General features: G+C 38.9%; 5 protein-coding genes across 9 annotated transcripts in view; 2 read left to right on the forward strand and 3 right to left on the reverse strand.

Moving 5' to 3' along the window:
- The first annotated feature begins 71,230 nt into the window (after positions 1–71,230).
- Positions 71,231–72,778, forward strand: LOC128739968 (uncharacterized protein K02A2.6-like). The gene has a single exon (XM_053835474.1). The coding sequence runs from the start codon at positions 71,231–71,233 to the stop codon at positions 72,776–72,778; it is 1,548 nt and encodes a 515-aa protein (XP_053691449.1).
- A 9,415-nt stretch (positions 72,779–82,193) lies between these two features.
- LOC128741910 (amyloid beta A4 precursor protein-binding family B member 1-interacting protein) lies at positions 82,194–202,528 on the reverse strand. 5 transcript variants are annotated; one of them, XM_053838026.1, is made up of 6 exons: positions 201,983–202,528; positions 151,018–151,104; positions 88,760–89,604; positions 88,317–88,692; positions 86,236–88,260; positions 82,194–83,788 (listed from the first exon to the last, which is right to left on the reverse strand). In XM_053838026.1, the coding sequence occupies exons 2-5, from the start codon at positions 151,090–151,092 to the stop codon at positions 86,461–86,463; spliced, it is 3,096 nt and encodes a 1,031-aa protein (XP_053694001.1). In that variant the 5' UTR covers positions 151,093–151,104; positions 201,983–202,528; the 3' UTR covers positions 82,194–83,788; positions 86,236–86,460. The 5 variants fall into 5 exon arrangements, with proteins under 5 accessions (XP_053694001.1, XP_053694003.1, XP_053694004.1 ...); XM_053838027.1 differs by lacking the exon at positions 82,194–83,788 and adding an exon at positions 85,816–86,181; XM_053838028.1 differs by lacking the exons at positions 151,018–151,104; positions 201,983–202,528 and adding an exon at positions 119,529–119,913.
- Positions 156,254–161,608, reverse strand: LOC128739969 (uncharacterized). Its single transcript, XM_053835476.1, has 3 exons — positions 157,711–161,608; positions 156,781–157,652; positions 156,254–156,733 (listed from the first exon to the last, which is right to left on the reverse strand). Exons 1-3 carry the CDS (start codon positions 161,606–161,608, stop codon positions 156,254–156,256), a joined length of 5,250 nt encoding a protein of 1,749 aa, XP_053691451.1.
- A 19,192-nt stretch (positions 202,529–221,720) lies between the features above and the next one.
- Positions 221,721–225,335, forward strand: LOC128741170 (ATP-binding cassette sub-family F member 2). Its single transcript, XM_053836783.1, has 4 exons — positions 221,721–221,820; positions 222,887–223,022; positions 223,077–224,656; positions 224,719–225,335. Exons 2-4 carry the CDS (start codon positions 222,899–222,901, stop codon positions 224,839–224,841), a joined length of 1,827 nt encoding a protein of 608 aa, XP_053692758.1. The 5' UTR covers positions 221,721–221,820; positions 222,887–222,898; the 3' UTR covers positions 224,842–225,335.
- Positions 225,336–282,461: 57,126 nt separating this feature from the next.
- LOC128743284 (protein ELYS) overlaps positions 282,462–288,358 on the reverse strand; it is a 65,740-nt gene continuing 59,843 nt past the window's right edge. The window contains exon 10 of the mRNA XM_053839829.1: positions 282,462–282,645. Within this exon, the coding sequence (XP_053695804.1) occupies positions 282,596–282,645 (50 nt within the window). The 3' untranslated portion in view covers positions 282,462–282,595. The remainder of the gene's footprint in view (positions 282,646–288,358) is intronic.

The following is a 288,358-nucleotide window of genomic DNA, read 5'->3' on the forward strand; positions in this document are numbered from 1 at the left end:
GCTAGTGGAAATACAGTAATTTTGATGTTTATTGAATAAAAATTAGCAAAGGACATTTTTTTGAAAATAATTACAACACATTAAAGCCTATGAGTGCTACATTCGTTTCAGTATTGTTATATAGCGGTAAAGTTTTTATTTGGGAAAGTGCAGCAAAAAAAGGGAATGTATGCCGAATTTAGTAGCGTGCTGAAGATACCCTATGTATATGTTACATATATCTATCTGTGTATATAAAAATGAGTGTGAGTATGTTTGTTTGTATGTTCCACCATAACTCCAGAACGCCTTGACCGTTCTCCACCAAACTTTGCACACATGTTCCTTGATATATCAGGAAATCAGCACTGGGGGTTGACAAGAAGGGGTGGTTACTAACAGGAGGGAAGCCATAAGTCCGAAATGCCTGGACGGTTCTTCATCAAACTTTGCACACATATTCCTTGGCATAAGAGTTTCAGCACTCGGAGGTTGATAAAAGGGGTGAGCCCTAACAAGGGACTAAGTAAAAGGGGTTGCGTTTCTCTTGCATTTGAACCGATTGCAGTTGTGCAAGTGACTTTGAGAAAAGAGGGGTGTTCCACCGCAGAGGAATATATGGTAAAAAATCATTGTTTTGTTTTCATTATAGGTGACAGAAGGGGGAGCCAACTGGGAAAGAACCGACCTGTAGGGGGACGAGGAATGTGAGTATGAATGCATGTTTCGCCATAGCTCCGGAACTTCTGGACTGTTCTTCATTAAACGTCGTTTGTAAAACACAAGCATAAAAGAATCAGCGCAGGAGGTTGACAACAGAGGGAGATGGTCTCTTACAAACTGCGTTCCTCTTGCATTTGGAACGGTAGCAGTTGTACAAGTTGCTGGATTTCTGGAAGGGGGAAGAAGGTGGCCATTAAAGAAATGGGAAGTTCAAAAACGTAAAAAAGGCTTTGTGTCTATTTATAGGGATTACCGAGAAGAAGTCAGATTTACAAGTGACTGGGGGACAACATGAGGGGAATGGACAAAGGGAGTAGACACATTCAAAAGAAAAAAAATGTTTCTTGCATTATAAGAATTTTCGTTAGAATAACCGATGTACAAGTGACTGAGAGGCAAACGGCCCCGAGTAAGATCGGGCAATCAGCTAATATATTCATATACAGGGAAAATTATGGTCATCTAACATTTTATTGTGTTGTAACATTGATTGAATTAGTGAAAAAAGCAAAATTTTATTTATTGATGAAGTTTGGCGACCTGAACAGTGTGTGTTTCTAAGAGTAATATAAGGCTGAACCGATTCGTGTACAGTTACTTTAGTATAAATGGAGTTATTATCATTATTAAATTTCTCGCTTGAGCGCTTCGTTAGAAAAACAATAGACCTTATTTTCTCCAAAATTGCTCAAACGATGTAAATGATTTCATGTTTCAAATTAAAACTCTTGCTACCGTAATAGAGTTTGAGATATTTCATTGAAAGCAAACAGGCTGTTCAAATTATGCATAAAATATGTTTGGATAAGGTGTTAGTGGGACTATAAAGAAAAATTACGCAACAATAGCCAGTGCTTTATAGCGGTATCTTGTTTTCTTAGTCCGAGATGTTGCAAACAAGTTGCAAACAACTGTACATTGAGCTAAAAAAACGACTCGAACTGTCGAAGGTGATGACTCCAGATCGCTACGATAAACAAAACACGATGCCGAAAACTGCAAATGACGATACTGATGAAGTTCCATTCCGTGATAATGGATTACAATACCCACGTCATGGCCTGACTTCAAACAGTTTCCTGGGTAGAAGTTTTACACGGAAAGCGGTAGGTTAAAGTAGCAGACGTTTTCAAACATATGAAACTATCAAAATTCGTTGAAAAGAATTTGGTTTGGCAAACTATCTGTATATTTTCATTGCAACCGGAACCGTGGTGCCTTTGCTAAGGGAATACGATAGTTTCGTTCTGTTTTATTTTACACTCTCAAATGAGAACGCTTGTAGAAAGGTCGGATTCAGATAAAACTTGGTTAAAACTGCTCAAAATGCCCCAAATACAACCTATTTACAGGTGAACTCATTTAACCCATTAGGCCCCACACTTTTCCCAGCAGGGATAGAAAGTTGAAACTTTCAGGAAAATTCTCTATCAGGTCAACTAATAAAAAACCGCTGACATGTATTTTTAATTTTGACCCTGTGTCCCGTTTTTGCATACCTTCATTATTGTGCATATAAATACTTCATACTTTTTACCCTTAACCCTCTAACGGGTAAGACCGTCTGTAGATGGCCTTCGCTTTTGGAGCTCCAGAGTCACATACGAAATTTGTCTTGAATTGACAATATTAGAAATATGTTCAGAACAGATTTCCTGACATGTTGATACTAATATCACAACATTCCGACCATGCGTTCAAAAGTTATCATCTTTCAAAAGCAAGAATTCCAAAAAATTCCGAAAAAAATTATGGTGCGAATATTTCCTTTTTTACGTTTGAAGAAAAAGGACATCTAGAACAAAATGTTCGATCTCAAATTTTTCCTATGAGTAATTTACATGCTTTTTTTCAATTTTGTGATATATTTGAACTGAAAAAAATATTTGGGTAGGCGTTAGGCATAAAAAACTAAAAAGAGAAATTGGACTATTTCATACCTAGCGGTCCTCCAGATAAATATTTTCCCGTGAAAATTAACACTCAAGCTTCTTTTGAGTGTATTTTCATGATAAAGTAATCATTTGCTCGATCGCATCGTTTTTACGATGTTGCCCGTTAGATGGTTAAATCAAACTTGGGATTTTTTTTTGGGATTTTGAGTATTAATAAATATTAAATGAACGAGTAAGAGTATTACATGTTATATTTTATGATATAGGGGAGAGTAGTCAACAGTGAGACAGCAGGAATAGTGAGACATCGGGAATAGCTTCGCCATAAAACATACAAGATCCATGATATTTTCCTGCAAAGTAAAGTTTTTGTATCTATATCACATAATACAGTTTGAGAAAAATGTTAATTTTTTAGTATATTTTTCAACAAAAGTCGTTTTTGGGGGGGTCAAAGTAAATTTTATTGCGATCATTTTCAGGTGATTTTTAACAGCAAATCGCATAACTAATCCAAATTAAATTTACTACATGGCATCTCATAGGAATGAGAGATAAAAATAAAACATATAAGACAATCGAATTGTTTGCTAACACCACTATTTCACTATTTCTTATAAAACATTCCTGTTGGGAACAGTGAGACAAACAGATGTGGGTAATTATCAAAAAAAAATTTTGAATTGTAAATCAATCCACATAAATTGATTTTTTTTTTGAAACGATAGTTCTACAATTGATAAACGGACGGTAGGGGAAAGAAATGAAAATTTTTTGGTGAAGGAGGGGAAGAGCGGAAAGGAAGGGGGGGGGGGGGGGTATTGGTAGCTATGCTTGACAAGTAGTCATTTTAACTCCTACCTTTTGTCCAACTACTGTTTTGACTACTTGTCAAGCATAGCTACCAATATCTATCGAATACCAATACCTATCACCAAAAATTTTTTAAAATTTTTGGAAAAAAGTGTCTCACTGTAGACGTCTCTCCCCTACACTGAAGTCGCTTTTTACGCGGTTTTTTATACGCGGTTTTTTTTACGCGACTATTTTTACGCGGGTTTCGGAATTTACGCGGATGTGCTCAAAACGTCTATTTTTTCACGTAGTGTTGAAATCCGCAAAGTTTTATTTACGCGAAATTTTGGTTTTTTTTACGCGGTTTTCGGAATTTACGCGGTTTTCGGAATTTACGCGGTTTTTTTTACGCGGTTTTGATTTACGCGGGACGTATCCTGCGCGTAAAAAGCGACTTGAGTGTACATCGAAACATTTAGGTTAGAGACCATATTTGCACTAGGCGCATAGTATGCAATTTGAGTGCTAAATGCATGGCATCGCAGATGATTAGATGCCTACCAACACGTTCCGGAAAGGTTGTAACATTAAATTTGGGTGCATGAAACTGTTGTTGCTGTCACTCAATTTCTCCAGATATTCCGGAGGAAAAGTTACTTTAACGATTTTACGTTACGTTCTTATCACAACGGCTGCTCCATCTGCCATCAGTGTTTGAAGCTGCGAATTCTATGTTATGTACACTTTTATAATGTCTCCGGGATATTTTGATCAAGCGAAAGATAAAATTCACATTCATTTGTTTGCTTAAAAGCAACAACATCAAATGAAACGCCGCTGCGAACGAACGAAAACAAACGTTCCCGTTGCAAATTTTGAATATCGTTTCTTCCTAGCGTTGCGTTTTCGCAATGCAAAACTTAAAACCTGTCTTAAAATTACAAAAAATATCAAAATTATGAAACAAAGTTTTTTTGGCAAGCAACTGATTCTTACTAACACTGATTAAAATAGGTCAGGCGTTAATAGGGGTAAAATCGAATTTTATGAGCATATTCCCTTAACTGTCTGAAAAATAGCAAAATCTGTTGTTTTGTCACAGCTGTAATTATCTTACATGTAACATCTGACCTTTGAGCAAAAACAGGTCGATTAGATTTTTTCAATCTTTCTTTGTTTCTCAGGGTTTAACTGGGCCTTCTCTAGAATCGAGTGAAAGTGCGTTGCGTTTTCGCAACGCTGGGAGGAAATGGGTTAAGAGTGTATGACAATATCTCAATATCTCCATATTACAGAGCACCGCCCAATAGAATTCAATACTTCATCGCCAAGCGAAGAAGGTACAAAAGATGGTGGTGCTCAACACCTGCGTACGTCAATGTCAATGTTAGTCTTTAAATTATTTTAAATTTTTAGACAAATCTACATAAAGTTCAAACAGTCACGTGCATGTGGTGTGGTATGAAACCGTATCGAATGATACGCTTCCGATTCCAAAACAGCTGTTTCGCAAAAAAGGCACGTTTCTTATGCTTTTCATTGAAGCGGATGTGCAAATAAATGTTAGCTAGTACATCAGATTGGTATTCTATGCTTCTTTTGCTCCGAAGCTATACCAAGAAAAATTCTGCTTCGACTGAAAAGGCAAGGAAGACACTACTGGCGTGATGTTCCAAAAGTTCAGCGGATTTTACCTTCACCGAAGAATGTCCAACCTTATCGCCGGACCTTAAGCTACAACTGGTAGACTGCACGAAGGATTTATAGATTGATTGTCTTAAACACATTTGATTCGAATTTGGAATGTACTCTGACGATGGTATACTGGAGTCTCAACAAGTTTTTGTGAAAAGTACGTTAGACATAACACAAACCTGTGACAAATAGATGCACTCCAAATATAAGCAATAAAATGCACTGCAATTTTACAGTAAAAGCTGAATCCGCCCCTGAACATTGTCCAGTGCGGCAGCGGACCTAATTTAAATCTTTCCCCTTTTACACCCGTCTTAAGTCCATCACCTACAAGATTTCTAAATTTTATTTTATGCTTTGTATATTTTATATACCAGGCGGGTTGCTCATGTATTCCTTTTCACTCACACCCACTGTCCGGTGACCTCCCGTTCTACCAATTTTTTTTGCACAAACACACAGACGCACAGCTTCACAATTTTTTCCACCTACAAACCAAATTCACTCCCTTCAAGTCAATGGAACGCGTGCAGCATCCCTTATTTTATACAAACAAAATACTTTCGTTTTTTAAGCATCCTCTGCTTAAAAATATATAAAATGCTTTTACTGATGTTTTTTTATGTATTTTAACATCTCATTCCATTAGATCCATCAGAATTCTAAAATCATCTGAACAACTTACGTATGCTACATTGCCGGAGAAAGTTCGAATAGTCATTGCACGTTGTGCTTCTCCGACCTCTGGCTCATTACAGCAAGGGAGAGCTAGCTTGTTAGATCCATTCGTCCTGCTATGGACATGCTCGTATAACCCCTTCCCAATGTCACATGAATCGTTTCAAATTTTCCTCCCCTTTTACTTTTGCAGGTTTTTCGAACGCCGATCCAATGAAACCCCACATCCGTTCTCACTACCGCTTGGAACTCGATTTACACGCATTCCTTTTTTCTTTTCACAGAACTTCGTGCGACGGTGGTTAAAGACGGCAGGAAGGAATACATAACAAGTCGCTCTACTTACGTTCGACAGTACTTCTACTGACCGGACCGGACCGGACCAGACTGAAGACGGAATGCTTTGGAAGAAAACTATATGCAGTACCTAGCACCTTGTTCGTCCCCGACGTCATTACAGAAAAGGATCCACCGACGCAGAGTTATAGCTGAAACTTTTGGTCAAGTAATTTATTATCCTAGAATTCAATTTATATCAATTTAGAGAATATTTCTGATTCATATTTTAAAATTCAATAGATGGCAGTTTCTGTTTCGAAAAATTGATTAATGATTCCGATAAAGTGGTTGCAAAAAGACATACCATTTCCATTTGTAAGCAATGTAGGGAATGCTGCTTAGTAAAAGTAAACGATTCTCAATGCGTTGCCAAAAAGCATCACGTCTACCACTGGCCAGATACAATGGGCGCATTTCCATTAAGCGTTTTCAGTTACACCAAAGAAGTTCTTTACCAGATCCTGACCAAAAATTAAGCATTGGAATTTCGCCCACTCCACGACGAAGTTAGTTGAGGCCGAAATTCTTTTCGTCCGATACCGCAAATAGAGTTTGTTTTCCACTTCGGGCATAACTCAACCGACATGAAATAGGACGCACTGCATCTAAGTGGTTGCAAATTAAGCTCTTATTTCATGGGTTCACCAGAAGTGGAAGCAGATGTGCCACGGGATACCTAAGTGATATACTATTCCATTAAATTTTACGATTGTTTTCTCATCTTAGAGCAAAGCGTTGTCGAAGTGAAATGATCGTAAGTTGCATAAACTGTTTGCTGTCGTCCTTGCCCACCTGTATTAAAAGCTTTATTCGTCTTATGTTTAAACTAATGAAAAATCAGTTAATAAGATTTTCGATAAAGAAAATATTTCTCATAAAATGTATTTCGTGTTTACTCTCTTATAAAAGGTAACATAAATCATTCAATAGTTAAAGTTTTGTTTCTGTTTTGTGAAGAGAAAATGGATTTTCAGCAATAGATTCTGTTAATTAATTTATACGACGTTCGTTTGGAAAAGATATCTTCTGACATACATGGGGAACCCTTGAGTTGCATTCGTTTATGAATTATACTTTCCTGATAATACGAAAGATCCAAATAATCGCATTAATATTATCGGTAAAATTATAATAAACCTGGGTCAAATTTCGATAACGGAAAAAAGAAAAAAAAAAGAGCAGGGCGAAATATTCAGATTCAATTCTTCATTGAATGTAATAGTGGCTTTGAAAATACGTGCACGGGGGTTCATAAGTACAACACCTGCAACGATTGAGACATGGAGATTTCTTTTAAAAATCACTTGTATGCATCATAAAGGTTGAAATAGTAATGAATGACCAACCCACAGATTATTGTATTAAATGTGATTATGCGTAGCTTGACATGTTTCAATAATCTTACTTTAACTCACTAGTGGCCTTTAAAAGCGCCATTAACATTAAAGCCAAAGCACGTTAATCGCAAATATGACGTGCCATTCGAGTGTCCTTCTCTTTTGACATGAATGGCAACAGGCACGTAGTTAGCCGTGTTGATTCACTCTCTTTTGCTTCGAGAAGGTTCCTAATAGGGGGTCAGTCCCGGCGTAGTGGTTAGCATTCACGCCTCTCACGCCGAGGACCCGGGTTAAAATCCCATCCCCGCAGAAGTCACGAATGACGCAAGCTGGTTAAAGTGACTATAATCAAAAATTAAAAAAAAAAGGTTCCTAATTCACCATAGAAAAAATTCTTACTTCCAAAACCCTCCACATGCCAAGTTTTAATTCCATTTGCTTGATTAGTTCTTGAGTTATGAGGAAATTTGTGTTTCATTTGTATAGGAGCCCCCCCCCCCCTGTTAAAAGCCGGATGGGTCTCAGTACACCAGACAAAACATTCCTGCCTTCTAAAACCCCCACATGGCAAATTTGGTTCCATTTGCTTGATTAGTTCGCGAGTTATGAAGCAATTTGTATTTCATTTGTATGGAAGCCCCCCTACGAAAGATCCCCTTCCAACAATTTTTTGGTCATTTTATCTATCCTACGACATATAAATTGTTCAGTTTCGGTCAGTAGTTTAGTAGTTATTAGCTTTTGAAATCTTTCATTCAAACGTTACACCTATATTTTCGTTTTCACCAGTGGTTTTCGTGCTACCCAGTCCCAGTATAGTAAACAAAGACGTAGTCTTACGTCAAAAACACGACTTAATCTACCTAGCGGTGAAAGGAACTTTTGTTATCCCATCATTATATGACATTTGACGTAAAAATCGACACGTTGTTGGATCCTAATTCAACTGTTTATTTACGTTTTATTAGTTATCAACAGTGTTCAGAGAAAATTTGTATTTTAATATACTGAATAAGTTCCTAGAACATTTGAAAGCAATAAAAAGGTGTGTGCAAAGTTATTGAGCATAATTGAGTGCTTTCTTTAACCCTAATGAGGGCGACAGGGTACCCGTGTAATGTACAACTTATAACTTATAAAGTTGAAGGTTTGGACAAGAACTAAAAAATAGTGCACATGAACTTCCGAATAGAACCTCCATTCTAGTTACTTTAAGCGTTCACTGTCTATTCCGTGGTATCTTCGGTTCTCTGTTGTGTTAATCCTCCGTGGGTTGGGTTGTTTTTCGTTTGTATGCGACGGAGTTTTGGTATTAACCCGTCGTATGCTGTGTTGAAATTTCCACACTCACGCTGCAGGATGACCGTTCTATCTTCACCGAGCACTTCAATGTGAAATACCTCTGCTGTCAGTCTGGTCTTCTGGTCGTCGTTTCTTGCAACTATTCGGGTGTTGTCAAATTTGAAGAGGTGGCCATCATGGACAGTGTGTCGTGCTAGTCCAGTTCTAGCATCCTTCTTCTTTTTTTTTAACGGGTAGGGAAATCTGCTATCAGACACCTGAGAAGACAACTCAGGAAGTGGAGTTTGATATCCCGACCCCCCTACTGGGGCGTGAGGATCCAGACCCACTAAAACCCTACTCGAGTCTCCAGCCTCAATCCCCCCTGGAACCACCTTATCGGTATTACTTCAGGGAGGGGCTATATATTGTGCTTAACGCACACTCTTAGATAACTACTGGACTATGGTAGTTAGGCTATTTATTCGCCGTTGATAGCTCAAGTACGATCTGGGTAGCAGCCGCATTGACCGCACCCCAGACGTCCGAGCTAGAACACATCCTTTGGACTATGTTATCCGGAGTAGTGTCCTGTCCGCTAACTGCCATCATGTTGCTTCTCATGCCCGCGGAACGGGGGCATATGAAGAAAGCATGTACTGCAGTTTCCTCATCGTCCGCGCATTCCGGACACTCGGGGGACTCCGCATGCCCAAACTTGTGCAGTCTAAAACAACCATGCCCTGACAGAATCTGTGTCAGGTGGAAGTTGACTTCGCCATGGCGCCTGTTGACCCATCCGGCTAGTTCCGGGATAAGTCGATGTGTCCACAGGCCTTTTGTGGAATCACACCATGCCCGCTGCCATGTGATCATCGAGGCCGATCTTGTGGTACTCCGTATGCCTTTAGTTCCACGTTGGTTGAAGCACTGTACGTCCTCGCTGATGATGATACCAATAGCCATCAGACCCGCTAAGACGCAGATTGCGTCATGTGAAACTGTGCGATACGCACTCGCCACGCTTAAGCACATGAGACGATAGGTGCTTTCCAGCTTGGCTAGATAGCTTTTGGTACCTAACGCCGATGACCACACCGGCCCGCCATACCTGAGTATGGACTGGACCACGTTGGCTAAAAGCCTTCGCTTGCTGCCATATACCGCAGAGCTATTAGACATCATACGAGACAATGCCGAAATAGCTGTGGAAGCCTTCTTGCAGGCATAGTCGACGTGGCTCCCGAACTTGAGCTTGTCGTCGACCATGACTCCAAGGAGTTTTAAGGACCGCGTTGACGAAATAGTGCAGTCCCCGACGCTGATATTTGCTTGCTGCACCGACTTGCGGTTGTTCACCACGATAACCTCCGTTTTATGATGCGCTAGGTCCAGTTTCCTGGATCGCATCCAATCTTCAACAATGCTTATAGAGTGGGCAGCCGTCAACTCAACCTCTCTGATAGATTCACCATAGACTTTCAAGGTGATATCGTCCGCAAAGCCGACAATCACACCCCCTACCGGGAACTTTAGCTTCAACACCTCGTCATACATGACGTTCCACAACACCGGGCCCAGTATGGAACCTTGCGGAACCCCTGAGGTGATTGGAACGCATTTCTGACCCTCCTCCGTCTTGTAGCATAGCACACGATTCTCGAAATAATTTTCCAGAATTCTGTACAGCGACACCGGCACTTGGACGCTCCGAAGCGAGCTGGCTATGGAGTCCCAGCTAGCGCTATTAAACGCATTTCTCACGTCGAGCGTGACAACTGCGCAATAACGAATGCCTGTCCTCTTGGGCTGGATTGCCACCTCAGCTGTCTTAGTGACAGACAAGATGGCATCCACCGTAGATTTGCCTTTTCGGAAGCCGAATTGGTTCCTTGACAGACCGTTTGTACCCTCCGTGTACTGTACGAGTCTGTTAAGGATAACCCTCACCAGCACCTTGCCGGCAGTATCGAGTAGACAGATCGGCCAACGATGACGAGAGGACACCTGGAGGTTTTCCCGGCTTCGGCAATAGGACCAGGTTCTGTCGCTTCCATCTGTCCGGGAAGTGGCCATCTTCCAGGCATCTATTCATTACTGCCCCGAATAACTCGGGAGCCTCTAGAATAGCCGCTTTAATGGCCATATTCGGGATACCGTCTGGCCCCGGTGCCTTGCACACCTTTAGGGATTTAGCGATATCGATGAGTTCCTCGTTCGTAACCGTCACTTCATCCCCGACCTCCAAACCGCCGTCGCCCACGTTACTTTGGATGTTCGGCTGGGAGGCCGACCATCCTACGCTATGGTCTGAGATACTGGAACGTCGGCCGTGGGACGACTCAGCGGCCTGGGGCCAGGGCCTTGGCTCGTGGCGCGGAAAGAGGCCCTCGATGATCCGCTCCAGCATCTCTGGTGATTGCTCAGCGGGCGCCATCACGCCCTTGGTCTTTGCCATTACGACCCTGTAGGCATCACCCCACGGGTTCGCATTGGCACTAGCACGTAACCTTTCAAAGCAGTCTCGTTTACTAGCTTTTATCCCACTCTTAAGCGCTGCGCGTGCAGCAACAAGTGCTACTCGACATTCAACCCTGCCTTCGTCCGAACGAGCTCTTTGCATAATTCTCCTCGCACGAAAGCAGGCTCCGCGGAGTTCCGCAATTTCATCTGTGCACCAGTAAGCCGGTGACCTGCCATACCTAGGTCGACTTTTCCTAGGCATGGTATCGTCACACGATCGCGACAGTACCTCAACCAAATGATCAGCGTTCGGATCGGGCATACCGCGATCACCGCACTCTCCGGATCGCTTCCACAAATACTTCGGGATCGAAGTATGATGTCTTCCATCCACGGGTGGTTGGAGTGTTGGCTCTACTCGCCACCTGCCGCCTCGTTATCTGACCGACACCATAGCGGACCGCCTGATGGTCACTGTGAGTGTAGCCATTGTCTACCCTCCAGTCTCCTATCAGACCAGGACTGCCGAATGTTACGTCGATGATAGATTCCGCACCGTTCCTACTGAAGGTACTTGTGGTGCCGACGTTGGCCAAATCTACGTTGAGCTTTGCCAGATCCTCAAGCAGAATCCGACCCCTATGGTTCGTGCGACGACTTCCCCACTCTACCGCCCAAGCGTTAAAGTCTCCCGCCACAACCACCGTTTCCGGCAGGGACGCGATATGGGTCCGAGATGATGGCAACGTCCGTTGCCGACTCGGAAACTGCTTGGTGTAACAGCTGCTGAGCCGTGCTGCAGTGGTTCAGGTTGAGTTGTGTCACTTGCACTATGATCGTGGCTTGATCGCCGGCACACCAGCCGGGCACCTTGGACCTCCCGTTACGTGCTTTGCGTCCCTTTTACCGGTACAGATCAAGCACTGGGGAGGCTCCGCGCAGTCCCTTGCTTTATGGCCAGCATTGCCACATCTCCTGCACAATTGGCTCCTATCTGGCCCTTTGCAGTTCCAGGTCTTATGCCCGTGCTCGAAGCATCGGAAGTAAGCCTCCGATTGCTTCAGCACGCTTAGTGGGCATACCGACCACCCCACTTTTAGCCTGGCAGCTTTCAGGGCTTCGTTTCCGTCCGCCAGCGGAAGTCGTATGGTGGCTACCTGTGTCCCGACAGGACCCTTACGCAGGCGAACCGCCTCGGTTGCCACCACCACTCCACTTTGCTCTTTGAGGGCCTGTACGACCTCACACACATCGGTGATCTCATCCAGGTTCTTAAGCTGGAGAGTCATTTCTGGTGTGAGAGCACGTACCTGCACTCCCTCCCCGAGCACTCCTTCCGCTATCGACTTGTATGCGGAACTCTTCTTGGTGGCGTCCTTCTTCAACTCAAGGATCATTTCGCCCGTGCGTGAGCGGCGGATGCTCCGCACGTCCGCGCCCAGGTCCTTGAGTAGGGCATCTCCTCTCATGGCCTTCAGAACCTCCGAGTATTTCGACCCGTCGGTTTTCAGGATAAGAGCGTTGCCCTTCTTCGCTCGCTTCCCTGTCGGTTTAGGTGAAGCTTTCTTTTTGGTGGAGCTTCCTGTTTTCTTCCGCTTGGCCGTGACCTCGATCCACGGGCCACCCGTCTTGGTGTTTCCCGCTGCTTGGACAGTTGGCTCCACCAACTCGCTAGCCTGAGGGCTTTTACCGATCAGGCGTTTTTTTGGTCCACCAGGGGTGCCATCCCCCGGGGACTGTCTCAGACGCTTAGCAGATGCCTTACCGCTGTTGGTAGCGCTCTCCGTGGCTTCCAGGGCCACGTTGCGACACGCCGTCAACGAGCAGACATCCGTTTGTACCGACTTCGACGCCTTCACGGTCTTCACCTCTCTTACATGCGCCACGAGGTCGTTGTGCACTTTGGTCGCAGCACACAAGGTTCTCCGAAGCATGAGCAAGCTCTGCTTCAAGTCCTTGGAGAAATTGCCGCGACCTGACGTGAACTCGATGATTAAATCGAGCTGCTGTGACGCGGCTACCACTTTGGGTAGTTCCTCTCTATTCTTTCCCATCGCCTTGATTAGCGATGGGCCGTTCATCGCTGTGTCTGGCGTGGCAGGCGTACCGCTGCCCTTGCCACCCACACTAGCACTTCGGGTTGCATCCTTCTCCACCCTTGCTGGATACCTCCCCTCGCGAACGGGTTTTCCACCGTATCTGCACTTGCTGTAAATTTGTTTAAAAGACTCATTCTGATTCTAAAGGGTCCCCCTTCAAGCCGCTATCCAAACCCATTTGAAGTAGTCGCTTTAATGATCCCATGGCGATCTATGGAACAGGAAGAACCATGCGAGGGTTGGGGCAGCGCCTTATGGGCAACTGCACCTCAGAGCCAGATCGGCGTAAATCAGGAAAAAGCATCTGAACCTACTCCCGCCCGGTGGTCGCCGGTCGATAGATTTGGAACGTACTTGAAGGCCTGCCAGGTTTTACGGGACGGAGACACATGCACCGTTTGCCACCTCGCCGTTTCAAGTCGCTATTACGTGACTTTACTAGGGGAGCTCGTCGCAAATGCCAGCCCTAAGTCGTGTTGTATATCGTGTCCGAATCATGTCCAATAACATAGCCGCCAGTTTACCGAAGTTGAAACCTTACTGGCATCGGCCCCAATGGGTCCCAACGGACCGTTCAGACACCTGGTAGACCAGAAGTTTAAGGTCTAGGTGTCCCTCTCTCCCTGACTGTTTACAACCACGGGTCCAACCAGAGGGGAGTTTCTGGTTTTTCCCGGGACTTGGTTGTATTACCAGCTGGCACCACGAGGAGGTAGGGATAAGAGTTGCTATAACTGAAAGTGGTCAGGTTACACTGTTATAGCCATTCACCAGCCAGCATCCTTCTTCTTAGTGTCGTTCTTGTGTTCCGCTATCTTCACCTCCAACTTCCTCCCTGTCTGCCCGATGTATATTTTGCCGTCGTAAGTACCACACGGTACGGAGTATATGACGGTTGTCTGCTTCCCTGGTGCGACAGGATCCTTCAGCTTACTATACACGTTCTGTTTAACTTGCGTAATATTTTGCCAAGTTTTTCACTGAGTCCCGGTATGTACGTGCTGGATGCATATTTGATCTGAAGCTTTTCGACAGTACTCAGGCTGTTGTAATATTTGTGGGTTCGTTGCTTAGTAAGCCGGTTGATGAACCATTGTGGATAATTATTCGATTCCAGCATACTTTTAGCTGTGCGTATTGCCTGACGACGGTCGTTGAAATCGGTTGTGCGGTTCCTCAGAAAACCGTGTCAAGCAATTTTCAAGTTTTTACTTGTAGCTTTTAAATGAAACATCGTACCACGAAACAACTTAATAGTGAGTTACTGGGCAATAATGCCGAAGAGAAGAGAATCGAGGGGAATCTCTTACTGTTCGTCATCTTCAGCAGCATAGTGCCGGCCGGAGGGTTCGCACTGTTTCAACCAGTCGTCTCCATTCAACTCGATCTTGGGCCACTCGTCACCAATTTCCCAGTCATCTCAGATGTAGCAAATCATTTTCGACTGGTCAAGCCGTCTTACATGTTGAGCCCCCTGTTTTTGGTGCCGGTGTGGGTATGTTGAAGAGAACTGTTTTCGTCGCACTGCCGTCCGGCATCCTTACGGCGCGTCCGGCCCACCGTAGTCTACTGACTTTCGTCAGTTGTACGATGAGAATCTCCCCAACCATTACCTGTCGCCAGCAAGGGGCTGATATGACGTTATATTTTCGTTGCTCACATAAAAATGGCGGCCAACGCGAAAACATTCCACAAAACGAAATAAACTACGGTTTTGGTATAAGTTGTAATAGGAAGTGTCATACCCCTGGTAGCTTCCGCCACTTTCCGCTTTTAGTTGGTACTCTGCCAAGTATCGTCCGCAGCACCTTCCGCTCGAACATGGCAAGGGCGCGTATGTCCTCCATTAGCAGCGTCACGGGTTCAATTCCACAAAGAACTACCGAGGTATAATAATAATTCTTGGTCGTAGCATTTCGCGAAAGTAGGCCGATTTCCCGCTGGATCTCTTTACTACTGTTGTTGTCCGCGGTCACCAACGATCCCAGATACACATATTCATCTACTACTTCTAGTTAGTTGCCGTCAACGGTTAACATCCGTGGAAGGCACGCGTCTTTTCCTTTGAGCCCAATCCTCCGAAACTCTGCTTTCAGTCTGACGTAGATTTCCCTTATCGTCCCGCATTAATCCAGAAAAAATTGGTCATTTAAATCTACTAGTATATAACATTATATTTCTCTACCTTTGTTATTGTATAGTAATGGGTTTGGCTTAGAAAGGTATAGGACATAAGCTGATTTGTATGATTGTAATCGATTGATAATTAGCGTGAATGATGCGTGAAAAGCGCGCGCAGGTGTTTCGAATTCAAATTTCAAGCTATTAAACACGCATTAAAATCTTTCAAACGCCAGTGATGAGCATTTCCCAATGGAAACAATATTTACAAATCTCGAAGTGTCCTATTTTTCCAGAATAATTTTATTTAAATAATCTAATCTATCCAGAATAATATTAATCTAAAATAATTTACTTGAATTTGAGGTAGCTGATTGGAAAACACGGTTAAGCATATGTATGTGCCCGGTAAATTCTTTACGTGACATTTTTATTCACTATCAATTAATCACACTGGAGAGTTTGTTCAATTTTCCCAACTCGCATATTTTCCGTTAATTATTTTTGCATTAAGAAGTACTTGATAAATTATTAAGGCATAGCTACGGAAATCCACTTTTGCTTGCTTTACTGGATGCTCAAGAATTTTTGTTCCATTTTTTGCATGTATATTCACTTTGCCCAGGCCATATTAATTATTCGGCAAGCGGAAAAAGGCTCTCGTCCAGCTTGAGTCACCGCCTATGGAAGGGCACTGTATATGAAGAATGGCTAAGCTCTAAGTCAAGAGGATGGACTAATTTTTAAACTAATTTACATCCCCAGCTTTGTTTACAGGACAAAAGTGAAAGCGTGGGTATGTTATTAATTTTCACTTTGTACGAGAAGGGTGGGTAAAAAAACAGAGTGGTGGTTTTCAATTTTGCTCTTTGACTATCGACTTCATAAATATACATTACAAATTAATGTATACGCAAAAATACTGCGAAAGCTATGAAAATTGACCCTGTGGCGTATATTTCGAACACATAATTACAGGGGGGTGGTGTCAAGCGAAAATTTCGTACCTAGCATCGAAATCATCATCCCCATAAAAAATTCCTCCTATTTAGTATTTGCAGTAGTATTTCAAAAACAACAATCCCAGTTCTTCCAATGTTCGTTCTTCATAAAAACACAAATACTCAATAGTAAAAAGCATTCAGTCTAGACTTGTTTTGTTTGAAGGTCATTGATAATTGTCGTAATGAATTTTTATTGTAACTAATTAAAACGAGCTTCAAGTTTCACAAGCGATTTAGTTTTATATGTAAGTCAAATTTTTTCTTCGCTGTTATTTCAATTTCTAACCAATTAAAAAACGCCTTAATTGAAAGTAAAAAATTTATAAAAATCTTGCAAAAATTTCTTGGTCACTCTAATTTGGAAAAAATGGTAACCCTAAGAGCCAAATTTTTGGTGCATGTTAGTAACGCATCGAATATATGGAGTTTGATAAGCACACCATAGCCCTGCATAATTAACTTAATATTTTAATGCACCTTTCGGGATTCTTTCGTGTATTACACTACTTACCTGTGCTTTATTCAAAAGCACACTGAAAGATACATTATTATATATATATATATATATATATATATATATATATATATATATATATATATATATATATATATATATATATATATATATATAAGATACGAAGCCATAAGATCAATTATTCTTATTTATAAGTATTTGATTTTCGATAGACTATGCGTGAAATCAGTCAAGCTGTCTAATTTAATTAGAGGATAACATATGAAGCTGCAATTATCAAAAAATGTATGGAATAAATAAATGATGTATATGCGAGGCACTGATCTACACTAGCCGCGGTTTATTTATCTTTCGATTGAAAATAATCATTCAAATAAAAACATTGTTATAGCCAATAAAATAAATAAAAAAGAGTGCACAAAATAAACGATAAACCTAGATACAACGAAATCAACAGATGGAAAATGCTATGGAAGTTATTCTCTAATTCACTCACTTATGGCTTGGTTCATTAAAGGTTAAATTTGATTTAACCGGAGATTTGGTCGTTTCTTCTCTACTCAATGAAAAGGTCCTTACGTAACTAACACTTCGAAGTGGCTGATTACGAAGTGTGATGAAGGTATGTTTAGTTTCCATAAAAAATGCTAAGAAAACGTAGGTAGCATAGATTTTACCCAGCTCAGCACAGAAGCCGAGCAAAACCGAAAAAGGTTACTCGTGTTTTATTTGATTATACCATCGATGACCGAAATCAAATTTAGCACTTGTTAGTGCTTGCAGAACAAATTTATCTAAAATTCTTTTGTTATCAGGTATCTTTTGTTTGATAAGAAGTGTAAATATATGATGCAGGTGTTGTCAACAAAAAATGCAAAAAGGAAAATAACACTGACATCTGCGCCAATGTACACCTCCTATTTTTATATGATTGTTGTTACTCGATAATTTCAAAACTATCTTAATCAATTCTATCTTTTTAGTACCGAATAAAAATTTCGTTGGTTGTACTAACACTCAGAAAGCTAATTGACTTCGTATTAATGGCTCCAGAAAGAGAGTACAAAATAATATAAAATTAAAATTCAGTTGAACCGCATTTGACAGTCTCTACATTTTACATCTCAATCAAAAAGTAAAATTCACAGTTAGCAGTCAAAATACAAACTTTTATACAGGCACTTATATAATTACTCTCATCCGAAGCAATCTATTTGACAGAAATGGTTTTAGTACGTAATATCAAAATAATAACGGAATAAGTTGAAATTTGCCATGACATGCATTAAGCCAGAACATTGAATATTAGCTGTACATTTCGAAAACTTATGCGCGCACCAAGAATAGCACGATGAGTGATAGGGAGCTGAAGCACCCTGTATAGAAGTACTGCACCACAGAAAAGAACGAGTCGTATTTCCGTTACATGCGATAGGCCGGATATTTAAAAATTGAATAACAGGGAGGAAATTTTGTCAATATCCTAAAAACTCCACTGAACATTCAAAGAAAAAAAACATTCCACTGTAGTACAATCAATTGTAACCATAACGTTAACGAGAGACCTTTTGTGGGTTTGTAAAAGACAGATACACTATTTAAATAATAATCAAGCATAACCATAGAATATCAACCGTGTGTTGCAGGTCCAATATTGACCCAGACCGATGAAAGTTGCAAATGATGGCTGGATGAGTAAATATGCTCCGACTGCACGATATGGCTTATTGTACAACTTTATCAAGTCCCTGTGGGCTTACCCGACGCTGGCCACATCCGAATGCGTGTCCTGATGAAAGAAGAAGGAATGCTAATCCAATACCACCAATAAACACCAAGAAATCCTCTGCATCTTCACAAGCATTTCGGGAGGTCCAATTGCATTTTCATTTAAATGTCCCATTATTTATTTATTTATTATTATTAAATCAACGGGCTCGAGATAGCCCCAATGATTGTCGATAGTTACATAAAAATACAGTCAAGTGAGTAAAATACAAATACAAAAACAGTTAAAATATAAGTCTACATCACTCGCGGTTTATTGCTCCCGAAAAAAAGCTTGCAAATCTTCTGCCAAGTATTCGACGCGACAGATGAAAATCGAATAATGATGACACTTGATTAAAAACTCGCTGCAAGCCAACGATAGCGCCATTCATAGAGTAATTAGTGCGACGAACTGGTAGTCTCAGCATGGCGCTATTACGCAGTGCTCGTGGTTGCATATTTATGTTAATCTGCTCCATAAGCACAGGGCTGTCTATTCTACCCTGCAGGCAATCCGCAATAAACAACGCTCTAGAGGCAGCTCTACGAACATAGAGAGGTTCCAAGTCAATCAGTTGACAGCGGCTTACATAACTAGGTAGACAGAACGGGTATCTCCATGGCGACCTTCGCAAAGCGAATCGAAGAAATCGGCGCTGAACTGATTCAATTCTCTCTGTACTGTTGTTGTAGTTAGGATTCCAAACGGGCGAACAGTATTCCAGGATTGACCGCACCAGCGAACAATTTAAGCTCAAATTCAAATCGAATTGAATTCCAATTTAATTCTAATTTCAACGAAGGCTGACTCATTGGTTAAGTTGGGGACAATGAGCGGTAAAGAAATTTTTGAAAGATCTATCGCTTTTAATGAATTTTATGTTTCCTTACGTCAGAAAACATTAATTAACTCTTGGGACAATGGGGAACTAGGGACATTGTTACATTCCATTATTCCCAAACTATCAACTAAATCATGATTCAAAACTTTTGATATGAATAGTGATTTTATCTGTGTGATGTCAGGAAGTATGTCAAACCAATACTGGTTCACATTTCACATCGTATAGGTCTCTCAGAAGATAATCATTATACAGTGGACCCCCGTTCGTTTGAACGATTCCTAATGCAAACTAACGGGGTTGGAATTTGAACAACCAGCAACCCTAAATATGCTGAAACTTGTATAAACTGACCGCCCTGCTCTTTGTTATTGTTTTGGTGGTTTGATTTAGTCTCTATTAGTTGGTAGTTGCAAGCAGCGAATATTTTATTCCCCAATCGGATTTCTATCGTAATCGTAGGGAAACGAAATGTGAAACTGATTAAACTAGGATTAAACACGCTAGATCAGTACAAACAAATCGTGTTTATGTGCATTGTCTGCGAAGGCAAATGATGCCATATGTTGAGTATGACATTTGAATCATTTTTAATTTGCACATCGTGCAAACCAGCGGGGTACAAATTAAAAAGTGTTCAGATTAAAAACGGTCAAACGAACGGGGGTCTACGGTACTTGTGGTGAAGGTTATCATGATCAGGGCTTGAAAAGGGATCGCAAGTTGAATGTGACTGCCGTGAATGCGAACTTTCCGCATTCAAACTCCGCTTTTTGAACGATTATTTGACTGTTTTTCTTATCCAGTCAATCTGCCGCTTGCGCTGCTGCCGTCTTACAATTCATGCGGCATCTCAGCAAAAGCAAACAGTCAATCTCCCGTTTTGCTTTGCGCTTTGAGAATATAAACTGCAAACTGACTGGAAGCATACGGTGACGTATTTTTTCGTTTCTCTTTTTGTCTCCTAATCGGCTGCTCACAGTAATAGTTTGTCACCCGGACGTCGGTCCGACGCAAGCAAAATATTCGTTTGTATTGGACGGAGTCCGACCGACTTCTTCCATGCACATGTAGTGGTTGTTTTTTTGTAGTATTGAATCATACGATTGTGCGGTTGCTTTTCGTTAGCGTGGTGATTGCCAGTCATTTGACTGTTTTGCAGTCATTCGCTGCTCCAAACGGTAAAGGCAACTTGATCGAAACGAAAATGTCAAAAAGCGTTAGAACGCGTTCATTCTGTTGCGTGCATTCGGCGTTTGACTGAGCAAACTGCCAGTTGTGTTATGCATAGCGTTCGTATTCCACCTCTAAACGGACGGTGTGAACTTGAATGCGCGTTGGTGTGACTGCGGTAGAAAAAAGGATCGGTCGAAGCCCTGATCATGATATTAAGTACTTTCTGTTATCTTTTTAGAAAAGGGCCATAAGACTACCCACATATGTGACTAGGACTTGAAGTATGAAAATAATTACAAGATGCCGTATTGAAAACCTGCATATCTATAAACCTGCAAGAGTTTTTTTTGACAGTGGTGTTTTCTATATAAAATTCTTGTGTTATTTGTGTGATCGAATTGAAACAGGAAATGATTTGCATTCGTACAACACTAGAAACTCTAAAGATGCAAGAACCCCAAATTTTTTGGTTGGAAGTTCACAGAACTTTCTGTTGTACAAAGGAATAATTTTTTTTCAATTCGATGCCCAGACAAATAAAACGAGCAGCAACAATGACGGAATTCAAAGGACTTTGCATTTCACACATAAAATCTACTTTATAGACACAATTTGATGATTTTGCCTTTCTACTATATGAAAATATAGTCTAAAGGTATAGGAATCACTCGGAAAACCGAATGTCAAGTACCATTCGACTCAGTTTCGAAAACTGAACATTTTCTGTGTTATATAAGTTTGTGAGTGTGTGTGTTTTCTCGGAGATGGCTGGACCGATTTTAATGATCTTAGTATCAAATGAAATGTCTAGTTTCCTCATAGGATGCTATTGCATTTCATATTATTCGGACTTTTAATTAAAAAGTTATATATAAAAATACGAAAAATGCGAGGCTTCGTTTTCTCATACGTCATATGGAAGGGAAGCCTTTCAAACTCTTAATTTCCAAATTTCATGACGATTGGGCTTTTGGTTTGAAAGTTACAAAATGAAATGAAAAAAAAAGTATTTAAAACAAGTTTTTGTAACATATAAGCATTCATTGAAAGATAAACATCCTGCAATTTATTATTATTTGAAAATTACTGTTGAAATCTATCAATCGAAACCAAGTTACTGAAAATCGGACAATTCATTCAAAAGTTATTTAAACTTGAACACTTAAGCACCGTATATTAAACCGGTAAAGTGTGTAAAATCAAAATATATTAATCAAAGGTCGAATGTATTAACTGTATGTTTTACGTATGTGTATGTATGGATGCATGCGTGTATATATATGTATGCATGTATGTATGTAAATGGGTATGTGTACGATTTGCAATTTAAAATTTGCATAGAAATACAAGACAAGAAAAGTGAGAAACATTTCAATTGTCTTCTTCTTTACATGCTGTTACTCGCAATCGAACAAGCAAAGCAAAAAGCGAAGATAAGTATTTGATTTAACCATATAAATTTAGTGGTGTGTAGGATTGAAAATGCTAATGAGTTGATTTTTCCATATTAATTTATACCAATTTCAAACAAATTTTACGCATCAGTGGATGCTTTTTCAATCAATAGATGCTAGAGCTTAGAAATTTTTTATTAAAAATAGGAAGAAAATGTATCATGTTTTAATGAATAAATAAAATAGGAACCACTCATACCATCGAAAATAACAATCGCCGGAAATCATATCCATCATATTTTCCATCCTCAAGCATGTTTATCACGCCGCTTTTGCACTATTTCTCTGAGCTCATCGTTTCCTAAACCCTCTAACGAGCAACATCATATATACGATACGATCAAGCTAACGACTATTTTTTCATGGAAGTACATTCAAAAGAAGCTCAAGTATGATTTTCATGCAAAAATAATTAATCCTTCAACTAAGAAAATGTCCAATTTTTCTTTTTCGTTTTTCATATCTAATTCTCTATTCAATTATTTTTTCAAATTCAGAGATATTTCAAAATTGAAGTCAAGCAAACTCATAGTAGCATTTTGTTTATTTGTTTATTTACTTCTTTATTCTCAACCGACTCATTGTCTTATTGAGGCGAATGGGAAAAACCAATTTGAGTTGATAGCATTATAACCATTCTCAAATTGGCATAAAAATCCATCATCTTGGTGAATTACAGGTCGGAAAAAGTCTCTAGTTCGGAGATATTGGCGCGGAGCACAGTGGGACGGCTTCAAAAATAGGCGGACATCAGCTTTTGCGGCGGAACTATTGAGTTTTCCGCATTAGTGTCTTCGCAAAAGTTTCTTGGTTTTTAATGTATTTTTTTGTTAGATAAAACAAAATTACATTAAGGGGGTGGGTCAATAAGTAGAGAAATTAACTTTTTTATTTTAGGTCCAAAATAAACAGTGTCTAAGCAAAAGTGGTAGAGGACATTATTTAAAGAGTATTTGGTGAAGGAAAAAAGTTTCTATCCCTTAAGGGAAAAAAGATATTGAGCTACACAATAACAAACCCCCTTAATATCAGTTTTCCTAATTTTTCTTGCTTATTTCCGTTTCTACGTAGTTTTGATGTTCCGCAAAGTTTAAGATATAGTAAAAATACATCTTTTTACTGAAGAGAGTGTAGCTCTAACCTTATGGGATTTTGAGCTGATACAGTTTTCATATAATTTTCTAGTCAATTTTTAGGTGATTTATTTCAAAAAGGCGCAAGTATGCGCAGCCAACCTCAGCGACTTTAAGTGTTGTGATGTAGTGGCTTTCATTTCATCTATATGTCACGGTGGAACACGGTGGAACATTTGAGCAAACTGCGACTAAAAATATCGCGTTTTACGCCTGGAAAATTACATAAAATAACATAATAGCCCAATACAAATGGTATAAACCCATTATTATTATTACTTACGGAGTCCATTGCTTTGGTTTTTTTAGTGGTTCAGGCTTGCAAAGCCCGCAACCAACCCCACAGTATCGCCGGAGGGCCAACGTAGCTCGAAGGAGCCCTCCTCCCCTGTCAGCATACGACCTTGGTTTCCACCGGGGTTGGTTACCCGATCTCCACCCGAGGTTGCTCGTATCCCGGCTGGTACCACGAGGAGGTTGGGGTAGGAGTTGCTAGGTAAGAGGCTGTGAACCACTGTGGGGTCTATTTTATGCCCAGTGCACAAGGCACCGATGGTACGCATTACCAAGCCATTTACCAGCCAATCCTATACGTCTATATTTCAATCCTATACGTCATTATATATCCATCCCATCGCCTTTCGTTACTCACGCCAAATTCAATGCATGGGTATGCTAAAATTGAACAGCATTTACTCGAATAATGGTTGGTAAATGGTTGGATAATGCGTAAAGCAGACCCCACAGTGGTCCTTAGCTTCTTATCCAGCAACTCCTACCCCTACCTCCTCGTGATACCAGCCAGAATACGAGCAACCTTAGCGGAGATCGGGTAACCAACCTCGGTGGAAACTAAGGTCGTATACCAACAGGGAAGGAGGCACAGTGTGACTCGACACTGTACGATGGCAGCCCCATCAGGAGGCTCAGTAGCGTAGGCCTTGGTACGGCTATCTACTAAAACTCTAAAAGCTAAAAAGAATCAAGGAAATCTTACTCGGAACATTCGGCATGGACTAAGGCGACGAAATAAGGACATGGAATGGAAACTTGGTACCTGGAACTGCAGATCGCTAAATTTCGTTGGTGGCGACAGGGTGCTGCTCGATCAGTTAGAACCCCGAAAGTTTGGCATCGTGGCACTGCAGGCGATCTGTCGCAAAGGAGAAAAGGTGTGGAGAATCCGTGGCGGCAAAGCTCAATTTTTCCAGAGCGGTGGAGCGACCAACGAGCTGGGAATGGGCTTCCTAGTGTTGGGCAAAATACTGTCGCATAATGGACTGGAAAGCGATCAATGAAAGGATGTGCGTGTTGAGGAGAAAAGTCCGTTTCTTCAACTACACCATAATAAACGTGCATTGTCTACACGAAGGTAGACCTGACGACGAGAAGGAAGCGTTCTATGCGCAGCTAGAGGTAACGTACGACAGCTGCTCAAGACGGGACATCAAGATCGTCATCGGGGATATGAACGCCCAGGTCGGCAGGGAAGCAATGTATAGACCGGTGATCGGGACCCATAGCATGCATACCGACACGAACGATAACGGCCAGCGATGCATCAACTTTGCAGCTTCCCGAGGCTTGGTGGTCAGAAGCACCTTCTTTCCCCACAAAGATATCCACAAAGCCACCTGGAGATCACCTGACTAACGAACTTCGAACCAAATCGGCCATATTCTCATCGAAGGCCGGTTTTTCTCGAACTTCACTAACGTACGCTCTCTACGGGGTGCGAATATCGACTCGGACCATTACTGGAGTACTGGATGAAGCTCTGCCTTCATCTGTGAAGCTAGATGCTTCGACCCTCGAAAAGGGATAGAGTATGATACGCTCGGCCGTCAACGAGACCGCAACCGCGGTGCTAGGAGTGGAAACCTCGAGTGCACGAAATGATTGATTTGACGGGAAATGCCCACAAGCGATAGAGAAGAAAAAGAGTTTGGAAAAATTATCTAAGCATATACACGATAGAGAATTTGGCCAAGTATCGACGAACGCGGAATGATTTGACCACGATCCTGAGGAGGAAGAAGCACCAGAAGGAGGACAGAGATCGTGAGGAGCTGGAACAACTATTTAATTAATGACACGCGCAAGTTTTACGAGAAAGTGAACCAAACTCGTAAGGACTACACACCTAAACCTGACACGTGTAGGGACGAGGGAGGGGATCTAATCACAAACGAGCGCGAGGTGGTCGACAGGTGGAAGCAGTATTTCGATGATCACCTCAACGGCGATGTAGCTGCAGGAGACGCAATGGAAGTTAACCTCGGAGTGCCTACAAAGGACAACAGCGTGTCGGCTCCCGATCTCAAAGAGATCCGGCGAGAAATTTGTCAGCTGAAGAATAACAGAGCCGCCGGAAAGGACCGATTCCTGGCAGAGCTCTTCAAAAATGGCCAAGAACCGCTAGCAGCGGCACTTCATTGGATAATTTCTAGGATCTGGTAGGATGAAACACTACCGGAGGAGTGGATGGAAGGTGTAGTCTGTCCCATCTACAACCGGCGACCGGCTAGATTGCTGTAATTACCGTGGCATCACGTTGGTCAAAGCCGCCTACAAGGTACTCTCCCAGATTTTGTTGCGTCGTCTATCCCCAATAGCAAGAGAATTCGTGGGGCAGTATCAGGCGGGCTTTATGGAAGCCCGTGCTACTACGGATCAAGTTTTTACTCTCCGACAAATCCTCCAAAAATGTCGAGAATACAACGTGCCCACGCATCATATTTTCGTGGATTTCAGGGCAGCATGCGAGCAGTTGAACGAGAACAGCTAAGGCAGATAATGCACAAGTACGCTTTTCCGGACAAACTGACGTGGCTGATCAAAGCTACTCTGCAGCGAGTGATGTGCTACGTGCGCGTTTCGGGGACTCTCTCGAGCCCTTTCGAATCGCGCAGAGGGTTGCGGCCTGTATGTTTTATTACGTTGTTTGAATCACCGTGCGATTATAATTCAGGGGTTTATTGATTTTTCTCGGTGATGGAATTACTCGATTGTACTTTTCTGCATTATGCGTTTCAGCCTACTTTGTTTATTTCAGCCATCTTCCAACCCCTATCGGAAGTAGAATTACAAATTTAAAAAAAATAGTCACTACGAGCAAAATATTTCAAGGTTTAGCAGTATTCTTTATGAAAAACATTTGAAATTTGAAATTAATTTGAAAAGTTACAGTCATAATTTTCACTTACGAAAAGAACGTCTTCACACTGTGAACGTCTCGTACTAATTGCGTAGTTTTGTTAGTATTTTGCCGGGTTGAGTCCCCGCGGGTTGTGTTGTATTTAGTCTGCATATTGCGCTGTTTCGGTATCAGTCCGTCATATGCTATGTTGAAATTGCCGCACTCACGCTGTAAGTTGACTGTTTTTTCGTCGCCAAGGACTTTGATATGGAATACTTCCGCCGTCAGTCTGGTCTCCTGGTCGTCAATACGTGCGATTATTCGGGTGTCGTCAAATCGAAACAGGTGTCCTTCTTGGATGAAGTGCTGCGATAGTCCAGTTCTGGCATCCTTCTTTTTGGTGTCATTCTTGTGCTCCGCTAGCCTCACTTCCAATTTCCTTCCCGTTTGTCCAATATACACTTTCCCGTCGTCGGCGCCGCACGGGACGGAGTACATCACATTTGTCTGTTTCCCTGGTGCGATCGGATCTTCTAGTTTGCTGTAGATGTTCTGCTTGATTTTGTTTTTTTGGTTTGCAGGCGAGCTGGACGTCATGTTTTCTCAGTATTTTACTAAGCTAAATTTTGAATCTTAGCGGAGAATTACCTTTGTTTATAATGGGACTTTCCTTAAGGTGCGCGTCAAGAAGCAAGTGCATGGGAATTCCAATGTTGCCATATCTATATAACATTTTTCGCACTGTTGCCGTTGTGACATGCCTAACCATATGATGCAGTTGCGGCCACGGGCAGTCAAACTTAACTGAATATACTAAAGGTAAGAATCGTGATTCAACTGCATTAATGGCTTAATATTTTTCTGATGGTAATGACCGCTATTTACAATCGTCGTTTTTTCTCAACGCACTACCCATGTTAAAACTAACCCTAGTTGGCATACGTCAGCGCAAAGCATCAACGTATTCAAAGTGTATTAACATTCTGTTTGCTCTTCAATGAGTAGCGCAATGAGCGGTTGTTCATACAACCGCGTTCAGCAAGAAAGAGAGAAGTCAAAATGAAACGGAGAAGAATAAATCGCGTCGAAGACTGAGCACAGTTTGAATTTTTATCTTCTCTTCTCCTCTGAGGAGGAATCATCCCTGGCCTCAAGCATATTTTTTGCTGTTTTTATTGCTTCTAGGCGGTTTTGTCCATCGGACAGTTTGATGGCACGATCTATAAGTGCGATCACTGTGTTTGATTTGTATGCGAAGGGAGACTCTGATGTAAAATCTAAGTACCTCCCGTCTATATGTTTGGGCATCCAACATATTTCTAGATTACAATTTTTTCTAGTTGTTTTAGTTTTTTTTTTGTTGTTTTAGTCTAGAAATTTTAGTTTTTTGTCTACCTATTTTATTTTTTGGGGTAACGCAAAGCTTATTGTGGTACTCATTAAAAACATGCAAGATATTCGCGACTTGATTGGTATTGGCAATACAGAAACAATCATCTACATACCTGCGGTAATACTTTAGGGATGTTTGCTCTGATTTAGGTACGTCTATGCGGTTGTTTTCGAGCTGTTCCATTACCAAGTCCGCGATTGCAGGTGACAAAGGTGATCCCATAGGAGTCCCTTACACACATACATGCATACATACAGACATACATACATACATACACATATATTGAATACAAATCGACCCTTGATTAGTTTCGTTTCATAGATCTCAACAGGAATTTTAAAATAAAAATATAAATATACATATACTTTTAAACTAAAAGTCCGATCAATGTAAAATCGGTGCAACCATCTCCGAGAAAAATTGGCTCAATCACGCACATACTAGTTTAATCTAACTTTGTGTTGTATTTACTGGCGGGACGACGACACTATGCATGCTTTCCCTTACCGTCCCTTCATCAATTGTAGTACCATCGCTTCAAAAAAAAATATTAATATATGCCTGACGGCATTTCAAGGTCATAACTAAAATCACGAAGTTTGGTCGCTTTTCACAGGAACGGGGCCTTCCTTCGAAACCCCGCGCTGAGAACCGCGGCTAACACGCTGGCAGACGAACAGCGTTCATATGCAGTACCTTGTAAGTCGCAACTCGCAAGGGCCTGCATAGTGTCGTCGTCCCACCAGTAAACACAAAATTAGATTAAACTTCTCGGTCGGTGGTTTCTACAGTAGGTAGATATTAATAAGGAGGGTTGTGCAGTCTCCATTTGTCCAGCGCCTCTGTGGTTCATAGGTACACGGGTACCAGCGAGCCACATGCCATAGTAGAACCATCGCTTCAAAAAAATATAATTTATTTTTCTAAAATCAAGTATATTGAATTTTTTCTGTATATACAATAGAAATACCTTTCCAATGATGTATAACACTCATAATTTCAACATTCTGATGAAGTTTTAGGGATCGAAAACAAAATTGGTCTCAACCTGCTGCTATCTCCCCTACTTGTGTATTTTTAGGCGCTATGTGTATCGCGTTACATTTGACTGATAGAGGCCAAGCAGTGCTGGATTTTACAAGAACGTATCATGGAACCAAGAAACAAAGAGTTATTTCTGCAGAAACGTGGTCATACCGTGCACAAAACCTCTTTTTCCGCACCAATTACGTATTATGCACTGTACCCTTGTAACATTTTATGTTGTGTGTATTAGATTTGAATTTTCATTTTCATCCACATGTTGTACAGCAGGACCTGTTTACAGCTAGCTAAAGAACCACCACCCACTAAACCGTGCCCAGCGACATTCCGCACATCCCTTTTGAACCCAGCATCATCTTATACTTGCTTGCCGTTCGACCGGACTTTTGCGTTTATACTGCTGATGCTGATGGTTTTCGCTGGTTAATGTCCGTGCGTGTGTGTATAATGTAGGTAGTGGTTTTAGGGGTGAGATGACTACGCTTTCCTTTTATTAAACATTTTCAAAGCATACATTTTTTATTACTTCATGCTTTGCTACAACCCACTTCGCATCTCGCCCGCATTTTACAGTAATTTTTTATGCTGCCGCTACCGTCGTTTCATCCTACCTCAGAAAAAGCTGACCACAAGATTTGAAGTTCACAGCATTGCTATTTACTGAAGAAGGATAGAGGAAAGCGCACATATGCGTTTGCTAAATGTGGATGCCGCTCTCCCATTTCCAAGTGAAATTAATTAAAATGCTTACCATCGCAAAAAAATAAATCGATTGATGTTACCATTTTTGAGAACTTTGGAAGACACATCATATTATATTTATCATTGCTATTTACTGCTGTAAATAATTGGAAAATATTGAACCTTTGGCCAATCCCTCTCAATGGTATATAATTACTCATTGATTTTTGTTAATTTATTTATGCTTTAATTCCTTTTTAGTTTTCCGGTAAAAACTTAACAATTTCTAAACAAATTTTTTAAGAAATTTGCTAGAATTACAATATCTTTGATCAGAAGAAATTACAGCAAAACATCAATTTGATGTCAACCTATCAACGTGCCTTGTAAATAAAGTTGCCGCGTACATTTTCATGTGCATTCCGCATTACCAGCACATCCAACAACAAATTTATGTGAATTGTTCATTATTCAACTTTTATCCAGCAAACCTGCAAGGACTGAACTCACAAGATATGTGCTGGAGTTTTAAATTTTTCTAGGATCTTTTTCTTCTGTTGATGCAGGTTTAAATAGATCAGTCTATCGTGTCCGAACATAGAGGACTGCTTTCAAGTTGAGCTAAATTGTACACAAAATGCTATCTACTTTCCAAATTAATCCTCCATCGCAAATTTTGTTACTTTGTATTTTTTTGCTTATACTATTGTTTTTCTCTACATTAAAGTGAAAATAGATGTAATAAACCCAGTATTTTTAGAATTTTATCTTAAATCCTAAAGTGTCCGAGCATAGACGACTTCCCACTATTTAAAATACTCTTCCTATCAAATATCCTTTTTCGATTAGAATGGGCAAAAAAAAGAAAAATGCAAACGGTGTACCTTTTGAAATTTGCTTGAAACATGTTGATGTTTCAAACAAATTGTTGACTGTGGTCATGTGGTCATCAGTTAGTTTACTGTAGTTACGAGCTATGCTACGCGCCAGCTGGACCAGTGGAGACACTAAGCACCCGGAAGTGGTTACCATAAAGGAATATTTCAACATTAGTAATATATCACGTGCCGCACGTCACTAAAAAGGATTTTTCACTAAAGCTCGCATGCATATATTGCACCGTTTATGAGTTTATTATTATAAACGAAACCTTCAATGGTCTCGATCTAGATCTTACTTCAAAAAAATATTCACCAGTTCTTTCAGATCGATAATTTTCAGCGATTTTTCAAATTATTTTATTGTCCTGATGGATATGATATTAATATAAAATGGCTGATGTCTCCACTAGAAGGAAATAATCAAACTTACAAATGCCAATTGAAACCTGTTCCATATCTCGCATCATTGTTTCTTAGGATGGTGAGCCAGGTTTATTACTTAAAAGAGCACACACCAATCTAATGCCAAAAACACCATGGAAGGAGCGTAAATAAAAGTTGGAAAAGGGTTTAAATTTCAATCTTTCGGGACAATAGCTCCATTTATATAACGTGTGTGTTTCTGTGTATTAACGAAAACCTCTCGGATAACGTCTAGGCCTACTCTTGCGATATTGGTAAACAAATTATGTTGTGGACTTTGTTAGCAAACTACTTTTGTTGTTTCAAATACTCGTCACGGGCGAGAGAGCTGTATGAAACACACAGGCTTAAAATTGTATCGACATCGAAAGGAGAATAATCCCACAGCTAGTTCTACTCATTCCCCCACCCAACGATGTATATCGTTTCAATGCATTGAAGGGGTACAATAGATACTTAAGGTTTAATTTAGGAAACTTATATTAAATTACTGCCAAATTTGGGACACTAGGGGACGAGCCAGGTTGATGTACATGGAAAGAAAGCTTCGGTTTAATAAAGTTCAAACAAATACCTAATATCTCATTCATGATTGAATTTAAATACGTTAGTCTATTTTTGCAGGTAAGTTAAGGTGCGTATAAACTGGGCAATTTATTTGTAACATATGGTATGCAACATGTGTAATACGACATGTTGTTAGTTGTTGCTGAATGTTGCTTCTGTTGTCACCTGAGCATTTGTGACATATTGCCATAGTTACTTGGATACATCGGGTAACAGTATGAAAAACGTTGCATGCTACAAGTTGCTAATCTAAGCGGCCCTTAAGGGGTTATATACAGTTAGAATTTTCGAAAAATCGATTTTCTGTTTATATCATGGTCGTAGTGTACATATGTTTAAGTATGCACACCGAAGATTTCATACCAATCCGGCAAATATTAACGAAGTTATACGCATAGGGGAGAGTTGTCAGCAGTGAGACAACAGGGACAGTTAGACAACGTGAATAACTTCGCCATAAAGCATTCAAAATCCATGATATTTTCATGGAAAGTGAAGTTAATGAACCTATATTACATTATGTAGCTTGGGAAAAATTTGTTGATTTTTCAATATATTCCGGAGTGATTCGCGATAAGGGCGCAACTAACAAAGTGTAAACAATGAGGAATATCACTGTGTTAATTTGCCAGTACATTTTCAAATCCTAATTTAAATAAAAGTTACAAAAATCAAGGTTAAAGACATAAATTGGTGTAGAATAAATCAATCTTATAATTTCACAACAATACTGCATAAAATTGGTGCATTCAAGCTCAAAATTTAAGTTTGATAGTTGAACCCCTTGGAATGAGCCTCGAAGCATTTTGACTATGAGATTCGCCCAGCCCTGTTTCGCCTTGTTTTGATTTTTTTATTTAGTTTCGCCTGTTTACAATGCGCCTGTGTTTTGAAAACAACGCAGTTTCGCTCTTTACTATCGCCTGTTTACAAAACGATTTGCAAATAAGCCTGTCACTTCATACCAATGCAAGGGGCTAAACCGCAAATTGACTTTTGTTTTGATTAAACACTTCTATCGCCCATCACTAAAAACTTGTTTTAAATAATTCTAACGCTTAAAACAGAAGCCTAAAGCGATAGCCGGCATTGAGCGAGTGCGAACCAGATCGGCTAAGCCAGCTGCCCGAACGATACGCCGAATTGGATAGGGTTGTTAAACGACCTTGTAGGAGAAACAAGAGAACCTGTACTAACTAACCAGCCGAAGAAGGGGAAACTGCCGCCGCCAATGGTGATATCCGTTTGTTGTTTGATTTTTTTCGCCACCTATGGGATGCCAGGATGAATGCAAAGATGCCGCTAAGTGATAGACTATATTTTAGCCGAGATACTCAAAGCTGACCCATCTTTATTAGTACAGATGATGCATCAGCTTTTCAGCAATATATGGCAAACCGTAACTTTTCCGGTTGATTGGATGCCGGGCATATTTGTCAAAGTCCCTCAAAAAGAGACCTGACTGTATGTGGTAACTGGCGGGGCATCACGTTGCTCTGTATCACTCTCAAAGTACTCTGTAAGGTAATCCTCTACTGGATCCAGGAGAAGATCGATACTTCTATCCGGCGCACTGTGGGATGAAACCCAAATCTAGGCGGACAATAGTAATTACGCTAAAACCGTTAGTCCTAGGTATACAGAATGTTCGACGTAAATTTGTTATTTTAACTTCCGCATTTTTTGGCGTATATGACATTAGGGTGACCATCATAGTAAGCGAGTGCAAAATATAAAAATGTTTATGGCTTAAGTTAGCTGAATAGAATGTTCAGCAAAGTTGAAGAACATTAAATTTTAAGTAACTTTGCTAATGAAATGAAAGTTCTATCTCTTATGGTTGATGGGCTGGAGCTATTTAAAGTTTTTTGGTCTGGGTGGACCTAAAAAATCCGTTTTTTCTTTATACTTTCGTGTTTATTTCTCGAGATAACAACTATTGATTTAGTGAGTATGATGCTACCTTACTCAGATTTGTTAATAGCAAACATTAGAGGTATTCCAGTTTTCAAGAAACTTAAATCGCCCCGAGAAGTTATACCTTTATTAATTATGCTTGATTAAGATAAATACAATCATTTTAACTTATTTTCGCTTTTTTAATCCATTCTATTTACGTAAAAATTGTGATTTTGGTAAGTAAAACGGTAATTTTTATTGCAATATTTTATACAGTCTAGCAAAAAAGGGCCGACCTGGACCGATGTGATCTGAATTAATTTCGGAGGCCAATATATTACTAAACGTTTATACAAAATTTGATTTGCTGCTTTTGAGCAGTTTTTACGTTATTGACATTTGAAAAAAAACCATATTTTTTTATAAAAAATGCCTGTAGCTTGAGAACCGAATGAGATAGCGACTTGATTCCTTCAAACAAAATGTGCGTTTTCCATGCGTGTGAAAGTACTCAGAAGGCATGATTTGTGAGAAATAAACACGAAAGAATATATAAAGAAAAAACGGATTTTTTAGGTCCACCCAGACCAAAAAACTTTAAATAGCTCCAGCCCATCAACCATAAGAGATGGAACTTTTATTTCTTTAGCAAAGTTACTTGAAATTTATTGTTCTTTGACTTTGCTGAACATTCTATGCAGCTAACTTAAGCCATAAAAAAGTTTATATTTTGCACTCGCTTACTATGATGGTCACCCTTATGTCATATACACCAAAAAATGCGGAAGTTAAAATAACAAATTTACTCCGAACATACTATATACCTAAGACTAACGGTTTTAGCGTAATTACTTTTGTCCAGCTAGATTTGGGTTTCATCCCACGGTGCGGCGGCAGCAAGCTGGATTCCGTGCTGGTGCTGCTGCTGGTGTTTATTGACTTCGAAAAAGCGTTTGACCACGAAAATATCTGGTCGTTTCGTTATAGTTGAGATATTAATTACAGCAATTGACAGTATTGGACAGCATGGAAAGAAGGGCATTGCCTTGGAGTCCTCTACCGATGGTGCTAAATGATCTCGACCTAGCCGACGACATTATCTTGCTCGCATAATACCGAAACGCTATGCAAGCAAGTTAGTTGACCTCTGCAAGAGCTCTTAGGCAGCAGGTCTCAAAGTCAGAGTAGCAAAAGCTAAACCTACACGCAGAAAAAAAAATTGTAAATGCAAAAAAATTCTGTATAAATTCAACAAAAAATATTGTTGACTGAAGGCTAACCCAGATATTTTTTTGATTCTAACTGTTTGACTTTTTAGTTCAACAATAAGGTTTGTTATTTCAAATAATTGCTAGTTTCTATCAAAGAAAAAATTGTAGAATCAAAAATAAGTACATTTGGGTTTATAAACGATCTAGTAGAAGCAAAAGAAGTACGAATTCAGTTTAAACAATATTTTTTTGATTCAAAAATATGATACAAGTTGAACTCAACAACAGGGGATTGTTGTTTCAAACTATCATCATTTTTCTGCGTGTATGTTAGTGAACACTGACAATTCCACCAATTTCACATCAGCGGGGCAACAAGTTGAGTAGGTCGACGCCTTTCAATATCTTAGTAGCCAGACAACGCCCGATGGTGGTACCAAGACTGATAGCGACACAGATCAGGAAGCCCAGGGGTGCCCTTGTAGGTCTGCGAAACATTTGGTGCTCAAACCAGATCACTCTAAATACGTAAATCCGAAGTTTCAACTCAAACAGACTAGACAATGCAAAACTGCCTGCGATATATCATTTGTACCTGGTGGCCTGACAACTGTATATCGAATATGCAATCAATGACGATGTAATCAATGACCTCGTGAACGTAGATGGAAGTGGATCGGACATTCCTTGAGGCAGACCCGGCGTTTAGGCCAGCAAACCCGTGCGGTGGAACGGAGCCTCCCGCTTGGTGATGACTGGAGAAAAATATTAAAAATTCTAGTGGACAATCGTTGGCTGGATGCAACACAATTATGAATGACTTTTATTGTTTCCTTTTCTTTTTAATTTAAATGTAGAGTGTAAAGTGTTAAGAAAAAATAGATGAAATTAGGCCTCGTTGCAAAGTTTTCCAAAGTGTTGTTACATAATGTGCCTTCACGTCTTCGGTATTGTATTAGGATGTAAAAAGCAAAGAAAAACCTAGGTGTTACATTCCGTTATCGAAACGTGACCTTCTGTTTTTATACGACAGACTTCGCTGTTAGAGTGCAGGACCAGTTGCTACGATCGATATTGACTCTAACAGCCTCTCCCAGTCGAGATTCGAACATACGACGACTGGCTTATTAGGCCAGCGTCATGCCTCAAAGCCAACTGGGAAGGGGATGTATTGTCCGTGAAAGATAAACATCGTTTTTAAGTCGAACTTGTCGCTTCTGCAACTAAAACAAGATTGATTTATTCAGAATTTATTCCTTAACGAAGAGGCAAGGATTAGCTAATACAATGAATCAATACAATTTAAGTGGGAGGAGTCTGAGCACTAGATCTAATATTGTCCAATGATATGCCATGATACGAAAGGCGAACAGCTGATCAAAACGAAAATCGTAAAAATGGTTTATCGCATACGAACGCACTATATCGACCATTGCACGATCGATTGCATCATATCCCGAGCAGGAGCGAAGAGCAAACTAATATAAAAATAATATCAAACTGTGTTATAATGGTACATTTTGTTATTGAATAGATATGGAGATACATTGATAACACATTTTGCTATTGAGTAGATATTTAAAACAGTGGTTGTAAGATGAGTTTAATAACTGATTTAGTTATCATATCTTATTTTGGCCTTAGAAATGACATTCGATATATTTCATACAATTTTTTTTATTGATTAAAGAGATTTTAGATTATAAATATTTTATAAAATGATTTTTTAATATCTCATATGCTACTGCATTTGTTATTCACCTTAATAATACTAAAACATGTTATTCTAAATTCTGAATACAGTCATGTTATTGCTTTGTTATTGAAATAACACAAGTAGTTATTCTTTTGGCCTTAAAGGAGCAAAATTTTGATATTATTTTTTGTTATTTTACCAACTATGTCAGCCAAACCAAGACCAAATTTTGATATGAGTTATTCGATTTCGAATAACACATTTTGATATTATTTTGCTCTTCGCTCCTGCTCGGGATGCTCGTCACGTCACAGTGAACAATGACGTCACCGTCTTTGCTTGGAAAATGGAAACAATGCGCAATAACGCTGACGTTGCACAGTGCACTTATCGTGGGATTCCATCAAAATGCTTAGTAATTATAATGCATATTTCAAGTATGGAAACTTTTATGGTTTTGAAATGTGGGAAAGGAATTTAGGTAATGCAGCCCGACCTGTAGTACTAAGTAAGTATCTTGTACGCAAAAATAAGATTACAGTTAGCGAAATGCATGTCGAGAGAAGGACATCTATAGTTAGCTCAAGAGTAGTTTTTTGAACCCGACCATCTCGAAGTCAAGTTAATGGCCATATTCGGATCGAGCAGTTGATTTAAGCGGAAATGAGCAGTCATTAATTTTTCGTCGGAAAGCCCAATTCGAAAGCAGCTTTTGGGCCCAAAACAGGGGTTCCGTTTTAAGAAATGTATTCACTGCACTCTTCTTGCCATTGAATTAATTTTTATATAGCAGCACGATAGATTATTTGGAAATCACTATTGATAGATCAAATGCCTCAAAAAATCACTATTGATGATCAAATGCCATTAGATTTTTGATTTACAAAATTTCTACAGACCATAACGATGGCGTTACATCGTTTGTCTAACATAATAGATTCTAACATAATTAATTCCTACTCAGCTTATTTGTTTTTCCCAAAACTAGATTAATTTTATGAAAGTAAAAATTCAGTATTCATTTTTGCTTCTATTGATAATTTAAGGTTAACCAAATTTTCAATGCCTTTCCTGCAGAAATTGCATGAAAACATCTAAACATATTAGTGTAAATAGCTCGGAATACCAATGAATGATGTAATTTCAATGAATGCTCTTAGCAGTGGTGCACGAACAAAACATTTCATGCTAATTAAAAATCTAGAAGAAACTTTCTCCTAGAAACGATCAAAAACATATACTGGCAGAACTAATTAGATTTTTTACAACACTTTTCATTTCTTTTTCTTACATGCGCTTCGCTTCGCGCGAATAAGATCGTTCACTGTCTGCAATGTATTTAACGATTTTTTTTTCGTTTTTTTTTTAACCTCCGGCAAGTTTGGCCATATCTTGAGCGAAAGGTTCTCTCCCCTTTCGTAATCGACCTTTGCATGTAACGGACCAACGCAGGTTTTTCCAAGTACATAAAATACAGGCGGGACATTTAAGAAACTCACAAAAAACACGCTGAAGAAAATAGGAAGATGAGGCTTTTTCTATTCTCGCCGTTGGCTGTGAGAGATATGATTTACCAACTAAATCTAATAAATAAGTACTCATCACCCTTTCGCAGTACAGAGCAAGCTGCGAAAACAAGAAAGGGTACTGAAAAAAGTTTGTAACATAACAAGCGTTAGAAGTTTTTGTTTCTTTGCAGCATATATTTTCCATAAAAATAAACTCAACATAATTATACGTAGGTTTTCATCGTCATTTTAGCGATAGTAACTTATTCGATAAATAGGCATAGAAATTATATACAACAAATATAAAAATATTGTTAAACAAATACAATCAATATTTACTTGTTAAATTTTAAATATCATAACTTTTACGCAAAAGTGAAGGAATTTGAATTAATACTGTAACGGTTTTTCACAATTGTGATTGATTTTACATATAGCGATTTGTCTAAAATTAAACTAAAATGAACACATAGAAAGAAAAACTATCTTCGCATCGGAAATATAACCGAAAGTTTTCGAAAACTGGCCACTATAATCAAGCTTATTGAACTTGATTGATTCAGCTGGGCTTACCGTTCACACATGGACGCGCTAATTCGTCACCGCAGAACTATTACGGTCGAAAATCCAACGACGGAACTTGGGATGAATTAATCAGGCTCTCTACACTGATAGCTAACTTTTCCACATCACATACGATAATACACAAACAAATAAACGTTTTGATTAAGATCTTTAAACAACGGAATTTGTAATGAACCCTTTGCTTTTCCCATCGTCATCATTTTTCATCCCTATGCTTCTCACATCGCCGTATCTGGTTGTTACGTCCTGCGATGCTGCTTTTGCTTGTTAGACCGGGACAAACAGGAGTTAAGCGGACGACGCTACCGACAACAGGCTGGCGATCCTAAGTCTCCTTCCACGCTGTGTTGTCCAACCGGGCCGTTGTTATTACACATTCGAAACAAAGAAGGTCAGCGACGACGATGCCAGCTCTAACAGAGTCACGCTCTGGAAAGGAGGAGGAGGTGGAGAGGAAGCGCTTGAAAAGCACAGAGACCGCTGCTATGCCCGGCATACTAAGAACGATGTGGGCGACTGTCCTGTTGTGGGTGGGGGTGGAAATCTTCTGAAATCATCTACGGAAACAGCGTCAGCAGAGTGTATCGGGAAAACAGTGAGCGGGTTGGAGTGAAAGGATGTATTGCGTGTTCGCACAAAGATAGGCACACGCACACTTGTATTTATATTTTAGAAATTATACATTCAACGTGATTTGAATTTGAGAATCTTTTTCTGTCTTTAGATTTTTCTCGGGCGACTGTCCACCTCCAACACAAATTTTCATTGCGTGCACTTACACACTTGTCCAAGCGATGTAAAAAAGTTAACGCACACTGAAAGGGTTGAAAAGGATGAGTAAGTGGAAAATGAAGAAAATTTAGCAGATGGGAAAAAAATCAGGTGGAAGGAGAAATTGTTTTTTAACGTTTTCCCCGTGGCTCTTTTAGTATTCTGTAAAGGGTGAATTTTTAATTTGATTCTTTTTAACTTTCCTAATGACGATAAATCTAATGACGTTGTTATATAATTTATATAGAAATAATGCTCGTGAACATGTAATGCTCGACTCCATTATAATATTGTTTTTTTTTTCAATCTTGAAATAGGTGAACATAATGTTCATTGAAAAAATAAAGACGAAGTTTGTAATTGGTATATAATAGCAAATTCAGTAGCCAGGACTTTTTAATCATTATCGCTATGGCAACAGTCGAACCTTTCAGCTGAAACTAATTGAAACTGACCAATGGAAAGTCAGTCAATTGAAATTTAGTTGTAATATTCGTGGGAAAAGCTATATAATCTCGCCCGAATGAGTCCTAGTTTTCAGAGTTCCAACCAGCTCATTTAAAATGTCGTTTAAATTATGTACGTTGTTTTCTTTCGAATTAACATATCCGGAGTGATTCGCAATTACGGCGCAACTAGCAAAATGTAAACAAATCGTTTTATTGCACCATTAGCCTTAAAAAGACTGATAATATCCACGGCAAGAATCCTTTCTTCGGTTTTAATCGATAGAATTATTTAAAACAAGTTTTTAGTGATGGGCGATAAGTGTTTAATCAAAACAAAAGACAATTTGCAGTTTAGCCCCTTGCATTGTTATGAAGTGACAGGCTTCTTTGCAAATCGTTTTGTAAACAGGCGATAGTAAAGAGCGAAACTGCGTTGTTTTCAAAACATAGGCGCATATAAACAGGCAAAACTAAATAAAAAATCGAAACAGGGCTGGGTGAATCTCATTGTCAAAATGCTTTGAGGCTTATTTCAAGGGGTTCAACTAGAAGACTTCGATTTTGAGCTTGAATGCACAGATTTAATGCAGTATTGCTGTGAAATTACAAGATTGCTATATTCTACACCAATTTATGCTTTTAGACTCGATTTTTGTCACTTTTATTTAAATTACGACTTGAAAATGTACTTGCAAATTATATTATATACATTGACCAAACTCGTGTTTTTAGTCTTTGACCTTGAAATGCGGTCAGGCATTAATATTTTTGAAACGGTTGTTCTACAATTAATGGAGGAACGGTAGGGGGGGGGGGAAAGTAATGAAGTGTAATAGTGTCGTCGTCCTGACAGTAAAAATAAGTTAGATTAAAACTTCTCGGTCGGTGGTTTCTACAGTAGACGGAGGAAGAGGCACGATTTGTGTCTAAAAATAACCCAACCAGATACGTCGCTACTTTGATAAGGGGGGTTTTGCAGTCTCCTTTTGTCCAGCACCTTTGCGGTTCTAAGGTACACGGGTACCAGCGAGCCACATGCCTTGACGGGTGTTATGGGTTCAAATCCGGTTATAATCTTAGATTATAAATTAGTTTTAAGATACAATTAGTCTGTACTGCCTTGTGCCGAAGACTGTAGAACAATAAATAAATTATAGCTTGGTTCGACCCATGCACCTTCCAGCATTGGACAAAAAGTAGGAGTCATAACGACAACTTGTCAAACGTAGCTACCAATATCCCCCCATCCCTCACCTTGCCGCTCTTTCCTCACCACTTCAAAAAAAATTCATTACTTTCCCCTACCGTCCCTCCATCAATTGCAGAACCACCGCTTCAAAAATATTAATATATGCATTAATACCTAAATTGAAACCAAACTTCTGAACCAAACAGTCACTATTTAATCTTTAATTAAACTTTTAGTCTTTAATTAACTTAACGGGAAACTAGGCAGTCACTAACTTTTCGTCGAAGAGCCCAATTTGGGAAGCAATTTTTGAGTCCAAAAGTGGGGTTCTGTTTATAGAAATGCATTCTTTGCATTCTTCTTGGCGATCTGAACACTGCGAATATTTTTCATGAACAAATTTTTTGTTTTAAACAAAAAAGCTGCTTTTGAAATTTTCAGAGTCGATGTCCACTAATTTTACCTTAACCAGTTGCTAGAATGCTGCCCGTGTGTTCTAAAGCAAAGTCTAGCAACTAGCTCGACCGATTTTGGTAAAGTTTCACATACGATATTTTTACGATGTGCGAGAGGTATTAGCATAAATTCGGGCGTATCCTATCATTCAAACGATTGTTACGTGAACATTTTAAATATCACGTTTTAATTGGATTTTCAAATCACTGCCCAGGTAACCTATAACCGTTAAAATGCGAATTAAATCAAGCTTTAATTAGCAGTGTACTTAGTTGCTGTTTATTAACTTTCTTAGCGCATAGCTGTTGCAAATTGGCATCTAAAATTCTATTCAATCTCTTCTTGTCAATAATCAGCTATAAATAAGCATTATCCGAATTTTGAAAGGTTTAATACTAAAATAGCTTAAAATAGCTTTGTTTACTGCAAATTTAGTCTATTTGATCAACTTTTCCAAGAATAAGAACGATTCCACGAACAGAATCCATAAATTTAAGACAAAAAAAGACTTCCGGCATTAACGCCACCCAGGGACGTGCCGTTCACTTTGACTCAATTTACGTTCACTTGACAGTCCCGTCTCAGCCAAGCAAAATTTGACAAAATTTTTTATGGGACATTTGTAGTAATTTGTAATTCGTTTTTATCTACAATTTTGCTGAATAAAATTTTGCTGTAAATTTTGTAGTTACGGTGCTACAAAGCTAGTAGCTCATTAGTAGCCAAGTGAACGTTTACTTACTTCACGCTACTAAAGAGCTACTAGCATTGTTGCACCGTAAATACAAAGAATAAGCCTCCCAGCCCTGCAACTGCAACTGTCCTGCACTCTGACAGCTGGCTGCGAAGTCTGTGGTATAAAAACAGAAGGTCAAGTTTCGATAACGGAATGCAGCAGCTAGGCATTGTTTTGCTTTGCTTTTTGTTTGTGCCATCCTTAATGCCACCTAGTGTGTAAACCTCGTTAAATGTCATACCAAACTTGAACATGTAGTATTTCCGAATATTTTTGTAGTAGAACCGTTCTAAGTGACTATTTTTACAACAACCTTAAAGATGATCCGCCACTCCAAATCACAATACGTTCATTAAATTACTTTAAAACGTTAAACCACCGAAAATCTGTTTAGTTTTAGCTGAAATATGGCATTTTGAATTTTGCGGTTAAGTTGACCCCTGAGGTACAGACAACGTACTTGTTTTAATTTAATACAGACAAAAGATTTATCAACTGCCTGTGTATATCTATTAAATGCCGGCCGGGTGGTGAGCAGTTTCGATTGACAAGTAAAGCGAGTGTGTATAACAAAAATTAGACTGATAAATGTGTTTATATGTTAATACCACCCTTTTGGTTGGACCGTTCGTGTTTAATACCATACAAACACGTCTATTGTGTTGGTCGCTAGCTTCGTACCACTTTGCTAGAAAGTAAAACGTAAATTTACAGTAGAAATCGCACTTTTCGCCAGAACGGGTAACATACTCATTTCTAAAGAAGACACAACTACATGATTCCCCGTTTACTCCGGTGCTATTCTCACTCCACCGAATGCAGCAATTACGGACCATCCTTGTCTCTACTCGAGCTAGATAATATATGATACAAGACATTTTCCATCTGGACATGTACGGCTCTGTACCTTGCATTCGCTTTCCAGCGAGCGCATGTGGGCGCCTAGTGGGTTAAATGAACGGATGAGAAAGGCCTATTACTGCGTACGTTGTTGGTGTCGAAGGATCTATAAAATACCGAATGTATTTCGTGGTGTAAGGGAAATTAAAGCAAGTAAATAAAGCCAGGTTAGAATTGTTTTACCTAACGGCTCATTTTTAAATCACACTCTTGTTTTTAATTGTTGCTGAAAAAATTCTATTACATAAAATAATCGAAACTTTGACGGATGTTTGTTCATATAATTACTAAAAATTATACACAAATTCGTAAAAATGTTCGTATGTTGAAATCAAAATTGAGCACCCGTACAATGTACTCCCAGTTGGCCTCGAGGTATGACACTGGCCTAATAAGCCAGTCGTCGAATGTTCGAATCACGGCTGGGAGAGGCTGTTGGAATCAATAGGATCATAGCAACTGACCCTTCAATTGCCCTGTATTCTAACAGCTGGCTGCGAAGTCTTTCGTATAAAAACAGAAGGTCAAGTTTCGATAACGGAATGTAGCACCTAGGCTTTGCTTTGCTTTGCTTTTTTACAATCTACGATGCATAGTGTCTGATACATCCCAGGTAAGCAATAAGCACTAAAAATAGCATGCAATTGGCTGTATATGTGCTTTGCCAGCAGTCGCTGTAATGCTAATAAGCATTTTAGTCACCTAAAATGCTGCTTAGCAACTACTTTTGGCATAATATACGGCTACTTTATGGCTAACTCTCGCAAAGTGCTGCCATCATTGCCAATATTTTACAAATATTGGTAGCAATTATTGGTAACGTTAGCATTTACACGGCATTTGCAATGCAGATTTAATGCTAATATCTTTTGAACAAAAATAAAAAGTTGTACCTCTCCAATTGAGTGTACTTCATTCTCCGCCTAATTAATCAACGAGTACGAGGAAGTTCATATATCTTTGTCTGGTCATGCGCCCTTTAACGTTTATATCTATTCTTGCCCTCTTTTTCGCGAATCGGGATTCGGACCTGGCTCCTATTACCGACACTGTAGAATTGTTGCTGCGTTTATCCGTTGATCTGTGAATGATACGAGGAAACGAAAGATGTTTGTCCCATTCAAGCTACGCATTTGTTGATTTCATTTCGCATGCAATGTTATTAATAACAGGTGCGGTATTGCGAAATTGCTACTTGCAGTCTCCCAAAAATTCCGATTGAGTTGTGGCAGTAAAAAAGATTTGAAAACCTGTTTGTCAAACATGCAATAAACAAACGCAAAAATATTTCTCAGTACCGCCATCCGGGGTGAGATTGTGCCACGGGGGTGAGATTGGGCCAAAAACCAAAAATGTTTATTTGTGAAAATTTATTATATCCATTGGCGGAACTAGCACTCATTTCTAGGGGGGGCTATAGCCCCCGGAATTTTTTTCAGCCGTTTTATTTCGTCGGCATATTAAAATTTAATGCACATTAATGCCTGGAATCTTATAACAGTCATACTAATAAACTTTACTCTGAAGTTTTTCGTACCTATAGTTATCTAACTATTGGTTTTTCAAAAATTAAAAAACTTAGTCAACTTTTCTAGGGGGGGCTAAATCTTTTCTAGGGAGGGCTTAGCCCCCCCCCCCTAGTTCCGCCAATGATTATATCTATAAAAACTGGTGACCTAAATTCAAAATGATGATGAACATAACATATTTATTCATAACTTTGAATGGAACACAGAGCAAACTATTTAGCCGAAACAGGGTTTCAAAGTTCGCGATTAAAAATACTCGGATATAACGCTTGTAAAAAAATGTCCCCCATAAACCAACCCAAACAAGAAATCGCATCAACTTGCTATTTTGAAGGTATATAAACTAATCATTTACAATGTATTGAAAGGTTATTATGCGTTGGATAAGTTTTGATTACGAAAATAATATTTTTCGAAACTTTGTACTTTTCGAGCTTCACGAGGGTGAGATTGTGCCAAACCATAATGATCGATCCAATTTGTGGATTTCACATACACAACAAAAATACGTCAGTATACACCAGTACGCTCACATTCTTTACTATTGGGCACAATATTTTGACAGATTAGATTGCATCATCCATTTTGGAGCATAGGTCTGCTAAATAATTAAAACTAATTTTTACTTTTTCTCTTGGAAATTTCTGATGTATATATATATATTGATTTTATGTGCAACGTAAAAACACTAAATAACGCGATTACTAGACACAACACTTATGGTTCTTACAAAAAACATAAATACCTTATCCGCTAACCGGTTTCGGGTATGATGCTACCCATCATCAGAGCGGTGGTCGACTGGATACAAAGTAGTAATCTGCTGTTTACTACAGTTTCAACTTCGTCAGTTGAAAGAGCGGTGAGGTGATGAGAGCGTCATCCTCATTCATCAGGGGACGGTCCTCCGTACAGATGTACATCGACTCCCACGCAGTCAAATGAGAAGACTTTCTCACGTTTTTGAGCAGCTTTGCGTTTCCCCAATTGATATTGTGTTTGGAGCAGATTGAGTGCATGGCTACACTAGAGTCGTTGGGTCGTTCATTCTCCACTGCCTTTCTATGTTCTTTTAGGCGAATTTTGAATTTCCTCCGCGTTTGCCCGATGTACACCGCTGGGCAATCCTGGCACGGAATTTCATAAAGGTACTTAAGCGGCATGGTTTCCATGTGGTCCACAAAAGCGGCAATGCCTTACAGGACCTTTTGAATAATCAAAAGGACAAGGTTCCGCCCGACGAACGCTCAGGAATTTAAGGTATTTATGTTTTTTTGTAAGAACCATAAGTGTTGTGTCTAGTAATCGCGAAATTTCTGATGATTTGAATAAACACTTAAATATAAGACGAATATATTATACCGTGTATAAACTGGCAGTTTTAAGGACGAGGGAGGGGGGTGGGATGGGCTACATGTTCTGCGGCCGCGGGTTCTCGAACGAAGTAATGGTTACTTTTGTTAAATGATCAAATAGGTATGCCCTCTTAGGATACACCCCTTCATATATCTCTCCCTTGTAAACCCAAGAAACGCTACTGGCCATATAAAGGCTGTGCATTGATTACGAACTCAGTTTTCGTTATTTCAGACCTCCCCGGGTTATTTTCGTTCATACTATTTGTATGATGCGTTTTTTTTGGCCGACCCCCTGCCCCTGATAGTCCACTTAGTTCATGGGCGGCCCCATATAAACTACTTTATACTGATATTTATATGTATTGTTTATAAATATGCTAACGTTCACTGTTTAGGTTTTTAGCTTAACTTTAAGTTTTTGGCACAATGTCACCCCCTAGAAGGGGTGAGATTGTGCCAAAGTTCATACACTTCCAGTAAAATTAGGTTTCATTGTAACTAAACCATCTCTACGGTAGTTGTTAATTGAATAATTTAATACATATTGACAGGTTTGAAATCAACTTAGTTCCTTAATTGTGTGTATACTGAGCTAAAGAACAAAAACATATGCTTTTTTGGCACAATCTCGCCCCGGATGACGGTATTAATATTTTTGAAAACGATGGGCTTTACAATTGATGGAGGGACGGTAGGGGAAAGTAATGAAAATTTTTTGGGAAAGAGTGGAAAGGAAGAGGGGGGGTAATAGGTAGCTACGCTTAACAAGTTATCGTTGTGACTCCTATCTTCTGTCCAATGCTGGAAGGTGCATGGGAGACCCTTTTTTTAGAAGGGGATTGGACTACTTTGTCCATTAGACCCTTGGGAGACCCTTAGCTAAGCTATTATTTTAATATAGCTTGGTTCGACCCATGCACCTTCCAGCATTGGACAAAAGATAGGAGTCACAACGACAACTTGTTAAGCGTAGCTACCTATTACCCCCCCCCCTTCCTTTTCACTCTTTCCCCTCCTTTCCCAAAAAATTTTCATCACTTTCCCCTACCGTCCCTCCATCAATTGTAAAAACCATCGTTTTCAAAAATATTAATATTAATGCCTGACCGCATTTCAAGGTTAAAGACTTAAACACGAGTTTGGTCAATTCTCAGTATTGTTATTCGCAAACATATATCAAGAAAATATCTGCAACAACGTCAACGCACGCGGATACAATAACTTTGATGACGTATAATGTACATCGTAATAATCGGATATCAAAATTCACATTGCCGTACCTGTTCCTATTCATATTGGTTGAAGTGTCAAACACAGTCCAGTGTCTTCGCGCAGCACTTTGATAGTTCATTTTGTGTAGTTCTGCGCTTGATTCCGCTTGTAGTTAACCGTATGTAGTGGTAATTGTTTGTCGATTGGTAAGTTCTTTTTCTTGTATCCTTTATTACAATAACGACAGCAGAATTTTACGCAGGCGGTATGAAAAAACGAGTCGTTGCAAAAAAGGACTTTGCAGCAAGAAAATAACAGGGTAATCGAGAAAGTATGCTGTGATGTAGCTACGCAAACTTCCCAGGAAAAGTCGATGCTTCCCAATGATTCGATGGAAGCAAAAGTCTACAAATGTTTGACTCTACTTGCATATGTGAATGCAAAGTTAGATGCTATATGGGGAACAACGGATTTTCCAAGAGTAAGCACACAGTGCAACCTGTTATTATCAACAGTATCATCTTGAAACCAGTTAAAGATGTTCACGAGATCACGAGTTTTGGAGGGCAATTGCAAGAATGGAGAATTTGGGCATTCAATCATTTCTTCGATTGGCCAACTTCATGGACGTCAACGGTACACAGGAAGATGTGGCACTGTTTGCCTTCAAATCATGAAACTTCTTCGACCGCCAGTTTCTCCTTCGATGCTCGTGGACTGGAACAGTACATGACGAAAGTCTGTTGATCAAGAACAAGAGCAGCAGTTCAGGATGCACAAATGGACAAATTTTGGGTGTTGAATACCTTGCCGATGAATAACCCTTAAGAATTTCTAATGTTAACTCAAATATATTTTTGAAAAAAATCCAGAAGTGTTCTTTTTTGTTACGCAATAAAATAAATAGCAGCAATCGATTCTAATATTTATTTGTACATTTGTTACATTGTACAAACAAGAAGAAAAAATCCTACCGAAGATTGACAAAAACTTCGTTCAACATGTCTAATTATCGATAACTTCAATGCTAAAAATCGATCGTTAAGCAATATTCGATGAAATATTTCAATGTGACAAATATTTTAAACAATTGTACATCAGGATACTATTCAATTTTATTTTGGAACGAATCCACAAACAATTGTGAACAACCACCTACAACTGTTTTGGTTCTAACGGGATCACATAACTGTTTCCTTTTCTTAGTCTTACGACACAGTTTCGATCTTAGTATTACTGATTACAAGGAAAATTGTACCATCCAAAGTTCGCAATCGCTCATAACAGTGCTATTTTAGCTCAAATCATTTCGGTCTCTTCGGCGCACTTATTGATTTAATGTAAATTTAATGTAAGCTAAAATAGCGCTTTTATGAGCGATTGCGCACTTTGGATGGTACAATTTTCCTTGTAATCAGCAATAAAATTTCGGAGAAAAAACTCGCTGCTGAATGATTTGTAGGTCAACCGATTAAAATACAAGTTTTTCCAACGGTCATCTATTGTAAATTGTAGTGACCCCAGAGGTACAAAATGAACTTTTAATTGCATGGGAGTGACCCATTGCAACCATCTTGCAACTGGTTTTTCGCTAGCAGCAAATCATTTAGGGATTACCTATGAACAATTTAATTTAGGTTTCGCTTGACTGGTGGAAAATTGTTTAACATTGTTAAAACTGTCCGGTTTATGCGCATTTGGAACATAGCAGCCCGGATGTCGGACACTTCTCTAAAAGGTCATAGCTGTGTGTTCTCCCTGTTTCAATCCTTCAATAATTGTATACGTCGTTATAGGTCTACCCTTGTCAGGAACTGGTCATTTGAATTATTCACAGTCAGCTCGTCAGACATAAATCTTCGGTAGGTAACCGTCGAATTTTCCTCAACATTCAACTGATCCATTATGACCGCTTCTATAATGCAATATTCTGTCTCGAGAGCTTCTTTTTATCACGGAGGAACAAGTTTTATTCCGTGTAACTTCTACATATGCAACAAACTATGCAACAAACTATCCAATGGTCATCTTGGCTGCCTTGTGTCTACACTTTATATCATTCCAAAGCAAAGGTGTACGCGTAATCGGATCATAACAATTAAAAATGCGAGCGTCTTCAACTGACCAGTAGGGATCGAAAAGCAACCGACATGAATTAAAATGAGACGACCCTTCAGTATGAGCGAATCAAATGCAACCCTTCTCGAAGGAAAAACAAGACATAGGTCAATGGGATGTTCCTTCGACCTGACCTTTTAAATTTAGACCTCAGACATGTGCGAACTGACCGGTACCCGTTTGCACTTTAATATGTTGACCCTTCCTGGATAATGTTGTAAGTACATCATAATACATTTTGATTCCATTTTATTATACCTTCTCGAATCTGTATAACGTAAATATTTCTATTTCCGTTTCTAACTGTACAACTCACAATCAGTAATGAAGAAAATACTTAGAATTCGAAAATTAAATATACTCTTTACACATATATTGCTGTATACAGTGGACTCTCGGAAAAGTTAATCGGTTGGGTCGATTAACTTTTCCGAAATATTAACTTTTCCGAGTAGTCCTAAAAATCATTGAAAATTATAAATACAAAAGCGAGGGATGTATTTTAGTTTTTTACTGTTCCTTTTTTTGCATTTAAAATTCAATCTGAGTTTGCGCTTTTCCAATATGTTATCAAAAATCCTGAAGAAACTATGTGCCCGTATTGAATTATTATTGCAGCTGTCCGGTACAAAAGTTTAATTTAATCCCAGTTATGATACGACTCTGTATGTAACTGTGGAAAGGCGACAATAAACCGAAAAATGAGAAATAAAGATAAAAGGTAAACACACGTGTGTGAAGAAACGCTTGAACAACCAATAAATTCAAACTCTCAGAAAAGTTAAAGCAAAACTTAACTTTTTAGAGCATTGCATAAAAGCTGATATACGCTTAACTTTTCTGAACAATTAACTTTTCAAAGAGTTATCTTTTCCTTTTTGTTTTTGTTGACAATAAATAATCGTTTTCAAGCTTCAATTAGAATGAATTTTTATGGCCAAAAAGCATGGTAACTAATAAATTTGAAACGAGGTTCTTTTTCAGCTCAGACGACGCAATCACGTCTTTTTAATCCTGAAACAAAACTGCGATACATTTGTTGCCGGAAATGATATCAAAATTACACGATTCATCATCCAAAAGATGCACAACGAAATGATGCTCTAAATATACTGGTGTTAGTAGAAGATGCTTCCGTGATGCATCCTTAAGCAGATTATTTATATGAATGACGCTCAATTCATGCTTGATGCTCATGTGATGCTGTGAAACAGGCCGATGATCATTTTCTTTCAGTTGTTCGATTCCAGTCGACAGCTGGTATGTGGTTGTGAGAAAAAACGAAAAAACTTAACGAAAAAACAATGAGCTAGAACGTGATTTTACGTCATTTTGTTATTTGATAGAAGTTCAGGCTTGTGGCAAGGCTAACATTTTTTTTTATCAAAAAGGAGATAAGAATATAAAGCTATTCACATCAACTTTATTTACCCTTTAACCCTTTATAAGGCAGTGGCAACTATATTGCCACCAACAAATATTTTTTATTTTGCTTCTATAATTATATTGATGTCATTATAGACACAAAACAAATATTTTTCGCTGGTGGCAAAATAATTGCCACGGCCTTATAAAGGGTTAACCCTCTAATGGGTAAGGCCATCTGTAGATGGCCTTCACTTTTGGAGCGTCTTAGCCGCCTGCAAAATTAACAATATGAAAAATCTAGATAGAATTAACAAAATGTCGCTTGTGGGCGAATGTCGCAAATTTAAACAAAACAAGTGAGTGTTATTTTTTGCTGGGCCAGCATACGAAAATCAACTCTCACTCGGTTTGTTTACGCTTATGACATTCGCCCTTTTGTTAGTTCTATCTTCAAATGTGTGCAGAACAGATTTCTTGACTTCTTGATTTCTTTGTTATTAGTATCACAACATTCTGACCATGCGTTCAATAGTTATCATCTTTCACAAACAAGAATTCAGAAAAATAGCAAAAAAATTATTGCGCGGAACTCTCTCTCTCTCTCTCTCTCTCTCTCTCTCTCTCTCTCTCTCTCTCTCTCTCTCTCTCTCTCTCTGCTCTTTTTGTCAATATTTTTTGTTTTGTTTATGCTTGCCTTGTTTTGCTTAAAATAACGTTGAAACTAGAAGCATTTCGAGAGCGCGTTGTACACTTCTACAAAAAAGTATACGGTTCAACATTTATAATGCGAATATGTTGCGGCTTCGACTGTTTACCATATCCTAAGATATGCAACAACTATTCGCAAGCAAGGTAACGGAAGACCAGCCAAAATTATGGACGCAGTAGGACATCGTTCTCTTTCTAGTTTCTTCAACAACAAGCTCTCTGGTTTGGCTATCAATTAAGATGCAGCAGACGAATGTTTGAAGAAAATTTTGATCCCGTTTCTACAAAAACATCATGCCGATGGACAATACGCGTTTTGGCCGGATAGAACATCATCGCATTACGTCACAAAATACAATCGTTCCTAATACCCATTTGATCTTATTTTTACCCAATAACCACGAAAATCTGTCACAGTGCACCCAATCAAAGATTTCTTCGGGATTTTGAGTTCCTTGATGTACAAAAATAACTAGAGAACCACGAATTGCAAAAAGTTGATTGGTAGAATCAAGAGATGCATTCGCAAAGTTGATATAACGGCCGTACAACGCTTCTGTTTCGACGTCAAACGAAAGCTTCGCAGAACAGCCGATTACGGACCGTTTTCAAATGTACACTAAGTTTTTTTCAACAATGGATAATGTATCTTTAATTTCGGTAGATCAGATCTTCTTCATGTATCTTTGTCTTTTTTTCACAGCTTGAGAAAAAATTTTTAGTTGTCATCCGTTATTTAAATACAGGTGATTCTGAAATAGCACATTTTCATATGAAACCAATTGCATCAAACGGGGATTTTTTTCTAGTTTTTCTAAAATATTTCAAAATTTGCAGTAGCCAGTGGACACCAGGGATATTCCGAGTTGTCCAGGGGTATGTCAAAAACTGACTTTTTTCATCGCTTGTATGTTTCTTTTGTCATGGAAATTTAATGATACATATTCATATTTTATCCGAAAACTAGTTTTCATTTCCAATCTATTGGTGAAAACAGAACGGAGATTCATCGAGAAACAACCAAGATATAGCCATTTCAGTTAAATCAGTTCTGGAAATGTTGCCAGTAACGTCCTACCTTTATGACCATTTTAAAACGTGCCGAAACCATGCCAATATGGATTTCAAACTTCAAGAATTCACGAGGGTTGAAAATCGTAAAGTTTGACAACCATTTTGATATGGTCGTAAAATAGCCAGAGCAATAGATGCTACTGCACTGATTTCACGGAAATGTCCGTAACAAGGTTGTTTCTCGACGAATTTCCGTAGTCTTTTCACTAAGCGACTGAAAATAAAGTCTAGTTTTCTGATAAAATAGGAATATCATTAAATTTTCATGACAGAAAAAGATACAAGCGATGAAAAAATCAGTTTTTGACATACTCCAGGACAACTCGGAATATCTCTGGTGTCCACTGGCTACTACGAATTTTATATTTTAAAATAAATTAGAAAAATTTCCAGGATCCATCTTGTTATATGAGGAAACTTTACGGTATCAATTTTAAGACTGTTGGTACCTATATTACTAATGCTCTTCAGTTACCAAAATGGCGTCCAAGCAAGAGGAGTTACGTATCAAAAAGTTTTCTCGCGCATCGAAACAATCCAAATTGCTTCCACATCAAATTAGTGAAATTGCCGGGACCGTGGGAAAATCATATACAGCGACAACAGAAATAGTGCCTAGCGGTTTCAGGCGGAACCCTAACTGCTCCATCCAAGATGGCGTAAATAAATATCATGTATCGAGCTAAAAACGGGCCGAACTGTTAAAGGACGACGATCCTTACGAAGTCGGATTGCGTGTTGTGATGTACGACAATGCTTACCGTCAAAGCAGACTTCCTGGGTATGGAATGACCCTCTGGGTTAAAACCATATAAAAAACTTTCTGGGCAGTGCTGTATAATATAGCAACCGAAAGGGGAAAGGTAGCAGACATTTTCAAGCATATGGTACTTCCGAAGTTCGCTAAGAAGTATCAGGTTTGTCAGACTATCTGCATCCGATACCGTCAGCTCAAGAAATCTAAATATAGGGGGAAGTCCTATGTGCTCGGACACTGAAACACGGACAGATAAAACTCAAAAAATATCGACTTTATTACGTCTAAAAAAAGATGCTAGAACACTTTAAAATTCTTGCACAAATCTTATGAGTCCAGTCTTCGCAGGTTTGCTGTAAAAACGTTGAATAAAGTTCTATTCTTAAAAAATGTATGTTGAGAGTGCTGGTAATGCGGAATGCTTGCGAAAATGTACGTGGCAACTCCATTTACATGGTCCGTTGAAAGCTTGACATAAAACTGATATTTTGCAGCAATTTTTTCTGATTTTTTTTACCTTTTGCCTTTTTACCTTTGTTATACTATAACAAAGGTTTAGGAATTGGTCGAAAAACATGAAATTGATCCGAGGCCCGGAGGGCCGAGCCATATATACCAATCGACAGGGTTCGACGAACTGAGCAATGTCTGTGTGTGTGTGTGTGTGTGTGTGTGTGTGTGTGTGTGTGTGTGTGTGTGTGTGTGTGTGTGTGTGTGTGTGTGTGTGTGTGTGTGTGTGTGTGTGTGTGTGTGTGTGTGTGTGTGTGTGTGTGTGTGTGTGTGTGTGTGTGTGTGTGTGTGTGTGTGTGTGTGTGTGTGTGTGTGTGTGTGTGTGTGTGTGTGTGTGTGTGTGTGTGTGTGTGTGTGTGTGTGTGTGTGTGTGTGTGTGTGTGTGTGTGTGTGTGTGTGTGTGTGTGTGTGTGTGTGTGTGTGTGTGTGTGTGTGTGTGTGTGTGTGTGTGTGTGTGTGTGTGTGTGTGTGTGTGTGTGTGTGTGTGTGTGTGTGTGTGTGTGTGTGTGTGTGTGTGTGTGTGTGTGTGTGTGTGTGTGTGTGTGTGTGTGTGTGTGTGTGTGTGTGTGTGTGTGTGTGTGTGTGTGTGTGTGTGTGTGTATGTGTGTATGTATGTGCGGGGCGCAACTTTTCTATCGCCTGTTTCTCGGAGATGGCTGAACCGATTTGTTCGCTATTACTTTTGTTTGAAAGGTATTATTGCCTAGTATATCACTATTGAATTGCTTCGAGGTCCGACATTTCGTTTAAAAGTTATAAATAAAAAAGTGAAAACTACGTGACACGATTTTCTCCGGAACCAAATGATCGATTTCAATGATTTTGATATCGAATGAAAGCTCTTGTTAACACTAAATTTTTTGGGTAAATTTTATTGAAAACAAACAAGTAGTTTAAAAGTTATGCTTAAAAAACCTGTTTTGACAAGGTAATAATTATCGCCTGTTTCTTAGAGATGACTAAACCGATTTAGGCGTTATTAGTCTCATTTGAAAGGTAACATAACCTAATAGATCACTATTGATTTGTTTTTTGATTGGACGTTTAATTTGAAAGTTATGAGCAATTGAATACAACATATTAAAATTTACAATAATTTATAACGATTTCATCTAAGATGATTTATCTAATTTGAATTATTTTGGCATCAAATTAGAGATTTTAATGCTGGAAATATATCTGCAAAATTTCAGAAGAATCGGTTTTGTCGATCAAAAGATATTAATCCTCCAACACTCGCGCCAACTTTTGTAATACGGTTACTCGCGCGCACAATGACCCAAAGCCAAAAAGACATGCGCACTAGAATTTTGACTGGGAAAACATGGTTTTAGGTTTATGGAACCTTCGGAAGAGTTTCTTGAAATTGAAAGCTCTATCGTCTGGTAGAATTTAAATTTTGATTAATCCCCCTAAAAGTGAAATATAAAAATTATTTTTCTTCAGTTTCAATATAAGACATTGATATGTTCTGCAAAGTTTTAGAGCATCTAATTACAAAAAATTTTGTTGAATACAGTAACCTTCTATTTATTCAGCGAAGATAGCAAAATCTTTTTTATTGTATATGAATTTGTAAAATCAGTTTTTCTATTTTAGCTCTTTTTGTAATTGTTGTATGACTTTTTCATGTATTACAAAGTTGTATAAATAATAAAAATACACAACTTTGCTGAACATAGTATACCTCTATGTTTGCTTGTTTAGGAACTGTAGAACTTTGATTATAAAAAATACCCAAATTTTGACCCCGAATTACTAGCCTACCAGCAGACGGATACATTTTAAACATTTTACATTTCCTGATAGTTTTGCTGCATGCAGACACCATTTTTCCATATGAAGAAATGAGAGAAAATTCCAGTTGGGGTCAATTGCGGTACACCTCACATGCTGACTGCTTCGTTTCTGTGATGTCAGTTTATGCTGATCTATTTTCCCAACAGTTTAAAATAATAATGCATTGAATAATTATGACATTTTGCTCATAATACGAAATAATACGAAGAATATACGTTAGTTAAACAGCGATTTGTAACTTTATAACAATATGGCATTCAAAAACCTACACGTGTTGTACAAAATGCGTGAGTAATTGAAGGTTAATAAAATTAGTAACAACCAACTTACCCTTACTCAGTAATTTCATGAAAAAAGGATCTATCAAAATTTATAAGTGCTGCTATTTTGTTCAAATTTTGTAAACTTATTCAATTTCCAAAAATTTTATGAAAACCAACGCACTACGCAACGTTAAACAATAGATGAATTATGTACGGAAGACTTGTCGATTTCGATCTCAAAGAGCAAGTAAGACCGTATAACAAAGGTTCCTTTCACCACTAGGTGGATTAAATCGGGTTTTTATCTAATTTCGTTTCACATAGGAATCAATCACAGACAGTCTGTGAATCAATGATATAGCAATTCTAGACTAATTAAGTATATTTCGGGACCAACTTTTCAAAAGGGCCAATCTGCAAAATGTAAACAACCCGAGTGAGGGTTTCTTTCCCTATGCTAGTCCAGCAAAAGACAACCCTCACTAAACTTCAAAACCAGCTATTTTTATTGATCCATTGGAAAAAATTCTGAAATTAGACATAAATTCTGTCCTTTTTCGAAGGCAGCTGTTAGAATCACCCCATCGACATCTCTATATCGAGCTGCAGTGAACGTCAGCGACTGTATGTCCTGGGCTCAAAATGTGACAGCGGGCCCAAATCAGACTGCTGGCAGTTGAGTGAAACGCAGTGCTGACATGCTATCTCATTTTCGCACACACGAGATGTTGGCGGCGAAAACATGGTTGCCTGCCGATGGGGTGGTTAGAATACAGAACCACAGACTAACAGACGTAACACTGAAACCTCATTCCATCGCCAATAAAAACGATCGTTTCAAATATTCACTTAAGCCAAGACTCAAACAACAGTCGCTGCGCGAGAACGCCGCTCGTTTGCGCTGGCGCTGTTGTCAGATAATATACAAGTAAATTTATAGCATTACTAAATTTATAGCAAGCAGCTTTGCGTAGCGCGAAGACTGCACCAGGTCATGCTAGTGTTTTTTCCAAGTTTTAGGGGTGTCATTGAAACGACGTTTTGTTAGGAAATTTGTTCGAATTGTTACGTCTGTTAGTCTGTGCTTATAGCATCTCCCGATCGACACTTGGCTTGTTAGATCAGCGTTGTACCTCAAGGCCAACTGGAAGTTAAAAACTATTTCTGAAATAACCTTATTTGAACTAACCGCATTATTGTCTATATACAGTGGACCCCCGTTCGTTTGAACGATTCCTCATGCAAACTAACGGGGTTAGCTTTTAATTTGAACAACTGGTAACCCTAAATATGCTGGAGCTTGTGTGAACTGGCCGCCCTGTTCTTTGTTATTGTTTTGGTGGTTTGATTCAGTTGGCAGTTGCAAGCAGCGAATATTTCATTCTCCGATCAGATTTCTACCATAATCGTTGGGAAAACGCATTGTGAAACAGATTGAACACGCTAGATCAGTACAAACAAATCGTGTTTATGTGCATTGTCTGCATAAGCAAATGATGTCATGTTGAGAATGACATTTGAACCATTTTTAATTTGCACGTCGTGCAAACCAGCGGGGTTCAAATTAAAAAGTGTTCAGATTAAAAACGGTCAAACGAACGGGGGTCCACGGTACAAGTTTATTTAACACTGGTATTTAGATAAAGTGAAAAAGGAATATTATATTTAGCAACAAAAGTACACTAAAACTTATTTGTATTGTTAGAGTTTGTCACCGTAAAATGATATCACTTTAGTTGATTTTGACGTAGGACTACGTCTTACGGCAAATTTTGAGATAGGGTGTCATTCCAAAAAATCGAAAAATGCGAGCGTCACGAAAAATGAATGGTTTTGAGCGCTAATAGCTCAGCGGTTTTCCGATCGATTTTCAATATTCTTACACCAATCGATCGGAAAATCTTCTAAGAATTGACCCAAATGAAGAAAAGTATGGATTCTTGATGTTGAACTATTGAAAAATTGAAAATAACGAACCTATGTTTTACCAGAATTCTCGCTTCGTGATTGGTTGGAAGATTCTTTACGATGATCTAAACCTATACCAATTTGATATCTGTGCTTGGGAAGTAAGCCAAAACAAGTGACAGTTTCTTCATTTCAACAAGATTTCTTAACATCGCGGTTCAACCTAGACCATTTTGATGTCCTTGCTTGGGAAGTACGCCAGAGAGAGTAACAAAGCCCCCTCGTGCCAACAGACTTCTTACGAACGCGATTAAACCTAGTCCAATTTGATGTCAGTGTTAGGGAAGTTTGCCAGAAAAAATGACACAAGCTCGTTGTCCCAACAGATCGCAAATTCTTTACTGCGAGACGATTAAACCTCGCCAAACTTGATATCTGTGTTGAAAAAATGTGCTACAGCTGTAGTGTTCGGTTATAATACGACTCTGTATAAATACGCATGCTTGCCGTTTCATTAGAAGTGTAGTGGAAAAATGTGCTGTTGGTAAAATAGGATTGAATTGGTAAAATCCCTTCAACGTGGGAAACCATGGATAATAAAAACAATCTTTAATTTCAGTAAGGTAACAGGAAAGCAATAGTTTGTGTTCTTGATTTTGTTAAATTGTTTTCAAATGCACAATCTTTTGAGAATTGAACGTATGCAATGTTACTACTTTGATAAATGTTACATACAACGCATGTAGCATGTATATATGTTGCATATAGCATGTATACATGAAGAATCGAATGATTACAAGCATGAATACATGCCACTATTACTACAAAAAGACTTACGTAGTCCTGCGTCACCTATATATGCGGTCGTGTCTTATACACAACCCCTCTGATTTTTTCGGTGAAAATTATTTTCATATATCTAAAGCTATTTTCCATGCTTCAATGTCATGACCAGGGCCCGACAACGTCACCTTCAATTGCATAGCGTCACTCAACAATGAAGCAGTGAAGCTTCAGTTTCAACAGAAGCAGCACTGCTTCAGTTTCAAACTGGCTTCAGTCAGCGTCAGCGAAACGTGTTTCACTTCATCATGACTATCGGGTTCAACTTTTCATTTGTACTTTTCTATCAAGGATTCAGAAGAAGGCCAGCAACTTTGAATGCAAATAAATTGAATTTGAGTAACATTTCCTACGCATATTAAAGTTAACTGTCATAAGTGTATCCTACAGTGAATGTTTATGTGTCAAATCGCTCCTATATTTTTCGATGTTTTGTACAAGTAATTGCTTTTAAGCTGTTTTGTAATTTATCTACAGTGCCCACTAATATCGTTTCGAACCGCATCATTGTTGTGAAATCCATAATTAGTGCTAAGTGATAAGTGATTTTACCCGTTCTGTTTGCTTAGAAGTGCAATCAGCTTTTGTTTACACCCAGCGCCATCGTGTGATTTTGATTAACCGTCTCTGGAACGTCAAGCGTCAACAGAAAAGATCGATTCAGATTTGCCGTCACAGACCGTCATTGCTACACCCAAAAAGTCGATTCACGTTTTCCGTCACCGTAACGCCAATCAGAAATAGTATTTGGTTTAGCATCCTCAACCATGGAAAACTGGCATCGAGCTTGTAGTTTGTCGTGGGTATTGCGGCAGCATGTTTCATATGTCGTGTTCTGGTGTTACACGTGCCCTGATGGGTTATTTCACCTCACACCGAAATAATCTTTATTGGATGTGTGACAAATGCGCGGAGCTGTTTGAAAACTCCCATTTCCGATCCTTATCAAGGCAAGTGGATGAGAAATCTCCTATGACAGCCTTGACGGATGCAATCAACAGTCTCCGAACGGAAATAACAACAATGTCGTCGAAGACCATTCCGTCAATTCTGACCCCAAAACTCAATCGATGGCCGATAGTTGGGGAATCAACTCGAGCCGCTAAACGACCACGAGGATTTGATAGTTCAGAACAGAAATCAACTGAATGTCAAGCCGGGTCAAAGCAGCTTAGTCAGAACGTGATATCGGTACCTGTCAGTGATAAACCAGTTAATAAGTTCTGGCTCTATCTGTCACGTATTAGACCAGACGTAACCAACGATGCGATATCTTCAATGGTGAAAGCAAATTTGGTTTGCAACCAAGGTTGCCAACAGGTTTTCCCGAAAATCTGGAGAACACGAATAAAAGTGTCTGGCAAAAATCTGGTGGTTAATTAGTCCGATGGGGAGGCGTTTTCCTCAAAAAATCTCGCTCGTTTTGCTCACCGTAGATGCAAAATTTCGTCCAAAATTAGAAGTGATGACCTTTTTGCAAGACAGTGGATCGGAAATCTGGCAAAAATCTGGCACATTGCCAAATATCTGGAAGATTTCGAGCTTTGTCTGTTTGTCTGGCGCGCAGTCAAAAATCTGGCAAAATCCAGATTTATCTGGCATACTGGCAACCGTGCTTGCAACTCATCTTTAAGAGGTCGTCATCACGTCATTCGTTCGTATCCTGCCATCAAAGACATCCCGGCCCTGTTTTCGAGGAAAGGGAAGGGGTTCTCCGGATTCCACCCGCAGGCGAGTATTTGAATTATTCATCCCTCATCCTGCCTGAAGTACTTTCGAATTGCAGTATAACGTGCCCTGTGGTTACCACCGCTGACGATCAATCCGGTTCACCTCAAAATATTCGCATGCTCATCAATCAGCCTTCCCCGGGATGCACCTGCGAAAGCCGTAAGGAAAACCCCTACCTACCCGAAACAGTCGTGCCATTCTTCGATTGCAGGCATTCTCATTATTTAATCGGTTCCTGCCAACAATGTCATCCCGGGCCTGTTTTCGTGGAAAGGGACGGGGTTTTCCGAATTTCACCCGCAGGCAAGTATTCGATTTGTTCATCCCTTCTCCCGCCTGAAAATCCTCTGGATTCCAGCAGTGCGCATCCTGAGACCGAAATCCATCCTGAAATAATCAACGAAAATACTGCTGCTCTTACCTCTAATGCGTCTACCATAACAACCGAACGTTTTTTGACGATCTACTACCAAAATGTTAGGGGGTTACGAACTAAAACGAACGAGCTTCGGTTGATGCTTTCCAGCTGCGACTATGACATTCTGGTACTGACGGAAACATGGCTTCGCCCGGACATCATGAATAGTGAAATATCTTCAGATTACAGTATATTCAGGTGCGATAGAAACGACTGTACAAGTGAACTGTCGAGAGGTGGCGGAGTACTAATAGCTGTCAAAGAAGGTCATCATTGTAGTTCAATTTCAGTGGACGATTGCAATCAGCTAGAACAAGCTATCATTCGTATTGAACTAGCGCACCGTTCAATCTATGTCGTTGGCATTTACCTCAGACCGCTATCTAGTCCTGCAATTTACAACGCTCATGCTAGAGCCATCCAAGACGTATGTGACAAACTGTCGGCTTGTGATATTCTTGTAGCTTTAGGTGACTACAACTTCCCCAACCTTCGCTGGCACTTTGACGACGATATCAACGGATACTTACCAACGAATGTGTCAACAGAGCAAGAAGTAGTGCTGATAGAATCGGTTTCCGCAGCAGGTCTTGTGCAGATCAATGCGCTGAGTAACATCAACGGCAGAATTCTTGATTTAGCATATGTTAACGTTCCGGACTACGTCGAACTTTTCGACCCACCTCTCTCACTGTTAAAGATCGACGAGCATCACAAACCGTTTGTTTTACGACTCGACGCACAGTTCACGGTGCCAAATTATAGTAATAACGCCGAGATAGATGACGTTGTCCTCGACTTTAGAAGATGTGATCTCAGCTTGTTAAGCAATAATATTTCGACAATCGACTGGACGCAACGATTGAGTTGTTCTTCCGTAGATGAGACCGTAAATGCCTTCTACGACGCGTTGTATGACATATTCGATGGGGTTGTACCACGCCGCAGAATTAGCACGTCCTCCGTTAGCCGCAAGCCTTGGTGGACTCCTCAGCTCCGAAATTTACGCAATAAGGTTCGAAAAGCCCGAAACCGATTCTTTAGCACCAGATCTGTAGAAAACAGTAATCGTCTACGAATCATCGAAAGTGACTACAATGATTTGCTTACAGTGTCCTATGCAGCGTACGTGGACAGGGTGCAATCAAACCTGAAATCGAATCCGTCGTCATTTTGGGCTTTCATAAGGACCCACAGATCGTCAAAACGCACACCGAGTAACGTGGAGTACAAAGGACGTGTTTCCAGTTCAGCCAAAGAAGCTGCCAACCTGTTTGCTAACTTCTTTAAAAGTGTGTTCCGCGCCAGTTTGCCCGCATCCAAGCCGGAAAGATTTCGTCTGATACCATCATACGATGTGGATATCCCGAACTTTCGTTTCTCGGATAGGGATGTACTTGAAGTGCTGAACGATTTAGATGTATCAAAAGGTCCTGGGGTGGATGGATTGACGCCGTTTATCATCAAGAACTGTGCGCAAGAACTGGCTGCCCCGATATCTCTGATTTTCAATCGTTCTCTTGCTGACTGCACGTTCCCGTCCATTTGGAAGATTGCTAAAATGGTCCCAATCCACAAATCAGGAAGCATTCAACTCGTTGATAACTATCGATACTTTGTTGCCTTGCTAAAGTCTTCGAAACAGTCGTCCATCGTTTCCTGAGCAATGCTGCAAAACCTTTGATCAGCGAGTTTCAGCATGGTTTCGTTGAACGTCGTTCTACAACTACAAACCTTATGGCTTATACCAACACGTTGTTCCCTGCAGTTGAATCCCGTCGCCAAGTAGATTCAATTTACGTCGATTTTTCGAAGGCTTTCGACCTTGTTCCGCATACGTTCGTAATCGACAAACTTGCCCATCTTGGCTTCCCGAGTTGGATAGTTGAGTGGCTGGAATCATACCTCACCGGACGAAAAGCTTTTGTACAGGTTGACCATGAAACCTCAACAACATTCAACGTCACCTCAGGAGTTCCTCAAGGGAGTGTACTGGGTCCGCTTATTTTTATTCTGTACGTAAACGACCTCACATATCGGATATCATCCGGGAAATCACTCTTCGCTGACGATCTCAAAATCTTTCGGGTGATATCATCCGCCCAAGATTGCACCGCCTTGCAAAGCGACATCGATCAACTCTTGTTGTGGTGTGACGAAAACGGAATGGCTGTAAACATCAAGAAATGTAAGGTAATATCTTTTACTCGCTGCCTAACTACTACTGAGTTCCCATACAAGATTGGCTCGGCCGTCCTCGAGCGGGTGAATTCTATACGTGACTTAGGTGTGATTTTAGATAACAAACTGCGATTCAATGAGCATGTAGCATTAACTGCTGCTAAAGCCTTTTCGGTTCTGGGTGCTGTTCGCCGCCATACAGCATTTATTACAGACGTATATGCTCTTAAGTCGCTGTATTGCTCATTGGTACGGAGTATACTTGAGTATGCAGCGCCAGTATGGGCACCTTATCACGTCTCGCACGCCCTGAAATTAGAACGAGTCCAAAAACATTTTATACGGTTTGCCCTTCGTCAACTCCCCTGGACTAACGCTACAGAGTTGCCTCCAAATACCTCGCGCTGTTTACTGGTTGGCTTGGAAACACTCTCCGCTAGGCGCCTAAGATTGCAACGAGTGTTTATCTTTGACGTTCTCACAAACCGTAGCGACTGTCCATCATTACTTGCAAGCATAAATATAAATGCTCCAGCACGCATTCTCCGAACTCATGATGCACTTCTGTTGCCACACAATAGGACAAACTATGGGTACAGTAACCCATTCAGTGCCTACATTCGTGCTTTTAACGTTGTCTACGATCAGTTTGACTTTCATATTAGTAAGAACGATTTTTTAAATAGAATTAAGAATTTAACTTAAGCAACAGTCTGTACGAGTATTTTCGAAGACAAAGAAACAATAAATAAATAACCTAGTCAATGTCGACAAATCGTGTCTGACTTTCTGCCGTCGTCAATTGAAACAGCCACCAACTTCAACTGAAGCTTGCTTGAAACGTGCTGTTCAACAAATGAAGCAAGTCACTCCATGAATGAAGCGAAGGTAAGAGAAAGTCAGTTTCAATTATTTGTTTCGACGACGCCAGGCCCTGGTCATGACCGCATAATGTAAAAAATGTCTGAATTTGTATAATTCGAAATACTGCAGTCCCCCGAATAAGACGGTGGGTGGTTCTATACGCCCACGGCGATTTCTTATTTGCCCATTAACCATTGAAGTTGCTTTTTGGTACATTGTTAGTATCTGCTATAATCTAGTCAACTGCCAAAAATATACTTTATTAGTTAATATTGAACAGCTGAGATATCGCGTTGGGCGTAGGGCACCACCAATCGCCTTATTCGAGAAATTCTTGTAATCAGAATATTGACCATGTAGGGTACGGGAGAATATTTTCGGCCTGTTTCTAAATTCAGCCTATGTTCCCTTTCTTTCGCTATTATTTATACTTTACCGACAGATAAATTCAACATGTTACAACTATTTTATCATAAATGTTAGTAAATTTGTTTTGTATTAAATGTGCATTAGAACCACTCCACTTAAACTAGGTCTAGCCCGAGAAAACAGATGCAATCGTTTAATGGGCTGACCCCCCGTGCCCTACTAGTTAATTTAACACTCGCCTCGGTTCTATATTCCGATCGGGACCGTTCCGATCAGAAATGTCCCGAACGACGTGTGTTATATAGCAAACGTTGTATTCCGATCGAAGCGCAATTTCTGATCGGATCTGGCTCCGATCGGTATGTAGAATAGAAACGACTATAATAAGCACCGGAAGTAAGTCTATACCGTTTCTAATTGTTTAATATATAAAAGTATTCGTTTTGGAAACTTAAGAACGGAATAGGACAAACCAAGATCATGGATGGGCCGTACCACGATCAACATAGGCCGAACCAAGGTCATAATTTGATTATCATTAAAATTAAATAATAAATCAACTGGTCTTCTACAAGGTTTCGGTTTCGGGTTCTAGAAATATAATCGCCTTTAATCAATCTTTCCATGCATTCTAAATTTTTTTCGAAAAACATTGTGATTTTGTAGATGACGCGAATTAGTCCATGAGTACCATGTGAAACAATCAGAATGGACCGAGCTACGATCAATCTCCCTACCTTGAGCAGCACGTGTTAATAACACTACTTACGAATAAAAAAGTTGAATTACGATAATAACAGCTTCTATTTCGTTTCTCTTTATTTTTCCAACCAGCAATCAGCAGCGCATTGAACTGATCACGCCTACCTTACTTTATATTACCTTTCTGTTTACTCTAAATTATTCGCAGCATCCAAATCTTTTAAACAATGTTCTATGAAATATATTATTTGAAATGAGATTATGGCCCTCAAATGCCTGTATGCCTGTAATCCATATCACCTAAATTTCAAATTCGCATGCAAGCAATTGATGGTAATGAATCAATGAAAAATTTCAAACAGAAATAATCTGTCATCCATTCCGCTAATCGAATGCTTACAAAATTCTGCACACACAAGTTCCCATCTTTCTTAAGCAGCATTTTTTCTTCTTTCGTGCCATATTATGCAAGTTGATACCGACATTGTACGCAACTTCAGGCACTTTCAGGGCAACGACACCTACATTGCATTACAGAATCCAAATAACAATAAGTGCCATCTAGCAACTAAACCTGTAAAGAATATGAAATTATTCGAGCAGTAATTTTCAATCGTTCACGCCACCTCTCATTGTTTCTTGCATTCGATTTGTTCGTTTTCTACCGCTAGATGACAAAGAGAAGCGAATTCGATTATTTAACTAACTTGTTGATAAAGTAGTATTTTCTAGCAATGAAGCGAGCTTAGAAGCAGATGAACTGAACTGCAGTTACAGCCGTAGCTAGAGTTCCGTTTAAATATTACGTAACGCTAAAACGCTATTTTTACGAACCGCTCACCCTACAGAGAGTACAGAGACTAAAGATTACAGAGGCGCCGAGACACTCAAAATCCGCTAAATTTTGAAACAAAACGAAGAGTACCAGAATAAAGGTAATTCTCCGCTTTCGTTCAAAATTTAGCGGGTTTTGAGTGTCTCGGCGCCTCTATAATCTATATAGAGTGACTATATACAGAGTGGATGTCATCCCATAAGTATGCAATGCGTATTTTCCAAGTATTTTCTTTCTCTTTCCTGCATACGCGTTGGATTGGTCGTCTGCTCGATTGGAATGACACTGACAGATAATTATCATTCCAATTTTGACATTGTCGCCACTCTATATATAGTCACTCTAAATCTATAGTCTCTGTAGCTCACCCTAAAGAAACTGACTAAAGAAATGACAAAGTAACTCATTTTCGGTTCGTCAAAACTACAGAGACTATAGCAAGCAAACGGCAACAAATATCATCGTATCATCACGAAATCGATCCGTGCTCCCTATCGAAAACACCAGGCATATTGGTAGAGTACAGTTCATAAAATCGCCCAAATGTTGAACTCGAAAAAATATTGTTAGAACTTTTTCCAGCAAATAGCAACTTTGATCAGAGTCAAGCACAACAATCATCGTTGAGCAAATTAGATTTAACCCTCAATTGATCAACCGGGTACACCTGTATCACCCTGTACACTTTTTATATTTCATACACAGATTTCGGCATGTTCTTTTTGAAATAATAGGCCATATGAATAAAAGGTATAGTGCAAATGCTCCCATACGATTTAAACGGGAAAATCCAAAAGCAAAGTAAACTGTTTTATTAGGGGGGCTCCGTAGCCGCATAGTTACCGAGTCTGCTTTGACAAGCGAGTGGTCGTGGGTTCGAATCTTAGTCATTGGTGGAACTAGGGGGGGGCTAGGCGGGGCTAAGCCCTCCCTAGAAAAGATTTAGCCCCCCCTAGAAAAATTGACTAAGTTTTTTAATTTTTGAAAAACCAATAGTTAGATAACTATAGGTACGGAAAACTTCATAGTAAAGTTTATTTGCATGACTGTTATAAGATTCCAGGCATTAATGTGCATTAAATTTTAATATGCCGACGAAATAAAACGGTTGAAAAAAATTCCGAGGACTATAGCCCCCCCTAGGAATGAGCGCTAGTTCCGCCAATGATCTTAGTAGAATCAAGCCATTCGATGTCAAGTGACTTTAGCATGGGTTTATTCTCAGGCCCCTCCACATACCCATGCTGAATTCTATATATTTACTCACTGAAGCCTCCTGACAGCGTAAATGTCCCTCCTATAGTTAAGTGTACTGGTCAGAGGTACGAATGAGTCCTCGCCAGGGACGGCTATAATATGGGCTACCCAGGTAACCAATAAGCATTTCCAATGCAATTTAAAAGCAAGCCGATAAGCATTTAAGTTGCCTTAAATGCTACTTAAATGCTATTTTGGCAAAATATGCGGCTACTTTACTGCTAGCCCTCTTATAGTGCTGACAATGCTTATTTGCAGCTAGTTACCAACAAGAAGAATTTAAATAGAATTGTGGATGCCAATTTACAACAGTTATGCAGTCAAAAAGCTGATAAACAACAACCTGCAGTATAAAACGCCAGGGATGCTAATAAACGACTGATTTACTGCTTATCTTAATGCTTATTGGTTACCTGGGTAGTGCTGGCAGCGAAGAATAAGTGGGTAAAGTAGATCAAGCTTTGAAGGAAGGGTAAACCCCAATACACACAAGCACGCATAAATTTAATAAGCATATCGCTCACTCAATAGCGATTATAGCAAAAAGAAATGCAGTGCAGGTCATACAGCAAACACCCGGGCGATATCGCAGTAATGAGTCCACACATGAAAAAAAAACTGTTTTATTCATACGGCCTAATGTCTAAGAGCTCCTGTTCCTCGTTTTTTAGAGGAATTTGAATAAATGCAATCATTTATTTAGAAATATATTGAAACAAAATTTGAGTTTTGGACCGTCAAAGTATAATACCCCGATTTTGATCAATTGATTTAGTTCAAACCTTGTGTATTTATTCCCTTTCCCTAATTTTCTTATCATAATTTTTTATTTTGCGCTTAGGGTACCACTAAAAAAGAGCTATTACAACATGAAAACACTAAAATTCAATGATTTTAAAAGTAAGCAAAAATTTGGGTTTCAACCAAATATTTTTCACAGAAAGCTCATTTAGGCTGCTTTTTCTTAAAAGCTCATCATCATATCTTTCATTTGCTATCAAAATTATTAAAATCGGTCGAGTGAACCAAAGTTATGAATGTTTTAAAAAAGTTTTAAACCACCCTAAATCAGAAGGGGGATCTCTAAGCGTCAAATAAAAAATATGGGTCATAAATTTTCAAAAAAGAAACAAACATGCAAAATTTGAGCAAAATCGGAGCACTTTTTGTCATGGAATTAAATTCGAGTTAAACGTCTCAAAAGCGGCTTGTCCAGCAGTGTTCTCCTCAAGCTACTTGATGGAATGGGATTTTTGTGTTTTTCTGACCAGCCGCAGACACCTTTAACAATATTCACTTTTACTTTTATCATTTTAAGAACCCGCATTCTAAGTCGATGTAAACAAACCACTGATAGACGTCAAAAAGCAAGGTTATGTTCGCCCGTGCAAAACACTATAATCGCTATTGAGTGAGCGATAGGTACGCTTATTAATAATTTTATGTGTGTAATGGAGTTTACTGTTCCCTTAAAGCTTGCACTACTGTATCCACCACTCATTTCTCCCTGCCAGTACTATCTCTAGTCCCAGACAAGGACTCGTTGCGTTCCGCTGACCAGTGCGCTTAACTATAAACGTGAAAAGTTTTTGCTCTGTTAAGTGGCTAATATAGAATTCAGCATGAAGGAAGGATAATGAGGGGCCTGAAAATAAACTCATCCTGAAGTCACTTGACATCCAATGACCTGATTCTACTAAGATTCGAACCCACGAGCACTCGTGGATCAATTAGAATGATGGTACCAAACTCCAAAACCACAACATATGAGGGGGCAAAGAGTATCACCTAAGCTCAAACTGTACTAGATTTAAAAAAAAACAGTATTTCAACCACACTGTGGTATGTGCATAACATTTTAGGATATTTTCTAAGCAATGGTGTTGAGCATTAGAAAATGTTTTTTTTTCTATTTTACAAGAACTCTGAAAAATACCTTTTTTACTGGTAGTGGAAAAACACGACCGGGGCAAAGTATGTAAGAAGTAAGAAGTAAGAAGTAAGTAAGAAATCACTCATCAAATTTAAGCTTTTAGATCTCAACAAAAAGCAACATTTTTTTTCCTTGTTGGGGACCTTGGACCACTGCGACCAGTTCTTTGATCTATTGTGGTTAATAATTGAACAAAAATTAGAATTTTGTCTATTTATTGCACACTATCCGCAAAGGTCGCTAAGCAAGGCGCTACTTTACCGTTCTTACTTGATCCAACTATTTAGATGTCTGATTAAAACAATACCAATAATTATCGATTTCTCTGGAGACTAAATCCGCAAACCCCTAATGATATTACCGGCGTGTAACAATTTTCGTGAATAGGAAAAAAAATTTCATATTCTTAATTCACAGTCGATTAGCGGAACAATGTGTGCGGAAGTTAGTTATGAGAAATTCTTGAGAAGTGAAAATTTAATTGTTATGTATGCACTCTACTCGTGTGTACTCGTTGACTTGTCATCGTTCAGTTAGAAGTAAGATAATAACCGCGCGTCACGCGTCATGCGAGTTTCTAAATTTCGCGATTCTTTTAATTAATAAAAGTTATGTTTATTAGTAAACGTTCCGTATAGTATTTTTTTATCGACTAATCACCCACATACCCGACAATTCTGGTGTCAGAAGTGGGATTAGTCGAAAAACTTCTCTCGCTACAGAAGTAAGGTTAGAATCGCACCGAAGCGCATTCTTCTCGCGATCAAAAATGGCTACCGCAAATCCCGAGTTTATGGAGGCTCTGTCCGCAATGATTGCACAAGCCCTCCGAGCATCGAATGGAAGTGCCGTCGCCGCACACGCTCAACAGGTTTCGGTAGGAGACGCTGCTGCTCCATCGCCGAAAGCTCCTCCGTTCACAGTACAGGAGTACCGGTCATCAGAAGGAACGACTGTCGCTGATTATTTCATTTGATGACTGTTTCGAATGGGCGATAAAACTGAGTGGCATCCCGGAAGCCCAACACGCAAATTTTGCCCGTGCCACATGGGGGCCGAATTGAATAACGCCCTGAAGTTTCTCATCTCTCCCCGCGATCCAGCAGAGGTTCCCTACGCGGATCTACGCACGACCCTTGTCAACCACTTCGACCGGATACGGAATAAGTTCGTCGAGAGCGTCAAATTCAGGAACATCGTTCAGCAAAAGGGCGAAACCATCGCACAGTTTGCCCTCTGGCTGAAGCAGGGTGCTGCCTACTGCGAATACGACCAGTTTCTAGACAGAATTCTCATTGAACAATTCCTGCATGGGATCGAAGCAAGAGACGTATGCGACGAGATCATCGCAAAAAACCCGGATACTTTCAACGCTGCGTACACCATCGCACACTCCTTGGAAGCGACCCGGAACACGACCCGAGAGATCAATACTGGCACACCACCGCCAGCGTACCCCGAAGCTACCAACAAACTTGGCTACGAGAAGCCGAGAACAAGGAAGTCGCCTCAATCTCGTCAACGATTGCCACTCTTCCAACAACGAACGCAAGCTCACCCGAACATTACTGGTGAATCACGTCCCTGCAACGGCTGTGGCGGACAGCATCTGAGAAGTCAATGTCGGTTCCACAACGTCTGGTGCAACGCCTGCGGCAAGAAATGTCACATAGCCAAAGTCTGCCGATCCGATAAATCTCAGAATTCTACTGATCTGGTGGAGTCCCAAGAAACGCCGACTTCCGAAGCGGACTTCGTGCAGTCCTTTCATCAAGTGCTCAACGTCTCATTCACCGGAAAGAAACTCATCGATGTCGAAATCGATGGCCGCCGCCTGCAAATGGAGCTGGACACCTGAGCACCGTGTGGAATAATAGGAGAAACACAGCTTCGAACCATCAAGCCGAAGTTTTCGCTGCTACCAACGAATCGGCAATTCTCCAGTTACACTGGACATCGCATCCAATGCCTTGGTCGTCTCCCTGTGCAAGTATCCATCGGATCTACATCGCGCAGACTAAACTTATACGTCGTGGCTGGAAAATCCGATTCTCTCTTCGGGCGCGAATGGATTGTTCATTTTGCTAAACAGATCAATTTGAACCAAATGTTCTCTGCAGATCAGTCCGTCAACTCACTCACGAGCACCGAACTTACTTCGGATCAAGCAGCTCACTTGTCGCAGCTTTTGGACAACTTCGACAGTATCTTTAGCGACATTCCTGGAAAGCTCGAAGGACCACCTGCGAAAGTGCACCTGAAACCAGGGACATCCCCAGTTTTCGCGAGGGCTAGAGACGTGCCTCTTGCGCTGCGTGACCGGTATGCAGCCGAGATAGATAAGAAGCTAGCCTCCGGATTCTACGAAAAAGTGGACTACTCCGAGTGGGCATCGCCAACCCACATCGTCATGAAAAAGAACGGAAGTATTCGGATCACCGGTAACTATAAACCGACCGTCAATCCAAGAATGATTATCGACGAACATCCGATACCGAAAATCGAAACGATCTTCAACAAAATGAAAGGAGGAAGGAGCCGCCTTGTTTTGCCGCTTGGACGTAACGGACGCCTACACTCATCTCCCAGTCGACGATGAGTTCTGTCATGTGCTCACTCTCAACACTTCAACGCACGGGCTCATTAGTCCCTCAAGAGCCGTATATGGGGCTGCCAACATCCCGGCTTTTTGGCAGCAACGCATGGAATCCATTCTTCAAGGACTGGATCACGTTGTCAGCTTCTACGACGACGTCATCGTATTCGCTAAGAACTTCGACGAGCTCCTGCTAGCTCTTACCGCAACGATGGACAGGATGAAACAAAATGGTCTACGACTCAACCGTACGAAATGCATCTTCGCCACGTCATCGCTCGAATGCCTGGGTCATCGGATCGACCGCCACGGCTTGCACAAATCGGATAAGCACGATGAAGCTATACGTGACGCACCACGTCCGACTACCCCGGAGGAATTACAGCTATTCCTAGGTAAGGCAACCTACTATAGTGCGTTCATTCCCAATCTTTCTTCAAGGGCTAGAAGTTTACGCGACATGTTGCTAGCCGATCCATTCGAATGGACACCCGAAGCAGACAGGGCCTATCAAGACTTAAAACAGGTTCTGGTCTCACCTCAAGTGTTAATGCAATATGACCCTTCCCTACCGCTAATTCTTGCAACGGACGCAAGCAAAACTGGTCTTGGTGCCGTTGTCTCACACCGTTTGAGCAATGGCATGGAGCGACCGATAGCATACGCCAGTTGTACCATGTCCGCCACCGAACAACGGTACCCACAAATCGACAAAGAAGCTCTCGCCTTCGTTTGGGCGGTAAAGAAATTCTTTCACTACCTATACGCGCGTAAGTTCACGCTGATTACGGATTATAAGCCGCTTACGCAAATCTTCCATCCAGAAAAATCACTCCCTACGCTGTGTATTAGTCGAATGGCAAACTACGCCGATTACCTGGCTCACTTCAATTTCGACGCGGTCTACAAACCAACCAGTCAAAATACGAATGCCGACTACTGCTCCAGAATCCCAAGCCAAACGGTACAATCTGATGTCAATCGCTTGTCTCTCCACGAGGGAAGAAATAACGAAGACGAGTTTGAACAGTTTTCCTTACATCAGATTCAGCAACTGCCAGTGCGAGCGGAACACATTGCACGTGAGTCACGAAAGGACACGAACCTTGGAGGGATCATTCAAGAACTGGAATTGGGACGAAATTTAATGCAGCTGGGTTACAAGTCACCGGAAGCAAGATACACCCTAGTTGCTAACTGTCTACTCTTTGAGCACCGTGTTGTCATACCACCTACTCTTCGGCAAACGATCTTGAACGACCTTCACGTGGGACACATTGGAATCGTCAAAATGAAGGGATTGGCACGTTCTTTCGTATACTGGCCAGGGATAGACGCCGACATCGAAAACACGGCAAGATCCTGTACGGAATGTGCACAACATGCATCAGCACCACCGAAATTCAACACACATCATTGGGAGTACCCGAACGGTCCATGGGAGCGAATACAGGTCGACTACGCTGGTCCAGTGGCAGGTTCGATGCTGCTAATCGTCGTCGACGCATATAGCAAGTGGGTCGAAGTTAAAATCACCAACTCAACTACAACTGCTGCCACGATCAATCTTCTCGATGGATTATTTGCCGCCTACGGAGCACCAATAACAGTTGTATCGGACAACGGTCCTCAATTTACTGCCGAGGAATTCTAATCGTTTCTCCAGCGTAGCGTAGTGAAGTACCACAAGCTCTCTGCGCCCTACCATCCCGCAACAAACGGACAAGCCGAGCGCTACGTCCAGACTGTAAAAAATGCACTTAAGTCGATGGGATCAACCAGCAATACTCTGCAAACCGACACCAACGAATTCCTGCAGCAGTATCGAAAAGCTACACACTCCGAAACCGGAGAATCACCAGCAAAGTTATTTCTTGGTCGAAACATCCGAACCCGGTTGGATCTCGTCAGACCACAGGATGTCAGCACGAAGAAAGCGGAAAAACAACGAGCAACGTTTGACTCGTCATTTCGTTCCTTCACACCTGGACAACACGTCTACTACCTGTCGGGAAATCCTCGAATGGACAAGTGCATCCCAGGAATTGTATCTGCTCGCCTGGGAGATCTCCACTACGACATTGTTTACAAGGAAAACATCTAAAACGTCATGTTGATCAAATTCGACGTTTCCACGACAACGAGTGCAGCCAGAAGTGCACCCAGTCTCCAAGTGAATCAAGCTCGAATAGAACCCTACAATTTCCACCGAGTGGAACAGGTGAGGCATCTCGTCGTACACATTTTTATCGAGATATCGTGACGTCACCGCAATTCGACCGAGAATCAAGTTCATCGTCAGAATCCTCGTCTGAGGGATCCGACACACCAAATGGACGGTTCTTAACACCGAATAGCAGTCCGGGCCGGTCAATCGATGGCTCACCACCAGTATTGCGTCGTTCGGAAAGACAAAGTCGCCCACCTCGTCGGTATTCTCCATAGCTGAAATTTCTTTCGCAGAAGGGGGAGGAAATGTTATGTATGCACTCTACTCGATTCTAATCCACAGATTTTTCCGAGTGTGTACTCGTTGACTTGTCATCGTTCAGTTAGAAGTAAGATATTAAACCGCGCGTCACGCGTCATGCGAGTTTCTAAATTTCGCGATTCTTTTAATTAATAAAAGTTATGTTTATTAGTAAACGTTCCGTATAGTATTTTTTTATCGACTAATCACCCACATACCCGACATTAATTATAATGCAAAACAATACTTCTGCCTCTATTAAAGGAAGAGGAGAATGTGTATTTCATTTGTATGGAATGAGGGGGGAAGTATGGAAGAGGGGGGGCTCTTAAAAGATGGAGGGGTCATAGTTCCCTTCCTAAAGAGGTTAAGGGTCTGAAAAAAATCCTGCCTCCAAAAACACCCACATGCCAAATTTCCTTTTGCTCGATTAGTTCTCTAGTTATGCATAAATTTGTGTTTCATTTGTATGGCAGACCCCCCCCCCCCCAGTGGCGGAGGGGTCTTTTACCATCATGAGAACCTTCCACGGTTTCAAAAACCCCTACATGCAAATTTTCACGCCGATCAGTTCAGTAGTTTTCGATTCTATAAGGAACATACGGGCAGACAAACAGAAATTCATTTTCATAGGTATAGACTGGTATGGAAGCCCTAAAAAAAAGGAAAGGCAAATTACCCTATTTTGATCATTTTGCCGCTTAGTCTATTCAGTAGCTCATACGTTCTCTCCTCAGTTGTTATTATTTTATACTTAAGCAAGTCACATAGGCAATCTAGATTAAACTGTAGAAATTCAAAACGTATTCAAGGCAATATTTTTCTAACTTTACATTTAAGCTGTCTTAGGAACTTTCAGAATCGCAGTACCTAAAAAAATTAGATGACGTGACTGACGGTGAGAATCAGGTCTAAATGAAATCCATCCTGTTGGAACAGAGAACACCTGTCATTTTTTGTAAGTGGAAATAACAGAAATTCCAATATGTTTGTCTAAATGTCGTCTTTGCCTGAGAAGTAAAGCGTACGCATTGAGAATATACGGGAAAATTTCCCAATAAACATTTTCGTTACATAACGGTTTATCAAGCGCTTGTTACCCGGTTATTAGCTATACAACGGTTGAATAAGCTATTAATCAAAAAAAAATGTTTGTTGGGTTGACTTTGAATATTTTCGTTGATTTTCACTTTATCAATTAAAACACAACCCGTACAGAATTGACAATTATTCGTTCAAAAATTTTCATCATTTCGTGACGCTCGCCTTTTTAGATTTTTTGAAATTATACCTTAGCTTGCAGTGAAACGTAGTCCTACGCTAAAAAATTGATGGAATAAATGATAAGTTCCGTTATTGCGAATATAAAAAGATCTCTCAAGAACAAATAATTAGTAATTTGAATGTATATAAAATAGTATAATAACTAAAATAATATAACAATGTTTGTAGTAGAATTATTTTTGAAAAGTATAATTTTGGCAAAATCTTAATTACTGAAATGAAAAAACAGGCGGCACGACCCAAGAAACATTTATGCGCTGAATAAACTTTTTAGCAGCCATAATTATTCAGCCATAGCTGAATATGCATCGAATACAATTTATGTAAACAACTGTACAATACTTATTCAGCCGAAGTTGGAGAACTTATTCAACCTTTTTTATTCGAGGCGGAAAAAACACTTGTTCAGCCGTTAAATCGCCTCTGGGCGCCTTGTTTCCAGCTTTGCGCAAATTGGTTATTTAAAAACGCGCATAAGCCTCTATTAAGCTATATTACAGCTTCAAAGCAGCTATTAGCAAGCCCGAAGCTTGAATTAGATGTTTAAGAGCTGAAAAAAGGATTTTATTTCTAATACTAAACCATAGTTCAGCCACAGGTTGAATAAATTCTGCTAAAAACGTTTGATCAGCCTGGAATTGTTACTTGGGTAGCTGCTTTCAAAGCTACAATGGAGCTTAATAGAGGCTTTTGCGTGTTTTTAAACAACCAATTTGCGCAATGCTGTCAATTCTATTTTTAGAACGAGAAATAGTTTTGCAATGCTTTTTCAGTCGCTTAATCAACGTCTTATCAACCATTATACAGCCAAAAAATGATCTATTTTTAAATTTAAAAAAGGAATAGAACGCGTCATATTTATTTTGCTATGGCGTTGTATGCTATGTTTTAAATTTTGAATAACTTGAATTCGTATATGCAAGCTAATTAAAATTGCATGTCGTCATCTTTCGGGAATTGAACCGCCATCTTTTGATCCATAAGCACTCATCGTATGATCCGCCCCATCTGCATCTGCAGAACAGACAGTGAAAATATCTTTACACTTGAAGCAGTCGATAATGTCGATAACTGACATATTTTTGCTGCCAGTCGAATTGCGAAACTCTTTGATCTGACAGTATGTATGCTGTGAACCGAATGAAAGCTTGGTATTAGTTTGTAAAGCTACTATAACACCCTTAAACTGCTTTAAAGAAGTTTGAAAGCTGTGAGCCTAATGAAAGCGTCTACTGGTTTATAAAGCCACTTTAACACCTTTAAGCAACCGTAAAACGGTTCTATGTTTATGGCTGTTTAGAAGGACTTGTTTGGCAGAAAAATCCGCTATTAAGCTTGTTTATCACCTTTGGAGGAAAGCGGGTTTGGAAATTTAAAGTAGCTTAAACATCGTTTGTTCAAACACCATTTGAGTGCTTACTTTATGCAGCTTGGATCGCCTTAAACCAACTCGTAAACAGCAATTGCTCTTGCTATTTACGGGTTGGTTTAAGGCGATCCAGTGTACAAGATTTTTCAAAAACAGACACTGATGAAGCCTGCATGTCGTAGGCGAAATACGAATAAATATAAATAGCAGAATTTAATTGGAAAGTTTTTAATTTCAGAAAACGGTTCAATTCCCGAAAGATGACGACTTGCATTTTTAATTAGCTTGCATATACGAATTCAAGTTATTCAAAATTTAAAATATAGCTTACGACGTCAAAGCAAAATAAATTTGACGCGTTCCATTTTTGAAATTTAAAAATAGATTATTTTTTGGCTGCATAAAGGTTGATGAGACGTTGATTAAGCGACTGAAAAAGCATTGCAAAACTATTTCTCGTTCTAAAAATAAAATTGACAGCATTGCGCAAATTGGTTATTTAAAAACACGCAAAAGCTTCTATTAAGCTCCATTGCAGCTTTGAAAGCAGCTACCCAAGTAACAATTCCAGGCTGATCAAACGTTTTTTAGCTGAATTTATTCAATCTGTGACTGAACTATGGTTTAGTATTAGAAATAAAAACCTTTTTTCAGCTCTTAAACATTTAAGTCAAGCTTCGGGCTTGCTAATAGCTGCTTTGAAGCTGTAATGTAGCTTAATAGAGGCTTATGCGCGTTTTTAAATAACCAATTTGCGCAAAGCTGGAAACAAGACGCACAGAGGCGATATAAAGGCTGAACAAGTGTTATTTTCCGCCTCGAATAAAATAGGTTGAATAAGTTCTCCAATTTCGGCTGAATAAGTTTGTACAGTTGTTTACATAAATTTTATTCGATGCATATTTAGCTATGGCTGAATAATAATGGCTGCTAAAATATTTAATCAGCGCATAAATGTTTCGTGGGAGGGCTGTTTATTAAGATGGCAAATCGTTTATTCAGCTAGTATAGCACAATTATTGAGAATATTGACGGGTTGTGGAGAGGTTGAAGATGCGCCTAATCTGCTTGTGACACTATTATGTGAAGCAGCTGATTTACAGCGCAATCGTTGGCTGCTTAAATACTTATAGAATACAGAGGCCTTTGTTTAAATTTATTCAGCGTCTACAACCTGTATTCAGAGTTAAATCAGCTGTGACCAAATCAGTAGCATTTTAATTCAGCTTCGATGTTTGTTGGGGAGAACAAATTAAGTAGGGTACTTGATCCAATAGTTGTGGTAGTACCAATAGTTGCGCTACTATTCATTATTAATGCATATTTTCGTCACCGTAGCATTTTAGATAAAACAATTACATTCATTATATAAAACAGGTTTTTAGAAGTATTGGTAGTTAGACTACACCATTTAAAATTAAAGCATTATTTGCTAAAATGCCAATTTTCCAAAATCCAACGCGCAGTTGGAGCGCACAACTATAGGCGCTCATCTATAGTTTTGCTACGATGTTTTTTCACTTAGCAACCTAGCAATGTATATTGAATACCACAACTAAAGGAACATCAAACTTAACCAAGGAAACATTAGCGCAAATGTTGATACAATATAATTGAATCGGAAAATTCATTTTTTCTTTATAAAGCTTCTCATACAACGAAAGCAATTGTCTTGCCTTGTGACAAATACCTTGTATTTGATAAATTTATATCCCACAAGCATTAATTGAAGCATATACCTCAATAAACAAGCAAAATGAAGTTATATTGTGCTTAGTAGCGCAACTAATGGATCATCTACCCTATGTGACAAAATTTTAAACTATTTCAAATTTTTTTATTGAATATTTAGGGGGAAGTCCCCCAGCGCCGGACAGCTCCCAATACCCATTTATGACTTTCATAGTTCAAATGGTGCACCTTAGTAACTAAAATGATAAAATCAATAAAAAGGACAAAACATTATGTATGATGTTATAGGTCAGAATCATTCATCTGTTTTCATAGATATTTGTTTGTTTTATCTACCGCTGATCGAATTGTTATGTTTCGGTTAAATTTTGGATCAGCATTACAGTATTATTCGGTCACATAAAATTTCGTTTTTCATGTATAAAATATCTTTCATTAAATATTTTTCAAGCTCCATAGTTGTACACAGTGATTCCTGCCACCCAGTACAGGACACTGAGCCGTCCCCCAATACCGGACAGCAAAATGTTTTGTTTGGTTCTGTCAAATTCTTGGATGAGATCAAGATTTGCAAAAAAGGGATTGAGAAAAAAAACATCACTTATAGCGAACCGGCTAGTATCTTAAATATGAAAAGAACAGGGAAACCAGTTGATAACCAATTTTTTGAAGAAAACTGAAGGGTTTCTCCGAGCAGGAGAAAATTACTGAAGAATACCTGATCCAGATATTTTTTTGGTGAATAACTGCATATCTGAATTTGGAATTGACGGGTTTGACATTAGAGGTAAAATAGCTAAAAATGCAAAGAGGCAAAGAGGCCTCTTTGCCTGTTTTGATATACTTACCTGCGATTAAAAAATGACATAAAACTAAAATAACAGTTAACAATATTACGCATGAAATAACCAATATTTTTTTTGCTTTTTTATTGAAAATTATTTTTAAAACATTATTGATGGTAGATTGAGCATATTTGCAAAATAATGAAAATTGAAAGATAGATATTTATCAAAAACAGCTGGTGCTGATAGAAAACTGATGTCATATCTGGAGTTCGAAGACTATTTTACGTGACAATCAAAAGAAATTGTGTCAAGGTACGACAAATTTCTTTTTTACTATTGACATGTTGACTTTAATCGTCTTCAAGAAGATATTGGAAAATACTGCATAGTAGAAAATGGTCAAACATGAAATAATTAAACTGAAATTACTCGAGTTAGAGAAAAAACCAGTTTTTTATTTTCACATATGCTTGAGATAAAACTCCAAGCTTTCAGAAACGGCCAAGTTTGATTTTTTTCGTTTGCCCCTTTTTGAGATATTCTATTCCAAAAAAGACTAAAAAAACACAGGAAAAACGTTAGAACTCGTTATACGTATGAGTTTTCAACATACAATGTTCTACAAAAATATGTCTTTTGATAAGATAACCAACTTTGTAAAAAATTATGATGCAATAAAACCACTGCATTTGAATAAATCAGCGAAAAAGTGATTTTTGAGAGGTCTTGTTGTAAAACACTCTGTAAGTTAGAAACGCCTAAAAATACGCCTACTATGTCTTTAGCAAAGTTACTTATATAATCTTTAGCTACAACTTTGTCGACAAAATTATCCTTCTATCTCTTTCTTATAAAAAGTTATTATCGATTATGTGTTTACAAGCCAAACTGGAACTAGTCGTTGATTTCGCATTATTTGTCTTTTAGAGTTGAACAACTTTGCTGAACATTGTGGGGAGCTATTATAAATCGCTTAGCCGCAAAAGTAAGTTTCCACTTAACTTTCGTTTCTGGACCACTGTGCATTGATTGATATTTAATGATCTAGAACTAGAAATTACTCACAGCACGAACCGACTTCCCGATTCATGAACGCCTTCAATGCATTGTAACATGTTATAACCATTGGCATGAGCTCGGATGTGATAAGACATAGACTCATTTTATACTTTAGAGGACAATTACGATAAATCGAATACTTTTAATTTTTAAGACAATTGCAATTTTGTGCGTGTTGAAATTTATTTATTTGTAAGCCTATGTTGTAGTATAGATTTAAGAATGGGTAAAGGGCTTAAGCCTATATTCGAAATACAAATCAAATCACTCTTTAAAACTAAACATACCGTGAAGCGTGAAGGGGTCATTTGACCCATTGCTTTTTTGGTTCATTTTCACGGCGTTATAACACAATTCTGTTTAGCTACTTTTATTAGAAAATATATTTAAAACATAATGCAAAGTTTGGTCCTCTACTATTTCTTTTTTTATCGAGAAAAATATTAACGCTAAACTATTGATAATCGCGGAATTTCCGGTCTTTTCGCGAAAAATATTCGTAGAGTGAAGTCGGTATGTTTAGTGTTAAAATCAATCCCTTTTATGTTTGCTACCTTTAAGCACAGACAAACAGACTTGGAAGAAAAATCAACAAAAAAACGAGTGTTATGTCTGTTTGTCTGTGCTTTAAGCTAAGGTGCTAGTGCTTTAGACTGAGAACTAGCTTTCGGCTATTAGATACCGGTATAACATAATGAAACAAGATCCAAGCATTTCAAAATAATTTTTCATGTAAATATTTCTTTTCGCTTCTTACAGCTTTCTTATGCCGTTTTCGTTTTTGTGGTGCAGCTACACCGTTTGGTGTTACACTTTTCGCTGGATAAACGAACGCTTACAGTTCAGCTGCAGTGATGTGGTATGGGTGTGTTTGTGTTTTCCTATCTGCACCAGCTACACTCTCTTTTTTTCTGGTGTAGCTGGTGCAGAAAAAGTGTAGCAATGGTGTAGCACCAAAATCGAAAACGAACAGTTTTGGTGCAAAAAAGCTACACCGGTGTAGCCTCAGTGTAGCTACACCGCAAAAACGAAAACGACATTAGAAAACTTAAGAGATATTCCCGCAAAAAGTAAAAGAAACTATTCTAGTGTATACTTTAATTTTTTAGAATTTTCAATTCAGTTCCAAAAGAAATAGAAATGTGCAAAAAACCCTAAAATTTCAAATGAATTTTAGAGCTTGAACGTTATAGAGAATACGAAAAGATAACTGCCGAGATTTAAATCGAGGTATGAGTTTTATGAAAATTAATATAAAATTCAAGTTCAGGGCGGGATCAAATTGACCATAATATAAAAATTCGGGTTCGGATCGGGTTTTGGTTTGGCCAAAAAAAAATTCGGCTCCGGGTCGGGTTCGGGCTTAGCGAAAAAAATAAATCCGGGTTCGGGTTTGACTAAAAATAGAATTTCGGGTTCGGGTCGGGTTCGGGTTTGACAGAAAATAAAAATTCGGGTTCGGGTCGGGTCCGGGTTTGACAGCAAAAAAATTTTCGGGCCCGGGTCGGGTTCGGGCTTGGAAAATATGAAACCCGACCATCTCTAGTATACACGAGACATCAATTGAAGTATTATACCTCAATGAGGCATTTACAAGCCATTCTTTGTAGTTTCATAGCTGATTAAGTAATTCATTTGGTATAGTACAAAAATGTAATATATAACTTATATATAATATATAACTTATTAATGGCATATTGAAGTGTCATATCTCATCGAGATATTCATAAGTTATTCTTCATGGGAATGTGGTAACAAATGAATATCAAATTTAGATATGATAGCTGAATTTGATATTCATTAGGTATGGATGGGATATTGGCTCCTGCTTGGGTCGATGTAGCGTGTAATAAACTATTGATGCTTTTATGCAAAGCAATTTTTCAAAGATATTTAGGCAACAAGTATGCAAGCAATAAGAGGTTTTAAATATTTTGACATGTAGTTTTCAGAACTGTAAACCCTGAATTGGTTTATTTTATGATTTCTATTAAGTGCCCGGTACTGGGAGACACAATTTTTAAGTAATAATTTTTATCGATTTCGCATTTGACTTCTAAAATGGTTCATTAGTGATGCAAATGCGTGTAACGTATTTTTATTGGAAAATAGTCTTCTAAATTACTTTTTCAGTTAATAAAAACAGAAGTAATGCTAAGTGCTGTCCAAATCCTTAGGTGTCCGGTACTGGGGGACGTCCCCCTACTACTTGATTTAACAGTGTCACTCATACACGTTCAAATACCATCGCTACCAAACGATTCACTAAAACTAAAAAAACGATTTATTGTTTTAGAATGGAAAATATAGAAATAAATTTAACCTTATTAAATCTGGAAATCGGTCATCAAGCAGCAAGTAGTCAGAAGGTGTTATTTTAATTTATTTATTTCGGTTTTGACGTAGTTTCAGCTGTTTCGCACTTATTACAATAGTGATAGGATTGCGAAATATTTTACGAGTATAGATTATTGTAATAATAAATTCATAAAAATTGAATTTTTATCATCCATTTTGTTTCAACACCCTTCATGTATTATCATAGTCGTAGCTCCTTGCTAACGTATATTCGCTAGTGTTCATTTTACTGTACCCAGTACAGTTATGTGTTCATTGAATAATGTTACAATTTAAAATATATTTATATAGTTGAGACGGCTTATTCGTTTTCACGGTCAATCGTTTTGCCGCTTTAATACACGCATTTTCACTTTCTCATTTTCAGCCTGATTTCGACTACTAGTTTCAGCAGTAAGATAGCCTATATATTTTTATTCTGTTATCCTCTAGAACTCCTCTGCAAGTATGGTTGATGTAAAGGAAGTGTTCGTGTTTTAGCGTTTGGCCAAGAATATATTTTGGATACTGGATGTCTATGCGGTTTTGTCTAACATTGCATTGTAAGCAACAATTGGCGATTGGCTCTCTTCTCTGCTTTTATTCGATTGTTTAGTTTTGGTTAGCATGTATATTTATCGATAATTTTATAAAGCACCAATTTTTCTGTATATTTTATTGTCCAATACGTGGACAGTACAAAACCTTTGATCCAAAAATTGCATTTGTATATATTTACGTAAAAACCTCGTCAAGAATGTTTATTGTTTCACATCTTAGTATTTCCTTTTTGAAAACAATGGCATTCGAATGGAGAAGTGTTCAAGCGGTAATATATACGAATATACTTATTTTAGAACTAGCAATTGTAAAGATTAAATCTGTTATTAATCCAAATGCGTAAAACAGTTGAACCATACAAGACAAATTGATCAGAGATGCGTTCAGCCTATCTAATATAGGACAAAGAAAACTTAGACTTACATATGAGATAGTTTTGCTTGCTTACAACATTGAATATCTATGTTTGCTCCTTTTGTATTCATAATCCCAGCCTATGGCACTTTTTTCAATAAATTTCTTTTTGAAAGCAATCAAACGACATATATTATGTAAAATGTATTAAAATTATATTTCTTAAACATATTAAATAAAGAACAAAAGATGTACACATGTAGTTAATATTTAGGTATAATCGCTTACTAGAAAACTTTTGAAATGAACAATTAAATAAACATGAATGAATTAGTTCTAATTATTTATATTTAATCGACTACATTGATCGAACTACCACTAATTGATTCATGCTGGTCAAGGTAAGCAAATGTTTGTTTATTTAATTCAAACTATATAAAACAGTATAGATTTAGTTTTAGCGCATAATAAATTGCGTTATATTTCTGAATATTTTTATTAATTAAATTGTTGTTTTATATTTCATCACAATCATGACTCTGCCAAAATGACTTTTGCCACACAGTAAATCTTTACATTGAACTCTTCCGCAAATCTTTGATAGCGTCATATAATGACAAACCGCAGTCTATTTCTTCTCTGTCAAGCCAGATTTTATCCGGTCAACATCAGTATGCTGATGCTGTGCTACCTTGTAACGATGGCCATTGTACGTCAAAACAACTGAAAACGCGTCGCATCCTCCAGCACCTGAGAAGAAATGTGGCACAAATGAACACAAAAATCATGACCATATGCTTCAAGTGTTTAAAATTCTTTTCCGAAAAACTGATTTTTCCTTTGTTTCTGTATCTATGTGATTTTATGAATTAATGCAAAAATACAAAATAATCAAATGAAATCAAAGAACCCAGCTTTCCAGCACAAACGTTCAGAAACGTTCTTCAGCACAAGGTATAGCAATTTCAAATTCAATCAAGGCATGATTCAACTTTCTTAGCAAAACAAAATATTGCTTTCTAAAATCTTGGATGTAAGAAACGCAATAATATACCAGTTTATTTTTCTTTAATTATTGTGAGAGTTGTATTGTATTTTTGTATTTTTTCTTGAATTCAACATCAATTATGGAAGCGGAATTTTTTTCCCTCTTCAAATTGCATCATGGAAAAAACGCTGTAGAAAATTACCTAATTGACGGATCCTTTTCAAACTTTCAGACAATAAAATATAACCCATTAGCAAGCTTTTGGCATATTTATTGCATTCAACTTCAATACAATAACCGTATCCTCGCACCTTACGCTTAAAACCACTCGTAAGGTTCTGTACAACATCTGGCTGCAGCTTCTTCTGTACGGGACCCCATTTTTCCTTAGTTTCGGTGCGTTGGGGGGGGGGGGGGTTATGTCCTTGGATACGAAAGTATCCCCGTTGGCTTCGTACCACTCCAGGACATCCTTTGACTAGTGGCATGAAGCTCGATCCGGCCAGAAGATCGCAGGGCCCTCGTTTTGCTTAAACAAAGGAAGCAGACGCTTCTGTAGACACTGGTAGATCTGCCGGTTTACAGTCCCGGTAGTCACGAACGCCACACTCTGTTTACCACATGAGCAGAACGCTTGATCATCCATCATGAGAGATTTGAGAATTTTCCAGGTGCTTGCGCAAAATAAATTCGCGACGTTGCTTTTCGGGTGGCGCTATGTTGTCCAATTTGCGAAAAACTGGCCGCGATAAAAATACAGTGTAAACAATACACTCTAAACTACTTCTACCCAAATTTTCAAGAGAAAATACCCAATGGGTAATTTTATACAGCGTTTCTTCTGTGATGCAATTTGATGTAGGACACCCTTTATTGTGCATATTAGCTAACTTAATCTGCAGTAGACAAAAACAAATGGAATAGGAAATCGTAGTAGTACTAGTGTGATGAAGCAAATTAATCGTCTCTCGCCCGCTCTGAGAGCCATACTGCCGCTACTCGCATAACAGTTCCATTTATATAGGAAACTCCATAGAAAATAGGACTGTTATGCGAGTAGTGACAGCATATTCTTCACCCATGACATCAATGTTGAATGCACGTTTGTGTATAACTCTGGTTTTGCATAAATTTTGCAACATTTATTTGGATGAAATAGAAGTTAATGATCGTTTGCCTTGCAACTGACCTCGACAACCGAACCCAGTCGTCCTAACATTTTTGGATCTCAGTTGGCAGGAACTGTTGGAGTCGGTAGTAGCCCCACAGTTATCCAGTAGTCCTACAGTTAACTGGCGAGTAAAAAACGGAAAATCAAGGTTCGAAAAAGATTTATTGTAGCACCTGGGCTTCGCTTTGCTAGAAATCAGAGTTTGGAGAATTCACAAATTGAATACATACATCGAGCATCTGTAAGGAACTTATTCATGAGTATTGAAAAGAACGAATGGTTCAAGTCGTAACATAAGAATGAGCAATATATAATATTCGAATATCGTATGCATAGTAAAAACAAGAGCGAAATAAATGGTTCTGCTGCTTCAAAAGCAATTAACACTACTTTGAACCATTCTCTGTTCATTGTAATACTATTTAGCTGGGGCACGCAAATCGAATGTTACCACATCCATCATTTGCTAGTAAAGGCATTGATGTAGTTAAAGAGTTAACATTTTGTTGCTCCTCAATGATCAGGTTCCACCTATATCCATCTGTACTAAGTGAGAGCGAAGTCAAAATAAAACTGAGAAGAACGCATCGTATTGAAAAATGAGCAAAGTGGCAATACACCTGTTTTTTTTATTTGCTCTGAGGAGAAATCATCATTTGATTTGCGAATTTAAATTATTTAAATTATTGGTACGTGAATTCTTCCATTTACTATTACCGTTAAGGTCATCAATCAACTAATCTCTTCTAAGGTTCTCTCTAAGTTGAGTACTTAGTACTTTAAAATTTTCAAGTATTTAGCTTCTCAACTTCCAACCTGCCTAATAAAGGAAGAAATGCTTCATTCTACAGACTTACAATAAACTAGATTCAAATTATTAGAAAAAATAAAATGGCTGTTCTCTAAGATTCTATTCCACCGTTTCTTAATCGAGGTGTTGTTATTCAAATCCACTAACTGATGTCTATTATGACAAATGAGTGACTAAAAACATTTTTAGAATCAAGTATGGTTGATACAACATAGTTATATACTCACAAATGCTTGGTGAATCCTTTGCATAAGAACTTTTCTTTGTAAGCTGTTAGGAGATAGCACAATGGCAGCAACTTATGGCAATTTTGGTTGATATTCAATACTTCCGTATATGGTCGTTATTTACACTTCACTAACATTGCATGAAGACCCAGTGCATATTCGCTCGCAACGGACGGTTTTCCTGACCATCGTCAAACAATCGGAAAATCCGAAATAGGCCCAATTTTATAACCTCTGCTGTGGTACAGTTGTCGTTAAATGTGTCTTCTCACTTCGTTTAGGAGGAGGTGGTGGTGGTCGCTTTTTAATCGAACCACTTACCACCGATTGCCCTTTTGGATAAGCCGGTTCCATACCCATATTACTTCCCAAATTTTCGTATAACCCATCAGAACCGTAGTGCTCCTGTACCCAATGGCTCACGTTGGCAGACTCTCTATAGTAGTGCGACGAATAACTTTCACTTGGTAAATCGCGGAATCCGAGCACCTCGTGCGGAGTTGTTGCTGGTTCCAACTTGCATTTTTGAGCGATTTGCCATTTTTTATTCATTACTCTTTGCAAATCTTTCAGGAAATCACGAGGAGGATTGGAAGCAGAATCGCTCAGCCGTTTCGGTGACGTGTATGATGTCGAAAGGCGTGTCGCTTCGGCTCTCGGTGGAGGAACTGGCGGTGTGGAGTAAATATCACGTGATATTCTCCGTGGTGAGAGCGGTGCATCATGAATTTCGTCTTCAAAGCACACCTTACGTCTAAGTAGAACAGGAGAGTCCGCAAACTTTACATTTTTTACCGGCACTGAGGATGGTGTCTGTGAAAGCGTAGCTTCCCCGTTGTATGGTGGTGGAGCTTTATACGGTGGCGCCTTCAGGGCAGATGGTTTTACGTTTGTTAAGTAAATTGGTTCGACTTTCGTACTGGTGTTGTTAGAGACGGGAGATGGAAGAGTTTGACTGTTGAACTTCATAATCGATTGCTTTATACTGTTTGTTTCGAACATTTCATTTGATGGAGTAGTTGCTTGCGGTACAATGGCATCTTGTGTCGATGACATCGCGGTTGAGGCTGTTTGGTAAATTTTACCCAGTTCCTTGACGTTCGAAGCACATTGAACAGATATAACGTTTGGTGGCGGAGGTGGCGGTGGCAATGGCATTTGCACACTAACTAATGATAATTGAGATCCACTAAAACTATCCTCAAGAACATTTGGCGGTGGAGGTGGGGGTAAAGAATCCAAAGACAACGTTGAACCTGAGAAATTCGTTCCGAGATCATCCGGTGGAGGCGGTAATGAAAACGTAGAGCTAGTCATGCAAGCCTGCATAGATTCTAAAGATGTAATCGGTCTTGTTGGCGTTGGTGGAGTGATATTAGCTAACTGTTGTACAGTATTGCTACTACTACTATTTGACAAATTGATATTAGTTGCTAATATTGGCGCTTGCTGTTGAATGATTGGAGTTCCCGGGATACTATTAGCAGGAGTCGGTGTTGGTGTCGAAGCAGACGAGCTCATGCTTTCTACCGACCCGCGATTATTTGCTGGTCTTCGTTTTAATGTGCCACTATTATTACTCTCTTCGCTTCTTCTTCGACTGTGTCGTCGTGTAAGAGTTCCACCTCGATCCGGTGAAGTAGGTGAAGAATCATTCAATCTTGTAGTTTCGCCAACTTCCTTCAACTGCCTGGTCATAGATGTTAATGGTAAGTTCGGCTTCATAGATGGCTTACGCTTTATTGTACCCGTTGGAAATTCGGAATCGAACCCATTATTCTCATCCGATAAGCACCCACTGGAACTGGAACTCGATGCACGCGATAAACGACCGTTATTGACAGGAACTAGATGATTAGCGTCGCTTCCACTACTATTACTGCTGCTACTACTGCTACAATGAGAAGGAACAGAAGACACGATACTACCGATTGATCCACTCCGTGCAGATGATAGCGTATCTAACTCTTCCCGAGCAAGATCTTCTGACAGACTTCGATGATTATCCAGCAATTTTTTACCATACTAAAATGATAAAAAATAGCTTAGATTTTGAATTGATCCTCACTGACCTGTCTTACCTTTGTTACTCTAATTGCTGTTACCCATGTCTCTAAAGTCTTTGCATCTTCAGCACAAAGCATTTTTATGGAGCGATTCCCTTTAGCCCCAGGAGGAACTTTTGGACATCGCAGCGCAAATGTATAATCGGTTGGTGATTTATGTTTCTTCTTCCAACCTATTCCTCGATATACCTCGTGACCAGCAAAGAGAGCCAAACAAAGCAAGTCCTTTACCGATCGCAGTTTTTGCTCTTTTGGATAATAATGTAAACCGGAAGCTCTAAGAACAAAATGATACTTTTTCCATCCTTTTTTGGAATCACTCTTTAAATAAAGCGGACCTTCAAGTGGAATTTGACTCTGACTGGAGAAAAACTCGTCTAATAGCATTGCTCTGCAAAAAAAAGCGTGAAACAGTTCAATATTTTGGGAGTTTCATTTGCATATTGATTTCTCATTACCTGGTATGTTCATCATGATCACTTCCTGGAGCCATTTGTGTCCCTGGAAGAAACAGCTCCGGAGTCTTGTATAGACAAACCTTATCCGCTCGCTGCAGAAATAAAACTTTATTTTTGGAATCTCTACTCCATAGCATTAAATTGTCAACTAATAACTCATGATCTTCAAATAATCGCTCCATTTGATGTTCGGGTAAATGCTCAACGATAGCCCAGCTCGGTTCCATTTGAACATGATTCTTATCCGCTAACAAACGCGTGACATGCCCGCATGACATTGTTTCATCAACCAATAATGATTTCGATGCTCCATCAGCAGAAAAGGCTTTCACAAAAAGCCGCCTTACTGTAGCCTGTTCTAGTTTTTGCAAAGCTAAATGAATTTTTGCCTGCTTTCCGGAATCTATTGCATTTTGAACATTTTGTTGTAAATTTTTAAGATGAGAGCTGACATTACTAGATGCTGATGATTCACTTGACATGAGTGATACCGTGTCACTGAAAGCGGAGTCATTGTCTGGACTGTCAGTTCGCGGTTCGCGTAAACTACTTATGCTAGCAACGCTCTCCGGGACACTGCTACAACCACTTTCGGATGAAATGGTAGTATTTGTGGTCACTGAAATCGTAGAATTGGTACGACTATGGCTTCTGCCCTGTCGCAGTTCACCTCTTTGTTCTAACTGGCTCAGTTCTCCTAAAATGGCATCGAGCTCGGCCTCATGTGTCTCCTCGAGATTTGCCATTGAAAAACGGTACGAATCGGTACGTTCAGTAGAAGTATTACTTTTCGGGCGCAATCTAGCGACTGTAGCAGCTACAGCTGAGCTGGAAATCTCTAATCCCTGCAAAATAATTAAATAGAAAAACACTACTTTACTAAGCTGTTGGTCACAATAAGTATTTGAGAATACAGAAAATCACATGACATCTGAATAAATGAACAATAATGTAGTAGGTATAAACCAAAACCATAAAGTAAAAATAAATAATAAATATTTCATTTTAATAAATTTTCATACAATTTGAAAAATGTGTTTCATAATAGTAGAGTAAGGCGGGAAATAAGTGCGACGTTCGAAGTTGTCTTCAGGTTCCATGAGATATTAAAAAAGAACAACAATAATATATATTTAATATAGATAAAAGAACTCAATATCTTTACATTTAACTATAAATTATCAGGAAATTTCAGATTTTCAGATTCTGAAGTAGTAGTATTATGCAAAATAAATTCTTCATTTCTCTGATCAGTGATCACTCTACGGCCGCGAAGCGTGAACGTTGAAAGAGAGCGACCGACGAGCTCACGCTACAGTGAGCTGGCCACGTAGCAAGGATGCCGGATGAGAGACTAGCGAAAACCCGAGCACTAGCAGAGAACCCGACAGAGCCCGTCGACCTCGAGGCAGACCCCGTACCCGTTGATAAGGATGCTAGTACAGCGGATGTTGGGGGGCGGCTGGAGAGTGGCAGCCCAAGACCGAAAAGGTAAATAGGTAAATAACAAAATATGAACCTTTCTGATTTTGATGAAACTTTACCAGCGTGTTTGATAGGGCGAAATATGCACCTTCCACAGATTTTGGCACCATTTTGATTCAAGACTCATATTTAAAAAGGGTGTATTGATTTTCATGTGTATTTTGTTTGAAAGATTGTATCTCGAAAACTATCGATTTTACAAAAATTATGTCTAAGCAAAGTTGTAGAAAATTGATTTCTGAACATGAAAAAAATATGCACTAAAAATTTTTTTTCCAATATTCCACAAATTTGAAAATAAAACTTAAAATCAAGATATCAAAAATATACCATTTTTGAAAATTTTTTAATTTTTTTTTTTGAAAAAAATAGAAGTAATTTGTATCTTTTTAAAAGTTATTTTGTGATGGAGCAACTTTCATGGACGGACTTTATAGAACAACGACTTTCATGATTTTTTTCCAACTTGGGTTTTTCAAGTAACATATGAATTTATAATACAAATAACAATTCTTTATGTCATTTACAACAAAATTGGTCACAATAAATTATTTTTCTAAATACAGGCGTTTTCGAGATATTCAGAGAAAAAGTCGAAATTATTTTAATTTTTTATGTTATCCACGTCTTTTCCATATGTTACTCCAATTGCTTGACTGTTTCTATAAAATTTCTAATCATTGCATTTAATTTCCTACAACTTATCCGAAAACACCTTATAGATTCAACCTTTCGCTTTTGAGTTGTGGGTATTTTAAAAACTATTCGAAAAAACTGGACACACTGATTAGTTAGTAACTTTTTACCGCGTAAGTAAACGTAACAGAAATGTTGAATAAAAATAATTGAAAGTACGTTGTTTATATCGGTAGAGTTTTACCAAAATATATTAAGAGATTAGATAGATATGTTTAGAACAAGAGAAAGTATACAAAAAACCTCGGGTACTTTCTTCGAAAAGTCAAATGCTTCTCATCGACGGAGCAGTAAACAACTCAGAATAAAACACTCAATCAAAATCGCGCCAAAACCTGTGGAAGATGCATATTTCCTCCTATCAAACAGGTTTGTAAAGTTTCATCCAAATCAAAGAGGTTCATTTCAGATTTCAGTTTTGTCGGACGATTTTGCGTGGAACTGCTCAAAAGTAGGTAAGGTATTGCGGAGATTTCACCTATTTAGACTCCCACGCGAAAATTATTGGCATGGTTATTTTCTGCGTATCCTACACATGTTACCAATTTAGCAATTTGAACCATCAGTTTCTCTTTATTGCCTCCCCACTGCACCCCTCCTTGCTTGAATTATCAATAAAATATGAATGTGGGTAGGACTTGTAATTTGCAAGATACTATAAACCTTATTATATAAATTGAACGTTTGATTACGCTAATGATAAAGTTACAACATTATAACAGCGTAAATACATTCAGCTCTACAAATGTTTCATATGTGACTTTTACCGAATCGGTTTCTATAGGGTAATACAGTCGAATGAGCGTATTTGAGCGCACAAACACTGCTTTAAAATAATATTCTTTATATTTTCTCAATCACATATGGTTTTCTTGCAAAACATGCGAAAGTTTACATTAATAAACACAATTGTGATGAGAAAATTTATATTTTAATGTAATCTGCTTTCAACTATTATATAGTGGTAACCCGATTTTGTCACGTTTTTTACCCGATTTTGACAGTTGACTTTTGGTTTGTCAAAATGAACTGTAAAAATAAAAAATAAGAAAACTTATCCAATTTAATTCTACTATGTGTATTTTATTCAATGACAGATACGTATTTCGCCTACGACTTGCAGGCTTCCTCAGTGTCTGTTTTCGAACTGAGGAAGCCTGCAAGTCGTAGGCGAAATACGTATCTGTCATTGAATAAAATACACATAGTAGAATTAAATTGGATAAGTTTTCTTATTTTTTATTTTTAGGTTTCGTATTCTACTAAGACGCTCCAAAAACTTCAGTCAAAATGAACTGACCAAACTCGTGACTTTTGACCTTGAAATGCGGTCAGGCATATATTAATATTTTTTTGAAACGATGATTCTACAATTTGATGAAGGGACGGTAAGGGAAAGTAATGAAGAAGGATTTTTTTTCGGGAATGAAGGGGAAGGGTGGAAAGGAAGGAGGGGTAATAGGTAACTATGCTTAATAAGTTGTCGTTGTGGCTCCTATCTTTTGTCCAATGCCCCCTTCCTTTCCACCCTTCCCCTTCATTCCCGAAAAAAAAATCCTTCTTCATTACTTTCGCTTACCGTCCCTTCATCAAATTGTAGAATCATCGTTTCAAAAAAATATTAAAATGAACTGCTTTTTTGCTCAGATTTCATATGTTATTGCTTTTATGATGTATAGTGTGCAGTAGCCTAGTAGTAATTGGGCTCTTAGAGAGAAAAAGGAGCTGTGGACTGTGCATAATTTTAGTACTGTCAATATACTGTCTAACTGCGAAGCTGCCCTTGACGTACAACATTGGTCTAACAAGCTAGTCGTCGCATATTCGAATCTCGACTGGAAAAACTGTTAGTCACAAGGATCGTAGTACTAGCCCCGCAATTGTGTACTAACAGTTGGCTACGTAGTATGTCGAACAAAAAATCGGAGAGTTAAATTTCGGAAGAAAACGGAATACACTCAAGTCTTTTTTTACACAAAAGTGCATAATTTTTTAAGGATAGTATCTTTGGAAAAGTTTATAAATAAAATCCAGAGCATATTTTCACACTATTCGTATGACGATATGAAAGTACTAAAGTATAGCATGCAAAGTTAATAAGCAGAATTGATGTTGAAATACTCTCAACAAATTTCAACAAATCGTATTTCGCAACCAGTAAGAGACAGGTAGTTACTACATTCAACAAAGTTGCCCACTGTAGTATGTTCTACAATTTTTTTGAAGAAATTTTTTTTTAACGCATTTAAAAAACAAAAGTTTGTATCAGGGGGAAACTTATGAGATTGTCTGGATTTGGTAGCATTTGTCATCTAGTTTCCGACCAACTTTATTTAATTTACCACCATCTGCCCATAGTCGAGTAATTCGGGGCTAATTTGGAATATTTTTGACATTAGAAATTCGACAGTTCCTAAATAAGCAATGGTAAAGGTATACTATATTAAGCAGTTGTGTATTTTTACTATTTGTACAACTTTGATAAAACATGAAAAAGTCATACAATAATTACAAAAAAAGCCAAAATAGAAAAACTGATTTTAACGATTGATTTATGCAAAATAGGATTTTTATATCTTCGCTTTACGGATAGATGTTTTCAGCAAAATTTCTTGTAATAATATGCTCTAAAACTTTGCAGAACACATCAATATGTTACATTGAAACTGAAGAAAATAAATGTTTTATTTCACTTTCAGGGGGATTAATCAAAATTTGATATTTCACCAGACGATAGAACTTTAATTTCAAAAAACTCTTTTAAAAATTCCATAAAACTAACACCAAGTTTTCCCACTCAAAACTCTAATGCGCACGTGTTTTTGATTTTAAACCACTGTCTGTGCTACGGTGGAAAGTTAACAAATGTCCACAGAGAGGTAGAAGCGAGTGCAAAATATCCTAAAAGCGGTCAGAATGGAATATAGGTACATAATTGGTTCAAAGTTATCTGCAAACAAATAAAAATTGAAAAAATACCCGATTTTGTCACGGTTCGGTTTTTGTCATCCCTAAATTCATCATGAGGGTGACAAAATCGGGTCATTACTGTATGTCTAAAACCAAATTTCAAGATTGTTCAACAAGTTTTGCAAGAAAACTGGACGTGATCGATAATTTTTATTGCTTTTTCTGAACTCAGTGAACAAAAATATATAAGAATTAATTGAAAAGTCTTATGCAGACCTATAATATTTGCATGTTGTAACATGAGAGCTTTAGCTTGTAAGTGTTGACAAATGGAGCCGTTATCCATTAGTCCTAATTTATCTGTAGTGAATGTAGGACGGAAAGATATTTTGGAGTCTATCCACTTAAGTACGATAAATGAATGGTCATCATTGAGTTGTCGTAAAAACCAAAAAAAAAATCTATCACTTTTTCTCATAAAAACATTAGCAAATTGGTCGATGCAAATATATACCAAAGTAAAGAGAGTTATGATAATTTTAACTTTTTTATTTATAAGTACAGTAGGATTTTGAATTTGGCAACAAATGGGTATCACCTCTGTTGCCAAAATCGAAACCATGCCAAAATCGAGACCCTTTTTTGATGTGAAAAAAATTGAATGTAAATGCGTTAGAAAATGGCTATATATTATTAATCAACGATTGCAACCATTTTATGTTTAAAAAATCCGTCAAGAGCTATCCGTCCGGTGTAAATAAGTTTTTGGCAACCTGCGGTAAAACGTAGTCCTACGGCAATAAAAATATTATTGTTCGAAACCGCAAGCTTTTTTTCATGAACACACTGAGGGCATCATTTTTTCGTCATTTAAAGCAGGTATGCGGAAACTGACTGATATTTTAGCATATTTTTGGAAGTGAAATAGTTTGTGTTGCCAAAAACGGATACTTTTGTTGCCAAAATCGAACCATGCCAAATTCGAAATCCCACACTATGAGTTTTTGTCCTCTTTTTCAAAACATTTCCCGCAGTTCAAAAAAAAACAGTTTACTTTGTTTTTCCCGTTTAAATCATATGGGAGCATTTGTTCTAACTCTTTTATTCATACGGCCTAATATCATAAACATGCCAGTATGTTCGTTTGAAGTTCAATATTGAATTGAAATATTTTTAATAAACATACTGTCGCGAGTTAATGCGTTGCATATGATTCATGGACGAATCTACAGCTCTAGGATTTTCACGAAAGCGACGTATGCGCATGCAAATATTCAAATGGCAGAAAGCAATTTTCACCCGATTTGTTTACATTTACGAAACGGTGTATGATACTCAGTTGTTTAAATCTGATCTGAATCATCGTGCTGTCTGCTGTTAAATTTACCTTTTCACCAGACCAGTTTTAATACCATCAAATACATTGTGACTTATCAGAAATTAGCACGTATCAATTCGCACTGTGTCTAATTACCACCGACACGGGCTGAACTAAAATTAGATTTTCTAAGAACATCACCATTTTTGCTTCTGACTTGCATTCGCTTCAAAAACTGCATGTTACGTCTACGTGAAACCCTCTAGCAGAACCAGAAATGGGATGTGAAAAACAATAAATTTAACTATTTCGGCAAGGCTGCTTTCTTGATAATGGCAAAACAAAACTCTCAATTATTGTGAAGCAGGTGCATCATTCCACAACCCATAATAAAACATTCACTTATTACCGAATTGTAAAGCCTAAATTTCATAATATACAACACAATTTATTAACGAAATCACTAAGAAAATAATTAATTTGGAATAAATACAATAGAAAAAATCTGACCGAAACTGCACAGAGTATAATTTTAATTAATTACTTATGCACAAGCGAATAAGCATCTTCATAAAATCAATCACTGAAAATAAATTGCACACCGATATACCAGAAACTTGAAAAATTCAGCATTCTTTATTTCGAAAACTCAAGCAGTCTGCACTATATGTGAAAATGTCTCACTTTAGAAGAAGGAAAGCACTTTTCCAACATCCGCTATACTATATCGTTCCTGCTCTACTGCATCACACCAGCAAGCCAACCGAGAGCAAAACCGTAGAATACGTAAAACACAATCAAAAGCAGCGTGAACTCGTCACAAATACTACGTTACCAGTCGTGCTTAGAGGCTTGGACAGCAAAAAATATACTACAAAAATAAAGGCAAATGTGTGTAAATGCAAATTGTATTTTGGCCATTGAAAAAATACTGTGAATCACTGTTTAACTATATTTAATTCAATTCAATACACTCAACGAGCTGAAATTTCTTGTGCAATTTTGTACAATTTAAAGCTGTGTTTTTTAACTATTACCATTACATTATTTGTTATTCAATCACCAGTGAAGTTTATCTCCATAGCAATTAAGATTCATTTTTCATTATGCTACCATATACTACTAACCATATCGCATGCTGTTACCGACATTGTAAGAAAAATGCTATTTAAATGCGGAATCACTAGATCTTCAACTAGCTGAATCAACCTCACACACATAACCACACGAAGTGACGAGTGCACATGACTTGCATATGCCAAACTCACACATAAAGAAAACCTCGTTCGCCTTCCGTCGTCCACTGTCAACTGCGTACATACCTCCGAAATTTTATTGAGCTGAACTAAATAATCGTCCACTCATCCAAATATCAGCATAAGCAAAATAAATTAACTTTTAAAATTCGTAGCGATGGTGCTGACAACTTTTACAAAAAAGCGAGCATGGCAGACGCTGCTCACTATTTTGCGTTCTGTTGTATCAGGCAGACATGAATGGAATCAGGTCAGTTGATCGAGTTCGTGTACCACGAGATTGTATCGCATTCGAGTAGACATTTTCTAAGGCAAGAAATAATCCCCTCCGAGTCGCTGGCAGCACAAACTTTAACATTTGTGACTCGAATTACAATTCCCAGTGCAGTCGATTTCGATTGTGTGCCACAAACGTAGAAAGAATTAATTCGCTCCATTCTCTCTCCCGCTTCCTCGGTAGGTTCACTTGCTAGCTACTCAGTTCCGGCAAGTGCACTGCTATCAACAATCGTCGACAATCTGGTGTTACCGGTAGTTTACAGATATACATATTAAAGTCGCAGTTTCAATATGATTTTAAGACGGAAAAGCAATGTGAAAATGCAATGAAAGAATCATAAAGAGGAAGTAAAAGGCGTATTGACTGAATACAGAAGGATGGTCTTCCATCTTTTGTGTAGAGCGAAACAAAACGAATAAATTAAAGGGTCATAGTTTTTCGACTTTTAAAATCGATTTTTTGACGTAGGACTACGTCTTACGGCAAGTTTTGAGATAGGGTGTCATTTCAAAAAATCGAAAAATGCGAGCGTCACGAAAAATGAAAGGTTTTGAGCGCTAATAGCTCAGCGGTTTTCCGATCGATTTTCAATATTCTTATACCAATCGATTGGAAAATCTACTAAGAATTGGCCCAAATGAAGAAAAGTATGGATTCTTGATGTTGAACTATTGAAAAATTGAAAATAATGAACCTATGTTTTACCAGAATTCTCGCTTCGTGATTAGTTGGAAGATTCTTTAGAATGATCTAAACCTATACCAATTTGATATCTGTGCTTGAGAAGTAAGCCAAAACAAGAGACAAAGTTTCCTCATTTCAACAAGATTTCTTAACACCGCGATTAAGCCTAGACCATTTTGATGTCCTTGCTTGGAAAGTACGCCAGAAAGAGTGACAAAACCCCCTCGTGCCAACAGATTTCTTACGAACGCGAATAAACCTAGTCCAATTTGATGTCCGTGTTAGGGAAGTGTGCCAAAAAAAACGACACAACTTAGTTATCACAACAGATCGCAAATTCTTTACTGCGAGACGATTAAACCTAGGCGAATTTGATATCTGTGTTGGAAAAACGTGCTACAGCTGTAGTGTTCGGTTATAATATGACTCTGTATGAATACGCATGCTTGCCGTTTCATTAGAAGTGTAGTGAAAAGATGTGCTGTTGATAAAATAGGATGGAATTGGTAAAATCCCTTCAACGTGGGGAACCATAGGTAATAAAAACAATCTTTAATTTCTGTAGCAGGAAAGCAATAGTTTGTGTTCTTGATTTTGTTAAATCGTTTCCAAATGCACATAGAAATAACTCTGAAATCTTTTGAGGATTGAACGTATGCAATGTTACTACTTTGATAAATGTTACATACAACGCATGTTGCATGTATATATGTTGCATATAGCATGTATACATGAAGAATCGAATGATTACAAGCATGGATACATGCTACTATCACTACCAAGAGGCTTACGTAGTCCTGCGTCACCTATATATGCGGTCGTGTCTTGTGCACAACCCCTCTGATTTTTCTGATTGTTTCGGAAGATTAACTTGTCTAAAGCCGTTTGTGTAAAGTCCAAAAATTGACAAAGTTATAACTATTTGTACCGGGCGTATCGAGAACAATTCCACAACGAATAAAAATTTCAACGCCTTTTTTCTCGAAACCCTAGTTCAAAATCGGTTCAAAAGTTTGAAAATACCATCGTTAGTGTGTACCCTCGATAGTACGTACCCACCATAATACGTACATTTTGCCTCGGTAGTACGTATCCTCGAGAATACGAACATTTTGCCTCGATAGTACGGGAATGTCGTCGTGGTTGGGCCGTATTTTGGTCCATGAATTCCATTTTAAAAGAAGTTTTGGAAATTTAACAAAGGTCTAAATACGAACTATTAATAAGACCTTTGTTAAATTTCCAATGTTTCTTTTGAAATGAGATTTATGGACCAAAAGATGGCCCAACCACGACGACATTCCCCTACGTACATTTTCCAGCAGCACTTTATTTGTTTCATTCCAAACTTCACAAAGGGTAAAATCATTGATTTAAAAAATTTAAAAATTAATTGCTATGTCAAATCAATACCACTAAAATATATATTTATTCAATAGTGTATGCACATTTGCAAATTTCATGCAATATTAAGCGTAATACAATAATGCTACAAAACCTAAAATTGTGATTCAATAGTACGTACATTTCGGTAATACGTACGCTAAGCGAAGGAAAGGTGTATGTACTATCGAGGTATACCTGTAGATACCATCAACATCTCAAATCGTTTTGGATTTTTTTATTTCGTATAAACCTTTAAGCGCCAAAGTATGGTTTAAGTAAGTAAGCTCCCTTAAGGGGACTTGGCCAACTGAATAAATCACTATTTTTGACGAAGGACTACGTCTTACGGCTAGGCATGGAAAGATAAGTTGTCATTCTAAAATCTCAAAATATGCAAACACAGACAAACAGACATAGCACTCGCTGTTCCATGCTACGCACGCTGTAACAATCATTTATTGTTGCTTGGAAATACATCTGCATTCCTCAAAGTAGCGCTTTTTAACAAAAAGAAGGGAAAGCCTTACATAAAATACTTAATTTTTTATAATGATGTTTTTTTACAATAAACGTTGGAGACGGTAGAAAAAAGTAATGAAACACAGATATTGATAGAGTTCCATACAGAACCGGAACGAGGCGTGAAGGGAAAAGAGCGGAAAATTAGGCAAGGCAGTGTTATTGATTGTTGAAGCAACGCTTAAAATGTTGTGTACCGCTCCTTTTTGTACACGCTGAGAGATTCAATGATCGAACCAAGCTGTAATCGGAGCATTACAAGTATAACGCGATTCGAATCCACTACTCCTTCCTAGGCCCTGTGGCTGGTAGTGGTGATCCTTTGAACCACAGCGGACTGAACAAAAGGGAGACTCCACAACCACCTTATTAATCGTGTGACGTACTTCCAACTCTATCAACAGTGGCTAGTTGAGTTATTTTTAGAAGCCTCTTCCTTCGACTAGTAACGAAAACACCGGACGAGAAATTTAATCTAACTTGTTTACTAGCCGGGACGACGAAACTATGCAGGCACTTGCACAGGTTAGTGTGTTAGCCGCGGATGTTCTCAACGCGGATGTTCGGAGGAAGGCTCCGTTCCTTCGATCCCCCAGCTTAGACAAAAAGGATTTGTTTTAGACAAAAAGGATTGCACAATGATGAAAAGCGTGTTACCCCAAGCATGTTTTTTTCAACAATCATTTTGCAATATTTATTGATCCAGATTCATAATGGAGTAACAGCAAACAGGCGGTATCCTATGCTATCGATTATGATTATGCTTATGCTAAGCTGTCTCCTACACAGCTTTTAAAAATTCTGATTGGCTGAGGCGGTACAGTCAAAAGAGCAAAATCAAATCAAACTATGCATTCGAACTCTGGCTGCCATTATATTTTGGCTTCCGAAACCTTAGTCAACCATGGCGTGTCTTGTACACAACCCCACTGATTTTTATGCGGTGTCACATATTGACAATCGAGTAAAGTAAATAAACCTAGCGGTAACTTTTCTATCAAAGGAAATGTTGGGAAATTCGGCACAAAATGAATTTGCATTTTCAACGCCGGTTTGCCGAAATTTCAATAGTGAATAAAGTATAGTTTGTCCTTCATTATCGCAAGAATTTTTAAACAGTTGTATAATCGTATACGACATAGAAATAACGTTCGTATTAGAAAGCATTTTTTTAAACGTTATAGATGATTAGCACGAAGTCACGATCCAAGGTTACGACAGAAACGCATGAGCCTGTGTTGCCAGTTACAGCGATAAAACATTACGAAGTGTGTCGCCAATTTCATGAATTTTTTACCTTTGGAACGCTTGAAACAGTAACTGAACAGCCTTTGGAATCCAATTATCAAGCATAAGCACAATGCCATATAATGAAACGCAAACCACCATATCTGGTTCGTCAACAGCGAGGCATTCCACGGGGCTTTTGACAATTGAAATCTTTTTTTTTTAACCTATACCTATACAAATGGATTTCTGTCTGTCCGTCGGTATGTTCCTTATAGAATAGAAAACTACTAAACCAATCGGTGTGAAAATTTGCACGTAGGAGTTTCTGGGGCCGGGGAAGGTTCTTTTGATAGTTAGAGACCCTTCCCCTTACGAGGGGAGGCTCCCATACAAATTTCCTCATAACTCGAGAACTAATCAAGCAAATGGAACCAAATTTGGCATGTGGCCGATTTTGGAGTCTTGAATTTTTTTATGATGGTTAAAGACCTCTCACCCCTGTGGTAGGGGGATAAGGACTCTCATACAAATAAAATAGAAATTTTTGCATAACACAAAAGCTAATTGAACTCGAGAAATTCGAGACTTTTCCATAAAACATTAGTCAATAACAAGACCACAAAAACTATCTATAGTAACACTAGATCATTCAGGGCGAAACAGCCGCGAGTGTTGCCGTGGGGCAACTCCCCGCAGAAATCACCACTGTCAAGGTTTATTTGTTTTCCTAGGTCTACTGATCTCTATTACTTTCCTTCAGTTGGGTCAGGAGAGGATCGCCCCTGCGAAATGGTGCTTTCCACGAAAAAGTTTTCCGTCAAATGGTACATTCCACTTAAGGTTTTTCGCGAAATGGTATTCGGCGAAATGTTGTACAATCACGGCGAATATTTCTATCCGCTTTCTGGCTAAGCATTGAGGGGAGTTGTTTTCTACTTTACTGTGAGGAAAAATTGCAAATTTATATATTAAACTGCCCATCCCGAGTAACCTATAAGCATTAACATAAGCAGCAAATCAGCATATCTGGTATTTTATACTGAACGTTGTTGTATATTAACTTTTTATTTATTTATTTATTTATCTATTATAAATTATATTCATTTGACTAAGTCTTAATGAAACATATAGCACAAGTCAACAAATTAATATTATATCCAGTCGTTCTCTTCAATTTTTGCACAAATTTTCCGGTAGATTCACCAAACTCGAACAGTCCTTCAGCCTGCGTGAATGTCCGGATACATGCAGCTATTGGTTCATAGTACCCAAACGTGGTTCGATGAAACTCGGTATGCAATAGCGCCGTGGTGCGTAAATGTCTTTGCGATGCACGAAAGTTTAGTTTTGTCAGTAAGGTCGGTAAATCAATGTCATTGTTAAGTATTTTTGCCACAAGCGTTGCCTGTTGAACTTTACGGCGCCGTTCCAAAGTGTCTAAGTCTAGTAGGCGACATCGTTCTTGATACGGCGGAAGATTATCAGGATCTCTCCAAGGCAAATCCCTTAGGGCCATACGGATGAATCTTCTTTGAATGCGCTCAATTCTTAAAATCCAGGTGAGCTGATAGGGCTGCCAGATCATACTTGCATTTTCAAGCACAGGACGGACTAACGCACAGTATAACGATTTTAGGCAGTGAGGATCCTTGAAGTCTCTCCCAATTTTGGCAATAAACCCAAGCTGTCGAGATGCTTTCGAAATAGTAGCAGAATAGTGAAGGTTAAACGTAAGTTTGGAGTCGAGTACGATGCCGAGGTCGCTAACGTGATCCACCCTCCTGAGAGTACTCCCATCTATGTTATAGTCCAAGATAATTGGGCTCTGGATGCGGTGAAAAGTGATTACCTCACATTTTCCTGTGCTTACAATCAAGTAGTTCAACTTGCACCAGTTCACGAAGACGTCTAGTAATTCTTGCAGCCGGAGACAATCGTCGATGGAACGCACGAGAAGAAACAATTTAAGGTCGTCAGCGTAAATAAGTGCGCATCCGGCTTCAAGCAGTGTAGTCACGTCGTTGAAAAATAGAATGAAGAGCAAAGGTCCCATGTTGCTTCCTTGGGGACACCAGATTTATTGGTGAACACACACGAAACGGCAGATTCTAGTTTAACTTGCAAGACTCTGTCGCTCAAATATGAATTTTGATTGCATAAGTGTTGTAAATTGGCATCCAAAATTCTATTCAAATTCTTCGTTTCGGTAATTAGCTGCAAATTACCATTGTCAGCACTATAAGAAAGTTAGCAGTAAAGTAGCTGTATATTTGGCCAAAATAGCACTAAAGTAGCATTTAAGGCGACTTAAATGCTTATTGGCTTGCATTTGAACATTGGTGATGCTTATTGGTTACCTGGGATGTTTTCATAGTTATGTAACTGCCAAAATGAATCATCTAAGGTTGAGCTCCTCAGAAACTTGCAAAACTCGAGATTGTAACAAAGATCATCCGAAATTCATGATTTAATTTGTAGCAATACGAAGTTTTTGTTGGGTCAGCTAGTGTTTCTATAAAAATGGTTAAATTAGCATAACGAAGATTTGCAGCTCTTCAATATTATTTTAACAGCATTATGTTAAAAATGGAACACACAAAATAATATGAGTACCCGTGACCGTTTGATCTATTAAAGTTTAAGGTGAAGGTCTTCATAGACCATTTATAATAACACAAACACATTCACAGCACACACTATAATGGCATTGGTGAATGCTTCCAATCGGGCTTTTCCGGGGTTACTAAAACTAATTGCTGAGTTAACAACTAAGCGTGAACTAAGAAGTTTAAACTAAGACACGCTTAGTACAATATTTTTTCATATACGTTTTTAGTTATTGCTAGTGATTGCAATCGAAACAAATTGAGGATTTTCCTATAAATTCAAGTTAACCTCTACTCGGGTAGGTAGCATTAAACTACTTGGGTGGTAAGTCAAAGGTTAGTTGAACTAGTTTTAGTTTCTTTGGTGACGGTTTCCTGTTGGTAACCGGTAAGGTAAAGTAGAGGGAGAAAGGAATGGGGGTAGGTTTCTTTTTTTGAGAATATTAGGTATGGATAAGAATGTCGGAGAAAACTTCACTAACAATATCCAAGAAATCTTAAAGGGTACATCAAATCAAATTTTACGTTAAGCAAAGAAATCAATTTATAAATTGGCACATCAAATAAAATGAATTTGTTATCGGTTACAAAAGTACTTGTATGTCAAAAATAGTCGTTAAACTTCATGGATATCCGTACACGCGAAAAACCTATTAGAGAAACATGAAGAACTCAAACATAAGGCCCTAGGAAAAGTCCTACGTCTCTGCAAACCGCACTCAAGACACAACAAAGGTCAAATTACTCAACGTACTAAAGCAAAACTTCACGAAGAAACCTCCGCAATAATTCAATCAGTCCCGTGTTGCATCCTGATGGTGCTCCCTCACTGTAAACTATCCACAAAGAAGTTTACTTTAACTTGTTGACACGAAGATGGTGTTCGTAACAATCAAACAAGAGTCATAATTTATGCTTCGGTGTTTTACCGATTTATAGGCACAGTTTAAAACATCATGTGAGAAATAAAAACAGAGTATTATAGGGTCTTTAACTTTAGTTAGCCTAGCAGAAGGTATCTGGTCTACACTCGCACATTAAGTGTGATGATATCAGTACTAGCTCAGCCATTTCGAACGGTACCCTGTTTGTGAAGATGAAGATAACTCTGTAGCTTATGGCCATGTGTACTCAAACTGCAAACCTCAAACGGGCGCCGAAGTCACGACATGTATTGCACAAAGAGCAGTAAAAAAATTATAAGTACAATTCAAGTTTAAGTACTTCTTTTTTTCGATAATATACAATAAAATCGATAATGTCAAATCAGCGACATTGTAGGACAGACTTAGATAAAAAAAATCAGGACAAATTTTCTGCTCATATTGTTTCATCCGCATGAAACAATATACAAGTAATAAGTTTATATGCCTTTTAAAAAAAAAATGCCTTTAATTTTGTAGAAAAATTACCAGTTTGTAAGATCCCCAAAGACTATTGTTTGACACTTGTAATGGTTTGCAGTTGGTTGGTTGTAAGAAAATAGCTTCCGCCAACATATTCGGATGATGAAAGACTTATAAAGATTGACAGGAATTATCCATAAAAGAACAATTTTTAGTGAGAATGTCTTTAGTATTTTACAGCTAAAAGTTCCATATCGACTAAACTATTAAAAACATTATACATTGTCAAGCATCTGGTTCTGTTTTGCTGCAAAATAATGAACAACAAAAACATTCTCTTTTTTAATCATTTGCTGAAGTTTTTGAATCGGACAGAAAAACCTATTTACGTTTTCCCCATACGCGCGTAGGCTGAAACTGGTGCCAAATGCTAGAGTGGCTGGCAGCAACAAATGCTAGCGACCGCAGAAACAGGATTTAGCGAGACAAAGAAAATAATAGGGTAATTGATCTTGAATGGACCTATTTAGCGCTTTTTAACACCACCACTCGCACTCCTGCTCAATTTACTCGTCATTTATAAATAATATGTGGTGATGTTACTATTTGTTGGAAAGTACCACCTTTTTTCTACATTATCAGTACTTTAAAAATGTATAATTGATGAAACTTTTATTAAATATATCGTTTTTTGCCAAAGCCTTTTTTTGATCTTGAATGGACCCAACATGATCTTGAATTGGACCTATTTTTGATTTTGAAATGGACCTAAATTTGGATTGTCATAGTTTCTTCCATGTAAATGAACAAAATAATAACAAAGAATTTTTTTTAATAGTACAACTACACTAATGTTATTTATTAATAGGACACAAGGTTGAACAGCTTTTACCTTTCTTATACTCTGTTAGAAAGGTATGAAAGTCGGTTGAAAAATTTGAAATCGGTCACAGTCGCCGAGGGTCTTGTTTTTATGTCAGCCCAACAATTGAACAATGTTTCAGTGACTTGATATGCGTTATGTATGTATCTGTGTGTGACATTTGTATATTGGAAATTTATTATTACTTGTTGTTCAGATATGGTTGAAACGATTTCTACGTCATAAAAAAATTATGTCGCCTATTAGTTTCAAAAATTTAAACCATTCATTAAAAATATGTAATATAACTTGTATTAAACGTAGTTTATTAAGTACAGTGGGGTTTGAGTTTTTATTTAGTGACTACATATTTCGAAAGGTCAGACTTTTACTGACGTAGGACTACGTCTTACTGCAAAGTATCTAAAGGTTTGCGACAGCCCCTGTCGAACATTTTGAATATAAAACCGTTGCAATCGTGAAAAATTCGTTAATTAGTGGTAATTATACAATTTACTTTATTCTGAGCCTCATAATTATTTTAACTAAACTATTTAGAAAATTATCAAATACAATATTATTTTTTTAGGCATATCCAGTTCGAAAATGGTCCAGATATTGATCCAAATTTTATATTTTTTGCACCATATCATTATCCAGGCCTTTACCTAATTTCTAAATCCTCCATTGACGCACAGATGATTTTATTGCCAAACCGGGTAATTTTGTAGGACGGTTGGGCATCACAAAGTTTCACGAGGGTGAGGAAGTTGGCGTTCTTAACCATCAGAGGTGGCTGCTTCTTTTTACTCAGACGAGTCTGATTTTGTGACTACAGGATCCGGTTGAATTTTATTGGCCTTAGGGTTTTCGGTCAGCGCGCTAAAGGTGTTTTGGTAATGCTTGATTAACGTGTTTAAACTATTTCTCATCTGAGTTATGTCAAAACTTAAACTTACAGCAAAACTTTTTGCTGTATTTATATGGAAAATACAGGACGTTATTTGTCCATGAAAAAAAATTTTGATTCCAACCATTTATACGATGTTGCTCGTAGATAGTTAAGCAGGGATAACCACTTTAAATAGAGTTTGGAATATTAGCTTCGTAACTCAATTCGAAGTTCCAATATTAGACTTTCCTATACAATAAAGCTATATATAAATCTTCAGAATTGTATTCTCAAATAACTTGTTTCATTCTTCTGTGTATTACTTTTAATGATACAAGAATTGTCCCGTTTAGCATAATTTGGGATTTTTTTTACATAGGGCGAACAAATTGGGAAAATTTTACTCTACTTATATAGATTACTTATATAGATTATATAGATTACACTTTTGCTTCGTGCTAAAACAAATACGTAAAATCCAATTGAAAAATTTAGGTGTAATTGGTTTTGTGCTAAATGCAAATGAAGCAAAAATAACTCTTTTTTAAGGGGCATAGTACCTTTTACACCATATTTTTTGCCTAATTTCAAATAATTTTTTCTCGATAACGTGAAAGGCAAATTGAATCGGGTTTTTTGCATTCGAAATATTGCATTTTATACTAATATTTGCAATTTTGTTTTCATAAGGGAACCTCTTCCCCTTGCCCCTACGGCTCCTTGAAGATAGTCGTTCAAAAAAACCATGAATTGCGGTACCATGGATTGGCGCTGGGGGCTTATCCGAATTGAAATATTCCAAAACGACATGAAAGAACATCTAATTATCTCGTGTTTGATCCATCCTTTTTTAGAATCCGAACACATAACAAAATGACGGACATTGATACATAAAAGTATGGTTTTTAAGCGAAAAAATTGACTTTAAACATTTCTAAAGCATACAAAAATTACAATATCAAGAAAAGGATGGGTCAAACACTAGATAATTTTGTTGGCTTTCAAACAAAAAAAGAATCATAAGAATTGCTTGAGCCGTTCTTGAGATATTATGGTACCGACTTTCAAAACCTGGTTTCGAGAAAAACGGCGTTGAAGTTTTTACTCGTTGTTTAATCGCTCCAGACATGCGCGGTACAAATAGCTGTAACTTTGTCAATATTTGGAATTCATGCAAACGACTTCAAACACATATGGCTAAAATGTTAATCTTTCGAAATAATCAATAAAAAAAATTTAGGTTTTAAAAAATTGAAAAGGTACTATGCCCCCTTAACAGAAGGCAGTTAGTATCCCTCTTATCTTTTGATCCATCTTATCTTTTAATCAATGATGGTTAAAATTTTTGTACAATACTGATTTTGTACAAATTAAGTTTATATTATTTTAAGCATAAAATGACATATGTTAGCTAACTAATTAGGAAGACTTTTTAGTTTCAAAACTAGAGGCTACAATGTACAAACACTATGAAGCAACTACGAAAAAGGATGAGTGATAGTTAGTTTTATCAATATAATTAAGTTTTTATTTAGGCTATAAATCAAGCCTACTTTCAATATCCCGTGCTTATAGATTCATTATAAACGGAGATACTATAGTGACAACAAGCAGTTTTATGGAATATAGAACGGAGTGTTCGTTGGTGGTAGGCAATGATAGCTACCGGCAGTGATGTCTCGGAGCGCAAAACTAGGTCCATTCTAAAATCAATACTAGGTCCATTCAAGATCAAAAAAGGGGGTTAACATTTTTAAGGAATTTGAAGATTTTACTGGTTTTACTGAACTTTTAAATACCTAAATTGAAATTACACATATTTTAGCATCATTTTAAGAGCTTTGTTTTATTTCAAACCAGAAGGGTTCCGGGTAGTAACAGTTTGAAAATACTCTATGGTGACTGCCAAAACGCTGAAAAACAGCTACTTTTAAATACGCGGCAATAAAGTAGTTTTGGCTATAATTTTAATTTAATTTTAGTATATTTACGTTCAGAAATGATTAAAGATAAACATAAAAGCTAAATACAGTACAAAGACTTGATAATTATATCCTAAAATTCTTATTTAAAAATAGGTCCATTCAAGATCAGAATTCGACTAGGTCCATTTCAAAATCATTTACCCTAAATTCGTTTTTATACGGCCAAGAAAGTGAACCACAGATGCAACTATAACTTGCAACGTGCTCACTATACCGTAGCTGAAGGGAATATAGTGTTAGATAGAAAACCATGCAAAACCGGCGTTAATACATTTACTATATGAATTAGAAAAACTAAATGAACCATAAAGTAAATATTATTGACATTTTAAGAATAAACATATTTTTTTAGCTCTGAACTTGGCTAAAAACTTTCCTTTCCTTTTGGTAAAACAAATGAACTATTTAGGAATTCACTATTACGAAAAAAAACCATTGATTATAAAATACTTTATTTATTCAATTTTACTAAAATTTGTTCAGCAAATTTTGGCTACGCGTGGCTATGTTTCACTTATTCAACCAATGGTTGTCACAAATAATATTAGAATGCACAAGAAAAATGAGCATTTTGTTCAAATGTCGAAGTTCAAGATAATGAGTAACAGATCTTGGCAGTGACGGTCAAACTGCGGCCTGCGGGCCGCATGCGACTCTTCAATAACGGATGACAACTAAAATTTTGGAATTTTTTTCTCAAGATACATTATCGGTCCGTAATCGGCTGTTCGGCGAAGCTTTCGTTTGGCGTCGAAACAGGAGCGTTGTACGGCCATCATGTCAACTTTGCGAATGCATCTCTTGATTCTACCAATCAACTTTTTGCAATTCGTGGTTCTTCAGTTATTTTTGTACACCAAGGAACTCAAAATCCCAAAGAAATCTTCAATTGGGCGCACTGAGACAGATTTTTCGGATCGTGGTTTTTGGGTAAAAATGTGATCAAATGGGTATTTGAAGGAACGATTGTGTTTTTTGGCGTAATGCGATGATGTTCTATCCGGCCAAAACACGTATTGTCCATCTGCATGATCTGAAACGGGATCAAAATTTTCTTCAAAAATTCGTCTGCTGTATCTTAATTGATAGCCAAACCAGAGGGCTTGTTGTTGAAGAAACGAGAAAGAGAACGATGTCCTTCTACATCCATAATTTTGGCTGGTCTTCCACTGCCTTGCTTGCGAATTGTTGTTGGGCATCTTTTCTTAGGATATGGTGAACAGTCGAAGTCGCAACATATTCGCTTTTTAAATGTTGTACCGTATACTTTTTGCCGAGATTTCTGTGGCAGTTCGTAGAAGTTTACAACGCGCTCTCGAAATGCTTATTGTTTCGACGTCATGTCAAGCAAAACAAGGCAAGGATAAACAAAACAAAAAATATTGACAGAAAGAGGAGAGAGAGAGAGAGAGAGAGAGAGAGAGAGAGAGAGAGAGAGAGCTAACACATACATACTCTCATTTCTCTCTGAGCTCGTTTGTTGCGGAGTATAGGGACCTCAAAAAAATTCCAAAATTTTAGTTGTCACCCGTCCTTGCGGCCCGCGGACTGGTTTGATGGTTGGTGAACGGGAACTATAGGTTGAATTTATTAATATCAGAAGTCATTTCGGGCGGCGGATCTATTGAGGAGATCTGATTGATCTGGGCCCGCATTATGCTTAGACCGTGGTCACCACTGGATTAAGGGGTTATATACAGTCAGAATTTTCGAACAAGCGATTTTCTGTTTATTTCATGATTGTAGTGTACACATACTAGTATTTAAGTATGCACACAGAAAATTTCGTACCAATCTGTCAATATACTGACGAATTTATACGTATATTTGTAACGACCTGTCAGAGCGATTGAAGAAAGAACGCGTATTTCACAAAACCGAGTTTTCGAAGTCGGTGAGCAAGATTTCTCGAAAACAAATATTATATATTTCAGAGATTAATCGAAGATTTTTCCGCACCGATTAATATTTCTCATTTTATGGACATTTTTTTTTTTCATTTGGCCTTTTAAACGTTATCTGTGCGACAGGGTACCCGGGTACCTTTTCAGTTTTAAAATGGTTATAACTCATCCAATTTAAAACATACATCATTGAAATTTTGCGACATCGTAACGAGCTTTACGATCTTAAGTAATTGAGGTAATTTGGTGCATATTCGTGAAGGGGATTAGCAATGAGAGGCACTTGTATTGTTTTATTACGTAGGAGGGCGACAAGGGTAGCCATGTTTTGCTATGTTCATAACTTTGGCCCGATTTGGATGAAACCAGTGGCATTTGATTCGTACATTTATCTAGTTTTAATTAGATAAAGCATTTGGCTATCAAATAACAAATAGTTCCCGGGAATCTGTAATTCCGGATCAGCATCCGGTAAAACGTGAGAAGTCGCTTGTCTTGAGAGAATATCAGCTATGTGTTTATCAGCAGCTTTGAACTTTATATTGTGAACCCTTTTTCACCTAATGATATAAACTGGCCACTTTAGATCGCAATGGCCATTCCAGAATTGAGTTCCTGTAGGGTTACAGATGGCCAGTTGGATGCCTAAGCCAACATTAGAATTGGTTTAGCGGATCTTTTAGATGTTTTGAACTAATATGGCCAGTTTAGTACTTATTGATAATTTCGGAACTGATTCCAAATGTTTAACAGATGGTTCTACGTTTTGAACCGTTCCGATAATGCTAAACATTATCTTGAATGCTACGCTATCATCAGTGATCCTGTAGAAGCCATTTTCGAAATACTTCGAAATGTAAAATATATCACCTACCGAACCAATTCCAACCCATATTGCTAGGCTTTACCTACAATCCTAGACTGGCCACCCATGACCCCGCAGGAATCTACTTCGGAATGACCAACCTGATTCATCTCATTATATGAAATAGTTCACTGTATGAATTTCTAGAGTTTTGATACCATGACTGATGTTCCTGCAATACAATCAGTTCTCTCATCAGCGGACACTCTGCCTGAATTCTGGATTTTTGGGCCCCATATGTCTTTTGATGGCCAAATGGCCAAATAATTCAAAACTAGATAAATTACCCAACAAACATTTATGCTGTATAATTGCTTATTAAGCGCTTGATTCTTTAACATTAGTTATATAACGGTTGAATAATCTACTGTTCAAATAAAATGTTTGTTGGACAACGAATCAAATAACACCTATTTCATCAAACTCGGTTAAAAATTGTTGATGTTATAACAGTATCAATTTTGGGTACCCGGGTACTCTTGCTGCCCCGCTGAAGGTGTTTTTTTTGTCGCACACATAACGGTTAAATTGGTTTATTTATTCAGATCTTGTGTCATTCAGATAGACAATTTAAGAACAAAATTTATGCCAAAAATCGATTTATTTTGTCTAAAAGCCGTCATTACGTCAAAAATGATTGTTTCGCTAATTCCTTCGATCAATCTATAGATAATATATTTTATCACCGATTCCTTTTTAGTTGTTAGATTTCCGATGATTCATTCCATAGATATCCTGCTCACCGCAAAACGCGTTATTTTTGAAGAGTTTCAGGAGATTAACTATAGCAGCTATTTCATTAATTTTTTTAAATAAAATATGTTAAAATACAGCCAAAAGCTACCTTGAAATTGTATACAAATTTTCACTTTAAACAGTTAAAGAGTTTTCTCTAGAAAAATTCTAAAAAAATCGACTTTTTTAAGCCTCCCAACTGTACATAACCCCTTAAACAGGACAGGGAATTGGAATAAATTCAAAACACTGATTTTTTCAATAGTACTCAAACACAGCGTTTATCAATAGAACAATCAAAATACGGTCATACCTCACCATTGGATTACACAACAGAATCATATCTCAATCTGCATGTGGGTATTCCGGTTTGCAAATGTTCTGAACCATAAAGAAACTCATTCACAATTAAATTCACTAGTGGTTCGCAGTGCCAAGTGGAATGCAATCATGAAAAAGGTTTTTTTTTTTCATTTAATTTTCGTATTCCAAGACGCCCATAAAAACTTTAGTTATCAAAAATGTTTTGTCGCGCTATTTTTACTTTAAGTAATGACAGTAATGAAATTTCACTATTAAAATTCAATTAACGAGTAAACTTTGGATTAGAAACGATGATAGGAACGCATCTACTGTTGTTAAACTTTAGATCACACTGATGTTTATAGGGGTTATCAGTTTTGCAAATAGAATAAATATACCTACGTTAGCGATAATAGAAACCGTATACAAATTATACAGAGTGCTATCAAAACACCACGTCAATTTGAGTTAGAATAGTATTAGTAATTACTTTTAGATTAACACTCGACCACGCATGTGGTCGCTATCATTCGAGCTGGAAGTTTTGATGGATTGAAACAGCCATGCATGTATTTGCTTTCGATAAAGTTACTGGCCATAAAAAAATCTTGGCGATGGAAGTGTTCACCATATTGAAATATAATATTTAAATAAAATGTCTGCACACTCTGCATATCACTAGACATGCTCATTTGATTGTTAGTTTTGGCAAGTTAGTATATAATAAATCCCAGATGCCTGCTAATTTTGAGTCCATTCATAACGTTTTATTTCCTCCATTAAAACGATCGAAGCTCTCACGTAGCTATCATACCGGTAGTTTAATGTCTTGAGAATACATTGCAATTCAAAGCTTATACTATGGTCGTACGCACGGAGTTTAACGGCAATAAACAACCATTATGGAAAACGCAATGAACGGATATAAAGTTCCGTTTTGAATGATTAATAAATTAGTTATTGTTATTTTGCTTCTACTTACTTTCTTAATAAGATATTCCTACTAGTCCTAGAGAAACCACCTCATGGTCAAGCCGTCTAACAAAATTATATTATTGTTGTGTAAAACAGGCGTAACAATGTTATGTTATAATTTCTTCTGAAAATTATGCATGACTCACATTACACTGTATAATAACAAAATACAATTTATTTAAAACGTAACATATCCATGCCATGCAATCCTGGATGTGAACATGTTAAGAGCAGAAGCATAAGTGCAGCCTTCATGTTTCGTGTCGAAACCGTAACTCATGATGAATCGGTAGAATTTAACACATAACACATTATAAAACTACAGTCGACTGAAGTTTTTGGAGCGTCTTAGTAGAATACGAAACCTGGAATTAAATAAAAAGAAAACTTATCCAATTTAATTCTACTATGTATATTTATTTTTGACAGATACGTATTTCGCCTACGACTTGCAGGCTTCCTCAGTGTCTGGTTTCGAACAGATAGTAGCAGTTTTCGAACATAGTAGAATTAACTTTGATAAGTTTTCTTTTTATTTAATTCCAGAAAACTACAGTTGTTTATTCTGCTTCCGACATAGATGACAGAGTATGATGTTTTTGATTTTCATGAATCCGACATTCATGAACATGTAAGTACGCAACTAGAAGCGACACACAAAGAAATAAAACACTTCTTCCGGTCTGATGACAGACAATGTCATACCTATACGATATCCTGCCTGCATAATCATTGTTTTCGTTTGGATATGATTACCATCCAAAAGAGAATCACCAAATAACGTCTCCGTGTCAAAAGCCGTAACTATAGCTACTAACCACTGGTTCTCTCTTATACCTCTCGACATATGTTGAATCGTTAATTATTAAACAGCGATGAAGTGAAGAAAATTTACATAGGTAGAAAGAGCTACACCCGAAAACAACGTGGCTTTGACGCGATTCAAATCTGCGCCTCCTGCGTCGAGAGATTATGGGCCCTATTATGTAAGTCATGTCGAGTAACTCAACTCGGCTCAGTTATTACCGAGTGTCGAGTAGAAGGATAACAGATAGCATAGTGGCTCAATACGTAACCAACACAAAACAGATACACTTGACATTTGGTGACAATTGAGTCACTAGCTTTTTGGCGTTACTCGACTAAATCGTGCAGCGGCTGACTTATATTTCATATCTGGTATTTATTATATAACTAGTTGATTATTCGACCTTACGCGGGACCCCCATGTCTCTAAGTCACTTGTACATCTGTTACTGTAACGAAAATTCTCATAATGCAAGAAACAAAACTCTTTTTCTTCATTGGAATATGTCTACTCCCTTTGACATTTCCCCTAGAGATGGTCGGGTCTCGGGTAATCAGACCCTAAACCCGAAAAAATCCGATCCCGTCGGGTTCGGATCGGTTTCGAGTTTAAAAGTTTTAACAGGTATCGGGTTCGGGTCGGGATCGGGTTTGACCGGAAAAAAATATTCGGGTTCGGGCTTAACGAAAAAAAAAATCTGAGTTCGAGTATTGAGTATTGAAAAAACGGTCAATCTACACTCGGTTTATTTACAAGTTGCAATAACGCCTTTTATCTTTTGTGCTGAATTTTTGAAAAGGTCAGAATTTTCGATCAGTATAGAGAATTCAGAAAACTTGCTTTTGGCTTAGATTATTAAAGGAACTAGATACGCCAGGCTTTGATTTCCTCATACATAAGTATGCCATTGCATCCCAGTTGGCTCCGAGGTATGACGCTGACCTAATAAGCCAGTCGTCGTATGTTCGAATCTCGACTGGTAGAGGCTGTTAGAGTCAATAGGATCGTAGCAACTGGCCTTGTAATTGTCCTGCACTCTAGCAACTAACTACGGAGTCTGTCGTATAAAAACAGAAGCTCAAGTTTCGATAACCGAATGTAGCACCTAGGCTTTGCTTTGCTTTAATAAGTATGCCATCAACACTACCTACTGGCGGCAGGGTTTAGTAGACTATCATGGATTTTGTATGAGAACGCTTTACGAGCACTATGATGGGTTAGTGCACCCTCTTGCCGCCAGCAGCTACTTTACTGATGATTGAATCTGCGAAGAGTGGCGTGTCTAGTGTCTAGCTTTTGGCCATTAGATATCGTTAAAATATAATGAAGCAAGATCCAAGCATTTAAAAATAATTTTTCATATAATTTTTTTTGTTTCGCTTGTTACACGGTTTCATAGAAAACATGAGACCCGTAAAAGTGAAAAACAATTCTAGTGTACACTTTAATTTTTTAGAATATTCAATTAAGTTCTCAACTCAAAAAGAAATAGAAGGGTGATGAAAACTTAAAATTTCAAATTAACTCCAGAGTTTGAAAGTCTAGAATAATACAAAAAGAAAACTGATAAGTTTTGGATCCATGGGTGAGTTTTATTGACCAAACTCGTGTTTTAGTCTTTTACCTTAAAATGCGGTCAGGCATTAGTATTATGAGTGAGTTTTATGAAAATTAAAATTCGGGTTCTGGTCGCTTTCGGGTTTGACAGAAAATAAAAATTCGGGTTCGGGTCGGGTCCAGGTTTGACAGAAAAAAAATCTTCCCAGTCAGTTCCCCTTTCTGTCATGCCTCGATTTGCTCTATGAAAATCTCTATAATGGAAACGAAGCAAGTCAAGTTTGGTGGAGACCGGTCAAGGCGTTCTAGAGGTACAGAGGAACATTCGAACTTATAAACTCACGCTTACTTTTATATACAGATTTGTACATTTGCTAACTTATTAGCTTTCCAATGTAACGATGCTACTTATAAATCCTTGACACTAAACAAGATTGTAAACTGAGTGGTTGAAGTGATACTAATAAATCATAATTATTATAATACAGTGGGATTTCGAATTTAGCATGGTTCGATTTTGGCATGGTTCGATTTTGGCATGCCTCGATTTTGGCAATAAAAGTATCCGTTTTTGGCAATAAAAGTATCCGTTTTTGGCAACACAAAATATTTTACTTCCAAAAATATGCTTAAATATCAATCAGTTTCCGCATACATACTTTAAATGACGAACAAATATTGCCCTAAGTGTGTTCATGAAAAAAAAGTTTGCGACTTCGAACAATAATATTTTTATTGCCGTAGGACTATGTCTTACCGCAAGACGCCAGAAACTTACTTGCACCGCACGGATAGCTTTTGGCGGAGTTTGTAAACATAAAACCCGATTTAATCCACCTAGTGGTGAAAGGAACCTTTGTTATACGGTCTTACTTGGTATTTGAGATAGAAATCGACACGTTTTCGGAACATAATTCATCTATTGGTTAACGTTGCGTAATGCGTTAGTTTACATAAAAATTTTGAAAATTGAATAAGTTTACAAATTTTGAACAAAATAGGAACACTTTTAAATTTTTATAGATCCTTTTTTCATGAAATTGCTGAGTAAGGATAAATAAGTTGTTATTAATTTGAGTAAGTGCCAATAAAAGTAAGTTGTAAGAGGAAATCTTATTGTTTAACATATACATTGCCTAGTAAAGATCTAGTTTATAGGTTTTTGAACTATGCATAATTTCCTGTAACGCCATTCTATTTGATTCACATCAATAGAGTTTTCTTGAATAATTTTCATCAATTTTTATTAACCTTTGGTTACTCACGCTGTTGTATTTTGTACAACACGTGTAGGTTTTTCAATGCCATATTGTTATAAAGTTACAAATCGTTGTTTAACTAACGTATATTCTTCAATAAACTTATTCTGAGCAAAATGTCATAATTATTCAATGCATTAATAAATTAAATTGTTGGGAAAATAGATCAGCATAAACCACCATCACAGAAACGAAACAATCAGCATGCGAGGTGTACCGCAATTGACCCCAAGTGGAATTTTCTCTCGTTTCTTCATATGGAAAAATGGTGTCTGTATGCAGCAAAACTAGCCAATGTAAACTGTTTAAAATGTATCCGTCTGCTGGTAGTCGAGTAATTCGTAGTCAAAATTAAGGTATTTTTTATAATCAAAGTTCTACAGTTCCTAAACAAGCAAACATAGAGGTATACTATATTCAGCAAAGTTGTGTATTTTTATCATTTGTACAACTTTGTAATACAAGCAAAAGTCATACAACAATTACAAAAAGAGCAAAAATATAAAAACTGAGTTTACAAATTCATATACAATAAATAAGATTTTTCTATCTTAGCTGCAGAGATGGAAGGTTACTGTCTCTAGCAAAATTTCTTGTAATAATATGCTCTATAACTTTGCAGAACACATCAATGTGTTATATTGACACTGAAGAAAAATATTTTTTTTTATTTCACTTTTAGGGGGATTAATCAAAATTTAGATTCCACCAGACGATAGAGCTTTTAATTTCAAGAAACTATTCTAAAGTTTCGATAAACCTAAAACCAAGTTTTCCCAGTCAAACCTCTAGTGCGCACGTTTTGTTTGGTTTGGGGTTATAGTGCGTGCGAGGAACTGTGTTACAAAAGTTGGCGCGAGTGTTCGAGGGTTAATATCTTTTGACCGGTACAACCAATTCTTATGAAATTTTGCATATATATTCGTAGTGTCAAAACCTCTCGTTTGATATTAAAATAATTGAAATTAGGTAAATTATTTTGGTTAAAATCATTATAAATTATTGTTAATTTTGGTGTGGTGTATACGGTTGCTCATAACTTTCAAATTAAACGTCCAATCAAAAAACCATTCAATAGTGATCTATTAGCATATATTATCTTTCAAATGAGACTAATAGCGCATAAATCGGTTTGGCCATCTCTAAGAAACAGGCGATAATTATTACCTTGTCAAAACAAGTTTTTTAAGCATAACTTTTAAACTACTTGTTTGTTTTCAATTAAAAATTTCTGAATAATTTAGCTTTAATAAGGGCTTTCATTTGATACTAAGATCGTTGAAATCGGTCATGTAGTTCTAGAGAAACCCGTGTCACGTATTTTTCACATTTTTGCTTATAACTTTTAAACGAAACGTCGTGTCACGAAGCAACTCAATAGTGATCTACTAGACAATAATACCTTTTAAACAAGAGTAATAGCGAACGATTCGGTTCAGCCATCTCTGAGAAACAGGCGATAGAAAAAGTCATTACATACATACACACACACACACACACACAGACATTGCTCAAATCGTCGAACTCTATCGATTGGTATATGTGACTTGGCCCTCCGGGCCTCGGATCAATTTCGTGTTTTTCGACCAATTTTTAAACCTTTGTTATAGTATAACAAAGGTAAAAAGGTTGCAATCGTTGATTAATAACATTTTGTCAATTTCTAACGCACTTATATTAAATTTTTGCATATCAAAAAAAGGTCTCGATTTTGGCACGATACGCCTTTGTTGCCAAACTCGAAATCCAACTGTATATTAATTATTATATTAATTATATATTAATTATTATATTAATTATATATTAATTATTATATTAATTATATATTAATTATTATATTAATTATTATAAGTATAATTATAGTGCACTTTTATGTGGTTTGTTTTTACGCGACTATTTTTACGCGAATTTCAGAATTTACGAGATTTTTTTTACGCGAATTTCGGAATTTACGCGGATGTGCTCAATTAGTCTATGTTTTCGAGTAACGTTGAAATCCACAAAGTTTTTTACGCAAATTTTTGGTCTTTCAAGCCAATTTTCGAATTCACGCGAGTTTTGGAATTTAAGCGGTTTTTTACGCGAATTTCGGAATTTATGAGGTTTTTTTTACGCGATTTTGATTTTCGCGGAACGTATCGTCCGCGTAAAAACCGACTTGAGTGTAGTAAACTCGCAATTGCCACCTTGAAACTGTCAAATTTACCAACTAGTAATTGCTAATGTCTACGCTCTACGCTCTGCACATGGCTTGGTTACATGGTCGGTTTTTACCACCCCATCGGCAGGCAACCATGGTTTTGACAACAACATCTCGTGTGTGCGAAAATGAGATAGCATGTTAGCACTGCGTTTCACTCAACTGCCGGCAGTCTGATTTGGGCCCGCTGTCAAATTTTGAGCCCAGGACATGCTGTCGCTGACGTTCACTGCAGCTCGATATAGAGATGTCGATGGGGTGGTTTTAACCTAAAATATAAACAATACAAACTCAGATTTTGAGTAGAAAAACTCGACTATTTGCTACTACTTCACAATGACAAATAACCTCCTTTGAAATTCCTCATATTATCTTAGCTCAAAACATCATGCTTAAAATCTTTGAGGTTTGTAAACTTCTAAGTGGGCTCAATTTATAGGTGAAAATAATTGTCAATGTAGATGATGAGAGTTACACAGATTGTTGATTAGAGGCGGTGACAGTTTTATTCTTCCTTTTAGTTTCCAAAATTTATTAACCTTTATATACTTTAAAATCTTAGGAAAACCTATTTTTTAGCAGTCGCAGTAGATCAGGATGACCCCCCATTAAGTATCGACAATAATCACAGTTGGTTACAGAGACAAAGAAAACCAGACTAGGTTGTACGGTTTTAGAGAAAACTTAAGCGAAAGAAATATAACTTACAGATTCACAAGAGTATGTCGATGCTGAATCATAGTCGGACCAGCTGTAATCCATTCTAAAACTGCTTCAATCGGAAATATATATATTTAGATTCACTGATACAGATTATTCCAAAGGTCAACAAATAATGATTATCAGCCCACTGTTCAAAATTATCTTCACAATTATAGCACTATTGCACAGCACATAGCATTAGTTATTATAAAAAAAACATGTACTATGTCCTTCATTTCCATTAATTTTCGTTTTTAGTTTTTTCTATGCGTAGGCGGCATCCAATATAACACTTTTCACTAAACATAATCCACCCATTCAACACCCATATTTAACTCCGCACGCAATCGCCAACTTACTACTATTCAAAGCCGAAGTCTTGGAACTACGCCACTAGCAATGTTCTTACACAACGACGTCGTACGCTAGACTAACTGGATGGAAGAATCATACTTTAGAGCGAATATAAAATTTCATTCCAAATACGTATATAACAGACTGGCATTAATAAAGCATATTTTGAAACATGTTCACAACTACAAACGACTTCGTATTGGGTTTTGGCATACCATGAAACATAAGAGAACGAAATTAAAGCTATATATGTATGTCCCGATGGCGGACGTGTAAATGTGAATGTACAGACACATAGCTTCTTGAACTCTATTCTGGATGCACCGGCTCTGAAGCAATGCACCCACATTGCATCAACATACCGTAAAGTTAAAATCAAGCCATTTGATGGAAAACGAACATCTTCCTGTTGATTACTTAGTCTAAACTAACTTGGACATCAAACGTTCATATTTTTCATTCGGTGAAAGTGATTGAAACTGTTCGTTCATTGTCCCCAGATTGTTCCATACATTCATAATACAAGCACAGTTGATGACTCATCGTTTGCTCCATCCCCCCGTGGAATAGTCCTGCTATAGCCACATGCCCTAAGATCATACAATAAATTATCCTGAAAATTTATCGAAACTGTTCATTCTCACAACAGATAGCTGTATAATTCACTTATGAACATCGATGAATATACGCAACTATGGATAAGTAGGTATATATAGTACATATATAAATAGCATAGGAGATAGGAGATACAGTAGGAAATCATAAGCGACGGTAACGTTTGTACACGCGCGTTGACACTACTAAAATGGTTAGGTGTTTATGTTCAACAAAGAGGGATGCTCGTCCCTTGTCTTTTGCGAAGGACCATCGCATGCAAGCAAGCAATGTGCTACTGCAATCTAGCAAATAGACAGCTCAGAAGTGAACCAAAATAATACAGTAGGTTTTCGAATTTCTCAACAAATGCCTGTCGCCTTCGCTTATGTTGCCAAAGTCGATCCCCTTTTTTGATCTGAAGAAATTGAACATAAATGGTCAAAGTGACTAATTACCATTAATCAATTGCATCCATTTTATGTTCAAATAGATTTACGAGACTTGTCGCAAGTCTTTTGACACCCTGCTGTAAGACGTAATCCTACGTCAATAAAAATATTGCCTTTCGATATATTTTACAGCTGCACACTTTTTTGCATACCGACGTCACCATTTTTGCGTTTTTCACTTAGAACATGTATACGAAAACTGATTGATATTTAAGAATATTTTTCGAAATGTATTTTGTGTTGCCAAAAACGAGTGCTTTTGTTGTCAAAACCGGTCCGTGCCAAGACGGAAATCCTACTGTAACATGTTTACACTACATATTCTGTTCAAAATTTGTATAATATCACAACATCCTTAGAAATACTTTCTAGTATATTAAGCTGATGATGTAATTAAATTCATATAAACAACCAAATACAGCAGATAATATATAATGGAAGTACAGTATCCATTCGTTTTTGGCAACACGCCCGAACAATGTATGTTGCCAAAATCAAATTGTGTCAATAACGAACAGTGTTGACGTAGGACTACGTCTTTGTTTACTATACTGGGACTGGGTAGCACTTTGTGAAAACGAAAATAGGAGTGTAACGTTTGAATGAAAGATTTCAAATGGTAATAGCTACTAAACTACTGAACGAAACTAAATATTTTATATCTCGTTGGATAGATAAAATGACTACCAATTTTATGGAGGGGGTAAGAAAGCAATTTTATAGAGGGCGTAAGACGGGGGGCTCCTATACAAATGAAACACAAATTTCCTTAAAACTTGAGAACTAATCAAGCAAATTGAACCAATTTTGGCATATGGGGGTTTTAGAAGGATGGATTTTTTTCTAGGTAAGAATTTTCTCTATGGTGAATTGAGACCCCTCCCCTCTTTAGGAGGGAGGGCTCCCATACAAGCAAAAGGAACAAAATTTGGCATCTGAGTGTTTTTGGAGGTAAGAATTTTTTCTATGGTGTACTGAGACTTCTTCCCCTTCTAAGAGGGGGGCTCCCATACAAATGAAACAAAAATTTCCTCATAACTCTAGAACTAATTTACCCTTCCTTCATGCTGAATTCTAAATTTACCCACTGAAGCCTCCTGAAAGTGCAAAAGTCCCTCCTATAGTTAAGTGTACTGGTCAGTAGAACGAATGAGTCCTCGCCAGGGACGGCTATAATATGGGATAGTACTGGCAGTGAGGAATAAGTGGATAAAGTAGATCAAGCTTTGAAGGAAGGGTAAACCCCAATACACACAAGCACGCATAAAATTTAATAAGCATATCGCTCATTCAATAGCGATTATAGCAAAAAGAAATGCAGTGCGGGTCATACAGCAAACACCCGGGCGATATCACAATAGATCAACTATACTGGTCGCAGTGATGAGTCCACACAGGAAAAAAATCATGCAAATGGAACCAAATTTGGCATGTGAGGGTTTTTGGCGGCAGGAATTTTTTTACGATGGCTTGAGACCCCTACCTTTTATGATGGTAGGAAGATAAGGACTCTCATAGAAATAAAACTGAAATTGTTGCGTGTCATATTTTCTGCTATGTAAACTAGTAAAACCCTCTCGGAACACGAGACAGAGAATCGACGCCGCTAACTTACGTGCCGGTTGCCATTAATGTCAAAAGAGAAGGACATTCCCATAGCACGTCATATTTGCTATTGGCTTTAATGCGAATTAAAATAAGATGATTGAAACATGTCAAGCTACGCATAATCATATTTAATTCAATAATCTGTGGGCTGGTCATTCATTACTATTTCATTCAACCTTTATGATGCACACAAGTGGTTTTTAAAAGAAATCTTTATGTCCTAATGGTTTTCAGGCGTTGTACTTATGAACCCCTGTCCACGTATTTTCAAAGCCACCATTGCATTCAATGAAGAATTGAATCTGAATATTTCGCTCTTCTCTTTTAAACGTTCACTTAAATAATGGCACTCACAGATTCTTTTAAACATACATATGCCAGAAATGCAGTTTACATTAGTCTTTGATCATCGGATATAGTCCTACGTCACCCTTTCGTACAACCCTTAGGGATGTATACCTTGTAGTTTTTAAATTTATAGATCTGCTATCGCTATTGGTTGTTGAATACAAAATTAAGATGTAACAATCTTCTATACCTATAAAGAAGGATTTCTGTCTGTCTGTCTGTCTGTCTGTCTGTCTGTCCGTATGTTCCTTATAGAATCGAAAACTACTGAACCAATCGGCATGAAAATATGCATGTAGAGGTTTTTTGGGGCCAGGAAAGGTTTTAGTGATGGTTAGAAACCCCTCCCCCCACTAAGAGGGGGGGCTCCCATGCAAATGAAACACAAATTTCTGCATAACTCGACAACTAATCAAGCAAATAGAACAAAATTTGGCATGTGGGTGTTTTCGGTGACAAGAATTTATTCTATGGTAAATTGAGACCCCTCCCCTCTTTATAAGGGGAATTATAACTCCTCCCCTCTTTTAAAGGAGGGGCTTCCATACAAATTTCCTCATAACTCGAGAACTAATCAAGCAAATGGAACCAAATTTGGCATGTGAAGGTTTTCGAGGGCAAGATTTTTTTCTATAGTACATTAGGACCCCTCCCCACTTTAAGAGGGGGGGCTCCTGTACCAAAGAAACACAATTTTCCTCATAACTCGAGAAGTAATTAAGCAAATGGAACCAAATTTGGCATGTGGGTGTTTTTGGAGACAAAAATTTTTTCTATGATGAATTGGGACCCCTCCCCGTTTTAGGAGGGGGAGATCCTATACACATGAAATACAAATTTCCTCATAACTGAAGAACTAATCAAGCAAATGGAACAAAATTTGGCATGTGAAAGTTTTCGAGGGCACGAATATTTTCTATGGTAAATAAGGACCCCTCCCCACTTTAGGAGGGGGGGCTCCTATACAAACGAAATACAAATTTCCTCATAACTCGAGAACTAATCAAGCAAATGGAACCAAATTTGACACGTGGGTGTTTTTGGAGACAAAATTTTTTTCTATGATGAACTGGGACCCCTCCTCACTTTAGGAGGGGGGGCTCCTATACAAATGAAATACAAATTTCCTCATAACTCGAGAGCTAATCAAGCAAATGAAACCAAATTTGGCATGTGAAAGTTTTCGAGGGCAAGAATATTTTCTATGGTGAATTAGGACCCCTCCCAACTTTAAGAGGGGGGGCTCCTATACAAACGAAATACAAATTTCCTCATAGCTCGAGAACTAATCAAGCAAATGGAACCAAATTTGGCACGTGGGTGTTTTCGGAGACAAAATTTTTTTCTATGATGAATTGGGACCCCTACCCGCTTTAGGAGGGGGGGCTCCTATATAAATGAAATTCAAATTTCCTTATAACTCGAGAACTAATCAAGCAAATAGAACCAAATTTGGCATGTGGAGGTTTCTGGAGGCAAAAATATTTTCTATGGTGAATTAGGACCCCTCCCAACTTTAAGAGGGGGTGCTTCTACACAAATGAAATACAAATTTCTTCATAATTCGAGAACGAATCAAGCAAATGGAACCATATTTGGCATGTGGGTGTTTTTGGAGGCAACCATTTTTTCTATGATGAATTAGGACCCCTTACCTTTTTAAGAGGGGGGGCTCTTATACAAACGAAATACAAATTTCCTCATAACTCTGGAACTAATCAAGCAAATGGAACCAAATTTATCATGTGGGCGTTTTTGTAGGCAAGAATATTTTCTATGGATTTCCCCACTTTAAGAGGGGGGGGCTCCTATACAAATGAAAAACAAATTTCCTCATAACTCGAGAACTAATCAAGCAAATAGAACCAAATTTGACATGTAAGTGGTTTTGGACGCAAGATTTTTTTCTATGGTGAATTGAGACCCCTCTCTTCTTTAGAAAGCGAGTTATGGCCCATCTCTCCTTTAAGAGGGTGGGCTTCCATACAAATGAAATGCAAATTTCCTCTTATCTCGAGAACTAATTAATCAAATGGAACCAAATTTGGCATGTGGGAGTTTTAGATGGCAGAAATTTTTTCTATGGTGAATTACGACCCCTTCCCCTTTTAAGAGGGGAGCTCCCATACAAATGAAATTCAAATTTCCTTATAACTTGAGAACTAATCAAGCAAATGGAATCAAAGTTGGCATGTGGGAGATTTTGGAGTCTTGAATTTATTTTACGATAGTTAGAGACCTCTCACCCCTATGGTAGGGGGATATGGAGAAATTTTTGCGAAACTCAAAAACTAATCGAACTCGAGAAATTCGAGACTCTTCCATAAAACATTAGTCAATACAAGACCACAAAAACTATCTATAGTAACACTAGATCATTCAGGACGAGACGGTCGCGAGTGTTGCCGGTGACCCGCCGTCGGAAGCGCCGCCTACTTGGGGGCTTGCAAAACTCGAGATTGTGACAAAAATCATCCGAGATTCATGATTTATGTACAACACAGGTTAATTTGTGGCAATACGAAGTTTGTCGGGTCAGCTAGTGAATTATAAAGATCATCAAATACACTTTTGTGGAACAATCAGGTACACAACGAGCAGAATCAGAATGAGTCTAGTTTCCAATGCATCTCAATATCGCATCAAAGGGCAAGTTTCTTCATCAACATAGTTTCACCTAGTTAGAATTCACCAAGCCAAGCCGGGAATTGTCCGCAAGACTTTTAGAATAACCTGTCAGAAATGACCTTTAGAATAATGGCCAAAATTCGAAGAATATATTCTGGAATGTCAGCTATGTTCTAAAAAGAATTAAAAAAATTAAAAAACGTGCCAAAATCGAACTGGTGCTGTATTGTACAAAGATTATCCAATCATGAATAACTATAACTATTTGGAAATTATCACAAGTACACTGTGAATCGATTAATTCGTTTAGTGGCGTATGAACCACGGGTTGCAGGCTTTGTTTGGAGAGATTTCCATCGCACACCTGGTGAAACTTGGGAGACTCCGGTGGGTCGGCCACGTCGCAGGGATGCCGAACGACTGTGCAATGAAATCCGCTCTCTTCCAGAACCCCACCGGCACCAGGGACAGAGGACCCAACGTGGTACATGGTTCGACCAGGTTGAAACCGACTTGCGAGTGTCGAGACGCGCAACGAATTTGCGACCGGACCCAGGACCAAGTACAATGGAGAGAAATTTTTAAAGTGGAAATTTTCACCATGCACCTTCCAGCATTGGACAAAAGGCAGGAGTCACAACGACAACTTGACCAAACTCGTCTGGTACTGCGTGCTACTAGCACGCTTTCGGACGAACAGCGTCACACGCAGTACCTTGCAAGTCGTAAGGGCCTGCATAGTGTCGTCGTCCTGAAAGTAAAAACACGTTAAATTAAAACTTCTCGGTCGGTGGTTTCTACAGTAGGTGGAGGAAGAGGCACAATTTGTGTCTAAAAATAGCCCAACCCATGTCGCTATGGTTAATAAGGGGGGTTGTGCAGACTTCTTTTGTCCAGCGCCTCTGTGGTTCAAAGGTACACGGGTACCAGCGAGCCACACGCCCTGGCAGGTGTTGTGGGTTCAAATCCGGTTATAATCTCTGATTACAGCTTGGTTCGACCTATGCACCTTCCAGCATTGGACAAAAGATAGGAGTCACAACGACAACTTGTTAAGCATAGCTACCTATTACCCCCCCTCTTCCTTTCCACTCTTTCCCCATTCATTCCCGAAAAAATCCTTCTTCAACGACAACTTGTTAAGCGTAGCTACCTATTACCCCCCCCCCCCCTCCTTCCTTTCCACTCTTTGCCAAAAAAAAAATTCTTTACTTTCCCTTACCGTCCCTCCATCAATTGTAGAACTATCGTTTCAAAAAATCAGAGGGGTTGTGTACAAGACACGACCGCATATATAGGTGACGCAGGACTACGTAAGTCTCTTTGTAGTGATAGTAGCAACATATATACATGCTACATGCGTTGTATGTAACAGTTATCAAAGTAGTAACATTGCATACGTTCAATTCTCAAAAGATTGTGCATTTGAAAACAATTTAACAAAATCAAGAACACAAACTATTGCTTTCCTGCTACCTTACTGAAATTAAAGATTGTTTTTATTACCCTTGGTTCCCCACGTTGAAGGGATTTTACCAATTCAATCCTATTTATCAACAGCACATCTTTTCACTACACTTCTAATGAAACGGCAAGCATGCGTATTCATACAGAGCCGTATTATAACCGAACACTACAGCTGTAGTACATTTTTCCAACACAGATATCAAATTCGCCTAGGTTAATCGTCTCGCAGTTAACAATTTGCGATCTGTTGGGACAACGAACTTCTGTCATTTTTTCTGGCACACTTCCCTAACACAGACATCAAATAGGACTAGGTTTAATCGCGTTCGTAAGAAATCTGTGCCAGGGGGCTTTGTCACTCTTTTTGGCGTACTTCCCAAGCAAGGACATCAAAATGGTCCAGGTTTAACCGCGGTGTTAAAAAATCTTGTTGAAATGCGGAAACTTTGTCACTTGTTTTGGCTTACTTCCCAAGCACAGATATCAAATTGGTATACGTTTAGATCATCTCAAAGAATCTTCCAACCAATCACGAAGCGAGAATTCTGGTAAAACATAGGTTTATTATTTTCAATTTTTCAATAGTTCATCTTCAAGAATCCATACTTTTCTTCATTTAGGTCAATTCTTAGAAGATTTTCCGATCGATTGGTGTAAAAATATTGCAAATCGATCAGAAAACCGCTGAGCTATTAGTGCTCAAAATCTTTCATTTTTCGTGACGCTCGCATTTTTCGATTTTTTGGAATGACACCCTATCTCAAAACTTGCCGTAAGACGTAGTCCAACGTCAAAAAATATTGATAATAATGCCTGACCGCATTTCAAGGTCACAGACTAAAAACACAAGTTTGGTGAAGTGGTACTACAGCCAAATAAGTAAAAATAAGTAAGATCGAGACACAAAGAGCCGACAACCTTGTTTGATACCTACACTGCCCATAAATGGAAGACAGTCACATCTGCAAAATCGTGCAACTGCGAAAAACGCTGTTGAAGCCACGACAATTTTTCTTTAATATTGAATCGATTTTGGAAACAAATCGTCCAAATCGTCATAAAATCACTTGAATATACATAACAGAATACTTTTACAAACAATTTGTTCTCAAGTGACCTAAAATTTGTTCCAAAACTTAGAAAAACTGCCGAAGTTACTGATATGCGTTTATTTGTGCTTGAATAAGCAAGAATAAACGCATAACAGTCACAGGCACAGCATGCCTTGATCCTTGCGTTGTCGGTGACTCGGCAGCATTTTCAAGACCACGTGTCGTTGTTTTGATAATTCACGTGCTCGTTCAATTCTATTGTTCAAAATGTCCTTTTTGACTCAAATCTCTTCCTGGCCTTTTCTCCTTTTTATTGTGATTTGGTATATTGAGTTTATAGTGAGGTTGCATGATGGGGTTTGTTCGACTCAGAAGCTGGTCGCTTTCCTGTGTATCCGGAACACTCCTAGAACGTGTTCGAGTATGACCAATGTGAACCTGGACACTATATGTGACAACAAATGAACTATTTCAAACTAGTTTTGCAATTTCGAGTACCGACTTCGAGATGTCACATGTTGTATTTTAGTTAAATTCAGAAACTGATCCCCGTAGAGGAATCCGGAACATTCACGAACATGTTTAGATGTGGCCAATGGCGTCTTGAACACTTTATACGACTACCAATAGTCTAGATTTGCAAATCCGTGTATTTATAGGTGTCACATGATGGGTTTGTTGTTATTCAAGGTGTTTCTATGTTCAAGTCCCATATATTCCGGAACTTGTTCCCACTGTAACTTCGGAATCCTACATCCGATCCAAATTCTGCTCAATAGTGTTCTTCTAGGCCATAAAATTTTTCGTTTGGTAGTTGCTACAGGCGAATTGGTCCAGGCATTTCCCAAAAACAGATGCTTATTGATATATTTTTACTACTGTGACTGTTATGCGTTTATTTGTAATATGGGACTGACATAGTTTGATATTTTTTTCAACATCTTGGGAACAAACATAACTTTTTTGTTTGAAATATTGAAAGAACAGTTAATTTAAAGATGATTCCCAGGTTTATCTCAAAAGTGGTGAAAAGTCAGATGGGACTGTTATGCATTTATGGGCAGTACATTTGTATTCAATTTGCCCTGATCGAAAAAAGATCTCTATCTTGGTACGGTTTCGATTTTAACCAAATCGGAATCCTACTATAACAATTTAAGCCCTAATTCGAAATCCTACTATAGAACCATGAATATAATACTTTCTTTTGACCTTTTAAAGTTATGTGTTTTAAACAGTTTTTCATACTAAAAACGGCCTGTAGTAACATCCTTAATAAAACATAATAATATCCATGTGGCAAGAAAAGTCGGCACTCCCGATCATAAGCTGTCATATTACGTTTCGCATACAACGCAACGCTGCAGCGAATCTATTTATATGAGTCGTGGACGCCTCACTGATTCACGCAGTCTGCTTTGAATAAAAGAATCAAGATTCTTCTCTTGATGCACACTTGTACAGCTGAATCTCAGTCAAATGTTGCCATCTGACCCTAAATGCAACTTCATAAACCACCTCTCACCCGCTCATAATGCAATGGTATATTCTATGCTATTTTATTTTCTCCGTAACACAAACCGCAACCAACATTCGTTACCAATACAGACGCTTTACAGCTGCATCGTCCAACTACCATCGTCGCGCTCTCAGATCAGCTAGCTTGGAATATTGATCCTATCTGTTATACAGCGTTTACCATGTGGTTTTTGAGTTAGACCAAGTGATTTTAGAAATTGAACCTCAGAATGATATTGGAGTAAAGTTTGATACTAATACTGTATCGCCTAACGAAAGATGTGTACACACCGCAATGGTCATAGAGTATAGTTTCCATAACAGCTGCTAAGCTAATAATCTCCATTTCAAGTGTGAATATGTCGCAGTCGCATACAACATCCAATTACCAACACTATTTCAACCATGGCATAGAAACGATCGTGGCATAATCTTTTATAAGCTCGTCAATGTTAGTAAGCAAAACAATACTGGGTAGAGCGAGTAAAGCTAGTTTATATGCTCCTTTTAATTCATGTGATTTAATCTCTAGTGAAATGATTTGCTTTCTTCAACGAATAGAATAGCTAACTAGCTAGTTATTATTTGAAGGTCCCGCCCGAAGAGCAACAGCAATATATTTGATCGTAATATAAAATTTGTACAGCACGTTTCGTTTCAATAACAGAGACTTCAATAACAGAGGTTTCAATGCCACAGTTCCCAATTATCATTTCAGAGGTAACTGTTTTTGTCTTACCGTTTAAAATTTAATTAAACTGTAATTTTCCATTAAAGCTACACACTATTACTTTACTTTATTATAACTTTACCAACAGGCAACAATGCCCTAATGGCTCTTAATACCTAATACAGTAAACATCAAATTTAACCGCTTAACTTTTCGTCGGAAGGCCCAATTTCGGAAGAAGTTTTTTAGCACAAAACTGGGGCTCTGTATTTAAAAATGAATTCACTGCGTTCTTCTTGTCTATCTGAACACAGCGAATATATTTTCATAAACAGAATTTTTGTTTCAAACAAAAAAAAACTGCCTCAATTATGCAATTATAGGCCTCAATTATGCGATTATTCCAAAACCGAATGTCGTACAGGCTATAATCGACATTGAATCAGGTATCAGCAGTTGCAAATTACCCCCGCGCAAATTAATGACGAGCGAAAAAATTTTCAGAAATTGTCAGAAAGCATCATGAGAGCAATTCTGACATACAGGTGGTGAAAGAATTACGTGAAAACCCCGTCTTCTATTTGAAAACAAACAAGGGCAATAAAATTATTGTCATTGATAAGACGGAATATGATGAACAGATGCTTCAAAAAATTAATAACGACCCATATAGGCAACCTAGAGCAACCCTTGCAGATATGGTAAAACGTGTTGACAATGTAATGAAAGATTGCAAATTCTTCATAGGAGATGCATGGAAAAACCTTCGATGTTCAAACCCTATTTTAAATAAAGGGTTTACCGAAAATTCACGAACCTAGAATGAGATGAGGGAAATTGTTTCGGCAGTGGGAGCGCCAACAGAAATATTAGTAAAATGGCTAGTGTAAGAATTTCAGGCCATGCCAATGAAATTTTCGAGTTGATCGGTTATGAACACAGGAGATTTCGCAGAAAAATTAAGGTCATATTGACACAGGGGAGAAAATGGTCTCATTGTGATAAGAAAATTTGATAGTTTCGAATTTGAAGTGTATAGGAAGCCCACGAACACTAAAAGGGTAATACCTAGCACTTCAGATCACTCTTTTCAACATAAGATGGCGTCTTTTCACCACATGGTCCAACGGATGGAATCGCTGCCCCTTAGTAGATAAGCGAGACAGATTGAAATGGTCTACATTTTTGAAGTTTCTAGGCTAAATGGCTATAGTAGAAATGCCACTCAAGCCATTGTCAACAAGAAAAGTAAGATCCAATATAGGAAATCTTTTACCACGCTCACTCCGATAACAGAAGATCTTAAAAGAGGAGCTGTGGAATACGATACGGGTTTAAAGCACCACCTTCGTCCAAAATAAAAAGATTTGGTGTAGATATTGTCTACACCAGTAGGAACAACCAAACCAAACCAAAAATAGATTGGGGTCTACCAAAGACAAAATTGACTTATGAAACTTTTTTTTAAAACGATGCTTCTACAATTGATAAAGGGACGGCAAGGGAAAGTAATGACGAAGGATTTTTTGGGAATGGAGGAGAAAGAGTGGAAAGGAAGGGGGGATAATAGGTAGCTACGTTTAACAAGTTGTCGTTGTGACTCCTACCTTTTGTCCAATGCTGGAAAGTGCATGGGTCGAACCAAGCTATAATCTGAGATTATAATTGGATTTGAACCCACAACACCCGCCAGGGCAATTTTTTTTTGTTTTTCTCCAACAATTGGATAAGGTTTGTTGATGTATTTGATAAATTTTTAAATGCTCTTGAACATCCAATACTATTTTTGGGGTTAGTCGTGTATTGGTTAGCATTCACGCCGGGGGGGTCCCAACTCCGCAGAAGGTCACGGATGACCTAAAAGCGTTAAAGAAATTTTTTTTCTCTTCGGAATATTTTTTTATGTTCTTCGACACGTATTTTTCTATTTCGATGTTACTGTTGGAATGCGCAATATATGATTTTTTAAAGTATTGTAATCCGAAAAAATCACTATTTTTTAAACGCTGATTGTAAACATAGTTTGTAATATCAAAAAATGACTTTCTACCAGATGTGTTTACTATTCCACAAGCTTTCAAAATTGGTATACCATACCTCCTCTCGATTGTTTTTCAATAGTTGAGAAATCAATATAGGGTAGACTGCTGCAGGTTGAGACTAGCTGCAGGTTGAGAAAGTTCGATAATTTTTAAATGAATGTAAATAGCGCCAAATCTTACTCGAAACATTAAACCTAAGCCTTCCCTTATATTTAACTTAATTTAGAAGAAACTAGATGCATATCTTATTTGTAAAACGAGTGGGTCGTAAAAAAAGACAAAAAAAAATTATAGAAAACTTTTTCGAGCCAATATTTTTTTGTTTTCCTCCAAAATCGGTTAAGGGTTTTTTATGCATTTGATAAGTTTCGAAGTACTCTTCAACAACAAAGACTATTTACATATATATTTATTGTGTTGATATAAAAAATGGTTATGTTAAAATGGCTTGGTTGTGCTGCAGGTTGAGAAATTTTTTTCAGCGTTTTATCCATTTTTCATGATTGTTAACTGCTATATAAGCAGATTTAACTTGTTTACCATAAGTTTTGTACATTTTAATGCTTTATTCTGGGTTGACGGTCAAATGACCATTGGCGTTCCCACCGCTCGCTATTGTCTTGTCTTGTCCATTATTTTCGACAGAAATTGGTCTAAATTTAATGCTTGATGTTCGAGAAATATCATATATACAAATAAATATGGATTTTGTTTTTATTATCGCTAAAACGAAAAATATCTCAACCTGCAGCAACAATTTTTTTTTGCAAATTTTTAGGACCTTTACGGAAATGTCCATAATTTCTTTATTTTTATAAAATCAAATATTTTGCCATTTTTTCTGTATAGACAATTGAAATACCATTCCAATGATGTATAACACTCATATTTAAAACATTTTGATGAAGTTTTATGGACCGAAAACAAAATTGGTCTCAACCAACAGCTATCTCCCCCAGCTATCCTCAGAGCCACAGATATTCAACAATAAATTTTAGAGTTTCAATCGAATGCCATTTCTGATTAAAAGTTTAGCATAACTGATGGAAACGAACGTTCTGTGAAAATCCGATGATCAATGAACTGAATAAAAAGTTGAACTCCCAAAACCTTGCGTACATTCGATATTTACAATGTGTTTAGTTCAATATGTGAAAGTATGAAGTTTGCTGGGCCAACCACGCCAACCAGTGTTGTTTCTTTTTGTTTTGATTATAGTCACTTTAACAGCTTGACTCATTCGTGACTTCTGTGGGGTTGGGAAATGAGCCCGGGTCCTCGGTGTGAGAGGCGTGAATGCTAACCACTACACTGGGATTGATCCAGGAAAAGTCAGTAGATATTGTAATAATATAACTGTAATGGGATGTTTTCTATGCAGTTCCGATTTTCGAAACATTTCACCGATAGTTTCTTCATTAAATAGCAGTACTAAAAATCTCTGCACTCGTTCCGTTTGTGGACAAGACAGATGCCGATAGCACATTGGCTAACAATTATAAGTAGGCAATATACAATAAATTGGAACCCAAAGAGGAAGGAAACATTCAATGATAATGAACCATGATGACCGCTCGGGGCACAACATAATAGGCACCATTTCAAGCTTCTGAAAGAACACATATTGATGTTTTTATTTGATTTTGAAGACTCGATATCTACTTCAGAAAGAAACGCCTACTTACCTATAGACATATCTATTTTCAACAATAGAAATAATTGTTTTCGGAAAAATATATTTAGCAAGCTGAAAGTTATAGGTACCTAAAGGGTGTCCCACATCCAATTACACCACGGAAGAAACGCTGCAGAAAATTACCCACTGGGTATTTTCTCTTGAAAATTTGAGTAGAAGCAGTTTAGAGTGTATTGTTTACACTCTATTTTTATTGCGTACTCATCACGAATGATGAGATTTGCGTCAAGGCAAACTTTCAGCAGCTTCCCTTCCGGGGCTACTGTACTTCACCGCCTAGCACAAGTTTGATGTTCCGGAAGAAGTAAGGATGCAGAAACTTTCAAAGTTTGCCAAGAAATACATGATTTGGCAAGCGATCTGCTCATGTGGCAAGCAGAGTACGCCGTTCGTGGCTACCTGAACTGTAAACGGGCAGATCTACCTCAAGGAGCGTCTACAGAAGCGTCTGCTTCCTCTGTTGATGCAACACGAGGGCCCTATGATTTTCTGGCCGGATCTAGCTTCGTGCCACTGTCCAAAAGATGTCCTGGAGTGGTACGAAGCCAACGGGGTCACTTTCGTATCCAAGGACATGAACCCCCTCTACCCCCCCCCCCCCAACGCACCGGAACTAAGGCCCATCGAAAAATACTAGGCTGTTATCAAGCAGACATTGCGGAGACATTCCAAGGAGGTCAAACCTGAGGAAGACATGAAGAAAACATGGTTTTCCGTATGTACACATGAAGCTGCAGCCAGGTTGTACAAAACTATTCAAGTGGAGTTAAGCGTAAGGATCGAGCATACGGTTATGGTATTGAAGTTAAATGAAACAAATATGCCAAAAGCTTACTAATAAGTTATATTTTGTTGTCTGAAAATTTGAAAAGGATCGGTCAACTAGATAATTTTCTACAGCGTTTTTTCTGTGGTGCAATTTGATGCGGGACACCCTTTAGCCCACAATCTGATTACATTTATTAGCAGTTTGTTATTTTGCGAATTAAATACTAAAAGAATACCTTTTATGCACAGCACAATAAGCAAAATTAGTAATCTTAAATAATATCAACAACGGTTTATTTTTAAGAAACCGCATTATAAATATTAATATATACATAAACCACAAGATCAAAAAAGTGCATGCATCTGTATTAAAACGATTGCATCTGTCCAGATTTTCTGCGTCATTCATTATTTACCCTTCGTACCTGGAACAGGTGCGTTTTATCGAGCTCAACGCATACACCGCAAGCATACGATTTTGTTTACACGTGCAAAAAGCTATATGACGTTCACCTTCGCGTGGCTTGCTTTACTGACCGTAGCAACTGGCTTACATACGAAAGAAGCATTTGGAAAGTACATATCATTGCCCTTGACAGAAATAAAGAAAAAATGAAGTCGAAATAAAGACCGCTTACAGTGTAAACTTCGACATCCGCGCGCCTGAAACTCTAAAAGCAGGTGGTAGGCGCGTCTCTCCTATTCTAGAACCCAAAAATGAACACGTGCTCAAAAAGGTACAATTCTGCTCCAAATATCAGCCTCATGAGACTGTTCGACTGTTCCATTTATCTTCAAGTTTGATCCGCTGTTTTAATAATGTTAGATATTTCTTATGAGAGAACAGTGATAAAATCACTAAAACAAAAACATTGATTGCTTAGTGGACTGCAAGTTTGCTGGAATAACATACATACATAAAGTTTGAAAATCGTGGTTTTCAAGGAGCGGCGTTTTATTTCACCGAAGTTGTTCCACGCCGCACTGGAATGGTTATGTGCATGTTCGTTTTTCGGCCACTTCCCGTGGTCGGATCATTACAAATTTAGTATCAAAATAAGCAGAAAAGACTGCAAAATCAAAATCTGAAATAAAAAACCCGATTTAATCCACCTAGTGGTGAAAGGAACCTTTGTTATACGGTCTTGCTTGCTCTTTGAGATAGAAATCGACACGTCTTCGGAACATAATTCATCTATTGGTTAACGTTGCGTAGTACGTTGATTTTCATAAAATTTTTGGAAATTGAATTAGTTTTCAAAATTTGAACAAAATAGCAGCACCTATAAATTTTGATAGATCCTTTTTACCTTTGTTATACTATAACAAAGGTTTAGGAATTGGTCGAAAAACACGAAATTGATCCGAGGCCCGGAGGGCCGAGCCACATATACCAATCGACAGGGTTCGACGAACTGAGCAATGTCTGTGTGTGTGTGTGTATGTGTGTATGTATGTGCGGGACTTTTCTATCGCCTGTTTCTCGGAGATGGCTGAACCGATTTGTTCGCTATTACTTTTGTTTGAAAGGTATTATTGCTTAGTATATCACTATTGAATTGCTTCGAGGTCCGACATTTCGTTTAAAAGTTATAAGTAAAAAAGTGAAAATTACGTGACACGATTTTCTCCGGAACAAAATGACCGATTTCAACGATCTTGGTATCGAATGAAAGCTCTTGTTAACGCTAAATTTTTCGGGTAAATTTTATCGAAAACAAACAAGTAGTTTAAAAGTAATGCTTAAAAAACCTGTTTTGACAAGGTAATAATTATCGCCTGTTTCTTAGAGATGGCTAAACCGACTTAGGCGCTATTAGTCTCATTTGAAAGGTACCATAGCCTAATAGATCACTATTGATTTGTTTTTTGATTGGATGTTTAATTTGAAAGTTATGAGCAATTGAATACAACACATTAAAATTTATAATAATTTATAACCATTTCATCTAAGATGATTTATCTAGTTTGAATTATTTTGACATCAAATTAGAGATTTTAATGCTGCAAATATATCTGCAAAATTTCAGTAGAATTGGTTTTGCCGATCAAAAGATATTAACCCTCCAACACTCGCGCCAACTTTTGTAATATGGTTATTCGCGCGCACAATGGCCCAAAGCCAAAAAGACATGCGCACTAGAGTTTTGACTGGGAAAACTTGGTTTTAGGTTTATGGAACCTTTGGAAGAATTTCTTGAAATTGATAGTTCTATCGTCTGGTGCAATTTAAATTTTGATTAATCCCCCTAAAAGTGCAATAAAAAAATTATTTTTCTTCAGTTTCAATATAACACATTGATGTATTCTGCAAAGTTTTAGAGTATATTATTACAAGAAATTTTGCTGGAGACAGTAACCCCCTATCTCTTCAGCGAAGCTAGAAAACTCTTATTCATTGTATATGAATTAGTGAAATCAGTTTTTTTATTTTAGCTCTTTTCGTAATTGTTGTATGACTTTTTCATGTATTACAAAGTTGCACAAATAGTAAAAATACACAACTTTGCTGAATGTAGTGTACCTCTATGTTTGCTTGTTTAGGAACTGTAGAACTTTGATTATAAATAATACCCTAATTTTGACCCCGAATTACTCGACTAGCAACAGACGGATACATTTTAAACATTTTACATTATTGCTGATTGTTTTGATGCATACAGACACCATTTTTCCATATGAAGAAACGAGAGAAAATTCCAGGCCAATTCCGGTACACCTCATATGCTGATTGCTACATTTCTGTGATGTCAGTTTATGCTGATCAATTTTCCCAACAATTTAAAGTATTAATGCATTGAATAATTATGACATTTTGCTCATAACAAGTTTATTGAAGAATATACGTTAGTTACACAACGATTTGTAACTTTATAACAATGTGGCGTTCAAAAACCTACACGTGTTATACAAATTACAACAGCGTGAGTAACCGAAGGTTAATAAAAATTGATGAAATTTATTCTAGAAAACTTTATTGGTGTGAATCAAATAGGCATTACAGGAAATTATGCATAGTTCAAAAATCTATAAACTAGACCTTTACTACGCAATGTATATGTTAAAGAATAATATTTGCTCTTACAACCTACTTTTACTTGCACTTATTCAAATTATTAACAACTTACTTATCCTTATTACGCAATTTCATGAAAAAAGGATCTATCAAAATTTATAAGTGGTCATATTTTGTTCAAATTTTGTAAACGTATTCAATTTTCAAAATTTTTATGTAAACCAACGCACTACGCAACGTTAACCGATAGACGTGTCGGTTTCTATCTCAAATAGCAAGTAAGACCGTATAACAAAGGTTCCTTACACCACTAGGTGGATTAAATCGAGTTTTTACCTTTATTATAGTATATAACAAAGGTTTAGAAATTGGTCGAAAAACACGAAACTGATCCGAGGCCCGGAGGGCCGAATCATATATACCAATCGATAGAGCTCGACGAACTGAGCAATGTCTGTGTGTGTGTATGTGTGTGTGTGTGTGTGTGTATATGTGTGTGTGTATATGTGTGTGTGCAGCTCATTTTCTATCGCCTGTTTCTCGGATATGGCTGAACCGGTTTATGTGTTATTAGTCTCATTTGAAAGGTATTATTGCCTAGTATATCACTATTGAATTGCTTCGTGGTCCGATGTTTCCACACAACCGATTTCAATGATCTTAGTACCAAATGAAAGCTCTTGCTGAATTATAAAAATTTTCAGAAAGTTTTATTGAAAACAAACAAGTAATTTAAAAGTTATGCTTAAAAACGTGTTTTGACAACGTAATAATTATCGCCTGTTTCTCAGAGATGGCCAAGCCGATTTATGCGCTATTAGTCTCATTTGAAAGATAATATATCCGGATAGATCACTATTGAATGGTTTTTTGATTGGACTTTTAGTTTGAAAGTTATGAGCAATTGAAGTTACACGTTAAAATTTACAATACTTTATAGCGATTTTAACCAAGATAATTTATCTAGTTTCAATTGTTTTAGTATTAAACGAGAGGTCTTAACACTGTAAATGTATTTACCAAATTTCATAAGGATTGGTTCTACTGGTCAAAAGATATTTAAAAATGATTGATGAAATTTATTCAAGAAAACCTTAATGACCAAACCTTTAATGGGACTAAACCTCAAAAACAGAATAATATAGTAAAAATGTGTAATTTTTCAACGGGTGTTTCTTTGCAGCAGTTAATTAATAAAATATAGCACATTTCCTGACACTTTTAGGGTGACCGTGAATCCGCTTAGAAGGGTGACACAAATTTTTATTTTTGAAACGCGTCCAAAAAATAGCGTCTTCACAAAAATTGTAGAACACACTAAAATAAGCAACTTTGTTGCAAATAGTAACTATCTATCTCTTACTGGTTGCGAAATTTAATGATTTATTTAAAGAAACCAGTTTAAATTCAAGCAAAGCAAAGTCATGGGTGTAAACGTCCTTCAGAACTTAACCCTTCTTTATCGACAGACTTCGCAGCCGGGCCGGTTATAAGAGTACAGGAAAATTACGGGCTAGGGCAAAGATCCTATTAACTCTGTAACGGCACCGATCAGTCGAGATTCGAACATACGACGATTGGCTTGTTAGGCTAGCATTGTACCCCGAGACAAACAGCCACTTTAAAATCAGTTCTGCTCAAAAATTCTGTACACGATGTTTTCATTGCTTTCATATGTTCTATAAAGTTATTTAGTAGGTTAAAATACACACTGAAGATTGTTTATCGCTAGGATGCATATGGATGATAACTAGCACAGCATTAACAAACAATTGAATTATGTTCCGAAGACGTGTCGATATCTGTATGATTATTTCCAGCTCAAAACGCTTAAAAAGACATTTTTTTCTCGACTATTTTCGATTGGAATTGGAATTTGAATGTGAATATAGTTTCTTTCTAATCCTAATATTTGACGGGCAATATTTCGAAAGGTCCAATGTGCAAATGAGATTCTTTTTGCGCCTCCTTTCTTACGCTTATTACGGCGGCATAAATGCACTTGAATGCATCTATTTTGCATGGAACGGTTGCCGGTGTTATTGGAAAGCTAAAATCCTTTAGAAAAATTGGGTTGAAATGCATTTATGTCTCCGTAATAAGCATAAGAGAGGAGACGCATAGAGAATCTCTCATTTACACATTGAACCTTTTGACATGTTGGTCGAGATTTCCACGTTTATCTGTAAGTAAAAAATAAAAAGGTTTGACAAAACGGGTCTTTTCTTTTAAAAAGGAGGTACTGCCACTAATCGTGGGGGGTATCAATCGGCACCAAATTTAAGATGTTTGCTTTCTGACCTATAATGAACAATCTGACAAAATTTGGTTCGAATTCGTGAAGGTCGATTACACGGTTATCGGATACTTTGCATGTGTTAACTTTAATAGATAATTTTTAGATTTCACATCTGAATAACTTGAGAATGGCTGGGCCTGGAAACAGCTTATTTAAGACTTTAGTTCAAAGTGATGTGTATAGAATTTGACTCTGTCAGTTTTATAAAAATTACAAATTCAAATACAAATTAAAAATAATATTTGACCTGGAAATGCCCATTTCTAATGACATATAAGCTGGTATAACAAAGGTTCCTTTCACCACTAGATGGATTAAATCGGGTTTTTCATGTTATTATTGAGTAAGGGTAAGTTGGTTGTTACTAATTTGAGTAAGTGCAAGTAAAAGTAAGTTGTAAGAGGAAATATTATTCTTCAACATATACATTGCGTAGTAAAAGTCTACTTTATAGGTTTTTGAACTACGCATAAATTTCTGTAATGCCATTCTTTTTGATTGACATCAATAATTTTTCTTGAATAAATTTCATCAATTTTTATTAACCCTCGGTTACTCACGCTGCTGCATTTTGTACAACACGTTTTGGAGGGTTAATATCTTTTGATCGGCAAAGCCGATTCTTCTGAAATTTTGCAGATATATTTGCAGCATTAAAATCTCTAATTTGATGCCAAAATAATTCAAACCAGATAAATCATCTTAGATGAAATCGTATAAATTATTGTAAATTTTAATATGCTGTATTCAATTGCTCATAACTTTCAAATTAAGAGTCCAATCAAAAAACAAATCAATAGTGATCTATTAGGTGATGTTACTTTTTAAATGAGACTAATTGCGCCAAAATCGGTTTAGTCATCTCTAAGAAACAGGCGATAATTATAACCTTGTCAAAACAGGTTTTTTAAGCATTACTTTTAAACTATTTGTTTGATTTCAATAAAATTTTCCCTAAAAATTTAGTGTTAACAAGAGCTTTCATTCGATACCAAGATCGTTGAAATCGGTCATTTGGCTCCGGAGAAAATCGTGTCACGTAATTTTCACTTTTTTACTTATAACTTTTAAACGAAATGTCGGACCCCGAAACAATTCAATAGTGATATACTAGGCAATAATACCTTTCAAACAAAAGTAATAGCGAACAAATCGGCTCAGCCATCTCCGAGAAACAGGCGATAGAAAAGTTGCGCCCCGCACATACATACACACAGACATTGCTCAGTTCGTCGAACCCTGTCGATTGGTATATGTGGCTCGGCCCTCCGGGCCTCGGATCAATTTCGTGTTTTTCGACAAATTCCTAAACCTTTGTTATAGTATAACAAAGGTAAAAAAAATATTTTTTCAAAGTTTTTGGTCGTTTATGTCCCCTTAAGCATTGTTCTACACGCAAAATAATCCACACATCCTTTCCACGTGAAAAATCACGTAAATTTCTCTACAGGGAGTTACGTGACTTTCAGATGAACATTATTGGAAAATACAATAATATCTGTCTTATTTCCACGTAAATTCTCGCATACTAATGCAAACTACATTAAATTCACGTAAATAGTACGGGAAAAGTTGTATGGAAAATATTCACATAACTTTTCCCATAATTTCGACGTGAAAATTATTTACTTTCGACGTTACCCCGATGCATAACAAAAACATAACAGAATCGTAATCAAAATTACTAAACATTACCATGAAAGGTGGTAAAATTGTCTGAGAACATGTTATTTGTACAAAAATCATAGTAAATTAGAATGGCTTTTTCATGGTATATATTGTCAAAAAGCAAGCGTTTTCAGAAAAATGGTACGAGATACCATGGTTCGCGTTTCAATGTACTATCATATAGGTATAGGGTAATGGCACCTGTTTTCTACAGGGCACCAGTTTTCGCCACCCTATTGGATCACAGGTGTTTTATATTTATTTAGTGTAGAATAATTAGCACAATATACCCATTGATATAGACCAATTGACCAATAAAATACGTCTCCAAAGGCTTGATATTTATATATTTCAAATTACCATTATTATTGTTGGGAAAGTAATATATTTTATGGTTACAGTAGAAAACTCAAAAATATCAACGATTGTATGCAATTAACACCCAAATCATTGCTTATTTACCGTATTTTAAAAAAATTTTAGGCACCTGATATATAATATTTCAGAAAACCCGTAAATAATTGGGTAAAAAGTTTTAGGCAGTCACAACAGAGAAATAGTTGTTAGAGTTGATTAGATCAACTAAGAAAACCCACGGACCTGTAGGGTAAGGGCACTATAATTCGACCTATGAAACCAGCGCAAGGCTAACAAAATGCAATATATCGTCCAAATAGCGCCATTTTTAGGAAAATATGATAGAATAGTACAAAAGGATGTATATTTAATTAATATTTCAAAGGAAATAAGTGTGCGATGTAGATTTTTCACTCATTTTCTTGTTTCAATTCAATATCCCATTGGGCTAATTTTCGACCCCTTGTTTTAGTTTTCGACCCTTGCGTGATCTAATATTCGACCCAAGTACAAAGTAATGTATTTTCAAAGTCGAGCGTTGGTTAAATTGATAAATTTAATGCAAGATAATAACTGCAACATTTCTTTAATATCACTTTGGTATTATTTCTTTTCAAACTAAACCGTAAATCTTTTTTGTAGACTATTTCAATTACCCTTCTCCTTTGAATGAATAGATGGAAAATGTTTGAAATGCAATCCCGGAAAACGCCTGAAATCATACAATTACTTCCGGGTCTGGTTTCATGGCTTTTGAGCGAGGTCGAAAAATGAAACAAGCGTTTTTGAAAGCATAGAGCAGGCTGTTTCGACCGGTCGAAAACTAGATCACAAACAGTTTCGCGTTCCAATTTTCGTACTTTTTTAAACGTCTTTAATTACATAATAAAAAACAAATATGCACTGTAACAAAAGAAAATTGGACAGAAATATTGCCTTTTCTTTGTATAATAACATATTGCATGAATTCAGTGTCCTAATATACACAATTTATGGAAATTTTGATTTCGTATGTTTTCACTAGACGAAAAGAAAACACTCGAACTCCAATCCCAGCTTTAAAAAAATTGATTATTTGGACGTACAGACGCCAATTTTGGTGGGGTATTGCAAAATTTCTAGCAAAATAACAACCTTGACAATATCCTAAATAATAGCTTTTCTCTACCTTTTTCTTAGGAATCTATTTGATGAATGTTTCAGCAGTGGTGCGAAAACTAGCACAGGGTCGAAAACTAGATCCCTTACCCTATTTTTAATTTTTTCTCTTTGCCCCGCACCGGAATGCTGCGAAAACGCAAACGCATAGATTTACAGCAGCGGAGGTATATTGTTTTGCGCAGCTTCATCGTTCCAGTTCCGGAAAACTTAGAACTTTATTTATTTATTTATTCACTATTTGATGGGGCTTTCAACCGTTGGTTGGTTCACCCCAAATAACTTAGAACTTTAGATTTGGATCCAGAAATACTGTTGATGATGATATCGCTTTCACTCAATTCGTCCACTTCTGAGCTGTCTAAAAAGTAGCAGTTATATTTACACGGCTGTAATTTTGTTATATGTAACATTTAAATTTTAAACAAATACTGAATTTGGAACTATCTGTGAATGAAATCCATAAAAACCAATCGATGAAACACTCGGGCGACAACGACTTGTACGATCCTCCGTAGATCCAGATCAAAAAAGGAATATTAGAATAAAAAATTCCAAAACCCAATAAATTTGTCGATCATTAGCTCGTGGTGACATAAAGTTCAGAGATGAACAGTGGTTGGGTTTATCATGATAAAGAAAATTTTTAGATCAAAGAGTTGCTTCATCGGACCGAATACCTAATATCACTATTATATTGTACACTCTTAAATGAGTTTAACTGTAAATAGGCTGAATTTAGTTGAAACTTGGTTAAAATGACTCAAAATGCCCGCAAAGTGTACAAACTCAGATTCTAAGTAGTTTTGTAACCAAAAATTGGCAGGAGAGACTTAAAACTGTTATTTGAGTGTGTAATATTGAGAATAATTCAATTATTGGCATCAAGTAGCCAAAATTGGTTTAATTTTCTACTCAGAATTTGAGTTTGTACACTTTAAGCGAATTTTGAATAGATTTAACCAAGTTTTAGCTAAATCTAACCTATTTACATGTAGACTCATTTTAGGGTGCAGGGAGAACCGACCGACGTCACTAACCTCAAAGCTACGCAGAACACGTAAAAAAACAACAACTAGCTCAACATGAAACAGACTGATTTGCAGTGTAATGTAATAACATTTATTCAACCAATGTTCCTTAAGAAAGGCACCATTTCCCTGATACATGTCCAAGTCATCCTCGATTTTCTTTCTTCGTTTTGATTATCTCTTTCGCAAGCCCTTATGCACGGCTATTTCGGGCCTCAGCGAAGAAGCAGATGTTTTCAAAACCGCGCACATCCTATGTTCATTCCTTTTTATTCTGCCTTTCAACAAAAGACCGTCCTGCTGTTCCTGATATTTGGCTGATTCTCTTATGATACTGACCAATCTGTATTCTTTCATCTGCACTACTTCAGGACGCTGATTATTAGTTACAAGCTCGCTCTAGCACCTCATGACATTAGTTAAAAATACAATCAAGTTTGTAAATAAAAATTACAAAATGCACCTTTAGTAAAATTTGCATTATAAAAACTAAAGTCTATATAGTCTAGATAAGTAAAGACATATATTTTTTACAATGCAAATTTCATTATATATCTATTTTTGTATCCATAACTCTATATTAAAACGACGAATACCAGTTGATTTGTGTTGCCATCCTGTACCTCTGAGACAATTTAAAAAAAAAATCGTTGAAATTTTAAAGGGTAGATTGGTCATACAAAGTAAATAAAAATCTTCAATGACGCTTCCACAATAAACGTAAATCACAGCCAGTAATGATTTTTTTTGCAACATATGCCCATTGGTGACCATTTTAGGAGCTTTTCACTGTATTGGGGCTGACCGGAAATGTTCCAGATTAAGTTACCGCTGGGGGAAATGGCCAGTATCGAACATGAACAAAAGTTTATCATGCTTCAACTCAAATTACGCTAGAATTTGAAAACTAGATCAATGAAAGCCAAATCTTTACAAGTAGACTAGTTTAATTGTTAACTGCCGGAAGATTAGAAGATTAGGGTCAGTGCTACTATCCTATTGACTCTAACAGCCTGAATGATCTAGTGTTACTATTGATAGTTTTTGTGGTCGACGTCTTTGTGAAGTCTCGAATTTCTCGACTTCGATTAGTTTGTGAGTTTCGCGAAAATTTCTGTTTTATTTATATGAGAGTCCTTATCCCCCATAGGGGTGAGAGGTCTCTAACCATCATAAAATAAATTCAAGACTCCAAAATAGTGTTCGACATCGGAACAAAAATTGAAGTCCGGGTTCCTGTCCGGTCGGGATAAAAATCGGAACGAACTTTTTAGGTCCGATTTCGTTCCGGTCCGATTTGGCTCTGTTCCGGTTCCAGTCCGATTCCGGTCCGGAAGTCCGAAGTTGTCCGGATGCAAAATTAAGCAGTTTAAGAAAAGTAGGCAAATAACAAAGTTTGGAATGTGTGGAACCTGTAATTTGTAACTTATAAAATGTGAGCTTCTTCTCCCTCCTTTACGAGTCTCCGGTTCCTTGAATTCGTTCATTTATAAAAATTTAAAAATGCAGCACGATTAACTGATGCTTAGCAGTTTGCCCATAAAGAAAATCTTTGCACAACTATTCTGAATGGTTTACACCGGCCGGCGCTTGTTAATTCAATGAAAGAGTAAAGACTACTGTTTTACCTGACTCATAGCGAATATTCGGTGTATTTGCGGGACCTCAAAATCGGGAAAAAGTTGAAGTGAGCGACGTTCCCTCGCTTAATTCGCACCCCTGAAAATAACTTACAAAAACGTTATTATTCAAGTGACAGTAGTATGCAATGCTTTCTTTGTTAAACTAGAGCGTTAATCGTGCAACTTTTGACAGGTTTAAAGCAAGAATAAAAACATAACTTACAAAAAACTTGGTGATATTCGTATTAACTGGATAAAATCCATATTCGCTATAAACGGTATAGTATACATTTTATTTCAATAACACGTATATTCGTTGTGAGTCAGGTAAGACAGTAGCCTTGAAGCTGATGCGTCGCTCAGCGTCACACGAAAATGTGACCAATTATAAACAAAGAAGTACTAAAAATGTTTAAGGCAGGCCATAGAGAAGCGTATCAAGGGTACATGAAATATGTTCAAACCCGTTTTAAAAGCAACCAAAACCGATCTGAAAATTTGTAAATGGTTGGAGAAAAAGTGTCCACATCCCGGATCGTGTTAATTAAAGGGTGTCGCAGCTACCGATGCGAAGTTCAATCGTCAATTGAACTTTTTGCGGTATATTTCAACAGTGTGTTTACTGAAGCGACTGGTAATATGAGAGGATTTCCTATTGATTATGACGAGACGCCCAGGGTTGTGTGAAAAACGGCATTTTTGAGCTCGATGTCAACAAATCCGCTGGTCCGGATATGCTAACCAATAGAATCCTCAAGCAATCTCGCCAAGAATTTGTGTTTCCGCTCACTAGCAGGGTTGCCACATGCACAAATTATTCTGTGTTTAACAGATATTTGAAAGAAATCGTCTGTACAGAATCTGTATACATAGAATACAGATTTTCACCAAATTACACAGATTAAACAGATTTTTGAACTTTTACATGAGAGTGAAAGAGACGGAAATAGTCAGCAAAATGACTCTCTATCTCTTTCACTTTCATTGTTTTGCATTGGACAGATTTTTGCACAGATATTTTTCCTCACCGTCCAGATTGTCAGATTTTTCCAACAAAAAACACAGAATTATATGTGGCATCCCTGCCACTAGTTTGTGCAATGTGTCGTTAGCCTCCGGTCATTTTTCGGGAATCTGGAAGATTTCGCACATTACTTCAATACATAAAAAGGTATCAGATATGATGTAGAAAATTATCATGGAGTCGCTATACAATCGGCTGTTCTGAATCTCTTCAAGTCATTAGTTTACAGTCACCTTTACGACCAGGTATTCGGTCGTATTTCTTCTGTGCAACACAGATTCTTGAAGAAGAAATCGGGAGTCTAAAACCTGTGTGAATTCACCTCGATGGTTACGGACTGCTTTTCAAAAGGCTTTTAAGTGTATTGCATATTACCGATATGAGTAAAGCGCCTGAGGCAGTTAAAGAGTTTGGTGTTCGAGAATCACTATACAAATGGTTGGTGTCATATCTAAAGCATAGAATACAATTTGTTAAAATTCATGGCAACAAATCTTGCTAATTTACTGTAGACTCTGGAGTACCGCAAGGCAGTCACTTAGGACCGCTATTGTTTGTAGTTCTAATAAACAAATTGCCTGATGATATCTCCCATTAAGGTATTCAAATTTACGCTGACGATGTAAAAATCTTTTTACCAATCAAGTCCATGGAAAATTGCATGAAATTACAGCTCGACCTAGAACACGTTGGAAGGTACTGCGAAAACCGTGGATTAAAAGTGAATACCGATAAGTGCTCAATAATGACATTCACCATAAAAATCAGCCCCGTGATCTTTGACTACGTTTACCGGAATAGATTAGTGCCGCGTACAGCTACAGAATATGTTCGCGACCTGGGTGTAACATTTGACCGCTCACTATCCTTCAATAGACATATTGATAACGTGATCAAAGAAAGTTTGAAACTGTTCTCACTCGTTAGGAGATATGGCCGTGACCTCTATAATCCACATGGCAATATACAAAGATCTTCTTAGGAGCAAACTGGATTTCGCAAGTGTAATATGGCGCCCGCAGTAAGTTACTCACATTCAGCGTTTAGAAGGAATCTAGAAAAGATTTGTTAGATTTGCTCTCAGAAATCTCAGATGGAAGGGAGAGCAGTTACCATCTTATCACGACCTGTGTTGCTTGGTTGACCTCGACTCGGTCCACTCGAGACAAAAGCTTGCGAATACCGTATACTTCACGAACATCCTTCTAGGACGAGCCTCTTTCCAGCCGATTAGTACTGAACGATAGCCCAGTCTCGCTTCGACGAAGGAGAACATTCGAGCCACCGACCAGAAACTGCTCACGGAATGAACTAACACGCTTCATGAATAGCTTCAACGCACTTCAAGAAATAATGGCTATAGATAAGAGCTAAGATACAATAAGACGTCGGCTTAGTTTATATTGTAGAGGACATTAATATTAATGTTTTTATTGTTTATTTGTAATGTTTATTTTTAAAAATGTGATTCATGTACGTATTTTTATATTATGAAAATAGGTTAAGATTGGGTAACGTGCTCAATGCCTATATTTAAATACAATACAATACAATACAATGGATAATTCCAAAACGACAAATTTCGTAAGAGTTAGAATATGGGTTTTCCGGCATTTCTTCATAATTCTCCACCGTTATGGAAAATTTAATGAAAAGCTTGTTATGACTGATATTTCTCCTGAATATCTGAGAAGATTTTATTGCATTTTCATAAAAAAGTAGTGCTACGATGCTTGGTTTAAGAGTTATAAACTTGTTGTATCTGAGAATAAATACAACGGAGTTTATCGCTGGGTCCTCTAGGGACGAAATGAAATAATCCTATTTGTCTTTTGCTTTGCCTTTGTTAACGATAAGTAAACGATCTATATAGATTAATAGCGAATTCATAAATTAACCTGCCTCAGGTCGATTGGCACTCAGTTTTAATCGAAATGCTGTCAAAGCGTTCATAAATTAACCGAGATTGCATTTCGGTTAAACTGACAGCATTCAGTTTGAAGCGCAGGTTAAAACTGTCTAGCATTACGGTTTACGTGTCGATCTGTCAAACTGCCCGTATCGTTCATAAATTTCGGGTTCGAGTTAGCACTAACCCAGGTTAATTTATGAATTCGCTATAAGCTGTTTTGTGCGAAATGAGTCAGTTGTTCAATATACATGATCAAGATCGATCACGCTAGTTTTATTTGACCGAAAACTCGTCCCGTGCGGAAGATCATACTCTCATTTCGAAGTCGATTGGATGCTGCTGCGGCTCACTACCGTTTGCTGGACCGCTGGTGGAAGTTACTAATAGTCACGGGAATGACACTTCCAATACCAACCTGTACAAAAAAACGTAGCCAACATAGAGCGGGCCCAAGCTGACAGCTTCATAGATGGGCTCAAGCTGACAACCGAGTCGGATGTGTAAATTGTTAAATTTTCTTAGTTTTAGTTTGATTTTAGCCAAGGTTTTAGCATCACATAGCTAATGTTAGGCAGGCAATTGATGCGAAATACATGTAACTGTGAAAATGGTTAGTTAAATTCGTTTTGTGAGATCGCTTTGCGTTTGCCGCCTTTTTCATGTGAGCAACGAAAATGTGACGTCATATCAGCCCCCTGCTAATAGTACGATTAGCGATGTCCGTTAATCGTTCGATTAATTCAACTAATCGAATAGCACAAGGAATATTCGAATAATTTTTAATCGAATACTGCCAGCACGAGTAGTTTGAACTAATCGAACAGTTCAATGAGTACGAATAATCCCCGAATAAAGATCGTTAATCGTTCATAATCGTTCGATTAATCGAATTAATCAAAGAAATATTCGAATATATTTAATCGAACACTACTAGCACCAATAGTGGAATTAATCGATTAGTGCAGACAACGCTCACCGATTAATCGATAAGCGAATAATTGTCGACTAACATTAGAAAAGGGCGGATAAGCCAACTGTCAAACAGAACGAGTGAGAGTTCATTTTCCTATGCTGCTCCAGCAAAAAATAACTCACTCGTTCTGTTTGACAGTTGGCTTAGCCGCCCTTTTCAAATTCAAAGGGGGGAGGGGTCAGAATTCACCACAGAAAAAATTTCTGCCTTCTAAAACCTCCAAATTCCAGATTTAGTTCCGTTTGCTTGATTAGTTCTCAAATAATGAGGAAATTTGCAATTCTTGCCTCCTAATACCCCCACATGCCGGATTTGGTTCAATTTGCTTGATTAGTTCTCGAGATAAGAGTAAATTTGTATTTCAATTGTATGGAAGTCCCCCTCTTAAAGAGGAGAGGGGTCATAATTCTCCTCCTAAAGAGGGGAGGGGTCTCAATTTACCATAGACAAAATTCTTGTCTCCAAAAACACCCACATGCCAAATTTAGTTCCAATTGCTTGATTAGTTCTCTAGTTAAGCAAAAATTTGTGTTTCATTTGTATGGGAGCCCCCACCCCCTCTTAAGTGGGGAGGGGTCTCTAACTATCATAAGAACCTTCCCTGGCCCCAAAAACCCCTACATGCAAACTTTCACGCCAATTGGTTTAGTAGTTTTCAATTCTATAAGGAACATACCGATAGACAGACAGAAATCCATTTTTATAGGTATAGATTTAGTCACAATTTACCTATTTTCTTTGTTGTGTTTTCCTTGACCTAATATAAAAGTTTTTTTATTAACGACCGTTTAAATAGATTTATTCATTCAGGTCCGATTTAATATAAAAGTTTCAAACTAACAGGCTACCGTAAGAAATAAACAAACAAATTACAAATTACAATCTGCGATCTAGGGTCATGTTGGTTGTATCTGGACATGGTCGAAGACTCCGGGATATACCCGTATCCGTACCCTTTTCTTCAACCCTCAAAATCACTTGATGTCTTGAAAGTAAAATTTATTTGAAGCGATGTCGTTCTCAGCGAAAAATATAAATTAAGACAAGAGCAAAATGGATTCATAAGGCGATTTATCTATTTTGGACATTCGTTACGCCTACTCTATTTTGAATATTTTCCATTTGATTTTGCCGTAAAAGTCCAAGTAAGTGTTACGCCTGCCCAAAATATATAAACCACCCTAGCAGTTGCGTTCAAGTTTGCAAATTGAGTGAAATGTTTTCGCACACAAACTTACTCCGATCATATTCTCCAGTTCGCCGAGCCATTCGTTTAGCAGCATATCTGGATCGTCGCTGAGGCATGACGACATTGCGGTTACTATCTGAAAGAATAATATAGAACGTGTATCTTCCATTACTCAACATATTCTCAAAATAACGACCAAAATGAACTCGATATAAGACAAACTCAATAAAAAACTCGATTTAATACATATTTTACCTCGATACAAGACAATTTTCTTTAACAAATAATTTTAATTAGAAAGCATGATAATTTGATGTAAAACTAATTTGATAATGGAACATTGTGACAAAACAATAAATTTTACTGACTCTCTTCAACCGTCATGTTATGTTTCTGTCACACTGCAGAGTGGCGATTTGTTGGAAAGCAAAGCTCATTTTTCTCGATATGCACAAGGGCGCTATTTAAATTTCAAATTCAATTTTTTGATGTCCAAATAAATTTGAAGAGTCCAATGATATGATGTTTGTTCATTGCACCATTCTTTTTCAGTGTATGCTGTGCTCGGAATCGAGTTGAGATAATTTAAAACGCCTTTTGACATCTTAACAGTAAGTTAGCACAGCTTAACAGTAACTTTGCAAAACTTTTTGGTTTATGTAATTCAACTAACTTTTTGGTATCATTCAACTAATTTCAAGTATCAAATTCTGTTTGTATTTCTGCGCATTAACTAAACTGACTAACAAATTTTTATATAACGTCTCTTAGTCAAATTTAAAAACCTCTTACAAGGAAACATCACTATGGGTCACAGGCTTAGAGCTTAACAATATACACCATAGTGTAGTCCTGTCGATCCAGAACATCACTGCACTGCTCGTATAGGTGTAGTCTATGGAACTTTTTTGAGAAAACTTAACTTGAATTTGTATGGGAAAATGACTCAATGGAGGCGCATGGTACATGAATATCCTACATACACTCTCAAGTAACAGAACAAAAAGAAAATTATATTGATTGAAAAAAGATGATTTTATTATACAACAAGCGTTTCTAAAATCACTTTTTTGTCCACCTGGAAGCGTTATTAAACTTTTCTCCTCGTTACGCTACACTTTCCATGTTATTTTCTACCGCACTTTCCGCGGGACTCCGCAGTTTGAAAGTGAGACTGCACAGAACTGTGACCAAATTGCGACGTACTGAAGGTACTGTCGTAAGAAAGATACAGCGCAACAACAGCATTTGGTATTAGGGTAAATAATCCAGATTTGGCTGGCAGGCACAATATCAATTTACGCAAACATTTTTGTTTTGTTCATATGAGAATCCTTATTCCCCTATCACAGGGTTGAGAGGTCTCAAACCATCATAAAAAATCCTGCCTACAAAAGCCCACACATGCCAAATTTGGTTCCGTTTGCTTGATTAGTTCTCTTGTTATGAGGTAGTTTGTATTTCATTTATATGGGAGCCCCCCCCCTCTTATAGGGAGAGGGCTCATGAGCTCCCTCCTAAAGAGCGAAGGAGTCTAAATTCATCATAGAAAAAAAAATTGTCACCAAAATCACCCACATGTTAAATTTGATTCCATTTGCTTGATTAGTTCTGGAGTTATTAAGAAATTTGTATTTCATTTGTATGGGAGCCCCCTAAAATGGAGAGGGGTCCTAATTCATCATAGAAAACATTTTTGCCTCCAAAAACCTTCACATGCCAAATTTGGTTCCATTTCATTAATTAGTTCTCGAGTTATGAGAAAATTTAATTTCATTTGTATAGGAGCCCCCCTCCGAAAGTAGGGAGGGGTCCTAATTCACTATAGAAAAAATTCTTGCCTCCAAAAACCTTCACATGCTAAATTTGGTTCCATTTGCTTGATTAGTTCTCGAGTTATGAGGAAATTTGTATTTCAGTTGTATAAAAGCCCCCCTCCTAAATGGGGGAGTGCCCCAAAAACCCCTACATGCAAATTTTCACGCCGATCGGTTCGACATGTCGGGATAAATATAAAATAATTAAGCAAATTGAGCATTTCTAACCGGGTTTTCACCTTATATAATGTTTTAAAACTTTACCCAATCGAATCGCAACAACAGGATATTTTCAGTTTTTACCCACAAAAAAGATCTATAATATTGCTGAAAACTGTAAAGCTTTATCTTTAGTATTTACGACGCTGCAGGGTTGCAATGCCATTGGTTGTAAAAAAGAGCGCTCTTTTTGCTACTAAGAGAGTAGCATAAATAAACCATAAATACAAAAGGCATAGTAATGCTTACTAAGTACACTTGTTGGTGTATTACAACACGACATTGTGCCTAAACCGAATATTTTCAATAGAAAAATTTGCAAAAAAAAGAAGTCTTCCGCAATGTTGTAGAGAATAACTAATTCTACAAACGCCCCATACATCACTTTTTGAAATTTTGCTTGGCTGAGATACTGTAATCAAAAGAGCAAAATCAGAGCGAAAAGTGTATGCCAAGCTTGCTCTCTTCGTGTTTCCGCTCTTAGGGTACCGCCAGAGTGCAAGCGACCTGCGACGCGACGCGACAGAACTATTTAGCAACGAGACGAAACATACGACGCGACCAGGGTGCCAGAGTAAGCGCGACTAGCAGCGACAAGAATAGCGACATCACTTGTCAATCAAAGTTACCACTAGGGTTGGGAATACCGACAGGATTTTTGAGAACCGGTATTTCGGTACTGGAAGGATCAGTACCGGTAATACCGGTACTGGTACCGGTACCCAAAGCTTTAAAAAGATGCTTTTATTTGATGTCCAATTCTTAAGTCACTTCACCTCACCTTGCAGTTACCATTTTATTGTACTGTCACTTAGGTAACAGGAGTCACCCAGGTACTTTCAAAATCGCTAATTGTGTTTTCATCTAAAATCTATGAGAATTGGGCCCTTGTAAAAATGAACAGAGTTAGCGATTGCAAAAATTGGAGTGATTCCAAACGACATCTGGCGAAAGTCGGGAGGTTACGATGGGTCGACAATGTCGCAATGATGGCGGATGACTGTGCACCCAAATCTGTTCTTTTCGAAAACCCCACCGATACCATGAATAAAGGAGCCCAACGACCAGGTTGAAGTCGACTTCGAGAAGCTCAATGAATTGGTGACAAGTAGCCTAGGACCAAGTACAGTGGAGACACGTTTTTGATACAACACGACCTCACGGTTGTATGCTGCTAGAGGAGAAGCTTACAAAATTCAACTTTAAGATGCACAGAATATTCAACGTACTGTTTACCATGCGAAAGCAAATCTGCCAGACGCTGAAAATGCTTTCTCAGAATGTATCGCTGATGGACAGGCTGTACTCAGGGTACCGAAAAGCATAGTCCAATACTCGCTCTTCAATCCTTGAGTTACATCGAAGCGAATTCATTCCGCAGAGTGTTTTGGTATACAGGTCTAATCGAACTTCTTAAAGCTTGAACTGCTATAGGCGTCTGAAGTCCGTTCTATTTTTTCTTCATGATCAGCTAGCTTTATTCATTCCAATAACTAACGCTCAACAATTTCCTCAATCTCGTTACTGGCGTTAAATCGTTGTAGTAACTCATCCGCTAGCTTTATCAAAAAATAGCGCGTAGTTTTAGAAATTATTTTAAAATTGTTATCTTCGATTTTAAGGCCGAATGTTAGAAAAAATGCATAATTGGTCAGTACCGAAAGTACCGGTTTTCTCTTGTGCCAGTACCGGTATTTCGGTACTGGAAAATCAGGCGGTAGTACCGGTATTCTCGGTTCCGATACTCCCGGTATCCCAACCCTAGTTACCACAGAAGTTATACGTTCTGTTTATTCCTCTTTCAAAGTAAAATTATTGTGTTACAATGGAAAAAGAATTTATGTCGGAAGGGGAACGAGATTTCTTTTTTGGTTAAAAGAATATGGTATTCATCCGATCAACCGGAAACGTGACGAGTAAGGGGAATATCATCATCTCTATACTGATTTATTAAATGATCCAACGAAATTTAAAAACTACACAAGAATGGAATTGGTGACCTTTAACTATATGCTGGAAAAAATTAGTTGTTATCTCATTTGCAGTTAGGACCTATTCAAAAATCAGGCGAGAAGTCTTAAGTAGTGGCCAAAACTGTTCATTTCGAACAGCTAAAGCTTAACACAAACAAACGCCCACTAGTTATGCTACGTTCTTTCACCCTTCCGTCTTCATGCATCATTCTTTTGACTGATACGTACTGAATAAAGTATACTTGTTGGCGTATTACAACACGACATTGTGCTTAAACCGAATATTTTCAATACAAAAATTTGCATTTACATACTTATTTATTTATATATTTTTTTATTTGTTTATTTATTTATTCAGAGCAGTATCTTTGACATGAAAAAACATTATCATATAAATGACACAAATGTACTATCAAGTGTAGTATTGAACAATGCATAATTTTCTGTAATGCCATACTGTTTGATTCATATCTGTTCGAGATACGGGGTTGACTGCCAGTATCGAAGGGTTACTTGTCCGCGACCGCGGCTGGCAGAAGGGCCAGTAGTGAAGTTCGGAATTTTCTGACCGTAAAAATATCACATTTACGGGAGCTTTAACTATTTATTGCTCGTCACCTCAAGTGATCAGATTGTACTGCCAGTTGCATGTGCATGACGATCTAAAGATAGATTCAGATTGCCTATCTGTAACAATGGATCTGTCCTACATCTCTCTCTGTATCAACTATATCGCTTATCATCGATAAGTCATTAATGATAATTGCATTTGACGTGATTTTAGATCATCATATAATTAGGGTAAGCAAATTTAACAATAGTGTAATTAGAATTTAGTTTTAAGCAATTTAGTTTTAAGCATTTAGATACTAAGAAAATTGATTTAATGTAGCATTAAGCTTTAAATTTAGTTATAGATTAAGTTGTTTTATCTCTATCTCCTACATTCCGACCCCTTTGAAATATTAGGGGTATTTCAACTATTTTATCTACTATTTTATATCTGCTAATCAATCTTTGATTTTGATGGCATTGTTGTTTTCATTCACTATTTGACGGTGCCCCTCGTTTCCGTCTTGGTTGCATCCAATGGCTTGTCTATTGGTCTATTGGTGTTTCTCTCTCTTGGCGCTTGCGGGGATAGTTCAATGTACTTTGATGCAGTTAATAACTGCACGCAATATCGCTCCAGTCAAGGGATGTTTAGCAATGATGCAACGTTGCGACGCTCCGCTGCTGAAATTCCAAATGCGCATCGAGCAAGTAGTAGACTGCTCTAACGATCGATGGTTGGCAGGATGCCATCAGTGGGCATCGGAAGCAAAGCAATTTTTGCTACGGGTCGAACGACGTTGTCTGCAGCGGCTGTTTTTAGTGTGACGACTCGAACGATTCCGTCTTTTCCAGGATGTATGGCGGTGATCTTCGCAAGCGGCCACTTGGTTGGTGGCACATTATCTTCTCGAACGACGACAATTCTTCCTGGTTCAATTTTAACTGGCGGACTGCAGCTATTTGATGCACGAGACTGCAGTTGTTGGAGATACTCCGGGTACCATCGAGCCCAGATACGTTGTACATGTTGCTGGGTTTGCTCCCAATGATTGAGCCGGTTTGCTGGTATACTTATTAAGGGTGGTTCGCTGACAGCTTGAAGATTAGAGCCTACCAGGAAGTGTCCCGGTGTCAGGGCCTCTAAATCTGACGATTCCGACGGTATTGGTGTAATTGGCCGTGAATTGAGGCACATTTCCACCTGTGCGAGTAACGTTAGCATGTCTTCATATGCGAGAGTAGTGTTACGCTTTTCAGAAGGTAAAATTTAGTAGATTTTACGGCGGCTTCCCAGAGGCCTCCGAAGTGAGGAGCTCTGGGCGGAATGAACTTCCACTTTATCCCGTGGTTCGCACACCAATCAAAAATCTTATTTCGTTCCGGTTCTTCCAGCTTCAACATTCGATATACTTTATTGAGTGCATGGGCGGCTCCCTTGAATGCTGTGGCGTTATCGGAGTGCAGTTCACAGATTATTCCCCGTCGAGCAACTAGGCGTCTGAGTGCGGCCAAAAAGGCAGCGGTGGAGAGATCACCCACAAGTTCAATGTGCACCGCTCGAGTAGAAAAGCATATAAAAATGGCAACGTACACCTTCGTTGGACCACGAGTTCGGGCAGCTGACTTTATGAAGAAGGGCCCACAATAATCGATTCCGCAAACAGAAAATGGGCGAGTGGGGGTGACGTGTGATGCTGGCAAATCAGCGGTGCTTTGCTTGATCAACACTGGCTTGAAACGAAAACATGTATGGCATTTATGGTATACTTGACGCACAAGATTTCTTCCTCCAAGAAACCAATATTTCTGACGTAGAGTTCCTAGCATTAATTGCGGACCAGCGTGTAGAAGAACCTTGTGATAATAGTTAGCTATAAGGGTACTCAAAGGATGATTGCCCTTTAACAATATCGGATGTTTCACTTTCTCAGATAGTGCGGCATTATCTAAACGACCGCCAACTCGAATGACTCCCATTGAATCCAAAAAAGGTTTAAGCCATTTGAGAGTATTGGGCTTGGATAATTGAATGCCATTGGCGATGTTGTTGCGTTCTTCCCAAAAACTGTCTTGTTGTGCCATTCGGCACAGTGCAATATCGGCTGCAAAAAAGTTCTTCACTGTCGAGTGCATAAGATGAATCAATTTTCACGTGACGAAGAGTGAGTTTAGTATAACATGTTGGGTTGGTTTTGCGAACGATGGAACGGTTGCGCAAATTTTGTAGATAACGAAGGCAATAGGCTGTAGTTCGTCGCAATGGTGAATAATCCGAATATCGAGCGAATAAATACTCATTGAAGCTGCATTGTGTCGTAGACATAGCGACTAACGGAACGTTTTTGCCTTCCGTTCTAGTTTCGGGTAGTTCATCAGTTGGTAGAGCTCCAACAGGCCAAAATTCTGAAGCGAGGGTAAGCCAACTAGGTCCGGTCCACCATCGTGTGCTGTTTACAATTTCTGGTGGATTCAGTCCCCGCGAGATATCGTCTGCAGGGTTGTCGACGCCGGCAATATGTTTCCAATTGTCGATCGTAGTTGCTTGCTGGATATACGAAACACGGTTGGCCACAAATGTCTTCCAGCGTCCTGGCGCTGAGCGTAGCCATTGTAGAACAGTCGTAGAGTCTGACCAAAAGTGAACTTGTGTAGGTGAGATTTTCAGGGAGCCGGACACCTTTTTATAGAGCTGTGTAGCCAACCGGGCAGCACAGAGCTCTAATCTTGCGATAGTGTGATGTGTTGAAAGTGGTGTTACTTTACATTTTGATGCCATAAGCTGAACAGATATTTGGTGTGTTGTTTCAGCGCGTACGTAGCAACATGTTCCGTACGCTCTTTCGGATGCATCGGCGAAAAAATGCAATTCGAACTTGATTGCACTTGGCAGCGATACGAATCGTGGTATTTTAATTTGGCGTAAAATATCTATGGTGGTGTGGAATTCCTTCCACGCATTTTGCAGCTTCGGTGGCAATGGTTGATCCCAATCGAACCGATTACCGTCAGCTTGCCTTAGTGTCCACAAATGCTGCATGAATAATTTTGCCTTCATGATGGTGTGACCTACCAAACCAAGAGGATCAAAGATTTGAGCTATGTAGGACATCACATTTCTTTTAGTCAAAACAGCTGCTGGCAACGGTAAGTCCACTTTAAAACGAAAGGTGTCGGTTTTGGGCTCCCAGATCAAACCGAGTGTGCTTATGGATTGTTCGTCTTGCATATCGACAAATGGTTGAATTGCACGGTCCTCAGACGGAATGCCTTTTAACACATCCGATGAATTCGATGCCCACTTTTTTAGTGGGAAACCAGCGGTGCAAAGCTTGAGTGTAACTTGACGTTGAATTTCACGGGCTGTCTGGACATCCTCAGCTCCAGATAAAAAATCGTCAACATAAAAATCGTTAGATACAGGATCAGCAGCGGCGGGAAAATTGTGACTTTCGTCAATTGATAACTGCTTGAGGGTTTTAGTGGCAAGGTACGGTGCGGAGGCTGTGCCGTACGTAACGGTCTGTAGCTCATACGAGGCGATGGGGTCCTTGACGTTGTTGCGCCATAGGATTCTTTGTAGCGGTCGGTCCTCTGAATGTACTTGTACCTGTCGGTACATTTTTTCTATGTCGGCCACCAATGCAATAGCGTGTGTTCGGAAGCGCATGACCAAAGATAACAAATCTTGTTGGACGACCGGGCCTACGAGCAAGCAGTCGTTCAGCGAGTATCCAGATGCCGTCTTGCATGACGCATCAAAGACTACCCTAGTCTTCGTGGTGGTACTCGAAAGTTTAAATACCGGGTGATGTGGGAGGTAGCAGTGTTCGATTGAATCGTCGACAGGGTCACAAATTCGTCTCATATGCCCCAATTGCTCGTACTCATGCATGAATTGGTGGTAGGATGATTTTACGACGGGATCACGGTCTAACCGACGCTCGAGGCTGTGGAATCTGCGTTCAGCTATAAGCCTAGAATTTCCTAGAACGATCTCAGTGTTTTCGGTCTTCGGAAGACGAACGACGTATCGCCCAGAAGAGTTTTTTATTGTGGTGGGAGCATAAAATTCCTCGCAGCGTTTTTCTGAAAGAGACTGTGTATTTTGCTCTACTAGTGTCTCTAGTTCCCAAAATCGCTGTACTGCATCTTCGAGTCTGCTTTCAGCAGTTGAAACAAAACATTCTTTCGTTGTGGGTGAAGCATCTTGATATGTTGAACCGGAAACTGTCCAGCCGAAGAGGGTTTCGATAGCTTGAGGTTGGCCGGATCCTAAGGAGATTTTCTTGCCTGTGTGCAATTCCCAGTATGTTTCTCCGCCAATGATAACATCTATTTGGCTGGTAGTGTGAAATTTCGGGTCCGCGAGAGCAACATTCGGAAGATTCCACGAGCTGACTTGTACGGGTACGGTTGGTAAATCATTAGTGGGTGTTTCGATTACCAAAAACTCAAGCTTCGTGGAAAATGGAGAAACTCTAGATTTGACTATTGCGGTTATAGTGCGCTTTAATGTTTTCAAGGATTGACCAATTCCCGCAACATTAACATTTACTTTGGATTGGCGATTGCAGAGCAGATTGGCAAGCCTTTTCGATATGAAATTCGACATCGAGGCACAATCTAATAGAGCTCTAGCTTCAAAGATGTGTCCATAATCATCGACGACGTGAAGGGAAACTGTTTCTAATAAAACTGTACTTGGACGAGACTGAACCGCTAAACTAACTTGAACATTGGAAGGCCCTGCCTTTCCTGGGAGTGCGAACGATGGTGGATTCGGTTGCTGCTCTGGAACAGGTATTGTCACCGCTGGAGAAGAATTCGATGGAGAGAAATCATGCAATAACGTATGATGACGATCATGACACACACGACACTTGTATTTGGATCCACAGGTTCTCGCTTGATGACCAGTACGGAAGCAATTCCAACATAGTTTGCGTTGGGTAATCAGCTCCCGACGCTGACTTACTGACATTTTTTCAAAGGTTGAGCATTGAAACAAATAGTGATTCTCGCGGCAAGCGACACACGATGGCACTGACGGGTTACTTTGGGAGGCAACAGCATTGGCTACTGTTATTGGGGGAAAGCCTTTTTTATGGATCTGATTCACACCGGGCATTCTGGTATGATTAAACTGCGAACGTTGTAATAAATCTGACTCAACAGATTTCAGTATGCGCACTCTTTGATGAAGGAATTCTATTAAAGCATCGTAGCTAACCTCTTCCATTTGACTGCTTCGTTCCTCCCAGGCACGCAATGATGCTGGGTCGAGCTTGTAGCATAGAATGTTAATCAATGGAGTGTCCCAATATTGGATTGGTTCCTCCAACTTCGCTAAAGCTTTCACGTGGCGTTGGAATTCATCAATAAGTTCGTGCAATTCCTGAGCAGATTCTCTTTTCATTTGTGGGAGATCGTAAATTGATCTAAACAGCTGCTTTTTCAGGAACCGACGATTATCGTATCGTTTTAATAATGCATCCCACACCGATGCATAATTGTCTGCCTCAATATCGACACTTTCAAAAGGTTTTTGTGCTTCACCTTGGAGAGATTGCAGCAGATACTGCAATTTTGCAACCATGGGGATGTCAGCGTTTGAGTGAACCATGGAGCTGAATGTATCCCGAAACGACAACCATTTTGTAAAATCTCCATTAAATTTTGGGAGATCGATTTTAGGCAGTCTTAAGTGGAAGGTGTTGGAAGGGGTATGTGGCGCGGGCATGATAGACGTATTGAGCCCCGTTTGGTTCAGATCGGGTGCTCTTCGGGAAAGCAAAAATCCTTTCGCTACACAATAGCGCGTTTCCAGATCAGATCGTTCAATAAGATGGGTATCTAACATTTCAGCATCGTCTATTTTTTCGATTTCACTCTGCACTTGATGGAATTCCTGGTACATTTTGTCCAACGATTCCAAACGGACGAAAATCTGGCAAGCATCACGTTCATTATCGTAACGTTGAACGAAATTTTCCACCGAATCGCGCACCACATATACTGCCTTTCTAGCCACTAGCAGTTCAGTTAGCTTCTTCTCGGTTTTCTTGTCTGTGGGCATTTTGCAAAAACGATCGCGGAACGAAATCGTGTTTCTCCTTCCCGACGCGGACGATACGGTTTAATCCTTCCCGACGCGGACGATAACGAGATTCTCCTTCCCGACGCGGACGATATCGATTCAATCCTTCCCGACGCGGACGAGAATCACGGAATGCACCACAAATCGAGTCTTAGCGTTATAAAGCTTGGTTCGAGCTCAGAATGCGGTCTCACTTATTGTCGAAGTGAACCTTATTTGAGGCAACCACAGCTTTGATATCACAAATCGAAAATTCTTTGATCAGCGTACCCAAGCCACGCTATCAGGGTACCGCGAGGAAACATGACGCCAACACCACACAATTGAACAATAGCATTCTATATCACACAATACGGTATAGAATTTGCACAATTGCACTTTCAATGGATCTTTGTCCAATGATCTTGAGACGACCTTTATATTTGCGGTCGCTCAAACAATAGCACTACACTATGCCCTTCCGCGGGGGTGTCCTTCGATCCGGTTCGAAGGACCAATGTTCGAGATACGGGGTTGACTGCCGGTATCGAAGGGTTACTTGTCCGCGACCGCGGCTGGCAGAAGGGCCAGTAGTGAAGTTCGGAATTTTCTGACCGTAAAAATATCACATTTACGGGAGCTTTAACTATTTATTGCTCGTCACCTCAAGTGATCAGATTGTACTGCCAGTTTCATGTGCATGACGATCTAAAGATAGATTCAGATTGCCTATCTGTAACAATGGATCTGTCCTACATCTCTCTCTGTATCAACTATCTCGCTTATCATCGATAAGTCATTAATGATAATTGCATTTGACGTGAATTTAGATCATCATATAATTAGGGTAAGCAAATTTAACAATAGTGTAATTAGAATTTAGTTTTAAGCAATTTAGTTTTAAGCATTTAGATACTAAGAAAATTGATTTAATGTAGCATTAAGCTTTAAATTTAGTTATAGATTAAGTTGTTTTATCTCTATCTCCTACACATATCAATAAAATTTTCTTGAATAAATTTCATCAATTCTCGGATAATTTTTCAAATAGACCTATGTGACAATAAGAGATTATCTTCGCGGCTCCTCTCTTTCACTTTTCACGGTTACATAAATGTATAGAAAAGAAAAAATTCAAAACATTTAGCTAACTCCGGACCCCGGTAACCGATTCATACAAAACTGATGCGTTAAAATGCATTAGTATCGCCATAAAAAAACGGATGAGAGGACACACGAAGAGAATCTCTTATTATCACATAGGTCTATTTGATAAATTACCCGAGAATTATTTTTAAATAACTTTGGCCGGTAAAACCAATTCCCATTAAATTTCGCAGTATTAGGACCTCTAATTTGATGCTAAAATAATTGAAGAGTTCACAAGAACGTACTACGTGCAATAATTATATTTTTTCCTACACGCAGAAAAATGGTGATAGTTTGAAACAACAATCCCCTGTTGTTGAGTTCGACTTGTATCATATTTTTGAATCAAAAAAATATTGTTTAAACTGAATTCGTACTTCTTTTACTTCTACTAGATCGTTTATAAACCCAAAAGTACTTATTTTTGATTCTACAATTTTTTCTTTGATAAAAACTAGCAATTATTTGAAATAACAAACCTTATTGTTGAACTAAAAAGTCAAACAGTTATAATCAAAAAAATGTGTAAATATTTGTAAGCGTCATACAATTTACTTTATCAACATCTTCTTGTTTATAAAATTTAAGTGATTTAAACATGTTACATACATGCACAAAAGATCTGTAGACAGCCTTAGCTTTTGGAGTTACGGGAAGGAATAGGAAGTTTGTTTTGAATTGACAATATGGAAAATGTGTTCATATAAAATGAGAAATGTTCATGTATTTCTTCTTTGTATGCCAGAAGGGCATTGGGTTAGAAGATCAATACGACAGTCTGTTCATGTACAAAATATGTGTATAGATTTCTTGATATTTTTACCACAACGTTCCGACCATGCGCTCAAAAGCTATCATCTTTCAAAAACAAGAATTCTGATTAATTAAGAAAGCAATTATTGGGCGAATATTTCCTTTTTCACGTTTGAAAAAATGATATCTAGAACAAAAAGATTGACTTCAAAATTTTTCTATGTGTGTTTTAAATGCTTGAATTCAATTATGTAATATATCTAAAATGAAACCATAACTGGGTAGAGCCCTAGATATAAAAAACGAAACAGAGACATTTGGTTTTCCCTTGCTGGCACTTCTTCCGATCATTATTTTTGCATAAAAATCAAACCTTGAGCTTCTTTTGTATGTATTTTCATGAAAAAATAATCATTAGGATGATCACAGCCTAAAATTAAATTAATAAGAAAACTTTCCAATTAAATTCTACTAGATATATTTGATACATTTACAACAATCTATGAATTCTTCAATAGGAAACCGAAAATGGTTAACATTTTTCTGTAGTGCTACAAACAATGCACTGTACATCTTATGTGTTCGTTAGAAAACAACACGTTAATTTTGCATTACTAATGGGAAAATATATCAAATAGCAGGGCTCGTAAACACAAACATTCTAAAACACAGTTTATTAGCAGCGAATCACCGACCACGAACATCCCGATATATAGTTTGGTTTCTTTACCAAGGTATTCAGATTTATTCCAAATTTGCAACATAATGCCTAGGATTATAAACTAATCCGGTTGCATTGCAGGCAAGTTTTTAACTTTGATCAGCTTTTCGTTTGTTTACTTCGATATAAGCTTATTGATGAATGAGTGAATGAGTGAAATTATTGAATGAGCCAAATATCGATTGGTTAGTTCCACATTAGTCCTCAGATTTTATGATTAATATTATATTTAACTGAACATTCGTTGATGAGTATCGGATCGTTAATGGAATGATAAGTTTCTGGCAATTATAACAACACTGGGCAAAAGTGGGCTCTACGATAGTACCTTTTACACCATATTTTTTGCCTTATTTCAAATATTTTTTTCTCGATAACGCGAAAGGCCCATCGAATCGGGGTTTTTGTATTCAAAACATTATATTAATAATAATGGGTCTGAAATGGGGAAGACAAATGAGGAGCGTCCAATATAGCTCTAGCCATCCCAAGCCCCTGCCTAGCGCTTCCACGTGGCCATACCTGGTAATGCTCTATTGAGTAGCCAAGCTAGGAGGTGCGATGCTGGGTGGTTCCCGGCTGCCTGGTGTCAAAACCGCGGTTTTGGGCAGACGACGGAGCCACACGGCCTAGCTAATAGGTAAGCCTAATAAGTTATTTTAATTATTTTTTACGTTTTAGCTTATGAAGCATCTCCTGCTATATAGTAAAAACTTTGGCCAAAACGAGTCTTAATACTGCACATGGATACCAGAATGAAAAATTAAATTAACTATTAGAAGCACTTATAGAACCTCAAAGGACTATACTCTATTCCATACGAAAGACTGCTGGTGAGATTGTTATATTTTTACCATATATATCACATTTCATCTTAATTAATATCATATTATTAACAGTATTATTATTGATATCATAAATGTGGAAGGCTGGATGATGGAGTGGATTGCCAACCTGAATCCTTAAGTTCTGAAGCAAATATGGCACTTCTCAATTCAAAACAAACAAATCATCACGTGGGTTCAAGTTGGTACAGCGAAATTGATTATTACATGGAAGGATCCTAATGCTGGAAGGCGACTCTTATAACCCCGGAATGCGCACAAGTGCCTCTGCTTGTGGATCCGCCCAATCCCTTTTGACCCTTCTGTAACAGCATTAGTGTGAAATTCATTTGATAATCAAATTTGGATCTACTGTAATTCTACCCACATACATTGGCAAGTCCTTGAACTGATGGTGACTTTCCCCTACTACTACTAATGCTACCGCCATCCGGGGTGACATTGGGCCACGGGGGTGACATTGGGCCACGGGGGTGAGATTGGGCCAAAAATCAAAAATGTTTATTTGTGAAAATTTATTATATCTGTAGAAACTGGTGACTTAAATTCAAAATGATAATGAACATAACATATTTATTCATAACTTAGAATGGAACACAGATAATATTAGCAAACTATTTAGCCTAAGCAGGGTTTCAAAGTTCGCGATCAAAAATACGCGGAAATTACGCTTGTAAAAAATGTCCCGCATGAACCAACCCAAACAAGAAATCGCATCAACTTGCTATCTTGAAGGTATATAAACTAATCATTTACAATGTTTCGAAAGGTTATTATGTGTTGGATAAGTTTTGATTACGAAAATAATATTTTTCGAAACTTTGTACTTTTCGAGCTTCACGGGGGTGAGATTGTGCCAAGCCATAATGATCGATCCAATTTGTGGATTTCACATACACAACTAAAATACGTCAGTATACACCAGCACACTCACATTCTTTACTATTGAGCACAATATTTTGACAGATTAGATTGCATCATCCATTTTGGAGCAAACTGCATCATAGATCTGCTAAATAATTTAAATTAATTTTTACTTTTTCTCTGGAAATTTCAGATACTTTGAATAAACACTCTAATATAAGACGAATATATTATACCGTGTATAAACTGCCAGTTTTAAGGAGGGGGGAGGGGGGTAGGATAGGCCACATGTTCTGCGGCCGCGGGTTTTTGAACGAAGTAATGGTTACTTTTGTTAAATAATCAAATAGGTATGCTTCCTTAGGATACACCCTTTCATATATCTCCCCCTTGTTAACCCTAGAAATGCTACTGGCTATATAAAGGCTCTCCATTGACTACGAACTCATTTTTAGTTATTTCAGACCACTCCGGGTTATTTTCGTTCATATTTTTTGTATGATGCGTTGTTTTTGGCCGGCCCCCTGCCCCTAATAGTCCACTTAGTTCATGGACGGCCACATATGAACTACTTTATACTGATCTTTATGTGTATTGTTGATAAACATGCTAATGTTCACTGTTTAGGTTTTTAGCCTAACTTTATGTTTTTGGCACAATGTCACCCCCTAGAAGGGGTGAGATTGTGCCAAAGTTGATGCACTTCCAGTAAAATTAGGTTTCATTGTAACTAGACCATCTCTACGGTAGTTGTTAATTGAACAATTTAGTATATATTGACAGCTTCGAAATCAACTTAGTTCCTAAATTGTGTGTATACTGAGCTAAAGAACAAAAATATATACTTTTTTGGCACAATCTCGCCCCGGATGACGGTACTCAAAACATTATATTAATAATAATATTTACAATTTTGTTTTCATATGGGAACCTCTTTCCCTTTCCCCTACGGCTCCTTGAAGTTAGTCATTTCAAAAAACATGAATTGCGGTACCATGGATTGGCGCAGGGGGGCCTAACCGAATTAAAAAATTCCAAAACGACGTGAAAGTATGTTAAATTATCTCGTGTTTGATGCACCTTTTTTTTTAAATTCGAACGCTTAACAAAATGGCAGACAATCAATCATAAAAGTAAGATTTTTAGTCGAAAAAATTGACTTTAAACATTTCTAAAAAATACAAAAATTACAGTATCGAAAAAAGGATGGGTCAAACACTAGATAATTTTGTTGGCTTTAAAACAAAAAAAGAATCATGAGAATTGCTTCAACCGTTCTTGAGATATTTATGGTACCGACTTTCAAAACCTGGTTTTGAGAAAAACGGCGTAGAAGTTTTTATTCGCTGTGTAATCGCTTTGTCAATTTTTGGAATTCATCCAAACGGCTTCAAACACATATGGTCAAAATGTTAATCTTGCTGGCTGTTAGAGTCAATAGGATCGTAGCCACTGTCCCTGCAATTGTCCTGCACTCTAACAGCTGGCTGCGAAGTATGTCGTATAAAAACAGAAGGTCAAGTTTCGATAACGGAATGTAGCACCTAGGCTTTGCTTGTAATCGTGTATATTGGAAGATAATCAATAAAAAAAATCGGGTTTTGAAAATTGAAAAGGTACTATGTCCCCTTAAGGCGCAAAGCATCAAACGGTAGCTCTTTATCCAGCCACTTATGGGTTGTCCTTAAACGTTATCAATGATGCAATACAATTTGTTAGAACTTGTGGTTTTTCAAGTCTGATTACTACGATATCCAAGAAAGTTAAGTTAAGCGTAGCTACCAAAAACCCCCCCCCCCCCTCCTCACCTTTCCGGTCTTTTCGGACATTTTCATTTCTTTCCCTACCGTCCCATCAAAAATTGTAGGACCACCGTTCCAAAAAATATTAGTTCTGAAGGATGTTGTTGTCCCGTGGATGAAGGAGGTTGCAAGATAGAGCATCTGCTCATGCTCATAATGCCAACAAAATACAAAAATGGTTTGCTGGAAATGTTCCAGAGCTTTGGGAGAATGAACTTTGGCCACTGACGAACTGACGTGACACGGGCGTTTCATTTTTGACTCGCAAGATCTAGCAAGCAAACGACCACTTACAAGCGAGCGATCGCTTATGTCAAACAGCAAAGCGAGAGAGACAGATTTATGTAAAATTCAGTTTGTTTTACCGGAAAACTGTACGAATATTGGAAATAACCCGGTAATTCTTTGTGTATTGCAACAACAAAGGATAAAGTAATTTATACAAAGGGCTTTATGCATCCACTTGTGCCGTTTGTGTGTTTTTATTTTTTCGTGTCGGTCACACATAGTTAGTGAATGACATTCTGCCAAACTTGTTATCTACTTTACCAAGATAAATAGCGATCCGTTGTGCAGATGGTGTTACTTTTTAACGTATTTTGATTCAAATTTTCGGACACAAGTTTTTCAAAGAAAATGTACGGGATGTCATGTCGGTTCGTCAATGCTGTGGCCCCCTAGCATTCCCGATATCAATTCTTTGGATTATTTTGTGTGGGGCGTCGTCGAACGGGATACCAAAAGGATGCCTCACATCACGCTTAGGTCGCTCAAAGCTAAGATCATCGAGGTGATGACGTTTATAGATCGAAAAATGGTAAAACGTGCATGCGACAGTTTCTGGAAGCGTCTATCAACAGTCATTGAAAAGGAAGGCGATTTTTTTGAATGAAATAATTTACAATTCCCATATGTTACGAAAAAAAATAAACCTCATAATAATTTTTTTAAACATGTCATTTACTGCGAAAATTCGTCACGCACCCTGTATATACGTTTCTTGAAAAACATAGAAATGTTTATTTAAATAAATATTGTGATGAAAAACATTATTTCTATTTTTGATCACTGTCATTGTATTTCTATTGCTACCAAATATTAATCATAAAAGTTGTTTTGCAAGAAAACACGACGTGATGGGCTTTTTGCATTATTTCTCCTGAATTCAGTATGCCAAAAATTATAATTATCAGCAGAAAAAATATGAACGTCTGTGCCTGGGGGCACACGATGGGCTCACTTAGGACTACGAAATCTAAGTGAAAAAAAACTTGACATTTTGCAAATGTTTGATTTTGTGTACACTCAAGTCTTTTTTTACACGGTTTGTTTTTTTTTCGATTACTCGAAAACGGTGCAGTTAAGGAACTATTTACCATCTACGTGAGGAATGTCGAGCTACTCCCAAAGGTATTGAGAAATAAATGAATGGTCTCTAAGTTACCCCGTTCTTAATACTCAAAAAAGCAAACCGTGTAAAAAAGTACTTGAGTATATTGTAATAAATGCTCTGAAACATTCCTATAAATTTGATACAAGAAGACAAGTTTAAATTTCCTAAATACCCGTGTTCTGTACATCAGTTTAATCCGTTTTTGCCTTTCTACTATACAAATATATCCAGCTTTTTACGAGCCATAATGGCGGACGGGTTCGTAATATTTTAACAGCATTTTTGACATTTCCCTAATACATCGCACGTTTTCTTTCCGTACATTCCTTTAGTTTTACGGTGAACGCGCGGAAAGAAAACGTGCGATGTATTAGGGAAATGTCAAAAATGCTGTTAAAATATTACGAACACGTCCGCCATTATGGGTCGTAAAAAGCTGGATAGATAGTATAAAGGTATAGAAATCACTCGGAAAACCGGAAATGGAAAGAAGGTCCTGCAGGCCGAATGTCATATACCATTCGACTCAGTTTCGAAAGCTGAGCATTTTCTGTGTGTGTATGTGAGACTAACTCACTTTTCTCGGAGATGGCTGAACCGATTTTGATGTTCTTAGTGTCAAATGGAAGGTCTAAGTGTCCCATAGGTCGCTATTGAACTTCATACTGATCGAACTTTTAGTTCAAAAGTTATGTATAAAAATACGAAAAATATGGGACTTCATTATCCCATGGGTCCCTTAACCGATTTGAACCAAACTGATTGCATATGAAAGAGAACCCTTGCAAACCCTTTACTTCCAAATTTCATGACGATTGGGCTTGTAGTTTGAAAGTTACATAAAGAAATGTGAAAAAATAGTATTTAAAACATATTTTTGTAACATATAGATGTAAGCATTAGCTCATTGCAAACCCTCACACAATTCATTATCATTCGAAAGCTACTGTTGGAATCTATCAAACGAAACCGAGTTATTGAAAATCGGATGGTTCATTCAAAAGTTATTCAAACTTTAACACTTAAGCACCATATATTAAGCATCGAGGTACGATGCTGGTCTAACAAACTAGTCGTCGTATGTTCGAATCTCGGCTAGGCGGTGCTAGGTATAGAAATCACTTGGAAAACCGGAAATGGAAAGAAGGTCCTGCGGGCCGAATGTCATATACCATTCGACTCAGTTTTGAAAACTGAGCATTTTCTGTGTGTGTGTATGTGTGTGTATGAGTGTGTGTATGAGTGTGTGTGTGTGTGTGTGTGTGTGTGTGTGTGTGTGTGTGTGTGTGTGTGTGTGTGTGTGTGTGTGTGTGTGTGTGTGGGTGTGTGTGTGTGTGTGTGTGTGTGTGTGTGTGTGTGTGTGTGTGTGTGTATGTAACGCTTTCAATCTCACTCACTTTTCTCGGAGATGGCTGGACCGATTTTAATGTTCTTAGTGTCAACTGAAAGGTCTAGATGTCCCATAGGTCGCCATTGAATTTCATTTTGATCGGACTTTTAGTTCAAAAGTTATGTATAAAAATACGAAAAATATGGGACTTCATTATCTCATAGGTCCCTTAACCGATTTGAACAAAATTGATTGCATATGAAAGAGGAGCCTTGCAAACCCTTAACTTTCAAATTTCATGACGATTGGACTTGTGGTTTGAAAGTTATATAAAGAAATGTGAAAAAATAGTATTTAAAACATATTTTTGTAACATATAAACATTAATTCAATGTAAAACATCACGCATTTTATTATTATTTGAAAGTTACTGCTGAGATCTATCAAACGAAACCGAGTTATTTAAAATCGGACGGTTTATTCAAAAGTTATTCAAACTTTAACACTTAAGCACCGTATATTAAACCGTTAAAACGTGTGAAATCAAAACAGATCAATCAAATGTTAATTGTATTCAATGTGTGTGATGTGTGTGATGTATGTGTGTATGTATGTATGTATGTATGTATGTATGTATGTGATGACAATTTGCAATTTTAAAATTTGCAATGAAATTCAAGAGAAGTGAGAAACATGCCAATTATCTGAAGTTTTTGAAGCCTCTTAGTGGAATACGAACTCTGAACTTAAGGAAAAGATAAAACTTTTACCGACTAAATTCCACTATTTAATATTCATTCGCGACAGATACGTATTGAATGAATATACGTATACGCTTTGAAATAAGACACTGATGAAGCCTGCACGTCGTAGGCGAACTACGTATCAATAAATATTAAATAGTGGGATTCAATCGAAAAGTTTTTCTTTTCTTTGATTTCAGATTTCAATTGCTATTTCCTTCACTTGTTACTCACAATTGTACAAGAAAAGCAAAAAGCGAAGAAAAGCAGTTAATTTAAGCATGTAGGTATAGTGGTGTACAGGATTAAAAATACTAGTGAGTTGATTTTTCCAAATAAATTTATACAAATTTCAAACAAATTTTGCGCATCAATAGATGCTCTTTTCAGTCAATAGATACTAGAGCTTAGAAATGTTATATGAAAAATAAGAAGTAAACATTGCACGGTAGTAATTTTGTAAGATTTGTTTTCGTTAGTGACATTTTAAAGGACAGATGTCTTATGTCATGTATCATATTTTAATAAATAAATCAAAAATGACAAGCACTGGAAATCATATCGATCATATTTCCCATTCTCAAGCACGTTTGTGGCGCAGCGTTTGCAGTATTTTTCGACCTCGTCTTGTTTTCCTAACCCTCTAACATTGTAAAAACGATGCGATCAAGTTACTGACTATCTTTACATGAAAGTACATTCAAAAGAAGCTTAAGTTTTGATTTCCATGCAAAAATAATTATCTGAAGAAGCGCCAGCTAAGAAAAAGTTCAATTTCTCTTTTTCATATCTAATGCTCTATTCAGTTATTTTTTCTGATTCAGATATATTGCACAATTGAAGCCAAGCAAACTAATAGTAAAATTTTGAGATTAATAATTTTGTTGTCGATATCCTTTTTCTTCAAAAGTGAAGTATATAATAATTTTTTTGAACTCTTGTTTTTCAAAGATGCTAATTTTGGTATTAACATCAAAATATCAAAAAATCTGCTATGAACACATATTTCATATTGTCAATTCAAAACAAATTTCGCATGTGGCTCTGAAGCCCGAAAGTTAAGGCCGACCGATTATAAAACTAAATAATCAAGTAACATAAATGACGCTTACAAGTATTTATGCACCCAAGGAAAGAAAATATAATTATTCTACGCAATACGTTGAGAATTTTACTGGTAAATAAGGATTTTAAGGAATACGGAACGGATATTTAAAAATATAGTCAAGTTAATTATAGATGTTCCTGAGAAATTAAATAATGATGATTGTGGCAGTAGAAAGGCTAGGTCACACCGCTAGGTGGATTAATTGGGGGTTTTTACCATGTATTAAACCGTTAAAACGTGTAAAAGCAAAACATATCAATCAAATGTTGATTGTATTCAATGTGTGTGATGTATGTGTGTATGTATGTATGTATGTATGTATGTATGTATGTATGTATGTATGTATGTATGTATGTATGTATGTATGTATGTATGTGTATTTTGCAATTTTGAAATTTGCATTGAAATTCAAGAAAAGTGAGAAACATGTCAATTGTCTTGAATTGTTTTTGAAGCCTCTTAGTGTAAGTGGATTACGATTGTTTTTGAAGCCTTCAATTGTTTTAGAAGCCTCTTAGTGGAAGTGGAATACGAACTCTGAAATTAAAGAAAAGAAAAAAACTTTTTCCGACTAAATTCCACTATTTAATATTTATTCGTGACAGATACGTATACGCTTCGATCAGTGTCTTATATTGATGAAGCCTGCACGTTGTAGGCGAACTACGTATCTGTCGCAAATAAATATTAATTACAGTAGGATTTCGAATTTGGCAACAAATGCGTGTCGCCTATATAGCCAAAATCAGAATCGTGCTAAAATCGAGACCCTTTTTTGATATGACAAAATTGAATGTAAATGCATTAGAAAATGACTAAATGTTATTAATCAACGATTGCAACCTTTTTATGTCCACAAAATCCGCCAAGAGCTATCCGTGCGGTGCAAGTAAGATTTTGGCGACCTACGGTAAGACGTAGTCCTACGGCAATAAAAATATTATTGTTCGAAATACCGTGTACCCCCGCTGGAATGACCTTCCTTAATCTGAACATTTTTAATCTGAACCCCGTTGGTATGAATGCGTTCACATTAAAAACTAATCAAGCGACATACACAATTGACGGTTAAGTTGACCGAGCAAATTGAAAAAAAAAAAAGCAAAGAACCTTAATACGTTTCCTCTTGCTCAGCAGTTTTGGCAAAATAGCTCATATGCAACTTATCTCTCAGCAACTCTCAAAATAGACCATTTTAGTTGATACTGTCGTGCAAATTTCCTCTTCTACAATCTGGGTGTTCAGAATTCGCGCATATTCGACATGTTTTCAAAACGTTTGTTTTCGTCAAATCAAAACAACAAAGTCATAGGGTGCGCGCCTGGCGCGTATGTGAAAGTGAATAGAGTTACCAAATATTCAGATTAAAAATGAATTCACCTGATCTGAACGGGGTGCTTTTCATATTAGTTGAGTGTATTCTATAATCGCAAACTTTTTTTCATGAACACACTTAGGGCAATAATTTTTCGTCATTTACAGTCATGCGGAAACTGAGTGATATTTAAGCATACTTTTGGAAGTAAAATATTTTGTGTTGCCAAAAACGGATACTTTTGTTGCCAAAATTGAACCATGCCAAAACCGAACCCTGTCAAAGCGATTCATGCCAAATTCGAAATCCCACTGTAGTGGGATTCAATCGGAAAGTTTTTTCTTTTCTTTGATTTCAGATTTCAATTGTCATTTTCTTCACTTGCTGTTACTCACAATTGTACAAGAAAAGCAAAAAGCGAAGAAAAGCAGTTAATTTAAGCATGTATGTATCCTATACACCATTGGATTAAAAATACTAGTGAGTTGATTTTTCCAAATAAACTTATAAATTTCAAACAATTTTTGCGCATCAATAGATGCTCTTTCCAATCAATAGATACTAGAGCTTAGAAATTTTATATGAAAAATAGGAGGAAAACATTGTACGGTAGTAATTTTGTACAATTTGTTTTCGTTAGTGACACTTTAAAAGACAGAAATCTTATGTCATGAATCAAATTTTAATAAATAAATCGAATTGACAAGCACTGGAAATCATACCGATCATATTTCCCATTCTCAAGCATGTTTGAGACGCACCTTTTGCACTATTCGACCTTATCTTGTTTTCCTAACCCTCTAACGGGATACATTGTAAAAACGGGATACATTGTTTTCATAAAAGTTCATTCAAAAGAAGCTTAAGTTTTGATTTTCATGCAAAAATAATTATCTGAAGGAGCGCCAGCTAAGAAATAGCTCCATTTCAGACGACGGAAAACGGGGGTTAAGAGGATTGGGTAAAAAATCAATGCGCCGCAAACCAAATATATAGGGGAACTGATAATAATACAGCTAAGGAGATTCAACGACGCTGGAATTCGGAACTTCTTTTCACTCCACAAGACTTGTGCAGCCTTGCTTATGGAAGATAGACGTGTATTTGTACGAAAGGTGTTGTCGGCGCCAAACATCTTGAGGGACACTAGTGACCGAATAGGTAGGCGTTGGTTCTCACTTCAAACGTCTTAATCAAACTTTTGCTAACGCTTTGTCATTATTATCACTACTACTGTTACGACTATATAAAAGGAATATCAATCTGAATTATACTACTGAACAGTTACCACACGTTTTTTTCCTTCCTCAACTGAAGATTCAATCACTCCGTCCACGATTTCGTTAATCTGCACGGTTCGGTGCAAGTTTCGGACTTTGGCCGCAACAGGTATTGCGGACTATTTTTGGCGGAGTACAAGCAGAAAGCATAGAATGGCGCAGGCATATAAGCCATGTCGTAAAAATGCACCAGCGACTCTAGAAAAAGAGGGGCCTTACGTGCTGCGTAGCTCGACCAGATTGCAGATCACTTGCGAATGTCGAGATGCTCAACGAATTGGCGACAAATAGGCCAGGACGAGTACAATGGAGAAAAGCTCTTGATATAGCATGCGCAACTCCGGGTCCGTATGGTATGCCTTATTCGTTTCTGGTCTCCTATATGATGTTTTTCTGGGGTTTGCCAGGATATTTGGGGGCTTTTCCTCTGGTTTTCGGTACCATTTCGACGGTACTTCGGTTTAGCTTGCTCACTGAAACTCACTATAGCATTTATACAAGAAAGCATTTCACTCCACAATAGAGTGTAATTTGGTTATCTGTATGGTTGGAGTGGTACATCATCACGATCATATTTGTCTAGCATTGTGAGAATTGTACCTCTAAACACAAGGAGCGGAAGCTTATGTTGGTCGATTTATCGAATCTAAATCTTCATAGGCCGACGGCGATGAGTTTGGGTAGTCGACTAATTTGTCTACCTTGGCTCACGGCAGACAATGATACTAGTCTTGAGTTTCGGAGACGTATTAACAGCGGAAGTCGTGCTTACTATGGGCTTCATAAGCAATTGCTGTCGAGCAGACCGCCCTTGTACAAAGTGTACCCTGTGCAAGACGCTTACTAGACCGGTTGTTCTCTACAAGCATGAAACACGGACAATGCTCGAGGAGGACCTGCCAGTTCTCTGTAACCGTCGGCTTAGTATCTGCCCAAGATTTAGGAGACCGTCGCGGGTGCAAAATATTTTATGAATGTCCCGCAATAAATTGTCAAGAGAACACCCTATTGCGAACTGCTTTCCCCGATGACGTGTACGCAGCCATACGTCAACGGCTTCCACCCACCCACCTCCAGGGGGCTGAAAATGGATCAAAGCTAACATGGATTGCGGGTGGCGATAAAGAGTCCAGAAAACGACAAGCGAGAGATAGTGGAGGTTTTAGCGCGAAAAGGTCATAGATCGTTGGATAAAAAATAGCTTGAGCCATTACCCTGTCCGAAGTCAAACAGTACGGTACTGAAAAACGAAATACAGTCGCACAACTGAGACAGTGAAGACAAAACTAAAATAAAACTCTGAGCTGAGTGTATGAAGCTACGTATCAGAAATTCTTAGTGAAAGACCACTACAAATATACAAAGTTTTAAAGGTACACTAAAAAGACGTGCGAAAAAAAGCAAACAACAGGTATGGCTATCAGAGAATTCTCACGACATATTCCCGACTATGACCGCTCCAAAGCTCGACGCTAAACAAACCATCTCGCTCTTAGGATCCCTGAGTTTCATGAGTTTTCTGCGTTTACCTGACGGTTACCAACGTGACCCGAAACTGTACCTGAGTTGAATTTAGTCCTCATGGCCGCCGTTACCACCACATCCGTCAATCCTGAAGCTGAAGGAGCGTCCTGCCAACGACGCCATCGCAGTTACGCCGCGTCGCCGCCATCGCGCTTATTCAGAGCCCCAAGTACGCCCGCAGCCGGAACGCCGGGAGTAGGTCATCAAGCGTTCCGTTATCCGTAAATCCGTTGATAAAGGGAACAGTTGAAGCAGAAGGTTTTCAGGGGTTTTCTTGACAGCAAGTCGCGAACGTTTGCAGTTCCTGAGGTTTGTTTTAGGGGGTGTCGTAAGTGCTGGGTAGTTACGACCCCGTCAGCTACAACTCGGAGTTTTCGGAATACGAGTACTAAGAACGATCTTTGGCGGCGTACAGGAAAACGAAGTATGGAGATGGAGGATCAACCATGGATGAATGATGAACTATCAACCAAACGAACATGCACAGCTCTATGGCGAACTCAGTATCTCAAAAGGCGGCTAAAGCTGGACGGATACGATAGGCAGGACATGTTGCAAGAATGTCGGACAACTACTCTGCAAAAATGGTGTAATCTCAAATCTAGTAGTAAGAAGACGACCAGGAGTGCAGCGAGCAAGATGGTTAGACCAGGTGGAGCGAGATCTGGCGGAGAATACTCGGTGTCCGAGGAATTGGAGAGCAGTAGCCCACAGCCGAGTTAACTGGCGAAACGTTATTCAACAGGCGTTGTCTTAGGACGGTAAAATCCTTAAGTAGGTAAGTAAATCTTCATCGGCATGTTTGGGCAGAAAATGTCCTGATTTTTAGTTGGATCGATATGGTCACCCTATATAAGACATCAGTTTTGAATAAATTCTTTCAGTATATGGATAGAATCCGGCGAAAGATAGGGTTGGTTGCCCGCTTTTTTATAACTATTCGCTTTCAGAATATCAAATTGGACTTGGTTAATCGCTATCGTAAGATATTTTGTTGGGATGAAGAGAATTATCACTTTTTTGACGCATTTCCCTAACACGGACATCAAATTGGTCTAGGTTTAAGGCGGTCCTAAGTTATTTTGTTGGAACAAGAGGACTTTATCACCTTTTCTGGCGTACTTCCCAAGCACAAATATCAAATTAGTATAAACGTTGTAACGTAGTCTAAACGTCGTAATCAATCTTTAACCTGTTGGGACGCGGGGGTTATGTCACTTGTTTTCTAGAAATAAAGCACAAATGTAACGAGAACCATCAAATGTAAGTGTAAAAAAACTTTCTTCATCATTAGCTTCTGATATTGGTAGTCCAAACTTCAATGAGTGTAAATTTAATCACGTTTGTTTACGGCCATACTGCTTGTGATATGAAAACATCATTATCGCTACGGCAAATCACTACTACTTATTCCAACCAATCATAGAGCGTGGATTTTTAGTTAGACAATGCCACCAATATCTCTAGAGCTAGACTCTATCGAAGGATGACTGAGGTATAAGCGAGCAAACTTTAATCAATTTTCGTTACATGTTCCTTTTTCGTTTTCCTAAAGTGCATCCCAATATAGAAATCAAAACCCGATTTAATCCACCTAGTGGTGAAAGGAACCTTTGTTATACGGTCTTATTTGCTATTTGAGATAGAAATCGACACGTCTTCGGAACATAATTCATCTATTGGTTATCGTTGCGTAGTGCGTTAGTTTACATAAATTTTTTGAAAATTGAATAGGTTTACAAAATTTGAACAAAATAGAAACACCTTTAAATTTTGATAGATCATTTTTTCATGAAATTGCTGAGTAAGGATAAGTAAGTTATTATTAACCTGAGTAAGTGCAAATAAAAGTAAGTTGTAAGAGGAAATCTTATTCTTTAACATATACATTGTCTAGTAAAGTCTAGTTTATAGGTTTTTGAGCTATGCATAGTTTCCTGTAATGCCATTCTATTTGAATCACTTCAATAGAGTTTTCTTGAATAATTTTCATCAATTTTTATTAATCTTCGGTTACTCACGCTGTTGTATTTTGTACAACACGTGTAGGTTTTTCAACGCCATATTGTTATAAAGTTACAAAACGGTGTTCAACTAACGTATATTCTTCAACAAACTTATTGTGCGCAAAATGTCATAATTATTCAATGCATTAATAATTTAAGTTGTTGGGAAAATGTATGCAGCAAAACTATCAACAAATGTAAAATGTTTAAATTGTATCCGTCTGCTGGTAGTCGAGTAATTCGGAGTCAAAATTAGAGTATTCTTTATAAGCAAAGTTCTACAGTTCCTAAACAAGCAAACCTACTATGTTCAGCAAAGTTGTCTAATCTAATCTAATCTCATACTAACGCAGCCAATTCTTGAAGGCATCCTGGAAAATGACGATTACTTGAATCAATCATTTTTCTTGTCAACGGCCAGGCCAACTGCGCAGCATGTACCGCAGAGAGAATTCCAAGGAATCAAGTGGAACCAGAAAAAATATCTAATTCCATTAAACTCCTTGAAATCAAGGGGAAGGAAGAAAGCGTGGACCTCCCGTACCAAACGCTTCCCGTATACATAGATAATGATTTATTTATAATCGTTGGGAGTATCTTTGCTAATAAAGGTTAAGTGATACTCCGGACCCTCAGGGATGAACTAATGGTATTTAGACCAGTAGCCAGGCTGCAATTGGCCAAGGATATAGCGCCTTATTTCGCTCTCTGAAAATAGATTAGTTTGCCAAAAATATTAGTTTAAATCATATAATACTTGAAAATAAAGTCGTGTGGTTTAATGGTTGCCTAAAACTACATTTGTAAGGTTAGGAACTGAAAACCGCACGACCCCGCACCTCCTAGCTTGGCTACTCAATTATACAAATTGAAGTATTTCCAGGTATGGCCACGTGGAGGCGCTAGGTAGGGGCTTGGGATGGCTAGAGCTATGTTGGGCGCTTCTTCCTAGTTGCCTTCCCCATTTCATACCCCTACTATGTTCAGCAAAGTTGTGTATTTTTACTATTTGTACAATTTTGTAGTACATGGAAAAGTCATACAACAATTACAAAAAGAGCGAAAATAGAAAAACTGATTTTACAAATTCAAATACAATAAATAAGATTTTTCTATCTTCGCTGCAGAGATAGAAGGTTACTGTCCTTAGCAAAATATCTTGTAATAATATGTTCTATAACTTTGCAGAACACATCAATGTGTTATATTGACACTGAAGAAAAATATTTTATTTATTTCACTTTTAGGGGGATTAATCAAAATTTGAATTCCACCAAACGATAGAGCTTTCAATTTCAAGAAACTCTTCCAAAGGTTTGATAAACCTAAAACCAAGTTTTCCCAGTCAAAACTCTAGTGCATTGTGCGCGCGAGTAACTGCGTTACAAAAGTTGGCGCGAATGTTCGAGGGTTAATATCTTTTGACCGGTAAAACCAATTCTTATGAAATTTTGCATATATATTCGTAGTGTCAAAACCTCTCGTTTGATATTAAAATAATTGAAATTAGGTTAATTATCTTGGTTAAAATCTGAATTAATTTTTGTTAATTTTGGTGTGGTGTATACGGTTACTCGTAACTTTCAAATTAAACGTCCAATCAAAAAATCATTTAATAGTGATCTATTAGGATATATTATCTTGCAAATGAGACTAATAGCGCATAAATCGGTTTGGTCATCTCTAAGAAACAGGCGATAATTATTACCTTGTCAAAACAGGTTTTTTAAGCATAACTTTTAAACTGCTTGTTTGTTTTCAATTAAACATTCCTGAACAATTTAGTTTTAATAAGGGCTTTCATTTGATACTAAGATCGTTGAAATCGGTCATGTAGTTCCGGAGAAACCCGTGTCACGTATTTTTCACATTTTTGCTAATAACTTTTAAACGAAATGTCGTATCACGAAACAACTCAATAGTGATCTACTAGACAATAACACCTTTCAAACAAAAGTAATAGCGAACGATTCGGTTCAGCCATCTCTGAGAAACAGGCGATAGAAAAAATCATTACATACACACACACACACACACACACACACACACACACACACACACACACACACACACACACACACACACACACACACACACACACACACACACACACACACACACACACACACACACACACACACACACACACACACACACACACACACACACACACACACACACACACACACACACACACACACACACACACACACACACACACACACACACACACACACACACACACACACACACACACACACACACACACACACACACACACACACACACACACACACACACACACACACACACACACACACACACACACACACACACACACACACACACACACACACACACACACACACACACACACACACACACACACACACACACACACACACACACACACACACACACACACACACACACACACACACACACACACACACACACACACACACACACACACACACACACACACACACACACACACACACACACACACACACACACACACACACACACACACACACACACACACACACACACACACACACACACACACACACACACACACACACACACACACACACACACACACACACACACACACACACACACACACACACACACACACACACACACACACACACACACACACACACACACACACACACACACACACACACACACACACACACACACACACACACACACACACACACACACACACACACACACACACACACACACACACACACACACACACACACACACACACACACACACACACACACACACACACACACACACACACACACACACACACACACACACACACACACACACACACACACACACACACACACACACACACACACACACACACACACACACACACACACACACACACACACACACACACATACAGACATTGCTCAAATCGTCGAACCCTATCGATTGGTATATGTGACTTCGGATCAATTTCGTGTTTTTCGACCAATTTTTAAACCTTTGTTATAGTATAACAAAGGTAAAAATGTGGTCCTACGTCAACATTTTATGCAAACTTGCGTGTTTCATTATGCTATCGAAATAGTTGGACGTAACCACGCTTCAATAATACAAAAAGCTGTCAATTGTGGGTTTGCTCCAGAGGGGTGGTGTGACTGTCAAATTACATACATAGTCCCTGTCCCACTCATTGGTGTTGATACTTTTGGTTCTGGTGCCTACTTAAAAGTTGATTCATTTTAAAACAACTGAAACTAATTAGAAAGCAGTTAAACACAGCCTTTTAGTTATAATTTAACTAATATTAGCTGTTATTTTCGGTATACTGGCTGGTTCCAAATTGTCGCCGTCCATGGAAGTTTAGTCCGCAAAATTTTGACAATTTCACATCCCTGGTTTGTTCGCTCGAAGCTTAGATTTGAAATGTGACTCTTAGTCTTCCGATTTACGAAGATATAATGATGTCGTAGGTCAAAGATCGTAAATGTATACAGTATCTGCCTACATTTGTATTTAACAGTAATTTAATACATATGTAAGGTTTCTGGCAACTGGTTTCGTAACAAAACACAGCTTGAATTAAACTTTCGCTTCACAGATACTATGCCTCTCTGTATCGGATTACTCAAAATATTATGGAAACAGACTCTAAGCGGTTAGCTACTAGGTGCGCGTGATATTGAGTTTCACCAGTACTGAGTAGTGAGCGCACTCAATATTATATTTACGGCCATTATTCAAAATTACATGTTTTAATCAAGTGTAATAATCGTGACAACGTCGCACGTCGCTCATATTTTAGTTGAAATTATGCGATTGAAACGAAATTACACTTTTCCACGTATCTCAGCCGAGAATGATAATTTTCGCAACGGATCATTGACAAAAAGTGCGGAATTAATTCAATGAAAAATGTGAATCTTTACTGGACAAAAGTGTTACCTGAGGTCAGGAAAATTCAAAATCTCGAGGAGGTTGTATATCTAGTGACACATAATGTGTTGAGCCATAGGCAAAAATCGGTTTCCACTTCTTTTTTTATCGAATATACTGAGAAAAGAGAGTTCTTTGCAGATACCTTCTGCTATGTACATGTAAATAAGCCGTCCCAACCTTCTCAAAGGCGACAAGACACCTAAATGCATTCCATTTTTTGAATCAACTCGGAGAGTCCCATCTTTCTTCTATCTATACCTATAAAAATGGATTTCTGTCTGTCGGTATGTTCCTTATAGAATCGAAAACTACTGAACCAATCGGCGTGAAAATTTGCATGTAGGGGTTTTGGGGCCGGGGAAGGTTCTTATGATAGTTAGAAATCCCTCCCCCTTCTAAGAGTGGGGGCTCCCATACAAATGAAACTCAAATTTCTGCATGACTAGAGAAATAATCAAGCAATTGGAACCAAATTTGGCACGTGGGTGTTTTTGGAGGCAAGAATTGAGAGCCCTCCCCTCTTTAGAAAGGGAATTATGACCCCTCTCCCCTTTAAGAGGGGTGGCTTCCATGCAAATGAAATACAAATTTCCTCTTATCTCGAGAACTAATCAAGCAAATGGAACAAAATTTTGCATGTGTGGGTTTTCGGAGGCAAGAATTTTTTCTATGATGAATTAGGACCCCTCCCCGTTTAGGAGGAGGTGTTCTCATACAAATGAAACACAAATTTCTTCATAACTCGAGAACTAACCAAGCAAATGGATCCAAATTTGGCATGTGGGTGTTTTTGGAAGCAAGACTTTTTTCTATGATGAATTAGGACCCCTTCCCATTTTAGGAGGGGGAGGTGCTCCTATACAAATGAAATACAAATTTCCTCATAACTCCAGAACTAATCAAGCAAATGGAACCAAATTTAGCATGTGGGTGTTTTTGTAGGCAATTTTTTTGCTATGGTGCCCCTCCCATTCAATAGTGGGGGGGGCTCCTATACAAATGAAATACAAATATCCTCATAACTAGAGAACTAATCAAGCAAATGGAACCAAATTTGGCATGTGTCGGGTTTTGGAGGAAGGAATTTTTTTCTGATGGTTTGAGACCCCTCACTCCTGTGCAAGGGGGATAAGGATTCTCATACAAATAAAACAGAAATTTTTGCGTAACTCAAAAACTAATCGAACTTGATAAATTTAAGACTCTTTCATAAAACATTAGTCAATAACAAGACCATCAAAAACTATCAATAGTAATATTAGATAACTCAGCGCGAGACGGCCACAGGCCGCGAGTGTTGCCGGCGACCTGCCGTCGGAAGCGCCGGCCATTGCGGGGGGGGGGGGAAGGGTGCAGCCTTCTGTAGAGATTACCTTTATCTAGGTTTATTTATTTTCCAAGATCTAACGACCTCTATTACTTTTCTTCAGTTGGGTCAGGTATCAGGTATCAGCATCTTTGACTCGAGCAGCACGTTCCCCACAATCATGTGGAAGATTTGTGCCTTGCCCATCTTATTCGTGTCATCATTTACCTAATGAGGAGGGGAAGGAAAACAGGAGGAATAGGAAGGGGTGGATGAGGAATTTGAACAAACACAAACATATACATACCGAGAGATTTTTGTACCCCCGATGGGATACTGTAATCCTTGGTAGTTAACTTATCAATAGTACATCCCCTGGGGGGTATACACATGATAAATAAGAGCTTATAGCTCAATACCGCTTTCGGTAAGAAACATCAAAATGTCTCGTAATTTTAGTTTCCTAAAATCCGTTTCATTTAAGACGTAGGATCCAAAGATCCTATGACGCAATTGTGCTACTGCAGGACAGTTGCGAATTACGTGATATGGTGTACCGTAGTCGGATTCACATAAATTACAATGAAACGATTCAGCTCGCTGAATCGTAGCCATATGATAATTTTGTCTGCAGTGACTAGTCAGTGATCTAACAAGAATACTGCAATTTACCTTTGATTGTTGCAAAAGAAATTTCGCAACCTTCTCACAAGGCTTAACAATGAAACTTTTCGTTTGACAAGAAGCTTCAAGATTTTCCCAATAACGTACATGTTCAGATGAAAACCAAGATCGAATCTTTTGTTTTATCCAACATGCCGCAATTGGTAAAGCAGGTTCCGGTCCGAAAACCGACTTTTCTGTTCCAGATCTTGCTAGTTCATCCGCGCATTCATTTCCGGTTATACCAGAATGGCCAGGAACCCACACCAGACGAACGGCATTTAGAATGCTTAGTTCTTCTAAATGGGTGTGGCAGGCAATGACTGTTTTAGATTTAGAATTAGCCGCACAAAGGGCTTTTATAGCGGCTTGACTGTCAGAACAGAAGTAGATAATCTTGCCTATCAGTTCTTTCTGAAGTGCAAACTGAGCTCCGCACATAATTGCAAAGATTTCAGCTTGAAAAACGGTGCAGTAACTACCCAACGAATAGGATTCCTCCAATTCCAGCTCACGGCAGTAAACACCAGCACCCGTTGTTGGGTCACCCCCAGGACTTGAAAAGGGATCACAAGTTGAATGTTACTGCCGTGAATGCGATACTTTCCGCATTCAACTTCCGCTTTTTGAACGATCATTTGACTGTTTTTTTGAATCCAGTCAATCTGCCGCTTGCGCTGCTGCCGTCTTACAATTCATGCGCCCTCTCTGCAAAAGCAAACAGTCGTACTCCCACTTTGCGCGTTCATATGAAGAATCTGAACTGCAAACTGACTGGAAGCATAAGATGACGTATTTGTTCGTTTCTCTTTTTGTCTCCAAATCCGCTGCTCACAGTAATAGTTTGTTTGTCAGTTGACGTCGGTCCGATGCAAGCAAAATGTTCGTTTGTATTGGACAGAGTCCGACCGACTTCTTCTATGCACCTGTAGTGGTTGTTTTTTTGTAGTAGGTTAAATATATGATAGCGCCACACAGCGCGGTTGCTTTTCGTTAGCGTGGTGACTGCCAGTCATTCGACTGTTTTGCAGTCATTCGCTGCTCCAAACGGTAAAGGCAACTTGATCGAAACTAAAATGTCAAAAAGGCATAGAACGCATTCGTACTACTGCGTTCAATCGACGTTTGACTGAGCAAACTGCCAGTTGTGTTATGCATAGCGTTCGTATTCCACCACTAAACGGACGGTGTGAACTTGAATGTACGTTGATGTGACTGCGGTAGAAAAAAAGGATCGGTCAAAGCCCTGGTCACCCCTGCGAAATGGTACTTTCTAGTTTCTACGAAAAGATTTTCCGTGAAATGGTTCATCCCACGTAAGGCTTTTCGCGAAATGGTATTCTGCGAAACTCTATATTCCACGTTATGGTCAACCGAGAATTGGTGTCCCACAAAATGGTATTCGGCGAAATGGTTTGTAATGGCGGCGAATATTTAATCCGCTTTATTTTATCAGGCTTAGCAATGAGGGAATTTGTTTTCTACTTTACTGTGAGGAAAATTTGTATATTAAAACATGTTGAAGTATGCAATTTTGTATTCATGTAACACAATGTTGTAGACAAGTTTTAATACTTGAGAGCAATGTATACTTGAATAATAACTTGTAAGCTTGAATGATAACTTGTAAACTTGAATGATAACTTGTAAACTTGAATGTATACTTGAGTAGAAGATTGATTCTAAATAGTCTTAGTGATGGTTCGTTTATCACCGTGGAAAGGTAGGCATCGCTATCATACCAAGAGCTCAGGAGTTAGGTTAGCAGGGAAAATATTGAATTATTAATTCTTCCTTATTGCGACGCGAGTTAAACTAGCGGGTAGCTAGTAGAGCAATATATCGAGGTGGTTAACCTCCAGTCAAACTAGCGGTAGCTAGTAGCGAAATAAAGGGAGGCGGCTAGCCTCCAGTAATTTCAACAAAACACCCATGAACTCCCCAGAAACTTGCAAAACTCGAGATTGTGACAAAGGTCATCCGAGATTCACGATTTATGTACAACACAGTTTAATTTGTGGCAATACGAAGTTTGTCGCGTCAGCTAGTCTATACCTATAAAAATAATTTTCTGCTGCCCGTATGTTCCTTATAGAATCGAAAACTACTGAACTGATCGACGTGAAAATTTGCATGTAGGGGTTTTTGGGGCAGGTTCTGAGGATGGTTAGAGACCTCTTCCCCCATTAAGAGGGTGTCTCCCATACAAATGAAATACAAATTTCCTCATAACTCTAGAACTAATCAAGCAAATGGAACCAAATTTGGCATGTGGGTGTTTTGGAGGCAAATTTGTTTCCTATGGTGCATTGAAACCCCTCCCTCACAGACAAACAGACGGGACACTCGCGTTAATTCCATCGCACAGTGGGGCAGATTGACCCGGCGCTCGGACAAAACCTCATAACTTCTTTCATATGCTCCGTAGAGCTTTATTTTCTTCAGCAACATTGTTTATTATAAAATTTTGCATCTTTTAGTAAATTTTAACTAGTTGTATTTTTATTCCTATAGATGGCGTTGAAGTATAACTTTTTAAATAATGACTTTAGAAATATTGTATCTTCAGAAAAGTTGTTTGTCCTGTAAAGTTACGTAAAGTTACTGAACATTCCAGAATTATAGGACTTACGGGAATCAAGTTATAAATATTTTAAATACTCAAACACATTTTTTCAGTGTGTAGTCGAAATTGGTAGTCGCACGACCTCCTGTACAAATTATCGCAATCTGTATATCAAGAGTAATTTAGTAATATTATTCTGGTATAGGGTAAATCAACCATTTGGGGACCTTTCTATAAATTATTTTGAACTCGTAACGCAAAACACCCAACCGATGGCACTTACAATATTACTAACTTTCGAATAAACCTAAATATAACAATTTATGCAACAAATCTCTATATTTTACGTATTTTTTAAAACAGATTGGGATGTCCATTTTCGTTTTATGGACTCATGTGTTTTGCAATAGAATAACGACCGGGTCCATTATAGGAATTCTAGTGTTTTTTGCATGGAGTGGGTCCGCTAATGGCATTGTTAACCGTATAATGCATCGTATAAAGCATTAATAATGAAATGCAGCTAAAATTTTAAAAACTCCAATGTGTGTTATGTTTAGTACGTTCTGTTTCATATCATATATCCTCAGAAATAAGAAGAATAAGCTAATAAATACCGAAATTTTATCCGAGGGTCCATTACAGGTAGAGGGTTATATATAGGTTAACTTACCCTATTATCTGGTTTATTGCATTCATGTGTTTTTGATGGATTAACAATTTTAACCGACTTTAGAAGTCATTTCTCATTGCAAAGATAAAAATATTTCACATTTCTTTTGATTTGTTAGCATTTGTTTTGATTTTCAAAGAATAATTTACGGACATCTTTGCATATTTTATGGAATGCCTCTAGTTCATTTATAGTACTAGGTTTCCGTAGTACGATCTCCGTTATATTTGAAATATTTTCTTTAATTAGTATGGTCATACGCAGCAAAAGGATACGAGTGGCGAGATAGGCCGTCATCGGCCTCAGCCAAAGCCTGTCAAAAGACGCAAAAAATAACTAGTAACTGACAGAGTAGCAATCTGTTTATCCTGCAAACACGTATCAAAATGTTCGTCTCTAAATAAACAAAATGGACGCTAGTTCAATCGAACTGAAAGTCCAACCGAACATATTCTACTGCCAATATGACTTGAAACAGAACTAATTGGGAAAAAGCTGTTAAGTATTCGCCTTTACAATGTCCTAAATTCCCCTTATCGACTGCAATGTAACATATAACGATAATAATGTTGTTTCTTACATACGCAAGCATGCCTATTTAACGTACAGCAGGAATAAACCTCGCACTGGCGCGCGCATTTACTAATTTGTGGCCTAAAATGCTGAAAAACAGGCATTTGGAAAACTTGAATATCTCCGAACACCGCAGCTAGTAGCAGCTAATTTTTAGCTTATTACTAGTTAACGCCTTGAATTTCGATTTGATGGTAGTGTCAGAGCGGAAATCTGTGGGAATCTTTTTCTACACACTATTGAAAATTGACAATAATAACAAATTTTTTGTTCTAAACAGTTTGTCAAAATAAAGCCTCCTAGTAAAAAATCTGTCCCAATATCACCAAAACTGTTAGTTTATAATCCCTTTAATATGAATTATCTTTTAAAAGTATAGAATTTTAAGCAGCATGGTAGCTAGATGCTAAAAGATTAAACGAAATTTATTTTTTCATTTTCCAAATTTTTTTTACACTGTGTTTCACCTTCTTTAATGCCTATTGAATAAACACTTATTAAAACAATTTATGCATATTTCTTATAGATTATATGTCTACTATACGTAGAATATTAAGCTTAACAGAATATCTAAAATAAAAATTTTGAGGTTTTGTCCGAGCTTTTTCGGGTTCTGCCCCATAGTGCATCGTCCAATCAAAAACTACTCATTTTTCAAAAAAGCATGTTTTGCAACATGGCCACACCGCGGCGCGCGAGTGTGGCTTCGAGTTTTCAGTATAAAACCATACATATGTAACAATCCTACAGCATAAAAACCTGCAAATGCAAGCTACTCCGCAACATGCATAACAGAGGGTGCTAGTGTGCAAGCAAAATGTGTAGGACAATGGTTTTTAAAGGATTTTCTTCTATGTGTCACGTCAGTTCGTCAATGCCTCCCCTCTTTAGTAGGGGAATTATGACCCCTCACCCCTATAAAAGGGGACGCTCCCATGCAAATGAAATATGTACAAATTTCCTCAGAACTAGAGAACTAATCAACCAAATGGAACCAAATTTAGCATGTGGGGGTTTTGGAAGCAGGAATTTTTTTTATGATGGTTTTAGTCCCCTCACTCCTGTGGTAGGTGAATAAGGAGTCTCATACAAATAAAACAGAAATTTTTGTGTAACTTAAAAATTAATCCGGACTCGAGAAATTTGAGACTCTTCCATGAAACATTAGTCAATAACAAGACCACCAAAAACTATCAATAGTAACACTAGATGATGTGTGGCGAGACGGCCGCAGGCCGCGAGTGTTGCCGGCAACCTGCCGTCGGCAGCGCCGGCCACTGCGGGTACAACCCCTCCGCAGTGAATCACCTCTATCTAGGTTGTTTTCTACTTTACTGTGAGGAAAATTTGTATATTAAACCACCCAAGAACTCCTCAGAAACTTGCAAAACTCGAGATTGTGACGAAGGTCATCCGAGATTCACGATTTATGTACAACTATATATATATATAACTATATATAACTATATATATATATATATATATATATATATATATATATATATATATATATATATATATATATATATATATATATATATATATATATATATATATATATATATATATATTGTATTGCCACAAATTAAACTGTGTTGTACATAAATTCTGAATCTCGGATGACCTATACAAATTTTCCTCATAGTAAAATAGAAAACAACTCCCCCCATTACTTTAATACTACCCAATAAAGCGGATAACATTTAAATATTCGCCATCATTACAAACCATTTCGCCGAATACCATTTTGCGGAACACCTATTCTCGGTTGACCATAACGCGGAATATAGAGTTTCGCAGAATACCATTTCGCGAAAAACCTTACGCGGGTTGTACATCAGGGGTGACCCAACTGAAGGAAAGTAATAGAGGTCAAAAGAACTAGGAAAATAAATAAACCTAGATAGAGGTGATCTGTACGGGGGGTTACCCCTCTCCCCCGCAGTGGCCGGCGCTTCCGACGGCAGGTCGCCGGCAACACTCGCGGCCTGTGCCCGCCTCGCCCTGAATCATCTAATGTTACTATTGATAGTTTCTGGTGGTCTTGTTATTGACTAATGTTATATGAAAGAGTCTAACATTTCTCGAGTTCGATTAGTTTTTGAGTTCCGCAAAAAACTTCTGTTTTATTTGTATGACAGTCCTTATCCTCCTACCACAGGGGTGTGGGGTCTCAAACAATCATAAAAAAATTCCTGCCTCCAAAACCCCCCACATGCCAAATTTGGTTCCATTTGCTTGATTAGTTCTCTAGTTATGAGGATATTTGTATTTCATTTGTATAGGTGCCCCCTCCCCCACTATTGAAGGGGAGAGGAGTCTCAATTCAACAGAGAAAAAAATTGCCTACAAAAACACCCACATGCTAAATTTGATTCCATTTGTTTGATTAGTTCTCGAGTTATGAAGAAATTTGTATTTTATTTATATGGAAGCCCCCCTCTTAAAGGGAAGAGGAGTCATAATTCCCCTTCTAAAGATGGGAGGGATCTCAATTCACTATAGGCAAAATTCTTGTCTCCAGAAACACCCACATGCCAAATTTTGATCCATTTGCTTGATTAGTTCTCGAGTTATGCAGAAATTTGTGTTTCATTTGTATGGGAGCCCCCCCCCCCCCTTTAAGTGGGGGCAGAAGAGTGAGGCAGATGAAAAATAGATCTATCCATAGTGCTAGCTTCCTTTTTCATCGTAATGTTAAAGTGTTTCGCAAAAGTGTGTGCGCAAAAGAGTGAATAAAAGTATCGTGTTTCTCGTTCCTGCATAAAAGTAATGAAATACAAAATTTGGCATTTTGATTACTTATTTACGTTAACTTTTTTGCGGTACGCCGTCTTCTCCTTCATGTATTACTCCAGTTAAATACTTCCGGAATAAGTCGATGTGTCCACCGGCCCTTTGTGAAGTCAGACCATACCCGCTCCCATGTGGTCATCGAGGCCGATCTTGTGGTACTCCGTATGCCTCTAGTTCCACGTTGGTTGAAGCACTCTACGTCCTCACTGATGATGATGCCAACAGGCATCATACCGGCTAAGACGCAGATTGCGTCATATGAAACTGTACGATACGCACTCGCCACTCTCAAGCACATGAGACGATAGGTACTTTCCAGCTTACCTAGGTAGCTTTTGGTTCCTAACGCCGATGACCACACCGGTCCGCCATACCTAAGTATGGACTGGACTACGTTAGCTAAAAGCCTTCGCTTGCTGCCATATACCGCACGCCTATTAACCATCATACGAGACAACACCGAAAGAGCTGTTGAAGCTTTCTCGCAGGCATAATCGACGTGGCTCCCGAACTTGAGCTTGTCTTCGACCAAGACTCCCTGGAGTTTTAAGGACTGCGTTGATGAAATAGTGCAGACCCCGACGCTGATATTTGCTTGCTGCACCGACTTGCAATTGTTCACCACGATAACCCCCGTTTTATGATGCGCTAGGTCCAGTTTCTAGCAGCGCAGCCAATCTTCGACAATGCTTATAGAGTGGGCAACCATCACCTCAACCTCTCTGATAGATTCACCGTAGACTTCCAAGGTGATGTCGTCCGCAAAACCGACAATCACAACCCCTACCGGGAACTTTAGCTTCAACACCTCGTCATACATGACGTTCCACAATACCGGGCCTAGTATGGAACCTTGCGGAACCCCTGCGGTGATTGGAATGGAGTTCTGACCCTCCTCTGTGTTGTAGCATAGCACACGATTCTGGAAATAATTTTCCAGAATCCTGTATAGCTCTGCCTTTTCGGAAGTCGAATTGGTTCCTAGACAGACCGTTTGTACCCTCAGTATACTGTACGAAAGGCAGTAGAAGAGGCAGTATCGAGTAGACAGATCGACCTATATGACGAGGGGACACCCGGAGGTTTTCCTGGCTTCGGCAATAGGACCAGGTACTGTCGCTTCCATCTATCCGGGAAGTAGCCATCTTCCAGGCATCTACTCATTACTGCCCCGAATAATTCGGGAGCCTCTAGAATAGCTGCTTTAATGGCCAAATTCGGGATTCTGTCTGGTCCCGGTGCCTTGCTCACCTTTAGGGATTTAGCGATCTCCATGAGTTCCTCGTTCGTAACGGTCGCTTGCTCCTCGACCTCTAAACCGCCGTCGTCCGCGTTACTTTGGATGTTCGGCACGGAGGCCGACCATCCTACGTTATGGTCTGAGATACTGGAGTCGGCCGTGTGACGACTCAGCGGCCTGAGGCCAAGGCCTTGGCTCGTGGCGCGGAAAGAGGCCCTCGATGATCCGCTCCAGCATCTCTGGTGATCGCTCTGCGGGCGCCATCACGCCGTTGGTCTTTGCCATTACGAGCCTGTAGGCATCACCCCACGGGTTCGTATTGGCACTAGCACATAACCTTTCAAAGCAGGCTCGTTTACTAGCTTTTATCCCACTCTTAAGCGCTGCACGTGCGGCCACAAGCGCTACTCGACATTCAGCCCTACCGAACGTCGTCCGAACGAGCTCTTTGCAAAATTCTCCTCGCATGAAAGCACGCTCCGCGGAGTTCCGCAATTTCAGCTGACGACCAGTAGGCCGGTGACCACCCATAACTAGATCGGCTTTTCCTAAGCATGGTAGCGTCACACGCTCTCGACAGTACCTCAACCAAATGATCAGCGTTCGGATGGGGCATACCGCGATCACTGCACTCTCTTCGGATCGGTTCCACAAATACTTCGGGATCGAAGTATGATGTCTTCCATCCATGGGTGGTTGGAGTGTCGGCTCTACTCGCCGCCTGCCGCCTCGTTATCTGACCGACACCATAGCGAACCGCCTGATGGTCACTGTGAGTGTAGCCATTGTCTACCCTTCAGCCTCCTATCAGACCAGGACTGCCGAAAGTCACGTCTATGATAGACTCCGCGCCGTTCCTACTGAAGGTACTTGTGGTGCCGACGTTGGCCAGATCTACGTTAAGCTTTGCCAGAGCCTCAAGCAGAATCCGACCCCTATGGTTCGTGCGACGACTTCCCCACTCTACCGCCCAAGCGTTAGTCGCCACCAGCCTTAAACCAGTCAGCACAAAAGATACTCGGTCTACCATCCGCGTAAACTCGATAGACCAACTCGGCGGAGCATAACAGTTGCAGTAAACCACTATACCCACTTTGGCAACCGCAAATTCCTGTGTGTGTGTGTGTGTTTGTGTGTGTGTGTGTGTGTGTGTGTGTGTGTGTGTGTGTGTGTGTGTGTGTGTGTGTGTGTTGTGTGTGTGTGTGTGTGTGTGTGTGTTTGTGTGTGTGTGTGTGTGTGTGTTTGTGTGTGTGTGTGTGTGTGTATGTGTGTTTGTGTGTGTGTGTGTGTGTTTGTGTGTGTATGTGTGTTTGTGTGTGTGTGTGTGTGTGTGTGTGTGTGTGTGTGTGTGTGTGTGTGTGTGTGTGTGTGTGTGTGTTTGTGTGTGTGTTTGTGTGTGTGTTTGTGTGTGTGTGTGTGTGTATGTGTGTGAGCTTTTAATCTCACTTATATTTCTCAGAGATGACTGGGCCGATTAAAATGAACTAGGTGTCCCATAGATCGCTATTGAATTTCATTCTTATCGGACTTCTAGTTCAAAGGTTATGTATAAAAACATGAAAAATACGGGACTTCATTATCTCATAGGTCACTCAACCAATTTGAACAAAATTAATTGCATATGACAGGGGAGCCTTTCAAAACCTTAATTTCCAAATTTCATGACGAATGGACGAATGTGAAAAAAAGTATTTAAAACATATTTTCGTTACATATAAGCAGGCTTAATTTTCAGTTTTTTTCTCAGTAGATGCTCATTTGACTGCAGCGCCTCATTAAATTCGAAAAAGTAGTGTAAAAAGCAATTGTAGAGTTAGTTATTATCTATATTATTGTTGAAGAAAGTGTAGTTCTATCTTTTGTATTTACGGCGTTATGAGGCTGCTACCTCGTTGGTAGCAAAGAGGTCGCTCATTTGGCTACCAACGAGGTAGCAATAGCATAGCGCCGTAAATACAAAAGATAACTTTCTTCAACTGTAATGTAGATAATAATTAGCTCTACAATTGCCCTTTACACTACTTTTCCGAATTCTGTTTAGTTGAGGCGCTGCAGTCAAAAGAGCATTTATTGAGCAAAAAACCGAAAATGAAGCCTGCATATAAGTGTTGAGTGCGCCCTGTCGAGATGTACGTATCGATCAACCATCGTCCAACACATTGATCCAGCAACGTAACTACACCCATGCTCATGCGAGGGATCGTTTCGTCAGTGACGGGTAAATAAAGGGCAATTCGACTGTAAACAAACCAGAACAAAGAAGCTATAGAAACGAAAAAGTTCTGTAAAACTTACTACTAAGAAATTTCTGTTCTTAAATTTACTTAAAATATATTCTAAAGTTTAAACTTAAAACTAATTAAATAATTATAGAAAGTGCACTTATATTTACTAAAAGTAGCTTGAGCGAGGATAGAAGGTGAGAATAATAAAATATCAAGCCAGCTTACAGCATTTAATATAGTTTTAGGAAGCATAAAACTACCTAGCGAGAAGCAGAAAGTGCATTGGATTCACGGATTTAAATTAATGTTCCTAAAAGCAAAATCACTAAAAGTAGGTTTAGCATAAAGTTTCTCTATAATCACTATTCTGTTATCATTCTTATGCAATTTACTCGGCTACAGGAATTTTATAATTTGTATACGTACGAGGAATAAATTCATAAAATTAACAACTATATTCGCTTACGGAACATATAAATATTAATTCATTCATTCATTATTATTTGAAAATTACTCTTGAGATCTATCAAATGAAACCGAGTTGTTGAAAATCGGACGATTTATTCAAAAGTTATTCAAACTTAAACATTTAAGTACCTCATATTAAACCGTTCAAAGCGTTTACACCAAAATATATCAATCAACGGTTGATTGTATTCAATGTATGTATGATGTACGTGTGTATTTATGGATATGTGATGTATGTATGTATGTATGTATGTATGTATGTATGTATATGTGTATGTGTGTTTGTATTTGCAATTTGCTTGAAATAAAAGAAAAGTGAGAAACATTTTATTTGTCATTTTCTTCACTTGCTGTTATTCGTAATCAGACAAGAAAAGCAAAGAAAATCAGTTGAGTTAAGCATATAGGTATAGAGGTGTATAGCATTGAAAATGTTAATGAGTTGATTTTCCCAAATAAATTTATACAAATTTCAAACAAATTTTACGCGAATGAGACCGACTATCGAAAAAGACACGCGCTGAAAAACGATCATATTTTTCAACCTCAAGCATAGTGCTGCTTTTACACCTTATTTCTTTTATTTCATCTCGTTTTCTTAACCCTCTAACGGGCAACATCGTAAAAACGAGGTGATCAAGCTAATGACTATTTTTTCACGAAAATACATACAAAGGAATCTCAAGTTTTGATTTTCATCCAAAAATTATTACCAGAAGAAGTGCCTGATTTCTCTGTTTCGTATTTTAATTTCTAATGCCTTACCCAGTTACGTTTTTATTTCAGATATATTACATAATTGAAGTCAACCATGTAAATCACTCATAGAAAAATTGTATGGTCAATCTTTTTGTTCTAATATCCTTTTTTTCAAACGTGAATGAGGAAATATTCGCGCAATAACTATTTTTGTAATTATTTAGAATTCTTGTTTTAAAAAGATGATAACTCTTGAGCGCATGGTCAAAATATTGTGGTAAAAATTTCAAAAAATCTGTAGACACATTTTTCATCTAAACATTTTACATTTCATATGCACACATTTTTCATATTGTCAGGAACTGAAAGAAAAACCAGTATACTACGAGAAGGCAGACAAAAGAAACAAAGTGGTTATAATGGACAAGGAGGACTACGATCAACAGATGTTAGAAAAAATCAACAACGGCCCATATAGACAACAAAGAACGGACCGACTACCCGAAATAGTTAAGCGAGTTAATCGTACAATTAAAGAATGCCAACCAGCGCTAGGAGACTGCATTGGAAAACTACGGATCCTGCATTATCTAGAATTAAAGGACAACCCAAAATACACAAACCAGGAAAGGAAACGATCACGGCAGACGGATCACTCTCGGAAAAGATTGCCAAGTGGTTAGTAACCGAGTTCCAAAGAATGCCAATAAAATTCCCGAGTCGTTCTATCAGCAGCACACTAGAATTCGTCGAGCATCTAAAACATCGGGAGAACTAGCAGAAGACGACATAATGGTCTCTCTCGATGTTACGGCCTTATTCCCAAGCGTCCCCGTGAAAGAATCGATAAGCCTCTTGGACGACTGGCTATTGAAACAACATGAGGACAACGCATGGAGAAAAAATATGGGAGGTTATTTAAAACTGACACATTTGTGTATGGAGGAGAACTAATTCACATTCAGAAATAACTATTACAAACAGTTGAAAGGTGCACCGATGTGCAAAACATTATCACCAGTGTGAGCTGTTCATGGCTAACATTGAAAGCAAGCTGGAACAAAACCAGGTACTCCCAAAAAGATGGTGGCGATACGTCGAAGACGTTTTAAGCATAATCAAAAAGGGAGAAATGGAAACCATTCTAGCAGCCATGAATGGCACACACAGGAACATACACTTCACATACGAAATAGAAAAGAACGGCAAACTTCCTTTCTTAGATATCGTTGTAATCAGACAAATTGAAAGCACAGAAATTGAGATTGAAATTTACCGGAAACCAACGAACACCAAACGAGTTATACCTAGCTCATCTAACCACTCCCACCAACGCAAAATGGCAGCTTTCCATCACATGATACATTACCGTTAAGTGAGCGCAACGGAAGTTAACCTCGGAGTAACTACAAACGATAACTGTGTGCCGGCTCCCGATCTCGAAGAGATCCGGCGAGAAATTCGTCAACTGAAGAATAGGACTGAAGAATAGGTACTATATACTCCTTGAAAGTAGGCTCGACGCGAGAGTGCCATGTAGTCTTTAAAAATCCTGTAAAACATTCTTCGCAACAGCAAACTAATAGCAGAAATCATATTGTACGCAAACTTTTGAAAACCATTAGAAAATTACTTGTGTTACGTAAATACTTACTTAGTTAAATTAATTAATTAATTAATTCGAAAGAAAATTCTGTAACATAAGCATTAAATATATTGCTTAAACAAATGGTTTTCTGCGTAATAACTTGGCCTCCCTCGAGAGGCGAGAGAACCTCTTAGGTTTAAAACTTCTCTAATCAAAAGGGGGGGAGGTAGCCAAACAAAAATCCTGGCTACGCCACTGCAGTCAGTCTACAATCATGGGTCACACACAACTATAGGTCATTTCAACTTTAACTGCCGAACTAACGCATGATTATTAGTATAATAATCATAATGATTGACAAAATTGTTACTCACAAATAGCACTAATAATTTCATTAGTGCTTCACAATTGTGTACTGACTGTATTTGTCACATCAAATTGCAAAAAATGATGTAGTTTTACACATAAAGAGTATGCGGAAATTTGCCTCAGTGTAGGACAGTTGTGAGACTTCAGAAGAGGAAGAAATCGCTTTTGGAGACACTCTTTCAAACGCACCTGTGACCTGTCTATGTTTGTGTTACCTGGGGTCGCGAAAGGCGTACTCCGCTTTTCACATGAACAAATTGCTTACCAAATCAAGAATTTCTTGACAAAATTCGTTATTTTCTGTTTTAGGAGGTTCTTTGGAACATCAAACTTATCCCACTGACGAACTGACATGACACATAGAAGAAAATCCTTTAAAAACCATCGTCCTACACATTTTGCTTGCACACTAGCACCCTCTGTTATGCATGTTACGGAGTAGCTTGCATTTGCAGGTTATTATGCTGTAGGGTTTTTACATTTGTAGGACTTTATACTGAAAACTCGAAGCAACACTCGCGCGCCGCGGTGTGGCCATGTTGTGAAACATGCTTTTTTGAAAAATGAGTGGTGTTTGATTGGACGATGAAATTAACGTGAGTGTCCCGTCTGTTTGTCTGTGCTTATCCTTTGCAGTAGGTAGAATTGGGGATTCCCTACGTTTTACCGATGGCACGATGAGACAGATTCTGATTTTCGATGTACTTGTGCAGAATTTTTTCGCAAACGAGCTGTTCTTTCGATGGTATTTTTCACAACTTTGCGCGCCTGATGAAAAGACTCACATAGTATAAACAATGCACTTTGAACTTTCTCCATGCAAATTTTCAATTGATTTTATCCAACGGCTCAAAAGTTAAAGCAATTTAAGTGTGTTACAATTTTACCGTGGGCACCCTTTAGAACTCAATATTTAGGGAAATGTCGTCGTAGTTGGGTCGTCTTTTAGCATTCGCTCATAACTTCCGTTTTAAAAGGAATTTCGAAAATCTAAATAAATCATTGAAAAGGTCTAAGAATAAGCTTTATTTCTGAAAAATCTTGAACTGATTGCTTGAAAAATAATAAAGTTGCAGGTATTTACATGAAGACAAAAAATGTCATAGTTGGGCCACGTTGTACAGGTTGGGCCACCGCTCTAAATCCAAGAAATATGCATTAAAATTCTATATAGAGACATGAAAAGAATGTATTCCATGAACAACGGCCGATATAGGTACGAATACCCTTTTTTTAATAATGTAGAAATTTTTGGCGATCTTGTAAAATCAATATTACTACAATCGCGTTTTCCGAAGTGTATTACTGCAACGAAAAATCAACAACAATCTAGATTTTGACGTAGGACTTCGTCTTTGTTTACTATACTGGAACTGTGTAGGGCGAATCATATATTTTGGACAGGCATATATTTTGGACAGGTTACGTATGTTAACAATTATTACTCGGTATTTAACATATGAAATCCTGGTCTAATTATCCAAAACGACTAGAACAATTCTAAGTTTTAAGTTTATATAACTTTTCAAGACGAATTACTTTGCAATTGTTGATATTTTATCAAAACCAAAACTTGTCGCCGCTTGCTGGGTATGAAAGGGGGAAGGCAATGAGGATGAGTCCAACATAGCTCTAGCCATCCCAAGTTCCTACCTAGCACCTCCACGTGGTCATACCCGGTAATGCTCTTTCCTTAAGATTGAGTAGCTAAGCTAGGAGGTGCGATGCTGGATGGATCCCGGCTGCTTGATATCAAAATTGTGGTTTTGGGCAGACGGCCGATCCACTGGGCCCCGTTGATAGGTAAGTCCCAAAATATATTCTAATTATTTGTTTCGTTCTGCTACTACACAATGGAAACATTGACCGTAAAACTTACTAATAATCTACATAGATATTGTTGGGCTGTACATGTAGGACTGATGGAAACTCAAATGATGCAACGATATCTGATTCAAAGGCCTGCTGGTGAGCTCGCTCTATTTTTATCCATATTAATTTCATTTCATTATATATCATGTGATAAATTCATTCTATGCATTATATGATAAATTCATAAATACAGAGGCATCATATGAGTGGAAGACTGGAGGATGCAGTGAGAAGTCAACTGGAATCACTAGGAGGAAACTCTTGAAGGTCTGAAACAATATTTATGTTGCACTCTTCGAACAAACAAACCATCACGTGGGTTAAATCTGGTGCAGCGAAATTGATTGTTACATGGAAGGATCCTAATGCTGGAAGGCAATTCTTATAATCCCGGAATGCGCATAAGTGTCTATGCTTGTGGGTTCGCCCAATCCCTTTTGGTCCTTCTACAACAGCTTTAGTGTGAAATTCATTTGACAATCAAATTTGGATCTACTGTAAGTCTACCCACATACAATGGCAGGACCTTGAACTGATGGTGGATCCCCCCAATACATACAATATCAAAACTTGCCGCTGCTTGCTTTCACTTTTCAACGTGGATCAAGAAGAGTCGCAGTAAGCCGATTTCACTTAAATTTATCATAAATTTCGATTTTAACCATATTTCACAAAATTTATTGTCTTATTCTATCCATATTAGTTAACTTTACGCTTGTGTTCGTTTTGATATAAGACAACTTTTTGAAATTATAAATTGTCTCATATCGAGGTATCCCTGTACGTGACTCGGCCCTCCGACCCTCGAATCAATTTCGTGTTTTTCGACCAATTCTAAACATTTATTATAGTATAACAAGGGTAAAACGCGATGTCCATGAAAATCTCGAGTTTTTTTGGAAAATGAGAGCCTCGAATTTTTTGAATATTGTTTTCATTGACTGAAGTTTTTGGGGCAGCTTAGTAGAATACGAAACCTGAAATTAAATAAAAAAGGAAACTATTCCTATTAAATACTACTATCTATAATTATTCGCGACAGAGACGTATTTCGCCTACGACATGCAGAATTCCTCAGTGTCTGTTTTAGGAAGCCTGCAAGGCGTAAGCAAAATACGTATCTGTCGCAAATAAATACAGTGGGACTCTCGGAAAAGTTAACCCTCCGTTACTTGCGCTGTAGTGTTTTGTACAACGCCTGTGAACCGTTAACTTTATCTCGGTATATCTCGGAATTCCAGCAATAAAGAAAATTAATGTTTTCAGCAAAGTTGATCCGCAGACCAAGATTTTTTTTTTATTTAGAGTGGTTTTAACCCAAAGGGTCATTCACCATCAGACCAAGATCTTTCAAACGGTGGAAAAAGTTTCATAAGTTATTCACCAAGAGGCATTAGTATTCGAGTGCTAGGTATTAGGTTTTAGCATGCCTATAAATCGCGAGTAACGAAAGGTTAATCGATTGGTGAATGGGTCGATTAACTTTTCCGAAATATTATCTTTTCTAAGCAGTCCAATGAGTCATTGTAAATAATAAATACAAAAGCGAAAAATATATTCTCGGATACAAGATACACATTTTTAAGTATTTGAAAGTTGTAACGTAAAGAAATATGTAGCAAGATCTTTATTTTTTTAATAGTCACTTTAACTAGCTGGGGTCATTCGTGACTTCTGCGGGGTTGGGATTTGAAACCCGAGTCCTCGGCGTGAGAAGCGTGAATGGTAACCACTACGCCGGGACTGACCCTAAACAAGATCTTTATGATAATAGTTAGTTCCTTTCAGTAAATTTAAAATAATTGGTTATACTAGTTTATTTTTGGTTTTTCGTAGTCTACGACAACGTTTTGATAATGTTCACGTTTATTTTTTTCCCTGCTGTTCCTTCTTTTGCATTTAAAATTCAATCTGAGTTTGCGCTTTTCCAGTATGTTACCAAAAATCCTGAAGTAACTAAGAAGAACCCGTATTGAACTATTGCTACAATTCTAGATAGAATTAACAAAAGGGCGAATGTCGCAAATGTAAACAAACCGGGTGAGAGTTACTTTTTGCTGGACCAGCATAGGGAAATCAACCCTCACTCGGTTTGTTTACGCTTGCGACATTCGCCCTTTTGTTAATTCTATCTTCAATTGTCCGGTACAAGAGTTTAATTTAATCCCAGTTATGGTGAGACTCTGTATGAAGCTGTGAAAAGGCGACAATAATAAATGAGAAATTAAGACAGAAGGAAAACACACGTGTGTGAATGAACGCTTTGGACAACCAATTAATTCAAACTCTTAGAAAAGTTAAGGAAAAATTATCTTTTTAGAGTGTTGCATGAGTGCTAATATTCGCTTAACTTTTCTGAACGATTATCTTTTCAGAGAGTTAACTTTTCCAAGAGTCCACTGAATAGATTCAATTCAATTGGAATAGTTTTATTTTTTAATTAATTTCAGATTGTTTTCATTCATAAATTCGTAAACTATGACCGTGATGTAACATTTCATAAAATGCTAGGGCCCTGTATACATTGTATTGTAGCAATATAATGTTACCTTCAAATATGATGATCCAAATAATAACCAAAGCTCTGTACGAAAGAATGTTTGTTCCTTAACAACGACGATTATGTTCACTAGATCAGCAGTATCATTGCATTCCAACACATTACATTGGCACTGCTGTATTCAGATTTTATTTGCATAAATGCATACATTAAGTTTTCGATCACAACCATTTACGTAAACATTGCACTGGCTTTTACACCACCGATTTTCAGCTCAGTAGTTTCTCTAAACTATACGAAATTTTTGAATCGATTCGCGTAATACAAAATGCACAATTTTTAAATTTTACCAAAGTGAAAACAGGGCGTTTCATTTTTAGCATATTCTACAGTGTAACTTTAGCGTTTAGACCTGTATCTTTAGCATATAATGGTAATGTGATTTCACAAAACTATTCGACCTCTTAACTTAACACTATCGATACTACGTTTTTACCCCCCATTAAAATAATCAATAACTCAGATTTAAAAAACACACAAACATGAATAGGAACTGAACACTGTGGTGTGAACCATCGCGAACAAACGATATACATCTATCTACTACGGGAGAACAAATAGACTGACTTCAAGAGCTCAGAAACATGTTCGATATTCCCCATATGCCCACACAATAGTCGCCTGCCACCCAGTGCCAAACCGCCCACTCTGCCGTACATTTGACACACTTCAACTCTCACAACCCAACCAGAGAGCAGATACTGAATCAGCTCTCGTTTTCTTCCATCAACTTTCAGCAAGAGAGACAGCATTCTATGGAGCTGTGCAATAAATTGTTGCCAATACAAGATTTCGATTTTTTCCTACTATTCTACACTGTTATAAAATGTATATTGAATAAATTAATTCTTTGTTTTGTGATAAAACTTTATTACCGAGTTTCTGGTAGAATTATAGCAAATTAAAGCTTCAACGTAGTAGAATTAAATGACAATTTTCCCAACTTTGTTGACATGTGGATTTATCGAAGTGCAAATAAAAACTGCTCAGGAATGGGAGTATTTCCGTGAAAAAAATACAATCGAAATTGTAAGTGCTATTAGGTAGATACCTACTTCAAAATAATTGTATTTGTTTCTTGTCGAAAAAGTTCAAACTCACATTTTATTATTTGGCGCCCTCTCTGAGTTGGGGTGGTGAAAAAATCATTATTTTTGCCAACTTTCCTTTCTTTTAAAATTTCTAACTTTTGAACCGCTAAACCGATTTTGGTGTATCTTCAAAGTTCAAAAAAAAACATTGCATAAGTCACGAAACATATAAACTTTGACTAAAGTTGTCAAAAAACAAAGCATTGTACTGTAAACCAAAAACCCGAATCCACCTAGCGGCGTGACCTGGCCTTTCTACTAGATCAGTTTTTATTTCTTTAGTATCTGAAGATGTATCTTTAATTCAGTTAGCCATATTTTTAAACTTCAATTTACTGCGAACAACTATTATATTTTCCTTACTAGACTCCAGAATGAATATATGTAGTAAATCAATAATTCAAAAACTAAAGTACCACAAACATTTCCGATTGCGAGTAACAGTAAGAGAAGAAAATTACGATTGAAATGTTTCAGAGCACTTCTGGTTGTTTTAGACAGTATCTGCACAAGTTTGGGCATGCGGAGTCCCCCGCGTGTCCCGAATGCGTGGACGTTGAGGAAACTGCAGAACATGCTTTCTTCATATGCCCTCGCTTCGCAGGCGTGAGAAGCAACTTGATGGCAGTGAGCGGACAGGACACTACTCCGGATAACTTAGTCCAAAAGATGTGTTCTAGCTCGGAAACCTGGGGAGCGGTCAACGCGGCTGCTACCCAGATCGTACTTGAGCTACAAAACCGCTGAAAAGCCGATCAACGGCGAATAAACAGCCTAACTACTATAGTCCAGTAGTTATCTAAGAGTGTGCGTTAAGCACAATAGCCCCTCCCTGAAGTAATACCGATAAGGTGGTGCCAGGGGGGATTGAGGCTGGAGACTCGAGTAGGGTTTTAGTGGGTCTTTATCCTCACGCCCCAGTAGGGGGGTCGGGATACCAAACCCCACTCCCTGAGTTGTCTTCTCAGGTGTCTGATAGCAGATTTCCCTACTCGTTAAAAAAAAGAGCACTTCCTGCTTAAAACGCTGGAAAAAGAGCCATTTTTGTTTCGACTATTTTTAATTGAAATGAAATTTTGCTGATGTGTTGGATACCACGTAAGAATTCATTTTCTATGAAACTTAATTTATTTTTGTCAAGCGTAACTGTTCAAAAGGGCGTATTTAGAAATGAGGTCGAACTGAGGAAGCCTACAAGTCGTAGGCGAAATACGTATCTATCAAGAATAAAATATACATAATAGAATTAAATTGGATGAGTTTTCTTTTTATTTAATTTCCTGGTTTCGTATTCTACTAAGACGCTCCAAAAACTTCAGTCAAACCGTTTTGTTAGCTGAGCTAGAATTCCTTTTCATCACTTTTCCTGTATTTCAATGCAAATTACAAAACTGCAAATGGTACACACATACATCATGCACACACATACATTTACGCACATACATACATTTACGCACATACATACATATACACACATAGATACATATACACACATAGATACATATACACATCCATGCATACATTCATGCATACATTCATGCATACATACATACATACATACATACATACATACATACATACATACATACATACATACATACATACATACATACATACATACATACATACATACATACTGCACCGGTAAACGGGACGCAAAGCACGTAACGGGAGGTCCAAGGTGCCCGGCCGGTGCGCCGGCGACTAAGCCACGTTCATAGTGCAAGTGACACAACTCAACCTGAACCACTGCAGCACAGCTCAGCAGCTGTTACACCAAGCAGTTTCTGAGTCAGCAATGGACATTGCCATAGTCTCGGATCCATATCGCGTCCCTGCCGGAAACGGCAACTGGGTCTCGGATAGGTCTGCGACGGCGGCTATATGGACAACAAGCAGGTTCCCGGTTCAGGAGGTTGTGTCAACTGCAGACGAGGGGTTTGCGGTTGCCAAAGTGGGTGGAGTGTTCTACTGCAGTTGTTATGCTCCGCCGAGTTGGTCTATCGAGCAGTTTACGCGGATGGTAGACCGAGTATCAGTTGTGCTGTCTGGTTTAAGGCCGGTGGTTGTGGCGGGCGACTTTAACGCTTGGGCGGTAGAGTGGGGAAGTCGTCGCACGAACCATAGGGGTCGGATTCTGCTTGAAGCTCTGGCAAAGCTTAACGTAGATCTGGCCAACGTCGGCAACACAAGTACCTTCAGTAGGAACGGTGCGGAGTCTATCATCGACGTGACTTTCGGCAGTCCTGGTCTGATAGGAGACTGGCGGGTAGATAATGGCTACACTCACAGTGACCACCAGGCGGTCCGCTATGGTGTCGGTCAGATAACGAGGCGGCAGGCGGCGAGTAGGGCCAACACTCCAACCACCCGTGGATGGAAGACATCATACTTCGATCCCGAAGTATTTGTGGAAGCGATCCGGAGAGAGTGCGGTGATCGCGGTATGCCCGATCCGAACGCTGATCATTTGGTTGAGGTACTGTCGCGAGCATGTGACGCTACCATGCCTAGGAAAGGTCGTCCTAGGTATGGCAGGTCACCGGCTTACTGGTGGACAGATGAAATTGCGGAACTCCGCGGAGCGTGCTTTCGTGCGAGGAGAATTATGCAAAGAGCTCGTTCGGATGAAAGCAGGGCTGAATGTCGAGTAGCACTCGTTGCTGCACGCGCAGCGCTTAAGAGCGGGATAAAAGCTAGTAAACGAGACTGCTTTGAAAGGTTATGTGCTAGTGCCAATGCGAACCCGTGGGGTGATGCCTACAGAGTCGTAATGGCAAAGACCAAGGGTGTGATGGCGCCCGCTGAGCAATCGCCAGAGATGCTGGAGCGGATCATCGAGGGCCTCTTTCCGCGCCACGAGCCAAGGCCCTGGCCTCAGACCGCTGAGTCGTCCCACGGCCGACGTTCCAGTATCTCAGACCATAGCGTAGGATGGTCGGCCTCCCAGCCGAACATCCAAAGTAACGTGGGCGACGGCGGTTTGGAGGTCGGGGAGGAAGTGACGGTTACGAACGAGGAACTCATTGATATCGCTAAATCCCTAAAGGTGAGCAAGGCACCGGGGCCAGACGGTATCCCGAATATGGCCATTAAAGCGGCTATTTTGGAGGCTCCCGAATTATTCGGGGCAGTAATGAATAGATGCCTGGAAGCTGGCCACTTCCCGGACAGATGGAAGCGACAGAACCTGGTCCTATTGCCGAAGCCGGGAAAACCTCCGGGTGTCCCCTCGTCATATAGGCCGATCTGTCTACTCGATACTGCCGGCAAGGTGCTGGAGAGGGTTATCCTCAACAGACTCGTACAGTACACGGAGGGTACAAACGGTCTGTCAAGGAACCAATTCGGCTTCCGAAAAGGCAAATCTACGGTGGATGCCATCTTGTCTGTCACTAAGACAGCCGAGGTGGCAATCCAGCCCAAGAGGACAGGTATTCGTTATTGCGCAGTTGTCACGCTCGACGTGAGAAATGCGTTTAATAGCGCTAGCTGGGACTCCATAGCCAGCTCGCTTCGGAACGTCCAAGTGCCGGTGACGCTGTACAGAATTCTGGAAAATTATTTCCAGAATCGTGTGCTATGCTACAACACGGAGGATGGTCAGAAATGCGTTCCAATCACCTCAGGGGTTCCGCAAGGTTCCATACTGGGCCCGGTGTTGTGGAACGTCATGTATGACGAGGTGTTGAAGCTAAAGTTTCCGGTAGGGGTGGCGATTGTCGGCTTTGCGGACGATATCACCTTGGAAGTCTACGGTGAATCTATCAGAGAGGTTGAGTTGACGGCTGCTCACTCTATAAGCATTGTTGAAGATTGGATGCGATCCAGGAAACTGGACCTAGCGCATCATAAAACGGAGGTTATCGTGGTTAACAACCGCAAGTCGGTGCAGCAAGCAAATATCAGTGTCGGGGACTACACTATTTCGTCAACGCGGTTCTTAAAACTCCTTGGAGTCATGGTCGACGACAAGCTCAAGTTCGGGAGCCACGTCGACTATGCCTGCAAGAAGGCTTCCACAGCTATTTCGGCATTGTCTCGTATGATGTCTAATAGCTCTGCGGTATATGGCAGCAAGCGAAGGCTTTTAGCCAACGTGGTCCAGTCCATACTCAGGTATGGCGGGCCGGTGTGGTCATCGGCGTTAGGTACCAAAAGCTATCTAGCCAAGCTGGAAAGCACCTATCGTCTCATGTGCTTAAGAGTGGCGAGTGCGTACCGCACAGTTTCACATGACGCAATCTGCGTCTTAGCGGGTATGATGCCTATTGGTATCATCATCAGCGAGGACGTAGAGTGCTTCAACCAACGTGGAACTAGAGGCATACGGAGTACCACAAGATCGGCCTCGATGATCACATGGCAGCGGGCATGGTCTGATTCCACAAAAGGCCGGTGGACACATAGACTTATCCCGGAACTATCCGGATGGGTCAACAGGCGTCATGGCGAAGTCAACTTCCACCTGACACAGATTCTGTCAGGGCATGGTTGTTTTAGACAGTATCTGCACAAATTTGGGCATGCGGAGTCCCCCGAGTGTCCTGAATGCGCGGACGTTGAGGAAACTGCAGAACATGCTTTCTTCATATGCCCTCGTTTCGAGGGCGTGAGAAGCAACATGATGGCAGTTAGCGGACAGGACACTACTCCGGATAACTTAGTCCAAAGGATGTGTTCTAGCTCGGACGTCTGGGGTGCGGTCAATGCGGCTGCTACCCAGATCGTACTTGAGCTACAAAATCGTTGGAAAGCCGATCAACGGCGAATAAACAGCCTAACTACCATAGTCCAGTAGTTATCTAAGAGCGTGCGTTAAGCACAATAGCCCCTCCCTGAAGTAATACCGATAAGGTGGTTCCAGGGGGGATTGAGGCTGGAGACTCGAGTAGGGTTTTAGTGGGTCTGGATCTCCACGATCTTCACGGGATACCAAACCCCACTCCCTGAGCTGTCTTTTCAGGTGTCTGATAGCAGATTTCCCTACTCGTTAAAAAAAAAAAAAAAAAAAAAAAAAAAACATACATACATACATACATACATACATACATACATACATACATACATACATACATACATACATACATACATACATACATACATACATACATACATACATACATACATACATACATACATACATACATACATACATACATACATACATACATACATACATACATACATACATACATACATACATACATACATACATACATACATACATACATACATACATACATACATACATACATACATACATACATACATACATACATACATACATACATACTACCACGAAGTTCCACAGCCTCTTATTTAGCAACCCCTAGCTCTACCTCCTCGTGGTACCATCCGGGATACGTTCCATAGTGGAAACCGGACAACAGGCGGAAACTAGGGTCGCATGGGGATAGAGAAGGAGGCACTCATGCGAAGGCTGAGTTTAAACTCTCCGCCTGCAAATGATGGATCTCGGTAGAAGCATGTTCGATGAACCTGAAAATACTGAGAACTTGAGCAGAGGTTCCAAAGCCCCTAAAGGCGGATGGTTGAATAGCTGTTATCTATGGCTGAAAGTAAAAACGTGAATGGATAAACCCCTAATCCAAGGTGTCATGCGACCCGTACCGAAGGATGAATGGTGGGGTCGGGTGGGGGGGGGTATTGCTGTAAATATAAATACTATAAATTCTACAAATACTTAGCCTCAAACGGAGCCTGTGGAGTACCAGAGCGCTTTCCACAGTAATCAGCCTTACCGCTTCATAAGGGGCTCTGATGCGGCGGACTCTTCTTTCCCCTCAACTCGTGGGATTCTATATGAACAATCAAAATCAAAAAAACTTAACTTCAGTGAGCGCTGCACCACAATTTGCAGCAGATTTTTACCAGTTAACTGATATATAATTTCAAACACATGGTGAATAATGCGGACTGTCTCCAACTTCATGCCGCTGTTTTGCCTTTCTACTATATAAATATATAGTATAAAGGTATAGAAATCACTTGGAAAACCGGAAATGGAAAAAAGGTCCTGCGGGCCGAATGTCATATACCATTCGACTCAGTTTCGAAAACTGAGCATTTTCTGTGTGTGTGTATGTGTGTGTGTGTGTGTGTGTGTGTGTATGTGTGTGTGTGTATGTGACGCTTTTAATCTCACTCACTTTTCTCGGAGATGGCTGGACCGATTTTAATGTTCTTAGTGTCAAATGAAAGGTCTAGGTGTCCCATTGGTCGCTATTGAATTTCATACTGATCGGACTTTTAGTTCAAAAGTTATGTATAAAAATATGAAAAATATGGGACTTCATTATCTCATAGGTCCCTTAACCGATTTGAACAAAATTGATTGCATATGAAAGAGGAGCCTTGCAAACCCTTAACTTCCAAATTTCATGACGATTGGGCTTGTAGTTTGAAAGTTACATAAAGAAATGTGAAAAAATAGTATTTAAAACATATTTTTGTAACATATAAGCATTAATTCAATGAAAAACATCACACATTTTATTATTATTTGAAAATTACTACTGAGATCTATCAAACGAAACCGAGTTATTTAAAATCGGACAGTTCATTCAAAAGTTATTTAAACTTTAACACTTAAGCACCGTATATTAAACCGTTAAAACGTGTGAATTCAAAACAAATGTTGATTGTATTCAATGTGTGTGATGTATGTGTGTATGTATGTATGTATGTATGTATGTATGTATGTATGTATGTATGTATGTATGTATGTATGTATGTATGTATGTATGTATGTATGTATGTATGTATGTATGTATGTATGTATGTATGTATGTATGTATGTATGTATGTATGTATGTATGTATGTATGTATGTATGTATGTATGTATGTATGTATGTATGTATGTATGTATGTATGTATGTATGTATGTATGTATGTATGTATGTATGTATGTATGTATGTATGTATGTATGTATGTATGTATGTATGTATGTATATATGCTTGTATGTATGTATGTATGTATGTATGTATGTATGTATGTATGTATGTATGTATGTATGTATATATGCTTGTATGTATGTATGTATGTATGTATGTATATATGTATGTATGTATATATGTATGTATGTATGTATGTATGTATGTATGTGTGTGTATGTAATCCCAAGCAACAATGTGAGTTTGATTGTACTCTTCTGGTGGTTTTCATGACCAATTTTGGTCTTGAATGTCATCATAAGAGTGTAATAAAACTCAAATTGTTACTTGGGATGACAATTTACAATTTTTAAATTTGCATTGAAATTCAAGAAAATATGTTTCTAACTTTTCTGAATCAATTGTCTGAAATTTTTGAAGCCTCTTAGTGGAATACGAAATTTGAAATTAAAGAAAAGAAAAAACTTTTACCGACTAAATCCCACTATTTAATATTTATTCGCAACAGATACGTATACGCTTTGAAATAAGACGCTGTTGAAGCCTGCACGTCGTAGGCGAACTACGTATCTGTTGCAAATAAATATTAAATAATGGGATTCAATCGAAAAGCTTTTTCTTTTCTTTGATTTCAGATTTCAATTGTCATTTTGTTCACTTGCTGTTACTCACAATTGTACACGAAAAGCAAACAGCGAAGAAAAGCAGTTAATTTAAGCATGAAGGTATAGTGGTGTATAGGATTAAAAATGAGTTGATTTTTCCAAATAAATTTATACAAATTTCAAACAAATTTTGCGCATCAATAGATGCTCTTTTCAATCAATAGATAGAGCTTAGAAATGTTATATGAAAAATAGGAAGTAAACGTTGCACGGTAGTAATTTTGTAAGATTTGTTTTCGTTAATGACATTTTAAAGGACAGATGTCTTATGTCATGTATCATGTTTCAACAAATAAATCAAAAATGACAAACACTGAAAATCATATCGATCATATTTCCCATTCTCAAGCATGTTTAAGGCGCAGCTTTTGCAACCCTCTTGTTTTCCTAACCCTCCAACATTGTAAAAACGATGCGATCAAGCTAATGACTATCTTTTCATGAAAGTACATTCAAAAAAAGCATAAGTTTTGATTTTCATGCAAAAATAATTATCTGAAGGAGCGCCAGCTAAGAAAAAGTTCAATTTCTCTTTTTCATATCTAATGCTCTATTCAGTTATTTTTTCTAATTCAGATATATTGCAAAATTGAAGCCAAGCAAACTAATAGTAAAATTTTGAGATTAATCATTTTGTTGTCGATATTCTTTGTCTTCAAAGGCGAAGTATAATAATAATTTTTCTGAACTCTTGTTTTTCAAAGATGCTAACTTTTGAACACATGGTATTAATTAATTAGCAACAAATCTGTTCTGAACACATATTTCATATTGTCAATTCAAAACAAGTTTCCTATGTGGCTCTGAAGCCCGAAAGTTTAGGCCGACCGATTATAAAACTAAATAAGGTGTTACAAGTATCTACGCACACAAGGAAAGAAAATTTAATTATTCTACGCAATACGTTGTGAATTTTACTGGCAAATAAGGATTTTGAGGAATACGGAACGGATATTTAAAAATATAGTCAAGTTAATTATACATAGATGTTCCTGAGAAATTAAATGATGATTATTGTGACAGTAGAAAGGCTAGGTCACGCCGCTAGGTGGATTAATTCGGGTTTTTTTATTTCATCATAAGTGAATCAAAACCGACACACTGGCAGGGGCAGATATGCGGCAACTTCTCAGTAAAATAATCTAACACGAACATATCCGAAATGATAACTTCGCTACTGGCGACATATTTTGGAATGATAACCGCTAGCCGGTAACTCTGCGAGCCGTAGAGTGCACTTATTTCAACACCTGCAGCTGCAGCTGCAAAATGAATATGAATTATTTGTTCCACAAGCACCGGCACCGAGTAGTTGTTTTTGCCTTTTTCTTTTTGGTAAACGTAAACACACTTTTGACACTTGTAGCTCAGAAGTGCTGGCTTTCTTGCTGGAAGATGATTTCCCAGGAATACAATGAGGACACTAGCGCCAATACTTGTCTAGAGGCAATACGTTGTGAATTTTACTGGCAAATAAGGATTTTGAGGAATACGGAACGGATATTTAAAAATATAGTCAAGTTAATTATACATAGATGTTCCTGAGAAATTAAATGATGATTATTGTGACAGTAGAAAGGCTAGGTCACGCCGCTAGGTGGATTAATTCGGGTTTTTTTATTTCATCATAAGTGAATCAAAACCGACACACTGGCAGGGGCAGATATGCGGCAACTTCTCAGTAAAATAATCTAACACGAACATATCCGAAATGATAACTTCGCTACTGGCGACATATTTTGGAATGATAACCGCTAGCCGGTTGATCGGTTACCTGGATTAATCCAGATTATTTTCTCTAATGGCAATCAAGATGGCAATGTATTCGCGTTGACGGCATTAAACGATCTCTTGCACCCTCATAGCAATGCCCGTATGTACGTGTGGATGAAAATCTGTCAAAATGTTTCGATCTCTTGCGCTCTTTAAGAAATTCCTATTCCGCTTCACCCCTACAGTAAACTTTTGGAGGTAGCAGCAGCTTACGTTCGTCAACGCGAATATGACAAAACAAAACAGCAACATTGCAGTTGTAACTCTTTCTCACTCACAGCATTCGCATTGTCGCACTTTTTGTGCCAGTCGCACTTTTAGACTGCGGTGTCCAGTAAGGTGCAAAATGCGGGATACTTACATTAAATACCCAGGTAACCAATAAGCATTTCCAATGCAATTTAAAAGCAGGCCAATAAGCATTTAAGTTGCCTTAAATGCTACTTAAATGCTATTTTGGCAAAATATGCGGCTACTTTACTGCTAGACCTCTTATAGTGCTGACAATGCTTATTTGCAGCTAGTTACCAGCAAAAAGAATTTAAATAGAATTGTGGATGCCAATTTACAACAGTTATGCAGTTAAAAAGCTGATAAACAACAACCTGCAGTATAAAACGCCAGGGATGCTAATAAACGACTGATTTACTGCTTATTTTAATGTTTATTGGTTACCTGGGATATTTTATCCCTCTGCCTGAGGATATTTTCTAACGTTTCAGCTATATTATAACGTATATTTTAATTTTACGTCAGATGTAATCAATAAACATGAAGACTGATTACTGTTATGTTATGTGGTAAACGAAGAGTTTTTTTTATTTACAGTAACCCAATTGACGCTGAAAACATAAAACAACCATAATTAAAAAACGGATTAAAACATATAAAGTCGTGATTGACTTTATATTCAAATTTACTTGATCCCATCCCATCATAAATTTTTGATTTAAAATGAATTTAAATACTAAAAATAAACTGCACTAGTATTCTGGTTGAATGCATCTTAGAGTGTCCAAAATATATTCGTTGATATATGCCGTGTCCAAAATACATTTTGGACACTGTCTAAAATATGAAAACTACTTAGCACATAGTCTATAGCACATTTTTATCGACGAATAAATGACTCTATAACACTTTGGCTTTTAGGTAAGTTGTTCTAAAAGAGAGTCTTGTATGATTTGCATAGCAAAACAAGGTTAATATACATTTTATTTCAATAAATGTAAGATTACTTCCTCTAGAGGTCCAAATTCGGTTGGTTACCCTAATCAAGCAAATGGAACCAAATTTGGCATGGGAAGGTTTTCGAAGGCAAGAATTTTTTGTATGGTAAATTATGACCCCTCCCCACTTTAGGAGGGGGGGGGGCTCCTACACAAATGAAATACAAATTTCCTCATAACGAGAACTAATTAATCAAATGGAACCAAATTTGGCACGGGGGGGGGGGTTTGGAGACGATTTTTTTCTATGGTGAATTGAAACTCCTTCCCTCTTTAAGAGGAGAATTATGACCCCTCCCCACTTCAAGAAGAGGGGGCTCCTATACAACTGAAATACAAATTTACTTTTAACTCGAGAACTAATCAAGCAAATTGCATCAAATTTGGCACGTGAAGGTTTCTGGAGGCAAGAATTTTTTTTCTATAGTGAATTAGGACCCCTCCCCACTTTAGGAGGAGGGCTCCTATACAAATAAAACACAAATTTCCTCATAACTGGAGAACTAATCAATCAAATGGAACCAAATTTGGCATGTGGTGGTTTTTGAAGGTAAGATTTTTTTCTATGATGAATTAGGACCCCTTCCCTTTTAGGAGGGGAGGCTCCCACCAAAACCTATCAATAGTAACACTAGATCACAGACAAACAGACATAACTTTTGGAAGAAAAATCTACAAAAATTATCGTACCTCACATTTAGCCTGAACACTAGCACCATCTATGATCGACATTCCCAAATATCAAATAGCAACAGGTGTATCCCTCGAAGTAATTAGTATTTTTTATGGGGAAATTCGCTTTCTTTCGTCAAAAAGCGCTACTTTGACCAAAACGGAGACATTCCCAACTAAGCCCAAATTTGAAATGACAGTTTACTCGGTACGAAGAATGGAAAACGAGTGTTATGTCCGTTTGTCTGTGACTAGATGATTCAGGACGAGACGGCCGCAGCCCCGTGAGTTTTGCCGGCGACCCGCCGTCAGAAGCGCCGGCCACTGCGAGGGGGTAGCCAGCCCGCAGATTTCACCTCTATCCACGTTTATTTATTTTCCTAGGTCTACAGACCTCTATTACTTTCTTTCAATCGGGTCCAAACGAACGACAGCGAGTAAGGACCCAGATAACACAAAATCGTAATAAAAAGTTCACATTAAATCCTTTTCATGTCAATTTCACATCGGAATTGTATAAAGATTAGAGTATGTCAAATCGAAGTGAACAATAAGTTGTTTTGCAGTCGTGCGTGTCTTCATATACAATTCATTACTGCGAATTATAAAGCAGGATAGACAATTGCAATATTTGATTATATCTATATCATATATTCAGGAATATTTAGTTGCGTGTTATAAAAACTACGCAAAATAGAATTACAAATAGTTGTCAAAATTCTTGCACGTATATCGCCTCCAGTTTGGTACATATATGTTCTTATATGGCGTGAAATATTGTCAATTGCAAGAAAAATTGTACCATCCAAAGTGCGCAATCGCTCATAAAAGTGCTATTTTAGCTTAAATCGTTTCGGTCTCTTCGGCGCACTTATTGCTTGGAAGATAACGAAAAAGTGCGCCGAAGATACCGAAACGATTTAATGCAAAATAGCACTTTTATGAGCGATATCGCACTTTGGATGGTATAATTTTCCTTGCAATTGACAATATAACTTTTTCGTTCAGATATGATTTCGTATATCTCAGTTGCAATTGAGATATATAAACCAAATGGTTTACTGGGTCACCCCTACGAAATGGTAATTTCTACGAAAACATTATCCGTGAAATGGTACATCCCGCGTAAGGTTTTTCGCGAAATGGTATTCCGCAAAATAACTCTATATTAGGCGTTATGGCCAACCGAGAAGTGGTATTCCGCAAAATGATATTCGGCGAGATCTTATATGTCAAAATGGATTTCTGTCTGTTTGACTGTCTGTCGGAATGTTCTTCATAGAATCGAAAACTATACTAAACCGATCGGCGTGAAAACTTGCATGATTGCATGCACATTGGGGCCACATTTTGGGCCGGGGAAGGTTCTTATGATAGTTAGAGACCCCTCCCACCTAAGAGGGGGCTCTGTAGCCGCAATGTTACCGAGTCTGCTTTGACAAACGAATGGTCATGGGTTCGAATCTTAGTAGAATCTGGCCATTCGATGTCAAAGTGACTTTAGCATGGGTTTATTCTCAGGCCCCTCACCACCCTTCCTTCATGCTGAATCCTATGTTATTCCGATATGGCCTATTGACAGTGCAAAAATGAGACCCTTATAGTTAAATGCAGTGGTTATCTGCACCAGGGATGGCTATAATTGGGGACAGCGCTGTCATGTGGAACGAGGTGGGTAAAGTAGAGAGAAGCATTTTGAAGGAAGGATTACACACAAACACGCATAATATTCAATACGCATATCGCTCACTCAATAGCGATTATAGCCAAAAGAAATGCAGTGCGGGTTATACAGCAAACACCCGGACGATATCACAATAGATCAAACGGTACTGGTCGCAGTGATGAGTCCATACAGGAAAAAAAACCTAAGAGGGGGGGCTCCCATACAAATGAAATACAAATTTATTGTCGAATTTGTTTATTCAATCCGGGTTGAAACTGGATGAATTTTATCTGTCAGATAGGAGCAAATGAACACAAATAGTTCATCCAGTTCCAATCCGGATTGAATAAACAAATTCGACATATGTATATTTATGTATAGAGAACTAATCAAATAGTAGAGGTTTTCCGTCAAAAAAATTTTTCCACTAAATGTTCGGTTTTGACTCTTAGAAATGATACCCATATAAAACTTTCTTTATTAACGCCTCTGACTACTGTAAAAATGAAAAACTAAAATACGTATATTTCAACCCGTGACTTCTCGGGTGCATTACATGCCTTTTTGTACCAGTGTCCTCTATTTTCACCACTTCGAAACCATTTGTGCCACTCTTTACTCTTGTAGCAAGCAACACACGAAACGAAAAAGAAGGTAATCATTAGAGTGACTATATACAGAGTGGCGACAATGTCAAAATTGGAATGATAATTATCTGTCAGTGTCATTCCAATCGAGCAGACGACCTATCCTACGCGTATGCAGGAAAGAGAAAGAAAAACCTTGGAAAAACCGCATTGCATACATTTGGGATGACTTGTCGCCACTCTGTATGTAGTCACTCTAGTAATCATTAGCTTTTCATTCGTTTTGTCCTTTTCACTCAATCGCTGATACACATACACAGAGCTGCCATAAATACAGATATTTGTGCATGCATAAATTTGAGACCCTACCGTTTTCTCCGGAGTATTTTATTTTCTTGATCTAATCTTTTAAATAACATAAACAGTTTATGGAGTACTTTAAAATTCAGGAACCTTAGTAGAGCCAGAAATCACAGCAACTGAAATAATTTATGGGTCCCAAATTTATGCATGCACAAATATCTGTATTTGTGGCAGCTCTGCACATACACACTTAGATTTTATCACCGAGTACGGTAAAATAAATTGCCGAGATCCCAACAGCTGAGATCTCGGTGAAAATCTTGGTAAAACATTGAAACACCGAGATCTTGGAAATCCAAAACATCAAACAACTGTCAAACTTTACCGACAATCTCGGTATTATTTTTCCAAGATATCCGGTAATCAATACTGAAACTCGGATGAGTCTTGTCAAAATTTTCGCACGTATATCGCCTCCACTTTGGCACATAGAGTAAGAAGGGGTAAAAGTGCGATGCGGGTAAAAGTGCGATTCAATGATTTATCGGTGCAGATTCCGAGTAAATTGACTACATTGGTATGGATGGGTGACTACTGGGATGGGTTGCTTACGAAGCATAGTTGCTGAGTTATGTGCAAATGTTATTTTAGGGTGGTTTTGATGTAAATTTTCGCTATACGGCAAATACAATATCAACTGGAGGATATTACTTGTTGAAAATTTGTAGCAACGTTTTACATCACTCACATATCTGTTTTGAAAATACGGCGAAAATAATTTACACAATATATTTCACTTTTCCGTAATTGAATCTAACCCCGTCAAGCGCCTAGCGGGGTAAAAGTTCGATTCACGGACGGGGCAAAAGTACGCTTCATGGATGAGGCAAAAATGTATAGCTAATTATATATAGCTTTAGGCATTATATTACAGATACTAGAAATGAAAGATCTGCAGAAAACTGTGTGCTGTACAGGTGTTGGCCGAAGAAAAACAATGTATTACGGCTGATGAAACAAAAAACATATGTTTGGAAAAGTTTCGATCTAACGGAGGCTGCCATACACCAGCGCAAAATAGAAAAGGTGCAAATTGAAAATATTCCTTACCGAAACATAAGGCAGATTGAAGATAATATGGTTCTGTTAGCTACTGCTGGGTTAACATCATGGATTCTAGCTTCGAACTTTTGCCCCGCTAGTGGGGTAAAAGTTCGAATCTGCACTTGATCAGAAGAAAGCAGAATTTATTTTGCAAAACACTATTACCGCAGATGATTTATAGTTGAATGTGAAGTCATTGAGTTACTGCATCACTATAAAATATATTATGTTGTTGTCCTTCTTTATATCTCACGAAAATTGATGACAACTTCAAACGTCGCACTTATGCCCCGCCCTACTCTATATGTTCTTATATGGTGTGAAATATAACTTTTTCGTTCAGATATGATTTCGTACATCTCAGTTGCAATCGAGATATACAAACCAAATGGTTTACTGGGATTCTTTCCATGAAATAACGCATTAGGTTCTGCAACATCTCACCACGAATTATTAGCATTGGATTCACGTTATGGGTTGAGAGGGAATCGTCAACCTACAGAAATGTTTTTCATATTTATTCTTCCAAAATTCAGTACAGTAATTAAAAAAGCTTACTCCAACCCTTTGCACCAACCTGTTCAAAGGATTTTCCTGTGTTGCGGCTGCATCACGCGTGCGCTTACAGCCTCTAGTAGGGTTCTTAGACCGAATGATAGCCAGGGATCGAAAAAAATCTGCAAGAATTTATGCGTTAAGTTAACACATTCACACATTCATAAACATTCCATTTACCATCCAAAATTTCTTTGAAGAGATGCCGTTACACGGTTAAAATTTTCTAGTGTCAGATCCATCATTGATCTATATAAATACTGTCGTACACTTGTGTATTTTACGAAAATCGATGTCAATCTAAGAAAATCATCCATTTTCACCACCCCATCGGCATGCAACCATGTTTTCGCCTCCAACATCTCGTGTGTGTGAAAATGAGATAGCATGTCAGCACTGCGTTTCACTCAACTGGCAGCAGTCTGATTTGAGCCCGCTGTCAAATTTTGAACCCAGGACATGATGTCGCTGACGTTCACTGCAGCTCGATATAGAGATGTCGATGGGGTGATTTTCACAATTTTAACTTCACCGGTAACGAAACTGCTGTCGATCGCGCACAGTTAATTTTTGACATTGCTTTCCGAAATCTCGGTAAAACATTTTGTGGCTTTTCTCAGTAGCATTTAACGAAATTTCGTTAAAACGATATTGAAGTACCTAGATTCGGCACTTTATTTTACTGAGCTCGGGGGTTTACTGTTTTACCACCCCATCGACATCTCTATATCGAGCTGCAGTGAACGTCAGCGACAGCATGTCCGGGGCTCAAAATTTGACAGCGGGCCCAAATCAGACTGCTGGCAGTTGAGTGAAACGCAGTGCTGATATGCTATCTCATTTTCGCACACACGAGATGCTGGCTGCGAAAACATGGTTGCATGCCGATGGGGTGTGTTTTACTGATCTCGGCAAATAAGATTGCAGTATCTCGGTAAATAAGCTTCATTTCCGATATCTCAGTAAAATAATATTCCAGTCAGAGAGGCCATATTTTCTAAAAAAATGTCTGCAACTGCTCGAAAACCGGAAAAATCGAGCAGTTTTCCGGCTACTCGAATTTTCTGGTTTGAAAATAATCTGCGAAAATCTGCACACTTTTTTAGGAAGTCTGTGAAAGTTTAAAGAGCTTCGAACAAAAATCTGCAACAAAACAATAAAAGTCAGAAAAACTGCAAATATCTGCAAATTTATAATGATCTGCAAGACCGTTCCAAAAATCTGCAATTTGCAGACAAATCTGCAAATCTGGTATCCCTGATTCCAGTAACGGTAAAACGAGAACTGTTTACCGATATCACGGAAAAACAGATGCATATTTGTGTAGTTCGGTATTTTACTTTACCGAGACTTTATTTTGGAATTAAGTGTGTATAATATGTAGAGTGACTATATACAGAGTGGCGACATGTCATCCCTAGAGTGACTATATACAGAGTGGCGACAAGTCATCCCAAATGTATGCAATGCTGTTTTTCCATGGTTTTTCTTTCTCTTTCCTGCATACGCGTTGGATAGGTCGTCTGCTCGATTGGAATGACACTGACAGATAATTATTATTCCAATTTTGACATTGTCGCCACTCTGTATATAGTCACTCTAGTCATCCCAATAGTATGCAATGCTCTAGCAATGCTTATTTTCTTTCTCTTTCCTGCATACGCGTTGGATTGGTCGTCTGCTCGATTGGAATGACACTGACAGATAATTATCCAAGGGGTTTCCAGTAAGGCGTATCAGTGCGTAGTAATCAGAGATTACTTTTGTAATCATTTTCGAATTAATTAGGTAATCAATGGTAATCAGCATAGTAATCAATGGTAATCTTAAGTAATCATTGGTAATCATGATTAATTTTTAGTAATCACAAGAGATTGATTACTGGTAATCAGAGGTAATCAGTGAAGTAAATAAAAGTAACTTTTTTCAAAGGTGCTCCTACTACTCCTAAATATATGATTAAGATATAATCAAATATTGCAATTGTCTATGCTGCTTTATAATTCACAGTCGAACTCGTTTTAAACAACAAACTTGCCGTTTAAACAGCGAAACTTTTTTAGGCTCTGCAGTCTGTGTGTAAACAAGGGCGCCGGTATCTGCCAGATGACGTCACCTTGATTTGGTCTATTAGGGAAATGTCAAAAATGCTGTTCAAATATTACGAACACGTCCGCCATTATGGCTCGTAAAAAGCTGGATAGTAAAATAATAAAACGGGGCATACCACAATAGTTCAAAATACTGGACGCAGTGGTAAGAGTACCCAACAGAAGAGGGATTGTACACCTACTCTATTTTGGACATTTTCCATTTGATTTTGCCGTAAAAGTAAAAACTAGAGTATGCGTAACACCTTTCCAAAATATATAAATCACCCTTTGCAGAGCTGCCACAAATACACATATTTGTGCATGCATAAATTTAGGACCCATCAATTATTTTAGTTGCTTTGATTTCTGGCTCTACTATTATCAATTTTCCACCTTCCGAACGCGATAAATTATAACCGTCGCGGCCGAAACCGTCGTCAGAATCGTCGCGGGGACAAATATCGTTTATTTTGTCAAGTAAATCAATAGCTTACGTGCTAGACAAGCATAAGATACACACTTATAACTTACAAATAGCCAAGCAGATTCTTTCTGCGGCGATTTCAAGCTATCAAAAAAGTGAGCAGCGCGTTTTGTTACTAAACAAACGGGCAATAATGTTCCTGAATTTTATGGGACTCCATAAACTATGTATGCTTTTTAAAAGATTAGACCGAGATAATAAAATACTCCGGAGAAAACGATAGGGTCCCAAATTTATGCATGCACATATATCTGTATTTACACTCAAAAAAATCAGCACGTCAAGTTTACGTGAAAACATAGGTAATTCTCTTCCATCACACTTTTCATGTAACATTCACGTGAATTGTTGGTAACTCGCACTCATACTAACCCGTTTACGTGCAATCCCGGTAAGTTGTTTCAATTTTCTCATTAACTAGTACATGAAGCTCACGTAAGTTGCTGTACAGAAGTTTACATGATTTTTCACGTGGATGCGACGTGCCGATTTTTTTGAGTGTATGGCGGCTTTGATTTTTTGATGTTTGCTAACGTCAATGGGATTCCAGCACATGAAAATTCGTCGCTCTGGCATCGCTGTCGCGTGTCGTCAACGCGATTTGTATAGTCACCACTCACCACCTTCGCTACTTTGAAAGTCTTTTTCGTCTCGACTCTCGGCAAGCAAGAAGAGGATTTTGCAGGTTCGCGTGTTATTTTTCATTTTTATATTTTATAGACTTATTTTCGTTAGCAAGATCTCTATTGCGAATACAAACTAAAAGTGCAAACTATTCGAACACGATGTTTTAGTGTGATATAAAAAGCAGGTTAAAAATTGTCCGTATTGCTACTATGTAATGCACTTTTCATGCATTACACATTTCCGAGTGGCGAAAAAAATTAAACGAATACGTCACTGGTGGTGCATTTTCTTTTCAACTGTGTTTTATATCGGTTAGGTATATTTACCTAAATAGTAATTTTATACAACTGAATTGGGCATACATTATTACGTTTGATACTATAAAAAAGCAAGACTCCCGGTAATTTCCCCGAAATATGTAGCACGAGACATTTATTACCTAAGCTACAGAAAATTCCGTTCATTTGAAAATTTTTAAGGGTAAAAGATCGCACTGAGTAAAGAGCAGCGTTTTTAGTAACAAGGTCAATTGTTACAGCAAAACGCTTCAATACGTAGAAATTCTTACACTACATACATTACTCCTATAATCGATATAAACCTGGGGCAAAAATACTGATGCGACATATGCAATACCTACCTACAAATTCAATATTTTTCTTTCATTTTTTGATGTAATATTCTATATGTAGCTTTATTGGCAACTAAAATTTAACGGATTTAATCTAGAAGTACAAAAAATTCAAGTAGGTATGTCATACTAAATTGCAAAGCAAACTAAGTTCATATAAACAGTAAAAAGTTTGAAAACATAACTTTGATAGTACAATTCAATAAAAAAAATTAGGGGTCAATCCCGGTGTAGTGTTTAGCATTCACGCCTTTCACGCTTAGGACCCAGGTTCAAATCCTAAACCCGCAGATGTCGCGAATGACCCAAGCTGTTAAAGTGACTATAATTTAAACAAAAAAAAAATTGAACATCACTAGCTGTATTCGAAATATGATTTAGGTTGCTGAAATATATGAAATGTGAATAAATTCACTACGGCTTGTGTAGAACTTTACCACTATGTTTGTGTATACCATTTGCCAAAATATATTAGAATATTTTCTATTTGCAGCATCCATTAACCATGGCCCCCGACAAGAAGCAAAAAGGACGCAACAAGAAAATCACCCTGATTCAAAATTCTAAAAAAGAAGAAAAGGCCTCATCTAATGGAACTTCAAATGGATCGGCAGAAATGACAGAAGAAGGTATCACCAACAAATATGTTGTTTTTTTTATTATACTTAGCGGGGTATTTTTAGAGGCACTTTGTGCCAAATTGGATGAGGAGGCAAGAATCAATGCAGAAGCAAGAGCATGCACTGGGTCCCTTGCCGTGCATCCGCGTTCAAGGGACATCAAATTTGCCAACTTTTCTATTACCTTTTTCGGGTCAGAGATGCTTCAAGACACAATGTTGGAGCTAAATTGTGGTCGACGGTATGGTTTACTGGGTTCTAATGGGTGCGGCAAATCGTCTCTTCTGGCAGTACTTGGCAACCGGGAAGTACCTATTCCAGAGCACATAGATATTTTTCATCTGACCCGTGAAATTCCAGCCAGCTCGAAAAGTGCCCTTCAGTGCGTCATGGAAGTGGATGAAGAACGTATCAAACTGGAAAAAATGGCCGATCAACTTGTCGAACTAGAAGATGATGAATCCCAGGAGAGGTTAATGGATATCTACGATCGCCTAGATGAAATATCTGCGGATGTAGCCGAAGCGAAAGCTTCACGTATCCTCCACGGTCTAGGATTTACAAAAGAAATGCAACAGAAAGCAGCCAAAGATTTTTCTGGAGGATGGCGAATGCGAATTGCTTTGGCTAGGGCTTTGTTTGTAAAGCCTCATTTACTGCTATTGGATGAACCAACAAATCATCTTGATCTTGACGCTTGCGTATGGTTGGAGGAAGAACTGAAAACATACAAACGTATTCTTGTTATTATTTCACATTCGCAGGACTTTTTGAATGGCGTTTGTACGAATATTATTCACATGACCCAAAAGCGATTGAAATATTATACCGGAAACTACGAACAGTTTGTAAAAACACGGATGGAGCTGCTGGAAAATCAGATGAAGCAATATAACTGGGAACAGGATCAGATAGCACACATGAAAAATTATATTGCGCGGTTTGGTCACGGATCTGCAAAATTGGCTCGCCAAGCACAGTCAAAGGAGAAAACTCTTGCTAAAATGGTAGCCCAAGGTCTAACTGAAAAAGCTATTGACGAGAAACAATTGAACTTTTATTTTCCGTCATGTGGTACAATCCCACCGCCAGTCATTATGGTCCAAAACGTTAGCTTTCGTTATAATGATAAAACGCCGTATATCTATAAAAATCTTGAGTTTGGTATCGATTTAGACACAAGGTTAGCGTTAGTTGGTCCAAATGGTGCCGGAAAAAGTACATTATTGAAGCTTTTGTATGGAGATCTGGTGCCTACTTCGGGAATGATTCGCAAGAACTCTCACCTTCGCATTGCGAGATATCACCAGCACTTACACGAATTGCTTGATATGGATATGAGTCCTTTGGACTACATGTTGAAATCCTTCCCAGAAGTTGTCGAAAGAGAGGAAATGCGCAAGATCATAGGTCGTTACGGATTAACCGGTAGACAACAAGTTTGTCCAATCCGGCAACTTTCTGACGGTCAGAGGTGTCGTGTTGTTTTTGCTTACTTAGCTTGGAAAAAACCGCATCTTTTGTTGTTAGATGAACCTACCAATCATTTGGATATGGAAACGATTGATGCACTAGCCGACGCAATTAACGATTTTGAAGGAGGTTTGGTGCTCGTCAGTCACGATTTCCGACTTATAAATCAGGTTTGTAAGATAAATAGTTTCGTTGTTTCGTTTATCTGAAAACTCTCTCTCTCTCTCTTCAGGTTGCAAATGAAATCTGGATCTGCGAAAACGGAACCGTCACTAAGTGGAATGGAAACATTCTAGACTACAAGGAGCATCTCAAAAATAATATAGCAAGAGAGGCGAAAAACTCTGACAAATAGTGAAATTATACAATGATTAAACACTAACCAAATTAACTCAATTAAACAATCTAAAAATATATAAATACCCAATAGTAGCAGATGCCTTTGCAAAAAAATAATGATACAAAATGTAACCGTGACAGCATTGATTTACCACCTGATTTTGATTACAGTTTTGAGCGTAATTTGTTATGTGACAACCGAAACTATCATATATTTTCAAATAGCAAATGGAGTTTATTAAGATGTAAAATAAAAGTCAAACGTTATTTGTGAAACGAATGCTGAACCTTCAAAGACGAATATGCACTAGCTTGAAAACTAATATGAGTTCACGTTATGAATTATGCCTACATTTATATTAGCACAATCATACGCCGACAGTTTTATGTACCTATCAGGAAATTTCAAAGTAGATCTTTATGTTGGCAAGTCGTGGCTCTTGAACACGATATGTCTTTTTTCTTCAGGGCGATGTTCCTGGAATATGCAAGTAAATTTGAGTCGATTGAAATTATAATACGAAGAATTTATTGTAGTTGAAAGAAGAGTCATTCAAACTGAAAGTTTAATCTCAGTCTCGAATATCACCAGTTGTTTTGGACTACGACCTGATTCAAATGAACGTGAATCAGAAACAAACCACCTAATTAGTCCTGTAAACTACAAGCACAAAACAGAAGTGGAAGTCCGAACGATTCGGCGGTCAAAACCGGTAACAGAATCTTTTTTGCTTTTATTTTTCTTTGCTTTGCCATTCGCCAAAGAAACTGACTTATTTTCGCTTTTTTAATCCGTTCTATTAACGTGAAAATTGTGATTGTATAGCAATTCCCTGAAAACCATTTCCCCGAGACCCACCTCCCCGAATGTACCAATTCCCCGAAGACCATTTTTCAGAATGTACCAATCCCCCGAAATATATTTTCCCGAATGTACCAGTTCCCCGAAAACCATTTCTCCGAATGTACCAATTACCCGAAAACCATTTCCCCGAATGTACCTCTTTCCCAAAAATAGTTTTATTTTATTTTGAAATTTTTTCACAGCGCAACACCGAATAATATATAGTAGGTATAATAATAATATGGTAAATATATATTATATTTTATCGACGAACATTGTAGCTGCGTCCGATGATGCTTTTTGTATAACTGAAAGTTAATAATGTTATGAAAACATAAGTACTAAACGTTAATATTTTACCTTAAGGCATGACTTAGATTTTCGAACCATCAACAACTGCAAGCTGCTTCTCGCACAATTTTCCAAAAACAGTTCGCTTTCTTTAAATACATCTAAATAAATCACAAAATTTACTGTTAGATCCTGAAATCAACATCAAATTAAAATCTGAGCCTTTCTCAATCAGCACCTATTTTTTATTTAATACTAGCTGACCCGACAAGCTTCGTATTGCCACAAATTAAACTGTGTTGTACATAAATCCTGAATCTTGAATGACCTTTATCACAATCTCGAGTTTTGCAAGTTTCTGAGGAGTTTATGGGTGTTTTAATATACAAATTTTCCTCACAGTAAAGTAGAAAACAACTCCCCCCATTGTTTAGCCTGATAAAATAAAGCGGATAGCATTTAAACATTCGCCATCATTACAAACCATTTTGCCGAATACCATTTTGCGAAACACCAATTCTCGGTGAAGCATAACGCGGAATATAGAGTTTCGCAGAACACCATTTCGCGAAAAACCTTACGCCGCAAAATCTTTTCGTAGAAAGTACTATTTCGCAGGGGTGAACCAACTGAAGGAAATAGAGGTCAGTAGATCTACACACTTAAAAAACTCAGCAAAATTTGCCGAGATTTGGACAGCCGAGCGTTCGGTAAAAATTTCAGTTTTGCAGATCGACGTTTACGGATCTTTACTAACGTTTGGCATCATGAAAAATTTTACCGAACACTCGGCTGTCCAAATCTCGGCAAAATTTTGCTGACCGGCACTTTTTTTTAAGTGTGTAGGAAAATAAATAAGCCTAGATAGGCAACACTCCCGGCCTGTGTCCGTCGCGCCCTTGATCATCTAATGTTACTATTGATAGTTTCTGGTGGTCTTGTTATTAACTAATGTTTTATGAAAGAGTCTAAAATTTCTCGAGTTCGATAATTTTTGAGTTGCGCAAAAATTTCTGTTTTATTTGTATGAGAGTCCTTATCCCCCTACCACAAGGGAGAGGGGTCTCAAACCATCATGGGCCCCATTCTCACAGTCACCTCACCTCACCTCACTTCTCTCACTTTCCTGTCACCTCATCTAAAGTCACCTAACCTTACAGGCCCCATTTGATTTGTACAGTCACTGTTGTACAGGTGACTGTGAGAATAGGGCCCCATAAAAAAATTCCTGCCCCTCCAAAACCCCCACATGCCAAATTTGGTTCCATTTGCTTGATTAGTTCTCGAGTTATGAGGAAATTTGTATTTCATTTGTATGGAAGCCCCCCCCCCTCTTAAAGGGGAGAGGAGTCATAATTCCCCTTCTAAAGAGGGGAGGGGTCTCAATTTGCCATAGAAAAAATTCTTGTCTCCAAAAACATCCACATGCCAAATTTGGTACCATTTGCTTGATTAGTTCTCGAGTTATACAGAAATTTGTATTTCATTTGTATGGGAGCCCGCCATACAGGGGAGAGGTCTCTAACCCTCATAAGAACCTTTCCTAGTCCCAAAAACCTCTACATGCAAATTTTCACGTCGATTGGTTCAGTAGTTTTCGATTCTATAAGGAACATCCCGACAGACAGACAGAAATCCATTTTTATATATAAGATTAAAACCAAGGCTTTTATATGGTCGAAGAGAGGAATCTCGTTCAGGTTTCGATAATTAATCGCACGTATTAATTTGTCTTACTTACCTCCGCTTTCTTGCTACTAGGTCGAACAATCGACTCGCCTTACGTTAATCTCAGGTATTCGGCAGCAGTGGCTTGTTCCTCTTCCTGGAAGGTTTTCACTAAAGCATAAAATTTATGTATGGTGGTTCCTTTAAGTAATCCGTTCAGTTAGTTGTGAAAACCTTCCAAGGAATTGGTAGTCCCTGGATTGCCTTGCAGTGTGTTCGATTTTACTATGTAAGTATGTATGTATGGGTGTAGCCACCATCACCTCAAGGGTTTCCCATTGTCAGCAAAAGCAAACTGAAGTTTTTGGAGTGTCTTAGTAGAATACGAAACCCAAAATTAAAAAAGAAGAAACCTTATCTAATTTAATTCTAAAGATACGTATTTCACCTACGACTTGCAGCCTTCTTCAGTGTCTGTTTTCGAACTAAATTAGCCAAAGCAATTTTACAGTTTTTGTGGGAGCTTATGAGTACGTGATCTATGCATGGATATACAAAAATAGTTTAGGTAGACGCATACAACGTTTGTTTGAGACTACCTGTGTAGGTATATACAATTGGTGTAGGTAAACTAATTCTATTGTAAACTAAATTCTATTGGTGAACTAATTCTATCGAAAGAGTCTGAAATCTAAAAATTAATTAAATTAAGGAAAACATGAAAAAGCCTTATGGGATTATGCGAATAATGTGAAACCGGGATCTGAGAAGGGAGTGAGAGCGAAGTTTTCAGCCAGAAATTGTCTCGTCTGAGTGTGTCCTTGTATGTCCATGTTTTGGCACATACTTAAAAAGCCAAGAATAACCGTTTCGAGGGTCTTTGTTTAGTAAAGTGGAGGCGCACCTCTTGTAAATCTCTAAACTCTCCGTTACATCCATCTTCCACGCCGAGCAGTTGTTGATTACTTTGCTCGTGCGTGCTCAGCCACTTTTGATCTAAAATGATGTGTCAGACCTTTCTCGGCATCTCTTGATGCTTTTGTTACCTCTGCCAAGTGTTCTTTAGTTCGTGTTTCCAGATTCCTTCTAGTCTAGCCGATGTAAACCTTCTCGCAATGTGGGCAACTGATTTCATAATAGTTAGCACAGGAACGGTGATAATGGATTGCCCATCGGTGCACCTTTCAGTTGTTTGTAATAATTGTCTCTGAATGTAATGTAAAGTAGTTCTCCTCCATACACAAACGTGTCAGCTTCAAGTATCCTCCCGGTTATACTTATACGGTTATATCGCGGAATACCATTTCGCGGAAAGTACCAAACCGCCGAAAACCCTTTCGCGGAAAAGACTATTCCGCGGAAAACCGTTCGGCGGAAAGAACCATTTCGCGGAAAATATTGTTTCGCGGAAAACCATGTTAGTAGCAAACGTTTCCTAGATGACCGCAGGCAACGGCGAGTGTTCGCCGGCGACCCGCCGTCGTAAGCGCCGGCCACATCTGTCTAGGTCTATTCGTTTTCCTAAGTCTGCTGACCTCTAGTTAGTTTTCCCTAGTCCTCGCATCGATTTAACTTTTGGTGAATACAACATACAATTTTGCGGCTTCCAAACTGAATGAGCGGTGCTTCTCCGCCAAACAGTACTTTCCGCAAAAATGTTTTCCGCGAAATGGTACTTTCCACGAAACAGTATATTCCGCGTTATGGTCATCCGCGAAATGGTATTCGGCGAAATGTTATATAATCATCCCCCTACCTTTCTTCTCCATGCGTTGCCCTCATGCTGTTTCAATAGCCAGTCTTCCAATAGGCTTATCGATTCTTTCACGGGGACGCTTGTGAATGAGGCCGTAACATCGAAAGAGACCATTATGTCGTCTTCTGCTGGTTTTCCAGATGTTTTTAGGTACTCGATGAATTCTCGTGTGCTGCTGACAGAACGGCTCGGGAATTTTATAGGCATTCTTTGAAACTCGGTTAACAACCACTTGGCAATCTTTTCCGTGGGTGAACCGTTTGCCGTGATTATTTCCCGTATTTCCGTTCCTGGTTTGTGTATTTTGGGTTGTCCTTTTATTCTGGGTAATGTAGGGATTGATGTCCGTAATTTTCCGATACCGTCTCTTAGCGCTGGTTGGAATTCTTTAATTGTACGATTAACTCGCTTAACTATTTCGGGTAGTGGGTCCGTTCTTTGTTGTCTATATGGGCCGTTGTTGATTTTGTCCAACATCTGTTAATCGTAGTTCTCCTTGACCATTATAACCACTTTGTTACCTTTGTCTGCCTTCACGTAGTATACTGGTTTTTCTTTCAGCTCCTTGACGATGCGGACTTCAGGGTTCTTCTTCTTTGAATGACGATTCTCCTTGATGACCTCGGCGACAGTTGTTCTGGCGTGGTATTTGAGAGGGTTGAAGATCACAGATGCTAACTGCTGTTTCCATGTCGATGATAGTGTTCTCGATGTTTGGTGTCGTTGTTATTGCGTAGTTTAGTCCCATGCTTAGTTAGTTGATCTGTTCGTCGGTGAATTGTGATGACCTGTTGACTACAAAGTTGTCGAACAGATGAACACACTGTATGAAGATATATGGACAAAAATAGAACAATCTCACCAGCAGTCCTTTGAATGGAATAGAGTTGCACCATTTGAGCTTACATGAGTGCTTCCATTATTAATTTAATTTTTTCTTCTGGTATCCATGAGCATTATTTAAACTTTCTTCAGCCCGAGTTTTCACTGTACAGTAGGAGGTGCTTGCTTCATGAGCTAAAACGAAGCGAATAATTAAAATAACTTATGTTATGCTTACCTACTAACAAGGTCGTGTGGCCCAGCCGGCATCCAAACCCGCAGTTTTGAGATCAGGCAGACGGGAACCACCCATCAGGGCATCTCCTAGCTTGGCTACTCAATAGAGCATTACCGGGTAAGGCCACGTGGAGGCGCTAGGTAGGGGCTTGGGATGGCTGGAGCTATGTTAGACGCTTTCTCATTTGCCTTCCCCATTCCATACCCTGCAGTGTGTTCGATTTTACTGTCCAAAAATCAGGTTCAAAGCGGGCTTTTATCTTTTTCATGTTCCCGTCTCCGTTGTCTACTATTCTCCCAATGTAGTTCCTCTCGAAATACTTAAAGAATGGTAACATACGTCTCTATTCTACATACCGATCGGAGCCGGTTCCGATCAGGAATTGCGCTTCGATCGGAATACATCGTATTCTATAACACACGTCGATCGGGACGTTTCTGATCTGAACGAGCCCGATCGTAATGCAGAATCGAGGCGATAGATAGTATTTGGGACGGAAGCTCGTACTGCAGCGAAACCATCTGGCACTTCTTCCGCATTTAAGAAGATCAGAGCTTCAATTTGGCAGAAAGCCGTTTGTACTTTTACGTTTTTACTAAATTCGCTGACTTCGCTGATTGTTTTCACAAAAGTGAATCGTCAGCTTTCAGTGAAGTTAGGCTCCGTTGAATCGTACAGTTTCTGCAATCAATCTGGAGTTCCACAGGGATGTAACTTGAGACCGTTACTATTCCTTATATTTTTTAACGACGTCTGTTTTGTTATACCGCCTGGCCGCAAGTTGTTATACGCTGACGATCCTAAAATATTCATCGCTGTGTGGTCAGTGGAGGACTGCAAACAACTGCAAGATTTTATCGACAAGATTTCGACAAGACAGATTGGTGCAGCTTAAACAACCTCATCATCAGTGTTTCTAAATGTGCAATTATCAGCTTCACTCGCAGCAAAACCCCGATTGTGTATACCTACCAAATCGAAGGGGCTAGTCTGGAACGCGTTAGTGTTGTTAAAGACCTAGGAGTTGAACTAGATGCTAAGCTGACATTCCATAACCATTACTCGAACATCATTGCTAAAGCAAATCGCAACTTGGGTTTTATCATGCGTGTGGCCAATGATTTCCGTGACCCATATTATCCACGCGCTCTTTACTTCTCGCTTGTACGTTCCATTTTGGACACAGCTTCTGTGGTGTGGAGCCCGTATTCAAATAATTGGTCAGTCAGAATCGAAGCAGTGCAACGAAGGTTCATTAGACATGCGCTGAGATTTTTGCCCTGGAATGATTCTCGTAACCTTCCTCGTTATGAGGACCGCTGTAAGTTGCTGAACATCGAAACCTTAGCCAAAAGAAGAGATGTATCCAGAGCCGTCTTTGTCGCTCAACTTTTGAAATTCGAAATTGATGCTCCTGATCTTCTGGCAACAGTAAACATTAACGTTATACCTCGACCGCTAAGATCCCGCGGATTTCTTCGACTTCATTTCCACCGCACACAATATGGACAACACGAACCAATCCAGGCGATGTGTTCTATATTTAACGACTTATATAACCACTTTGACTTCTCTGTATCGACAAACACATTCAAAGCTAGGATTAGAACTTAACTTAACGATAATTTTATGTTTTTGTTTATGAATCTTATGTTTGTTATAAACTTATAACAAAACATAATTAAAATATAAACTTATATTTTGATGTGATATTACAACGGAAAAGATAATGGGTTTTTATGGCGATTTGAGAATGAGATAGTAAATTTCAACTCAAATCTGCTTTTCCCATTCATAACACTTAATCTTTATTTAGACTTTGTGTCAGATGAAGTAAAGCAATAAAATAAAATTAAAATAAAACAAAAAAAAAATAACCATTTTGCACTGTTTCATTAAAGACTGACTTCACCGCATTGATTTCGGCGAATGGGCCGTTATAATGGGCCAAATTGTGTCCCTTTTCGGATATTTTTTTAGAACCTTTCAAGCCCGTTTATACGTTTGCTCTTTCTATTGGGCAGCAAAATATGTACACAGGGCAGAAACTTTTTATGATCCCCAACTTACCAATAATTTTTTTTATTTATTTATTCCCAGAAATAAGCAATTTACAGCAATTTGATTTTTACTTTGCAGAGCAAAATAATTTTTTTCTCAGTTTTCTGGCATTTATCAAGTTTTGCACGAAATATCTGTTTTAAATTAACGTAATAAAACAAACTAACCACTCGAATAGTGTAGTATACATATTAAAAGACGTGCCCATTCCTATAAGCCGAATGCGGTGCCGTCGCTAGAATTATTATGCTAACGTGCGCAATGCATACTTTATGCTTACGCGTCTTTTGCTACTTGGTTACTCCAGGAATCTTCCTAGTAATAGTAATAAGTATTAATTGTATCAATGTGTAGAGGTTCGATCGGGTATAAAACGGAGCCCATTTGCACCGATAAGTCAGTCATGATCGAGTCATAATCCAATCAATAAACCAATATAGGGGTGGTCGGGGCAATATGGGCCACCTAAGCAAAACGCTTCATAAAACATGTAGCGCGTAATCAAAATTCTAATAATTGCCATAAACTTACGATTTGACATGTCTTTGATAAATTAACAATGTTAGAATATTGATTGACTATGAACAGCCATCAAATTTGAATGTTTAAAAAATGATACTTTTTGCTTCGTTCAAAAACCATACGGAGCATAATGGACCCCTATACGGGGCAACATAGGCACTTTAGTTAAAGTTACCATTTCAGCCAGTTTTTACTAGAAAATAGCATAAAAGATTATATCATATAGAAGAAAAGAGAAATGGTGACTATTTTGATTTCATTCAGCGGTTATTTTATGATTGTTTCTATTTAACGATTTTTTTTTCAGTTGAACAACATAGGCAACATGGCAGTTCAAGTGGCAGGTAGATGAACGACACAAATTTTGCTCTGTAACCACTACTTTCGGGTTGATTGTTACAATTACGCAACATTATACTTGACTGTGTCATTTTTATGTTTATATTACTTTCCAGCCTTTATTGGTTATGTACAAATACATTGCCAGGCATGCTCATTATGCCCCTTACAGCCATGTTAATGCGATAAGGGGGCATCCAAAAAGTACGTCACGCTTATAGGGGGGAGGGGAGGTTGACCTAATCGTGACGATTTGTGACGTAGGGGGGAGGGGGGGGGGTATGAAGTTATGTGACGTCACATGAAAAAAAATCATATGGAAAATTTATTCGGGAAATTATTATTTACCCTTCATTTTAAGACACTACTATTGAAGGCTTCTATAAAATTAACGTACTGATGGATTTTAAAACAAATAGTAAAATTTTTTGAATGAACACTTTTTCATTTTTCTCATTTCTCATTTCTCATTTATTCTATGTAGTATGAACTCTCCATTAAGGTTTTACAGAATATGCAGTACACCGTTGAAGAGCTGCTTGAGTACCGTCCTGCCTAAAAGATTTTTGCAACCACAAATAGCAGTCGCACAAACTCCTGAAGGGTTACCGGAAGCTGCCAGAGACCCATGGCAATGTTTTACCTTGATATTCGTGCTGAACTCAATCGAAGAACAAAAACTCATACCGAAGTTCCACGGCTGCTTTTAAGGTTTTTCGGTATAATTTATACTGCCCCTCACTCAAAAGCTCTCTGAAAGATAGAGTTTAAGCCACTTGCGGATTAAATTTCGCATCTAAGTTAGTGTTGAATGATTACACGATTGAAGAAATACACAAAATGACAAAATCCGTCAGAAAAGTTCTTCCAAGGTGTGTTGCTGCAAGACGTCAGCAGGAAGTTCTGATTCTTTCAACTAGATCAGACGAATTTGAGTGGATGAATGTAAAGGGCGTGGATATGCGCGAAACATTAATCCACGGCACATCAGCGACTTCTGAAGCCTATCCGATTGCAGCAATTGAAGATCATCTTCAAAATCCGTGAATCGATGACTTATAATGAGGTTGGAATGAATATTTTGAAAATGAATGAAAATTTTTTTGTTGTGAAGGGGAGGGGGGGTTTCCGTGACGTGACGTACTTTCTAAGGGGGCGTCACGAATGTGTGACGAAATGTGACAAGGGGCGGAGGGGGGGTTTTTGATTTTGGTCAAAATTTGCGTGACGTACTAAATGGATGTCGCCTAAAACAAAAAATATCTCAATTATACAAATTATACAAATTGTTCATATATGGTAATAGTAACCATATATGGAGTGGAGAAGTCCATAGCACGCAACAAATGGCTATAGAGCTTATTTTGTGGGTTGCAATTCTTATAGTATTTTTACATTCCTGAATCGGCTCGAGTTTTTTCTCAATATCTCAGACATGACATTAGCGAAATTGATTGTCCAATATGCCCAAACGAACGGTGGCCCATTTTGCCTCGTATGCTCATTATGCCCCTATTACCCCTACTAAGTTCACTAAATCGTTTTCGGCAGTCGTTTCATATCACCATACCAGTTCCTGTAAGAAGTGCACGTTGATCAACAAAACCACCAGATGGCGACGCGTGACGAAGGAACGTATTCTTGGGAACCAAAAGTTTAAGTGAAGTGAAATCAGTACACGGCGAGAGACAAAATGCAATGGGATCCCAGAACTAACGAACCGAAAGGTTCAAGTCAAACTTTATAAAGTGAAATAACATAGTGCCCGTCAGACCGTACAGTTGATTTGCGCGGCATTACGCGCCTGAAATGAACATTAAAATTATAGTTAAGTGTTGGAGTATTTTGGTTATTGGTTAAGGTATATTTGAAGATATATTTTGTATTTTTTGGATACCAGAATAGTAATTATTATGCTGGTGGCAGGTGGGCGCGTGAATGCCCTCTAAAAAATAGTTCTTTGCTGGCGGTACGTGCCGCGAACCAACGGAGTATCGTAGGACGGATTTCAAGGATGATTTTGAAGCTTTAGGTTAATACCTAAATTGTTACGGTTTTTGAAAATTCGAAAAATTACCAAAATGGCGGCAATTTTTCCAAAAGAAAAATGTTTCTTCGTCAAAAAACGGCTACGTAACAATTTAGGCAATTCATTTCTACATGCTGAAAAAAAATTCCACCACCAGTGTCGATGTCATAGCCTTTTGCATAGTTGTCACCGTCGTTGCAGCAGCGCTATATTTCACCTGGAAGTGCTGCCTACGTAAAGTTCATTAATCACGAGACCACCACCAGCAGTAAGCGTGGTATAATGGCGAAAATTCGTCGGTTGGGCCATAGGACCCAACGACGAACTAGCCCGGAAGCTGGCCGAGATCAAGAAACGGGTGGCCGAAAAATTAAAAATAAGCAACCAACGTCAGTGAGCAGTCAGCAGCAAAAAATAGCAAAGAACAGTATAAAATTTATAAAAATACAGGAAAAAGCAGAGCTAGTCGGTGACTATCTAGCCGATAGAGCCCGATCGCACATGCTATAGTGGTGAGCGAACCAAAAAATTGACCTGTCGAAGGTACAAAAAATCGACAAGGCACTTAAACCTGAGTCAACAATCAAACATTTGTGCCAGCAACATGAAGCTAAGTGTAATGTGAAACGGCAGCAGTAAATAAAAAGTGTGCGAAACGGGTAATTAATAAAAATTAACCCGTCGGAAGAAAACCAGCTTTGCAGAACCCGAAGCAACCGATTGCGTAAAGCAGTAAGAGCAGCGGCGAGCCAGCAGCACCCCAATAGAACCTGAGACGTCTGCTGAATGCCTATCGTTCATCGCGTAAAGCAGCAAGAGCAGCGGCGATCCAGCAGCAGTAAATCACCATGTTTGTACATATTCCAAGAACATTTTAAAATCCTAGAACAATTACTTAATAATCTAAGAAAAAGCCCCAATAGAACATACCTAACGGCTACTCCTATATCCAAACAAAAACTTGCAAAAGAATCCTATGAGGAGTTTTTATTCCTGCTTGATGATTTCGAAAATCAGCAAACAATATTAACTTCAGAAGATGCTTAAGCGTCTTTTGCTACTTGGTTACTCCAGGAATCTTCCTAGTAATAAGTATTAATTGTATCAATGTGTACAGGTTCGATCGGGTATAAAACGGAGCCCATTCGCACCTATAAGTCAGTCATGATCGAGTCATAATCCAATCAATAAACCAACATACTAAATTCACTAAATCGTTTTCGGCAGTCGTATCATATCACCCTGCCAGTTTCTGTAAGAAGTGCACGTTGATCAACAAAACCAGCAGAATAGTTAGATTAGACCAGTGATGGCCAAACTGCGGCCAGAATAGTTAGATTAGACCAGTGATGGTCAACATGCGACCCTACAAAATGTTTTGTGCTGCCCGCGGATTGACTTGAGAGAGATGGTGGACTTATAAGTAACTTTTTTGATGACACAGGGGTCACTCAAATCAGGTCAGTAATGCCTCGTGCATTTTGTAGTTCCGAATGCTTTCCGGTTTAAATCTTGTGGTAATTCCTAAAAAAAGGTTTTATTGACGCATATTTTGCATTTTGTTATGCGCAGGAATGACCAGAGGAATTTGCGCCCCGCGACATCACGGGGCGATCTCGTTCGGCCCGCACCATGCCTGTGCCTGGGCATCACTGGATTAGACTATAATGAGAAGGTATGGGTGGATATCAACTTAAAAAGAATAAGCATAGTAGATTTATAACGATTTTCCTGAAGCCCGCCAATTGGCAGGGTTGGGAACTAGAGGGTTAATATATTTTATTTTTTTATTTTAAATGTGCCCTTTTCATATGTTATCCGTGTTATATTACCAAGTTATGAAATTGTTAGCAACTAGAATAAATATTACCTTTCAATTTGTCCGTATACATCTTGCTGATTGTACCATCTACTGATAGTACAAAAAGGGTTAAAAAATTTCAGTGTTTGTTTTTTTCAGATTTAAAAATCAATTTTCTACAACTCACACTTAAGCATCATTTTGTAGCAACCCTAGTTTCGGAAGATACGATTTTTCAAACATAGTACCTATTAAAATAAATACGCCCTCTTTAATAGTGATTCTTGAGCCTAAATGGTACTAAATTCTATGGAAGGTGCATATTTCCTCCAATCAAACACGTAGGTAACATTAAAAATAAATAGTTCAAGTTTTATCATTTCTCTTTTTCACGTGGAACTGCTAAAATTTAAAAATTGCGAAAATATGTTGTGTTCCGTCTTGAGAAAAACGTGAATACCTCAGCGAGACTTGAACATACGTCCATACTTTCTTCGGCAAAGTTGTTCGTCATAAAATTTCCTATCTATACAGTATACGTACGTTACTCTGAGATACTGTTCAATACCCTGTTTTGACGTTTATTTAAATAAAATTTCGAAAATTTTAAATTTTTGCAGAATTCAATAAATTTTTGTAACCAAATATGACTCCAGACATGCCACCATAACTTTTTTATGAATGTATCAAATCTCAATGATTGTGAAAAAAATAGTTAAGTACCTTGTTTCATCTACTTTAACATTTCTAAAAATATTTTTTTGAATTTACTTCTGAAAATGCCATTTTTTCATAAAACTCAAATGTGCGACCCATAAATCGCGGTAACCAATGTTGACGTCATATAAAAGTTCAATTGTGACACCCTAAGCTATCATTCGGGGGGTGAGTCCCCGGGTTTTCTGACATAGTGCTATTTTGGGACACTACTGTTTATCCTTCACATAACTGAGTCCATCTCGCGATCTCGCAGCAGTTTTTCTCCACCACGAGACGTTGTTACCACTTCGCAACCGTTGCTGCTGGTAGTGTCGCTGAATGCAAAGAATACTTCCTTACACATCGTAACGCACAATAGAAGTAAGCATATTGTTTAACATGGTACTATGCAAAGCAAAGCCTAGGTGCTACATTCCGTTATCGAAATTTGACCTTCTGTTTTTATACGACAGACTTCGCAGCCAGCTGTTAGAGTGCAGGACAATTGCAGGGCCAGTTGCTACGATCCTATTGACTCTAACAGCCTCTCCCAGTCGAGATTCGAACATGCGACGACTGGCTTATTAGGCCAACGTCATACCTCAAGGCCAACTGGGAGGCAACATGGTACTATCAAAAACATTCCATCAAGAAGACTGCACTCAAAATAATCCACACGTCCTTTCCACGTGAAAAATCACATAAATTTCTCTACAGGGAGTTACGTTCAGTTGAACATTATTGGAAAATACAATGACATCTATCTGATTTGCAAGTAAATGCACCCATACTAATGCAAATTACGTGATATTCACGTAAATGATTGTATAACATTTCGCCGAATACCATTTCGCGGAAAACCAATTCGCGGATGATCATACCGGGGAATATACTGTTTCGCGGAAAGTACCATCTATTCTCACCTCCTCGTCTTTTATAACTATTACTAACTAAGCTATTGTTTCTTCTTTTCTTCTAGTTGTCGTAGTTTAGTCATTAGTCTGTTGTATGTGTCGTTGAAATTTCCGCATTCTCGTTGTAAATTAACAACAAGAGTAACATATAGAATTTCACGGTGACAAACCCCAACAATTGTATCCAGTTGATCAAGCATAATGCTAATAGCAAAAGAGATCGCCGCCAAGTATGGCCACGCTGGCAGAGATTTAATGAAACAGTACCAAAAACATCTATAGGTCTCGTTAAGACAAACAACCGCGTTAAATTTCTACTACAATGCAGAAAGAGTAAAATTATACCGGTATGTTTAAATTACAAAGTTCACATTAGTTTAAATAGTGAGACATCGATTCGTGAGTTGGAACGAATTATTTTTAAACAAAAAATACGAATACTAAGCATCATGATAGCAGACGCGAAGCGAACGGAAGTGGAGTTGAAAAAGAAGAAAGACTTTCTTGTGTTGAAAATGGGTAGTGTGTACGAGAGCGCTGATCTGCTAAAAGTAAAACAAACTAACAACATGAAGTGCGCAGGGATATACAACTCCGTCCAGGCGAAAGAGAAGAGAAAAATAGAAACACTAAAATCCCGCAAAGTAATCCCAGATAACCAACAAGCATTTCCAATTCAATTTAAATGCAAGCCAACAAGCATTTAAGTTGGCTTAAATGCTATTTTAGCAAAATATGCGGCTAGTTTACTGCTAGCCCTCTTATAGTGCTGACAATGCTTATTTGCAGCTAGTTACCGACAAGAAGAATTTAAACAGAATTGTGGATGCCAGTTTAAAACAGTTATGCAGTCAAAAGGCTGATAAACAGCAACCTGCAGTATAAAACGCCAGGGATAATAAACGATTGATTTACTGCTTATACTAATGGTAATGCTTATTGGTTACCTGGGAAGCGCACTAACTGGAAACTCGGAGTGGATAGTAAACACCACTACAACGAACCTTAATGCTTGGCCCAAACTTCAATATACAGAACAAACAAAACACTCCATACATAGAGTTAGCGTCAGAAATTGCAAAGAGCATAAGATTCAAGCAGAATGCGGACGAAATTAGAGCGGAAATCTCGAACATCATGGTTAACCACATTAACTACCAAATGCAACCGCGAAATCATGAAAATGATTGGATTCGCAAAGACGTACAACATAGTAAGGGATTTCTCAAAGACCACCTAGAATTGCTAATATCGAAAGCAGACAAGGGTACCCAAACCGTCATCCTGTCTGCACAAGAATATCGGGAAAAAATGAGTGAAATGCTAGGGGATCAAACCAGTGGCGACTCGTGGGGGTTTAGCTTACCTGTTCAACCAGCGAAAAATACAAATTGATATGTTGCTTTTTTTATTATCGCATTTCTATATTTTAATCATAAACCCAACATTAGGGCTATTCACGTAGCGCTGTAAGGAAGTATTCTTTGAATTCAGCGACACTACCAGCAGCAACGGTTGCGAGGTGGTAACAACGTCTCGTGGTGGAGAAAAACTGCTGCGAGATCGCGAGATGGACTCAGCTATGTGAAGGATAAACAGTAGTGTCCCAAAATAGCACTATGTCAGAAAACCCGGGGACTCACCCCCCGAATGATATTGTGCATTTACTTGATCGATGGATTCCGAGGGGAGTTCAGGTACTGTTTCAAACGTTCCAAAGGTAAAAAATGACTAAATTGGCAACACAGTTCGTAATGTTTTATCGCCATAACTGGCAACACAGGCTCATTGCGTTTCTGTCGCAACCTTAATCGTGACTTCGTGTTAATCATACAAAAGCATTAAACAGATTGTTTTCGAATACGAACGTTATTGCTTGTTTGGATAATGAAGGATAAACTACACTTTATTCACTATGAAATTTAGGCAAACCAGCGTTGAAATTCATTTCAAAAATTTCATTCCGTTTCTTCTGATAGAACGGTAATTCCTAGGTTTATTTACTTTGCTCGATTGGTTCCAATAATGAAACAGCGATGATGACACAATTTGACATTTTATCTGTCAAAAGCTAAAAACGACCCTTTTTACGACCGTTCAGAAACACGACTGTTTCAACCGTCGTGTCCAGTAAGGGAATGCGCGCACAATAGCTTAGGGTGTCACAACTGAACTTTTATATGACGTCAACATTGGTTACCGCGATTTATGGATCGCACATTTGAGTTTTATGAAAAAATGGCATTTTCAGAAGTAAATTCAAAAAAATATTTTTAGAAATGTTAAAGTAGATATAACAAGGTACTTAACTATTTTTTTCACAATCATTGAGATTTGATACATTCATAAAAAAGTTATGGTGGCATGTCTGGAGTCATATTTGGTTACAAAAATTTATTGAATTCTGCAAAAATTTAAAATTTTCGAAATTTTATTTAAATAAACGTCAAAACAGGGTGTTGAACAGTATCTCAGAGTAACGTGCGTATAGAGTAAGGCGGGGCATAAGTGCGATGTTTGAAGTTGTCATCAATTTTCGCGAGATATAAAGAAGAACAACAACAAAATATATTTTATAGTGATGCAGCTACTCAATGTCTTTACATTCAACTATAAATCATTTGGAATAATAGTGTTATTGAAAATAAATTCTTCATTCTTCTGAACCAGTGCCGATTCGCACTTTTACCCCACTAGCGGGGTAAAAGTTCGATTACCGCGGGGCAAAAGTACGAAGCTCGAATCCATGAAATTAGCACAGCAGTAGCTAACAAAACCATATTATCGTCAATCTGCGGTATGTTTCGGTAAGGAATATTCTCAATTTACACCTTTCCTATTTTCCGCTGGTGCATTGCAGCCTCCGACAAATCGAAACTTTCCCAAACGTTTGTTTTATGTTTCATCAGCGGAAAAACACTGTTTTCCTTCGACCAACATCTGTAGAGCACAGTTTTCTGCAGATCTTCCATTTCTAGTATCTGTAATATAGTTCCAAAAGCTGTATATAAGCTATACATTTTGGCCCCGTCCGTGAATCGCACCTTTACTCCGCTAGGCGCTTGACGGGGTTTGATTAAATTATGGAAAAGCGAAATATATTTTGTAAACTCTTTTCACCGTATTTTCAAAACATATATGCAAGTGATGTAAAACAGTGCTACAAATTTTCAACAAGTAATATCCTCCTGTTGATATCGTATTACCCATATAACAAAAAATTACATCAAAACCGCCCTAAAATAACATTTGCACATAACTCAGCAACTATGCTTCGTAAGCAACCAAAGTTTACGTTAGATTCAAGCAGTCAAAGTAGTCACCCATTAATGCCAATGTAGTCAATTTACTCGAATCTGCACCGATAAATCATTAAATCGCATCCTTACTCTATAACAAAGGTAAAAATGTAGTTTCAACCACATTTATGGTTGTTTTACGCGCAAACAGAAATTTCATTTCGTTTCAATATGTATGATTGAAATGAAAATATTTACATCGAAAACTCAATTTGACAATACTTTACTTTTAATTCAAAACTGTTATTTTCTTGATTCAAATAGAATTTCGTTTCGAAACAAAAATATTTTTAGGTTGTTATAAAAATTTCGTTTGAAACAAACGAGTTTTTTCGCTCCGTGATAGAAACGAAACCTTTCCCCGAACAACCCCGTTGAGAATCGCGGCTATAACGCTGACGGACGAACAGCGTCGCCCGCAGTACCTTACAAGTCGCAAGGACTTGCATAGTGTCGTCGTCCCGTCAGTAAAATGAGTTAGATTCTCGATCCATGAATCGAACTTTTACCCCGTCAATAAATCGAACCTTTGCCCCGCTAGGCGCTTGACGAGGTTTGATTTAATTATGGAAAAGCAAAATATATTTTGTAAATTCTTCTCACCGCAATTTCAAGAGAGATATCTGAGTGATGTAAAACGCTGCTACAATTTGTGAATAAGTAATATCCTCCTGTTGATATCGTATTTGCCGTACAACGAAATATTACATCAAAACCGTTCTAAAATAACTTTTACCCATAACTCAGCAACTATGATTCGTAAACAACAAATGTTTATGATGGATTTAAGCTGTCAAAGTACTCACCCATCCATGCCAATGTAGTCAATTTACTCGGAATCCGCACTGATAAATCATTGAATCGCACTTTTACCCGCATCGTACTTTTACCCCTCCTTACTCTACTGTATAGATAGGAAATTTTATGACGAACAACTTTGCCGAAGAAAGTATGGACGTATGTTCAAGTCTCGCTGAGGTATTCACGTTTTTCTCAAAACGGAACACAACATATTTTCGCAATTTTTAAATTTTAGCAGTTCCACGTGAAAAAGAGAAATGATAAAACTTGAACTATTTATTCTTAATGTTACCTACGTGTTTGATTGGAGGAAATATGCACCTTCCATAGAATTTAGTACCATTTAGGCTCAAGAATCACTATTAAAAAGGGCGTATTTATTTTAATAGGTACTATGTTTGAAAAATCGTATCTTCCGAAACTAGGGTTGCTACAAAATGATGCTTAAGTGTGAGTTGTAGAAAATTGATTTTTAAATCTGAAAAAAACAAACACTGAAATTTTTTAACCCTTTTTGTACTATCAGTAGATGGTACAATCAGCAAGATGTATACGGACAAATTGAAAGGTAATATTTATTCTAGTTGCTAACAATTTCATAACTTGGTAATATAACACGGATAACATATGAAAAGGGCACATTTAAAATAAAAAAAAATAAAATATATTAACCCTCTAGTTCCCAACCCTGCCAATTGGCGGGCTTCAGGAAAATCGTTATAAATCTACTATGCTTATTCTTTTTAAGTTGATATCCACCCATACCTTCTCATTATAGTCTAATCCAGTGATGCCCAGGCACAGGCATGGTGCGGGCCGAACGAGATCGCCCCATGATGTCGCGGGGCGCAAATTCCTCTGGTCATTCCTGCGCATAACAAAATGCAAAATATGCGACAATAAAACCTTTTTTTAGGAATTACCACAAGATTTAAACCGGAAAGCATTCGGAACTACAAAATGCACGAGGCATTACGACTGATTTGAGTGACCCCTGTGTCATCAAAAAAGTTACTCATAAGTCCACCATCTCTCTCAAGTCAATCCGCGGGCAGCACAAAACATTTTGTAGGGTCGCATGTTGACCATCACTGGTCTAATCTAACTATTCTGGCCGCAGTTTGGCCATCACTGGTCTAATCTAACTATTCTGGTGGTTTTGTTGATCAACGTGCACTTCTTACATGAACTGGCATGGTGATATGATACGACTGCCGAAAACGATTTAGTGAACTTAGTATATTGGTTTATTGATTGGATTATGACTCGATCATGACTGACTTATAGGTGCGAATGGGCTCCGTTTTATACCCGATCGAACCTGTACACATTGATGCAATTAATACTTATTACTAGGAAGATTCCTGGAGTAACCAAGTAGCAAAAGACGCTTAAGCATCTTCTGTAGTTAATATTGTTTGCTGATTAGCGCTGGCTATATTGCGTAAACGGTGTATTTTGTGTATATACTCCCGCAATTCGCATTGTAGTTTCGGTTTCTATGGAGATGGAATTGTTATGCGAGTAGCGCCAGCTAAAATACGCAATACTCCGTATACGCAACACAGCTAGCGCTACGTGAATACCCCTTTTATTTAAACAACCACGGAATACGACGGTTTACTTTACCAGAAAATTCGTCTCTGAATTTAACTACGAAAAATTTTCGGTCAATTTACCTATTGAACCAAATTCAAGAATAACCACCTTCCTGCGATGCCCGCACAAGCCCACACCACACGCACCACAAGCAATATGCATAAAGTTGTTCAATGAACAACTAAAGATGAACGAGTTGATAAGCAAATTTTGCGAATGATGCATGCCAACCGCGCTCTATTTTCAATCCCCTTCGTACCAACACATTGTTCCTGGTGCTAATCTCTTAAGGTCTCATTGGCTTCGTAACTAAGTAAAATGGAATCAATGCGCAGGTCATAAGGATATGTGGTAGTAAGTTGTTCAATGCTGAAGATGAACAAGTTAATGAGACAATAATGCGCGCGCACTTTCGAGTAGAAACTGTTTCACATTCTCTTTTTATCTCTTTCGTGCCAACACATTCCTGGTGCTAATTCAGCATCAAGATTATCAAGAATCAACACCAGGAATAATGTGCATTGAGATCTCTAAAACAACGTTCAAACGTCGTGTTGGACGGTTTGCTCATCAGCTTCGTAACTAAACTAAATTCGTATTGTATATGCATCGGTGCAAACGAAACCATGAACGAGTGATGAAAACAATTTTGTCGGGTTGAATTTTGTTGCCTGTCCTATGAACAGGTTGAACATGCGGACGAGTCGCCACTGGATCAAACCACTTATCAGAAACTGCAAACAGACCCAACAAACAAAATTTAGAAGAAAGTTAATGCTTTTGCGAACGAGTGGCTGGAGAAAAAGTACATCGAAAAACACATACACGCAAGGCTCAAAATGTCCACCAGCGAGCCACCTCGCTTATACGGGTTACCCAAAATACACAAAGAAAACAGACCACTAAGACCAGTAGTGTCTACCATCGGTTCTGCAACGTACAACCTGGCTAAAATGCTGACCGATGCCATAAGCAGCACTGTTGGACAACCCATAAATCATGTGAGAAACAGCTTCGAATTTGCAAACGAAATAGCGAAAGAACAATTCCCTTGCGACTGTATTTTGTTCTCATTGAACGTTAAGTCTCTATACACTAACGTGCCAATTAAGCTTGCGTTGGACTGCTTAGACAAAAGATGGAATGTGATAAACAAAAATACAAACATCGACAGATTGAGCTTCATGGCAGCGGTAAAGCTAGTGTTGGAATCGACTTACTTTGTATATGATGGACACTACCACCAGCAGCACCATGGGGTACCAATGAAGTATTCCACCACGCACACATATAAAGATTTTTTGACATTAGCTGGGGCCCTCGTTGAGGCTGTTTGCAGTAGGAATAATATCAAAAACATCAAATATCAAACTCCCGGATCTTCTCCTCCGCTCTTCGCTCCCCTCTCACTCCTACATAAACGATCCGCAGCTAATGTCATTCTCGTTAGTGACGAAACCGCAAATTACTTCTGGGGAGTCCCCTCTCACCTGTGATTGCTCACGTAGTAATGGAAAGGTTAGAACAGGAAGAGTACGCACTTACTACAAGGAAAGCAGGGAGCTTTCTGACAGCTCAGTCACCCACACTAGCGAACACGAAATACGCGTGTATATACAGGGGTTAGACAAAATGATCGGGACAGGCAAAATTTTGATGAAATTCAAACGGTCATAACTTCCACAAAATTGGATGTTTTTAGATGAAACCAATTGCATTCGACAGGGAAATCTTTCTAATTTTTCTAAAATATTTCAAATTCGCAATAGTCAGCGGACACCGGAGATATTCCGGGTTATCTGGGGGTATGTCAAAAATTGATTTTTTTCCTCGCTTGTATCTTTTTCTGTCATGGAAATTTATTCATATTCATATTTTATCTCAAAACTAGATTTCATTTCCAGTCGATTGTTGAAAAAAGAACGGAAATCCGACGAGGTACAACCAAGTTACGGCCTAATTCGTGCGGTTGAGCTCTGATAGTAGATTCCGTTTAAATACTAGTTTTGAAGTACTATTTTTGACTGCATTCGGTAAGTGATTCCAAACTACTGTACTTCTGACGAACAATGATTCGTTATAGTATAATGAGCGATGAGATGCAACATTAAGGCCAGACGTTCTAGTCTGTCTGACTGGTATCAGCTTTGAAAATAGATAATCAGGTTTTTCTGTTTTTATTATTTTATATAAGTGAACACATGACCGAAACTTGTAGAAATCAGTGAATTTGCAACCTAATAATGAAGCTTGTAAATGTGATACACTGGAATACCTAGACAAGTTGTAGACATATCTTACCGAGGAATTTAAAGCCACTCTTAATTTAGCTAGAGATGCCGCAGAAGCATTCGAATACGCAAAATCCCCATATAAAAAATGTGGAAGTATCAAACTTTTGAAAAGCTTGATTTTGGTATCGACTGAGAAATGACGTGTGACTAGATTCAAACGTTTAAGCGTACAATAAATTTTTCCAAACTGGGCATTTATTTGGAGATCCCAGTTTAAGCTTGAAGTAAAAATCATACCTAGATTGTTGACAGTGCTAGAAAAATTCACACGTTCACTATTCATGAATAACGATGGTGTCTCCATCAAAGTTCTAGATCGGCTGATCATCATTGCTTGAGTTTTGGAGGTGTTAATAGGCAAAAGGTTTCTTTGCGACCAAAGAAAAACATTGTTCAAATCATGATTAATCTTTCTTGAAATGTTTTGAGTGCTTTCATTATTTTGGGCACAGTAATAAATCTGGACATCATCTGCAAAGAGATGTATTGAGGAAAATTCCAGAACTGTGGGTAAATCATTGATAAACATTGAGAACAACAGGGGACCCAGCACGTATCCTTGAGGGACTCCAGAATCTATAGGTAGAAATGAAGATATTTTACCATTATAGAACACGGCTTGGCTGCGGCCACGTAAATAAGAGCGGATTAGATTGACTGCTTGGCTGGAAAACTGGAATAAAGACGAATTAATAATAAGATAGTGGCTCCACGTTTGTCGATTGATTGTGCGATATCATCGTCGACTTTCATAAGTGCAGTTTCGGTGCTGTGAGACCTTCTGAATCCGGATTGAAACTTGCTTAGGAAATTCATTTCAGTTACAAAGTGTGACATTTGGTTTTGCATGATCTTTTCAAAAGCTTTAGAGAGCGTGCTTAGCAAACTTATTGGTCTTAAATTGGTGAGATGATTGGAGTTTGCCTTCTTTTTGATGGGAATCACTTTAACAATCTTCCATACTTTCAGAAAAATTGATGTGGCTAAAATGGTGTTGCAAAAATGGTTGATATATGGAAGAGCCAAGGGCAGCAAAATTTTTAAAAATTGTATTGGAATGTTGTCTAGACCAATTGCATTCGACTTTATAGAAAAAATTGAATTCACTACGTCATAGTCCTGAACAGGACGAACAGGTATTATCGAATCAATAACTGGTTCCGGTGTGAAGTTGGAGGCAAAGTATTCATTTATCTCTTCCTCTGAAGAATTACAAGAAGTATCAGACGCTGGGTTTTTTGTAAGACCTAGCTTCCGTATGTCATTCCAAAGCTGTTTACTAGGTAAGTTGACATTAAATTTACGCTGGTCGTAGTTATCTTTTGCCTTTTTAATCATATTGGTGGCCTGATTTCTCTTACGTTTGTAGTTTAAATGTTCAACGGGATTTCTAGAGCATTTCCAATTACGGTAGGCAATATTTCTTTCGATAATAGCTTTTTCAATATCACTGTTGAACCAAGCGTTTATTCTTTGCTTGCTCACGCGCAGTGGTATAAAATTATCGTGTAGCCAATTGAAATGACCATTGAGCCTTTCCAGTAAAATATCTGAGTTTGTGATACTAAGAAATTCTGACCAATCAAACGAACGAAAAGCCTCCGCGTCAAAATTCTTGTAGTCACGATACTTTATTACCTGAGGTTCTACTACCGAAGAGTAATCTAATGTAGCAAATAACACATCATGATTTGAGATACCAGGCATAGACACCTGACCAAATTTAAAAATAGAATTTGGGGAATCAGTTATGAACAAATCAAGCAAAGAGCAACCAGATTGATGGAAGAAAGTAGGTTCAGTATTTATACATGAGTACGCGAAACTGGATAAAACATTACTAAATCTTCTAACTCTAGCAGTAGCAGTGCTGAGATCTGTGTTAAAATCGCCTATAAAGTATGTTGAGTTATACTTCACAGTGAATTCATCAAGATGGTGCATAATTAAGTCAGCACAGTCCACAGTTAGTGGATTATAGTAAACACCTACCATGAGACAGTCATTGCCACATTCGATTTCTAGCAATAAAAATTCAGTTGTGTAATGAATGTCTGTTGAATCTGATTTTCGAACTATCCGACACCGCAGCTTCTTATTAACGTAGACACAGATTCCACCCCCATGTCTGTTTCGATCATATCTATACAAATCATAGCCGTCTATAGAGATCATTGTATCTATCACAGTTTCATCAAGCCAAGTTTCAGTCATGCACACTAGGGTAGTTGTGGTACTACCAATAGTTGTGCTACTATTCATTATTAATGCATATTGTCGTCACCATAGCATTCTAGATAAAACAATTACATTCATTATATAAAATAAGTTTTAGAAGTATTGGTAGTTAGACTACACCATTTAAAATTAAAGCATTATTTGCTAAAATGCCAATTTTCCAAAATCCAACGCGCAGTTGGAGCGCACAACTATAGGCGCTCATCTATAGTTTTGCTACGATGTTTTTTCACTTAGCAACCTAGCAATGTATATGGAATACCACAATTAAAGGAACATCAAACTTAATTAAGGAAACATTAGCGCAACTGTTGGTACAATATAATTGAATCGGAAAATTAATTTTTCCTCTATAAAGCTTCTCGAACAACGAAAGCAATTGTCTTGCCTTGTGACAAATACCTTGTATTTGATAAATTTATATCCCACAAGCATTATTTGAAGCATATATCTCAATAAACAAGCAAAATGAAGTTATATTGTGCTTATTGGCACAACTAATGGATCATCTACCCTATATCTATTACACTTTGATCAAAATTCTCCCTCAATTCATTAAACTTAGTAAAACCGCGAGCGCATATACTTTGCACATTCAAAAGACAAACATTCAGCTTATTATTCATTAGAGCTGAAGTGAAAACTGCTCTAGGTATGAGGTTGTTCGTGGAGGTAGATCGTATTTGGACACAATCCATAGCCATGTTTAAAAAAGACGGAAATCATTAAACAAACCCTAACTATTGAACACTCCATACACAAATTAGCAGCATCAATCGTTTGCCTCATGTTGGGGAACAGTTGAAGCTGGAGGAACAAATCGAAAATTAGCGATTATTAGTTGTGTTGCTTCGTTGTTGTATGCCTCATTTTCAAGCACCAACACACACATAACTGGAAAGCTCTATACTACCGCCGATATGTTGATGACTGTTTGTGCGTTGCGAAGGAAGAGCATAAATATCCAAGCAATCTTGGATACATTTAATGCATTTCATGAACGGCTTGAGTTTACCATAGAAAGAGAACAGCAAGGTATCCTACAAGTTTCTGGATATGATCACAGAACAGAAGTGGAAGTAGAAATCCAAACACGTACATGCTGCTTTCTACAGATACTAGCGAACCTGGCGGTAGCGAGTCAAAAAAACTCTGTTACCAGTTTTGATCGCCGAATCGTTCGAACTTCCACTTCTGTTCTGTAATATGATGCTAAAGCGAAAGCGAAATTTCTAGTCGCTAGGCGGTAGACAGCAATCCAGTAGTTACAACGATCGGGTGTCGGACCCCTGTAATGGTTGTGGCGGTCACCACCTACGGAATCATTGCCGTTTCTGTAATGCCAGATGCAACAAGAAAGGCCATATTGCTAGAGTGTGCAGATCAACGAAGGTAAATTTACTGTTTCTGAGCTTGATTCGATACAGTCGTTAAGCCAGGTGTATGACGTACATTCGATCGGGAAAAAGATGATCAACGTGCAGATAGAAGGGCGGTATTTGCAAATAGAGTTAGACACCGGAGCGCCATGCGGGATTATTGGAGAAACAATGTTAAAATCCTATCCTATCAAACCGAGACTTTCGCTGTTACCAACGGACCGACAGTTTTAGAGTTACTCAGGTCACCGTATCAATTGCATTGGTCGCACATCTGTCGGAGCTGCAACCCGTAGGCTCAATGAATACGTAGTATCCGGAAAATCTGAAGCCCTCGATGATCTGGTCGAGAATGGATCACACACTTTGCTGATCAGATCAGCTTAAATAGACTTTTCGCACCCGGCGTGCCTGTCAATTCGCTTGCTACTACCGCATTAAGTCAGAAACAAGAAGCTAAGTTGTCAGAACTACTGGAACATTTTAGTGACATTTTTAGCGACATTCCCGGTAAGCTTGTGGGAAGGAGTCTACTTTGAGCTTCTGTCGCGATCGGATGGGTCGTCTCGTCGTTGGTGCTGATAGAATAGCTATTGTCGTCGCGAAGTCGTATTTACCGTTATAGCCATTGTCTGTACGCGCAGTTTGATGTGCTATTGCTATCCTATGTGCTATGTGCGTTCTATGCCGACTTTCTGTCGCTCTGTTCGGTTTCGGCTTGTTCGGTTCGGTTTCGAGTTGCTTCGGCGTGCGCCTATTGTTCCTACTGATGATGATTCTGCTGAGGAATGATGATTGTGTCAGCGTTAGTGCATGAGTTGTTTGATGCTGCTGTTTCTCCGTGGTCATCGTATTCTGTATCCTGATCCTGTTTTCAAGCTAAGTTACATAGATATTTTTGATTTTTAAAACCTGTCATCTTTCGAGACCCTTTATAACATTTGTAGATCGCCAGCGCATATGTTCGCGTCCGACGAATCGGTCGAGTTATAACAGCTTTTTTATAATAGGGTAGAGGATCCATATTTCGCCAGGTGCCATATTTGGCCAGTTGATGAAAATTGATGCTCTCAATTTTACCAATTCGTCAAATAATTTCTTTTAAGTCTACCAAAAATATGCAAAAAGGCTTTGGATTCATCAACTGGCGAAATATGGCTCCTGGCGAAATATGGATCCTCTACCCTAATCATGTTTCACCTTCTGTCGCGTTCTGTTGTGTTTAACCCTTTAACCGTTTATCGTATTTGCATTTATCGTTACGTATATTGTTTGTTTTGGCGTTCTTGTTGGATCATGTACGGATTGGTTTCAAGTTGGCGCTTGTGAACTTGTCATTAATCCTAAAAAAAATCTTATTTCTTCTAAATTTACGGTTGAGACGAAGTAGCAACCTTTCATCGAACGTCTGGAGTTTAATTTGCTACCAAGAACAAAATGATACTGCAAATTGCATCAAAAACGCGAAATGCAAGAAACTTGCAGAGAACATGCAAGTAAAATCCTTGCAGAGAGCTGTCAATTATTCATGTAAATTTATTGCGATTGACACTCGCAACAAATTGACATAAATATTTGACAGGTCGCTGCTGAAATTCTACTTGCAAACTGTTTACCAGATTCTTGCATTTCGCGTTTTTGAAGCTATTTGCAATAAATCATAATTTGAGCTAGCTATTAAATCACCAAGAAACAATTCTCCATGCTTTTAGCTGTTAAATTTTCAGCTGATTATAAATCAATGGGCTATAAACTGTAATAAAAATCTTCAAATCTCTAAAACAAAAATATAAAACAATTTCTTTTAAATCTTTATACTATAGTACTTTAAAAAATAACAAACAAATTAATAAAAATCATTTTGAACCCGCAACATCTACCGTGCCGTATCGAAATACGTACACCTAAGAACTAGACAAATTAGAATGGTCAATATAAAATTATGGAATTGTAATATGCAATTCATCACATATTCTTTTGACAGTATGTTGCTTATTTTAACATTATTTGGAATCACAGAAAGCTAAAATTACTCCTAGTTATAAAAAATCGTGGACAAAATGTACAACTTTTGATTCGAAATCCGTACACTTTTTCATGTCTGATTCAAAATCCGTACACCTTTGATTCAAATTCCGTACACCACGTTTAAAATTAACTAACGCCTGTATAGTCATGAATCTAAATCCTTGCATGCTTGATCTTAATAAGTTAAAAGTTAATTGCTATGTTGTTTTTACCTTTGTTATACTATATAACAAAGGTTTGGAAATTGGTCGAAAAACACGAAATTGATCCGAGGCCCGGAGGACCGAATCACATATACCAATCGATAGAGCTCGACGAACTGAGCAATGTCTGTGTGTGTGTGTCTGTGTGTGTGTGTCTGTGTGTGTGTGTGTGTGTGTGTGTGTGTGTGTGTGTGTGTGTGCGTGTGTGTGTTTTTTTTTTTTTTTTTTTTTTTTTTTTTTTTTTTTTTTTTAACGAGTAGGGAAATCTGCTATCAGACACCTGAAAAGACAGCTCAGGGAGTGGGGTTTGGTATCCCGTGAAGATCGTGGAGATCCAGACCCACTAAAACCCTACTCGAGTCTCCAGCCTCAATCCCCCCTGGAACCACCTTATCGGTATTACTTCAGGGAGGGGCTATTGTGCTTAACGCACGCTCTTAGATAACTACTGGACTATGGTAGTTAGGCTGTTTATTCGCCGTTGATCGGCTTTCCAACGATTTTGTAGCTCAAGTACGATCTGGGTAGCAGCCGCATTGACCGCACCCCAGACGTCCGAGCTAGAACACATCCTTTGGACTAAGTTATCCGGAGTAGTGTCCTGTCCGCTAACTGCCATCATGTTGCTTCTCGCGCCCTCGAAACGAGAGCATATGAAGAAAGCATGTTCTGCAGTTTCCTCAACGTCCGCGCATTCGGGACACTCGGGGGACTCCGCATGCCCAAATTTGTGCAGATACTGTCTAAAACAACCATGCCCTGACAGAATCTGTGTCAGGTGGAAGTTGACTTCGCCATGACGCCTGTTGACCCATCCGGATAGTTCCGGGATAAGTCTATGTGTCCACCGGCCTTTTGTGGAATCAGACCATGCCCGCTGCCATGTGATCATCGAGGCCGATCTTGTGGTACTCCGTATGCCTCTAGTTCCACGTTGGTTGAAGCACTCTACGTCCTCGCTGATGATGATACCAATAGGCATCATACCCGCTAAGACGCAGATTGCGTCATGTGAAACTGTGCGGTACGCACTCGCCACTCTTAAGCACATGAGACGATAGGTGCTTTCCAGCTTGGCTAGATAGCTTTTGGTACCTAACGCCGATGACCACACCGGCCCGCCATACCTGAGTATGGACTGGACCACGTTGGCTAAAAGCCTTCGCTTGCTGCCATATACCGCAGAGCTATTAGACATCATACGAGACAATGCCGAAATAGCTGTGGAAGCCTTCTTGCAGGCATAGTCGACGTGGCTCCCGAACTTGAGCTTGTCGTCGACCATGACTCCAAGGAGTTTTAAGAACCGCGTTGACGAAATAGTGCAGTCCCCGACACTGATATTTGCTTGCTGCACCGACTTGCGGTTGTTAACCACGATAACCTCCGTTTTTTGATGCGCTAGGTCCAGTTTCCTGGATCGCATCCAACCTTCAACAATGCTTATAGAGTGAGCAGCCGTCAACTCAACCTCTCTGATAGATTCACCGTAGACTTCCAAGGTGATATCGTCCGCAAAGCCGACAATCGCCACCCCTACCGGAAACTTTAGCTTCAACACCTCGTCATACATGACGTTCCACAACACCGGGCCCAGTATGGAACCTTGCGGAACCCCTGAGGTGATTGGAACGCATTTCTGACCATCCTCCGTGTTGTAGCATAGCACACGATTCTGGAAATAATTTTCCAGAATTCTGTACAGCGACACCGGCACTTGGACGTTCCGAAGCGAGCTGGCTATGGAGTCCCAGCTAGCGCTATTAAACGCATTTCTCACGTCGAGCGTGACAACTGCGCAATAACGAATACCTGTCCTCTTGGGCTGGATTGCCACCTCGGCTGTCTTAGTGACAGACAAGATGGCATCCACCGTAGATTTGCCTTTTCGGAAGCCGAATTGGTTCCTTGACAGACCGTTTGTGCCCTCCGTGTACTGTACGAGTCTGTTAAGGATAACCCTCTCCAGCACCTTGCCGGCAGTATCGAGTAGACAGATCGGCCTATATGACGAGGGGACACCCGGAGGTTTTCCCGGCTTCGGCAATAGGACCAGGTTCTGTCGCTTCCATCTGTCCGGGAAGTGGCCAGCTTCCAGGCATCTATTCATTACTGCCCCGAATAATTCGGGAGCCTCTAAAATAGCCGCTTTAATGGCCATATTCGGGATACCGTCTGGCCCCGGTGCCTTGCTCACCTTTAGGGATTTAGCGATATCAATGAGTTCCTCGTTCGTAACCGTCACTTCCTCCCCGACCTCCAAACCGCCGTCGCCCACGTTACTTTGGATGTTCGGCTGGGAGGCCGACCATCCTACGCTATGGTCTGAGATACTGGAACGTCGGCCGTGGGACGACTCAGCGGCCTGGGGCCAGGGCCTTGGCTCGTGGCGCGGAAAGAGGCCCTCGATGATCCGCTCCAGCATCTCTGGCGATTGCTCAGCGGGCGCCATCACACCCTTGGTCTTTGCCATTACGACTCTGTAGGCATCACCCCACGGGTTCGCATTGGCACTGGCACATAACCTTTCAAAGCAGTCTCGTTTACTAGCTTTTATCCCGCTCTTAAGCGCTGCGCGTGCAGCAACGAGTGCTACTCGACATTCAGCCCTGCTTTCATCCGAACGAGCTCTTTGCATAATTCTCCTCGCACGAAAGCACGCTCCGCGGAGTTCCGCAATTTCATCTGTCCACCAGTAAGCCGGTGACCTGCCATACCTAGGACGACCTTTCCTAGGCATGGTAGCGTCACATGCTCGCGACAGTACCTCAACCAAATGATCAGCGTTCGGATCGGGCATACCGCGATCACCGCACTCTCTCCGGATCGCTTCCACAAATACTTCGGGATCGAAGTATGATGTCTTCCATCCACGGGTGGTTGGAGTGTTGGCCCTACTCGCCGCCTGCCGCCTCGTTATCTGACCGACACCATAGCGGACCGCCTGGTGGTCACTGTGAGTGTAGCCATTATCTACCCGCCAGTCTCCTATCAGACCAGGACTGCCGAAAGTCACGTCGATGATAGACTCCGCACCGTTCCTACTGAAGGTACTTGTGTTGCCGACGTTGGCCAGATCTACGTTAAGCTTTGCCAGAGCTTCAAGCAGAATCCGACCCCTATGGTTCGTGCGACGACTTCCCCACTCTACCGCCCAAGCGTTAAAGTCGCCCGCCACAACCACCGGCCTTAAACCAGTCAGCACAACTGATACTCGGTCTACCATCCGCGTAAACTGCTCGATAGACCAACTCGGCGGAGCATAACAACTGCAGTAGAACACTCCACCCACTTTGGCAACCGCAAATCCCTCGTCTGCAGTTGACACAACCTCCTGAACCGGGAACCTGCTTGTTGTCCATATAGCCGCCGTCGCAGACCTATCCGAGACCCAGTTGCCGTTTCCGGCAGGGACGCGATATGGATCCGAGACTATGGCAATGTCCATTGCTGACTCAGAAACTGCTTGGTGTAACAGCTGCTGAGCTGTGCTGCAGTGGTTCAGGTTGAGTTGTGTCACTTGCACTATGAACGTGGCTTAGTCGCCGGCACACCGGCCGGGCACCTTGGACCTCCCGTTACGTGCTTTGCGTCCCGTTTACCGGTACAGATCAGGCACTTAGGAGGCTCCGCGCAGTCCTTTGCTTTATGGCCAGCACTGCCACATCTCCTGCACAACTGACTCCTATCTGGCCCCTTGCAGTTCCAGGCTTTATGTCCGTGCTCGAAACACCGGAAGCAAGCTTCCGACTGCTTGGACACGCTCAGTGGGCATACCGACCACCCCACTTTTAGCCTAGCAGCTTTCAGGGCTTTGTTTCCGTCAATCAGCGGAAGTCGTATGGTGGCTACCTGGGTCCCGGCCGGACCCTTGCGTAGGCGAACCGCCTCGGTTGCCACCACCACTCCACTTTGCTCTTTGAGAGCTTGTACGACCTCACGCACTTCGGTGATCTCGTCCAGGTTCTTAAGCTGGAGAGTCACTTCTGGTGTGAGAGCACGTACCTTCACTCCGTCCCCGAGCACTCCTTCCGCTATTGGCTTGTATGCGGAACTCTTCTTTGTGGCGTCCTTCTTTAACTCGAGGATCATATCGCCCGTGCGTGAGCGGCGGATGCTCCGTACGTCCGCGCCCAGATCCTTGAGTAGGGCGTCTCCTCTCATGGCCTTCAGAACCTCCGAGTATTTCGACCCGTCGGTTTTCAGGATAAGAGCGTCGCCCTTCTTCGCTCGCTTTCTTGCCGGTTTAGGTGGAGCAGTTTTTTTACTGGAGCCTCCTCCGCCTTTTCTCTTGGCCCTAACCTCGGTCCACGGGCCGCCTGTCTTGGAGCTTCCCGCTGATTCATCGGTTAGCTCTACCAACCCGCTAGCCTGAGGGCTTTTACCGATCAGGCGTTTTTTCGGTCCGCCAGGGGTGCTATCCCCCGGGGACTGTCTCGGGCGCTTGGCGGATGCCTTACCGCTGCTGGTAGCGCCTTCCGTAGCCTCCTGGGCCGCGTTACGACACTCCGTCAACGGGCAAGCGTCCGTTTGTACTGCCTTCGACGCCTTCACGGTCACCTTCTTAGCCTCTCCTGCACGCGCCACGAGGTCGTTGTGCGTTTTGGTCGCTGCATTCAAGGTTCTCCGAAGCATGAGCAAGCTCTGCTTCAGGTCCTTGGAGAAATTTCCGCGACCTGACGTGAACTCGATTATTACCTCGAGCTGCTGTGACGCTGCTACCACTTTAGGTACAGCATCTCTATTTTTCTCCATCGCCCTGATAAGCGCTGGGCCGTTCATCGCTGTGTCCGGCGTGGTAGGAATACCGCTGCCTTTGCCACCCACACTAGCGCTCCTAGTTGCATCCTTCTCCACCCTTGGTGGAGAACGCTGGATGCCTCCTCTAGCGAACGGGTTTTCCACCGTATCCACACTTGTTATATTTTTGATTTTGTCTTCCATAAGAATCCCACGAGTTGAGGGGAAAGAAAAGTCCGCCACATCAGAGCCCCTCATGATGCGGTAAGGGCTGATTACTGTGGAGGGCGCTCTGGTACTCCACAGGCTCCGTTTGAGGCTGAGTATTTATAGAACCCCCCCCACCATTCATCCCTCGGCACGGGTCGCATGACACCTTGGATTAGGGGTTTATCCATTCATGTTTTTACTTTTAGCCATGGATAATAGCTATTAAAACCATCCTCCTTTGGGGGCTTTGGACCCTCTGCTCAGGTTCTCGGTATTTTCAGGTTCATCGAACATGCTTCTACCGAGATCCGTCATTTGCAGGCGGAGAGTTTACACTCAGCCTTCGCATGAGTGCCCCCTTCTCTGTCCGCATACGACCCTAGTTTCCACCGGTTGTCCGATTTCCACTAAGGAGCGTATCCCGGATGGTACCACGAGGAGGTAGAGATAGGAGTTGCTAAATAAGAGGCTGTGGAACTTCGTGATAGTTCTGGAGCGCATTATTCAACCATTTACCATCCGTGCGTGTGTGTGTGTGTGCGTGTGTGTGTGTGTGTGCGTGTGTGTGTGTGTGTGTGTGTGTGTGTGTGTGTGTATGTGTGTGTGTGTGTGTGTGTGTGTGTGTGTGTGTGTGTGTGTGTGTGTGTGTGTGTGTGTGTGTGTGTGTGTGTGTGTGTGTGTGTGTGTGTGTGTATGTGTGTGTGTGCAGCTAATTTTCTATCGCCTGTTTTTCGAAGGTGGATGCACCGATTTGACCGCTTTTACTTTTGTTTGAAAGGTATTATTGCCTAGTATATCACTATTGAATTGCTTTGCGGTTCGACGTTTCGTTTAAAAGTTATAAGCAAAAATGTGAAAACTACGTGACACGCGTTTCTCCGGAACTACGCAACCAATTTTAACGATCTTAGTACCAAACGAAAGCTCATGCTATTACTAAACTTTTTACCAAGTTTTATTAAAAACGGACAAGCAGTTTAAAAGTTAGCCTTAAAAAACCTGTTTTGACTAGGTACAAATGATCGCCTGTTTCTCAGAGTTGGCTGAACCGATTTATGCGCTATTATTCTCATTTGAAAGGTAATATAGCCTAATAGATCACTATTGATTTGTTTTTTGATTGGACGTTTAATTCAAAAGTTATGAGCAATCGTATAGAACACATTAAAATTTACAATTATTTTCGACGATTTCATCTTAGATAATTTATCTAGTTTAAATTAGTTTGGCATCAAATTAGAGGTTTTATTGCTGCAAATATATCTGCAAAATTTCAGAAGAATTGGTTTTGCAGGTCAAAAGATATTAACCCTTGAACACTCGCGCCAACTCTTGTAACACGGTTGCTTGCGCGAGATAATAGCCCTAAACCAAAAAAAACGTGCGCATTAGAGTTTTGACTAGGAAAACTTGGTTTTAGGTTTATCGCACCTTTGGAAGAGTTTCTTAAAATTACAAGCTCTATCGTCTGGTAGAATTTAAATTTTGATTAATCCCCCTAAAAGTGAAATAAAAAAAATGTTTTTCTTCAGTTAAGATATAACACATTGATGTGTTCTGTATCTGCAAAGTTGCAAAGTTTAAGAGCATATTATTACCAGAAACTTTGCTGAAGACAGTAACCTTCTGTCTCTTCAGCGAAGATAGAAAAATCTAATTTATTTTATATGAGTTTGTAAAATCAGTTTTTCCATTTTAGCTCGTTTTGTAATTGTTGTATGACTTTTTCATGTTGTACAAATAGTAAAAATACATAACTTTGCTTGTTTAGTAACTGTAGAACTTTGATTATAAAAAATACCCTAATTTTGACCCCGAATTACCCGACTATCGACAGACGGATGCATTTAAAACATTTTACATTTGCTGATAGTTTTGCTGCATACATACACCATTTTTCCATATGAAGAAATGAGAGAAAATTTCAGTTGGGGCCAATTGCGGTACACCTCACATACTGATTGCTTTGTTTCTGTGATGTCAGTTTTTGCAGATCTATTTTGCCAACACTTTATTAAAGTAATAATGCATTAAATAATTATGGCATTTTGGTGAATGACCCTTTGTGTTAAAACCACTCTAAATAAAAAAAAATATGGCATTTTGCTCATAACAACTTTATTGAAGAATATATGTTAGTGAAACATCGATTTGTAACTTTATAACTATATGGCATTCTAAAACCTACACGTGTTGTACAAAATACAACAGCGTGAGTAACCGAAGGTTAATAAAAATTGATGAAATTTATTCAAGAAAACTTTATTGAGTCAAATAGAATGCCATTACAGGAAATTATGCATAATTCAAAAACCTATAAACTAGACCTTTACTACGCAATGTATATGTTAAAGAGTAATATTTCCTCTTACAACTTACTTTTACTTGCACTTACTCAAATTAGTAACACTCTTACTCAGTACTTACTCGACAATTTCATGAAAAAAGGATCTATCAAAATTTATAAGTGCTCCTATTTTGTTAAAATTTTGTAAACTTATTCAATTTCCAAAAAACTATGTAAACAAACGCTCTACGCAACGTTTACGTAGATGGAGACCGTATAACAAAGGTTCCTTTCACCACTAGGAGGATTAAATCGGGTTTTATTTATTTGTCTGACGGCTTGATAAAATATGCTTTTCTTCATAATCGATGCATTGTGTTTCAGTGCTACTCATCTAAGAGTCATTTACAGGCACAGTCTCCACACTGGAACCAATATTTTCGTACTAAACCAAATTGTTCACTTGTGGTCGAAATGTTAAAATATCAAGTTTGGTGTCGATTAAACCTCACCTCTACTTTGTAAACCTCGTTTGTGCCAAATCCTCTTACATTCTTTTGCTAATACCTCAGGAAATATTGGGCTTTAAAATAAACTTTTTTTTACATTTTTAGAGTAAATTAACTTGACATATATTAACAGTATATAGCAGTTTTTCTTAATTTTTATTGCAAATTATACGGAAATCTAAAAACTTACCGAAAGGGACTCCGTTATTTCAAGAGTACCGATTCAATATGGTTGCTCTTATCGTAGTGACCGGAACTGCAAACTATCTCGATGCTTTACTAAACGATTTTCCACTATATATCGTCAGAAATGCCATATGCCAGTACATCGACATGTGTTTAGCTTTAGTCCTTTCTATTTTCTTTTCAAAACATGAAATAAAGTTGGATAACTAAGGATACTGCATTGGTGTACGGATTTAGATTCAACTAGTAAAAATGATTCAAAATCCGTACAGTATTAAATAAGATGAATAAATATTATTTCAATGCTATAATGAATAAAATATAACTGTACAACGATAATCATCTACCTTTCAAATCTATTTTCGGGATTTGAAACAGGAAAATCACTTCAAGTACGCTTTACACTTGATTTTATTGAAAGTGATTTTCTTAGCAAATTGCTAACGACACTGCAAATGGACAAGGAAATCCGACAGACATTTGCAGTTTGATTTATATTAATTGTATTTCATAGCCTACTGCCCAAATTTAGACATCGATATAATGCTAATAAAAATAGGTCTGGGCCTGTTATTAATATTTTGCATTTAGACTGTTTTAAAACATATAATCAAGCAAATTCTATTAGGTGTACGGACTTCGAAGCTGTACGGAATTCGATACCGCATGGTACCAGATGTATCCTAGGGTTTCCCTTAATTACCATTATTTCCCAACTCCCGGGACATTTATGACGGCACGTAGAGTTCTCTGCGGTTCTCTTAAGTAAATGTTGAACTAATATTACTTTCCCATCCCCAACAGCTGCAAGGACGTGGCCAGGACAGTGACCATGCAAATGCCTCCATTTGACTTTTGTTTAAGAGCATAAAATTAAACCCCAAATTTCATGTTGCTGGTAACAAACACAAGTTACTTGTTCTTTTGAATAAAGCATTGTTGCTGGCACCAACTACGAATTTGTGCACCTGTTTATGCTATGCTATGCTACATTCCCGATAAGCTTGTGGGACCACCAGCAAAAGTGCATTTAAAACCAGATGGCTACATCACCAGTTTTCGCTAGGGCACACGATGTACCCCTTGCCTTACCCGACCGTTATGCAACAGAAATCGATAAAAAAAACTCGCTTCAGGATTTTACCAAAAAGTGGACTTTTCGGACTGGGCATCACCGACACACATCATCGTGAAGAAAAATGGTAGTATTCGGAACACCGGTAATTACAACCGTCAATCCGAGGATGATCGTCGATGAACATCCAATACCAAGAATCGACTCAATTTTCAACAAAATGAAGGGAGCTGCCTTGTTTGGCCATTTAGACATAACCGATGCCTATACACACTTGCCAATCGACAACGAATTCAGCCACGTACTTACGCTGAACACCACGACACACGGGCTTATCCGTCCTACGAGAGCGGTTTATGGTGCTGCCAATATCCCTGTTATTTGGCAACGAAGAATGGAGACCGTCCTTCAGGAGCTAGACAACGTCGTCAGTTTCTATGATGATATTATCGACAACTTCGACGATCACTGCTAGCGCTAACAAATACAATGGAAAGGTTGAAAGTAAATGGTCTGTTAAGGATAACCCTTTCCAGTACCTTGCCGGCAGTATCGAGCAGACAGATCTGCCTATATGACGAGGGGACAGCCGGAGGTTTTCCCGGCGTCGGCAATAGGACCAGGTTCTGTCGCTTCCATCTGTCCGGGAAGCGGCCAGCTTTAAGGACCATATTCGGGATTCCGTCTGACCTCGGTGACTTGCTCACGTTTAGGGATTTAGCGATCTCAATGAGTTCCTCGTTCGTAACCGTTATTTCCTCCCCGACCTCTAAACCGCCGTCGCCCACGTTACTTTGGATGGTCGGCACGGAGCACCTCAACCAAATGATCAGCGTTCGGATCGGGCATATCGCGATCACCGCACTCTCTTCGGATCGCTTCCACAAATACTTAAGTGTGTTGGCTCTACGCGCCGCCTGCCTCCTCGTTATCTGACCAACACCATAGCGGATCGCCTGATGGTCACTGTGAGTGTAGCCATTGTCTACCCCCCAGTCTCCTATCAGACCAGGACTACCGAATATCACGTCAATGATAGACTCTGCACTATTCCTACTGAAGGTACTTGTGGTGCTGACGTTGGCCAGGTCTACGTTGAGCTTTGCCAGAGCCTCAAGCAGAATCCGACCCCTTTGGTTCGTGCGACGACTTCCCCACTCGACCGCCCAAGCGTTAAAGTCACCCGCCACAACCACCGGCCTTAGACCAGTCAGCACAACTGATACTCGGTCTACCATCCGCGTAAACTGCTCGATCGACCAACTCGGCGGAGCATAACAGCTGCAGTAGAACACTCCACCCACTTTGGCAACCGCAAATCCCTCGTCTGCAGTTGACACAGCCTCTTGAACCGGGAACCTGCTTGTCGTCCATATAGCCGCCATCCCGGACCTATCCGAGACCCAGTTACCGTTGCCGGCAGGGATGTCCGAGATGATTGCAATGTCCGTCAACGACTCAATAACTGCTTGGTATAACAGCTGCTGGGCCGCGTGGCAGTGGTTCAAGTTTAGTTGTGTTATCTGCACTACGCCCGTGTTTTAGTCGCCGGCGCGCCTGTCGGGCACTTTGGGCCTCCTGTTGTGTGCTTAGCGTCCCGTTGGCCTGTACATATCAGGCACTTGGGCGGCGCAGAACAGTTCCTCGCTATATGGCCCGCACCGCCACATCTTCTACACAGGTGCCTTCTGTCAGGACCCTTACAGCTCCATGACTTGTGCCCTCGCTCAAAGCACCGGAAGCAAGCCTCCGGCTGCTGGAACACGCTCAGGCATACGGACCATCCCACCTTCAGCTTGGCCGCCTTCAGGGCTGTATTTCCGTCTACCAGTGGAAGTCTTATTATAGCTACCTGGGTTCCCGCCGGTCCCTTGCGCAGACGAACTGCTTCGGTAGTCACCACCACGTAACAATACTCCTTGAGAGCTCGTGTCAGTTCGACCGCTTCAGTGATCTCGTCCAGGTTTTTAAGCTGGAGAGTCATGTCAGGCGTTAGTGCGCGGATCTGTATGCCATCAGCAAGGACCTTTTCCGCCAGCACTTTGTAGGCAGAACCCTTCTCAGTGGCATCCCTTTTGAGCTCAAGGATCATGTCGCCGGTGCGGGAGCGGCGGATATTCCGCACATCCGCGCCAAGACCCTTCAGCTGCTCGTCCCCTCTCATGGCCTTCAAAACTTCTGCATATTTCAGCCCCTCTGGTTTGAGGATAAGGTCATCGCCTTTGCTCCTCTTTTTTTGACCACTTTCGGTGGAGTTCGATCCTCCTCTTTCTTCCTGGCCTTCTTCTTTTTCACTGTTTCCCACTGATTGTCGGGCGCTAACTGCGTCTTATTACCCTCAGTGGGTTCCTCGGTTTGCTTACGACCCTCAGCGATCAGGCGCTCCTTCTCAATTTCAAAGATTAGTATTTAGTATGATATCCCTTGGTCATTACAACTGCCTTTAGTCATTTAAGAATGCTGTCTACGAGTTTTTTCGTGTATTCAGTGGGAATTTGGTCCCACTCGTTCTTCAAGTGCTTTCTAAGATCGTTTTTGTTAGAAATCTGATGGTTTCTAACTTTTTTGTCGAAATATTCCAAAAGGTTTTCAATGGGATTGATGTCTGGAGATATTGTGGTAAAGTATCAATAAGTTTTGAGCAGTTGTAAAGTAACCAACTAACTCCGCCAGTGACGGACCTTTGCTAATGAACCGCCACGTGTGGCTCCCTAAAAAGAGTGAACGGATGATGGTGAAATTGGATCGGGACCCGAGCTGTCTGTCACAAGCCAGGATAAAGGAGGAGTGTTAAGATTTGTCGCTCGGCGTGCGGCTCTGGGTGACTCCATGGCAAATTTGTGGTGGATCCATCCGGAACCGCACATCGAATCTCTTCCGCGGCAAATCTTGTAAAAATCTTTTGCTCTCAATCAAGTAGTCTAGAAGCATGCTACATTTTGAACAAAATGCGGAAGAGGACCCCAATCCTCGGTGTAATGCGACCCGTGCCTAGGGATGAATGCTTAGGGGGGTCTAATAAAGTTTCCCAAGGTCGAACGGAGCCTGCATGGTACCAGAGCACCCTGTGCAGTAAATTGCTCCCTCTGTTCCAAGCTGGTAAAGGACAGTTGATTTTCTCCCCAGCAGAATACAACCATCGCCATGGATAACCTTACAAAAATAACTGATGGGGCAACCAACGACCCCCAAGAGTTGGTGATAAACACTGGGGTAAGCGTAGAGGTGGCGCACGACGGTAGACCGGAAGTGCGCACTTCGATCGGCACGGTCGATACTGGTGGAGTGATGGACACAGGGATAGAAGAGGACTTCAACCTCGACAGCATGTCGCTGGAAGAAGGACTCTCGGCTTCATCCCTGATCCTAAACTCACCAACAGGGAATGCGGAGAGTGGCGCGGATAACCTTCCCGATCCAGCGACGCTGCCTGAAGTCAAGGGGCAACCTGAGGCTTCCGGAGATGTGGCCAAGCTTCTCTCCAATGCGCAACGGCGAAGGCAGAAGTGGTATCGTAACAAGGGCTACTCAAAGGAGAAAGCTGTGGAACTCGCCCTTCTGCCGGCCGGCCAGCCTGCGTAGCGGGACCTGGTCGTTACCAAAAGACAACGATCTGCTGATACGGCGTCCCCGAATATCAGCAACAAAGGTCCCACCAAAAAGAGACCACGTAGCCAAGCCTGCGCGGGTCCTTCGGCACCAAAACCACCCTCGGGGTGCACATACAGGGAAATAGTGGTTGCTTTCAGCGTAGCCATAACTACGGCTGATTATCCTGTTTCCCTGCTAACTACGGATCAGCTTCAGACAGTCCGCGCCGTTCTTCTGGATCACATTGCTGACCAGGAGACCTCAGACATTAGGCCAAAGTTCAGGAGCTGCCAGTTCAAGAACGGCTACTTGACACTGGCGTGCTCTGACCAGAGCACGGTCAAATGGCTGGAGCAAACGGCATCTACTCTCGTTCCGTGGGAAGGGGCACAACTACGGGCCTACAATACGAAGGACCTGCCGAAGGCACATACCTTCATAGGGTACTTCCAGGACAGTGTCGGCACCACGGAGAGAATTTTGAGATTCCTCCAGAATCAGAACGACGGCTTTTCGACACAAGCGTGGCAGATACGCCGTCGCAATGTGTTTGGAAATACCGTCGAACTGTTGATGGAGGTTGACCAAAAATCGGCAAGCCAGATCACCGAGCAGCGCTTTATGCTAAACTACATGTTTGGCAAACTACGCATGCGACAGGTTGGCAGAGGTCTGATCAACACAGGCGCAACAGTCTCTGCTGCAAAGTCGAGGAAAGTACGAGCGGAACTCCCTTCTGGGAGCGCCCCGCCACCACCAAGACCATGCAATCCCGCAACGTTGAGATTGGAAGTGCGGAACTTCCCTCTGGAAGTGCCCCGCCGCCACCTAAACAATGCACTCCTGCGAAGACTAGACGGGCACAGCGAAAACCTCGCAAGAGGCGTACGCAGCAACCACCAGTCGATAGCAAACCTCAGAGGCTCAATCCGTCGTTAAGTGCGGGTCGGACATCTGTGGCCTGTCGCCTGCAGCAACCGAAACCTGCCGGTGTGGGCGACTCGGTCGCTCAACTCAGCGAAAACGCTGCTGGTACCCGTACGCCAAGGTTCGATCCATCATTGGATCAAGCTGAAAACGGTAAACCTGCCACAAAATGAGCAGCTTTCGCAGCGTTCAGGTGAATCTCCACCATGCCAAGGGCGCATCTAGTGTCCTAAGCCGGAGGTTCACCGATGAGCAGCTGAGTGCTGCTCTGATCCAGGAGCCATGGATTAACGATACCACAATCCTCAGTCTATCCGGCGCTATTGCAATACACAGTCCAAGCCGAGGACTGCCATTCTGTTAAATAAGAAAATAACATTTTCTCCAATTACAGAATTCATCCAATGCGATGTCGTTGCCATTACGATGGTAGTCCCGACGACTAGAGGGAAGCAGGAGATAGTCGTTGCGTCCGCCTACTTTCCAGGGGACAAGGACGAAATACCACCGCCCGAGGTTGCTGAACTTGTGCGGTACTGCAGGGCAGTCAACAAGCCGTACGTGATAGGCTGCGACGCAAATGCGCACCACACGATATGAGGCAGCTCGGACACAAATAACAGGGATGAGTACCTACTTGAATATCTTACTTCTAACGATGTCAATGTAGTCAATGTAGGGAATGACCCCACCTTTATAAACGCTATCAGACAAGAGGTCCTAGAGCTTACTCTATGTAACGCCTCTATAGCTGAGAAAGTCAAAAATTGGCATGTCTCTGATGAACCAAGTTTATCAGACCACAGACATATCATTTTCGACATCGAGGCTAATCCTCTAAAGAGAGAACAATTCAGGAATCCGAGGAAAACCAATTGGAGTTCCTTTAGGGATCGTCTGATTGCTTCACGTAATTCCTGTCACAATAATATACGAACTCCAGTTGAGCTGGATATCGCCGCTAGTGACCTGCAATGTAGGATCACAGACGCGTATAACACAAACTGTCCCGTAAACACGCGAACAGTTTGCCGTGATGTGCCCTGGTGGAATGAGACGCTTAGCAATCTCCGTCGGAAGGCAAGGCGTCTGTTCAACAGGGCCAAAATCACGTCTAACTGGGAAGACTACAGAGCTTCCCTCACCAAATACAACGCTGAGCTACGCAAAGCCAAAAGGAAATCACGAGTTAAGTTTTGCGAAAGCATTTAAACTCTGCCAGAGGCTACGCGTCTGCAGAAAGCGATGTCCAAGGACCACTGTAATGGTCTAGGACAATTGAAAAAAGAGGATGGGAGTCTCACTGTTACCACCAGGGAAACTCTGGAAGTTATGATGAACAAGCACTTCGCTGGTTCGACAGTGACCACTGGACAAGACATAGGCGGGCAACAGTGGAATGGGTCATTACACGATGTGCCAAATGATTCGGTTCTACTTACACACCGATTTTTTACGGAGGCTTTGATCAATTGGGCCCTCAGCTCTTTTGAACCAATGAAATCTCCGGGTCAGAATGGTATTCTACCCATTTTCTTACAAAAAATGGACGATGTTATAATGTCCGAGCTCATCAACCTCTTTCGAGCCAGTTTCACTTTGGGGTATATCCCGGAGAATTGGCGGAAAGTAAGGGTGGTGTTCATACCTAAGGCTGGCAAAAAAGACAAAACCATGCCTAAGGCTTTCAGACCAATAAGTCTGACTTCAACGCTTCTTAAGCCGATGGAGAAAATCTCGGATAACTATATCCGCAATGAGGTTTTTAAAAAACTCTCCGTTACATGTAAATCAACATGCATACCAAAACGGTAATTCTACGGAACCCGCACTGCACTGCTTAGTGACGTTAATTGAGAAATCGCTCAAATATCAAGAGACGGCACTTTGTGCTTTTCTTGATATTAAAGGCGCTTTCGATAACACTTCCTCCCGTCAATTAACACGGCTCTCTGTCAAAAGAGAATCGACCACACTACAATGAGCTGGATTCAAGCAATGCTCTCGAGCAGACAAATTACAGCATCATTGGGAGACACGTAGGTCACGATTTCGGTGATCAAAGGATGTCCCCTGCTCTGGTCACTGGTGGCCGACGCACTCCTTCGCAAGCTATCACAGCTTAGTTATGAGACCATTGCTTACACCAACGACGTTGTACTTATCGTCAGAGGAAAGCTTGACGCAGTATTGTCAAGTCGCTTGCAAGGAGCTCTAAACACCACCATGTTATGGTGCTCACAAGAGGGACTTAATGTTACCCCACCAAAACAGTCGTTATACCATTCACTAGGCGAAGGAAACATACCATTACTCCCCCCATACTGAATGGTGTCAGACTGGGCTTCAGCAATGAAGTCAAACACCTCGGAATAATTCTCGATAAAAAACTGAACTGGGCTGCCCACCTAGATTATGCTGTTAAGAAAGCAACTTCGGCTATCTGGGCATGCAGCTCACTGTTTGGCAAAACCTGGGGATTGAAACCTCAACTAGCCTTTTGGTCATATACTACTATTGCACGGCCTAGAATAACCTATGCTGCAGTCGTATGGTGGCCAAAGGTGAATGAGGTGACAGCCCAAGCCAAACTAAACAAAGTTCGGCGCCTGGCCTGTCTTACAGTTACCAGTGCCATGCGTACAACACCTACTGCAGCCATGGAGGCAATGCTATGCTTACTGCCTTTGCATCTTCATGTAAAGAATGGAAGCAGAGCTCGGCGCACTACGGTTGCAAAGGAGTAAAACCATACTCGAAGATGACCAAATCGGTCATCTTCGCATACTTCGGGAATTCAATCTGACACCCTTAGTAACTTCAGTCTCTGACTGCATGGAAGCCAGGCCCAATATGGACGTTCCATATGAGGTGATTGAAACAGATCGCTCAATGTGGAATGTGGAATAATCTTCAATCTGGAACTATCTGCTTTTTTACAGATGGTTCAAAAATGGGGGCCTGCACAGGCTCCGGAGTCTACGGACCCGGCATCAGGGAAACTATCTCATTAGGAAAGTGGCACACCGTTTTTCAAGCAGAAGTATATGCAATATACATCTGTGTAACAATATGCTTGAAACGAAAGTACAGGCATGCGAAAATCGGTATCTTCACGGACAGCCAAGCAGCACTACTGGCCCTAAAGTCCGCCAAATGCGTGTCCAAATTAGTTTGGGAGTGCAGCACAGCATTGAGGGAGCTCTCCCGCCAAAACAAAGTTTTATTACTTTGGGTGCCCGGTCACTGCGGTATCGAGGGCAATGAATTTGCTGACAACCTAGCAAGACAAGGATCAGCCCAGCAATTTATTGGTCCTGAACCGTTTCTGGGCACCTCCACATTCGCCATGAAAGGCGAACTGATGACATGGGAAAAGCTAGAAATAGCATCCCGTTGGAATCAAACACAGGGTTGTAGACAAGCCAAACAGTTTATTTACCCAAACCCTGCAATAGCTAAAAAACTACTCCATTTAACTCGTAGTGAACTACGCACAATCACAGGACTCCTAACAGGACACAGCCCCGCTCTTTATCATTTAAAAATATCGGCAAGGTATCATCCGACACCTGCCGCTTTTGTAACTCTGAACCTGAAAGTTCAGCGCATCTGCTCTGCTATTGCGGAGGTCTTTCATTATCAAGACACAACTTCTTAGGAAGTTTCCTTCTTTCTCCATATCCGGCCTAAATCCCCAAACGGTCACTGGCTTTATAAACCATGTAGTACCGAATTGGGGCACAGGATTGCAACTATCCCGCTCAACTCCATCAATGGGTATGAGCGGTCCGTAAACTGTGTACAGCAATCGGGGCCTGCCATAAAAGACGATCATTAAGACTGTCGCAGTGGCCTTTTAACCCAATGGTTCCACTAGCTTCATGGATCCCCTGGTTGTCAGGATTCTTGGAGTTTTGAGACAGCGCCAGCGGACCCTTGATTCACTTTGACTTCGCTAGTACTGGCAGAGTTATGGCATACATGTTGCTAAGGTTTTTATCCAAACATGTTATTAACCTCATAGGGCCCCACAGGGATCTGCTCCAGAGTGGTCATTCCGGGGACAAGTCATCAATTGGACTCAAAATGGATAAAACTCAACTCCTGGAGGAATTTCATGAATTTTGATGTACATATTGCTAGGGTTCCTATCCAAACATGTTAGCGGCCTCATAGGGCCCCGCAGGAACCTGCTCCGAAGTGGCCATTCCGAAAACTACTTGTTAAATGGACTCAAAATGGATTAACATCAACTCCTGAAGCGATCTAATGAATTTTGATACCAATATTGCCAATATTGTGTGGTTTTATTGACAATTGTACAAATTTGTCTAGGGTCTGGAACATGTTCCCGGAGATCCGGATTTACGGCAACTAGACGTATTTTCAGGTCTTGTATGTCTCATACTCTAAAAATAGAGAAATTTTCCAATCTTTTGACGGTTCAAGATCAAAAATCGGTCAATAATTGATAAAGTTAGAAGCATTTTATTTCGGTGGGTACCCGGGTACCCATCCGAACACTTATGGGGTAATAAAAATCAGAGGGGTTGTGTACAAGACACGACCGCATATATAGGTGACGCAGGACTACGTAAGTCTCTTTGTAGTGATAGTAGCATATATTCATGCTTGTAATCATTCGATTCTTCATGTATACATGCTATATGCAACATATATCCATGCTACATGCGTTGTATGTAACATTTATAATAGTAGTAACATTGCATACGTTCAATTCTCAAAGGATTGCGCATTTGAAAACAATTTAACAAAATCAAGAACACAAACTATTGCTTTCCTGCTACCTTACTGAAATTAAAGATTGTTTTTATTACCCACACACTTAAAATTTTTTACCGAACACCGTACTTTTTTGACGAAATTAGAACTGCTGAACGTTCGGTGGTCAGTCCGGTAATTAATTTGCTTGACGAACACTCGGCAATGAAAATATTTTTATGAAATGTCAAAAATTGCGGACTGTTCAGTATAAATTAACAAATCTCTCAGCAAAAATTATTGCTGAAAGCCATAATTATAGTGCTGATACTTCGGTAATGTGTACTGAATTGTCGTCATAAATTAAAAAAATATTTTTATTGAAATCATGTCTTAAAAATAAATACAATTAATTATATAGGATCTATGATGCACAGATATGGTTCTAACTTGGCCTCGAGGTATGGCTCTGCCAGCCGCCGCATGTTGGAATCTGGACTAAAAGAGGTTGTTCCGAGTTAACCTATCTGTAGCACCAGCCCCGCAATCGTCCTGTAGTTCTGCAGCTACCTGCGAAGGCTGCACCGAAGCACTAAGTAGCATTTGCTGCTTTGTTTTATGATGACAAAATTTTGAATGAGAAGGGAAATGAAGATTTACAATTTAAATCAATATTAACTGAATGAGAGATATGGAGGGATATATATTTAAAAACACAAATCTATACCTATAAAGAAGGATTTCTGTCTGTCTGTCTGTCTGTCTGTCTGTCTGTCTGTCTGTCTGTCTGTCTGTCCGTATGTTCCTTATAGAATCGAAAACTACTGAACCAATCGGCATGAAAATATGCATGTAGAGGTTTTTTGGGGCCAGGAAAGGTTTTAGTGATGGTTAGAAACCCCTCCCCCCACTAAGAGGGGGGGCTCCCATACAAATGAGACACAAATTTCTGCATAACTCGACAACTAATCAAGCAAATAGAACAAAATTTGGCATGTGGGTGTTTTCGGTGACAAGAATTTATTCTATAGTAAATTGAGACCCCTCCCCTCTTTATAAGGGGAATTATAACTCCTCTCCTCTTTAAAAGGGGGGGCTTCCATACAAATTTCCTCATAACTGAAGAACTAATCAAGCAAATGGAACAAAAATTGGCATGTGGAAGTTTTCGAGGGCAAGAATATTTTCTATGGTAAATAAGGACCCCTCCCCACTTTAAGAGGGGGGGCTCCTATACAAACGAAATACAAATTTCCTCATAACTCGAGAACTAATCAAGCAAATGGAACAAAATTTGGCACGTGGGTGTTTTTGGAGACAAAATTTTTTTCTATGATGAATTGGGACCCCTCCCCACTTTAGGAAGGGGGGCTCCTATACAAATGAAATGCAAATTTCCTCATAACTCGAGAATTTATCAAGCAAATGGAACCAAATTTGGCATGTGAAAGTTTTCTAGGGCATGAATATTTTCTATGGTGAATTAGAACCCCTCCTCACTTTAAGAGGGGGGGCTCCTATACAAACGAAATACGAATTTCCTCATAACTCGAGAACTAATCAAGCAAATGGAACCAAATTTGACACGTGGGTGTTTTTGGAGACAAAAATTTTTTTTATGATGAATTGGGACCCCTACCCACTTTAGGAGGGGGGGCTCTCTTATAAATGAAATTCAAATTTCCTCATAACTCGAGAACTAATCAAGCAAATAGAACCAAATTTGGCATGTGGAGGTTTCTGGAGGCAAAAATATTTTCTATGGTGAATTAGGACCCCTCCCAACTTTAAGAGGGGGTGCTTCTACACAAATGCAATTCAAATTTCCTCAGAATTAGAGAACTAATCAAGCAAATGGAACCATATTTGGCATGTGGGTGTTTTTGGAGGCAACCATTTTTTCTATGATGAATTAGGACCCCTTACCTTTTTAAGAGGGGGGGCTCTCATACAAACGAAATACAAATTTCCTCATAACTCTAGAACTAATCAAGCAAATGGAACCAAATTTGACATGTAAGTGGTTTTGGACGCAAGATTTTTTTCTATGGTGAGACCCCTCTCTTCTTTAGAAAGCGAATTATAGCCCATCTCCCCTTTAAGAGGGTGGGCTTCCATACAAATGAAATGCAAATTTCCTCTTATCTCGAGAACTAATCAATCAAATGGAACCAAATTTGGCATGTGGGAGTTTTAGATGGCAGAATTTTTTTCTATGGTGAATTACGACCCCTTCCCCTTTTAAGAGGGGAGCTCCCATGCAAATGAAATTCAAATTTCCTTATAACTTGAGAACTACTCAAGCAAATGGAACCAAATTTGGCATGTGGGAGATTTTGGAGTCTTGAATTTATTTTACGATAGTTAGAGACCTCTCACCCCTATGATAGGGGGATATGGACTCTCATACAAATAAAACAGAAATTTTTGCGAAACTCAAAAACTAATCGAACTCGAGAAATTCGAGACTCTTCCATAAAACATTAGTCAATACAAGACCACAAAAACTATCTATAGTAACACTAGATCATTCAGGACGAGACGGTCGCGAGTGTTGGTGGTGACCCGCCGTCGGAAGCGCCGCCCACTGGGAGGCTTGCAAAACTCGAGATTGTGACAAAGATCATCCGAGATTCATGATTTATGTACAACACAGGTTAATTTGTTGCAATACGAAGTTTGTCGGGTCAGCTAGTTACATAATAAATTGGCATCTTCTATACCTATAAAGAAGGGTTTCTGTCTGTCTGTCTGTCTGTCTGTCTGTCTGTCTGTCTGTCTGTCTGTCCGTATGTCCGTATGTTCCTTATAGAATCGAAAACTACTGAACCAATCGGCATGAAAATATGCATATAGAGGTTTTTTGGGGCCAGGAAAGGTTTTAGTGATGGTTAGAAACCCCTCCCCCCACTAAGAGGGGGGGCTCCCATACAAATGAAACACAAATTTCTGCATAACTCGACAACTAATCAAGCAAATAGAACAAAATTTGGCATGTGGGTGTTTTCGGTGACAAGAATTTATTCTATGGTAAACTCCCCTCTTTATAAGGGGAATTATAACTCCTCTCCTCTTTAAGAGGGAGGGCTTCCATACAAATTTCCTCATAACTCGAGAACTAATCAAGCAAATGGAACCAAATTTGACACGTGGGTGTTTTTGGAGACAAAAATTTTTTCTATGATAAACTGGAACCCCTCCCCACTTTAGGAGGGGGGGCTCCTATACAAACGAAATACAAATTTCTTCATAACTCGAGAACTAATCAAGCAAATGGAACCAAATTTGGCACGTGGGTGTTTTTGGAGACAAAAATTTTTTCTATGATGAATTGGGACCCCTACCCACTTTAGGAGGGGGAGCTCCTATACAAATGAAATTCAAATTTCCTCATAACTGGAGAACTAATCAAGCAAATAGAACCAAATTTGGCATGTGGAGGTTTCTGGAGGCAAAAATATTTTCTATGGTGAATTAGGACCCCTCCCAACTTTAAGAGGGGGTGCTTCTACACAAATGAAATACAAATTTTTCTCATAATTCGAGAACTAATCAAGCAAATGGAACCATATTTGGCATGTAGGTGTTTCTGGAGGCAACCATTTTTTCTATGATGAATTAGGACCCCTTACCTTTTTAAGAGGGGGGGCTCTCATACAAACGAAATACCAATTTCCTTATAACATGAGAACTAATCAAGCAAATGGAACCAAATTTGGCATGTGGGAGATTTTGGAGTCTTGAATTTATTTTACGATAGTTAGAGACCTCTCACCCCTGTGGTAGGGGGATATGAACTCTCATACAAATAAAACAGAAATTTTTGCGAAACTCAAAAACTAATCACACTCGAGAAATTCGAAACTCTTCCATAAAACCAGACTTGTTATAAACACCGCCCGGTGCGACACGGTTGCCACCCGTCCACATACGTACGGCACTGGGTGCTTTCGATAATAGAACGCACTGGCGTTGCTACATACTAGCACGCTCCCCGACAACACGAAAACCCGATCGAAGTGCCTTGCTTTCGGTTAGGCACCAACGAGCACGGTACTACCGACGGGCCATATGACGGCTTGCATGATTTCGTTCTTTGCTTTCTTTCTCATTAGTTCATATTCGGTGTACGTCACTGAGTTGGCAGGACGTTCGGGCACCGTTCTCTTGCCGTGCTTTTGCCGTGCTCTAGCAAGTGCCGGCTGGTGTACTGGCACGCCGTTTCGCTCGCAAATTTAAAAACCTATATAACTGCTTGGAGCGATAAGGTAAAAACTTATGAACGGTAGCGGGTGCCTTCCACAACGCCGTGTGGTGTTCCATATCCGCCGCTGCTGCTGCTCAGTAAGAATGATTTTGACTCGATGTAATGCTTATTATGATAACTATAGGAAAACATTTCGAAACAAGGTAATTTTTCGATTTAAGGACAGTTTTTTCTAAGTAATTTTTATACAAAGCATCAGATTATGTTTTGTTCCGAAATATTTAATGTGCGAACCTGCATGTCCCATGCGGGTTAAAAGCTATCCTACTTCCTTTTATAAATCTTGATTTGGTTAAATTATGCATTTCAATCGAAAACGGGTTTTCAATTGAGAGATGTGAATATAATATTCATATAAAGTATGGTTTAAAAATTCGTTAATTCAATCTTTAATCGTTTTAACTTTCATGTTCATATTATTCGCTACGAAATGTACAGAATGTTTTCGGATAGGTAGATAAGTGCGCTGCGCAGATAGTACGAAAGAAAGAAAAAAAGGCAGAGTAAGAGTGGGGCGCTCGGCTGTCGGTTTTCGCCCGGTGCCGCTCGGTGCCCACTCAACACATATAAAACCGAACCTAACAAAAAAAATTGGCACCGATGTGCGGAGTCATATTTGTTCGTACGAGAGCCGGCGAAGTGCACTGAAACCGGGTGCGTGTGACGTATGAACGAAGTAGAATGTTTTAGCACGACGTGCGGAGCGGCGCGTGCTTTCACATGTCTGCATAAAACATTAGTCAATACAAGACCACAAAAACTATCTATAGTAACACTAGATCATTCAGGACGAGACGGTCGCGAGTGTTGCCGGTGACCCGCCGTCGGAAGCGCCGCCCACTTGCAAAACTCGAGATTGTGACAAAGATCATCCGACATTCATGATTTATGTACAACACAGGTTAATTTGTGGAAATACGAAGTTTGTCGGGTCAGCTAGTACTTTATAAAAGGAAATTAAATAACGTAGCGAAGCTCTGCTATGCACCACTTAACTCTTAAGAAGAACTATAATTGTTCATATTTTGAACAATTTCCACACACTTTAAACACGCAATAAAGTATTTTCTTGATTGCGCTTCATTTTGACAGCTAACAAATACTTGATGACAACTCCCGCAATTTTTTCTGATCTCAGCATAGCTTTTGCGGGCTATCCCGTAAAAAATACTGATAGTTCGTTAAACAATTGCTGAATTATTGACAGTTACGAAATGGAATCGCTTTGCGAAAAAATACAGCAAAAAATATTAACGAACTCGCCACCGGTTGATGAAGATCTGTATTAAGAAATGTCAAGTAGTGACGATACTCAGCATTCCTTGAAAAATTACCGAATTGCTCATCATTTTTCCAAATATGCTGATCAAATCCGCGAAATAAATTACCGAAGATCTGAATAAAAACTAAGTGTGCATGGTTCCCCACGTTGAAGGGATTTTACCAATTTAATCCTATTTTATCAACAGCACATCTTTTCACCACACTTCTAATGAAACGGCAAGCATGCGTATTCATACAGAGTTGCATTATAACCGAACACTACAGCTGTAGCACATTTTTCCAACACAGATCAAATTCGCCGAGGTTTAACCGTCTCGCAGTAAAGAATTTGCGATCTGTTGGGACAACGAACTTGTGTCATTTTTTCTGGCACACTTCCCTAACACAGACATCAAATTGGACTAGGTTTAATCGCGTTCGTAAGAAATCTGTTGGCACGAGGGGGCTTTGTCACTCTTTCTGGCGTACTTCCCAAGCAAGGACATCAAAATGGTATAGGTGTAGATCATCTTCAAGAATCTTCCAACCAATCACGAAGCGAGAATTCTGGTAAAATATGGGTTCATTATTTTCCATTTTTCAATTGTTTAACATCAATAATTCATACTTTTCTTCATTTGGGTCAATTCTTAGAAGATTTTCCGATCGATTGGTGTAAGAATATTGAAAATCGATCGGAAAACCGCTGAGCTATTAGCGCTCAAAATCTATCATTTTTCGTGACGCTCGCATTTTTCGATTTTTTGGAATGACACCCTATCTCAAAATTTGCTGTAAGACGTAGTCCTACGGCAAAATTTGAAGCACGCCCATTCGACCTCCCTGCTGTTACAGGCAGTCTAATGATGGCAAATGGTATATTCCCACTAGTTAGGAGCATTCTATGGGTTTTAGCTGGCTGAGTTGAGGTAAACCTTGTTTTTCTAGGCAATAAATTCTGAAAAGGTACCCGAGTACCCAGCCGAACACATAACGGTTAATGTGGGCGATTATTACCACAAAAATACATATCGGGCCCCTCGTTATGGCTATAGACAAGGGTCTTATAGGGTGACGGATCCATATTTCGCCACCTTTATCCGAAAAATTTACATGAAACGAAACAGAACAAGGTTCTATAAGTTCAGATACCGCCATCCGGGGTGAGATTGTGCCACGGGGGTGAGATTGGGCCAAAAACCAAAAATGTTTATTTGTGAAAATTTATTATATCTTAAAAACAGGTCACCTAAATTCAAAATGATGATGAACATAACATATTTATTCATAACTTAGAATGGAACATAGATAATATTAGCAAACTATTTAGCCTAAACATGGTTTCAAAGTTCGCGATCAAAAATACTCGGAAATAACGCTTGTAAAAAATGTCCCCCATAAACCAACCCAAACAAGAAATTGCATCAACTTGCTATTTTGAAGGTATATAAACTAATCATTTACAATGTATTGAAAGGTTATTATGTGTTGGATAAGTTTTGATTACGAAAATAATATTTTTCGAAACTTTGTACTTTTCGAGCTTCACGGTGGTGAGATTGTGCCAAGCCATAATGATCGATCCAATTTGCGGATTTCACATACACAACAAAAATATGTTAGTATACACCAGTACACTCACATTCTTTACTATTGAGCACAATATTTTGACAGATTAGATAGCATCATCCATTTTGGAGCAAAGGTCTGCTAAATAATTTAAACTAATTTTTACTTTTGCTCTGGAAATTTCAGATGCTTTGAATAAACACTCTAATATAAGACGAATATATTATACCGTGTATAAACTGCCAGTTTTAAGGACGGTGGAGGGGGGTGGGATGGGCTACATGTCCTGCGGCCGCGGATTCTCGAACGAAGTAATGGTTATTTTTGTTAAATGATCAAATAGGTATGCCCCGTTCATATATCCCCCCCTTGTTAACCCCTTGTCCCCCTTGTTGTTGTTGCATTTTTTAAATCTTCACCAAACAAATTTGCACAGAAATCATCTCGGCCGTGTACTCGACCTGTTTTTTGTTCTTTGGAACAACAGCTTGTTACTGATGTCTGCGTCGCCCCACTGCTACCCGTTGATCCACACCATCCGCCTTTAACATTGTCAATGGAAGTGGCTGCAATGAATAACTGCTCTCCGCTGGTTTGCACTGCGAATAGATCTACTGCTTTGAACTATCGCAAAATGAACTTTAAAGCCTTTTCTGATTATTTTTTGAACTTCAACTGGGTGACACTGTCAGAATACAACGACGTTAACGATATGGCAACTTACTTTTGCGACACTTTACGACAGTGGTTGAACACAAATTTACCTGTTGCAAAAAGGCCTGTTTCCCCTCCATGGTCCTCCCCTCATCTTCGTGAGTTGAAACGAGAGCGCAACTTTTGGCAGCGTAAACACCGTTTTTGGAAGACTGCAATGGCAAAACAGAATTTCAAACTTTCGAGTGATGCTTCTCGACGATTAAATGCTACATTGTACAAATCCTACGTTATGCGGGTTCAAATTGACCTTCGCAGAAATCCAAAAAGTTTTTGGAATTTTGTTAAATCGAAACGAAAACATTCTGCTACCTCTTCTAATGTATTTCTTGATGACGCTGAAGCAAATAGTATTTTGGAATCGTGTGAACTATCCGCGAAATTTTTCGCGTCGGTTTTTGCTAAAAAATCTGCATCTGATTCGGAGGTTGTCGTCGCATCTGCTGATGTTCCTGCTGATTTAGTGGATATAAACACTTTTGAAATAACTTCCGATATGATTCTGTCAGCTGCCAAGAAAATGAAACGATCAAGTTACCCTAGACCCGATGGAATTCCGGCTCTAGTCTTCGCCCGTTGTGCACTTGCGTTAGTGGATCCGTTGTGCCAGATATTCAACAAATCATTTAAGGACGGAAAATTTCCGACGATCTGGAAGCAGTCATCCATGTTCCCGGTGTTTAAAAGTGGCGATCGTCGGAACGTTCGAAACTATCGTGGTATCAGGAGTCTTTCTGCTGCGTCCAAGCTATTTGAAATAGTAGTGAGCAATTTTCTTCTTGCTAGAACAAAATGCTATATCTCTACCGACCAACATGGATTTATGCCTGGTCGATCCGTAAGCACAAACCTATTGGAGTTCACATCTACTTGTATATCACATATGGAACAAAAGGCACAAATTGATGTGATCTACACGGACTTGAAGGCTGCGTTCGATCGTATTGACCATAAAATACTGCTGCAGAAAATTTCACGACTTGGTGCATCTCAGAACTTTACGAAATGGCTCAGTTCCTACCTATGTGGTAGAGTCCTGTGCGTGCAGCTCGACTCTTGCTTCTCTTCCCAGTTTACTAACTTGTCGGGTGTACCACAAGGTAGCAACATGGGACCGCTTCTGTTTTTGCTGTTTGTGAACGATATTGCTTCGCTGCTTGGAGTTGGATGCAAGCTAATGTATGCTGACGATTTGAAATTATATTCAGTAGTTCGTTCCATAGACGATTGTATCCGGCTTCAAAGGCTCTTGGATGTGTTTGTTGATTGGTGCAAGAAAAATTGGCTTGTTATCAGCATCACGAAATGTCAAGTGATGACTTTCCACCGCATCGCCAGTCCGGTTGTTTTCAATTACCAAATAAATGAACATGTACTCAAAAGAGTCGATCAAGTCAATGGGGTTCTGCTTGACACCAAACTCACGTTCAACTTACATCGTACCACGGCAATATCGAAAGCCTCCCGACAGCTCGGTTTCATTGCTAAAATTGCACGTGACTTCAGTGATCCCCACTGCATGAAGGCGCTGTACTGTTCATTAGTTCGCCCGTTGATTGAAAATGCTTGCTTGGTATGGTGCCCCTATCAGTTGTCGTGGAATTTGCGTATCGAAAGAGTGCAAAAACGTTTCTTGAGGCTTGCGTTGAGAGACCTACCATGGCACGACCCAATCAATCTACCACCGTACGCCGATCGTTGCCGTTTATTGGGTCTTCAGACACTTGAACAGCGTAGGAAGATTCAGCAAGCAGTGTGTGTTGCAAAAATCTTAAATGGCGAAATCGAGTCACCGAGCATCCTGTCTCTCATCAACTTTCGTGCATCGCAACGTGCCCTGCGCTCAACCGAGCTATTGCAACCGAGATTCCATCGGACCACCTTTGGATCCTATGTGCCAATAACTGCCTGCATCCGGACTTTTTCTATTGTGGAAAGTTTATTTGAATTTAATGAACCATCACATAAGTTCGCTCAAAAATTGTATAATGTTAGCTTTTTATAAACCGACCAGAAATATTCAATAAGACAATCCATGTCAGTTGATTTTTACAAATAAATAAACAAATAAACCCTAGAAACGCTACGGGTTATATAAAGGCTGTCCATTGACTACGAAATCATTTTTAGTTATTTCAGACCTCCCCGGGTTATTTTCGTTCATACTTTTTGTATGATGCGTTGTTTTCGGCTGACGCCCTGCCCCTGATAGTCCACTTAGTTCATGGACGGCCCCATATGAACTACTTTATACTGATATTTATATGTATTGTTTATAAACATGCTAACATTTACTGTTTAGGTTTTTAGCTTAACTTTAAGTTTTTGGCACAATGTCACCCCCTAGAAGGGGTGAGATTGTGCCAAAGTTCATGCACTTCCAGTAAAATTAGGTTTCATTGTAACTAAACCATCTGTACAGTAGTTGTTAATTGAACAATTTAGTACATATTGACAGGTTTGAAATCAATTTAGTTCCTAAATTGTGTGTATACTGAGCTAAAGAACAAAAACATATGCTTTTTTGCACAATCTCGCCCCGGATGACGGTATTTGATAACATGAAAATATTACACTTCGGACATTTCTTTTACTGATTCAATCATCATATTCATACTAAATTGTGTATTTTTCTCGTTTCGCCATCCAGTTGGCAAATTTCGCCAGCCTCTGGACCCGAATTTCGCCACTTTAGAAAAACTCGATTCAAATAGATTTTAATGTTAAATTTATAAACGAATTCTCCATATTCTTAATAAATTTAGTTGTTAAATAGATTTTGCTTCGTTTTCAAGTGATTGTTTATGAAACGTTTTTGAAAACCAATAAAATACCAATAAAACCACAAATAAACCAATGAAAAGCACCAAGATAGGAGAAATATTTTTACATCTTATATATAAAAATGGATTTCTATCTGTCGGGATGTTCCTTATAGAATCAAAAACTACTGAACCAACTTTTTTTTAACTAACTTTTTTTTATTGATTTTGTTCTAATTTCTGCAATTTTATAAAAGAAATGACATAACTAGAGACCATACAACGAAAACGGTTTTAAAAAAAATCAAGTGGCGAAATTTGGATCCATGACTAAAAATGATGAACTAATTTTGATGAATTTTTCAAAATTATCCAAAGTTTAAAGTGAAGTCGGTATACAATTAGTTGAAATATTGCACATAGAATCATATTAGTCAAGAATAATTGAATAATGAAACAGTTTGAGTACATTTTTCCCCAATAGTATTTTCGCCACTCGTTTTGATTTTGTAAAAAATTATACACTAAGTATGACATGGTATTTTCCAATTGTAAGTAATACATGATAAATTAATAACAAGCCAAATGCATTAATTATTTTTGGTAGTACATGCCCTTAGTTTCACCAATTCGTCAAATAATTTCTTTTAAGTCGACCAAAAATATGCAAAAAAGGTTTGGATTCATCAAACTGGCGAAATATGGATCCTCTACTCTATATAAAGATGGATGAACACAAACACGTATGCAATGTATTGCCACACTCGCGCACATCTTTTTCCACCAATGCATGTACACAAGCCTTAACTTTTGTCGGGAGGGTGCGCTGTCGCTCATGTGACTTGTCATTTGTATGGGTGCGAGGAAGAAATGCTAGTTTTCTTGATGAAATGTTTTTGTTACCAACTAACAATATAATTGGATCATAGATCGAAAAAAAATATCTAAACGTAGGCTTTGAAAAATTTTTATTTGAGAAAGCATTATTAACGATTACGTAAAACAGCATATTAGTACCATGTTGGCTTCATGAGGGATTATTACCTCCTCAATAGATAGGGACAAATTGATTTACTGGCAAAAAAATACGATGAATAGGTTCAATAGCGCACTTTACCAACTAGTTCTTCCTTGTTCTGCCTCGACGCCGAGTTTTTAAGGCCGTCTTATCTAAAAGAAGAAAAACATCAAAAATCATAAGAAAACACATATTTTTACCGTTACAATATTAAATACAACAAATAGGAGTACAGTAATGACCCGATTTTGTCACCCCCATGATGAATAGGGGTGACAAAAACGGGACAGTGACAAAATCGGGTATTTTTTCAATTTTATATTTTTTTGCAGATAACTTAGAACGAACTACATATATTTCATTCTGATCACTTTTAGGACCTTTCGCACTTCCTTCTACCTCTCTGTGGACATTTGTCACCTGTGCTGTGAGGTCCCACAGGTATGAAAACACGCGTTTATTAATTGCGCCGGAATGGTTGATTATACTGGTTGACTATGTTCAGAGAAATGTCACAGCGTAAAACGCTCTTTCTTATGGTATGAACGATTCTTTGATTAACCCCCCTAAAAGTAAGATAGAAAATTTATTTTTCTAGCAGTAAGAGGTAGAGCAAAACAATGTTCTACAAAACTTTTGAGAAGATTATTATAAAGAACTTTGCCAAAGAAAGTGACCTTCTAGCTATTATAGTTGTGGAGATAAGAAACAACTTTTGTGGAAACTCCACGAAAATCAACACAGTTCTTTTCACAGTGTTTTAACACATTTGACATGTTTGAAAATGATTTTCAAACTAAGCTTTTGATAAATCAAAAGCATGACAAAATCGGGTAAAAAACGTGACAAAATCGGGTCAAAAACGTGACAAAATCGGGGAGTGACAAAATCGGGTTACCACTGTATATAGCAACTACACCCCTAACTACACGTAAGGAACATCAATCTATAAAATCTATAGATAACGTCAAGAGGTCGGTCGCTCGGCACAGCCGTTTTTATGTTAGGCGACTTGATACGAGCCGAACTGTGCCGATGCTGTACCGAAAGTGCCGAACTGCAGGATTTGTTAAATTCGTTATAATCTGATAGATCTGGGAACCGTGCGAGATGATTTTGACAACTAGCAGTGCTCCCATTTCATATGTAAAATTGAACCGGAGGTGTGCCGCTTGATATATCTGGAGTGCCGCGACACAATGTGCTGGGTGTCCGACCGCTTGAGATAACCTATACCTATACCTTTAAAAATGGGCCAACCTCGAGTTTTTAGTCTTGACCTTGAAAATGCGGTCAAACACATTTATTAATATTTTTTTGAAACGGTGGTTTTACAATTGATGATAAGACGGTAGGGGAAAGTAATGAAAATTTTTTGAGAATGGATGGGAAAGAATGGAAAAGCAAGGGGGGGGGGTAATTGGTAGCTACGCTTAACAAGTTGTCGTTGTGACTCCTACCTTTTGTCCAATGCTGGAAGGTGCATGGGTCGAGCCAAGCTTGGAACTATAGAGGCGCTGGACAAAAGGAGACTGCGCAACCACCGTTATTAAGGCAGCGACGTATCTGGTTGGGTTATTTTTAGACACAAATTGTGCCTCTTCCTCCGTCTACTGTAGAAACCACCGACCGAGAAGTTTTAATCTAACTGTAGGAACGACGACACTGTCCAGACCCTTAAGACTTGCAACGTACTGCGCGTGACGCTGTTCGTCTGTCAGCGTATTAGCCACGATTCTCAGCGCGAGTTTTCGGAGAAAGGCTCCGTTCCTATGAAAATAAACCAACCTCTAGTTTTAAGACCTTGACAACGCGGTCAAACATATTTATTAATATTTTTTGAAACGGTGGTTCTACAATTGATTAAGGGACGGTAGGCGACAAAAGCTTGGATTCACAACAACTTGTTAAGCGTAGCTACTAATTAACCCCCCTCCCCCTACTTTTCCACTCTTTGCCCTCCATTCCCAAGAAATGTTCAATACTTTCCCCTACCGTCCCTTCATCAATTGTAGAACCACCGTTTCAAAATATTTATACCTATAAAAATAGATTTCTGTCTGTCTGTGTCTGTCGGTATGTTCCTTATAGAATCGGAAACTACTGAACCGATCGGCAGCTCTCATACAAATGAGATACAAATTTCCTCATAACTTTAGAACTAATCAAGCAAATGGAACCAAATTTGGCATGTGGGGGAATTCGGAGTCATGAATTTATTTTATGATGGTTAGAGACCTCTCACCTCTGTGGTAGGGGGATAAGGACTCTCATACAAATAAAACAGAATTTTTTGCGGAGCTCAAAAACTAATTGAACTCAGAAATTCAAGACTCTTCCATAAAACATTAGTCAATAATAAGACCACAAAAACTGTCTATAGTAACACTAGATCAGAACTTTCAGTTCAGAGCGAGACAGCCGCCAGTGCTGCCGGCGGCCCGCCGTCGAAAGCGCCGGCCACTGGAGGGAGGGGGCTGGCAACCGTCCCGCAGAAATCACCACTATCTAGGTTTATTTGTTTTCCTAGGTCTACTGATCTCTACCACTTTCCTGCAGTTGGGTTCGAATATCAGCATACTTGCGATAGCAAGTAACTGCCAAAATGAATCATCTAAAGTTGAACTCCTCATAAACTTGCACAACTCGAGATTGTGACAAAGATCATCGAGATTCATGATTTATGTACAACACAGTTTAATTTGAGACAATACGAAGTTTGTCGGGTCAGCTAGTATTAACTATAAAGATCAATTTCGGTCTGTCTGTCTGTATGTTCCCTATAGACTCGGAAACTGCTGAACCGATCGGCGTGAAAGTTTTTTATGCAAAGGGCGGGCTGTCATACAACTGAAATACAAATTTCCTCATAACTCGAAAACTATTCATGCAAATGAAACCAAATTTGTCATGTCGGAAGCAGGAATTTTTTCTATGGTGTATTAAAACCGCTCTTTCCTCGAAGAGGAGGGGCTTCCTTACAAATGAAATACAAATTTCCTCATAACTCGACAACTTATCAAGCATATGGAACCAAATTTGGGATGTGGGACGCCCCTCCGCAAACACCACCTCTGTCTAGGTTTATTTGTTTTCCTAGTTCTACTGACCTCTTTTGCTTTCCTTCAGTTGGGTCCGAAAGTGCGACAGCGAGTAAGGAGAGGATCACCCCTGCGAAATAGTACTTTCCGCGAAAAGATTTTCCGTGAAATAGTACATTCCACCAAAAGGTTTTTCGCAAAATGGTATTCCGCGAAACACTATATGCCGCGTTATGCTCAACCGAGAATTGGTGTTCCGCAAAATGGCATGAATATTAAATATTGGCCGTATAACGGTTGAATAATCTACTAGGTATTCAAATAAAATGTTTGTTGGGATTCGCCAAAATGTTATACTATCACGGCGAATATTTAAATGCCATCCACCCTATTGGCAGACAACCATGTTTTGGGTGTCAACATGATAGCGTGAGCAGAAATGAGATAGCACTTCGTCGTTACGTTTCACTCGACTGCCTCGCCAGTGTATTGGGCCCGCTGTCAAATTTTGAGCCCGGGACATTCAGTCACTATCACTTACTGCAGCTCGATATACAGATGTCAGTAGGGTGATATACATGCATCAACCTACGCGACATTTCGCGTATGCTACACCTATAAAAATAGACACGGCCTTACAAGCGAACTTACACATGAATTTCAATGTGCAAATATTGATAATTTTGTTTCAGATGCCAATCATTCGGGTTTCAAAACCTTTTCCCTTCGATTTAAAGTGAAATGAAATATTGCCCGTTTCTTTGGTAACAAAACATACCTACAGCCAAGCAGATTCTTTTTGAGACGATTTGAAACTGTCAAAAAGTGAGCAGCGCGTTTTGTTACCAAAGAAGCGGGCAATATATGTTCTGTTCTATGGACTACAGCAGTGATGCCTAAGCATAGGCATGGTGCGGGCCAAATCAGATGAATGAATGCGGCGGGCCGCAACAATTTCTGTCCATTCATGTGCATAACAAAATTTGAAATATGCGATACCAGAAACCATTTTTTAGGAATCACTACAAGATTTAAATTGGAAAGCATTCAGATCCACAACATGCACGAAGCATTACGACTAAACTGAGTGACTCCTATGTCATCAAAAAACCTCCCACAAGTCCACCATCTTTCATATCAGTCCGCGGACCACACGAATCATCTCGAGGGGCCGTATGCGGCCCGCGGGCCACGGTTTGGTCATCACTGGACTACAGTGAAATTACAGGTCATAGAGCTTGCCTTAGAGGATTTCCAACAGCAATGATTACTACGCACCTTTGAAAAAAGTTACTTTTGATTACTTTACTGATTACCTCTGATTACCAGCAATTATCTCTTTTGATTACTATAAATTAATCATGATTACCAATGATTACTTAAGATATCATTGATTACTCCACTGATTACCATTGATTAGCTAATTAATTCGTAAATGATTACAAAAGTAATCTCCGATTACTACACACTTATGCGTCTTACTGGAAACCCCTTGGATATTTCAATAGTCATGCTGGTGTAAACTAGAAATACTCAGAGTATGAGAGATACGTAGAAGCAGCCATCTTGGGAGCCAATCGAGCAGCGAGAATAGAGGTTTTCCGTCAGATCATACCCCTTCTTTTCTTATTTTTTCTCGAAAGTACTCCCAATACGAGTGATAATGGTGCAAAAATATATTTTTTTCGTTGACTCTAGAATTTACTACGATTTTTCAAACAATGTAAATTGCAAGAATGGTGAGTTTCTTTTCACCAAATCACGAATGTTGAGTTTTAAAAAATTCGTTTCGGCTGCACTGTTTATTAAAATTTTCAGATTTTCTGGCAGCATTGCACAACAGATATTGACATATGTGTATCAGCGGTTGAGTGAAAAGGACAAAACGAATGAAGCTAATGATTACCTTCTTTTTCGTTTCGTGCGTTGCTTGCCACAAGAGTAAAGAGTGGCATAAATGGTTTCGAAGTGGTGAAAATAGAGGACACTGGTACAAAAAGGCATGTAATACATCCGAGAAGTGACGGGTTGAAATATACGTATTTTAGTTTTTCATTTTTACAGTAGTTAGAGGTTTTAATAAAGAAAGTTTTATATGGGTATAATTTCTAAGAGTCAAAACCGAACATTTAGTGGAAAAAAAAATTTTGACGGAAAACCTCTATTGTCAAAAGGGAGCCAATCGATCATGCATACTGTTTGCTTGAATATTTGATTAACAAGTATTGAAATAGTTATGAAATCAAACAAAAAAGTAAATAAAACAGAAGCGGATCATATTGAAAACAATCAAGTCACACTGCTACAGCATTTTGCTCCCAGCTAACTGGCACCCTCATCTCATTTGCTTTGCATTGACAAGAGCTAACATCACTGCGGGCTAAGGAGTCTTCATGGGCCCCACTGACAGCTGAAGAGCTAACTTGTATGAGGAGTGGTGAATAGATGATATCTCGTTTACGGTAACACTATACATGTTGACATGGCTGCCTGTCAGCTACTTGCTTGCTCCGCAGCAAGTGCTGGCAGTTTTTGTAAACTGATGCCAAATCGTTGGCTTTTGTTACCGTGTATCTCTTACTCTGAGTATTTCTAGTGTAAAATTATTTACGCTTATTTCGAAACTGACTATGCATGTAAAAGTATTTTGTAGACGAAATTGTGCTTTACTGAAACAAGCTTACTGCGTACTTACCACAAATATTTTCAAAAATTGCCACCTTTGTAACCTGATGAGTGTAGCCCTTTTCTTTGTTCAAGCCAAGCTTTGAATTGGTCCATCCTCCAACAGATAAAGCCTCAGTTTCTGCAGGTCGGTGGCGCC

Source organism: Sabethes cyaneus, chromosome 3, assembly GCF_943734655.1.
Source record: "Sabethes cyaneus chromosome 3, idSabCyanKW18_F2, whole genome shotgun sequence".
In the NCBI taxonomy this organism is placed as follows: domain Eukaryota; kingdom Metazoa; phylum Arthropoda; class Insecta; order Diptera; family Culicidae; genus Sabethes; species Sabethes cyaneus.

Bases quoted from the DNA above. Each gene is read 5' to 3' on its own strand.
- LOC128739969 (XM_053835476.1), bottom strand. From the start codon at position 161,608: ATGCCCACAGACAAGAAAACCGAGAAGAAGCTAACTGAACTGCTAGTG. The intron at 157,653-157,710 runs GTTATACTAAAC...TGCACTCGACAG, and splicing joins TCGCAAAACCAACCCAACAT to TGAAGAACTTTTTTGCAGCC. The intron at 156,734-156,780 runs GTAACACTACTC...TTACTCGCACAG, and splicing joins AATTTTACCTTCTGAAAAGC to GTGGAAATGTGCCTCAATTC.
- LOC128739968 (XM_053835474.1), top strand. From the start codon at position 71,231: ATGGAATCCATTCTTCAAGGACTGGATCACGTTGTCAGCTTCTACGAC.
- LOC128741910 (XM_053838026.1), bottom strand. From the start codon at position 151,092: ATGTCGTCATGCCTCAGCGACGATCCAGATATGCTGCTAAACGAATGG. The intron at 89,605-151,017 runs GTAAGTTTGTGT...ATTATTTTGCAG, and splicing joins AACTGGAGAATATGATCGGA to GGATTAGAGATTTCCAGCTC. The intron at 88,261-88,316 runs GTAAGACAGGTC...TTATCATTTTAG, and splicing joins CAGCAATTAGAGTAACAAAG to TATGGTAAAAAATTGCTGGA.
- LOC128741170 (XM_053836783.1), top strand. From the start codon at position 222,899: ATGGCCCCCGACAAGAAGCAAAAAGGACGCAACAAGAAAATCACCCTG. The intron at 223,023-223,076 runs GTATCACCAACA...GGGTATTTTTAG, and splicing joins GGCAGAAATGACAGAAGAAG to AGGCACTTTGTGCCAAATTG. The intron at 224,657-224,718 runs GTTTGTAAGATA...CTCTCTCTTCAG, and splicing joins ATTTCCGACTTATAAATCAG to GTTGCAAATGAAATCTGGAT.